Source organism: Ochotona princeps, chromosome 17 (genome assembly GCF_030435755.1).
Source record: "Ochotona princeps isolate mOchPri1 chromosome 17, mOchPri1.hap1, whole genome shotgun sequence".
NCBI lineage: Eukaryota > Metazoa > Chordata > Mammalia > Lagomorpha > Ochotonidae > Ochotona > Ochotona princeps.
This window is the reverse complement of record NC_080848.1, coordinates 37,355,463-37,599,819: the sequence shown is the minus strand read 5'-3', so window position 1 is coordinate 37,599,819 and position 244,357 is coordinate 37,355,463. Positions and strand designations below refer to the sequence as shown.

Here is a 244,357-nt window from a genome sequence, read left to right as displayed (position 1 = left end):
ATCTGTCAGGCGAGGACATTGTGAGTGTGTTCCTACCTTCCTGACTCAGCGGGTCAGACAACGTTCATTTCACAAGAGGTCAGAGACACAGCATCCATGCTTAAGCGTCAGTCTCTACTGAGACCCAGGGCTGCTGCTTTCCTTTTATAGGATTTCACAGACAGAGAGAGCAATTTTCCATCTGCTGTTTCACTCCCGAGATGGCCACAACATCCAGGGTTGACCCTTGGCTTTGGAAGCGGAGCAACAGGGACTTAGACCAGTGTCCATATGGGATGCTGGCGCTGCAGGTGAAGAATTGGCGTGCTAAACCACTACGCTGGACCCCTACCACCACCATCACAGCTTCTTCTCAAAAGGAGGGCTGTTAGCCACAGAAGACAGAAGGGCTTTGCTCCAGAACCCGAGGGCCTGCACTATGATTCCCCTCTAGCCGCCTCTCAATTCTCCCAACAGCACTCCCGTCTACCAACCACTGATCACACGGCCCCAGCGGCACAGCAGCTGGGGCCTGCAGCACAGCCTTCAGGTCACTCAGTACGTGGGCCAGGAGAACAGAGTCAAAGGTATGCTGCCTCCAAGTCTCTAGGTTCCCTGTGGCCCAGGCAAGTTGCCCATAAAATGAACACCATGTACACTGAAGAGCAATAACTGCAAGACACAGTACTGGAGATAGTAAGGTGCTAACTAGGCAGGACAGACCAAGTTACCCCTTGTAACTCAAAAACACAAAACAAAAACATTAATTGAAAGGCAGTGAGAGAAAGAGTTACCTTGTATTGGCTGGCTCACTCTCCAAATGACTGCAACACCAGGCTGAGGCCAGGAGCCAGGAGCTCCATCCAAGCACTTGTGCCTCTTGCTGCTGCTTCCCCTGCTTCCCAGGTGCACCTGCAGGGAGCCAGAGCAGAAGCAGGGCATGGGGGGGTTGAGGGGGTTCTGCGGCTACTATGGGATGCCACTGTTGTAGGTGGCCCCTGCTTGCCACTTCTTTAAGTGAAGCAAAACACATCCGTATGCAAATATAATGGTTGTATATGCATGAAATAGAGCTGGCAAGGCATTTAAGACACAGTGACAGGGTGCTTGGGGAAGGAAGCCGAAAGGCTAAGAATAGATGTGAGAAAAATATGGAAGGTATTCTGATGTAATAAGAAAATCAGTTTTGAATTTTTGAATAAGAAGTCCGTTAATGAATCCGATGCAGTAGATGGAAAACGGAATATTTAACATGCAGCAAGGCATGGAATGAATGAGAAAAAAAATGTCTTACCCACACAAATGGAACTGGTTAACCAAGATTAGTAACAAAAGCAACACTTTGCTGGTGAATGTCTTGTAAATCCACCTGGCTCAAGAAATAACAGATTCAACAAAATCTGAATCAAAACAGATTCAAAACACTAAGTGCATGTGATCAGCAGGGTGCTGGAAAAGATCGTACCTGCAGATCGAGGCGGCGTGGCACTGATCTCATATCTGTTTTTATCTTTTCCTGTTTAAGAACTTGGTCTTGGGCCCAGCATGGTGGCCTAGCAGCTTAAGTCCTTGCTTTGAATGTGCCGAGATCCCATACAGGCGCTGGTTCTAATCCTGGCAGCCCCAGCTCCCATCCAGCTCCCTGCTTGTGGCCTGGGAAAGCAGTCAAGGACAGCCCAAAGCCTTGGGACCCTGCACCTGTACCCACGTAGGAGACCCAGAGGAAGTTCCTGGCTCCTGATGCTCCGGATCGGGGCAGCACCAGCCATTGCGGTCACTTGGGCAGTGAACCATCAGACGGAAGATCTTCCTCTCTATCTCTCCTCTTCTCTGTATATCTGACTTGGTGATAAAAATAAAACAGATCTTAAAAAAAAAAAAGAAAAAAAAGAACTTGGTCTTGTGTAGCAGATCCTCTGACAGGGGAGCTGGTGTGCCAGAGCAGTGAGCGGCCTGGAAGACGCCATGCCAAACCGGGAGGAAGGTGGCGGGGAGGGCACTGGCTGTGCCAGGAACAGCACAGGAGTGATGCTGGCCTTCTGGGCCCCTTGGGGAGGTGGCCACTGTTGTTCTGTTCATGATTCTCTCAAAGAACGGCAAGTCTGGCCTCCTCTTTTCAGATTTCCTTGTGGAGAGCATGCTGTTGGAAGACTAGGAACGCCCATTTCTGCTTCCGTGGCTCTCCCCCTGTCCTCATCCTGGTCATCAACCAGACCATCAGCCATGCAGGCAGAACCAAAGGCTCACGGGAGTCAGGCCAGGGCTGGAGGCTCAAGGCACCCCAGAGGGAGCACTGGGTAGCAGAGCCATAGCAGCAGGAGGGAGGGTAAACAATCCAGGCTGCTGGGCCAGACTGGGTAAACAAATCCCCATGCAGTCACCACGTGGAGGAAATCCGCTCAGGACTGTGCTGAGACCACCCGATTCCCCTGACCCCAGCAGCAGGCAAGCACACAAGAGCCTCTCGCTGGAAAGCGAGTAGAACCTTCGTTCTCCACAGGCCTGGGATAGGTCAGAGGTCAAACAGTGATGACTAGGAAGAAATGACACTCAACCACTCTACGTCTTGGGATATCATACCACACCCTGTAAAGACACCCTCTTCTGGGGGCAGGGATTTGACCCAGCAGTGAGGGCTCTGAGAGACACACGCAGCATCAGAGTGCCAGGGTTCAACACCAGCTTCCAATTTCCCATCTCAACTCCCTGCTAAGGCATGCCCTGGGAGGCAGCAGGGAATGGCTCAAGGCCTTGGGTCCCTGCCACCCACGTGAAAGACCTGGCTGCTGATCCTGGCTCCTGGTCTGGTCCAACCCTGGCCACAGTTAGTCAATCAAATACAATTTTTTCCTTTTAAAGATTTATTTATTTATTTATTTTATCGCAAAGTCAGATATACAAAGAGGAGAGACAGAGGGGAAGATCTTCTGTCTGTTGATTCACTCTCCAAGTGATTGGCTGAGCCGATTCAAAACCAGGATCCTGGAACCTCTTCCGAGTCTCCCACATGGGTGCAGGGTCCCAAGGCCCTGGGCTGTCCTCGACTGCTTTCCCAGGCCACAAGCAGGGAGCTGGATGGGAGTTGGGGTTGCCGGGATTAGAACCAGTGTCCATATGGGATCCCAGAGCATGCAAGGTGAGGACTTTAGCCACTAGGCTGTCGTGCTGGGCCCCAAGCACAATTTTTTAAACATACAAATGTTAATAAATAAATTTGTAACATAATTAGAAGTAAAAACATTTAAAATAAAAATATGTAAATCCAAACTCAGCTCCCAAACAGCAAAGAACAGAAAGCACTGCCTGTGAGTTGGAGCCATTGCTTTTGGATCTAAAAACAGAAAAGTAAAAAACAGAAAAGTAGGAGTGGAAATGTTCCAGAAAGCTCTGATTTTGTACGGGAGCACGTGTCTCCCGGGCACAAGTTGTAAAAGCAACACATTGAGATTGGATTTTATCATGGCACGGAGGAAGGTTCAGAACAGGGAACATGATTGCGTTTGTGTGCTGAAAGATCTTTCTGGAAGGGCTGGTGTTGTGGCATAGCACACTAAGGTGCCGGCTGCAATGCCAGCTGCCCATATGGGTGGGCACAGGTTCATATCTTGGCTGCTCTATTTCCAATCCAATTCCCTGTAAATGAGCAAATGATGGCCCAAATACTAAGGGCCCTGCCACCCTTGTGGGAGACCTGGATGAAGCTCCTGGTTCCTGGCTCTGGTCCAGCCCTGCTTGGTGAGAGAATCAGGCAGCGGGCCTGAAGGCCAACTGGCTCCATGTACAGAGAAACCATGTGAGCTCACAGAGTGGCAGGGGCTGCTGGTCTGGCAGGCCACACTCGGGGTGCAGGAAACTAAATGTCAAGGAGGCTGAGGCCACAGGCAGTGCTGGTCACCCAGTAGAAACCCCAAGACCAGCTGTGAGGAATATTCTTATCCAGGGCAGCTCCCACCCATGCCTGCACCGGAACCTCTCACCCTCTCACTAGTATCCAGAACCTCAATGGGGAGCCTGAATTGGGGACGTGCCCTGAGCCCAGCCTCTCCTTGCCTCCTGGGATGCGGGGAGTCTGTCTCCTCCGCTTTAGAGAGCCCGCCTCAGGCCAAGGTATCTTTGGGTAAGGATAGTGCCATGGAGGAGGTGTGAGGTTTTCTCACAGCCCCGCTCGGCTTACAAGTGAGGAGAGCAGGTCCTCCAACTGACTGCTTCAGCTGGTGATGCTGTGTTGCCCGTCGGCTTTCCGAGCCGTGCCTGCGCACAGCAGACCAGGGAGAGGCTGATCTGGCTCAGAGTTGTGGAAGCCAGCAGGTGTCGGAGCACCGGCATGGCTTGGGCACTGGTGAGGGCCTCCTTCCCCACCCCCACCTCACCATCCTGCATGCCAGCGCCATGTTCATTTCTCACTTATTTCTCTGACAGGCAGAGTGAGAGAGAGAGGAAGAGATGGAGAGAGATCTTTCATCTGCTAGTTCACTCCAGGCTCTCTAGCAGGTGAAGATATTTGCCTACAAGCAGGAACGTGAGTCCTGAGGGACCTGCTGGAGGACCCTGCTACAAGTGACCCAAGGGTGCACTTTCATGAGAACTTGGCTTAGCCTAAGTTCAGCCGTGAAGCCAGGGCCTAGTCCCCAGCTGCAAAGGGGTCTAAAAACAAAACCTAAAAAAAAAAAAAAGGGAACTTGTCCTGAACTCACTTCCTAGAGCGGGAGAGATTGTCTCTGTGGGAGGACGATTTCAGAGGACAGGAAGGCGTGGTCTCAGGCAGGTGGCAAGGTTGAATGGATCAGAATGAAGAAACACTGAACCCTACTCCCTTAGCAACACCAGGCTGCACATGCATGCGGCGCTCTGTCGCGCTCAGATCCTGGCCTGCCTGAGATGAGAGGGCTCAGCTGGCCCTGGGCGTGCTAGTCACCCCAGCACATTTCCAGGAAACCCCCCTTTTCAGGGAGCTGGCCAGGGCTGGGGCTCTTCTGCTTACGGTCCACGTCATAATTACTCCTTGGTTTGGAACGTTCTGGCCAGAGGTTGGAGGAGGCCACTTTCTATTTGCTAGGCCATAAATCTGCAGGTTCCTCTTCTGTGTTATCTCCAAGATTTAGAATCGAAGCTGCTGCCCGGGGAGGCTTTGGGAGGCCTTTGAATTTTCTCCCTATAAAGTGCAGTCATATTTATTCACGATCACATTAGCTCCTCTGCTTTGTCTGTCCTCTTCTAGGATAGTCTGTTTTGTTTCTTTTGCCTCCGTATCTCTTCCTCTCTCTGCGTAATTCTGCCTTTCAAATAAATACATACATACATCTTAAGAAGAAAGGTCTGACTGAAAATAGATTTAGGAGTCCTATGTTAAAGTACATGGGCTGGCTAGCCGGCTGCAACGTCCTGCCAGTGCAGACCCTGGGAAGCTGTGGGGATGTTGGCAGCGTCAGGGCCCCTGCACCCATGACGGAGACCAGCAAGCTCTGCATCACTTCAGCTTCAGCTGTTGTGACCACATGGTCAGTGGATCAGTGTGTGGAAGATTTCTGTGTCTCTCCTTCTCTCTGTAAATCTGCATTTCCAATAAGAAAAAAAAAAAACTTTAAAAAGGAAAAACGAAACAAAGACAGACAGACTCTGGGTCCCAAAATGGGCAGCTCCATTGACCAGCAGTCCCTTCTGTTTAAATTTTTCTCAGTTGAAAGACCCAAAGGAACAGTTGATATGTGGAAAAGTACAGCCCCAAAAGGCAGAGTTCAGGACCTCACAGGTTACCTTCAGGCGTGCAGTCTGTAAGCCAGAAAAAACACTTACATTGGTTCAGTCCAAGAGGAACCTGGCTAGGCGCGAGGCCTGGCGGGCCCTCTCCGTGGACCCATCTCCACTTCAGAGCCAGCACCACTCTTTCATGGCTCGTTTCTGGCTCCTCAAAGTCTCCATTAGCGGACACACCCCTTAGGGCACGCTTCACATCGGAAGCGGGAAGGGCAGCGGTAGTGCGCAGGCGCCCCCTGCCGGCCCCTAGTCGCTCTGCAGCTCCTCTCCCGCCAGTCCCGCATCCCAAAGCGCAGGGGACGGAGCACGCGCAAGGCTTCCTGGGAAATGTAGTTGATGTTCTACTTAGAACTACAAATCCCGGAGCACACCACGCTGTAGTTCACCACCCGGTCCCTGCCCCCCATCCCCCCCCACAAAAAAAAAAAAAAAAAAAAAAAAGGAAACTTTGTGGTGAAGAAGCGGAATCTTGCTTGTCTGCCACCGGGAATACCTCACAAGCCGGATTCTTGGGAAACAGGATCGCTCTCTGGGCAGGTTCTCACAGCGCGACGTTCGCTTCCGTGACGAATCTGCCGGTGCGGCACAGCTGCTCGCCCCTCGGGGCCCTGCGCGAAGCCCGTGGAATCCGCTCCGGGTTCCGGGGCCGCTCCGGTCATGGCGGCCGCCGGTCCCCGTGCCGGACAGCCGGCCCCAGAGGCTGCGGCGCCCGGCGAGGCCCCGCTGCAGTACAGCCTCCTTCTGCAGTATCTGGTGGGTGACAAACGGCAGCCCCGGCTCCTGGAGCCCGGGAGCCTGGGCGGGATCCCGAGCCCGGTCAAGAGTGAAGAGCAGAAGATGATGGAGAGGGCGATGGAAAGCTGCGCCTTCAAGGCGGCGCTGGCCTGCCTGGGAGGTGAGAGCTGGGGGACGGAGGGTTAGGAGGTGAGGGCTGGGAGACTGAGGGCTGGGGGCCCGAGGGCTGGGGGACGGAGGGTTAGGAGGTGAGGGCTGGGGGACGGAGGGTTAGGAGGTGAGGGCTGGGGGACGGAGGGTTAGGAGGTGAGGGTTGGGAGACTGAGGGCTGGGCGCCCAAGGGTGGGAGACTGAGGATTGGGAGGTGAGGGCTGGGCAGCCGCCACCCTGCCCACACCCCACCACCCCGGGGACCGCATGCCCTGCCCCCGTGGGAAGCAGGAGAGACAAGGTCAGGACTGTGCCAATGGGGCCATTGAATGGGTGGTTTCCTTCTTTATCCTGTTGAAGTTTTAATTCAACAACGTGTTGCTGAGACAGGAAGCTTGGGAGGAAGCTTGTGGAGAGGCAGGACTCCTGGAGGGACCGGACTGCGGTACTACTCGGCCCCGGGTGTGATGTCTGTCCTTTAACGTTGTGAGGCTGGACGATGGCCAGTGCCTCGCGTGCAGGATTGGTGGGTCTCGTCTGTACATGAGTGTTAAGTCTCATGGAGTTAAGACCTTTAAGAAGTGAATACCTGTGGAGAAAAAGGAGATCTTTGACTTGGGCTGGGGAAGGGCACAGAAGAGGTGACACTGGAACTGTTGGATCCAGTAGGTGCAGCTCGATAGGAAGGAACAGGCGTTTGCCCGGGGCTGTGGAGGATTTGAGCTTGCCTTAAGATGCTCATCCAGGGCCTCGGTGTGATGGCCTAGCAGCTAAAGTCCTCACCTTGAACGCCCTGGGATCCCATATGGGTGCCGGTTCTAATCCCGATGGCTCCACTTCCCATTCAGCTCCCTGCTTGTGGCCTGGGAAGGCAGTCGAGGATGGCCCAAAGCTTTGGGACCCTGCACCCGCATGGGAGAGCTGGAGGAAGTTCCTGGCTGCTGGCTTCGGATCAGCGCGGCATTGGCCGTTGGCAGTCACTTGGGGAGTGAATCATCGGACGGAAGATCTTCCTCTCTGTCTCTCCTCCTCTCTATATATCTGACTTTCCAATAAAAACAAAAAGATCTTAAAAAAAGATGGTCATCCAGGCAGTTACAGAGAAAGAGGGAGAGAGGTCTTCCATCTGCCAGTTCACTCCCCAAAGGGCTGCTACTACTGAGCCAGGAGCTGGAAGCCTGGAACACTGGCATGGCAGAGGCCCATGTACTGGAGCCCCTGCCGCAGCCTTCCCAGGCTACAAGCAGGGAGCTGGATGGAAAGTGGAGTAGCGGGGACTTGAACTGGCGCCCATATGGGATGCTGGTGTTTCAGGCTAGACCTGATTTTTAAAAATGGGCATTGTTACCATTTAAAAGAATAATGAATATGCCTCAGGGTAGACTATGAAAAGGGAGACACAAATTTGGATAGGAAGGTTGAATCCAAGGGAGGCTTCCTGGAGCAGGCATGGACTAGTGGTCGCTCGTGTTGGGCCTGACTGGACTATGTCACCCACCTCATGGTAGACATGCACCAAGTGTCCAGGGCTCTGGAGGTGGTCTCCGTGTTTGCAGGATTCGTCTTGGGAGGTGCGTTTGGCGTGTTCACCGCTGGCATCGACACCAATGTGGGCTTCGACCCCAAGGATCCTTACCGTACACCAACAGCCAAGGAGGTTCTGAAAGACATGGGGCAGCGAGGAGTGTCCTACGCGAAGAACTTTGCCATCGTGGGAGCCATGTTCTCGTGCACGGAGTGTTTGGTAGAATCTGTAGGTATCTTTTACGCTGCGTCGGGCTCAGCACACAGGGTGGGATGGCCATGTCCCACGGTGGGGAGCTCCAGTGAGAACCCAGCCCTGCTCCTGCCTTCAGCCCCTGGGAGGCAGCAGGTACTGGCCCAGGTGGTTGGTCCCTGTCCCGCAGGAGAGTGCCAGGATCGAGTGCCAGGCTCCGGGTTTTGGCCTGGCCTAACGCCAGCTGTTATAGGGCTTTGAGTCAGCCGGAACTGTAATTGTTTCAAAAGAAAGCAGATGAGAAATGTCAGGTACTGTGTGGCTTGAACTTCCATGAAATGGTCCCTCACACGAACTTGAATAAAAACATTTATTTTGAAAGGCAGAGAGATCTGCCATCCACTGACTCACCTTCCATTGTACTGGCAAGAGCCAGGGCGAGGCCAGGCTGAGAGCAGTGAGTGAGGGACCATCTATCTGGCTCCTCCGTGTGGGTGGCAGGAACTCCGTCATACAAGCCATTGTTTGCTGCTTCCCAGGGACATTAGGAGAAAGCTGGGTTGGGAGCAGATGCAGGACGTGATCCCAGGAACTCTGGTTGGGGTTCCAGTGTGACGGCCTGAGTGGCTACACCACAACGTCCACCCTAACTGATGGAAGCTTTTGTGTGTTTAGGTAATAGGCCTTGCACTACTCTACTTTAAAAAAAATTTTTTTTTAAATAAAGATTTGTTTATTTACTTGAAAATCAAAGTTAGACACAAAACTTCCACTCACTGGAACCCAAGTGGCTGCAATGGCCAGTGCTAGACCAGGCCATGGCCAGGATACAGGAACTTCCTCTGGGTCTCCCAAATGAGCTGTAGGGGCTCAAATTCTTGAGCCATCTTCCGCTTTGTTTCCCAGGCCATTAGCAGGGAGCAGGATTGAAAATGAAGTAGCTGCAGGTTCAGCCAGTTCCCATGTGGGCTGCTGACTGGCTCCTACTTTTTACAGGCTGAGAAGGTGTGATCCCAAACATGAGACTTAAACAGAAAACCAGTGAATAAACAGATTCCCTCTCCAGCAGTGGTCACCCTCCCAGCACTCTGGTGCCACCTGCAGGAAGCACTTAGGAGCACATTCAACTTTTGGGACCTGCTTTCTGGGAAGATGAAGTTTTGTTTGGGGTGGGATTGAGCGGGCACCCTGCGTCATCTTCTGTCCTCCCCGTGTCCTTGGCTCTAACCAGCACTTTTCTGCCCCTAGTACCGAGGAAAATCGGACTGGAAGAACAGCGTCATTAGTGGCTGCATCACCGGGGGAGCCATTGGCTTCAGAGGTCAGTGAGCAGCTCTTGGAGGAGCTGTCCTGGGTGGCCTGGGACAGCACACTGGTGTCACCATTTCCAAACGTGGCAGTATGCCAGGGACACCGACAGCATCTCTGTCTGAGGAGTGAAGTTGGCAGCACCACACTGCCTGGCACCAGCATGCCCCTTTCCGGAGCTGGGCACTGTGTGGCACTGCTACCTCTGCCCACTGGCTGTGGTGCCACCCCTTTTGGGGGTGACCGTTGGTGTCTCCTGTGTAGCCAGGAGTCTCCTGGGGAGAAGCACTGTGTGTTGGGCGTGTGGGAGGCCTGCTCATGGTTGCAGTCCTTGGAGCGTGTTGGTCTCAGAGTCATCTGGAAGCAGAGCTGGCCACCCTCACCCCAGGAGACCCCTCTGCACTTGGGCAGGCCCTGCATTGTCAGCTCTGGGCACTTCAGGTGTCTGGATGTTTTTCCTGACAGGTCCATTTTGTTGTCCGTTTTAGTTTTGTAGATAAATCTAACAGTAATGTCTTTGTGTAGTTAAGGATTCTCAAATTTCTACTCCTTGAGAACGGAGTACAGATAGTCTGGAGACATGACCAAATCAGCTGTAAACAAGAAAGAGACGAGCCAGACCCTGTCGCTCGGTCCTGTGGGTGGGGCCTCGGGGACCCCGCTTCCCCAGGACCAGATCTGTCCCCGGGGCCAGTCTCTACTTCCCCTGCTCCAGCCCACCCAGAGCAAAATCCCCTCCCCGTGAGGCGGCGTGCTCTGCTGTCACTTTGCTAGGCAGCAGCCATCTGTGACTCTCCAAGTGACTTTGCCTTGGCTCCCTGCCCGCCTCCCCCGGCCCACTTTGATCACCTCCCCAGGAATTTATTTCATAAACACACGGGGCAGGGGCCGCATGCTTCCACTTGCTTGTAAGGGCTGTTCTTGTAACCCATTTCCTGCCTCGGAGAGCTGTTTCCCCATGACTGGAAACACTAATTCTTCATCATGAGAGGAGCTACATGAACACTCAGTTAAAACACACAGGCTCAGGCTGTGGGCACTGCTCCTCTGAGCGGCCAGAGCCGTGGACAGGAGAGCTGGTGTGCTCCCGAGTCGTCGCCTCCGTCACCTGGAAACGCTGTTTGTGTTTACTCTGCAGCCGGCTTGAAGGCAGGCGCCATCGGCTGTGGAGGTTTTGCCGCTTTCTCAGCTGCAATCGATTACTACCTGCGGTGAGAGTCGCTGCCCTTGAGAAGATTGCCCAGGCCCCGGATCAGAGCTGTGCTTCACTGCTCGGGTCACCACTGCCAGCCAGAGACGTCTGTGGGCGCTTGTGGCATTGGCCTCGTGAGAGCTGCTACACTGCTGTTGGCCCCAGCTGTGGAAACAGCTCCGCCCTCGGCCTCTCCTGGACTCCAGCAGACCAGGGATGGTGGGGACTCGTGGGATCCGAGCTCCATACTGGCTCTGCCCTGGCCCCTGCAGGCCCTCTGGGCTGTGGGCACACAGGTGGCCACTCACTAATGCACACCCAGGAAGCCCTGCTGTTTCCAAGTGCCCCACAGCCTACGGTTCGAGCCTGGGCAGGGCACGGCAGCCAGTTAATGTTGTTATGTTGGCTTTCTTAAAACATAGATATTTATGTTACAATTTGAAAGGCTGGTTTATTTTCAAACTGCACTATCCCCAAACTGCACTATCCTGGACACTGGACAGGATTCTCCTGAGGTGCGGCAGTGCCAGGCCGTCCTTGGCAGGACTGTCCTGTTGCCAGGGCCAGCTCATCTGCTTTTTAGGGTGCACAGGAATTCCATACCCAACCTCCCGGGCCTCTCTCAAGAAAGCCTCCTGGGCAGGCCTGTTGTGACCATGGGATTAGGCCCAGCTCAGGGACACACATGGGCAGGGCCTGCCGCGGTGGTCCTAGTGGCAGTCGCAGCAGCTCTGGACTGACGCTGGGGGCCTCTGTCCCACTCCCTGTCCTATGGGGTTTTTTGGCCGCTTTTGACTTGATCACACGTTTTTCCTCTGACGGCAGCAGCTCACCCTGTGTGTCACAGGCAGGAGAGCTAGCCAGCCTTTCAGACTTGGGCTTCACCATCTGGGCTGCTCCTCCCAGTGCTTTGGTGGAGAGGGGGAGTCGCTGCAGGTGGGCTCTGCCTCTTAGGGTGGTCAGCTTAGCTTGAGGCGGGAATGTGTCATTCTGGCTGCTGTTGGACCATGTGTCGCCTTCATTTCTGCTGCACTGTGCTTTGCTGCCCTTTCTCTTCTCCTGTTGTGCCTTGTAGCCGCCCACTCTCAGTCAGAATTCAGATGCCGCATTCCAGCGTATATCTGTATGGGAGTGTGACACCTTCCTGTGGGTGTAGCCAGTGCCGGATGCCCATGGCACGTGTTGAGTTCTAGCTCATGCCTGTCCTGGGCTTAGCAGCATGTGGGACATTCCGCAGAGCTCCGACAACAGACTTGTGTGTGCTGCCCTATGGGACCAGTCGCATCACGCTTGGAAGCATCTGAGGCGAGGGCAGTCAGGCCCTACGACCCGGCTCCTCGCATGGTCCTGGGCTGGGCTGCCTTGGAGCCTCTACCACCCTCCCAGCTGCCTTGGGTGTGATAAATCCTGAGCTGTCTGTGGCCGTGGACCCAGTAAGCCACGCGTTGGCCCCATCGACTATTCAGTCAGCAGATGAACAGCTTCCTGTTCGAGATGGCCAGGGAGCCAGTGTGAGCTCATAAACCAAACAGCAATCCTGGGAGACATCTGTTCACCATCTCCAGAATAAACACAGCGTCCAGTGGCTCCGGCTGCTGGGAGCCCTTGTTAACCCCACCTGTCTCCCAGAGCAAGGGTGAGCCTTGGGGGGACCCGGTTGCCCCAAAGACAAGCGGCTGGCAAGCAAAATGGAAAGAAGTTTCCAGAAAAAGGGCCAACCCTCGGGTGGACTTCAGCTTCCAGCAGTCTTGCCTGGTGGGACACTGGCCCTTGAGGCAAGCAGTGTGGCAGCAGATGAAGAGGGGGTACCCGGAGGTCGCCCCATCCCCCAGGCCAAGGGGTGCCTCCGCGGGAGCAGCTTAGGTAAACAGGTTCCTGCAAACACATCTGGCTGCAGCCGGCAGAGTTAAATATTTAGATTGGTGGTCTTCCCTGGACTGCTTAAAACACAAACACCCACACCAAAGGGCTGAGTTTTGTGCAAATGTTGGGGCTTTGCATTTTTTTTTTATTAACATTTTCCTTTCACATGGTTTACATCAATTTATAATCTACATAAGTTGAAACAGAACATAGACAAAAAAAAATATATCCTTACCAACTTATTAAACTCAAATATTAATGAAGGGTCCCATCCTACCTCCATTGACAAAAACTGGGCCAGTGCCCGGCGAGGCCAGTGTACCCAGGATCCCTGTCGCCCTGCATGGGCCCTGCCTTGGGAGAGCCCCCCGGGACTTCCTTGGTGCAGCTTCGTTCAGGTCGGGTGTCCGACCCTCCCCCTCTGGGGGCAAACTTTATAAACAGGAGCTTCCTTCTCATCTTGCATCGTTACCTGATGCTGGGGAACCAACATGCCTCGCCTTGGGGAGGTGGGAGGTACTCTGATTGCTGTCAGAAGTGAGCCAGAGCCTTCCCCGCCTCACACCAACACCCTGGCATCCAGCAGAGATGGTGGGCCTGGCCAGGCATGGTCCCCATGGCATTTTTACTCCTTTGCCACCTGTCACAAGCAGGGCTGCTGGTCGAGCTCCCTGGCCACTGGGTGGTCAGCGTTTCCTCCTTTGAACACCTCTTACTCTGATGCACACAGAACAGGCAACACAAGGTGGGTACCGTTGCACCGAAGCTGGCGGGTACAGGCAGGATCAGGATGAACGCTGCCTTGCTTGGAGCCGGCGCTGCAGCTGCAGGGCCAGGGAGCCCCTCTCTGACTTCGCAAGGAGAGCCTGTGACACTTGCTCTGAGCCGCACACAAGAGGCAGCCGGGCTGAGGCTGAGTTGGCCCAGACTTCTGCATGGGAAGCTGCACTTTGGGGGTGCCCCCCATTCCAGTATTGAGCAATGGGTTCCAAGCTGGGAATGGAACCTGCTGGTCTCCCCACAACCTTGGAGTTAGGGCACCAGAGTGAAGCTCCCTGGTAGCTCCCTGGCCCAAGAGGGGCAATGCCTGGGACTCCCTCTCCTCCCTCAACCTCCAGAGCTTCCCAGAGTAACCCCTCAGGGCTGCATGGAAAAGCCGGGGCAGAGCCCAAGCCTGCAGCACACCTGGCAGTGCTTGGCTAAGGAGATCTAAGTGTAAGATCTAAGGCAAAAGTACCACGAGATACACAGGGTACCTGCTGGCCTCCCGGGAAAAGCCTGCCTGTGTGTAAACACCTCCTTCGGCCACATTGGGCACCCTCTGGGAAGCCTGGCTCCATGACAGCTCGTCCCCCACACTTGGGACCCCAGTGCCGCATGGCCTTACTCTGCCCCGCACCTCCCTGGCCCGTCTGTCCTCAGCTGCTCCCCCCCGCCCCCGATTCCTCTGCATAGCAAGTCACTCAGTCTGAGTCTACACTCAAGGGAAACCGAACACCGAGGGGGAAAGGAACTGAAAAGCAGAAGAAACAGTCAAAGATGTCTCCTTACCGGCAGGCTGAGACAGAAAAGACAAACCCTGCAAATGGAGAATTCCTCAAGTCCGCTCCCCAGCCCTGCGCTAAGCTGGGGGTTCCGTGTGAGTTTGTCTCCTTGTCTAACATTTGCACAGGCAGCAAGGCAAAGCAGGTGTGCTTGCACGGGGCAGGGAGAGGCTTGGGGACAGCCCATGGCAGCCTCAGGCGATGGCCACTGCCGCCAGGGACCTCTTCAGATGCTTCAAGGTGATGGAGCAGAGACGGAGTCTGTGCATGCATGCTGACCCAGCTGGGCTTGGGAGAGGGTGGAGGGAGGAGCTGGCGGCAGCTACACCGTGCAAAGTCACAGCCCCTGTGCCAGACTCAGGAAGATGGAAAGTGCTGCAGGAAATGAAAGAACATAGCAGGCTGTCTGTGCCCACACTGGTTGGTCACTACCTTTTCTGCATGACAGATACACATCAAACAATCCCAAACAGCACGGAGCGTTAGACACGACTAGAGGGATGGAGGGCGGCAGGGGCTGGGCAGCTGGCTTTGTACAAGGTGGCACAAAGGACACATGGGGTCCGGGTCCTGGGAGACGGCATCCCCTGGAGCCAGAAGTCCAGGCGTGGGAGATTCCTACTGTAGTCTTTCAAGTTTGTGTAGGGCCCCCTCGCCCCGGCCGCCCTGCCTCAGGCTACACATCGGTGGAGAAGTACAGTGTGTTCCGCTTCAACTCGGCGAAGGAGATTGGGGGGTGCTGCAAGTAGTAGAGGAGGACCTGGACCTGTAGGGAGATGGTGGGACGTGGGGGACACTGAGGCAGGGCTTCCTCACCTGACCTACCCATCCTGGGAAGCCCAGATGTGCTCGCCCATCTGCAGCAGCAGAGGGCGCCACAGGGCCACATCCCTGGCTGCATTCCAGGTGGCCATGGCCTGGGGCCCGCTCTAGGTCTAGCAGGGACCTCAGGCAAGCCATCCCCAACATACAAGGACAGGGTCCCGATAGCTCTCTACACGCCTGGCTTTCTTGTGGAGACAGGCTTTGCCAAGAGGCAGCCTACACCCAGGACACACACTGAGACTGGTCAGGAAAGACCAAGGCTGAGGGTATCTTGCCTACCTCCCCGTGAGTGCCCCAGGCCACCACCGCCTGGGAGGGGTTAGGGGTAGGGGTGGGCTTCTGAGCTGCAGCGTCCCCATGCCCTGGGCCAGGGCAGTGCTGTCACTACCTGGGCCATGACGTCGTGGGACCAGATGTCTGCGGCCGATGTGAGGTGTGTTTTGCTCTCCACTTCCGAGGGTCTCAGTAACGTGGGGCCAAACACAGTAGCCAGGTTGTGAAGGGACATTTTGTTGATGGGCTCCTTCTCGGCAACCCTGAGGAGAGGAGGAGGGATGAGAAGGGCGAGCAGGGTCCCAGCAGGACAGCTTCCCTTTCAGGATTTTACGGATTTGAAAGGCAGAAAAACAGACAGGGAAAGACAGAGAGCTTTGCATCTATGGTTTGCTTTCCAGGTGGCTGAAACGGCCAGGGCTGGACCAGACGGCCCACAGAGAACTCCCACCACCTCGTGTGTCGAAGAAGTGTCCCTATTAGCAGCTCGTGCTCCCACAGTCCTCGGCAGGACAGATGGAAACACCAAGAAGTATGCAGGGGTTAAGTGATTCACCCCATCATGCCGCTAGCAAGTAGAAGGGCTGACACTGGGAGCCAGGCAGTTAATGCTGGAGCCCATGCTTTGAGCACTCTGCTGTTGGCCCATCAGTCATGCCAGGCCCAGGAGCCCAGCAGCCGCCACCCACCATGGAGCCCTGAGCCCACTCTGCCAGAAGGACCCCAGAGAGCCTCCCTTCCCATCATCCTCTGCTTCTCCCGTGTAACAGGCTGGAAGCTCTGTAGCTCTTTCCCCTGAGTGACAGCAGCTGTGGCTACCTGTGGCTGCTCTCCAAGCAGGCCCGGGGTCACCAGACACACGAGGGAGGCTTCCGGTCCTGAACAACCATGTTGGGGTTGAGCTCCGCCTTCCCCAGCAGCCCTTCCGCCCTCCTTGGCATGGTCTGCCCTTGAGCAGGAGCCAAGCCCCACCCACTGACTGCCCTGGAAACACAAACACTGCAGTGCTGGCGGGCAGGGCAGCCCATCTGTGCATGCCCGCACCACACACGCATGCAAACTCTGGACCCAGCAAACACGCCACACAAATGCACTGAACCCAGCAAACACGCCACACAAACACACCACACAGACACACCAGACCCAGCAAACATGCATACCCATAGCATATTCAACACAGTAAACACACTACACAAACACACACCCGACACAGCCTTCAACACAGCAAACATGCCACACTTACCCCCCCACCCCCCACAACACATTCCACACACATGCACACGCAACTGACATAGTAAACAAATGCACACCTGACCCAACAACCACAATGGCACACACACTCCCACAACACAAACACACATATGTACAACATGCACATATATCCCTCACCATAGCAAATGCACATCACACACCCAGCGGGCGGGAGGGCGGATGTGGGAACAGGCTGTGCCCAGTACCCCGGGTGGAAAACCTAATAGGTTTCCCTTCCCACTCTTCCTCTGTGCGCCCTCCCCGTTGCTCCTGCCAAACTATTTGAAGATTGCTTGGGGCTTAGGTCCTGGCCAAACCAGAGGAGAAAATGTCTCATAAAGGAAAAAACAAGACAGCGCTCCCGGTGGGTCCATCCGGGCCTCTCTGGTGCTGCAACAGAGCAGAGGGGTGCTGGCTCGAGGAGCACCTGGGCGACAGCAGACTGAGGGGGCATGCTGTGACCTCCCACCCACACCCGCAACAGGCCTGGGCCTCAGTGACTGCTTTTGTGGCCATGGGTGCTCTGAACCATAGTTCAGCAAACTTCAGCAAGGGCAGGGGAAAAGGTTGGCAAGGCCCTTAGATGAGGATTTGGGAAAGGGGGGTTCTAAGGATAGCGCTTCTTCCAACCCAGGCAAGTCCTTGCTGGGCTGGGGCCTCAGTTTCCCTATTTATAAAATGGGATGAGGGCCAAGTTCAGGGAGCAGCACACTCTATGACTGTGACCCACAATGACAAACACAGGCCATCCAGTGTTCATGTCTCTGTGTACTTGTATGAGACAGTGCTTCCGCTCACAGCTAGCCTCTCGAAGCCAGTCGGGGCGTTCAGAGTTGCCAGCAGTCCTGGACTCTAAGCATTCAGGGACCAAGCCTCTGGGTCATTTCAGAGCCCAGTTGGCTCGTAAGATGGAAGAAAGCCAGTGCAGGAAGTGGAAAGGCCGAGCCCCCGTTGCCATGGAAAGGCTTGGCAGGGGCTGGCACCGAGGACAAGAGGTGGGTGGAGGCAGGGGCTCATGTGGGACAAGTGCTCCCTGCCTGAGACTGTCCTAGGTGCAACCCATCCTCACTCCCACTACCCCATTACCTTTTCAAGTGTTCCAGCAGGAAAAGGAAGGTGATGAGGTTGGGGTCGGGCAGGGAGCGGAGCAGGTGCATCATACAGTTTTCCTTGGCAGCAGGGTCTGACAGGGCTGTGGGGAGTAAAGGGTTGAGGGCTGGGCTCAGCTCCCAGGTCTGGGAGCCCTGGGCGGGAGGCCTTGTGGCCCTGGGGGAAGAGCTTGGTTTGCTTGTGGGGGAGGTGGAGGGGAAGGGAAGTCAGGCCTCAATACAAGTAGTAACTGGGCCAGAAGGGAGGGGAATGGGAAGCAGACCCCTGCCTCTCCATCACTGCACAGGGTCAATGATGATGGGCACTGCCCAGCCTGCTCTGCCTGGCTCAGTGGAGAGCGATGCTTCCCAGCACTGCCAATGGCAGGACGTATGCTCTCAGCTGCCTCTGCTGTTGCTGCATGGTGTGGTGGGAAGCAGCTCCTGGGAGAGGAGCTTCCCTGTGGGGTGGGAGGGCAAAGCCCCTTCTGTGGCTGGACAGCAGGCTGAGGGCCTGCTCTGCCCAGGCAGCAGGAAGCAGGAGTCTTATTAAGCAGGCCCAGGACAGAGGGGAGGGGTTCTTGTGCAGGACTCAACACAGGCACGGGAAGACTCCGGGCCTGACCCGGCCTCCTCCTTGGCTCTGGGGCACCATTCTCTGAGTGCTTCCCTGGTTGCCAGACTTCCCAAGCAGGTCCAAGTTCATGGGGGCAGCACACAGGACTGTTCAACAGGGACACAGGTGGGAGAGCCCCCACCCCGCCCCCATGCACTGGGGAAGACAGATGAGCAACGGATGTATGGCTGCCTTCTCTTGTGTGTTGTGGGCCCTGGGGCCTGTTCAGCCTGGCACTGCCCTGCGGGCCCTGGAGTCCTCACCAATGCCCTCCATGAAGGCCGGGTAAAGCCGGTCTGTGAGGAGGGGCTCGGGCAGCTCCCGGAAGTAGAGCTTGAGGGTGCCGGCGATGGCGTTGATGTCCATGTCACTCAGCATCAGCAGGATGTCCTTGTTATCTGCGGGGGGTTGTGGAGGCAGTTGGGAAGGGCTATATGAGCCTCTGTTAGCCCAGCCTCCAGCTCTGTTCCATCTCCCATACCACCTGCCTGTCTCTCAAGAACAGCGGGAGAAAGCTGGGAAGTGCCCACTGGTGTCTGTGGCTCAGCTCTGTTGGCAGAGGGTGGGGGAGCAGCCTGGGCTCTGAGGCCTGAGGTTGCCAGGGAGGTGCAAGGAGGTACAACACTGGAGCCACAGAGGGTCTCCCCTTGGACCAGGCCCTCCCAGGAAGGCACCACACGTGTCTCACAGCTAAAACGTCACCTTCCCATAGAGCCTCAGGGACACATAGCAGCCCCATGCTAGCACATCTGGGTCCTGCCCCAGGCTTCCCTGCTGTGTCTCCCCTCCCCACAGGACCACTCCCTCTGGGCCAGTTCAAATCTCTTGACTCTGCCCATGCTGCTGTCACTACAGCTAGAGCCAGTAGGATGGTGGGAGGGAGAATCCAGGCAGCCAGGCCCCGCCTCTGGAGAGTTTCTGGAGATGCTGCAGGCAGAGCTGGCCCAGGGCATACTTGGGACAGGGCAGAACTTTGGGAGCCCTAGCCAGTCAATGTGGGCGTGGGGCCACCTGTCTCCCTGGAGTCCAGCAGGCACCCAAGCATGGACACGATGGCCAGCAGCACAGCCTTTGGGGCCAATTCACCTTTTGTTAACGAGGGAAACCCAGGCAGGTGACTTGGCATCTTATCTCATTCAATTTCCTTATGGAGGAGAGCCAGAAGGGAAGGAAATGTACAAAAGGAAACTCTGACCCAGCTGACCCCAGGCCACTGTCCTCCACTCCTCTGCAGAGGGAAGTGGAGGCCTGCGTATGGAGAGGACCTCATTTCCAGTGGGCTCCAGCCTGGCTTGCTGACAGCCCCTGTGTGACCACTCCCCACCCCTGAAGCCCCCCAGTGGGGTGCTGCTCCTGGACTTACTAGCATCGAAGACAGCTTTCAGCGCCTGGATGTCCGTGGCCACCCCAGATATCCGGTAGATGCCCACCTCCTCAATGCCCCGTTTCTCCACCTCCTCCACGCACTGCCGCACGATGTAGGGTACCTTGGAGCGCTCCCGCCTGGGGAGAAGGGTTGGGCATGAGGGTGGCTGGAAGGAAGCCCTGGGAACCTCAACTCTGTAGCACCACCCAGCTTTGGTGGGGGGGTTCACTAGCCTTTGGGATCGGGAGCGAGGGACCCAGGAAACGTCTCCCTCACTGTTACCCAGCTGCCCAGGGCTGGCCTACCAGTGAGGGACAGTGAGGGACACAGGCAGAGAAGGTCCTGGGAGCCAAACCCAGAATGCTGGAGCAAGACGTCAGGTTCAAGGCCACGTGGGTAATCCATGATGCGCAGATATTGCGGGCACCCCTGAGCCATGGAATGCAGGACCTGGCCCCGCATTTGGCAGCCCAACCACTGTTGGCTTGAAGGTGCCATGTCTCACCCTCTACTGCACGAAGCACCCAGCATGAGATTTCAACGTGAAACCTCCACATGTCTATATGCCTACGTCAGCATGGGCTGCTACGGCAGTGCATGTGCCAGGAAGCACCCATCCCCTCTGTGGGCCATACAAGACCCTGTGCTGTGATGATCCCTGAGCAGTAGGGACACCGGGGAGGGACCTACTTAGTCACCACACTGATCTTCACCCCGAAGACGCCGGTCTGCTTCTTAGATGGGGTCCTCTTCAGGCTCATGTCCCGGCTGGTGAACTTCATGGAGAATTCCACTTTGATCTGCTTGGGTGGGGGGAAGTGAGGCAGGCACACTTTCCCTCAGGGCCCCATCACAGGGTTCCCTGTCATCCCCAGGACCACCCTAGGGTGTGGGTGAGACAGGGACAATGGCCCAGCACCTGCGGGAAGTGGCTAGAGCTGGGGCTCCCACTCTTACCCCGTTCATCTCAATCACGTCCGTGTGCCAGTTCTTGGTTTCAACAGTTTGTGGGTCCAACTGTGGAGACAGACGGAAAATGGATGAATGAGGGCCAGGGCTCTGCCGACACTGTCAGGGGCTGGCCTGATGCCTGTGTCTTCTGGTGGGTCCTGCTCCCGCCAGGGAAGGAACTATGATTCTATGAGGGATGTGGGGTCCCCGCCAGGTGCTTCTGCTCTATTCCTCAATGAGTCCTTACTGTCCCACTAGCAGGTGTGTGCAATTCACCCTACTTCCTGGATGCAGACACAGAGGCTTACTAAAGGCACGTGACTGCTCAATCACCCAAACAGGTGCCATCAGGAAGGGGTCCCACCTACCCACAGGGGATCTGGAGCCCAGCTCAGCCATCTCCAGCAGCGGGATCCCTGGTAGGCTTCGGTCCATTCTCTTCATCAGTACCCAGCAGCTGGGAGCAGCTCTCACCTCGCAGGAGTGTGGTGATGAGCCCATGACTGGACTCCAACATCAGCAACCCCTGTATGGGTGTGCCGCCCCTAGGCCTGGGCTGCAGCCCCACTCAGGGAAGTGGAGGGGCACCCCTACACGGGCTGGCTTCTCCAACTCAGGGGCCTTCACACTGCTACCCGCACCCGCAAAATAATTCTGAAAAACTATGCAATCCCCAGCACATTCTTAAGTCAACATCTCACCATTTATACCATGAGTTCTAAAAAGTTGCAAACAATATCATTTCCAGAATAATGTAAACATTGACATCTTAACATAAACCATCACACTGTTCTTTTAAATGTATTCGTGGAATCCAGACACCGCGGCCCTGCTGATACCCACCCTGCAGCCATCAGAAAGTCATGAGCAAGCCCTTTTCTCCCGGCAGCAACCATGCTCACTTCTCAAGAAATGCATCCTGGTTTCTATTTGCATATTTTAAAAGATTTTATTCACTTTCATTGAAAAGGAAGATTTGGGCCCTATGCTGTGGCCTAGCAGTTAAAGTCCTCGCCTGGCATGTGTTGGGATCCCAGATGGGTGCCAGTTCTAATCCCTGTGGTTCCGCTTCCCATCCAGCTTCCAACTTGTGACCTGGGAAAGCAGTTGAGGATGGCCCAAAGCCACGGGACCCTGCACTTGAGTGGGAGACCTGGAAGAGGCTCCTGGCTTCTGATCAGCTCAGGCCGTTGCAGCCACTTGGGAAGTGGATCAGCAGATGGAAGATCTTCCTCTCTGTCTCTGCTCCTCTGTGTATATTTGACTTTCCAATAAAATTAAATAAATCTTTTTTTTTTAAAAAAAGGAAGATTTATGGAGAGAATGGGAGACACAGAAAGATCTTCTATCCACTGGTTCATTCCCCAAACGGCTGCAATGGCTGGAACTGAGCTGATGGGGAGCCAGGAACCTCTTCCAGGTCTCTCATCCAAGTGCAGACTCCTAAGACTTTGAGTCATCTTCTATTGTTTTCCCAGGCCATAAGTGGAGAGTTGGATTGGATGTGGAGCATTTGGGACATGAACAGGAACCTATATGGGATGCTGGCACTTGCAGGTAGAAGATTAGCCTGCTGGGCTGGCTCCTGCATAATTTATTTTAATTTTTTAAAATTGCAGAGTCAAGAGGAAGAGAGACAGAAAGGAAGATCTTCCGTCTGATGATTCACTCCCCAAGTAACTGCAATGGCCAGTGCAGTGCCGAACTTCCTCCTGGTCTCCCACATGGGTGCAGGGTCCCAAGGGTTTGGGCTGTCCTCAAACGCTCTCCCAGGCCACAAACAGGGAGCTGGATGGGAAGCGGGACTGCCGGGATTAGAACTGGCACCCATATGGGATCCTGGCGCGTTCAAGGAAAGGACTTGAGACGCTAGGCCACTGTGCTGGGCCCTGCATAATTTATTTTAAAAGATTTAATTATTTGAAAAAGTTGCAGAGGGGGAAGAGACAGAGCGAGCTTCCATCTGCTGGTTCACTCCCCAGATGGCTGCAATAGGCCAGGCCAAAGCCAGGAGCCTGAAGCAGCCAGGATTCAAACCAGCCCTTATATGGGATGCCAGTGTCAGAGGCAGTAGCTTGACCCACTATGTCAATTATTTTACTTTTTAAGAGATATTATTAAATTGAAAGGCAAAGTAATGGAAAGAAAAAGAGATCTTAAATCTGCTGGTTCATTCCCTAAATGCCCACACCAGCTAGGGCCAGTCTCCCACATGGGCAGCAGAGGTCCAGGTGTTTGCGCCATCCTCCCCTCAGTGCTTCTCAGGCGCATTGGACTTACTAGCTTCATAAGTAGAGCAATTGGGCCCGGTGGTGTGGCCTAGCAGCTAAAGTCCTTACCTTGAACATGCCGGGATCCCATATGGGCGCCGGTTCTAATCCCAGCAGCCCCAACTCCCATCCATCTCCCTGCTTGTGGCCTGGGAAAGCAAAGATGGCCTAAAGTCTTGGGACCCTGCACCCACATGGGAGACCTGCAGGAAGCTCCTGGCTCCTGGCTTCAGATCAGCGCAGCATCAGCCGTTATGGTCACTTGGGGACTGAATCATTGGACGGAATATCTTCCTCTCCGTCTCTCCTCCTCTTTGTATATCTGACTTTGTAATAAAAAAAAATAAATCTTTTTTTTTTTTAAGATTTATTCATTCTATTACAGCCAGATGTACACAGAGGAGGAGAGACAGAGAGGAAGATCCTCCGTCCGATGATTCACTCCCCAAGTGAGCCACAACGGGCCGATGCACGCTGATCCGAAGCCGGGAACCTGGAACCTCTTCCGGGTCTCCCACGCAGGTGCAGTGTCCCAAAGCCTTGGGGCGTCCTCTACTGCCATATGGGATCCCGGGGCTTTCAAGGTGAGGACTTTAGCCGCTAGGCCACGCCGCTGGGCCCCCCCAAAAAAAAATCTTAAAAAAAAAAAAGTGGCGCAGCTAATATGGGATGCTACGGCTTAAGCCCCTGCACAACACTTGCCCATTTTGATATTTTAAAAGATTAAACATACACTTTGGGGAGGGGTGGGGAGAATCCAAGTACCTATGTAACTGTGTCACATAATACAATGTAATTAATGAAGTAAAAATAATAAATAATTAAAAGAAGAAAAAAAAAGGATTAAACATACACACACACACACACACATATATGTTTATTTTTATTGGAAAGGCAGATTCAGAGAGGAGAGACAGAGAGGAAGATCTTCTGTCTGCTGGTTCATTCCCCAAGTGGCTGCAATGGTCGGTGCTGAGCCAAATCGAAGCCAGGAGCCAGGAGCTTCCTGCAGGTCTCCCATGTGGGTGCAGGGTCCCAAGACTTTAGGCCATCTTTGCTTTCCCAGGCCACAAGCAGGGAGCTGGATGGGAAGTGGGGCAACTGGAACATGAACTGTGCTTATATAGGTTCCTGGCGGATGCAAGGTGAAGACTTTAGCTACTAGGTCATCACTCTCGGCCCACCTTATAGTTTGCTTCTGCACAAATGCATTTGAAATGGAGAGGTTTTGTGAGCTTACAAGGCTCTGAATATTCAATTCTATTCTGGATTGGTAGTGAGCGTCATTTGCAGCGCACAATCAGGCAACAGAGTGAAACCCTGCAGAGTTGAATCGACGTGATGTGGCGTAAGAACCCCGGCTGAACCATCCCTCCCAAAGAGACGGGAGCCACATAGCTGCTGCTCTAGTTCACGGGTTCTCATGAGTATTATTTTTTGCTAGATTGAAATAAGGTACCATTCTGTTCCTTAAGAGACAAATGATGAAATCTTCTATTTATATAAATAAGTAGACAGAACTGGAAAGAGTTTTGTGATGACAATGTTACTTCAAAGAATAGTGACAGGACTAGAGAGAAGGACAAAGGGAAGGAGATCTTCCACCCATTGGTTTACTCCCCCAAATGACTGCAATAGCTGGGGCCAGGCCATGTTGAAAACGAGAGCCTGGGACACTATCCCCTAACAGCGGTAGGGGCTCAAGGCCCTGAACCTTGAACCACCACCTTCCTGGCACATCAGCAGGGAGGTGGATGGGAAGCAACACCTGGACAGGGAATGCCAGTGATGTGGGCGGTGGTCTAGTCTGCTGTATTCCAGTGCTGGCCTCTAGGCAGCTAACCTGCTAAACCAAGTGCCCCATTCCTCTGCCGTCACTTTTCCATAGGTACCTTGAGTTGCAATTAAACCTATGACCACGAATTATCATTAATAAACTCTAGTCTGACAACAAGGTCCTCTGTGGTCTGGTGGAGAGCCCAGAAACAGGCACTGCATGACTCTTAAGGCTCTGAAGGCTCTCTCAGCTGTCACCAGTTCCCTGCCAAGGAGGGATGAAACCGAAAAAAGGAGATGGAGAATGTGTGCAGAGAACTGGGCAGGCTTGGGGACAGCCACTGCCCCCACGACTTCCTTTTTTTTTTTTTTAATGTTTTTATTTTGAATTTTAAATTATGTGGTACAATTTTGTACAGGCTGTGATTCCCCCCCAACTCCCACTCTCCCTCCCCCACGACTTTTAAAGCAAGTCGAGGCAGCCATGGCCTGGCAGTGGCCCAGGCCCTCTGTTTAACAGGGCTGCAGCCAAAGGTCTCACTGACTTTGGCCTCACTTTCCCGAAATTTCTCTACTCTCACTACTTTCCTCAGGACTGCCCCTGGTGGTTCTTGGCCCCATCAGGCAGCTGGACCCTGGACCTGGCCTTTGTTCTGCACCCAGCAGGTGCCACAGGGGATCCTGGCCACTTTCCCTCTGCTGACACCATCTGTGACACGTGGAGCACCTAGGCTGGTACCCGCAATTCTCAGGAACAATGGCGGCACAGCCTGTCCCAGGGCAGACCACCATTGGCGCAGTCCTTATGTTTCTGCCCTCCTCACTCTGCTTCCAGCTGCCCAGCAGCATCCCTAGATTTCCCAAGAGCACCTGGACAGGGAAAGCAACTTGTGACACTACGGGCCCCGCTTCCTACAGGCAGCTTCCAGGCTGACCCCAGACCACCTGCCTCTTCAGCTCCTCTGTCTTCCCATCTGCTCCCTAGCCCCCTGGTTCCCATGCTCCACAGTTCAGGCATCACTTCTGCCTGTGGCCACACATCCCTCCCACCGCCTTGTCCTTAGGCCTTGCTGCAGGTGTGCCCCTGGTCCCTGCTGGGGGAGAGTTGCCCAAGCCTGGCCCTGATGATGACACTCCATCTCCCAGGAGGCCAGCAGCCTCTAAAAAACCAAGTCTATTTCGGGCTGCCACTTAAATACAGAGAAGGGGCGGGGAGTGGAGCGGACCATGGCACATTTTCCAGAGAAATGATTCTGCCTGAAGTGCTGTGACTATTTATAACCCCTGGGAAATGTGGACGCTGCTATTTCCTGATTAGATTAGTGCTTGGGATGGAGGGGCCAGCCCCTGGCACGTCAAGTGGGTGGGAGCACCTGATGGTTCACCCTTGGGTCCCAGCACACAGGTACCTTCCACGGGCCCTGGAGGGAAAGCAGTGCACCTGCAGAAGGGAGACAAGTGGGGCTTGGGTCAGACTGGGAGACCCATTGGTGCACCTTCCACCCCTACAACACAGTCGCTGTACCTGTAGTGGGGTTCAGCCAGAAGACAAAAATGAGCCACAAAAGACCTCACAGAAAGCTTGAGATGGCTGGGCCTGCATGGTGACCGAATGAATGCAGCTCAGCCATCTTCTTCCTGCCTTACATTCAGTCAGACCCCACCTAAAGGAAATGGTTAGCATCTAGAGTACCAGCAGGTCCCCCTGCAGCAAAGCCCAGGCCTCTGCTGGAATCCTGGTGTAGCTAAAGGTGGCTTCATGGTCAGGTCAGGAGGGGGCGCATGGCCGCTCAAGGGGATGAGAGGACCTGAGGCACCCAGGGCAGGGATTGGGGGATGCTCTGTGTGCACTGGAGGGTCCTGGTCACCAGGGCTCTCTGGGGAGGGCTGAGCCCTCCCTCCCAGCCCCAAGCCCCTTGGCTGCTCACAGTCACTCTCACCCCCAGGGTCTCCTGCTCCTGCTCCTTATGAGTGTCAGAGGCTCATGGGAAGCCAGGTCCTTCTGGCGGCTGGGCCACAGCTCGCTCCCTGCCCACGAGCCCTTACATGGGTGGGGGAGAGGGGTCTGGGGCTGTGGCCCAGCAGTTGGAACCAACCAGGGCAGGTCGCAGTGGCCCAGGGCACAGAGTGACCTTCTGGGAACAAGGCTGCGACATGACACGGGAACCCAGTGCTCACCCAGGGCTGGACACCCTCAGGACAACCCCTCCTCCTGCCTTAGAGCCCCTCTCCGAGGTTTCCAAAGCAGGGGACCAGGGCACCCAGGAGCTCTCTTGCCTATCCTCCTGGCCCTCTGAGATGGAAACCTGGCTTCCTGGCCTTTCCCAGGTAGCTGGTGGACTTTGCTCGAAGCTGTGGCTGGGGCAGATACTGAGAACTGAGGGCTGCATGGGATCCCAGAGACTGGGCCCCAAACCAGGGAGAGGGCATGTCTGACAGTAGTCCCCAGACCAGGGACACTGTGGCCAGGCACTCAGGGCTGGGTCCCCTTGGACACCAGGGCCAGCCTGTCACTGGGACAGACCACAGGCTCGAGAGCCCCAGCCAGGCTGGCAACATGGGCACTGGGAGCTGCCAAGAGTTGGGCTCCCCTCCCAGGGGAGGGCCCAAAGGATCTGTCCACGTGGCTGCTTACTCGGAGGGACTGAGAGGCAGGCGGGTGGGAGGAAGACGCTGGCAGGGCCTGTGTTCTGGCTTCCCACTCAGCAGCCAGGTCATGGGAGGCCAGGGCCGAGCTCAGTAGATGGTGACCTCATCTTGTCGGTGCCCCCCCTTCCCACTCGAGACCTAGCCAGCTCTGTGTGAATCAGTCGCTCATCCTGTACAGCAGGCTCCCTGTCCCCTGAGGCCCACACACAGAAGGGGCTTAGTGGCTTGGAATGGGTTCTTATTGAAGCCAGGTGACTGTGAGTGTCTCGTTGGCCACCCATGGCCACCCATGGCCGCCTGCCTTCCCCTGAGCTGCCTTCTCCAGGGATCCCGCCCATGCTGCCCCACAGCCACACCAGTCTTGGGGAAGAACTGAAGTGTGGGCTACCTCTGCAGGCATCTAAGGCCAGGTGTCCCTCTCCCAGAGCCCCAGAGCCCTGCAGCCCTCCGAGCTGCCCACCCACATGTCCTCCCCTGCCCCTGGAAGCTGGGAGGGCTCACCCCAGGGCAAGGCTGCACAGGAACAGCCAGGCAGCTGCCCTGTCCCCCAAGGGAGGGGGTCATCTTGGGGGGGGGTCACAGCTGAAGCCAGAGCTTCCCGAGGTCCTGCTTGAGAAGTGTCAGAGCAGCTGCCGTTGAACCAGCAGTTCCAACTGGCAGGGCTTGGAGACCACGTGGGGCCTAGAGCCGTCCTTGTAGCACTCTGGGAAGGTGTGCCCCTCCCTCTCCAAAGAAAACCATCTTCCTGTGCCCTGCCCAGGCCAGGAACACTTTCTGCGCACAGAGCCTGCAGCCAAGTGAGGGCCACCACAGCAGGCCTACAGCCTGTGCTGGCTCTGGGCGGACTCTTTGCCAGGTCACCTGTCCATGTCAGGTCTCATGCTCCCTGAGCACCACTGCACCATCAACAGCAGCTGACCAGTAGTCCGCGGCAGTGCACTGCATAGGGGCTGGGGACCACACACAAGCCTGGTGGCACAGGGAAGCCTCCTGCTCAGGGCTTAGGGTCCCAGACCCAAACTGGTCACGTGAACATGTGGACAACAAAGGGGTGACCACAAGGACAGGGTGGGGGTGACTCAGAGTCCCCTCCCTGGAGGTATGTGAGACAGGTGGCACAGATGGCATTAAAGATAAGACTCCTTGCTCCGGGTGGACAGGAGGAGGCTTGTATCCCAACCCTGAAGACTCCCAGATCCTCACCAAGGACTTGCAGTACGAGCACCGAGGACTACATCCCAACTGCCAAGGAGACCACGGGGAAATGGAGTGCCTTCGGAGGCCAAGAACTCTGAGGTCATCCACCCCCATTTGGATCTACCACATGGGATGGAAGAAGCCCAAATCCTGCCTTGCAGGATCCGAGGTCATTGGACCGACAACCAGGAGCACTGAGCAGTCCGCAGAAACAGAACAGTAAACTTCCTTCGGGACTAGGGAGAGGAGCTTTCTCTGGTCTTTGCCTGGTTCCGACTTTGGGTCCCCACTCTCTCTCGTAATGACCATCAGGATTGCTTCAGAACCCCCTCAAAACAAACAAACAAGCAAGCAAGCAAACAAACAAACAAACCAAAACTAGAATAGATAGAGAACAACAAGGAAAGCTTAGAAACAGACAGGAAACGGTCAGCGGGGATGCACTTATAACTCACTAGGTGGGACACAAAGATTATTTACTCCTCACTGGGGTATTGAAGATTTCTCTGCACATCCCTCCTAAAACTGTTCACCCTAAACTGTTGACATATGTCTTGTTAGAGTTACAGAGTTAGACTGCACGAAACACAACCAGTTTCAGCAAAATCATGCTTCAACGCTATGAACTGCTAAATATTAAAATTAAAATAGACATGAGACAGCTGAATAGTAATCTATAGCCATTTTAAGGTGTATAGAACCCGGTTGTATATAAACTAATAATTGATATGCCAATGTAGAAGTCACAGGATGTGGTTCAAAACTTGCGTTCTTTTTTTTTTTCCTCTTTTAATATATTGGTTACTCAATACCATGTCAACTAATTCCATAACATTATAAATGGTTACTGATGTAATGTTGGGGCTTTTAATTGATTGGGATGATACTCCACCAGCTCTACCTTCAGACCAGAGATGGTCTCCCCAAGAAACCGGTGAACTTATCTGGACAATAAGATGCTGGACTTTATGCTTGGTAGATGCTTGCAATGAAAGAATCTCAACTGAACTTGAACTGTGGTAATGCAACAAGGTGGAGGAATCCACCATGGGGAGGGAGTGGGGGGTGGGGAGGGGTGGGGGGATCCCAGTGCCTATAAAACTGTGTCACATAATGCAATGTAATCAATAAAAAAAAAGAAATAAAAAGAATCCTTGCTCCTTCACTACTCATGCAACCTTATCTTGATCCCTGAGCCTCAACTTCCTCATCTGTGAAATGGGTAGGTAATAACAGCACCTCAACCCCAGGCCATCTTCTAGCTTACCTCCAGGGCTAAAAACACTGGCATTTGGCACTCAGAATGACCCAGACACCCCGTGATTCCCAACACACACACAGATCCCCCACAATCTGGCTGCCGCCCCTCATGCAGCGTCAGCTCCTTGGGTCTCCACACAGCCTCTGTCCACCACACGCACACCTGCTCAAGCCTCCAGTGCTTTGCCCCCTGCACCTTGTCTCCAGGTGCAGCTTTTACAGCTGAATTCTCATCACTGCCATCTGGGTTTGAAATGATCTCCTCAGCCTGGGTTTGAGTCCCAGCTCCATCCCTGTGCACCCTGGGAGGCAGCAGGAGATGGCTGGAGTAGGGGCTGGGGCAGGTACCCAGCACCTAGCTTCAGCCTCGTCCAGCTGTGCCACCAAGGGTCCTTCAGTGTGGGGCCAAGCAATCCCATGTTCCTGCCTCTCCTTAGCAAATGGCTGGCTGTGGCCTGGTGGCACCCTGCTGACCTCTGCCCCCAAGTCTCCCAGCCTTCTAAGGGTTTCAGGCTTAGGAACAGGAATCTTGAGATTTGGCCAAGTTCATCACATGAACTGGATTCCAGATCATTCTGTTCCTTCACTGTAGTTCCTTCACTGTGCCGATGCCAGAGAACCAGAGAGGTGAAGAGATTAACCTAAGGTTACACAGCCGAGTTCAACAAGCCAACCCAGGATTCCAAAAAGGAAGTCTTTTATCTCTTGGTACCCTTCCTCTGCTGGCTGTTCCACAGAGAAGGCCTTCCTGGGTGGACATGGACAAGGCATTTGGGCAGGTCCCTGCCTGGAAAGGGTGCTATGTATATTGCCACTCTGGCTGTGCCCATCAGAGGAACCTGCCCTGGCTGGGGTCACCATCCGAGACAGACAGAGCCAGCTCTCAGCCCCAAAGTGAAGTCCACACTTTCTCAGCTGAAGCAGCGTGTGGGGATCCTGGTGCCCTTCCTACTTCCCCTGGCCAATTCCTACCTTTCCAGGGCCCACCCTGGAAGACCAAAGCCTGAAAGGCCCTCAGCCACAGCTCATTCGGCAGGCACCAGGCCCAGGGAGCTGTCACAATACTAATGCTCTTTCTGTCCCTGGCATGATGTCGCTGGAGAAAGGAAGCTGCAGTGCACCTGTTAAGAACCCAAAGTGTGGGCTGGCACAGTAGCCTAGTGGATAAAGCCCTCGCCTAGTACATGCCAGGATCCCATATGGGTGCTAGTTCATATCCCGGGTGTTCCATTTCCCATCCAGCTCCCTGCTTGTGGCCTGGGAAAGCAGTTAAGGACAGCCCAAAGCCTTGGGACCCTGCACCTGCATGTGAGACCTAGAAGAGGCTCCTGGCTTCAGATCAGTGCATCAGGCATTGCAGCTACTTGGGGAGTGAACCAGCAGAAGGAAAAATCTTTCTGTCTCTCCTTCTCTCTGTGAATCTGCCTTTCCAATAAAAGTAAATAAATCTTTAAAAAAAAAAAAAAAAAAAGAGCCCAAAGTGTGAGCAGCCAGTAAAGCTGCTCAGTCAGGGTTGGGTCTTACTTTGAACAACACCTCACAGCGCCCCCCATAAAGCTGACACATTTGCAGAAATTTCATTCCAAAATGTCTTTCCTCCTAGGTGTGGAATTTCAAAGCTTCTGACTCTTGCAACCTTGAGCTCACGCCTTTCAGGAACTACCTTGGCAGGCAGGCAGGCTCTGCTTTCTCTGCTCCAGGGCCATCTAAACACTGGGGCCCTACGCCCAGCACAGCTGACCAGCCAAGCCATCTGGAGTATTGCCAAGATGCAGGGGCAGCCCATGGCCCTTTGCAACATGCCACGGGCTAAGCGGACTTAGAGCAGGGGTTCCCACCCATGGGCCCATGACAGAGCTGACACATAGGAGTGGCTCCGTGCCTGGGTGGAGAACGCAGGACCTCCACCAGACTCTCAGAGCTGAGCATTCCTGCTCTCCTGGATGCCAGCTCGGCATAACGACATGGGCCTATGAGACAAGTCTTCTTGCCCTAGGGGCATGGGCAAGGGCTCTGTGTGGCTGTGCCAATGCAGGCAATCCCCGTTGCCATCCTGTTGGCCTGGGAACAATCTTGACCCACACAGAGGCCCAGGATGTGGGTGGGGTGTGAATGGCACCGAGTGCAAGCCACATTTCTACCCTCTGGTGAATGAGGAGGAGGGTGCTGGCAGGGCAGGGCGTCAACAGCCAAGGCCAGGAGAGATTTCCATTGCGTGAAGTCTCCAGATCCTTCCGGATGCCCAGAGCCCTACTGTGAGCACATAATGCCAGGGCAATTGCAAGCACGCTACCCTCCACAGCCAGCACAGGGCTCAGTGAGCTGATCCTGGGCTGGAGTGAGAAGGGAGGGTTATGTTCAATGACACCTTCAGGGAAGGCTCAGAAAGAAGCAGTGATTGAGAAAAGAAGCTTCTTCCGAGATGGCCAAACCTCCAGGTTCTCCACCTTCCCCTGCCCCAACAATCCAAAAGAGCGCCCCAACCTGTCTTTTCTCCAGGGACCCCCATGCAGACAGGGGAGGCCAAGTCTACCAGGCAGACAGCAGATTCAGCCCTGGGGCTGACAAGGGGCCCAAGGCTTTTCTGAGGCCGTAGGTTTCCCTCTACCCCCAGGACACTGCCCATAGCCTGAGTCTCCTCTTCCACTTGGGCCTGGTCTCTCCCTGGGCACACTTAGCCTCTCCATGATGCCACATGACTCCGCTGGGGATTTGGATGCCTTGAGGCTTGGGGACGGGATGCCTCCTCTTCCAGTCTGACCTAAGGATTCAGAAGCAGGCAGGATGAGAGGGAGCATGAGGCACGGCGCCTGGTTAACTGGAGTGTGAATTGAGGCCAAAAGAAAAAAAGGAAAGCAAAAAGGCAAAGCTAAATACTGAGTGCACTGGCACAGCCCACAAACCTCGTGCCACATGGCTCCTCGGCTAAGTGCTTGCACAACCGGCTGTCGAGCCAGGACAGAATAAGGCTTCAGCCCCTCCATTCTCCTCTGGGATGACAACAGCCCACAGGAGAGTCTGAATGGCCCCTGCCCCCTCCCCAGTAACTGCAGGCTCCGGGGACTACAGACCACCCACTGGTGTCGAGGCTGAACTGTGACACTGGAACCTTTCTATCAGCAGAGGCAGCGCCAAAATGAGGGGTTGAGGAGGGGTGCGACTGACCCACATCTCCCCACAAGACTTTCAGGAATCTTTCACTAACTGGGGGGGGTCACCACATCAGAGCACAGTTAGTGAGGTCTAGCAGGTGGTCTTCCTGCCAGACTGGCCAGAACCTGGCATCCCACCACACCCCAAACAACCGGGCCTGGCAGTGAGCCTGTGGCACAGCAGTGAAAAAAAAAATAGGTTAATGCATCTGGGGAAAGAAGCAAGGGCAGAGCCAGCCCCAGCCCTATCTGTGCACCTGCCAGGCAGGCACTGGAGGGTGGACAGCCCCTTCACCCACACTGTCTGTGACACTGACACACTTGGTCTCATAGCACAAGCGAGGGTAATGGATCACCTGCCACCCAGAGCAGCCTATTGCCAGAACTGCCCCATCGTACCACTGTGGTGCTTGGCAGCCCCCTGTCAGCCGTGCTCTGGTTCACCAATCCTACCCAGAGGTGGCCAAGGGACCTGTAGCTTGTAGACAGGAGCAGGGACAAGCCCAGCCCAGGAGTTGCTCAGGTAGCCTCTTGGCTCTGTCAGCCACAAGCACACAGAGGGAAGAGGAACCTCCAGATGTGGAACACTGGAGGCTTAAAATCTGTCCCTTGCCTGCAGCACCTGCCAGGCACCTCCCCAAAGGGACAGGTAGGTCACCAAAAGGGCTCTGTTTGGCTAGCTCCAGGCAAGAACCTGCTGGGTCAGTTTCTTGCTCACTTTGAGGTTTTGGGGAACAGGACGGTGAGCTCAGGCCTGTCTGCTGGCCTCAGCAGAGGGGGCGGGGGCACAGGGACAGCTAGCTCCACACTGCCCAGCAGACAGCTGCCTCAGCACAGAGGGGCTCTGCTAGCGGGCCCCCGGGAATGCTCAAGGTGACACGGGGGCCAGTGTGGGGAAGCTCAAGTTGCTCCCTGCCCAGCACTTTCTAGGACTAATGTCACTCCTGGGAAGTTAAGTGTGCCCTACTGGCAGATAAAACTAAACCAGGAGCCAGCAGGCCCAGGATTGCTGTGCCTCAGCAGGTTCCAGGAAACTGTGCAGGCTGGCAGGGACGCACACAGCGTCCTCCTGTGAGCTACAGGAGGCCCGGCACGTCCCCGTCACGGCGCAGCCAAGGCCTCCCAGGTCACTACCTTTAAGCATGGGCTTAGCCCTGGGCAGCCAGGACTGTCCCCCTGTGACATTCTTATTCAGCAGTGGAATTGGTCTGTAGAGCTATCAAGAAGTTACTGCGTACCGCAGCACTGGGCCAGGCTGTTCTTCAGATGTCCAAGGCCAGGGCCCAAGGCCATCCCCAAGGCAGTCTGTCAAGCTGCAGGATGGTCAGCTCCCCTCTCTGATTTTAAGCCCAACCCAGGGGTTGGGGCTGCAGGCAGCACCAGTAGTCTGCCCTGGCACAGTCCACTCTGAGCTGCCTGCTGGGTCAGGAGTCCCCATCCCCCACTGATTGAATTGCCTGGGGTCCAGCTGGCCCAGTGCCAGCAGTCATCTGGGTGGTCCCTGAAGAGGCAGCCTCCAAGCCCCAGCACCCCAGCTATCCCCATCAGAGACTGGTGGCAGGGGCTTGATCCCTGCCAGGCACACAAAGAACCCTGCCTGGTGGGCGGTGCTCCCTGGATGCAGGGTGGCAGGGCATGGTGAAGAACACAGAGACCCCGGGGTCCTGTGCCTGGTGGGCTCACATTCCTGCCGCTGCAGCAGGCAGACCTCCCTCCTGAGTGGGGAACTGATGAAGAACAGGCAGCCAGGTTTAGCAAGGAGAACTGCTGCCAGGATTCCCAAGTTAAAGCCACTTACAAAAGACTGCATCCCATACCCCAACCTCCATCTTCAGATCCCAGGGAAGTTCGGAAGTTCAGAGGGGCCTATCTGCCCCCCTCCCTGCCCCCCTCCAAGCCTCCCACAGGCACCTTGTGACGGAGCAGCTTGCTGCGCACCCGACCCCAGAGCCGGGCACCGGTGTTGGGGGGCCGCTTGCTTGCCGACTGGTCCAGCGGATCCAGGCAGCAGCGCTCCAGGGGCTCGCACACTGCTTGTAGGCTGCAGTCGGGTTGAGGCAGGACGTCCGTCATGCCGGCCGCCCGCGGATGGGCCGCTCCCAGCGGGCTTGGGCAGCTCTGGGAGCCAGAGGGAGCTTTCTGGGCTCAGAGCCTCGCGGGTACCTCCTCCCTTCTGAGTCCCTCCCTCTCTCCCCAAGCCTACCACAGGCTTTGCCTGAGTGTGCTGGTGTGTTAGGAGCCAGGAGCCTAGCTGTGCCACCTCGGTTCCCCCTGCAGGTCCCCGGCGGGCTCTCAGGACGCCACTGCAAGCGCCAGCCACCGAAGGCAGGCAGCAAGGGAGAGCCCCGCCCCCACAGAGGAAGTGACTCAAGGGAGGCACTGGAGAGGCCCCTCCAAAAACCCCCAACCCCCTGGGGCTCTGAGCAGGCACTCCTCCACCTAAGACCCGACCCCACCACCCTCCCTCCAGTCCCTTACTCAATAAAGTTTGACAAGCAGCTGACAAACACAAGCCAGTCCCTTCCATGCTAGATCCTGATTAACTCCTTCACTGCCACACTGCTTCCCGGAGGCTTGTAGCAAAGGGCAGGTTTGGGCCCAGCCACAGAGGACCTTCAGTGGCCAGGGTCTGGCCACCATAGCAAAGGGGGTCCTGGAGGTTGCCTTCTCCTGCCCAAGGCGCCTCCCTGGAAGCCAATCTGGTGACAGGACACTTGTGTACAGGCACTCACATCCCCCCAATTTGGGGGGGCAGGAAGAGGGGGATCAGGCCATCTGGGGTGTCCTAAGACAGGAGCACAAGCCAGGGACCACAGCTGCTGGGCATCCGGTAGGATACTCTCTTCACACAGCTGCTTTTACCCATGCCCTGCACATCTCACGGAGACAGGATCACTGAGACAGGATTCCCTTGGTCAGCACTTGGGACACAAGATAGTGACCTGGACATGACCCCCCAAAGTCAGTGACCATCCTAACCCAGGGGTGAGAGTGAGCTGTTTCTCAGGAAGAATGTTTAGGGAAGAGCTGACCCCTGGCTGCCTAGAGCATTTGTGACCCAGGGGCACTGAGAGCTGCAGAACCCTGCACAGCACAGACAGGAGAGCTGGGGCTCTGGGAGGTGGAAGCTGGCCAGCAGGGCATGAAGCTGCAGCCAGAGCAACAGGCCCCCCACCACTGAGGTGCACTGAGGAGGTGAGGCGGGCTCTTGGGATTCAGTCAGAAGAGGGAAAGCTGGCTCAGGGCAGAGGGACCAGCCCTAAGCATCTGGAATGTGCCTGCAGGGCTGCTGCAGTCAGAGTATTCTGGGTTTTGCATCTGAGCCCTTGGTGAGATCTGAGAATGGCATAGCTTCCCTGTGAGCACCAAGAAGCCCTGGAGCTGCGTGGCCCAAAGCCATGGTGGCCGGGACCACAATTGGAGGTTCCCGCCCGTCAAGGACTCAGTGTGGTGGATGATCTGGTCCTGTCTTGCTTTCTGCCCAGCGGAAGTGGGACTCTCCTGCTCTGGGGAGTCCTAGCTGGGACTCACTGGGCCAGAACCAGGGTCTGGGCAACAGGAATCCATGCAGGGCAGCGCTATCTCTCCCTTGGCATCATGACCCCTGTTGTACAGAAGCTGAGCTGCCCAAAGCCACATGGATAAAGGGTGGCCGAGAGACTGTAGCAGAGCCAGTGCCCCCGGGAGGAAAGTGGAGAGGCAAGGACACACTAGTGTCCCCTCCTGACCTGTCCATTGCCTGCCTCTCCCAGGTACCTGGGTGCCACCTCCTCTTGAGGGATTGTACAGCTCGCTCACCACGGCTGGCACAAAGCTCCAGAAAAGTCTTGGCCCAGTTTTGCAGCTCTGTGTCTTTATCCCATTGGTTTCATTCAAGAGGCAGTGACAGGAGGGCCTGGCTATGCCAGCACTGGGCCAGGGGCTGAGGAGTCAGCGACAAATCCAAAGCCAGGACCTGACAAAGCTGCCAGAGACGCGAGGTGGACTCAGTCTTCCACGGGAGGTAGAGCGGCATCCTTGCACTGGCCAAAGACCAATTGCACATCTATGCATCTTGTCCAGACAGACACGGCACCTTCCTTACCCCGGAGAACAATTTCCCCGGAGAACAATTTTAGGCCCTAAGGACAGCATGAATGAAATGCCATGACTTGAGAGCAGCGTGAAGACATGTTTCACCAGAGGTAATCAGGGAAGGCTTCCTGGAGGAGGCAGGGCCTTCGGGGGCCACAGGGAAAAGTTATCCAGCCCAGCTAGGTCCAGCATTCCTCTGTCTGTCCCCCGTCAATGTGTACTCGTTGGTTGTGTAATTGCCTGGTGAGGAGCCATTCTAACTGCTCACCATGTCCACCTACTGCGGATACACAGCTTGCACTTGGCATGGGCTGGTTGCTTTCAGAACTGGCCTCTTGCTGGCTCATCAAGGTTCTGGGCCCTCCTGCCGAGTCTACAGGGTGCAGTCTCGGGGGAACAGGGTGTCCTCCCTCTGTTGGGTGTATGTGTCTAGGGGGAGGGTATAAATCCTGTTCCCAGAGCCCCACTGCTTGTCTGCCTCAGGAACCCAAGGCTCCACACTTGTCTGGGTGAGGCGAGCTCTGATTGGATACACAATGGCCAACCGGTCTCCATGGTGACATAAACGCCTTAGCAGATGGGGAGTTGGAGGCACGCCTGGAGGTGCTCATCTCCCCTTCCTCCCCACAGCCCAGACCTTCCTTTGCAGACAGCAGATTTGCCTTCTCTTCCCCACGCCTTCCTTCCTGAAATGGGTGGCCTGGGAGCAGGGTGGAGGAGGATTCGTGTAGGACAGATGTCCCCACCATGCTTTCAATAGGGGCAGTGTGAATTCTAGTCCCTGAAGCCCACTGAGCTTCTGCTTCATGTCTGCTGGATGGGCAAAGCTCAGCTACCTTGGGCACCCAGGGAAGTGATGGCACCTCTCCCCTGCCACCCAGCCACACCATCCTGCCAGGACAAGAGTCTCCCGTCTGGATCAACAGAGCCAGGCACTGAGGTCCGCCCCCTTCACCCCAGATGTCACTGCCTTTGGAATTAAAAACATTCCCCATGGATTGTCCCAGCTTCGCCCAACCCCCGCCCCCCAGCTCTGGGCCAGAGGAACAAGTGGGGCTGTCCCTAGGGGGAGTATGGGTCCTGGCTTCTGTCTGTGGTAGGGACCTGCCACCAACACAGCTGTGAGGGAGGTAAAACCAAGTTAATGTGCTTAGCAGCCCATGGGATGAGGCAGGGAAGGTCACCAGGGAGCGACATGAAGCCTGTGAAATGTGGGCAAGCAAGGCAGGGCCGTCGCAGCACTGTCGGGAGGCTGTTCCCAGCAGTTCTCCAGGCCTGCGAACCCTGGGAGGAAGCCTCGCTCTCAGAACCTTGCAATGCGCTGTCGCTTCTCTGGATTGACCTCCTTCCCCAATGGATCAACTTTCATCTGCCTGCAGCTCAGTCCAGAAGCCCATGTCCCTACCCCTGCCCTCCAGCTCACAGGACACGGTACTCTGAGCAGCCAGCTAGACCAAGGCCATAGACCCCCCCCCAGCAGGGAGGGGACAGTCCCCCATGCCCGGCAGCGAGGGGCCTGGGAGGGAAGGATGAGGTCGGGTTCCACTGAGGACACTTGTCAGCCCCAGAAGAGCACAAGACACACATGGAAGGGCAGAGGCAGAAAGCAGTCCCGGGATGGGTTCCTGCCCAAGGTCAGGATGAAAGAGAATGGAGCGGAACAGTGCCAGCCAGCCCGGGGACCAAGGGGCTGGCAGTGCCCCCGTACTCCTGCCATGTACTCTCATGTTCTTCTACACCCACTCTTAACCCAAACCTATTGACTCGAAGGGCAGGGGTCTTGAGAAACTTATCTGCCCGCCGGACAGCCCGAGTTTCCACGCCCTATGTCCAGGGCCTGCATCAGGTCCACATGTGGGAGCAAACAGCTTGCTCCATGTCACCAAGCAGCCAACGGCAGCACAGAGCCTGGCAGCCACATGGCTACTCATGTACTCATTCATTCGCCCACTCACCACAGAGGGAACAGCCACTAAGTGCCCGGCAGGGAGGCTGCTGAAGAGAGCTCAAGTCTGAGAACAAAACTGTGGCCAACACTTGCCTCCCTCTCCTACACCCCCCACTCCCCGTGCACACACAACCAGCCCCACCCCTCCACGCAGGTGAGTTAGGTGACAGCTTTCGGGGTCCTGGGTTCTGCCTGCCACCACCTGTGCATAGTCTGAGCTTCTCAAACTCAGCTCCATGTCCCATAAGCAACTATCAGTGGTTATGCAGGTGTCTGGGGTGGGGCAGGTACATCCTGGGTCTGAGATGTTCTAGGGGACTGATGAGGGGCAGAATTCGCTGCTCCAGAGACCAGGCTGCCTGAGGTCACCTGCCCTCCCCCGACCCCAGGCTTGGGCTGGGTCATGGCCAGGCTCAACACTGGTTCCCCTTACCAGCCACACTCTTCACTCTGCCTGTTGGCTCTGGGTGGATGGGAGAGGCTCAAACAGCTCAAGAGCAGGGCTGCTGCCCAACTGCCCAGCAGCACAACACGTCCCTGGCAAGCCCGAGCGATTCTCACGGTACAGAAGAAAATCCACTTAAGCCTTTGGGAACATCCTGTGTGTCCAGAACAAAACCCACCCAGGGATGGAGTGGGCAGAGCAAGCCCTGTCCTTCATGTCACCTCCTCCTCCCCAACCTGGGACACTGGTCATAGCCAGTGGTATGCCCAGGGGAACCCCAGCCCAGCCTGGGGGTAGGGGACTCGAGGGGCTTGCTCTGGGCCCACGGGGCCTCTGGCATTGTGCTAAGGAAATGAGGGCCGGCAGGAGCAGGGCTTGAGGCCACTGAGGCCCCTGAGCTCTCCCACCCGACTCTGAGCTTACGTGAAGGAAAGCCCAGGGACGCCAGGCGCCTGGCAGCCACTTTCTTGCTCTGGACTCCATTTCCACAGCTGTCAGATTGGCAGCAGGGACCAACCTGGTGATCTTAAATAAATGATTACTATCATTGTGCCGAAAACTGTCCCTCCCGTTTCTTGCCAATATTGAAATGCTGAAGTCTTCCTGCCTTTGGGATAAAAGCAGAGGGCAGGGCCTGGCATAGAAGCCTAGTGGCTAAAGTCCTCACTTTGCACGTCCAGAATCCCACATGGATGCCGGTTCTAATCCCGGCAGCTCCACTTCCCATCCAGCTCCCTGCTTGTGGCCTGGGAAAGCAGTTGAGGACAGCCCAAAGCCTTGGGACCCTGCACCTGTGTGGGAGACCTGGAGAAAGTTCCTGGCTCCTGGCTTCGGATTGGCGCAGCACCGGCAGTTGAGTTCACTTAGGGAGTGAATCATTGGACGGCAGATCTTCCTGTCTGTCTATTTGACTTTGTGATAAAAATAAATCTTTAAAAAATTAAAAAAAAATTTGACTTTCCAACAAAAGTAAATAATAAATCTTAAAAAAAAAAAAAAGGAAAAGCCAAGGGCAGAAGCCCTAGCTGAGGTGGGGATGAGGGACCTCCCTTATCCGCTGCCTCCTGCCTTCTTGGGGCTTGGTTTAGGGGTTGGGAAGAAGGCTCTCCAAGTCCTTCCAGGCAATACCCAGGTCCAGCCCCAAGTCTCCTTTCCATGGTTCAACCTTCCAGTCCGGTGCACAGATGGGGGCAGTTCTGACAGTTTTCGCAAGAGCTGCTGCTTCTCCTGACACTGGAATTTGGCCTGCATTCCCTCTTGGTGCGGGCTAAACATACGTTTTCAGGAAACTCCTGGGTCCCACGTTCTGCACCCACAGCTTGGGGCTGCCTTGTGGGTCCACCCTAGTTCTTGAGTGATGCTGGGGTGCGCTGCAAAGCCAGTGTGGTGGAGCTAACAGGAGGCTGCAGCCAGCCTTCCTACTCTAGCCCAAGGGTGAGAGGCTTAGCCTGGGTTAGTCCCCCACCCAGTACCATCACTGCTGCACTCTGAGGAGCCTAGGTTGGTCGTGGGTTTTCTCAACTGTTACAGGCTTGGAAGGAAGTTAGCAGAGCTCACCCTAGGCAACACACCCCTTACTGGTACTCACTGTGGCCCTAATGCTGGGAGCTCCCTGGCTGTTCTTCTGTTAAGTCCTTTTCTTTTTTTTTTTTTTAAAGATTTTTATTATTATTGGAAAGCCGGATATACAGAGAGGAGGAGAGACAGCGAGGAAGATCTTCCATCCGATGATTCACTCCCCAAGTGAGCTGCAATGAGCCGGTGCTGCGCCGATCCGAAGCCAGGAGCCAGGAACTTTCTCCAGGTCTCCCACACAGGTGCAGGGTCCCAAAGCTTTGGGCTGTCCTCAACTGCTTTCCCAGGCCACAAGCAGGGAGCTGGATGGGAAGTGGAGCTGCTGGGATTAGAACCGGCGCTCATATGGGATTCCGGGGCATTGAGGGTGAGGACTGTTAGCCGCTAGGCCATGCTGCCAGGCCCATTAAGCCCTTTTCTTAACTTTCAGGGTGAGGCCCCATTGGGAGGATGAAAGAACTCCCGCAAGGCGATGAGCGACTTACTGAGCCCTGCAATGCGTGCTGCTTGCACTTGCATGGGCTCCTGGAATGCCCGCAGACTTGGCAGTATGTACCCAGGAGGTGGCCTGTGCCCAGCCAGCTGGAATCACACTTTGGTCTTCTGCCTGAGCCTGGAATGGAGGTGGTGGGGTGTGATCAGTCTGGAGTTGAGAGGACAGTGTCCCTTCTTCAAGTGTGGGGACAGGCTGACGATGAGGGCCCAGTGGCTGGTCCTCTCTGGGTCAGCTCAGAGGTGGGCCTGGGAGAGGGGCTGCCAAGCCTGCTGAGGCGGTACTGCACGCCAGGAGAGTGGCAAAGCACTCAGGCCTGCACCTGCTTTCTGTCTCTATGACACACTGGCCAGAATCCAGGCACACGAAGAGATGAGGGTGGTAGGGTAACGGTCTGTGCTGGGCATCTGGACAGCAGGATGGGTACTCTGCTGGGATCCAGCCTTGGGCCTTTGTCCACCGAGGATAAGTGCTCTGCTGCTCTGCTGTCTGCTCTCCAAGCACCAGAGGCATTCACACTTCCCTGGAAGAGTGGCAGCAGGTGGGGTGCTGGACTACAGCAACTGGGGTCAGAGAGGTCTGGGCAAGAGGTAGTGTCCTACACATGGAACAGAACTGGGCCCTGTGTCTCTCAGACCAGCATGGTGGAGGTAGCACAGGGCACAGCCTGGTACAACCGGACATAGGCAGTAGGATACACACACCGTCAGCTCCACCAGCAGGCACTAGCCCTGGATATCTGTCTCCAACCCAGGCTAGGGAGGGGCAGGGGCTGGTTTGCCAGATTCCTGGGGCAGGTCGCTTCCTGGGGCTACAGAGTGTGTCAGATGGGGCTTGGGGACCATGGTAGTGAAAGGGAAAAGCCCACCCGCTCTCTGACCCCTGACTGAATGGCCAAGGACCCGGCTGTGGTCAGCGCAACCCACCAACAGGGGCCCTGAAAGATGAATGGGAGAAGATGAAGGTGTCAGTGTGCTGTATGAATGGGCTTTGTTGTGCACCTGGGCAGGGCCCCACCTGTGACAAACCAAATGAGCCAGAGCTGGAAGGGGCTCTAGGTCACCCAGGCCAACAGGACCAGGGCGAGGCTCCCAGGACAATAAAGCTGGCCCTGTGCAACCCTCAGGCAGAGTTAAATGGGGACAACAGACCCCCCCTTGGGGACCAGAAGGAAGGCACAGGGGTTGGAGCCCCTGGCTCCTGCCCTAGCAGGCCCCTGACCTACACTCTGTGCTTGCTCACGCACTGCAGAGTAATTGAAACCAGATGCCACTCCCTAGCTGCTGACAAAGGCACCTTGTTGCTGGGTTCTTCACTTGCTCTGGGCCTGACCAGGCCAGGCCGAAAGCTGCTTCAAAGTTGGGGAGAACCCAGGGCTGCTTTGCCATAGGCTCTGGGAGGGTCCCAATCCGTACCTCCCTGCCCATCCACCCTGAGGTTCATTCATCAAAGCCGAGCCTGACTCCCTCAGCTTTGGAAAACAGCTGCAGCCTCAGCTAGTCAGGGGCACATGGAGGTGATGAACTTGGGGAGTGAAGGGATGCTTATCAAGGGACACCTGGAACCCCTGCAGGAGCCTGTTTCTCCTCCAGCCTTCAGGAGAGCCCGTATGACAAGAGGGCAAACCAAGGCTCAGAGAGTACAGCAATCACCCTCTGCTCTTAATTAATGAGGACAGTCAGACATGAGATTCCTCGTCCCCCAAACTGGTCTGGCTTCAAAGCCCCTTTGATGCTGGCTGCTCTACAGAACTGGGTGGTGAGGGCTGTCCTGCCATCTAGCAGGTGCTCAGCACCCAGGATGGAAGCAAGGCTGGTCAAAGTCCAGATGGGTGGGCCACGGCTCTGTCTCGCCCTCCCAGGAATGGGAAGAACAGCCCTCTCCCCCAACCCAGGCTGAACAGAGTCAGAAGCTCCAAGAGGTCAAACAACTGGACTCCTGACTTAAGCTCAGGCCAGCAGCGTAAGGATCCCTGCATCCCACATGCCCCACAGCTGAAAAACTGACAGGCTGAGGGGAGCCAAGGAACCAGGGAGTGTTCCTTTGGCAGGGGTGGCTCAGCTATACACAGCTCACAGTGACTGGCGGAGCACGGGGTCCTGCTCTCCTGGGACATCTGCGAGGAATGAGGGAGAGAGACCGTGAAACCTCCCTCTTTGGAGATGAGGCTCCGGGTTTCCTCTAAAAGTAAGAAGGGCTAAGGTGGAGACAACCAAACGTCTGTTGGTGGATGAACAAATGAGCAAGACGCGGCCCCCTGAATACCAAGAGTGTCACTTGGGCTCCAAGCAGATGACATACACCCTGCAATACAGCCCTTGTAGATCAGGGATACCTAGGCCCGGGGAATAGCACCCAGAAGCTTACTGACATGAGGTTGCTAGAGAGGCCAAATACAGACAGAAAACAGGACGCAGTCGGCTGTGGATGGGGCTTGGCGGGGTGGGGTAAGAGTTCCTGTTTCATGGGTACAAAACTTCATTTGGATGAAGGGTAGTGGTGATGGATGCCCTACACTAAATGGTGCCCCATGTTCCTGGGCTATACACCGAGACATTTTAAATAGAGTAAATTCATGTTACAGATACTGTAGCCCAGCTAGAGCAAGGAAAAAATGGGCCTGGTGGAAGGGCACTGGCCTTCATAACCCAAGTGTCATACATGATAGCTCTGATTTCTCATGAGCTACCCAGCAGCCGGTAGAGAACATCAAGGATGCTACCCACCCCTTCCCACCTCAGACAGGCCCCAACTTAGGAAAAAACCTGAATTTTGCAGCCAGGGCTGAGGGTTACTTGGGCCCCCAGGCATCAGTTCAGCCTGACTTCCTTCTTGGCCTGTTACCTGGAAGGGTGCCAGGAGACACGGCACTGACAGGCTGCTGGGAAAGCACAGCTGCCCCCCTTGCACAAAGGGAGCAGAGGTGAAGAGGCCACTCCAGGCCTGTGGCCGTGCTGCTCACTGGGATGGGGAGCAGCAGGGAGAAGAGGGGCAAGGGTACTGAGCAGCTGCCCCTGGACAGTCCCTCTCCAGGCAGGAGTCAAACTGTAGGGTTCCCAAGGGACAGTCTCCCTCTCTGGCCCAGTCCCCACACACCCCCCCAAGATGGACTAGGCCCTGGGAATATGCTAATTAGCTGGTGGGCAGATCCCAGTTGGGGACAGCACATCTGGAGCCTGGAGCAGTGTGGTTGGAAATAGACTAGAATAAACATGCCAGAGTCCCCTGGGCCGGGGAGCCAGTGCAGACAAAGGCAGCTTGGGGTGGGGGTGGTGGAGGACCTCCTGGCTGAGCTGGTCCTGAGCAGGAGGCAGAGAGTTGGGGTGGGGGCCTGGATGAAGAACGAAGAGGCACTGGAAAGAAACAGGGGATGGAATGGACCACGCAGGTGGGATCATCCACTAGCTTTACTGTGACAAAGGACAGCCCAACATCCATGCCCACCTTTGTAGAGCACCTTTGTTTGCTCAACTGCCCCACAGTTGACCACACGACCAATCCGGGCACGGGGTCTCTGCGTCTGGAGCCCCTGCTCTACCACTAATGAGCTGTGTGACCGTGGCTCTGTCACTCAGCCTTTGTGGTCCCGGTGTGCCTCTCTCCAGCACCAGGACTGGAATAAACACCCTCCAGAGGCCCTGTTGGCCTAACCCTTTACGATTTAGTCACCCCCTCACCTGCTTCCCACTTCTGCCACTCCCCCACTCCAGCTTAGAGTGCCACCCAATGCCTTCATTTCTAGGGACACTCGCCCCACATTCCGGCCTCCTTGCCTTTGGCCCCACGGGTCAGGTCCCCAGGGAGCCCACACTAGTGGTTTTGAGCTGATGCTGAGCCTGCCCACCTTGCTGGAACACAGAGCTGAAAATGGCAATTACTATGTGGGCCACGGCAGGAGAACTGACTCCCATGCTGTATACAAAGTGCTTTGGACAATGCATCACGGAGGCAGCGCTAACGACCAGTCAGCCCCCACCCCGGCCTAAAAAGGGAAGGGTGTTGATAATGCCACATGAAAATGGAAAACTACAAGCTGCATGCCGTGAGCAAAGCTATGTTAACATTTACATACCGGGGCACCGGAAAAGGCGCATGGTCAAAGGGCTGTTCTTGAGCGGTGCTTGGGATTGTGTTCCAAACCTCTGTTGCTACTACGACTGCAGCGTTCTCTGCTATAAACACTGCACACCCAGCGCTCCCACAGTTCTCTCAATGCACCCCCAGCCCCAAAGCCTCTAACCCCAGCCCAGGGTGACTTTTCTCTTTGAGTTCCTGCCGCCCACGTCCCCACCTTGTGGTACTGCAGCATCTACAGGTGGGGTCTGGAGGCACAAGGCCAGGTTCAAGCGCTGGCTCTCCTGTCCCTCTCTGTGAGGTCCTGGGCAGGTTATTCAACCCCTTAGTGTCCAGCTCTTTCTTTTAGAACTGCTAACAGCACCCTGCTCCAGGTACACCAAAGACATGCCTGTGGTAACAGCTGGGAGCTCTTGCCATGATGTTGGGTTCTAGCGCCTCCCTCATGGTACCAGCATCTGGAGGTGTGGTGTTCACAGACTCTCCTGCCTTCCCATTCTGACAGGAGCTCCTCCAGATTGGGAACCAGCCTCATGCTGGGGAAAACACTTGGACCAGGCCTGCCCCAGGTGCACCAGGCAGGGCTGTGTGTGCATCATCAGCCTTAGGTCACCCCCTTTCCATAGAAAACAGGATCCCAGTGTGGACGCCTCTCCAGGCCCACCAGCCAGGTCAAGGCAGTCGGCTCAAGTTGGGAGACTGTAGAGGAAAGCCTGCAGAGAGGAGGGCTTGGTCTTTCCTGCCTGGAGTAGAGTCCTGTGCTGCTGTGTGGGCTGAATGGAAGGGGGCTCAGAGGGAAGGGGCCCCGGGTAGGCAGCTCATCCTTCCCTGCTCTCCTCCAGGACCCCTGAACATCCCCACCCCAGGGCACCTTCAGCTCCAACCCAGTGCCAGCTCCCATCCTTGGCTGTGTGGCAAGAGGAAGATATGAGCAGGTGGTACAAATGGAGTGTCTTGTGCCCTAGACACCTGGCCGTGTGGAAAGGTTCAGTGCCATTCCCCACCTGGCCTGACCTGGCCATGCTCGGGAGCAACACATTCACTGTGGGGACACCCCCCTCCCCTCCCTGATGCACATGGCTGCACATAAGGACACTTCAAAGGCCTGCAGAGGCCCCCGCAGGCCCCGGGTGGCTGGCAGCAGGAAGGTTTGTGTTTGGTACTGACTTCCAGGCACTGAGCATTCCTCGAAGCTTAAACACGGAAACATTTTCCTCAGACGGTGCTTTCTGCTCTGCCAAACACAACCTGGCTTTCCCCCTCCCCCACGCCTCCATCTGCTCCAGTCTCCAGGACTTCATGATGGATGGCGTGTTTCCCCTGCAGGCATGCAGCTAAGCCAGGAGGAGGAGGTTGACTCTGACCAAGTCCATATGGGGGAGTGCGGCCTTTGGACCCTGGGATCTGAGTGCTGGGGTACTTGGGGTCCAAGGTGGCCCCTAACACCCCCAATGGTCCAGGGGCTGTGGCAGCCAGTCACGTCTCTCTTTTGGGTATCTCCTGGGGCTAGACCTGGCTCCCATCCACTGAGCACAGAAGAGAGCTCCCTCTATCTCACCAGCCACCACTTTCTAAATAATGAAGGACTGGCTTGTGGTTGCCTAGCAACCCTGTTTCCCTGGTGATAGGGCTGAAGAGCAGGGTGCAGGTCCCACAGCTCCAGGAGCGGATGTGTTCAGAAACACAGGCCAGCAGAGGGGGCCGGTGGCCAGGTCCCCACCAAACGGTGCCGTGCCCTGTCCGAATCCTGGAGGCCCCTGCTTCCAGCTTCCCACTTGGAAAGCAGCAGTGATGGCTCAAGTACACCCACAGGACAACCCGGATGGAGCTTTGGCTCCTGGCTGTGGCCCAGTGCTGACTGTTATGGGCATGTGGGGAGTGAACTGGCAGAAGGGAGCTTTCCCTTTCTCTGCCTGTGTCTCTCAAATAAATTTACAAGCAACCACAACAGTGGAGCCTGAGACATGTAGGAAGTAGTGGGATACGTACACAGGTCCCCATGCCACAAAGAACTCTCCACTGGAAGCCAGAAATCAAGCTGCAACCTCAGAAGCATCTGACAACACCCACTTCCTCTGGAAAAGCTGGCTCCCTGCAGCAGACAGGACTGCTCCAGCCTGTACCCAGTCCCATCTGGGTCCACTGCTAAGAAGCCTGAGCACTTACCGGCCCGTGGGCAGGTCAGAAGCTGCTGCCTTTGAACCCAGGATCCCACAGTCTGCTCTTGGCACAAGCACAAAACCCCACAAGATGTCAGCCAGGAGCATGGAGGAAGGCCCCATGCTGAATGTCAACCCCATTCCCTACTCAAGCTGGACTCTCCACAGGTAGATGAACAGCAGCCAGCTTCAAAACCCAAAGTTCCAGAGACACAGGCCGAAAGCAGTGCCTTTTTGCTACAGACACTCCCATCTATAGGGCACCAAGAAACATAACCCAAGGACCCAAGGACCCACCTTCACTGATGCTCAGAGAACCCACCCCAAGCCAGAGCCTGCCGGCTCAGGGACGTACAGGCCCAAGGGCCCCAGTAAGCCAGCCACAACCCAAGAGTCTAAGCAGTGGGTGCCTTGTATCCCGTGCTGCTGGCAGACACCGCTCATCCAACACCACACTCTTTCTTCCTATTCACACACACAGCCTCCTTCACATGGCTTCCCAACATCGCTCCAGGAACAGCCAACCAGCCACCTGATGCTGGAACATGACAAAAAAGGCAACTGCTATCTCTCTGGTCCAGCTTGTGCAAGTAGGATTGAGCCACTTGAGCCAGGTGAAGAAGCTGGCGGAAGTACACCCACGTGGGCTCCTGGGGTAAAATGAGAAGTCACTTGCAGCCTGAGGAGAGCCACCCCAGCTTTGAGCCACCGTCTCAGAAGTCCAGGCTCTCCTGGGTGCCCTGGGTGCTCACCTGGATCTGCCCTTTGCCCATGATCTTGTCCACGATCTCATTGTTGTCCTTGTTGACCTTGGTCTTGTCGTAACACTTTTCATAGCACAGGATCCGTAGGGACTGAGAGCCCTCCAACTCGATCTCAAACTCCTGGGGAGACATGGCGGGGGCGGGGGAGTTAGAGCTTGAGAAGCTGGGAGACCTGGCTTCCTGGCAGATGTGGCCCCCCGCACAAGTGTGGAGCACATCCTGGCTTTCTGAAGTTCCCAGAGGAGCCCCCATCCCGAAAGCACAATCTGGAGGGTGCTGAACAGGACACCAGGGCCTGAATCTCCTGGGCACCAACACTGGGCCAACAGGCTGGGCAGGCAGAACACGAGCAGTCAGGTAGACAGGTATGCTCCACAACAGTGGGGTGCCTGAGCCCCTCTCCACTCACCTCGTCCCACTTTGGCTCTGTCGTGTCCCGAAACACCCTGGTTTTGGCTTTGCTGACAAAATAGCCAAAGGAGTCCACCTCCAGGGTACAGTACAGATCTGCAGGAGGAGGGCAGATAAACACCAAGTGAGGCTCCCGAGGAATACACAGCGGGAGGCTGGGGACAATGCACAATCCAGGTGCACCCTGGACTAGTTATCTCTGCTGTTTGGCCTTTGCTGTGTCTCTTCTTCCAAGCAGGAACACGCCAGCTTCCCTCACTCTCAGGTGTATCGCCTGCGACTCGGGCATATAGCAGGCACACAGTAGGTCCAACGATGGCAGAAGCATGGTGAACACTCACTACCCTCTCTCCCAGGTGAGGCAAACATGGGACTGGGGTTTTGCTCCCTGGCCTTGGGGCTGAAATTCCCTCCTCTACCCTGGGACACGTGGCTGGGAGTCACTCTGTGGTCCATACATTCCCTCCAGGGCTCAGATCTTGGTGCTCCTGCTGCGGCAGTGGCCAAGGTCAGTGTCAGTGTGTTGGTGGCCATGCAGGGATGGAGATGAGGAACCACAGCTACCCTCTGTGGCAGGAAGGAAGGTGTCCACATGTTGAAGGGCATGATGGGGCGGTTTGGTCAACCACAGCAGATATTGAGTGGGGCGTAGAACATGCTGGAACAGGCTGCAGAGAATCAGGGGACAGACTGTGCAGCTGAGACAGAGGGGGCAGGAAGTGCCAATGTCACTGGCTGATTTTGGTAGGGGTAAGCCCTCTGCCAGATTAGGAGAGGGCTCCTGGGGTCAAGGTGAGGGTTGTGCAGCCAGACTGACTGAGTTCAAATCCCCAGCCCACAAAACTTGCCTAATATCTCCCCTGGGGCCTCTGGTCTGTAATTCAGGGGCAGCTTAGATGCTGAGTGAGGAGGACCTGGTCAAACTTTCAGAAGCTCAAAGGGGAGGTTCCGGGGCTTGGGAAAAAGGGAACCTGGTTCCTGCCTTCAGAGTGCTCCCAGCAGGGGCAGAAGATGATGAGGTACAACGCTGCATGGTAGATGCAGGGCCATGGCTCGCCCAAGTGGAGCGGGGACACAGTATGGGGAGGCCAGCTCACCCTGGTACCCCAGCGGGCCTCACGGTAATAGAATCTCCAAGAGGGAGGGTCCTTGCCAGGGAGGACATGAAGCATGACACCTGTTATAAACAGCAGGCAGGGGAGGAGCTGTGAGCCCTGGGTTCCTCTTGGTCCTGTGTCATATGAAGACTTTCCACCCCTCTGACGCGGTTTGGTCTGTTTATCCAGCAAATGGGTAGGAAGCAACCTTAGCTATCCAGCTCACAGATCCCTATGCAGGCAGTGGACGGCCCTGTGGCACAGCGAGTGAATCTGTCCTTCGTGATGCCGGCACTCCATCGTATCAGAGGTTCAAATTCCGGCTGCTCCATTTCCTCTCTAACTTTCTGCTAATAAGCCTGGGAAGGTGACAGAAGATGGTTCAAGTCTGTGGGTCCCTGTCACCCACGAAGGAGACCAGGATGGAATTCTTAGCATTTGGCTTCAGCCCAGCTCAGACCTGGCTATTGTAGCCGTTTGGATGTAAACCAGTGGATGGAAGATCTCTCTGCCACTCTGCCTTTCAAACAAACATATGAATCTTCAAAAAAAAAAATTCCTATGCAGATAAGAAGTATTATATTCTGTGAATATACTGACAACAGATTGAGTACTACTGAATCCACTACAGGGCTGGCAAGCTATAGACCAGAGACCCCAATAGAGAAGAAAAAGCACCGTGTGTGGCAGGGTGCTGGCACCATCCACAGCCATGTTGAGGGCCACTCTGATGTTGCACTAACTGTGACAGCTTTTATGGGGATGAGAGAGATCAAGAAGTCCTCCAAGGCCACATAGCCTGTGACCAACAGATATAGGACTGGAGTCCAGGGTTTCAGACACTTGTGGAGAGGGTTTGGGGACAGCAGTCCTCGGAGTTCCAGGACAGGTTGCTGGCTCTTCGAGCAAAACCCTCCCACCCACAGGTGTGCCGGCTGGGCTCCAACCTGGACAGATACAGGGTAGGCGGTGGGTGGGCAATGGAAGGTTCTGCACGATGCTTGATGGTTCACAGGACTTTACATGAAAAGGACAAACAGTGGCTCACCCAAGTTCCTCTAAGGCAAGGGTCCAGGGGCACTTACTGGCTGATTGTTTGAATCCCTTGGCGGAGTGGACAATGACGTGGAGGAAGCCATAGAGCCCTGGAGACTCGTCATCTACAAGAGAGCAGAGTGCCCAGGGAGGGGTTGTGAGAGGCTGGGCCCCTCCTCCTACAGGAGACCTGCACCTTGGTCTGATAGCACCACCTGGTGGTCAGTTTAGAGCTTCGCAAGCCCTGGGCTCCTTTTGGCTGAGCTCCCCAGTAAAGTGGGAGCCCTTCCCTTTCCCAGCTCAGCCTGGGAGGCTCTGCCTTACACCTCCAGCCGCTCTCCCAGGCCCCTCCACCCAAGAATCCTGCCTATCCCACAGTTGCCTTCATCTGCCTAAACTTTTACAAAGTCCAAATGGACAAAAATGAGGTCACTCTGCTAATGGAAAAGAGGGCCTAGCTCAGCCCCTTGCTCCAGCCACTCCCTGAAGGCTTCAACCTGCCAGCTGGGTAACCTTGGGTTCCAGATCTTACCATCTTTATTGCTGGTGACGGGAATGTTGTGTACAGTCCTAAGCTTGAAACAGGATCCTGTGAGCACCTGGAGCTCCACTGAGCTCAGGACAAAGGCCTGGAGATCTGTGGGGGAAGCCAGAGAGGAGGGGAGCCTCAGCACGGGCCTGCAGGGCCTGTGGCTTTTCCTTGGGGTCGCTGCACGGAGGGTTCTAGTTGCAAGGGGGCAGAGTTAGTCCTGGGAGGGAGGAAAGAACCTGCAGGCAACCACCTGGGCACAACTGGGGGTGCTGTCAGAGAGCTAAGAGAGTAGGAGAATCGGGGCGGGGAGGGGGGCAGTGCTGTGGTGTAGCTAGTTAAGTTGCTGCCTGCAGCACTGGCATCCCACATGGGCACCAGTTCTTGTCCCAGCTGCTCTACTTCTGATCCCGCTCCCTGATAATGCTTCTGGGAAAGCAGCAGCTGATGGCCCAAGTTGTTAGGCCCTGGCTCCCATACGGGAGACCCAGAAAGAAGTGCCTGGTTTCTAGTTTTAGACCTGCTCAGCTTCAGCTGTTGTAACCATTTGGGGAGTGAACTAGCAAACAGAAAATCTGTCTCACCCTTGCTCTTTGTAGCTCTGCCTTTCAAATAAATAATACATTTCTCTCTTTCTTTCTAAAGATCTATTTATTTTCACCCAAAAGGCAGATTTTAACACAGAGAAAGGAGAGAAAAGTAAGGTCTTTCATCCACTGGTTCACTCCCCAAGGGGCAGAGCTGAGCTGATCCGACACCAGGAGGCTGGAGCTCTCTCCAGGTCTCTCACTTGAGTTCACTGTCCCCAGGACTTGAACTATCCTCCACTGCTTTCCTGGACCATAAACAGAGAGCTGGATGGGGAGTGGAGCAGCCAGGACATGAACCAGTGCCCCACACAGGATGCTGGAGCCACAGGGTGGATTAGCGTGTTGTACCACCACATCCGCCTCTAAATTATACATCTTTCAGAATCAATAAACACAAAAAAAGAACCTTTTGCTGAAGTGACTCATGCATGTGTATGCGACAGTAAAAGGGACACAGAACCCTAGGCTGTGGTCGAGCCCTGTCCCCTAGGCATATCAGTTCAACTGTTGGGGCCTCAGTCAGTGAAGGGCCAGCTCCCTGGCATCTCACAGGGTGGAGGGGAGAGTTAAAGAGGAGACAATGAATAAGCAAGCGCTGAAGTGCTTGGGAACACAAAAGGCCTTGGTTGCCATGGACACCACAGAGCCGCGTAGCTGGGCCCTCACCTTTCTTCTGTAGTTTCTGAATCGCTTCTCGCCACTCTGACCTCTCGTAGTCTGAGGACAGCAGGAACAGGTAGCTCTACAGAGAGAGGACATGCGGAGTGGGGGAGGAGGGTACAGTCAGACCCAGGATACTCTCAGATTCTGGGGTCTCCCATCAAGCTTCTTTTTAACCCGGCAGCCCCGGGGCTTGGAGGAAGAGGCAGCCAGAGAGAGGAGGGACTCCCCGTGGGGAGAGGGCGTCTAATGGCGGTCCGTTTGGGAGGATCGGCCCGAGTTCCCACGGCCCAGGGCTGGGCAGCCCCGACTGACCTTTCCATTCCGGTTGTGGATCCGAAAAGGGATCGTGGGCGAGTTGAGCAGCAGCAGGAACTCGTTCTCGAACATCTTCTTCTTCAGGCGCTCGATGGCGCGGCTCTGCCCCTTGTTGGCCTTCTGCAGGGAGCGAGAGCACAGAGCATTCCCCCTCAGTCCCCTGCTCACCCAGCAGTCCCTGTGTGGCAATCACTGTCCTTACGTTCTATGGTTTACGGTGTTCTGATATCTCGGAGGGGCCTGGCTAATTCCCAAGAGCCTGAGGACTCCCCTGGGCATACATACACTAACCCAACTTTCATATCCCTGATCGCCACACTAGGAACCCCCCACCCACTATCCTTCCCTACTAAGTCCAAAGTGGTCATTCCATGGCCCTGCCACATTTTTCTCACAGAAACCCCCACAGAGCCTGGAAGCCAAGCCTTCTTCCTCCTTCACGCCTTCACTCCCTGCTGCCATCCCACATGGTGTGCCGAGCGCCCTCTACTGGAAACCGGGAGACACAAGAACTTGCAAGGACATTGGCCCCTCTGCCTTGCCATAGTATGTCCATGTCCGGGACAGCAGTGCCAAGGCTCAGGCTGCTGACCCGGCTGTGGGGTCTCGGGCGTTCAGGCTCTGCCCCATTCTGTAGACCTCTGCACCCTCTCCAATTCCTCTGGGTGCATGCGTGTATGTTATAAAGAGCTCCTCCTTTTCATGGCCTGTCCAGAGGAACAGCTCCAATACCAGATTCCAGCTCTTCAATTAGAGTTCATCTCTGAAACTCGTTTTTAAACTCATCAAAGTTTTAAACAATCGCTCACAGCTGGTGTGGTGACGGGTGTGGGGGAGAATGGCTCACACCTGCTGGAAGAACACAATAGACACCATTTTTGGAGGTCAGGCAGGCAGTTAAATGCACCTACCCCTGGTCCAGCCACTCTCCCTTGCCAGGGCCCAGGAGAGCCTTAAGAGGGGGAGAATCAGACACCAGATAGTACCCCAATACACTGTCAAGCAACAGCACACGTGGAAGCCGTTAAAAAATAAACTTATGGAGCCCAAGACGTCAAAAGGAGCTGCTGAGTGAGAAGCTGAAGTTACATAACAGCATACATAGTCAATTCCTGGAACCACAGGATCCAGAGACACTCAGGAGCTGCTGCTATAGCAGGTGTACAATGCTGCCTGTGACACTGGTATTCCAAGAGGCACCGATTCCAATCCTGGCTGCTCTGCTTCTGATCCCACTAATGTACCTAGAAAAGCGGTGAAAGATGGCCCAAGTGCTTGGGCCACCCATGTGAGACCTACACAGAATTCCAGGTGCCTAACTTTGGCCTGGTCCAGCCCTGGCCATTGCAACCATTTGAGGAGTGATCCAGCAATGAGAAGGTCTTTCTCTTTCAACTTCACCTTTCAAATAATTTAAAATCTCTTTTTAAAAAGATGCCGGTCCTGTGCAGTGGGGAAACAGGTGCAGGCAAAGCAGGCTAGGCCAACCAACAGGAAGGCCCCCCCGGACAGATGCACCCCCAGGCAGCCCCTAGGCCTTGAGGACGTCCCTTCTGTGGAACTAAAAGAATCCTCACAGGCTGCCAGGTCCTGTGGACTCAGCTGCATTTTATTATGCACTATTGAACTGTTTGCTATCATGGACGCAGAAGTGAACAGCCTGCTCACTGTTGGGCTCACATTGTAGAGGGGAAGCAAAAAGGCCCTCATCCTGCACTGACAGCGAGAACCATGCAAGCAATGCCACAGGTCAACACGGTGTGCCTGAGCCTGAGGTAAGAGATGGCTTGCCAAGGGAGGCCAGGCCTATGCCAGGCCTGGGATGGGGCGGAAAGGAGACCAGGCCAGCAGAGCTGTCCATCTCTTCCGTCCATGCCCTGGGAAGGCTTCTCCTGTGTTGCTCTCCTCTGGCTGCCCTCTCACGGCCTTGGGCTTCATCATATGGGTTCTGGTATAGAAGGGTGTTTGTTTAAGGGAGAAACAGACAGACACACACATACACACACACATGTGTGCAAGTCTTCCATCTGCCGGGTTACTCCGAAGTGCCAAATCAACAGCAGCCAACAGCTCTGCCCTGTTCTCCCACACAGGTGGCAGTGGCTCGGGGCATCCTCTGCTGCCTTCCCGAGTCCATTAGTAGGAAGCTGGACAGGAAGCAGAGCAACCAGGCTTCAACATGGGGATTCTGGCTTGGCAAGCAGTGGTTTAACGTGCCACATTGCTATCTCCCCTCAGCCTCCGGCCCTACTTTATAAAATGTTTAGTTATTTGAGAGGTAGGCTTACAGATATCCACTGGTTTAGTACTTATATATCTGCCAGAGTGAGGCCTGGGTTGGGCTGAAGCTAGGTGCTAGGAACTCAGTGCAGCTCTCCCACGTGGGAGGCAAGAACCCAATTATTTGAACTGTCTCTACTGCCTTCCAGGGTCTGCACGAACAGGAATGTGAACAGCAGAGTGGGGACTCAAACCCCAGCCACTCCAGCCTGGGAATAGGAGGGACAGCCAGACTGCCAGGCCGAACGCCCGCCCCGGCACTCACTCTCATGCAGTTCCAAGTAGCCTATGAGTGTCATGCGGATTTTTCCTAACATGAAAAAAATTTTTCATTCATACATTTAACTAATAATATTCCAGTTGCTGATGTCTAATTTTACTGTACTGTGATCTGTGAACAGCACCGGTAGGCTATCAATTAAAAAAAAAAAACCTGAGATTTCCCTGTGACCTCGGATAGAATAAATACTTGTGACTGTTGTGTGTGTGATAAGAATCTTTGCTGTCTGCCAGGGCAAGGAGCTGCAGGCAGGCTTAGAGCAAGTGGGTGAACTGTGGTGTTCAGGTTCCCTGTTTCCTTATCTGCTTGATAGGCCAGCTAGCAGCTTCTCAGAGACCGCTCCTGCCCTTTCTCTCACCAACGCCCAGCTCTGCCTTAACAGCACCCCATTCCAGGGGTGCACTGTGGCACACTGTGTCAAGCTGCCGCTTGCAAGGTTGGTTCAAACCCTGGCTGCTCTACTTCTGATCCAGCTCCCCACGGATGCACTTGGGACGCAGCAGATGATGGCCCCTGCCACCCAGGCAGGAAACTGGGATGGAGCTTCTGGTATCTGGTTTCTACTTCTTTCTCTTCTTTTCTTGCTTGCCTTTTATGCAGTTTTCAACAACTCTGGCTTCTGCCTGGCCTCATCAGCTCCAGCCACTGTGGCCATTTGAGGAGTGAATCAGTGGACAGATGATCTCTCTGTCTACCCCTTCTTTGTAACTCTGACCTTCAGATAAATTATTTACTTCAGAGCACGGACTGCCCAGCCCTCCTTCTCTTTCTTCAGAGCTGACCTGCTTCAACAAGTCCACACTTGAGAGCTCCTACTCTTGGGGAAGCTCTCAAGTCCCACGGCTCACCCCCAGCCCACTGGGCCCAGAGCTCAGCGGCCGGGCTCTCCTTACCTCCTTCTGGATTTCACTCTTGAGGGCTGAGATCTTCATTTTCATGTCCTCCAGCTCGTGGTCCGGGAAGGGGTGCACCTGGGGGCTGGCCTCGGACTCCTCGGGGGACGGAAACACTAAGTCGGCCAGGGGGATGTACCACTTGCAGTCATACTGCTGGTGCTTCCTGCAAGCAACGGGGGCACACGTGAGCCTTGGTGGGAGGCGGGCGAGAACTCGGCTGATGTGAGAATGAGTCCCATACTTGGGAGGCCTGATCAGGAAACATTTGGAAGCAGTGGGGCCCTGGTCCCACACCTTGCCAGCTTCTGGTCCACCAAGACTGTTGTTTACAGACAGCCTATCCACACTGTGTATCTATCAAGGATACGGCGGTAGGCTCATATCTCATAGCTAGTGTCCTTCCATCTCAGCTCAACCCACTATCCATTAGACTAGCAAGAGAAAAAGAGATGCTCTTCTGAATGCCTGCCTGATCAACAGAGATCACACAGGGTCCTGGATTAACAATCACAATGCTACATCCAAGTCTACTGGGAAAGAACGCCGTAGTTGATTCGTAATGTCTGTCATGGGCAAAGGACTGAACGCAGAGACGTGTGTGCGTGCTCCCTACTGCCATCTGGTTTTCAGAATGAGCCCAAACAAGATCACCTTCCAGGGAGACGGCCCTTTCCTGAGTCTCAGATCCATCCCTCCTCTGACTCTCCCAAGACTTGGCCTTGCACTGGTCATCCCGGCCTGGGGGCTGCTGTGAGCACACAGCTCCTCTCCGCCTGTACTGGGTGGGTACTGTGGCACATGGCAACTGCTGAGTAAGTGTAAGTGTGCCTGAAGACCGCACAGCCAGGACCCACATTTCCAGGGTTAGAGATGGAGGCAGGAAGGATCCCAGATCAGGGTTCAAGTTCCATCTCCACTTCCAGCTGCATGACCTTGAGCCATCCATTTCCCTTCTCGTGGGCTTTCCTCTCATCTGGGAGATGAGGATAATAATGACTACTTTGTGGAGCTGACAGGGAGATTAGAGATAATGCATTCAAAGCATTTGTCATGGCACCTGGCACAGCATAAGCCCTCAATAAATGGTAGCAAATTTAATGAATATTCACAGAGACGCGACGGCAAACACTTAGAGATGCCTAATAAAAGCAGGGGCTTAAGTAAATGATGGCATATCCACTGCTAACATCACACAGGAAAGTAAAATGATGACTGAAGATGGGGCAGCCACAGGCAAAGTGCTTATGACGGGAATAAGAAAAGGCAGCATCCAAAATTGGGCACTCTGATTACAACCTAGCATTTTGTAAAAATGGGACTTTCTCTAACCCTGCTGCACCCTTGTGTTATCTCTATAACTAAAAACAGTTTGTTTTTGGGAAACAGCGACGTGGAACGATGCAGGAAATTAGCGTTATTTTTAAAAAGCCAAGAGGACAGGGTACCCCAGGTAGTTATGGATGCCCTGGGCCCTGTCTGATTCTGCCACTGTAACCCTGGCCTCGGTTATACTCACCCCGCGGAGGTCTTCTTCAGCTTGGCGCACAGCAGGACGTCGGTGAAGAGGAAGACATGCCGCAGCTTCCGTGAGCCCTCTGACACCTCCACCAGGAAGCCGTCCTTCACCAGCTGCCGCGTCTGAGGGAGATGGCCTGCTCAGGGCGTGGTGCAGCCCAGAGCCCAGCCTGCATGGTGGGTGCCACTCAGCTAGGGCAGGCCAGAGGGCTCAGGGCCTGCAATTAGGAGCGCCTGCTCTATTCCAAGTCCAGACACTGCGCTTCTCAGCTCAGATCTTGGATGGATCACCTTTAAAGCATGGAGAAGGGTCACCCGCCTTGCAGGCAGCGCGCACAGAGCAGTGTGAAGCCAAGTCAGCACAGTGCCTGGTCCTCACGTGCCATCAACCAACAGCGGTATCACACCTCCTGGCACTCACCAGCTCCCGCTACCTGCTTCTCCATGCTGCAGGGTGAATACTTTCTACCCTCATAGCTCCTCCCAACTGAGTTCCAGCTGGTTTTAGCTCAGGCAAGACCTGCAGACACACTCAGCCCTGCAGAGGCTGCTTCTCAGCAGCTCCTTCCACCACTTTCACCCTGATGGAGGCCCTTGGGTCATGCTTACCAGGGCTGCAGCCCCATCCTGGCAGGACCTGCAGCTGCCTGGATCCTCCCAACAACCAGGAGCATTGTTTAAGACATTGTAGTCTCTTCCCTCGATCCTGGGAACCCGCAGGCTTTTCTGGGGCTGCCACCAGCTGTCCCAGCCCACTCCGTGTGACCTACATATGCTGTGATATGTAGGTGAGCCTGTGGAATGCACACAATTAAGATGACCTGAAGCCCGAGGTGCTCTGAGCCTCTGGAAGCTTTCCAGTTATCCTCGGGGTGTAATGAGCCGGTGACGTCACCCCGAGCTGCTGCAGACAGACTGCGGCTAGTGCTGCGCTAAGGACCCACTCTCCACGCTCCATTAGTCCCCACTCCAGCCCCTGTCCCACCTTCCTTTCCTCCCCAAGAGACACTGGAGACTGGTCCATGTAACAAAGGAGTAGAGGCACGAATGACCGTCCCTCCTTGCTGCCACTTAATTGCCTCTCTTGGGCAGGAAGCACCAAATTTAGGCCAGCCTGCTGATCCAGGAGGGCAACTGTCTCTCTGGAGTGTCCCCTCACTAGGCTGCTCCCTAGGTACCCTTCCACCTACAAGGACCACCCCTACCCAGAAACTTCTTGCTGGGAGCTCAAGGTGCCCATATACGACACTGTAACAGGCTGGGTGATCTCCATCACCTATCTGCCCACCTCACACCCTAGCTCCTGCACAGGGCAATGGGAAACGACCCGGAACTCTGCTCCCCCAGGCTCATGGAGAATCTGAGAGTGTCAGATTCTGAGAGCGGCCAGAGACAGGGGTATGTGCACTCATCCAAGAGGCACCCGGAAGCCCAACTTTCAGGTCTGGGAAACCGAGCATGGAGGTTGTAGCCATAAAAGCCCCGGTGGCCCAGAGACAGAACCCAGTCTGACAGTGATGGCTGAGATCCTGCACCAGACCTGAAGAGATGCCCCAAGCCTCAGTCTCCCCTTCTGCCTCTCTGAATTCTGGATGATTAATGAGACACCGAACTTAGAACTCTCAGCCGACTACCAGGGCAACAAAGGACTGTAGGGCTCTCAGCTGGGAATGCAAGGGTTGGGGCAGGAGAAGCCCAGGACACTGGACAGCAGTGTCTGCGCGTGAAGGATGGCAGGGACAGGGGGTTCAAGTGGGCTACTTGGGGGCCAGCTGATGCTGGGTCTGGAGCTCACCTCCCCCTTGGGGGTTGTGACTGCAGTTCGGCGGGGGTCGATGTCCTCATTGATGCTTGACAGGAAGTTCTGGGAGATGCGGAGGGCATCCTGCAGCAGCGGGTAGTCTGGGTGGTCCACAGGTGTGTGCTTCAGCAGGTCCTGGACATGGGTGGGGGTGGTATGCTTGTTTCAGATTTACTTATTTATGTATTTTAAACAATCGATTTAAAAGGTAAAAAGCAAATGACTCTCTTTTATCTACTGGCTTCCCAAATGCCTGCAAGAGCCAGAACTTGGACCAGGAGATAGAAAGGCAAGCCAGGTTTCCCACAGGGGTGGGAGGGAGCCATCAAAGTGCTATGTCCAGGGTGCAAATGAGCAGGAAGCAGAACTGAGATTCAAGCCCAGGGACACAGATACGGTGAGAGGCATCTCAAAGGGTGTCTTAACCATTAGGCCAGACACTCACTCCGGAGGGTGTCATGTTTGGGTGTGTGGTTCTGGGGCTCAAAAGGAAGACACTGGGGGTAAACTCAATCTTTACCTATGAAATACAAACAGGGACAAATACTCTAATCTGGCCATGCTTTCAAAATCCGAATTAAACTCAGGTTCAGGGGAATAGTGCTGTGGTATAGCATGTAAAGTTGCTGCCTGTAATGCCGGCATCCCACCAGGGCTTTGAGTCCCAGCTGTTCCACTTCTGATTTCACTCCCTGTTAGTGCACTTGAGCAAGCAGCGGAGGCTGGCCCAAGTACTTGAGCTCCTGCACCCATGTGGGAGATCTGGAAGAAGCTCCTGGCTCCAAGCTTCACTCCAGCCCAGCTGGCTATTGTAGCAATTTGGGAAGTAAGCCACCGGATGGAAGATCTCTCTCTCTCTCTCTTCCCTTCCCTCTCTAATTCTACCTTTCAAATAAAAACAGTGTGGGGGTGAGGCAGTGGCCTTTTGTTCCTGCTGCAGTAGTAGTTCTTTCCTGTGGCTTGAGAGCACCAGGTGCTACCTCTGCTTACCAAGCAGCTGGAAGGGACACCCCCTCCCCACCGTGCAGCTGCTCCAAGCACAGGGGAGACCAAGGAAGAAGCAGGAAGTGCTTGCCTCTCAAGAAGGATTTGGCCAAATGTCAAGCTCAGTGGCCAAGCTATATTTAGCCCCTGGTCCTGTTGTCATGGTTACTGTGGACCAGGTGCAGCTGGGGCCCGGTGACCCTCTACCCGAGTCCCCCAAATGGCTGCTTTTGGTGACACCAGCCCCCTCCCACCCAAGGTTCGGGCTCCCACTGGACTCTGAACCCCACCCTGACTCCTCAGGGTCTTGACACTCACATGCAGGACCAGCGTGCTCCGTGTGACCCGGTCGATGGGCTTGTAGAGCAGAGCTGTTGGGGGAGGCAGGGGGAAGGGATCAGGACAGTGACACAAAAGCAGCCTGAGACCTCAGAGACCAGCCCTAGGCCACCCTGCTTGCCTGCATCAACATCCACTGGCCAGAAACCAACAAGGGCTCCTTGGCAAGCCTCATCTTCATGCATACACCCAGGCCAGACCAGGCAACAGCGACAGATGCACACCCAGTCTTGACAACCAGGCTCCTTCCTCACGGAGGCTGTCCCCAGGGCTTGCATTGGCTTGCAGAGGTTCCCCTGTACCCCCTAGCCTGATCCATACAGCTACAGCTGGCCACATCCAAGAGGTCCAGAACCCTGGGGAAAGCTGGGACCCCAACATGTGCAGGCAATGGGAAGTCTGTCCAGGGAGGGCAGCTCTCTCACACCCTGTCATCTTTTCTCCTGCAGCCCGAGGCCTGGCACAGCCCACTGGGAACCAACCTACTCCGTCCTGACCCACACAGCCAGCCTCATCTCCATTGAAGAAGACTCCTGTCCACCTCTCCTCTGACCTCAGACAGGATGGGCCAGGCAGCAGGCCAGACCTCCACAGATGGACTCTGCTTTCAAGCAGGTGGCAAAGATTTCCTGAAGGAATCCAGGCGCGTATGGAAGTCCCATGGAGGTTAGGAAAAATGCAAGCTCAGCCAGGCCCTCATGCTCCACCCGCTCCTCGGACCAGATGCCAAGTGAAGATGGGCTGTGGGAACTCGGCAGGGGCAGGTGGAGGCGGCAGCTGGCAGGGCAACACTTCCAAGTATGCCTCCCGCAGGCAGCTGCGAGCTACCCCTCCCAAACATGGTGGGCTTAGCCTCAGCCCTGCACCTGCATGCCCATCTGAGGGGTCAGGACCCGTGGTCCCCAACCACAGGAGCAATGAGAGGCAGAAGGCCATTCTGGGAAGGAGGAACTTGTGAGTGTCCACAGGAGCAAGCTGTGACAGATTCCAGACCCAACATGCGTGCCCCATCTGGCCTCCAAACCCTAGATTCAGATACTATGTGCACTGGTAAGCAGACCCTCAGGTGAGCCATCTGCGGGAGAGAACAACATTCCCAGGCAGTGGCGCCAGGACCAGCTGAAGTCTGCTTGGCTGCCCACTGGAGTCACCAAGGCTCTTAGAAGTTACAGATGCCTGCTCACCATCCTGTTAGCTACACCCACATCTCCACAGGGCTGAATAGGGGTCAGCGTTCTTAAAACGTTCCCTCCCAGATTCTGACACACTGTAAAGGCTGCAAATTGCTGCTTTATGCATTAACATACTTCCCACAATCTATCTGTCTTGTCAAGCATTTTCTAGAGGTCCTCCCCATGGCCTTCAGGAGCCCAAATGGCCCAAAACCAGGCTTCTGGTGTCATGAGACAGTGAGGGCAGAGCCCAGTGTCCAGCTCATGGGGCATCTACGACTGAGGCTCTTTAGGACACCTGATCATGGTTTGAGCTATCTTGGGGTGACGGGGGGGGAGGGGACTTTCGAGGGTCCCAGAGGCTAAAGGACAAACACAAGCCCTGCAGATAGCTGAGCCCGTGGGGAAGTGGATGCTCAACAGCCGGCTCCTCCAGTTCTCTCTGGGGTCCCTGGGGAGAAGAGGTGCTAACTCAGCTTCCAGGGCTGCACTCACGGCCGGCTGGGTTTCACAAGGTTGTTGATATGCCTGAAGTCACCTCAAAGGTCCTCCTGAGCTGGGCTGTGGAATGAATCCTGCAGCCTCAGCCCCGGCCAAGTGATGAGAGGGACAGTTCAGGGAGAGGCCTTGGGGCTGCGGTCGGCTATGGAGGGTGCTCTGAGGAGCAGCAGCCCAGGCAGTATGTTCCCCAAAGTTCCTGTAGCCAGGCCATTCCCCCACCCCCACCCAGAACTGAATGAAAGGAGCTCACAGCATCACTATAACCCAATCTCCTGTTCCAAGGCTCCTGCAGGATCCCCCCCTACTGCCCCTGCCAGGGTACTCACCAATCCCTCCCCTTCCCCCTCCTCCAGGAAGCCTTCCCTGACCAGGGCCTTGCTTGGTCTGCTGGGCCCTCACTGTGTTCAATGGCACTGAGTTAACTGCTTTTACACACTTGATTTCTCATCTTCCAGGTGACAAACATGAGGGACATAAGATAACTCCATCACAACCACCAAACTCCACAGTGGCAGCAGGTTGGAATGGAGACCACCCGTTTCCTTAGGAGAGGGGAACCTCCAAGTACCTCAGAAAGACTGGTCAGAGCAGGTGAGCTGGCCTCTTTCTCGCTGCTAGGGTGAGGGCACCAGCAGCCAGCTCCTCGGTTCCCACTCTGAAGCTGGCTTCACAGACAGCACCTCAGATACCCGAGACGCCCTGGGTCTCTGACCTGCTGCTTCACTAAGACTGGGAAGCTTCCTTCTGAGAAGGGATGGGGAAGCTGAGTGGGTGAGTTGGGGAGGGGGGCATATTTCCTTTCAAGGGAGACACAGTAGAGGCTTGTCCAGCTCTCAGGCCACATCAGCGAGAGCAGTTTCCCTCTATCCTTGCACGGGCCAATTTCAAGTCCAGCACCCCCTCTCCCCCACCCCTCTCCTCTCCGCCACTCCTGGCCAGAAGCTGAGAGACAAGGGGCAGGAAACACAGGATCCCAACACCGACACATGACAGCAGGGGAAGGTGAGATGATGCTGGTCTTGCACAGCGCTTTCACCCTCAGCATGGGAGACTCTGAGATAAAACCCAGGACACCTCAGCATCTCCTCCAGCAAACTGCCACCCCCCCATCCCCACCCATTCAGCCTTCAACAAGGAGCTGCAGGTTACCACGGAGACAGGAAAGCGAAGTGACTGGGAAAGGTGCAGAGATAAAACGCCTGCTGGGAGAGATGAGGAAGGTCCTAAAACCAGCCACCTGGCGCTCCGACACACACACAGCTGGGGTGGAGGGAACACTTGCCCCCCACGCCCTCCCACAGGCTGCCTGGTCACCCCTAAGACATTCCTTGGCCACAGACGGCAGAACCCCTGGCTTCTGGACCCTCAGCTCAGCTGATGACATGCACCTGTCCTGAGGCCCGTGGCTACAGAAGCCTCAGAGTATGCTCAGGCCCCCTGCATCCCCAGTGGTGGGTGTGTGACCTTCATGAAGCAGCAACCTGCCACACCCCCTCTCCCTCCAGCCTCCCGGTTCTAACAGTGGTGTTAGACAAGAGATCTCCACTGCTGGGACACTGGGCTCACCCTGGCTGGGAGTCTCCTGATCCCCTGTTCCCCAAGACACTGTGCTGGGGAGAGGCAGCATGTGCACTCCAGCACACAATACCCAGCTGCTGAGCCTCCTCTCGGCTCTGGCTCCGAAACAAAGAAACTCCCAACTTCTCCCTGTAGCCTGGCGGGCCATCAGCTCCTCTCTTGATTGGCCCCAGCCTACCCTGTCCTGGGCCACAGGGCAATCGTACCTGCAGGTGTAGCCTGCCCCTGTCTAGCTGGGAAGTTGCTTAGAGCCTCCCTTGCTGGCCCACCAATTCCCCCGCACTCTCAGGGTGCAGGAACCTTCCTCACAAAGTCCACTTCTCTTTGGAGTGCCTCCCGGTCTCCAACCCCAAGCTGCTAGCCGTCCATGACGGTGGTGCAGGCACCCACCCTCTGCCTTCCCTGCTGCCCCCAAATCTTGACAGCTACACAGAAGCCCCCTCCCCCGGGGGGCCGCTGGGACCCGGGTTACCATAGGTGCAGTTACAGCAGAAGCGAATGATGAGGAGGATTTCCATGGCCGGAGCACACAGCCATCGCTCCCGGCTGCCCAGCTCCCCTTGGCAGCCCGGCCACTCGACCACCTTGCGGCGGCTGCTGCACAGCCTCCAGAATCAGGCAGCCGCTTCCGAGTGCTCCTCCAGCGAGGGGGAGGGGCGGGGAGGGGAGGCGCGGCTGGGCGAGGAGGAGGGAGGGAGGGAGGGGAGGGGAGGGGAGGAGGGGGAAGAGCAGCTTGCTGGCATCCTAGAGAGGAGCACGTTTGTAGCTGGCCAGCTGCCTGGGGCCAAGAGGCTGGGGCTTACGCATACACACACACAGAGTTGGGGGGCTGGCACCAGCTCACACAGGCTGCACTCCACAAAGCCAGACAAAGGAAGGTGGCTGTTGTCCCGCCCATTCCCTCAAGTACCTTCCATGGTGACGGATGTATGGCTGTCCTTGGAGTCCTTAGGACCCTTCACTTTGAGTTCCTGCCAAAGGGAGGAGAGGAATCACTGACTGGTCTAGCCCCCACCTCTCCTGACCCCCTTGGTGAGCCTGACCAGGAGGAGGAGCACAGAGACGCCAGACACAGGAGGCTGTAGGTACCCGAGACAGCATCTCAACGATGGGGGAACACCCCAGATGGATACTGACGCCCCTCATCAGCAACTCCCAGGGTCTTGCCGACAATGAGCAGGGGCAAGTGGAGGAATGCCCTCAGGGATCCGTACCCCTCAGTCCAGGGTGGACAAACACCAAGTGCACCACCAGCTGAAAGGAGAGGTCTCGTACACCTACACAACAAGAAGCAGGTAGGTGAAGGACTCGCTCACTCCCTGACCCCCGACCCTCCCTCTCAGGGCCTATTCGCTGCAGGGAGGACTCAGAGAGGCAGGAGTAACCCAGCAGGGAGTATTGCACTCCAGGGATACCTTATCCGCACCCTCGATACCTGGACGGCAAGGCCTGCAATTGGAGCCGTAATGCAATCTGCAATTGGCAGGCTGAGTGCACAGCTCTGAAGAGGAGTGTCCAGGCAAGCCAGGGGCAAGCTGAGGCCAAGGTCAGGAACCCAGGTGTGAGGCTGTCTACTCTCTCTCCAAAATCTCAAAGCCATTTCTAGACAGAGAAAATCCCCTGGGGCCTGCGTGCTGGCAGGTGGGTGGGGTGACTGCCTCTCCAGGCAGGTTCCTGGATTCCCGGATCCAGGCTTCAGGGAGTTTTTCCCCACACCCCCTCCAGTGCAGCCCAGAGGTATGAAATCACGCCTGCTGCAGAAGGACCTAATTGCAGTAATTAAGTAGCAGTGTTGGCAGGAAGCAACAGCGTCAGTGAGTCAGGATGAGAAGCCACCTGGCAGAGGGCCAGGGGCCTCACTGTGCCCTCCGGGCCAGGCAGGCTCTGAGAGGGACAGTGGAGGGATGGGTCTGAGGATTTCTGCCCAAACCCGAAGAAGCAGCAATCACCAGCCCTGGCTGAGGGGGACCCCTCTGGACCCTGGGTGCCAGGGTGTGACATGGTACACACGACTGACTCACTCCCCGCAGAATCTGGAAGCTGACAGGGGAAGCACCATCTCTCCTGACTCTGTGTGGAAGGCCCTCCCCTTCCCTGGCCCCATCCTCTGGCACCGGGTGACTTCATCTGATCAGGAGTCAGAGGCTCTCACTCCTGTCAGCAATGTCGCGGACACATTCACGTTGAGAGGTAAAATGTAGGTCAATGTGGCTACAGGGCCAAAGCCATGCTTCCCAACACAGCTTACACTAGGAATCAATTCAAAGCTTTCAACTCTGTCTGTCCAACTTTTGTGCCAGTTCTTGGTTTGTTTCAAACTTGGGCACACGTGTAACCCCAGGAGTTTCAGGCAAACTGTCCTGCATCTTGCCAGCTTTCCCAGTGTTAGAGAAGAGACAACAGAGCCAAGGGTCCCGAGAGGGGCCGTGACGGTCGGGCTCTTCCAAAACTGCACAGGCAGCTACTCCCCCACTCCACCCCAGAAGCACAGATTCTCAACCCCAAGCTAGAGCTGATGCTATTCCCACAAAGCCATTGGATTAGGGGTGTCACTGGGGCCTTTTGCATAAAGGAGTAAGCTGAGCTGTGTTCTGGAAGGATCCTGGAGCAGCTCAGTCTCCCCCACCCCCTGGCACTTCATGGAAAGAAAAGTCAAAGGCAGGTGATACTACCACCTGAGCCTTTCAAAGTACAAGTGGGGCAGGTACATCCCCAGACAGAGGGGTAGGGTTTTTTTTGGTTTTTTTTTTTTTTTTGCCCCCACATAAGTGTCTCTGATCCTGTCTCTGTTTGTGGGACTTTGGAGTCTTAGTGTTGACAAGGCTCTGAAAAGACCACCTTTTCCAGGCGTTCTCCACTTTCAATGATCATGCAAATCACCTGGGAGTTTGTTCAATGACCTGTTTCTAGGACATTAACGAGTAAAATAATGCCTGGAATAAAAACAGGCTGCCCTCAAGGCCTCCGAAATCTCAGAGGCTCCAAGGGAGGGTGCCTGGAAACTGGCATGCTATCCAGCATCTGGGTGACTTTTCTCAAGCAACTCTCAGATGAGCTGGACAAGTCCAAGCCCTTCATCCTACAGGACAAGAACCGAGGACCACAAGGAGGGACATGACTATGGCGTGGGAAACTACACTTCCCCTGTGCTTCCCTCTAACCTCAAAAAGAATGGAAAAAAAAAATCGAACAAGTCAATATTCTCATATCAAGAGGTAAAATGTCAGGGGCAAGAAAGCAAATGCCATGCTCAGTGTCACCATCAGGAGAGCAGCTTCCAGGAGTGCCAAGGTGGACAGGAAGAAGCTGGAGGCTGAGGGACGCGTGCAGCCATCCCCCTCATCCCCACAAGCACTTGTGACCTTCAAGTGCCTGCGTGCCTACCTCTGAGATCTTCTGGAACTGGTTGTTGGACTGGCTGCACTTCTCAGCTGTCTCCAGGGCGACTTTATAGTTATCCACAAACGCTTTGTACACCCCCAGCTGGCTGGCCTGCAGGGAGGAGACAGAGAATGGAGAGAGAGGAGCGTGAGCACAGGGCGAAGAGAGGATTAATGAATGGATGAAGGCTGAACTGGAGCTCCTGGAGCGCCCTCCTTATCACTCAGGACCTCCGACTCAGCTCCAAAGAGCTAGCTGGCATGGAGGGGAGAGGCAGGAATGAACCCATTACAGGATGCCTTTGAACTTGACAGTTGCCATGGAAACTGGCTCAGCCAATAAGGTTACCAGGGGGGTACTGGCAGTAGGAGTAAGGGGGTGGGGAGAACAGGCCAAGGCCTCTGTGGGTATGCAGGAAATGTAATGCATCACATCCCTGGGTTTTCTTTAGCAAGGGTTTGAAGCCCTTAACACTTCAGGCCTTTTTCACCTCCTGCAGCAGGGGAGCCAGAGCAAGGGGCGAGGGGGTGCACACATGCAGCCTGCTCAGCTCCCTGCTCCCCAGGCTGAGGGTAGAGCACAGCATTCAAAGGCGCAATCTCTCCCAAAGTCCCTCAGCCTCTCTTTGCCCGGCCACACCTCTTCCAGCCTGCAGGGACTTCCACACCTAGCCAGGTCACTCAGAACCTAGCACTCAGCTCTCTGGGACTTAAAACCACATGGAGTCTCGAGAACTCCAAGAGGCAGGGCAGATCCCGTCCCCACCAAGGGCCAAGGTTCATTCACTCAGAATCCCACTCATGACAAGCCTCTCCTAGGCTGTACACCTGCACTTCCTCCTAAGGGAGGCAAAGAGTGGGAATTCAAAAATCACAAGGAGATTCCTCCCAAGTGATCGGAAGGATCAACATTTAAAAGTCCAATGATAAAAAGGTTGGCAAGAATGTGGGTAAAAGTCAATTTTTTTTAACATGCATTTCATTTATTTGAAAGGCAGCTACAGAGATGGAGATACAGAGAAAGATCTTATACCCTCTGGTTCACTCTTCAAATGGATGCAATAAACAGGGCTAGGCCAGGTGCAAGCCAGGAGTCTGGTACTCCACCCAGGTCTCCCACATGAGTTCAGGGGCCCAAGGACATGGGCCATTTTCTGCTGTTTTCCCAGGCATGTGACCACAAAGCAGGATCAGAAATAGGGCAGTTGAAGAATGAACCGGTTTTCTTTTTTTTTTTTTTTTTAAGATTTTTTTATTGTTATTGGAAAGCTGGATATACAGAGAGGAGGAGAGACAGAGAGGAAGATCTTCCATCCGATGTTTCACTCCCCAAGTGAGCTGCAACGGGCCGGTACGCGCCGATCCGATGCCGGGACCAGGAACCTCTTCCAGGTCTCCCACGCGGGTGCAGCGTCCCAAAGCTTTGGGCCATCCTCGACTGCTTTCCCAGGCCACAAGCAGGGAGCTGGATGGGAAGTGGAGCTGCCGGGATTAGAACCGGTGCCCATATGGGATCCCGGGGCTTTCAAGGCGAGGACTTTAGCCGTTAGGCCACGCCGCCGGCCCTGAACCGGTTTTCATATGGGATATCAGCATTACAGGCAGCCGCTTAATGCACTACTCCACAATGCTGGCCCAAGGCAAACTGTTAATAGACTATATGTGGGAGTGTAAATTAGTGCAATTATTCAGAAAGCAATTTGTCAGCAACTACTAAAGTTGAAAAGAGTCTTCTGCTTGGCAAAGCCACTTTTACATACAACACAGCAGCATGAGCTACGTGTGGCTGATGCGCACATGAATTGCAGCCAGTCTAAACTGGGAGCTGCTGCAAACATGGAATCCGCACGGGATTCCAAAGGCTTAGATGAAAAAGAGGGTATAAATGCTGATGACCGGGCTTGGCAGTGTGGCCTAGTGGCTAAGGTCCTCGCCTTGATCCCATATGGCTGCTGGTTCTAATCCCGGCAGCTCCACTTCCTCTCTGTCTCTCCTCCTCTCAGTATATCTGACTTTGTAATAAAAATAAAATAAATCTTTAAAAAAAAAATAAAAAAATAAAAAAATAAAAATAAATGCTGATGACCTATTGGGATAATATTTGGATTTGAATAAATAAGATACATTCTTAAAATTAGTTTCACCCTTTTTTACTTTTTAAAAATGTGTCTAAGGAGAACATTTTACATTACATGTGGCTTTCCACGGATTTCTACTGGACATTAGTGTTCTGGAGGAGACACAAGTACCCACCCCTATCCCCATCTTCTTTCCCGCAGATAAAGGAGGGACTAGAAAAAAATGCTCACAAAGAATCCAGACACACTGCATCCCTAAAGTGTTAAACTGTAGCAAAACCAACATGTTTCAAAGTGAATGCTGACTGAATTACAAAAAGTGAGATACACAGACATCTGTATCCATGCTTTACAAGGACACACTATGCCACAAATAGATACATAAAGAAAACAGAAACAGGATCCTGCATGGCTGAAACCTCCTCTCCTAGTGTGCACCAGGATCCCATACAGGATGCCGGTTCTCGCCCTCTGCAAATCAGTCTTTCAAAAATAAATACATTCTATTTCTTAAAAAAAATTTGTTTTTATTTGAAAGGTAGGTTTATAAACTGAAGGAGACACAGAGAGAGAGTTCTTCCATCCACTGGTTCACTCCCCCAACAGCCGCAACAGCCAGAGCTGAGCTGATCTAAAGTTGGGAGTCAGGAGCTTCTTCTGGGTCTCCCACCTGGATGCAGGGGCTCAGGGACTTGGGCCACCCTCTGCTGCTTTTCCAGTCCATAAGGAAGGTGCTGAATTGAAAATGAAGCAGCCGCGACTAGAATCAGCAACCATATGGGATTTTAGCACTTTTGAGCTACCACACCGGCTCCAAAAATAAACAATTTTTTTGGGAAAAAAAAAAGACACCACTTGGGATACCTGCACCTTACAACAGAGTGCCCGAGTTTGAGTTTTGACTCAACTTCCTGCAAACGGACACCCTAGGAGGGAGCACCTGAGGGTTCAAGTACTCGGGCTCCTGCCACCCACATGCGGACTTACGAGTGCCTCTGGGCTCCAGGCTTTGGGTTCAGCCTGGTCCAGCCCTTACTGCTGCAGGCATGTGGGTGAATGAACCAGCGGATGTGAGCTCTGTTTCTCTGCGTTTCAACAAATAGAAATAAATTTCAAAATCCCAAAAAGGGAGGAAAAAAGAAGTGAAGGGAGACTTCACCTTAACAGTAATGCTTACTTTTTTTTTTTAATTAGAAATTCTTGCCATGCGTCTTCAGCACTTAACAACTGCTAACCTGGGGAAGGGAGGAAACAGTAATTGGCAACTTAGATTTATCTTCTGGTTTAAATTTGCTTCCAACGGAGGAACAAGAGGCTAGAGCTTCTGCTGGACTTCCTCAGCTTCTGCTTCCCACCAGGCGCTCAAGAATGCAGCCAGTATGCTTCTTACATAGTTCTTGCTCTCCCAGGGCCTAGGAGGAGGGGCGCGGGCTGTAGCTGTACATGTAGCAGCAACAGCAGCAGTAGCAGCAAGTGGTCCCAGAGTCCCTGGGCCAGCCAGGGCCCTTCCAGGAAGTGTCAGGGCAACTGGGGAGGAGCATAACAATCAGGGAGCCTGAGGGGGAGTCCAGAGCAGTGCAGGTCTCAACCTCACAGGGTCTAGCCTTACCAAAAAGACGACTCTGTGGAGAGGAGCAGCAATGCATGGCTGGGGGGAGAGGGGCTGGCTCCCCAGTTACAGGAGGTGCCAGATAGCACAATCAGTGAGTTTCTCCTTCCAAGAAAGGACATCTCTGATCCCTTTCCCATGGGAAGGAGAAAGCTGGATGCCTAGCTGAGTCTGGGGCCTCAGCCATCCCAGGCGCTGCCACTACCAGCATCACCCTTTGTTAGAGGAGCTGAGACCTGCCCTCACAGGGTCATTAACTGCAAGGTGGGGGTTGCTTGGAGACAGTAGTTTGGCACTGGAGCAAATCTCATAAAGTAAACAGCAGAGATGTTGATTCCTCCTCCCAGTAATGAATAATCAAATGCCCAGAGACTTCCACTGAAAACAAACTGCTTCCCAGTGTCAGGTGCCCCCAAGAACTTGCCAAGCCTGTGGCCCCCAGAACTTCAGGCATTACCAGTTCACACTGCTTGGTGATGGTGGTGACGGTGGTGGAAGAGGAGGAGTCATGACCAGACCCGTGGGGCTAAGACCAGAGTGGAGAACCCAGGTGATAACAAGGTCCTTGTGATGAAGACAGACAGCTTTCCCTGTATGTCCCAGGTCTCTGCCGAGCGTGGAGGACAGGGCCGCCCCCAGTGCCTGCCAGCTCCGACACTTGGTGCTGGGCAATGACCACCTGCCCCTCACTGGGACAAGCGTCGGGGGTCTGCTAGGACCTTGACATGCCTCCTGGGATGCCATCTCCTGATAACCACGGAGCCAGTGGCAGCAGTGATGATGGCTAACACAGGGTTCTACTGGCTGAGGAGGCTTCAACCATTCTCCAGGTATGAACTCACTCCTCATAGTACCAGCAAAAAAGGAAATGCTCTCATTTCTGCAGGAGAGGAAGCTGAGTCACACAGACACAGTCTAGCTGGGGAAGGGTTGGCATTCTGACCTGGCTGTCACCTGGATCTGGCAGCTATGCTTGCCCGTGCAACACTGCTGGCAGTCTTTGCAACAAACACACCTACTTAAACAAAAAAAAAAAAAAAAACTGAGGCGTGGAGGCCGGTGCAGTAGCACGGTTTACTAATCCTCTACCCGCAAGCACCAGCATCCCATATGGGTGCTCATCCTCGACTGCTTTCCCAGGTCACAAGCAGGGAGCTGGATGGGAAGTGGAGCTGCCAGGATTAGAACCGGCACCCATATGGGATTCTGGAGCGTTCAAGGAGAGGACTTTAGCCGCTAGGCCACGCCGCCGGGCCCCAGCTCTGGCCTTTGTGGCCCTATGGGGAGTGAACCAGCAGATGAAGGGACAATCTCTCTTGTTCTGTCTCTCCTTCTGTTACTCTGCCTTTCAAATAAAAAAAACGAAAACAAAGCAAATCTGAGAGGCAGAGAGAGAATGTGCACCCCCATTCATGATTCATGCCCCAAATGCTTACAATGGTCCTAGGCCATCTAAGCCAGATGCGGTAGCTGGGAGTTTAGAACTCAATCCAGGCCTCCTGTGTGGGAGGCAGGAACTCCGGAACTTGAGCCATCACTGCTGCCTTCCAGGTTGTAATTAGAAGGAGGCTAGAATCAGAAGCTGGAGCTAGACACTGAATCCAGGCATTCTAATAAGAAACAAGTATCTTTACTTTTTTTTTTTGGGGGGGGGGGGAGGCAGGGTGACGGAAGAAGGAGAGACACAGAGGAGATCTTCACCTGCAGGTTCATTCCCCAGACAGCTGGGGCTAGGCCAAAGCGAAGCAATGAGAGCCCAGAGTTCCATCTGGGTCTCCCATCCTGTTTTCCCAGGCACACTAGCAGTGAGCTGGATTAGCTGCAAAACAGCCAGGACTCAAACCAGTGCTTCAATGAGATGCCAGCATTGCAAGCACAGCATGACTCCTGCCTCACTGTACAGTAGCAGTCGGCCCTGAGCTCTGGGTGAGCGATCCTTGGTCCCCAAGTGGGCTTAGCCTCTGTCTGTAGAAGGCCAAGGGACCAAATGTCCCCTCAACTCCATTCCAAAACAAGCCTTCGCTCCATGCTGGTCCCGTGGCACCTCTGGGGAGAGAGGAACAGGGCTCTCCTGGGAGCACCCACGCAGGTGGACACAATCCATCCTGGAGCCACTTGCAGGCTTCACAAAGGAGGGCAGTCCAGAATCCCTGCACAACAATGACCAGGCCTTGAAGAAGGCAAGGGCTAAAGCTTCCCTGTGTCCTCTCCGGGGCTCTCTGCCAACATGAGCGGTGCTGCCTGGACCCTGCAGGAAGCCCCTCCATCCATGAGAGATGACTTACCAGTTTCTGGAAGAGATGGCCCATGGTGACCTGGCTGTCCCACTGCTGCACCTTGGGGCAGAGGTTGTCATAGAACTCCTTGTGGATTTCATAGATGTCCTGGATCTTGTAGAAGATGGTCTCGATCTGCTGGATGGTAAGCACAGGCTGCGAGGTGGTGGCCGTGGCTTTCAGCGGTTTCATGGGCTGGACAAAGGAGAGGAAGCAGCACAGTTGTAAGCCGGAGTGTGGGTGATCCCAGGGCACACCTGTCACAGCTTAGCCAGTGAGGGCTGGGCACCCCAAGCATAACTTGTGTCACAGGGTTGCTTGTCACAGGCCCCAACAAGACACACGCTCTTAAAAGGAGAGGGACCTGGTCCAGCAGCCCTGAAGGACCTGTGGCAGCTGCCAGAGCACGCCCTTCACCCCTAGTCTGTGTTCACTCCCAGTGGCTCCCCGCACTGAGTCTGGAGCATCCTCATCATACACTGTGGGAAGGAGCGCTGACTGCCAACGCGGCCCCTCAGCTGCTTCAACAAACAGAATGTGGCTGAAGGACTCGATGAGTACACACTCTTGAAAAGGCCCAGGGGAGGTTCCTGTCACTCCCATGGCGGTAGGGGAGCAGGTGGCACCTGAGTCTCCTTCCTGCTTCCTGTACTACAGCAGAGCTTGCTAAGCAAGTACCAGAATTTTCCCCATGGAGCAGGCCTGTAGCCTCAGCTCCGGGGTTGACAGGAGAAGGAAGTGATCTTGTGGTCTTGTCTCCTCTAGGATGCTCCAGCCAGGCCTGCAGGTGGTGAGGCTGAAGGCAAAGGATGTCATCAGGACCCTTTCCTGGCATCACCTCAACACCCAGAGGAAGGACTGCGTGGATACACCCTCTTAAGTGTTCTCCAAGTCAGACTATACAACCAGGAGCCCTACAGGGGACATGGCCAACCACTGTCTGGATGAGAGAAGGCTGATGCTTACTGCCTCTGGGTAGTGTGTGAGGGTTACTCTATAGGTCCAAAAGCAGTGAGGGGCAGAAGTTGGGTTCGGGAACTCTAGAGCTGCACCCCAGTTTCATAGGATGAGGTAATGAGGTAATGAGCATTTTGACAAGAGAAGCATTCTAGAAGAGAATGGGAGACTTTCATGCTGACCGCCTACCCTGTGGGACACCACAGTGACCACCAGCTGTACGAGCCAAAGATGGAGCCAGACTCCCAGTAGCCCTATGGCCTTCTGTGATGGTCAAGTCCACATCTGTCCACTTAAACCATGCTCTGACCGCTGGCTCCCTCATCCTCTGAACTCTAAAAAGCCAGATATAAGGAGAGAACGCAGGGAGTCGCAGAACCCCTGCTCCTGACCCCGTCAACACCAGCACCCTTGCATGCATTCAACCTGGTACAGGACAGGTGTGCAGTGAGCACTGACCTGTCACTCAGCAGGGAGTGCACTCCCATCTAGGCACTGGCAGTTAGCAGCAGCCTCATTCATAAAACTGGGATGACACCGCCTTCTCTGACTCCAGAGAACTGACAAACAAGAGGTTCAAAAGCCCAGCTGACTTGTGGTGCCCCACATGAGCCCATCATGTACAAGGCAGCCTACACGTTAGCTGCTGCAAAGATGATAGTTCACCCTACAAGAAGAGGGCCCAGGAGCGCATTTCCAAGGCTGGCTGAGCCTGCAGGGGCAGGGCTTTGTTCCAACACAGCCACCTACTGGCATGCGAGGTCATGGCTAGGTATTTAGCGGTGCACAAAATGGAGACAGGCATAAAAACAAACAATCACCATCCAACTACAGCAATAAAAGACATCGGCAGGGCAGTGTCCAATGTCCCCAGGAGGTGCTGTTTCCTGGACAGGGAACATGGGAGCCAGGGTGGGGTGGGCCACAGTATTCCAGGAGGCAGACTTCCTCTGTGCTTGGTGCTAAGGTGGGGCCCGGCCTACTGGGGTAGAGGAACTGGAAGAAGCCAGTGCTCCCTGTGTGTGATGTGCAAGGGGGAGAGAGCGGGTCTGCAGCCAGGCCAGAGCTTTGGGCAGGGGATGCATCACATGGGAGAGTGGGAGCGTGGCCTTGATCATAGTATGACCCAGCTCCAGGCCTGCCAACAAGGAGGGTCCGCTCTTCTTTTCCAGTTATTTATAGGGTCTGAAGAACCTGAAAATGTGGGTAAGATGAGCCCCAAACAAGAGAGGTATAAGCCAACTAGACCGTGAATACCAAGCAGGTGGCTCAAGGCTGACAGGTGGATGGGAATGGGGCTTTGGAGCTGGAGAAGTCCTGAGCAGGCAGAGGGGTGGGGGCTGGGGAAGCCAGGCAAGGACCAGTCACAGGGATAAAGGATGCTCTTCTCTTCCCAGCCCAAGGTGAGAGCACATGTTTTATTCTCTGTGCAGGATCCAAGGAGGGGGCTCAATGGGCCTAAGGCCCAGAGCCATGCAACCCTGCCCTTGCTTTGGCACAGTCCCCATGGGGATGGTGAAGGAGAATGGGGAAGCTGCCAGGGAAGCATATACCTGTACCCCACCTGCCAGATACCAAGTCTCTGCCTCCTAAATGCCCAGCGGTGCCTGTAAGAAGGGAAGATAAAGATACTGACCAGCAGCCAGTCACAGGGACATGCCTGCACTTGGGGTATCACACAATTCTCATGACAAGGACCAGGTCCAGGACTTTTGAGCTCACCCCTCAATTTCACCTAGAGGGGAGAAGAGGGCCCAGGCCGGCTGAGCCCGCAGGGGCAGGGCTTTGTCCCAACACAGCCACCTACTGGCAGCAACCTCCCCTCTTCCAGACCTCCCTCCCGCCCCCTCAACCTTTGCTGCCTATTTCCCAGTCTTGCAGCTTCTCCAGCAGACAGGCCTGGGCTGGTTCTAACTTGCCACTGGGACTTTACATGGCTGTTTGTTTACTCTGTCCCCCAGCAACTAGCCTCTGGAAATGGGAAGGAGAAATTTGCCTGGCTAATACACTTTGGTGTCTACGCCTCCCACCTTCCACCTTCCACCTTCTGGGGCCCAGGGAGGAGGGCCAAAGTTTTACAGATAAGGAGCCTGAGAGGCAGTGGGACTATGACCTTTTCAGCAGCTCGCAGTGCCCAGAGCCAGTGGTGATCCAGGGGAGGGGAGTGCTGTGGGCAACAGCCCCACATCCCATGGCTCTCAACATGGGCTAGAGGCAGACCCCCAAGGCTGCTTCTCAGAAGTTGGGAGAGACGGAATGAGGATGCATATTGCTGTTTTCTTTCCTTCATCTCCCACTTCAGCCCTGGTATCCACACCTCACTTAGAACCACAGAGAGAGCACCCCTGCCCTCACTGCCCGGCAATGTTCCAGAGGATTCCCCAACCTCATGCTGCTAGCAATTCCTCCCCCAACCCTTGCCCCGGCCGGGGGTGGTGATGGTGGTGGTGGGAATGAGGCTCCTGTGCCACGTTTTCACATGAGCCTATGTGTACACACGCAGTTCTGGGCACAACCCCCCAGCTTTTGTGTACCCGGAAGTGTTAAACTGCAAACAGAAAACAGCGCTGGGAGCAGAGCTGTGGGGTCTGGGTGGGAGGAGGGCATGGTTTCTTCCTTCGGGAGTTGGCCCCTTTATCTTACTGCCCAGAACAGCAGAGGGCTCACCTCCCATACAATGCAAGGGGGAAGACAAGGGCAGGGGAGGGCAGGGACGATTTCCTTCTCAGGTTTGTTTCTGAGGCTTGGAGGGAGCATGGCGAGGAAGGTTTTGCCCCAGAGCTGGCCTCCACCTGCTGCCTCCTCCCCTCCCTAGAGCCCCTGCTCAAGAAAGAATCACATGGGAACCTGGATGAATCAGAGATGAGGAGACCAAGGGTCCTGGCCCAAGACTCTCAGGAACGGGGGCCCTCACCCCAGTCTGTGCCTTTTGGGTAAGAGTTGTAAGACAAAACTGAACAGGGAGGGGTCACCTTGGCCCCTAAATCTGTTATTTGCATCCAGGTGGGGAGACCCTGTGGGGACAGGAACCTCCCTGCTACAGGGACAGGCTGGGAGGATGGAACCAGATAGGCCCTGACCTGCCTTGCCTGCAGTGCCAGCCAATGCACAGGCTCTGCTCTTGGTGCTTTCCGCACAGACGCACGCGGAGCTCACAGCAGGCCAGTGAGAGGCGCAGCCTGTGTCCCACCTCAGTATGGGCTCGGTCACCTGCTGAAGGCCCACAGTGAGGAGGAGGACAAGCACAGACTCACAGCAGAGCCCTTCAAGTGAGCGTCCTATCAGTAAAGGAGACAGCGAGGATGGTGGAGAAGGTGCACCTCGCAGTGTCGCTGTTGCTGTCTGCCCTCCAGCCCTCAGATGGTATTTGGGTCCTAGCACTGGACCAGGTCCTAGGAGGGACCACCTGGTCCTGCTGGCCCCACGATGAGAGGGGAAGGTGTGCTATGACTGTGGCATCCCCCTGACCCATGGTTTCTTTCTCTGCCATTTCAACAACCAGGGCTCACCCAGGCTCGGAAACACTTGTCTTCTTTAAGAGAGGCCACATGCATGTCACTTTCCCCCTTTGGTGTATTGTTGTTATTGTCTCACTGCTACTGTTGTCTAATTTAAAAACTGAAGCTGATTGCAGGTAAGTATAGGAAAACACAGCCGACTCTCTCAGGTGTGACAGCCACCTGCACTTCCAGGCATCCCTTGGGGGCTTGGGATGTACCCTGCCCCCGGGGTAGCACGTTCATGTGGAGGAGGTGGGAGGATGCTCCTGGACACGATGAGGTGGGGCCCATTGCACCCTCATGTTCGGAAGAGACAATGAGGCTCAGAAAGTGTATACAGGACACGCAGCACACACATGTCCAGAACGACACACACACCTCTCCTCCAATGGGCCACAAAACAGTTCGGAGCCTCACTCTGAGTGACACCGGCAGATATTCCCTCTGCCTTCCTCCCAAAACGCTGGCTTGACCTACTGCTGTGATTTCACAACCAAAGGACTGGAGTGCCCACCTGAAAGAGAATGTGTGGCACATGCCAACTGCTCATGCGGGGTGGAGTCCCACCCTGGTTCTGGCCACACACCAGACTCCCCACCTCTATCTGCCCACCGGACCCTTGCCCAGCAAACACCACTGTGCGTTTCAACATGCTTCCAACGAGATCTGAGATGGCCCAGAGCTGCACGGCATCCCCGCACCTCACTAACCACTGCTTGTGGCAGCAACACTACGTTCCCTGGAACACTGGGTGACAACATCCCACATCACGCTGGCACGGGAATGCATCTCTCACGATGCCTGTATGAATTGAGTTCTTACTGATCTGTTTCAGCCTTTCTTACTCCCCCTTTGTCGGATGACGTCTTGTTATCTCAAAGTGCTCCACACTCCCACTGCACAGAACTTTGTGAACCACAATAATGCTGCATAATAGGCAGACACAGCTAATCAGCCCTTCTCCAAGGCACAAACATCTATGTCTGTGCAGTATGCTCATCGCTGGAAATCTCTGCCACGGCCCCTGCCTCTGTGGTTCTCACAAGCAAACCTCCATCCTGGGACAGAAACTGCAGTATCCCCAGCAACGGCTGGCACAGTCAAACACCCCGCAGGACCACAGCAGTTCTCAGCAGAACAACAGCCCCCTCACGGGGGCTTGGGATGGTACTGACGGCTCTGTTTCCCAGGAAGACAGAAGGCCCTGGACCAGGGAGGATGCAGAGGTCTCAACTTGACTGATCTGCAGAGACAACTGGAGCACAGTGTGGAGAAGACAGCCAGCCCCTCCCCACACTGGACAGAGCTTTGCATTGATTAGTGATGGCTGTGCCAAAGGTTACAGATGATGGGACTGTCTGCTCCTCCCAGCCTGGCTGTGTGTCTTCTTCTGCCATTCCAAGAGCAGGGCACTAAAGGGTCAGGCCTGGGAGGCACCAGTTTTTCCTGGTAATGCCCCTGGCTGCCCAATGTCTTGCAGTAAGCACAGTCATAGCACAGACTGTCCCCAGGGAAGGGCAGGGCAGTTCCTCCTCAAGCAGATGTGTGGTGCCACTGGGCAGGGGCACCAGCAGGCATGGTGGGTACTCACCAGCAGCAAGGCTTCCAGCTGGTTGATGTAGATCTCCTCGCTGGCCAAGAACCCCGAGAGCACCAGCTTCCGCATCTCCAGGCCTTTTCCCGCCTCCACCTGTATTGGAGCAAAGCCAAAGCCGACAGCTGATGAGAAGAGGGACCCACATCCGTGGGGTCCTTTTTGTCTTCTTTTAAATGGCACTTTCACAGGGAATTAAAACCAGATACTACTACAGAAGATTTGGAAAACACAAAAACCAAACAGCGAAGTCGCTCATTCTCCCACTGTTCACATCTTGCTCTTTTTTCCTATCCTGCGTTCCACATTTTCTTATCTGATAGTCACCCATCTGTCTTCATCCATTTATCCAGTGGCCCACCCACCCACCTTCCTGCCCATCTCTCTGTCAACCTCACAATGGTGAGCAGGAATGCTCATGATCCATCCCAGTGCCTGGCAGGCAGAGGGGTATAAAGACAGTCAAGGACCACCAGTCACGACTGGGGCAGGGACCGGAGGAGACACAAGGGGCTCCCAGAGGAGTGCTCAGAGGATGGGAGGAAGCAGGAGCCCTGGCCTGTGACCTCCCAGAACACCTCTGTCGACATCTCCCTGTCCCCAGGAGCTCTACCCCACCCAGCGGGGGTCGTGTGCAGCCCTCATTCTGCCCCTGCACCCCTCCTTCCTTGAGAACTGTGCCTCCAAGAGTGTGAGCAGGCCCTGTGTTCCCCTCAATATCCTCAGCGAGCATGCAGCCACCTGACACGGCAGGATGAGCCAGGCTTCCTGACTCCCAGTCCCTCTTCCTTCTCTCTCCATCCCACATCAGGCCCCAGCCCTTCAAGCTGCCACAGGAGCCTCTCACATCCCTCCTCTTGTCTGTCTGGGCCCACAGCACCCACTCGGCTGCCCAGGTTGTTCCAGCCGAGTGCTCACCTGGCCTGCTCCTCACAGCCAGCAGTCCTTGGAGAACAGCTCTCCACTTGACGCCTGCCTATGACCTAATGCTAGTACTGCAGAAATGGACTACTGGCAGGATTCAAGGAGGCTATTTGGTCATTTATCTGCTCATTCAAAAAGTAGCGACTGAATGCTCGTGAAGCCTGGGGATGCCAGGGGAAACAGACAAATCTCTGCTCTCACAGGACTTACTCTCCAGCAGGAAACACGTTAGACCAGAATGACAGCCGGTACTCTGTGGCATGGAGTCCAGCACTTCCTCCCGCAGTGTCCCTGGCCCCAACGCCCCTTCTCCCCTTTCCATCTACCCACAGTGGTCTCTGAACTCAGGTCTCGCCACTCCTGCTCCAACATGGCCTCTTCCACTACATCCCTCCGCTCCTTCAAGATGCAGCAGGAGCGACTGGTGCCACATGCAGCAAGTTGAGCAGCTGCTTGTGGCATCTGCATTCTGCATCTGAGCACCAATTCACGTCTCAGCTGCTCTGCTTCCGATCCAGCTTCTTGCTAACTTACCCAAGAAGCAACAGACAGAGTTCCTGGCTCTGCCAGCTACTGAGGCTGCCTGGGTAGTGAACCAGCAAATGGAAGACTATTCTCTTTCAAACAAATAAATCCTTAAAAAGACAAAACAGCACAAGTCTCACTGCCTTCTTCTGGACTCCCAAGCTCCCAGCAGCACTTGATGTGTGTCTTGCCTTGTCACTGAGACCCCTGCAACACATGCAGCTCACTCCTGTTCCCCAGGGCCCAGCGCCTCACAGGGACACCTGACACAGGCCCTGGACGCACACTGAGCCTTCCATATCTTTTCCATGTTCTCATTCAGTCCTCAAGCACGCCACTTAAGGATGCTACTGAGCCTCAAGCACTGCACTGAGATAGGTACTGCTCTCTAAGCACCCTGAGATGGGTCCTGATCCTTAAGCAACCCACTGAGGCGGGTACTGAGACTTGGGCACCCCAATGAGGTGGGTACTCTACTTCCCCGGCACACAAATGGAAGCAAGACTTAAACAGAAGGGAATGGCCACCTGGGAGCCAGCAGAGTGGGACCTCCAACCCAGATCCTTACACAGCACTGTTCTGTTGATTCCCTCATTTCCATATGCCTTCTACCAGCATCGGACGTGTATCTGGAATCTCAAACATTCTCTTTTGGGCATCAAATGCACACCCTTGTCCTAGGCTGAGGGAGTCTAGCAAGCCCCAGACCAACTGCTCGCACAGGCCTAGTCACATGGGCAGACTTCCCACCCATTCCCCAGGTGGGGAGCTTAGTCCTGGGCCTCTTCCCAGCAACCCAGTTGTCAAATCTGTGCTATAGCTGCTATCCCTAGTCTTTGAAATGCTACCTGATCCTGGGGCAGACAGAACAGGAATCCCAAGGGCCAGTATGATGGCTCAATTGGCTAATCCTCCACTTACAAGTGCCAGATGACCTGTCACCAGTTCTGATCCCAGCTGCTTCACTTCCCATCCAGCTCCCTATCTGTGGCCTGGGAGAGCAGCAGCAGAGTCCCTGGGACTCTGTAACCACGTGGGAGATTTCTGGCTGCTGGCTTCAGATCGGCTCAGCTCCAGTCACCGCGGCCAACTGGGAATAAACCAGAGGTTGGAAGATCTCTGGATGGATGTGTAAAATCTTCCTTTAAATACAAAATAAACAAAATAAAAACAGTAACCTCCCCTACTTCCCACTTTTGCCCACCACCAAGGAGCGCTAAATTCCAGCAGTCAAATCTTTGAGACTTGTGAATGTGACAACAGAGCCTGAGGACACAGGGACATCTGAGCTGGGAGGGGCATTTGGGTCCCCCAGGTGGGCCCCACGCAGCCACAGGGGTTCTCATAAACAGGATGCGAGAAAGGCATGAGGGTAGATAGAAGCCCGCAGGAAGATGTTGCACTGCCAGCTTCAAAGGCGAAGGATGGGGCCAAGAGCCCAGGCATGCAGGGGACTCTGAGGAGCTGGGCTGGACAAGGTCACACATTCATTCCCCTGGATTTGCCCAGAGCCAATGAGCCCTGCCAGGCTGGGCAAGACTTCCCCATGAGAAAACAAACAGGTGTGGTGTGAGTTCTTAAGCTCGTGGTGATCCGCATCCGTGATGTGAGGTCCCAGCCTCAAAAGAAGGACAAGAGCTGTGTGCTGATGGCATCATGGGTACCAGGACCTATGCGAAGCCCTTTTCAGTGGAATCGCAGCCTGGGAGGTGCTGTCCTAAACTCCCTGCTACCTCCCCCCCAGGGGCGCAGAGTAGAGGCAGCCCGTTGCTGGAGCCTGCCTCAGCTTGGCCTCCAGCTCATAGGCTCAAGGTCCCAAGGGTCTGTCTCCGTGCTGCTGCACATGCCTGGCAGAGAGAGCGCACCCTCCATGCTGTAGGCTCCTGTTCCCCTCCTGCTCCTGACCAATCAAGGCTCTGCTCCAGGGCTTGGGAAATGCACTCCATGGGAAGCCGTCTGGGTCACACCATGAACTGAACTACAGAGCTGGTTAGACCAGAACCAGAGTCAACATGGGCTCATCTGCAGCCCAGACCTTCCCCCAGTATGGCCAAGCTGACCCCTCAGCTCCCAAGATAGCCCAAACCAGCAAGACCATGCCTGCCACAGGCTGACCTCACAGTCCAAGATGGGCTTTAAGAAGACAGCTCAGTCACCCCCCAATGAGCACCCCACTTCTTGGGCTACTGTCCCAATTTTTGACTTGGGGCGGCCACAGGGCTGTAAGAGAGCTTCATGATGTAATTAAATTCCATGTGTGCTTCCACCAGGCTTGTCCCTCAGTTCCCACCCTGGCCTTCACGCCATCACTTGCTTCACTTTCCCTCAGAGCTGACATGCTCCTGGCTGAGAACTGTCTATAAACTGATTCTTCCGTCCTTGTCTCCTCAAACACCAGGCTCAACACTCATTCAATCCTCCCTCCCTCAGCACACACCAGGTCTCAAGAAGACAGGTGAGAAGGGGATCTCTGTCCCCAGCAGCTCTCCAGAGGAGTCCATAGGCCCAGAACCCCCTGGGCCAGGTCATGCTGCCTGCCAGTCACCGGCACAGAGGAGCTGTCTTCTCAGTGGCACCTCCCCAAGTGGGGCTTAGGAAATGCAGCCCTAAGAGCTCATTCCTACAGTCCCCAGGCATTTATAGTCTGCCAGGCCATAGGTGCCATAGGTGTGCCAGCTAGAGGCCCTCACCTCAAAGATGTGAAAGTCAGTACCTGCAGACGAGGCTTGGGTGGCTCACGCCCAGTCTTGCAGAGGCAAAACAAAGCCTCCAAAAGCTTGGTTCAAGTCTAAGCCGAGACATAATCTTTCCTATCCAACACAACCATGAAAGATGATTGGCTGTGCTGGCTGTGCTTCTAAGTCACAGGCCTCCTCATGGGGTCTGAGTCCCTATGGACACAAATCAATAGGGGCCAGACTGCTTTGCAAGCAATACTCATTGGGACCCGCTCAGAGCAGAGGAGCGGCAGCTCCTCCCCAGGCTGAGAGAATGTGCACAGCAAAGCCCGCCCTCTCCTTCAGACAAGCCTTTTTGGTTTCTTCAACAGCACGATTTATAACAGAAAGAACCAGCAGGAACCTTGGGGTGCAAAGGCCACATCCCAGCTGCCCCTCTCCCAGTAGGTAAACCCCAAACTCTCTGTTCTATCTAGCAGGTCAGGTCCATTTCCAAACTTAGGTTGTTCATCTCCTGCCCTTCCAGTGTTGCCGTGATTTGCACACCATCTGCCCTGGCTCTTCCTTACAGCACTGGCTCTTTAGAAGCAGTCTTTTGCCTAGGCATACTTGAGATTACAGGCAAGCTGGATGGGCCCTGTTTTTTTCTCATGTGCATTAAAATATAAACTCAACTACAAATGCACAAGCTTACATCCAGGGGCCACCAAAAATCACCTCTCAAATCACCACGTTTGTGGCCAATATTTTGAGAAACATGCAAAAGAGGACTCAGCCATGTGCAGGCACAAGAGGCATGGACAGGTGAAAAACATTTCAGGCAAGCCATTAAAACCTGGCACGGGCGAGTGTTACAGAATAGCAGGTGGAGCTGCCACTCGGACACCTGCCTTCCATCCGGGAGCACCTGGGATCCAGTCTCCTGCTAGTGTACCTGGGAGGCAGCAGCAATGGCTCAAGGGCTCTTGACCTCAGCCTGGCCTGGCCCTGACGGTTGTAGGCGTCTGGGGAATGGAATGGAAGATTCTCTCTCTCTCTCTGTGCCTTGCAGACAAATAAAAATGAGTAAACATTTACAAGTCAAATGGTACAGAACACCTGAAGGGTTAACTTACATGACAAAAGAGTTTTTATTCCTGACAAAGGAGTTCCTTTAAATAGCATCTTCTACAAGGTTTCCATCAGCGGCGTAGCTTTAAATAGAACTGTACGAGAGAGAGAGTTTTGGAAAGTATACACCAGCTCACGGACAGGAGATGCTGCTGCTACCAGAGTTTACCCAACTAGCTGAGGGGCCGTGAACTCCCCAGAGGGAAGACTGGGCGCAGCCACACAGCACACTCCAGCTACTGCTCCGGAGACCACTGGCAGCCCTGCCAGGGTCTCCCAGGAAGATGAGTCATGGCGGAAATGACACTGCCAACAGGATTGATCGAGGGCCTGGCATCCGTGCACAGGCTCAGGAAAACACTCCTGCTTAAGGTAAGTAACCCTGCAGTAAAGTAATAGCAAAGACAGGATTGCCTTGGCCTCCTACCAGCTGCTGGGGAGCAATATGCCAAGAGCGCCTGCAGCTTGGGACAGACATGCCCTGGGGCTGTGCCCTGCACAGGCAAGAGCAGCGTGTAGGTACACACATACACATCCAGTCCAGCCGGGCCCACTAGAAAGGGCCCCTCCTTCCCCTGCCCTGACCTCTTTCTCACTGCATTCCTAGCACCTGTGCACTTGCCCTCTTTGAACTAGGAGAAAGGACTATGCCTTGTTCACCTGGTCTCACCTGTGATGCCAAGCAGGGTGCTTAAAAGAGAACATAGCTCGATGACGTTGGTTAATGAATCAGTGAGCTTTCTTCCCACCCTCTTCCCGCCTGAATTCTTCCTCCCAGGCTAGGCCTGCCTGAGAAGTAGGGTGTTGTAGAGGTGTTCAGGAAGGGACGGGCGCTCCAGATGACCCCACAACTACAGTGGGGAACACATCCAGGAACACCAGGGTAGCAGAGCTGAATGGGGAGTTTCTGCCCAGGTGTTGTTGTCAGGACTCATGTGTGCTCAGGCTCCCTTGGCAGCCACACACTACTCTCCTGGAACAGTCCAGAAATGGAGAAAAGCCAGAGACTCAGCACACCCTTGATGGGCCTCAATGAGCCTCCCCCTCCTCACTGGCACTAGCCACACACCAGACACCACAGAGGGCTCAACAGCCAGAGCAGCAGCGGGCAGAACCAAACACAGGCTAAGCCAAGAGACCAGAGTAAGGGTGGGCACAGTGGGAACTTGGGAATGCTGTCTCATGAGGCCCTCAAGGAAGCTCACCTCTCCCACAGCACACACGACCTAGTTCTCAGCTGGTATCCTGTCTCACAAGTGAACTTCTGCAGTTCCCTGTTAGGGAGGCTGGCCCATGCGAAAACCTCAGTGCTCCATGCCAGCTCTGCTTTGGTCCCCAGCTCTGCTCTGTGCACTGCACCCTCTAGTGGCCACTGGCCCTGCAAACTCCCTGCCCGGGACTCACCAGCACCCTTGCAGCCAGCTACAGGAGAGGATCCCTCAGCAGTAGCTGCTAACGCAAACGAAAGGAGGGATGGTGTGGGTGTGGTTGCTATGGGACCTCAAGAACAGCTGGCAACGTTCTCAAGGCAGGAGTGGGGGAGAACCCTACCCCTTAAAGAAGGGGCCGATGACAGGCAAGGGGACTGCCCCTGTCCTGGTGGCTGTGGAGAATGCCGCAGAGAACCTTCCTGCCCGTGCCCATACCCACCTGGCTCCCCTCTTGAGGCTGGTCCAAATCTCCTCCTTCAAGGAAGCTCAGTGGCCTCTAGCTCTCAATTTCCCCCAAAAGTTCTCACGACTCAACCCTGGTGCCCCCACTTAGTCCCAGGTCTCCTGGCTAGCAGGAGGGCGGCTCCCTTGGTCTGGGAGTGCCCTGATCCTCCGTTGCCAAGGAAACTATGGATAACTGCCCACCAGTTTCCAGTCAGTCGGCTCCCACCACGGACGTGCCCACCAGGTGACTCATGTCACTGCCAGGGAGAGAGCGAGAGACAGCCTCCAGCACAGCTGGCCCAGGGGCAAGCCGCGGCCACTCCCCCTGAGGACAACTGGCTCTAGGAGGCAAGCCCTGCACCTCTCCTCCCGACCCCACACCCAGGAACAGCTGCCGAGAGAGCACCGTCCCCCTTGCAGGCATGCGCCGGCCCATCTCCGCCACGGCCGTTGAGAGGGGGGACGACTTCCACGCAACCACGAGGTTTGCGCGCGATCAGCCATTGCCTCCCACAAGCAGCTTCGGCAGCCAGGAGCTGCCCGCCCTACCCCCTCCCCCGACAAGCATCCAGGGTGTGTCACATTCCCACCTTCACAGTCACCAAGAAGGGGGACCCTGTGCCAGGGCTGGTCGGGGTTCCCAGCTCGCACTCCTCCAGGAGAAACACATCTTCCTCCTCCAGAACCTTGTCCAAAAAGCCTATTGCCTCCTCTTCCTCCTCCATGGCAGCCGGCGCCCGCGGAGGGCAAACAGGAAGCAGGGTCCACGCAGTAGCAGCAGCAGCAGCCGCCACCGCCGCGGCGCGCGCCGCCCGGGAGGCGCGGGTGGGGAGGGGACGAGCGCGCAGGGCAGGCCTACACCCGTGCGCGGGCCTCCCCTGAGCCCAGCCTGGCGCCCGGCCACGGGCTCCCGATGAAAGGCTCCATTATAGACCTTTTCCTGCGGCCGCCTCCCGGCCCTCCTGCGCGCCGGGCCCGCCTCCCGCGCGTCCCCACCCTGCGAAAGGGGAAGCGGGGCCTCTGCGCAGCTCAGGCCGGTCGGCTGGCCCCGTCTCGCCGGGAGCCCGGCCGCCGCCGCAGCAGCAACGGTTTCCCGAGGCAGCAAGGCCAGGGGCCGGCAGCTTGTGGCGCGGTAGCAGACGCCCTCCGCTGCCCTTCCTGGCGCGCACAAGGGCCTGGGCGCAGGCGGAGTCCCCGGTGGCCGCTCCGTCCTCTTGAGACCTGGGCTCGGTCGCAGGCCCCCCGTAGCGAAGCCCGCCCTTTCTGGACTCCAAGGTTCGCTCTTAACACACAGGAAATGCACGGCTTGACTTGTGAGGTGGAGCCGCTCGTTCCCTCTCTGTGGTCACAGGGCGAACGGCTGGCGGAGACTGCTGGAGCGCAGGCGGGAGGGAGGAGGCCGCGGGCGGGCCGGGCGGGCGCAGGGGGCGGTCTGCCTCCCCGACACCCGCTTTATTTATTGCGCCGCCAGCCCGCGCAGTGCAGGGAGGGCAATTTCCGCACTTCCACCCCTGGCCTTGGGGGGCCCCGCTGAGCCCCCATTCGCACCTCGACCTCAGTCTTCCACACCTTTGCCAAGGGGAGATGCTAAGGCCCTGCAGTAGAAGCCCCAGCTGCCATGCCGGCACTGGCTGGCACTGGTGCCCCAGCCAGGGCCCTGCCAGGTGGCAAACCAGCAACACCCTCCCCCCCACCCAGAGCATTTTCCCTCCAAGAGGGGCCTGCGCCAGCCGGCATGGGCAGGGCACACATAACCCAGGAAAGGCAGTAGTGCCCACCCAGCCAGCCCACTGCTTCCAAATCCTGCAGAAAACGGTAGTGCTCACATTTCCATCCTGCACCCTTGGCACATCAACATCTGCTGGAGGTGGTGGCTAGGGGCAGTACCTAGCAGGTGAGGGCATGCTGACCCCAGAACTCATAAGGCTATAGGTAAGTTAACCTGGTGAAAATGCGGGGGCTGAGTGATCTGAGCAAGCCACCTGGCTCCAGCTGTAAGGGCAGCATGGACTTTTTTGTTTCAAGAGAAGCTGGAAACCTAGGGTGAACTCTCTTGTCTTGGAAACGATGGCAGGGTGCCCAGGTCCCACACTGACCTGCCTGGGGTTTGACAGCTGGCTCTGGCTCCTGACTCTGGCTAATGCACACCCAAGGAGGCAGTGGTGCTGATGCTAGGTGGTTTGATCCCTGCCACCCACACAAGGAAACCTGCTTTGGGTTCCTACCTCCAGGTTCCAGTCCTGGCCCTAGTCCTGGCTGTTGGATTTTCAGAAATGAACCAACAGATGAGAGAACTAGTTAACCAGCTGTTTCACAAATAAAAACAATACAGTGGTTGCAGTTAGCTTTCACCTATAAACAGCACAGTGCAGTCAGGGCCAATCACACCTTGCCCTGAGTCAGGCCCATGGGTGGGGCGCTGCCTTTCTCTGAGGGAAGGTCAGGCGCACGTGTGTATGTATGGGTGTACTCTGGGGGTTCCCCAAGTGCTCGCTCTGTCTCATGTCCTTCCTAGACCCTATCAATTCAGCTTCACACACAGCCAAGCCATCGCGAATCTTTGCAAGCTTGTGTGAAAGGTGCCACTGACCACGTGATGCAGCTGCCTATCAGTCACTCCGTGTCTGAGCTCCTCATGCACACGTCACACTCCCATCAGATGACAACAGAATGACCATAGGATAGAGGAACTGTGAAGCCTGGTTGTTGGGGGAGCAGGAGACACACGGGCCACCTCTTCCCAGATTCACTCCCGTGTCCAAAACAAGCTCCACCCACCCGGGCATGTGGGACAAGTCCTCTGGGTACCTTCACCCCCACTCTGGGGCTGACAGGCCCTGCTCTGGGAACTGTCCCACCAGGGGTCAGCAGGAATACAACTTATCCCTCCCCTCCAGTCCCTGCTTTTCCCTGTGTCTGCTCTGACTGGGTTATAAATAGCCAGGGCCCATCTGAAGGGCCCTTGCAGCCACAATTCCTCATTTGGTCTGGGCTGGTGAGGCTGTTCCCAGGGGGCATTCCCCAGGGTGCATGTGTTTGCCAACTTGGAGCCCTGTGCCACACACAGGCAAGAGGAAGGGGGAAAAGCTGTGTCCCTCCTCCTCCTTTCCCAGTCTGAGAGGATACGGGGCACCTTTGGTAACTCCAAGTGCCCCCAACTCCACTCCCCATACTCAGGCTTGGCATGACAGGCTCCACACCCATTTCTTGCCACCCCACCCGGCCCCACCTCACCCCAGCCCTAAAGCCACCCCCTGAGCATTCAAGCCATCCCCAGCCCAGCCAGCTAGAAATCCCGGTGACTAATTAGCTGCCCCCTGCACTGGACACAGGCCTCCACTCTGTGGGGGAAGTGACTCACCAGTCCTCATGGTGCCAGCCCTGGCCCTGCGCTTCCTCCCTACACCCTCCTCCACACTCTCATCAGCCAGGCTCTGTGGGCCCCTACACTGCCTCTCCCCAAGCCAGAGGCCTCCCTCTCCTCCACAGTGGCGTTTCCTCAAAGCTCTCCAGCTTCAATGACCACACAGGAGCAACCTCTGGCCACTCCTCCTGGGTTTGAGCTGTCCTTCCTTCGTCCTGTGGCCAGCTCTCCCCTGTGCCTCACCTCAGCCTGCTGCTCTGCTGTGCTTCATAATCTGTCCCTCCTCACTTGGAGGCCCATGGTGAGCCTGACGCCTGTACTGTGGGCTGACTGCCCCATGTGGAAGCCTCAGTAACAGTCCCTCCACCCCAGGAATCCAGTTCAAAGTCCTCCTCCTGCTGCACCAGCTCATCCCCTTCCCTTCATTTCCTCCGGTGCAGCTGCCATGTTGTAACTCCTGCCTCCTCACCAAGCCCCTTTGGTTCTTTCTTTGTTCCCAAAGCCACCATTGCAACCTAGCATTGCAGCTGGCACCTGTGCGCTCACAGTCACGTCCCAGTGGGACTCCTGATCTTGCCTGTCCCTTCATGCCTAAGGGGTGCAGCCCATAGCCCCTGCCATCAGCCATCTCTGATGGCATCCACCAGCAGGCAGGGCAGAGTTCTCTGTCAATCACCCTGGGGACACTAGATGGAGGCACTGACCCTGCCTCAGAGGAGCAGTTTCCCAGCACAGTGGCTGCAGGGCTGACCTGGAGATGGGAAGAGGTTTCCAGGAAGAGGTGGAGGTGGGAAGAGGTGCAGGAAGCACCGCTGGAGGACCAAAGAGGAAGTGGGCGGGACATGAAGTAGAAGCAGGTTGGACCTGCACCATGGAGAGCAAGGGATACAAACTCCTCCATGAGCAATGGGGCACCCATCGAGTCCATACTCCAAAGCCTGCAATGGCTCGCCTCCCACCCTACTCCCCGAGAAACGGCCTTCCCTCACGCCCACTCTCCATCTGCTCATTCCCTGACCCACAGTGCTCCATGCACTGCTCTAGCATCCAGAATTCAACCGCCAACAAGGGATGCTATGTCTGACTTTGTGGGAACTGACGGTCTTGGGTCTATTGGAAATTGTAAAGGACACCCAAGACCATGCCAAGTGAGGGCAGTGCCAGGAGTGAGGTGGGGCACCAAAAAGGCGCGTGATCCTAAAACTACGCAGCTGAGGGAGAGAAAACATGGAAATAGCTATTGTGACTTTACATGTCCACACCCTCTGACTCAGCAAGGCCACCCTAGGGAATGTTTCTGAAAAAAGCATTTCTCCAGGGGAACAGAGAGCTGTGTCCAGAGATGTTCACGACAGTGATGTTTACTCCTGGGGAAGACTGGACACAGCCTAAATACTGAAAAATGGAGTGGGTCAGAGATGGTCTCCCCAAGAAGCCGTTGAACTTATCTGGACAATAAGATGCTGGACTCTATGCTTGGTAGATGCTTGCAATGAAGGAATCTCAACTGAACTTGAACTGTGGCAATGCAGCAAGGTGGAGGAATCCACCATGGGGGGAGGGTTTGGGGACGGGTGGGGGGAATCCCAGTGCCTATAAAACTGTGTCACATAATGCAATGTAATAAAAAAAAAAGAAAGAAAAATGGAGTGGGTATATCTATAGGGTCAAACACTGCTTGGGAATGAGAAGCAGTTCTGACTACTGGAGTGCAAATTGTTTAACCTACGTACACCCGTGTACAGGTAGACACTGATAGGCAGGAGCCTTCATCTGAAACCCTTGGGACCAGAAGTGTTCTGGACTTTTTTTGTTTGTATTTTGCATATACATAATGAGATCTCTTGGGAATAGGACCAAGGTGTACATACAGAATTCATTCATGTTCCACATCTATTTCACCTGATCTTAGCCAAAAGGCCGAGAAGGTGGGATTCCACATACATTTCAAATATGTAGCCTGAAGGTCATTTCCTACCAGGCTGGCAGTGCACCTGAGGAATTTTCTACTTGGGATATCACATCTGGTATTCAGAAGGTTTTGAAATTGGGGGTGTTTCAGAATTTCAGATCGGAAATGCTCAACCTGGCTGCACTTCCATTACACAGAAAAAGTCAGGGCAGGTGGAAGCCCCCACTGTGGGCTCTCTCTGCAGGGTGTGTATCCTGCAGACCTGCGCACTGTCGTCCACGTTTCTGAAGTTAGAATCCTCAGTGATGCAACTGGGAGTAAGAAAGAAGCTCAGAAGGGAGATGTGGCAAGTGCTGCAATTGGGAAAGTGGGGTGAACTCTGAGGACATGAGCCGGCACCTCTGAGGCCACGAGTAGGGGTGATGACATTAAGGGAACAGGGCTGGTTCCACTGGTGGGGGACCAGAGATGGGCAGGGAAGACACGTGTGAGGCAAAAGGAAAAGTGGAAGGTAGTGAGAGCATGTGCCTTCTCTCAGTCCCTATGGAATGGGCACCTGCTGTGTGCCGGGCACAGCTCTGGGCACTGGAGATGGTCAGGAGCCAAGTTTCTGTTTCCCACTAATAAAATCCCTCCTGCGTGGAGCTCCCATGCCATGGGGGTCAGGAACCAATGAGGTTGGCCAGGGTCCTGACAGGCCAACTGTGAGGGAAAGGGAAGGCGCGTACTGGCTATGAGCAGGGCACGACTTGAGCCTTTCCCTACTGCTGACATCAGATTACTCTTGGTAAGACTGTTCACGCTGGGCCCTGCAGGAAGCCACTCAGCCACCCCAGACACAGGCCAGGAGGAGGGGGAGGGGGCCCTGGCGGATGACTCAACAGATGGCACCAGTGGCAGTCATCTCTGCAAGCACCTGGCACACTCCCGTCCAGGCCACCGCACCTCGCTGCTGCTCTTCGCCTCAGCCTCTCCCAGCTCAGGGCTCACCTCCAGACCTTCTGGAACTCAGCAGATTTTGGGCCCATGAACGCCAATTCCAAGGAAGCAGTGTCAGGGCAGGCAGAGCAGCTTCAGCTGTACAGGGGAGCAGAGTCGCCTTCCCGACAGCCCCCTTTCTCGGTCACAGCCAAGGTCACTCAGAAAACCACTTACAGAGTTCAGTGACATGAAGCAAAAGCTGGGAACAAGCCAGCAGAGGCCACTGCTTAGACACACACACTGAGAACCCGTTCCATGGACTCCGGGTTTGAGTTCTGGCTGTGCCTCTTGCTGGCCACGTGACCCTGGAAAGAGTGGCCTCAACCCCTCATGCCTCAGTTTATTTGGGAAATGGAGATAATTACAGGACCACCCCAAGGGCTGCTGTGTGGCAGTGTCCAGGGCCTGCACTTAGCTCTCGGCTGGTGCCAGCTGCTCTCCTCTACCCTGGCAGGTGCACGTGATGGGGGAGGGGCACAGAAAGAGCCCTTGCTGATAAAACTCGCCTCCTGCCTTTTTCAGACAACCCAGTTAGTGCCGCTCAACTGCATACCCCCCAGACCACCCTCCTTTTCTCAGACCTGCAGGGGCTTCCCACCTCCTGGATCTCTCGGGGCCCTTCACACCGGGTGTTCCTCCTAGTCATATACCCCGGTGATGTGACTATTTGCCTGCCTACAGCAAGGTCCCTTCCTTGATTTCTCTACCTGTTGATTTCTCAGCTGTTGGTGAGCTCTCAGATTGTTGCTGATAGCCTTAAAACAGGGATTTTGTGTGGGGGAGTGGGGATCCTATGATCATGCCACCAAGTCCCCACAGCTCCCAGAACTTCATCTCGTAAAAGGCAGGTTCTCAGAAGTGACCCCTGGGGCCACGACCACTCACTAACAGGGAAGAGTCCTCACGCTGGTGCTAAAATTAATCCCACTTTACACTTGAGGAAATCGAGGAAGCGGGTGTATGAGGTTTAGAACCTGCCTGCAGTCCCACACCTAGCAAGCAGCACAGCTAAGATTCAGACCCAGGACTGAGGGGAGTGGCTGTGTGTATTTGTCATTACATAAACAACATCCTCAACTGGCTCTTACTCAATGTTTGTTTTATGTAACTGAAGTCTGTAAATGATTTTGAGTGACTTCCATGATGACGGAGAAAAGGACAGTACGGGGAAGAGCCAGGTATGTGAAGGTAACTGGCTCTTAAGCTCCCGGCTTCTGGCTGTGGATTGGCTCAGCTCTGGCTGCTGTGGCAGTGGATGAAAAATCTTTGTCTCTCTTTTTTCTCTGTAACTTTACCTTTCAAAAAAAAAAATAACAAATAAAAAAAAATCTTATTCTTAGTGAGCAGAATGACCCTAGGGGGGCTTCCAGGGAGAGGCAGGTGGTCTCCCAAGCAGATAAAAGCACCAGGTTCTAGTTGGGAGGCAAAGAGCAAAGCCTGAGCGAAGGGAGAGGCAAAGGGCACCCATTAGCACAGGCACACCCTCTCCGCCTGCAGTACTGGAGCTCACGATGGGCCTGCCTGTGTCTGTGCTAACTGTTGGAGCTTGTCTACCTGGGTGGCAGCTCTGAGCCCTTCAGGGCAGTGCCAGATCATTCCCTTTGGCCTGTTCGGTTGGCACTGTCCCACCATACAAACGCACAGAGTGAACAGCCTGTACCAGTGCCCCTCTTTCAAGACACCGTACCCTCACTCACAGCTGTGGGCCAGGGTCCAGCAAGGTAGGCTTTGGGCCTTGCGGGGAACCACCCTCACAGTGGATGGGGGATAGGGGGAGCAGAGGATGAAGGGCAGGTGGTGGCCAAGTGGAATCAGCCCAAACCCAGTGTGTGCCTGTGCTGTGCAAGACCCGAAACTGCCACAACGGGCGCCTCTTTCCAGAGAGACAAGGGTGTGGCTGGGAGCTGAGCCACCCCTATGGAGAATAGAGCAATCAGGGGTGGGGATCCACTAGGGACCCTGGGCTCACACTCCAGAGGAGCCTCAAATCCAGTCTCCACCTCAGGAGCAGCATGGGGCATTCTCACAGCTACTTCTGTCCCTGGGTTCAAGCAGCAGGCAGCCATCTCCAACTGATGGTCAACAGGTGGCCCCAAGTCTACCAGTCACAAAGATGGATTCCACATCTGCTCTAGAGAGGAAAGGCAGGGGGCAGTGGCTACCAAGAGCCCATGACTTACTAAGCCAGAGGACCCCACTGCCCCTTTGGTCTCCACATCTGAGAAATGGGGCAGTAACAATGCCTACCACATGTGGCTGCGAGTACCAGGCAAGAGTCAAGGACATTCTCCATACAAAAGAAAAATGTCGGTCTTTGCTAAACACCTGCTGGTGGAGAAACTAGGTGACAATGATGAAAAAGGAAGAGTCTATGGGGCACAGGCCTGCCAGTCCTCTGTGGCCACCCTGCAGGGAGGACAAGGATCTAACACCTCGTGGTGTGACTGGATCTGTCGCCCCCGTTCTCCTCCCTGACTTTCCAAAGACTGACTCCAAAGTCCCAGGGCAGAGAATGGCCTGGCTTAGTTACCCCCAGGTCCCGAATGTGTAGGATCTGTCTCAGATCTGAAAACCTTTACTGAATCAAGGGCCCTTGATAGACAACCCTACTACCAACAAGGATGGCCAGATCCTAAATGGGCGGCAGGAACTAATGGGTAAAGCGGGCCAGTTGGGGGAAGCACCACTGAGTAGTGAACAAGACTATGAGACCCCAGCCAAGCATGGGTGGGCCAGAGAGGATGCAGAGAGCCAGCCCAGAGGGATCTGAGGGTCCCGCTCAAGGCTCCGCCCCAACTTGGAACAAGCCAAGGGGCTGCCCTGGGCCCTAGCTTCTCCATCTGGAGGGGGTGGATGGCCAGGAAGCCCCTGGGCTCCTAGCACAGCACCTGATGCATCACAGCATCCAGTTCGTGTCCTTCTCTTTGCAGCAGGGACCAAAGGCCCCATAAGGGGGACATGGAGGAGCAGGCAGAGCTGCAGAGACCACGTGCAGCAGGCTGGTGCCTGCTTCTGCAATGGAGCACGTGCGTCTGACGATGTACATACACCCTGGGAGGCAGCAGTAGTGATGTCCTAAGTGTTTGGGTTCTTGCTACCCATGTGGCAGAGCTGACTTCAACCCTGGTCCAGCCCTAGTCCCTGTGGGAATCTAGAGAGCAGACCAGGAGATAGAAATAGTTTTGCTTTCTCGTGGGTGTTCTTCTGCCTCTCAAATAATTTAAAGAAATAATAATAAATAAAGCTCAGGTGTCTACTCGCTATGTGGTCTTGGGCAAAAGATGACAGTGGGCATAAACTCAACCCCATGGGCTGCATAGGCCCTGCTTGAGACTATACCTGTGAAAAGCCCAGCACAAGTCTCTCTCTTGGCAGCTGATGGGGGTCAGGGGAGTGGGAAGGACATTGCGGAAGAAGGGGAAGGGGCAACAATGATCTCCACCCATCTCCACCTCTGTGTTTGGACTTTCCTGCCAGCTCGAGTCTGAGCCCAGATCCCACCAGCGCTGTGAACCATGTGTTCCGCCTAACTCCATCTCATGGAAACCTTGTGGTGGCTATATGAGGTCAGGGGAGGAATAATGGGCGAACTGGAGCTCAGAGGGGGTATCAGGCATCCCCAGCTCACACAACTAGCAAGCAGCAGAGCTGGGCCAAAACCCACGTGACCTCTAGACTGTACCAGCCTAGCCAGGGCTATCTTTGCAGCTATACGTCTCCACAGTGCGGACACCAGAGCAGCCAGGCAAAGCCATGAAGGACGTGTTGGGGCATGAGGACCATGTGTTGCGTACTGCCCACCTCAGAGACCCAGCTCGTGTGGGGTTGCCACGCTGGGTAGCCCTGATCCAGCCCAGGAACACTTGTTGGCTGCCGGGGATATGGCCAATGCTCAGCCTCCAGGCCATGTGCTGACCATTAAACCTGGTCTCCCAGCCCTCCAAAAGCAGAAGGGAAACGTCTCAGTGTGGACCCTGGTCACTGAGACGGGACAGCTTGGTGAGCTGCTCCTAGCACTGCAGGCCTCCCCTGAGCAGTATTAGGAACCCCGGGAGGTTGCAAGTGACCCTCAGCTGCCAATTTCCAGGTGGACATGAGCAGATTCTCCTCCATCCAGAGCTCATGGCTCCTGACACTGTCTGTACTGCTGGGAGAGGTCGGTCTGGCAGGGTTTGTGTCATGACCACAGGGTGTTCAGATGTTGGTCCAGGCAGCACTCTGCATGTGTAGTGCCTCTGAATCCCATGTGAAGCAGGATTCTGAGGACAGCACAATGAGTGGGCCTCCCCTCAGCTAGCCAAGACCTCAGTGGGACAGACTTCCCAAGGAATGCAGGGTCCCTCCTGCCCGGCTTATAGAGTGAACTGGAACTTATTTTGCCCTTGGACTAAGAATGAAAACTGTGGTTCTCAGGCTTGAAACCTTGTGGTGCCATTTTATGGCATCCTGCAAGCCACTGCAAAGCTTGACCTGTCTCAGCCTGTGGGAGTCAGGTCCTTCCAACTGTCCTTTTGTGGGGAGAGGAGTACAGAGGTACATAAACATCTCACTGATTCTGAAGCTCTGAAGAAAGTAAACTAATGCCAAGCCTATGCCTGGGGCTTCCGGGCACGAGCTGGCTCACGTTTGGGTGTGGTGAGCTCAAGCTGCCAGTCTGTGCCAGAGGCCAGATATCCCAGTATCTAGAACAATCGCCTGTTTTGGTCCAAAAGTCCTCCCCATGCCCCACACCCTTTTCCCAAAGCCCCAACAGGAAGCCTGGCAGGGGAGGGAGGCTTATCTAGCCCAACGAGCACAGCCAAGAAGTAGACGCTTTGGCCTTAAAAAAAAAATCTGTTAAGTCTTCAGGAAGAGGTGTCCCCTTCCTACAGGCACCTAAAGTAAACAGCAATGCTCGAAGAGTCCACTAGGTGGAGCCAGTGATGCAGGGGACCAAGCGGCAAGGGATGCAGCAGGCGGGAACCTTCTCATTCCCAAACTGGAAGGATGCTCCCCACTCAACATTTTACCTGGCTTCCGGGGGCGTGGGAGATGCACTCCAGTGGCTGTCACCCCATAGCATCTATAGATTTCAAAGTCTTCACAACAAATCATTCCCTCTTGAATCACCAATCAAAACAGGTAGCCATAAAGTGAAGTCAGAAAGCCTCAGAGCACCAAACAGGTACCTCCCACTTACGCTGCATCACCAGGGACTCTATACTCAATGGTGAGGAGGGAAGGAGATGGGTGCAGGAAGTGGGGGGCACTGAAACCCCACAGAGCACTTTCCCCAATCCTCTCAGTGCGGGAAAACAGCTGAGTCCCTACTGGGTGGGATAGTCCTGAGACCCGAAGGCCCCCTGGTGGCCTCAGTTCAGACCCCAGCCCACTCTCCCCTCCATCAGGCGGAGAAGAGCCTGTCCTGTCCATCAGGACGCCAGGGCCATGAGCCACCCCAGAACACTGGCTGTGGTGGAGGGGGCCTGAGGCCCATCCCCCTACCTCACACCTGCCCTCCCCACCAGCCCTTCCCAAACTTGGGCTTCCTGGCAACCGTGCAGAACGCTGCCTGGGCCTCTGCTGCCATGGCAACCGTGTGGCTTCCCCCAAGTGGGAAGCTGGTTGCCAAGGCCCTTGTTGCCAAAGGCTATAACAGCCACCCCAATGCACAAAGAGGGGGTGAGAGCCTGCCAGGGGTAAGGAGGAGGAGCAGGGGGTTTTCACCAATGGTAGCGTCCAGGCAGCCTCCAAGCTGGGGTGGGGATGCCAATCTCCCACCCGCACGCCCGCACAGCTTCTAGGTGATGATCCTCTGATAGCATTCGTGGTAAGAGAGGAGATCTCCCCAGAACACTCCTGGACAAGCCCGGGCCACCCGCGAGGCATCACCCATGTCTCACCTGAAAGGAACAGCTCTGCCTGCTGCTGAGTCTCAGATGCACATGCGCGCGCACACACACACACACACACACACACTGGGCAGGTGGTCCCACTACCAGGAGCAGCACTGCTGACCAGGACGGCAAGCCCGCCATGCGCCTCTCCACCTAGTCTGCCTTAGGCACGCTCTTGGCACTCCTTACACAGTGCCTCTCTCTGGAGCAGAGCACAGGTGCACACTGGCAGGGCTTGCTCTCTCCCCAGTGAGTGAAGACCCTTCGGTCCTTAGGGAGCGAGACCCAAGCACCTTATCACACCCCACAGGGAGCCTCCACTGTTTCCCTGCAGCCAGCACCAGGACACCTACACACCCCAAGTGCCACCTCTGCAGCCACCGCACAGTCCAGTCCCAGCTGGAGAAGGACAGAGAGTGCAGGAGAAAGCTGAGAGGGGGCAAAGGTGTTCAGGAGGGAGGGGAGCAGACAGCTGCTCTGCAGGAGACAGGTGCAGGGGTGTGGCAGGCAGTGGGCGGAAGGGCCTGGGCCTGAGAGGGACTCAGGACCAGAAAGAGATGACAAAGGGGCCAGGCATGGTTGTCCTGCATCATCCGAAGCACTGTCCGGCCTCCACACCCCTTCCCCACAGGCCAATCCCCCAAACCAGAAGAAAAGCTGGCTGTACCTACCCCAGGTGCCACCCCCTCAGGTGGGGTGGGGGAGACGCTGTCCCCGCCGCCCTGGCTGCGGGCGCTGAGCTGGGGTGACATGGTGGGCGATTCGTCGATGTACGGCATGGTCTCCGAGCCCTCCGGGGCTCCCTTCTGCTCCTCATGCCCCTCTGCGTCGTAGTCGTCGGCCCCGTAGCTGAAGTCTGAGACAAGGAACAGGAATGGCCACTGAGAGTCCTCCACGAGGGCTGCCAGGGACTGGTAGCGCAGTGGGCGCCGCCGGCGGCCCCCGGCTGCCATGACCCTGGCTGCACCATCCACGCCCGGCCCCGGGCAGCAGCTAGGCAGGGGTCCGGGCTCTGCACACTCAGAGGCTGCTGGGAGGTGGGGAGGAACGGCTGTGCGGCTGCCACCCGCGTAATAGCATGTCAGCCGCGTATTCCAAGCTGCTGCTTTCTTTGCCTCTTGCCTAATTCCAAGGCTAAAAATTAACGGTGGGTGCACGGAGGCAGGACACGTCCAACTCTCCTCTCTGAGTCACCATTTTGCTTTTTATAGGGAATAAGGAGTTGGGGGCGGGCCATGCGATGTCACTTCCTGAGCCCCTCCTCCTGGGTACCACTTGGTACACTGAGCTCCATCCCTCCAGGGGGCCAGGGCAGGTTTGGGGGTGGGAGGTGGGGCGCTGAGGGAGAGCCCTGGCTTCTGCATGCAGGACGGAGTGCCAGGCAAGCCAGGCGTGGGCGAGAGGGCTGTACCCAGGCATGGCAGGGACTCAGAGGAACAGCACAGTCCTCAGAAGCCAGTGTTATTTCTACAATCTCAGCACAGGCTTCCCAGCGAGGAGGAGGGCAGTGGGGCTGCAAGAACTCCGTCAGCACTGTGGCACCAAGCTGGCCCTGGCACCCACGCACTGCTACCCCATCCTGGGCCACCAGGCAGAGCTGAGGCAGTGACAACGCAAGGTTTTAGGGCTCTACACTTAGGGGTCCAGAAGGGGTCTCAGCCCCAGCTTTGGGCCTTCTGCAGCAGCTCAAGGGGCCCTCCTACTACCCCTAAGCCTGCGTCCCTTCGTTTCCACCAGCCATGACCTCCATGCCCAGGGCTGCTGCTGGGGCCGAGCCTCTGTTCTCCCCAGCTTAGACCACTGTACAAGATACGGATACCTTTTCCCCACTCACTGTTGGTGAGGGGAGGCAAGACTCAATATAGCATTTGGGGATCAATGGAAAGCAGCAGCACAGTGGGCATGGGGGACACAGACCACAGTACCAGCCCCCCAGGGCCGGGCTGGTCTCTCATGCACTGGACAACCCTGCAACCACGGAAACTGAGCATCCTTGCACCAAGTTCCTGGGGGCCTTGCCCAGATTGCTAGAGGGAGGTCAGCTGGCCCTGTCCCATCATCTGCTCAGACGCCACTTCCTCTTGCTTTTCCTCCTTGACATTCTGTCCTGCAGCATGTATGGCCTCTAGGTGCCCTTGCTGGCCTTCTCTGTTCATCCCTGAGCCACTGGAATAGGAAGTGGGTGTCTCAGCTGTGGCTGTGTTTCTGTCACCTGTGGGCTGACATGTGGCAGGCTCTGAGAACATGTACATGGAGTGAATCAGGAATGCACCGTAGGTCTCAGGTCTGAGGTTTGAGCCAGGGCTGAGCAAGCCAAGTTCTCGGCAGGGGCCCTGGCTCCTCCTCTGTCACAACACACCCGCCCACAGGCAGCCAGCAACCTGAGAACGGTGTCAGCAGGTCACCAGGGCACCCGGCCACGCCACACTTGCTCCAATCTGGTCATTTGGCAGTCAAGCACTACCCCAAGGCTCGCTGCACCTGCTCGTGTCGGCTCCCTCTCCCAGTCCTGGAGCCGATGGCCCACTCAGCTGTGAGGGACATGGACTCTTTCCCCCCCTCCTAAGACACTCACACACATGAAAAAAACTGTCCCCAGGCCCCGCCTCCCCCGGCCTCTCACAGGTGTACACACCACACACCGAGGAAACAGGCTGTTGATGTGTCTGTGGCCAGCACTGCAAGGGACAGAGAGATGAGGAGCAGCCACAGTCACCTGCTAGGGGACGGGGACAGCTGCACCCTTTGGAGAAGCAAGGCAGGGGACTGAGATGCTGTGGTCGTCTGCCAGCTGCTCTGCCAGGACCCAGTGTCCGGCTGCAGGTTGTTGGGTATGGTGGGCCCTGGTCCGGCCTGGTCTGACCAGGAGTTGGAATTGCAGCAAGCTACACCAACCCCCACCCTACCCTCTACCCTGCCCAGAGCTCACGGGCAAGGAGCTGGCTTTCCAAGGTGGGAGTAGAACAGGGAAGCCCTTGGTTTTTCCTATCAGAATGTCAGGCCACACTCCTGCCTCTCCTGCTCCTTGCAAAGTGATTACATTTCTGGCACACAGTTCTTCCTCTCTCCAGCTTACACACCAGGCCACTGGGTCCCCAAAACAACGGCCTAGGGCCACAGGAAGGACTAGAATCTGTCTGTACAGAGGCACAGCAGAGTGCCTGAGCACAAGAAGGGCAGCCCAGCCACTGGGCGGGGCCTGCAGGCACTCATAGATCCTTCCCTGTCACTCCCGCCCACCACAGAGCCTGCACAGCCACTGGCAAAAGGACACCAAAGAAGGTGGAGAAAACGAACCTGAAGGCTGGAGCCGCAGCCCAGGCGCTGGTCTGCCAGAGGCCACAGATAGAAGTGCTACACGGACCACAGCTGGACCTCCAGGTCTCCTAAAGGAGACCCATTTCCCCTCCAAGCCACAGCAACCCTGTTGAGAATGGAGTGGCAGCCTGTGAACAGCCAACGGCTGCTTTGCTGCATGAGTCCTGGTCCTGAGGCTAACATGAAAGCGCTGTGTGGGGGATGCTGAGGAGGGCTGTTAGACTGTTGCGGTGAGCAGTTAAGATGCCCATGTCCCCCATCAGAGTACCTGGCCTCCACGCTCAGCTCTGGCTCCTGACCTGAACTTCCTGGTAATGCACACTCTGTGAGGCAGTAGTAACGGCTGCCCACACGGGAGACCTGGATTGAGTTCCTGGTCCAGGCTTGGGCCTAGCCCAGCCTTGGCCATTGGTTGTATTGGGAGAAGGATGGGGGTGAGGGGGAGAGGGGAGTGAAGATAATGTGCTCTCTCTCTGCCTTCCAAACAGTTAACGTCACTTCGCTCTCTACCCCCTTACTTCTCCTGGTAGGCCAGTGTGGAAAGCAGATGGGATGGCTGGAGTTCTAGCAGCCATATTGCAGCAGGAGGTGACCTTGCAGATAGAAGTCAGCATTTAGAAATCAGCATTCCTTATGGACCCTAACCACGGAAGTCTATCAGCAATAAAGAGAACAGCGACGTGCCTGACTTGCACAGACATTACCCAGAATGAAGCCACACACAAAAGCACACATTCTGAACAAAAAACAAAGAAAAAAACAAACAAAAAAAACACCTGTCGGTGCTTGAGCAACACATCAGCGGCAGGGGTCGTGGGGCAGGGGTCGTGGGGCGGTGGGTTTAACCAGCACCCAGAACATCACATCCTGCTCTGGAATGCCGGTTTGGATTCCGCCTACTCCACTTCCAGCCCAGCTTCCGTAGTTGCACCCTGGGCAGGAGAGAGGGGTTGGGGGTGAGGAGGGGGTGGGCAGTAGATGATGACCAGGTATCCGATTTCCTGTCACCCAGGTTAGAGACCTGGTTTGAAGACACCTGGGGAGTGAATCAGCAGATGGAATCTCCCTCTCTGTTGCTCTGCCTTTCAAACAGATGAATATATAAAAAATAAGCTTTTTAAAAAGATCACAGAAAAACATATATGTATATATGTAATATATAAATATTTTTAATATCAATATTAAATATATATATTTTTTATTGGAAAAGCACATTTACATACAGAAAGAGAGACAGAGAGAAAGCTCTTTGATCTGCTGGTTCACTCCCCAAATAGTTGCAATGGCTGGAGCTGAGCCAATCCAAAACCAGGAGCCAGGAGCCTCCTCCAGATCTCCCATGAAGGGGCAAGATACCAAGGCTTTGGGCCGTCTTCCACTGCTTTTCCAGGCCACAAGCAGGGAGCTGGATGGGAAGTGAAGCAGCTGCGACATGAAGCAACGCCCATATGGAATGCCAGGGATTACAAGGTTAAGAATTAGCCAACTGAGCCATTGTGCCAGCTCCCCAAAATAGATATTTTAAAGATTCGTTTATCTGAAAGGCACAGTTGTTAAAGAGGGGGAGAAAAACAGAGATGGAGGGAGGAAGGCAGGCAAAAAAGGAGGAGAGGAGGAACAAAGACAGAGATCTTTCATTCGCTGATTCACTTCCCAGCGGCTGCAACAGTCAGGATTGGGTCAGACTGAAGCCAGGAGCCAGGAGCTTCTTCTGGGTCTCCTACCTGGGTGCAGGGTCCCGAGGACTTGGGCCGTGTTTTGCTGTTTTCCCAGGCACATTAGCAGTGAGATGGATGGGAAGCAAAACAGCTGGATCCCAAACTGGTGCCCATAGGGGCTGCTGTTACTGCAGGTGGCAATTTTACCTGCAACATCACAGTGCTGCTCCCTGCCCCCTGCCACCAACCTGGAAAAAAACATGAAACCCATCGAGAGAGTGACAATCTGCGAGGGCGAGGTGAGGTCAGAGGGTAGAGACAAGGTGGGGTCAGACGTTGGCCGTGATGCCTCCTAGGGATGGGAACATCCCGTCTCCTCACAGGGACCCGGGGCTCACGGGAGGTCGGGTGTGCTCGCTCTTACAGGTGCTCCACTGCAGACTTGTGTGTTTCACGGAACACTGAGCTCTGGCTGACAGAACGTAAGCACGGACATCCACAACTTACTCTAAAACACAGGGAGAACAGACGACATGCAGAGACAGAGAGAGGAGGACAGAGCAGGGCTGAGGAACGGTCACGTACATGCCAGAGAGCCCTCAGCTGGGCGTTTGCAGCACCATTCCCTCAATTTTTTCTACTTGGTGTAAAGTTTCCGTAGTAAGGTCGGTGTGGTGGCTCAATAGGTTAATCCTCCACCATGCAATGCCAACATCCCATATGGGTTCCAATTATACTTTCAAGCCAGCTCTCTGCTTGTAGCCTAAGAAAGCAGTGGAGGATGCCCCAGGTCCTTGGGACCATGTAGCCCTCGTGAGAGCACCAAGGGAAGCTCTTGGCTCCTGGCTTCAGATTAGCTCAGTTTTGGTCATTTTGGGCATTTGGGGAGTGAACCTTTGGATAGAAGATCTCTATCCTTCTCTAGGTAAATCTGCCGTTCAAATAAATACATAAGCAAAGCTTCTGTAATAAAATGAAGGTGAGAAAACCTCATATTCGCTAGGCCTCTGTCATACCCATGCTGAATTCTTCTTCCATTTGTAAAAAGTTTATTTATGGGCCTGGTGCGATAGCCTAGTGGCTAAATCCTTGCCTTGAATCTGCTGAGATCTTATATGACTGCCAGTTCGTATCCTGGCTGCTCCATTTCCCTCTCCCTGCTTGTGGCCTTGGAAATCAGTAAAGCAGGGCCCAAAGCCTTGGGACCCTAACACCTGCATGGGAAACCCAGAAGAAGCTCCTGACTCCTGCTTCGGATAGTCTCAGATCCATCCTTTGCAGCCACTTGGGGAGTGAATCATTGGATGGGAGATCTTTCTTTCTGTATTTCCTTTTCTCTACATATATATCTTTCCAAAGAAAATAAGTAAACCTTTAAAAAAAAAAGCTTATTTATTTTCTTATTTGACAGCCAGGAAAAGACAGTGACAGTGGGAGTTTCCATTCGCTGTTCACTCCCCCAAATACCTGCCACAACCAGGGCTGGGTTGGGCCCAAGCAGGGAGCTGTGTCCTCAACCAGGCAAGATCCTGGTTCCTGCAGGCATCACTGTTTTCAGGGTCAGCAATAGTGGGAAGCTGGAGATAGGAGCTAGGGCCAGGACTCAAACCCGGACATGGGTCCCTGAACCACCAGGACAAGCACCTGCAGCCACTCCCACCCCAATCTGATGTCTTCTCCAGGGAGTAGTCTGGGCCCCAGGCCCCTTTCGGATGTTTCCTGCGCCGTCAAGACCCTGAAGCTCAACCTGTTCCTGAGATTAACCCACCAGATCACTCACGGAGGGAACCTAGGAGTCCTTAGGAATCTGCCCTCTTCCCGTCCTTCACCTCGCCCTCCAGCCTTCCCAAACCTAACTAGGACAACCCCAGCAACCTTCTGCTCACAGCAGCTGCACAGCTGCTCCCCCTCCCTCCCAGTTTAAAACCCAACAGCTCCACATCCTCGTTAAGGCAGGAAGAGGTTTGGGCCCTCTGCCAGCAGCCCCACCTCAATCTTTTCAGGGGCACAGTCTGTCTGCCCTCACTACATCACACTTACTGGTTTCTGTAGTGAGTGAAGATGCTCCTGGTCCCCATATGCTTGAACCCTGCCCCCACCTACCATCCTGTACCTGTGAATGGGACTTTTCTTGGAAAAGGGGTCCATCCAGATATAGTTCAAGCTTCCAAGGGGAGATCATCCTCAACTACCTAGGTGGGCCCCCCATTCCGTGATGCACAAGTCAGGGATGACACAGACAGAGAGGAAATGCCACAAGAAGACCCCACGGGGGTAGCCCTGCTGTGGGCCAAGAGACTCAACGCCTGGAGCCACCAGAACCGTGAAGCAAGAGGGCCCCAGAACCACCTTCCCTTCCTGCCTTACCCTCATTCTACTTCAGGTGCCAATGAACTCAACCCCAGGTAAGACACTCACTGCCTCCCTTACAGTGAGGGGGGACTGTGTGACCTCATCCTGGCCTTAAGTTATGCCTCGTGTTGCCTCCTGTGAGGCCTCTTTGATCACTCAAAAAGGACTTCTTGGGAAGCTGGTGCAATGGCTCAACAGGCTAATCCTCTACCTCCAAGGTCCAGATCCCATATGGGCCCTGTTTTGTGTCCCAGCTGCCGATCTACCTCTGAATAAGCTCCTTGTTTGTGGCCTGAAAAAAGCAGTCAGGGGAAGGTCCAAATCCTCAGGACCCTGTTATTTGTATGGGACACCCAGACGGCACTCCTGGCCTTGCATCAGCTCAGCTCTGGGCATTGAGGCCATTTGGGGAGTGAATCAGCAAATGGAAGATCTTTCTGTCTCTCCTTTTCTCTGTAAACGTGCCTCTCCAACGTGATGACCAATCACAGTGATCATGTTACTGCCACGAAGAAAAGTTAGAGGGAGGGCAGAGATGCCTGATGCCTGTCTTGGTGGTGGTCAGCTACTAAGCCTCACAAAGAGCAGCCCACTTCATGTCTTGCTAAGCAGGAACCGTAAACCCTGACACAGCTTGGCTGTTGTTACTGAAAATGAACTCCTGGGCCTGGGGTCAAGGCACAGCTGCTGGTGGTGCTAGTAAACACTCCACATGGCAGTGCTGGCTCCTGTCCCAACCGCCCCCGTTCCAATCCAGCTCCCTGTTAATGTAACCGGAAGGCAGCAGACCATGGCCCAAGGGCTTGGGACTCCTGCTGCCCATTTCGGAGACCCAGGAATCCTGGCTCTGGCTCAGTCCAGCCTTGGTTGATATGGCCATTTGAGGACTGAACCATCAGATGGAAGATCTTTTTGTCTGCCTGTCTCCCTCTGGCTTTTAAATAAGTAAATCTTTTTAGAAAATGAGTTCCTAGGAGATGTCTTTACAGTGCAATAGGCAAGGATGGTCCTATAAGCAATAAACCATTCCAGATGTGAGGACAAGAATCTCATCAGCAGAATGAAGCAGAGAGAAGGGGGTGGGCAACGGAAGAGGTGAATGGGTGGCTAGGAGGGCTGTGGTCACCCTGGAAGGAGAGTCTACCACTGGGGCTAAGACTAAGGACTGGGGTCAGACCATTGCGCTTCTAATCCACTGGGGATACCAACGGGGATTCCAATCCAGTGGCAGCCCCGACTGCTCCCCAGCCATGCTGAGCCTCAGAAGATGGCCTGGCTCTAGGCAGTCACTCACAGCTAGGGGTCACATAACCAGGGGTCAGAGGAGATGGTGAGGGGGCTGATGCACAGGGCTGCTAGGAGGCTTGCCCTGGGACCTGAGAGCTAAGCACTGGGCACAGAGTAAGCACCCAGTAAATCTCGGCGCTGCTGTTCATGTTAATAACTGAACTTTGCAAGCTGTGTGGGTGCTTGCCAGTGGGTTGCGGATGGGAGCAGCGTCCTAGGCAACGAGAGGAGGCCTGGCACTGGCACAGAGTGTGAAGCAGCAGGGTCCATAGGGGACTATAAATAGGCAGGCATGGCTGGAACACCCGGTGAGCAGGAGAGCGGGGTAGCAGTACCAGAGAGGTGGGCACAGACTGGCTCCCTGAGAGCTGCATGCGCCCACCTAAGCACTCAGAGGGGTCTGTAGGGCTAGCCCACACCCCTTCACAGGGTCTTGCTTGTTATGGCCTCCTACGCACGTATGCCTCTGTGGGTCCCAGTGAAGGGACAACACTGTGACCCCACTTCTCCCCCAAGAGTTACCCAGATGAGGAACCAAATGTGAAGACATGGGTACCTGTTTCCATCCCTTAACAAAGCCTGTGTCTGCGAGGGGGGCCAGATGACAGCCCAGGGCCAGGCAGGGGCACAGTAGCCATGGCAACCTGGGACGTGCTCTTTGTGGGCACCATGGAGAGCTGGGCTGGGGGAGGCAGGGGCACACTCATCTCTAGCACCTGCAGTGCTAACATGCGCAAAGGCAGAGATGAGGCACAGGTACGACGGGAGGCACACAGGTGTCAGGCTGTCTGCCACCTTCCCTGAGACTGCCTAGCACCAGCAACCGATGGGCACAGACCAGACAAGGTGCTGAGGGAAGATGCCAGGCTCTTCCCACCTCTGTTTTGGCTCTTCAAGAAGCTGTGGCTGCAGAACAATGTCAAGCCCCAGGTGAGAAATGCTCTTGCTTTCCCAGGGGATTGAAGGTGAGAAACTGACTCCCTGCCCAGGTGATGACCATGGGAGGGGGCCTGGGCAGCACTAGAAACCTTCAGCAAGCCCCAGCATCCTGTGCTTGACAGATGGTGCCTGGGACGCCACTCCACCCCCACTGAGGGCCTCCCAGTGTAGTCGAACAAAGATGCCCTGTCACTGGTGACTCCATGACAGGCACTGCACCACACACTGCTTCATTCCATTCTCAAAGCACAGACTGACAGCTGAATCCAACAGGAAGCCAGGACAGAAGAGCACTAACCACAAGGCTCCATTCAGATCAAGTTCAACGGCAGGCAAGATGACCAGGCAGGAGTATTTAAGTCTGGTGTAGCAACTAGGATGCCAGCTGGGACAGTCCATGTCAGAGCCTAGGTTCAAGTCCCAGCTCCAACTTCCTGCTAATTCATACCCTGGGAGGCAGCAGGCGATGGCTCAGGTGCTGCACATGGGAGACCTGCATTGAATCCCTGGCTCCTACCTTCAGCCCAGCCCAACCCTGGCTGTCATGCTCATCTGAGGAGTGACCCAGTGGATGGCAATTCTCTCTGCTTTCAAATAAATTTTTAAGTCAATAAAAATGTAAAAACTAAAGGGTATCTAAAGTTCATGGCTGGAGGGAGGCAGTGTGCTTACTGAGGGCATGAGGGACCTTTCTGGAAATGTTTCAAATCACAGTGTGGTTACATAAGTAGATGCATGTAAATGTTCATTATCAGCCATGCTTGAGGCCAGCACTGTGGCAAAGCAGGAAAGCCACTGCCAGCAGAACCAGCATCCTATAGGAACCTAATGCTCCATTTATTTATTTTTTTAAAGATGTACTCATTTTCATTGGAAAGGCATATTTATACAGAGAAGAGACAGAAAGATCTTCTACCTGCAGGTTCACTCCCCAAGTGGCTGCAATGGCCAGAGCTGAGCTGATCTGGAGCCAGGAGCCAAGAGTTTCTTCTGGATCTCCCAAGTGAATGCAGGGCCCAAAGGCTTTGGGCCATCCTCTACTGCTTTTTGAGGTGACATGCAGGGAGCTGGATGGGAAGTATAACAGTCGGGCTAAGCAGCAGTGCCCACACAGGATCCCAATGCTTGCAAGGCGAGCATTTAGCCACTGAGCCAAAGCGCCAGGCCCTCCACTTCTGATCTTGTTCTCTGTTAATATACTTGGGGAAGCAGCACAGGATAGCACAAGTACGTTGGTCCTATACTTGCACGGAGGCCTGGAAGAAGCTCCTGACTCTGGCTATCTGGGGAGTGAACCAGCAGATGGAAGATTTATGCATGCGTGTATGAGACAGAGAGTCTGCCTTTCAAATAAATCAATGAATAATCATTTTTAAAATTTATGCTTGGGCCCGGCGGCATGGCCTAGCAGCTAAAGTCCTCACCTTGAACATGCCGGGATCCCATACGGATGCCGGTTCTAATCCCGGCAGCTCCACTTCCCATCCAGTTCCCTGCTTGTGGCCTGGGAAAGCAGTCGAGGACGGCCCAAAACCCTTGGGACCCTGCACCCGCGTGGGAGACCCGGAAGAGGTTCCTGGTTCCCGGCATCGGATCAGCATAGCACTACCGTTGCAATCGCTTGGGGAGTGAATCATCAGATGGAAGATCTTCCTCTCTGTTTCTCCTCCTCTCTGTATATCTGACTTTGTAATAAAATAAATCAATCTTTAAAAAGAAATTTATGCTTAAGGGCCAGCGCGGTGACACAACATGCTAAACCTCTACCCTATGGTGTCTTTTCATGTCCCAGCTGCTCTACATTCAATACAGCTCCCTGCTAATGGCATGTGAAAGCAGTGGAGAATGGCCCAAGTCATTGGGCTCCTGCACCCACACAGAAGACCCTGAAGGAGCTCCTGGCTTTGGACCAGCTCGGCTCTGGCCGTTGTGGTCATTTGGGGAGTGAACCAGCAGATGGAAGGCCCTCCCCCTCTGACTCTGTAACATCTGCCTTTCAAATAAATAATTTTTAAAAATTTATGCTAAAAACCAGTGCACTCAAAAAGTCACAAATAAATATAAAAATCAGTTAAGTTGTACCATCATGATCCTTACAACAACAACAACAACAACAAAAAAAAAGGGATGGCACAACATGGCATCTGTCAACTCTCAGGCCCCCAGCAGAAGAAGCAACCTCTGTCCAAGGTGTGTGTGTGTGTGGTGTGTGTGTGTGTGTGTCTGTGTGTCTGTGTGTGTGTGTACAATGAATGACAGTGACAGAGCCGCAGTGGAAGCTGACCCTCATAGGGGTCAGGCTATGGAGGTTCTGGGTCGCGGGGCTGAACACCCAGATTTTGTGGGGTTGGTGTTGTTCTGCACGAGGTTAAGCCATTTGCAACAGCAGCATGAGCCCCCAGTTTGAGTACCAGCTGGTGTTTCCAATCCAGCTCCCTGATAATATGCCTGGGAAAGCAGTGGAAGATGGCCCAAGGTCTGTGCCACCCACACAGAAGACCCCACTGGAGTTCCAGGCTCCTGGCTTTCACTTGGCCCAGCCCCAACCATGTCAGCCATTTGGCCCAGCCCCAACCATGTCAGCCATTTGGCCCAGCCCCAACCATGTCAGCCATTTGGCCCAGCCCCAACCATGTCAGCCATTTGGCCCAGCCCCAACCATGTCAGCCATTTGGAGAGTGAACCAACAGATGGAAGATTCTCTCTCAGTCTCTCCTTTCCCTGTAACTCTGCCTTCCAAATAAACAAATATATCTTTAAAAAAATTTTTTTTTCAGCCAGCCACTCATATCCATCAGTGATTCTCTCTGGCTACTTGTGTACAGAGCCAGCACCCAGCTGTTTCCCATTGCACTGGGACTACTCAGTCCAAGCTACAATCCTCCCTGAGCTAAAGGAACACCTTCTTCATCGGGCTCTCAGCCCCTGCCCTTCCCCCAACAGTGACTTCATTTGTTTTTATTAAATATTGACTTATTTGAAAGGCATAGTGACAGAGAGATCTTTTATTAGTTCCCTCCCCAAATGGCCCCAACAACCAGCTCTGGGCTGGACAGAAACGACGCATGTGGAACTCCATCCAGGTCTCCCGTGTGGGTGAGAGGGGCCACCCTCTGCTGCTTTTCCAGGGATCTGGATAGGAAGCTGAGCAGCCAGGTCTCAAACTGGGGTTCTGCTATGGGATGCCAATGTTGTGGGTAGTGACTTAACCTGCATGTCCAGTGTTTTGCCCTCCACAGTGATTCTTAACATAGCAGCCAGCATGATTCTTAAAAAATATAAGATCTTATTAGTCTGCTGCCTGGAACCCTGCAGAGGCTGCATCCCAGAGAGGAGGGCCTATGGGATCCACCCTCTACCTCTTCCACGTCCCAGTGCCCACCTGACCCCACCCACACCAGCCTCCTGGCAGCACAGACCCTCTGCTGGTGCTTGGCACTCCTACTTGTTGTTTGCTAGGCTGGCAAGGCCCCCCCCAGGCACCTCATGGCCAACTCCCTGCCTCCTGCCACTCTTTGTCAAGAGTGAGTTCTTATGGAGGCCCGCCCTGAACTCTAGAGTGCAATCTGCCACCCCACTGATGCCCCTTCCCTGCAACTGCTCTTCCCATGCGCCTCCTAACACACAGAGCCATCCACCAGGCCATCACTCCCATGAATCTCCTAAGAAGGTGTGGGTTTTGCTTGTTTTCTAGATTGCCACTCTCAGTCTCTACAAAGTGCCGGTATATGATCAGTACTCAGTGTCTTCTGGTGACTCAGTGACTAGTCAGGATGAACCAGGGTCAGCAGCCTGACGTAGGCTCAGGATGCTGAGGGACCTACCTGCCCTGTCACTTGCAAGCCACCCCAGGGAGCCTCTGCCTTCCTGAGAGTGGGTGGCAGCCTCTGGGAGGTCAGGAGACGGGCAGAGGAGGAAGATGACTAGGTAGGGGCTGCGCCCTGAGAAAGAAGGGTTCTTGGTACAGGGGTGAGTGGACGGGGAGGAGGTGCTACAGCCTGGGAAGGTGGAAGGTGTGCAGGGGAGTGGTCACAGGACCTTCAGGAGGACAAGGGGGAGGGTAGGGGGGGCAGGTAGCAGCAGGGCTGAGGCTTTAAGAGTCTACAGCCATTGAAGGAAAAGGAGGATGGACGGCCCTGTCCTCTCCCCACATCTTACTGCTCTGAATGGACCCCTCGGTGTTTTTGACTGTCCCCGCAACCCCTACATTTGACCCCTACATTCAGGGTCACTGCTGCTGAGTGTGTGTGTGTGGCCTGGGGCCTGTGGTCTCCAGGGGCGCAGCCTCATAGTATATTTGTGCTCCCACGGCCTCGAGGCCCCAGGGGCTAGACCCTGTCCTTTCCTCCCAGCTTGCCCTTCCTGCTTCTAACTCCCACAAGCCACTGTACTCACTGCTCAGCTCTCCCCTGGATGCTGGAAACTAGACCGAAGCCTGAGCTGCTGACCCTGCTGGGAACCTATGCAGCCCTGGTCTCTCGTGGCCAGCCAATCCAGCACGAGGCGTGCTCATGTCCACATTCCTCTGATGCCTGTTGTAGGGACCACCAAGCTGAGTCTTTCCCACAGCCCTCAGCAGGGCGGACGCTGGCCAGACACAGCAGCGGGGGCTGCTCTGAAGCCGACAACCTCTGCAGTGACCCTCACTCCTTCCCACGCAGGCCCAGCATCACTGGTCCCCTCCACTATCTTCCTCCTTGGCCTGGCCCTCAAGCTGCTGAAACACAAGATCCCAGGACAGGGCCCTAGCCTGAGCTGCTAGGGGGTTGGAAGGCTGTAAGGATTGTGAACTGCTGATTTGGGGGAGCTTCTCTGAACTTTCAGTTTCCCATCTGTGAGACCAGAACAGCAGCCATGGCACAGCGTGGTTGGGAGATGACACTGGATAACATTACAAGTTTGGCACAGATTCTAGGCCAGAACCATCTTCAGAAGAGGCTGGCTGACGCTGAGTTGGAGCCGTGAGCAGGGCAGGGAAGAGATCTTCCAGGCCCAGGTAATCCTGGCTGGCCCAGGAGGTGTCTGTCAGTCACAGCCTAGCATGGTATCCCTGAAGACGAGCATCTTGCCCTTGGGCGACTGGTCACCTGCTCCAGGATAACTGAAGAATGGGTGGGCAAAAAGGACAGCACATTGGTCAGGGGCACAGGCTCCAGAACCAGACTAGAGTTCTTTTCCAAGATGAAGGTTCATTGCCCATGTGACCTGGCGCAAGCTCTATAACCACCTGGAGCCTGGTTTTATGTCTAAGATAACTGACACCATCCGGTCCCTATGAGGCTTCTGCAGGGCGGCAATGAGAAAACATGCAATGCAAAGCAAGTGGCCAAGTAAACCATGGCTGTGATTCTGGCCACCTTGTTCTCCTCCCAGGGACCCAGGCACCAGCGGGGCTCTCTGGGTACTTAAAAGCAGAGCCTGGGCTTCAACTACAGCAAGCCTCCCTCCATCGGCCAACATGGCTGGCAGCTGGTCAGCCTTGGTCCAGCAGGCTCAGCTCGGCCTCTGCTGGAGTCTCCACTGTAGATGTCACATCAGTGCATGCTGAAATCCTCTGAACAGTGTGAAAGCCCTCAGTCTTGGCTCCTACTCCACAGATTCACACAGGAATGGTGTAGTCTGGGCATCAGGATAATAAAAAGTTGCCAAGTGACTCCTGTGTGTAGGAAGGTCCAAACAACCAGTTTGGTGACCCTTGAGATCCTGGCACTTCAAGCCCCAAAGCTCAGAGAATCTGAAAGAGCACAATGACGTCATCATCCAGGCAACATAATCAATTTGGTAGGCTCTGGGAAGGCCTCTCAGATCAGGGACTGTGGGGTCTGTCCCAACCTCACTGTGGCCAGGCAGGGAGGACAGCCCTTTGCTTGGACCAGGTGACCCCATCAAGGGCACCCCCAGCACAGGGGCACCCGGACACGAAGGCAACAGCTACGTGACAGCTCTGTCCTGTAAGTGCAACCAGCATGGCTCCAGAACTCCTTGTTGCTGACTCTGTCTGCACTGCTGGGAAGAGACTCAAGGCCTTCGGCAGGGAGGGGTACAGCATGGCCTCTCTGGTTGCTATGGAGATGCAATCTGATCATCCACCTCCAGGATCCCTCAGGGAGGGAGGCAGAGACCATGGCTGCCTTGAACAGCACAGGACTCCAAGGCCCAAAACAAAGGAATCTTTGGGGACTGGGTATCTGTGTAGGGTGCAGAGGTACAGGGCAAGGGATGAGAGCCTTGTAATAGGTGTCTGAGTAGAAAACAGAGAGTGTGGCTTGCCCGGACGGCAGCAACGCTGATGGCTCCCTGCTCCAATGGGATTTTCGTGGCACCTTCACATCTTTGGGGGTGTAGGCAAGTAGGTGTCAGGCAGCTGTCACTCTCCCCATTGCACAAGGGGACACTGAGGCTCAAAGAGACCTTGGGCCTCATTCAGTGTCACAATGTAAAGCCTGTTCTTGAACCAAATCCCTCTGTGTGTGTGTGTGTGTGAGTGTGTGAGTGTGTGAGTGTGTGAGTGTGTGCCCAGATGCACATACAGGCCAGCCAGGGGTCTACCATCCCTAATGCCTCAGGCCCCCTGGACATTCAGGAACAATGGTGCTTGAAGCCCAAGGATCTGGTTACCTTGGCAGGAATACCAACTGCATCTGTGAAAAAGCAATGGTCACTCAGCCACCAGCTAAGCTCTGACAGCAGAGACAGTACAAGCAGACTCCCAGGCAGAGGGCTTGGCACTGTGAGCTGCAGCCCTGGGGACTCAGGGCCAGCCTGGAAGACTCAGGGTGGACAGCAGTGGGGGAGGGGGAACCGGCGAGGAGCAGATCCTGTGTGACTTTCAGGAAGAAGCTCATTCTCTTGGAGTCCCCAGATTTCTATAAAATGGGGATGGCACAGGTGTCCTAGGCTGCTCTGAAGACCAATTAGAGGCCCTGAACAAGAAGATTGTTTTACTAGTATAGACACTATGGAAGTCAGTATGGAGAGTGTTCAGACAACTGAGAATTGATCTACTGTAGGACCCAACTATTCCACTCCTGGGATTATATCTAAATGAAGGGAAATCTGCATATGAGAAAGCCATCTGCAACTCTACATTTACAGCAGCACAATCCACAACAGCAAAGGTAATGAAACAGCCTAGATGCCCACTGAAAGAAGAATAGATAAACTATAGTACAGTTTTTCTGTGAAATACTACATTACCATAAAAAGAATGAAACTCTACCATTTGCCAACAAAATGATTCCAACTGCAGATCATTATTCTCAGTAAAATAAGCCCATCTCAAAAGGATAAATATCATATGTTCTAAGACAACCTTTACAAGAAATATAAAAAGGTAGATATATAGGTAAACAAGTATATACATACATATGTTGTCATAGATGAACAGTACAATGGAGACGAGCATGTATCTCTATTCCTGGATAAAAGGAGAACTTTCAATGAAAAAGTTAAATATATCTTGACAGTGTGATACTAGATTATCTACCTTTGTCTACACCTACATATCATGATACACTTAAAATAGTGGGATTTTAAACTTGTAACTGTTACCAAAGGACTACAGTACTGTAAGAGTACGGGGGTAGGGGAGGGAATAGCTGGAGGGGGAAATGCAAGGAAGAGGAATCCCTATACTTACAAAATTGTATCATGGAAAATGACAATTTTTAAAAAGTAGCTTCTCTTTCTCACACACATACACACAAATAGCTTAGCAAGCCATCAAATCTGCCCTACCCAAATCCTCCATAAAAAAAAGCAAAAGTCAAGCTTGCATCCATTTAGATACTAGTTATATTCCAGCTCTCCCACCAGGTGGCAGCAGTCTGGAGGGTAAGAAAGGTCGGCCTTCATTTATTGCACATCCACTACTGGCCGATCCACACACACAAGCTGAGGCTCAGCTACTCTGGCTGCTGCTGTCAAGCCCCACGCCCTTCCCGTCAAGATCAATTAAATTAGTTAGGATCTGGGGGGCAGGGGACGATGCAGACAAATCCTACAGGAGCTGTCATTCCCGTGAGAGTCAACAGCTTTCCTGTTCCCCCTCGGAGACTCTTCCAGGACTGATAACAAGTCATGATGGAGGCTGATTTGATTTAAGGCTCCACTCCTGCCCAGTGGGAAATGCCACTCTGCCCCCAAGCACACAAGGGGGAGGGGGAAGAGGAGGGAGAGGCCTCGGCCAGGAGGCAAGCATGAGAATCAAGGGCCCATTACCAGATGACCTTCAGACCTAAGTGCACTCACCGCCTCCCCCTCCCCAAGACGACCTCCTCATAGCCCCTCTTCCTTATATGGTTTCATAAGTCCTTGGGGTATTTATGAAAAATTAAATGACTCTCAATCGAGTGCTGAGACACAGGAGGGGACAGTTCAGAGAGCACAGAAGTAATAGATGGTCCCAGGAGTTGGCGAGAGGCCTGCAGAGCGGCAGTGATGGCAGCGGCTGCAGCCAGGCCTCGATCTACCAGCCCCTCCTTGTTCTCCACCCTGCGGCTCCTCTAACCCAGAGCCAAGTGGCTCCCAGCTCCCACTCTTCTGTGCGGAAGTCAGTCCAGGTGTGCCCAGCTGGCAGGCACCCACACCTGGGCATCCCAAGCCTGTATCCAGTGTTGCCAGAAGGCCACACTTGCTAGATCTACCAAGAGCCTCCCTGCACCTTAAAAATAATTCTGCTGAGATGGGCGAGAGGAGGAACCTCTCAAAAATCAGTTCCCTCTCCCTTTTACCTCCCAGCTCCAGAACACCAACGGTTGGACTGTGCCACTCTCCTTCTGCCACCCAAAGAGAGGAAGAGGATCTGCTCCTGGACATCACCTTGTTTCTACAGAGGTGGCAGGGCCAGAAGGCGGGGCAGCGTGGGGACCTACACACAAGCACACCCACTTCCTTGTGACCCTGTCACTTCTGACGCTCAGCGCTGTGGCCAGAGATGTGCGTGCTGGACAGTGCATGGCCTGAGCTTCAGTGCCCTCCGGGGTGACCTGGAATCACAGGCTCTTGGTGAGGCTCCCAGAAGATCTTGACTATGAATCACCCAGCCCAGGGTCAGACACGTGAAGAAAACAACAGTGATTTTGTTACTGCCATGGGTCCCCTGGCAGTGGGTGTCTCGCCCCCCACGTGGTCACACAGCAGGCTCCTCACATGCCTGCTGAGTGCCTCCTATAAGCCACTGGCCTCTGGGGCAGCAATGCCAGTGCTCAGCAGTGTCTCTGCTCCTCTCCTTCTGGCCCCTTCAGGACTCCCTGCAGCTGGGCAGGGCCACGTGGTCAGTGCTGGCCAACAAGATTTAAGAACACATGGCACGGGCCGTGTCCTGGCTGAGGCACAGTTCTCCCACCCAGGCCCTGCGGTAATGACCCTGGAGGCCACCAGCTCCACAAGGTGCAGCCACCAAGAGGAGGTATCTCTGAGTGAATGATCCTGGGGAGCAGAGACTCTTGCCCACCGGTGACACAGCAACATGAGCAAGCAGCAGCCTCGCTCGTTTAAGTCCTGGGGATTCAGGGCTCATGTGATTCTCCACATGACCAGCCTACCCTAACATCCCTCATCCAACCCAACTGTGTGTGCAGCCAGCTGGCCACATGCCTCTCCAGGCATGGTCCTTTGTCTGCCAACACCACCCATGTCCACCCTTCCCTCTCGGGAGAGGACCAGGACCCCACCACTTTCTAGGAGCAGATTAGAGGGAAGATTTGAAGGGTCATGGGCCGTGCCTTTTGCCGCCCACCTAGTCTGGCCAAACCCTCCACGGGTGCAGAGTAAACCCATGCTGAGGCCTCCCAGCCCAAAAGCAGCTAGGAAAGCAGCTCTGTTTGTTGCAGCATCATTCACAACAGGCCAAAGGTAGAGGCAACCTTCAGTGTCCATCAGTGGCTGAATGGATATATAAAATGTGGTGCCTGAACAAGAGAAGTGGCTTCTAGCACAGGCTCCCACCTGGATGAATCCTGAGGACCCAATACCACAGGAAGTAAGCCAGCCTCCAGGGACAAGCACTGTGTGATCTCACTTGGCTGAGTAGCTCAGAGGCACCAGACTCCTGCAGACAGAGCAGAAGGCGGCAGCCAGGCTGGGCGAGGAGGAATGCAAAACTCAGTGTTAAAAGGTGAAAGGAATTCTGAGGGCAGAGCCAGCATGCCAGGGCCACCATAAGGACAGTTATAATGGTACATGTTACGTGTATCTTGTCACCATTAGAAAAACAAAAAGGAGAACATGCAATTTTTTTTTAAGTAGACAGGGAAGAAGCAGAAACAAGGTGAGCTCCTGCAGGGGGCCATGCAGGTGGCAAGGGGTTTGCCCCAGGCCACAAAGGCAGTTCCACCTCCAGAGCTCACTCCTGTTTCGCTGCTGACTTCCTGGCACAAGAAGGGGTACAAGCTTCAGTCCTGGGTGTTGGAGGGGCGGCCACCAGGTGCTTGTGGGCTCTGACTCCCATCCTCCCTCCCCAGTCAGGTGGCACCCAGGCACCCATTCCAGAGCCCAGCCTGCCCCTACCCAACCCGTGACCATGGGTAATGAGCTCGGGGCATGTGCAGAAAGGCAGGGTCACAGCACAGTCATGGCAGGGTACAAAACTCATCACCCTCCAGGTCACCACTGTCCCTGGCTCTGCGCCTGCCCCCACTGAGCCCTCCACTTGGCTCTCTGCTCCCATCTGGCACGAAGGGATGCCAGCTTCACCTCCTCCAAGAAGCAAGCTCAGGAGCAGACAAGGGTCCAGGGCCAGCAGAATTGGGAGGGTGAGGTGTCCCAGGCTGACCCTTACAGCAGGAGTGGCTGTGGAGGGACATGAACCAGGGTCCCTAGGGCTGGCAAGAGCTGCTCTGGCTCAGGTATCTACCCCGGGCAGAGGGGCCAGCAGGGTGGGGCCAATCCCTTGCACCGGGGAGAGCTTGTGGAAGGCCTCTTCTGGGCCCCGGCACATGGCAGTGATGGTCCCATTGAGCACCAGTGAGTGCCTGGCAGAGGTCAGAAGCCACATCTGACACCACAGGACCCAGAAGCAGCCCGGTGAGTTCCTCAGTCTCCCAGGATAAATGAAAGCAAGACTCCGAACCAGGGGTAAGAGCAGGGCGAGAGAGTCCAGATGCTTCCTCTGGGAGCCTCATGCACACTGCCATGATCATACCACCTCAGGAGCAAAGCTACTCTCATACAGCCATCTCAAGGAAAAGAGATTTGTTTATTCAGGGGCTGATATTGTAGCATAGGGGTTAACACCCTTTGCCAGCAATGCCGGGATCCCATATGGGTGCTGATTCATGTCCAAGGTACTCTACTTGCAATCCAACTCCCTAGTAATGGTCTGGAAAAGCAGCAGAAGATGGCCCAAGTGCTAGGCCCCTGCACCCACACAGGAGACATGAAGAAGCTCCTGGCTTCAGCCCAGCACAGGTCATGTGGCCAGATGGGGTCTCTCTCCTTTCCTTCCCTCTATAACTCTATCTTTCAAATAAGTAAACCTTTTAAAAAAGAAAAAGCAGACCTGGCGCGGTAGCCTAGTGGCTAAAGTCTTTGCCTTGCATGAGCCGAGATCCCATATGGGTGCCAGTTCTAATCCTGGCTGTTCCACCTCCCATCCAGCTCCCTGCCTGTGGCCTGGGAAAGCAATGGAGGACAGCTCAAAGCCTTGGGACCTGTACCCATGTGGGAGATCCGGAAGAGGCTCCTGGCTGCTGGCTTTTTAGGATCGACACAGCTCCAGCCATGATGGCTGCTTGGGGAATGAACCAGTGGACAGATCTTTCTCTCCGTCTCTCTTTTCCATATATCTGCCTTTCCAGTAATAAATAAATAAATCTTTAAAAAAGCAGCAAGTACCCCCCCACACACACATGGTTCCACTGCTTCCCAGGCATGTGGCCTTGAGCCAGTCACAGCACCTCCCTGCCTGCTCATGTGCCAAGCGGAGCGGTGACAGCACCAACTCACAGGGTTCCATGAAGGTAAACAGGTCCACATGCTCACAGTGTGCAAAGGCAGTGCTGGTTACCATGACGGCACCTGCTGAGCTCCCATGGGGGCTGTCAGGGTCCCATGATGACCTCCCAGTCTGTCCCCTGGGGTCTCATCTGCCTTCAGCACCTCCTCCCTCATCTTGCATCCTTTCTGTGCAGAAACCAGAAATGGCCTCACCTAGAACTCTTGTTCTTCCTTACAGAGAGAGACTGCCACACAGTTTTTCTTTCTGTTATATCTATACCTTGAAATGCTATTTACTTATTTTGATTTTATTTGAAAGGCAGAGAGAGACATCAGTCACGGCTTTCCTACTTGAGTGGCAGGAGCTCATGCATCTGAGCCGTCACCTGCTGCCTCCCATACTACATACCAGCAGGAAGCTGGATTGGAAACAGAGTAACTGGAACCTGAGTTGGGCAGTCAGTCATGGGATGACTCATAACCACTACGCAGGGCCCACCTTTGCCACAGCTTTCTGACCAGAGGATCCTGATTCTGGAATCCAAAGGAATGCTGTACACACAGCGCCATGATGTAGTAGGTTGAACTCTATGAGCAAAGTCATTCAAACCCCTGGAGTCCCCAAGTTCAAAGCCCTCTGCCTGTTCTCTAGGTTGGAGGATGGGCTTTAGCGAGAAGACGGGAACAGGGTCTACTTTGAAGCTTGGCACAGGACAGCACCACAAGGTGAGAAAAACACCCTGCCTGCAACTCCCTCCTCATTCCCGTGGCTTGGAAGCTAGCTGGTCACCATGGCAACAGGCTCCCACCCAAGCTGCCAGGCAGGGTTGATGTAATCTTCAGGCAGGCAGTGTTCCACCTGGGCTCCCACAGCTCTGTTCCCACTAGGGCGGCTGTGGGAGGAGGCAGGGAAGGTCGCTCAGAGATCCCTCCAGGATAATGCAGGAACCAGACCTAAGGAGTGAGGGCCATGAAGTGAGCAGCAACTTCTGCCACATCCCTAATGAATGTGCAGGCTGCCAAAGTCTGAGGGAGGGGCACAGCTGTAGCCCCCTCCTGGCCTTCTGAGCCTGCAGCCTCACTACCTCGCCCCTGGCTGAGCACGCCTGCCCCATGCCTCGAGGACCACTCCACAGAATGCAACAGGTGCAGAGCCCTGCAGTTCTGGCACAGGTATGTTCTCCAAGTTGCAGTCATGCACCCTGAAACTCCTCTGCAAGCTGAAAGCTCCCACCTCCATTCCCAGTTCCTGACCTTAACACCACAGGGTCTCTGGCTGTCTTGGGCAATTATAATTTCTCTGCATCCAGGACAGGTCCACGAGCTAGCTACCCCATTAAAGCATCCACGCCCCTTTCCCTGCATCATGCAACAAGCACTCAGAAAGCAGGGTCTCAAGTCCCACCCCCACACTCACCCATCAGAGGCACACTAAGGAAACAGGGAAGGAAGCCACACAGAGATGAGAACTGAGCAGCGCTGCTGCCCCAGACTCCCCGTGCCTACCCATGGACGCTGAGCTCTCCCTCCCAAGGCTGCCGTCCTGGCGGAGATGCCTCTAGTGCCAGGAATGCTGCCTCCCACAGGCCCTACTCCCTCCTCCACCCAGCAGCCACCTCCTGCTCAGGTGCCCTCCTACCTGGCCTGTATCAAGGGCATCCACCCAATCAGGAGCTGCGCTTCGGCACACACAGGCTCTGCCCTGGGACCTTGTGTCCTGGCGAGGCCCGGGCTGGGAAAAGCAGCACAGTTCCTTGGGGGCCAGCCCAAGGAACAGTGCTCACACTGGCAGACCTGGGAAGTGATGCACTCCAGCAGCCAGCGTTCAAGGGTAGGATGTAGTAGGTTGCGTCCAGAGACTGGTGAGGAGGAGCTGGAGCAGACACACAGAGTGATGGCAGAGCTGGGAGCTGAGTCAAATAATTCCCTACGCCTATGCTTAACCAACATGTGACCAGGGCACCAAGACCAGGGTGCCTGCTGAGAGCAGTTGGGACTGCATGCCGAAGAATGGGGGCATCCCCCAACTTCACACCATACAGACACTCATTGCAAATGAACCAGTCATCTGGATGGAAGAGCCAGACCTGTGAAAGGCACACAGGAAAATGCAGGGGCAAGCCTTCATAACCATGGACTCAGCAACAGAGGCTCAGATACAATACCAAAGTCACAAACTAACCAAGAACAGCATAGCTGCACATCGTCGAAACTAAAAAATCTTGGTGCCCCAAGGACACCACCCAAAAATGAAAAGAGGGGCCAATGGTATGGCACTGAGAGCTAAGCTACTGCCTGTGATGCCGGAATCCCACACCAGAGGAGTGCTGGATGGAGTCCCAGCTGTTCCACTTTTGACCCAGCTCCCTGTTCATGCACTTGGGAAAGCAGCAAAGAACAGCTTAAGTGCTTGGGCCTCTGCCGCCCATGTAGAACTGGACAGAACTTGAGGCAACTGACTTCAGCCTGGACTCACTCTGGTCATAACAGTCATTTAGGCGAGTGAACCAACGGATCAAAGATCTTTCTTTAGCCCCTAGCCCGTCAAATAAAAATAAACAAATCCTTATGCAAAAAGTGAAAAGATAGCCTACAGAATAAGTGAAAATATTTACAAGCCCCTCAATTTGCTAATCTGTGTCCCTTATATAAACCATACACAGAAATCTTACAATGCAACCATACAGACACCTGACAGCTGAACATTAGGTATGGGTCCAAGACTTTTCTCCAAGGCAGAGGGGAGCACTTTCCTTCCCTCCAGACAGACTTCTAACATGCCAAGCCATATAACAAGGCCCTAGCTGGGAAGCCAACAGACTTGCCCTCTGGACTCCCAATAAACAAGCTAGCAGTGTGGGAGAGCTCACTGAATCCTTACACCAACATAGCTACTTTCACAGTTCCTATGTCACAGAACAAGACAGTGGGGCACAGAGAGGTTAGGCAGCCAGCTTAAGGTCACACAGCATGAGCTGGTAAGGCCAAGATACACACTTAGGACAGGTTACCCCCTGCCCAAGTTCATGCTCTGCACTGTGATCTCTTACATGGGGCTCATTCTGCTGGGAGCCAGGGAGCTACTTGGAGGAACCGGTGGCAGGGGAGGGATGTGGAATTGCGCTTGAAGTTCTCCATTAGACAAATGAAACGGGGGTAGGGTGACTCGCAGATACACAGAGCCAAGAGTGAACATGGCTTGTGGGGAACACTGAGGGGTCGACCTTCCTGTGAGGGGTGGCCAAGGACTCAAGGACCCAGGGACCCAGGGGGTAGTGCTGCAGAGCAGGATTCCCCTTGCAGAGCAACAGGGAGCTGCCAACAGGGTTTCAAACTGAAGAGACGCTGGGTCTGATGCTAGCACAGGAAAGCTGTCCTAAGGCAGTAGCACTTCTGAGGACCCAACTTCAGAGAGCTGGAGGCAGGTGGTGGGAGCACGGGGCCTCAGGCGCTTGCATGGGCTCTGGGGAAGCCCATGCCATCTTCTCCCTGCCACATCTGTGCCTAGGGTAAGAACAGGGCTGACTAGAGGGCAACTTCACACTACTGGCCACCAGGGTAGGCAGGGCCATACTGTGCCTGCTGCCCTGGGAACCTCTGTCCAGTGCCAACAATGGGATTCTCACTGAGGACAATGAGGACCCTATGAGGACCTGGATTCTGACACCTGTCCCCAACACCCCAGTGTAGGATGAAGGTACACACAGTTTGTGGGGGAAGAGCCCAGGTCTCTGCCTACCATGGGCTCAGGAAGGCAGCCTTTTCCGAGAGTGAATCTGCAGCCCTGTTTTAAAAACTAAGCCACTGGGCCCAGCGCAGCAGCCTAGTGGCTAAGGTCCTCAACCTTGCATGCACTGGGATAGGATGCTGGTTCATAACCTGGTCTGCTCCACTTCCCATCCAGCTCCCTACTTGTGGCCTGGGAAAGCAGTCGAGGACAGCCCAAAGCCTTGGGACCCTGCACTCGCAATGAAGATCCAGAAAAAGCTCCTGCCTCCTGGCTTCAGATTGACATAGCTCTGGCCATTGAGGCTACTTGGGGAATGAACCAGTAGATGGAAAATCTTTCTCCGTGTCTCTCCTTCTCTCCGTAAATCTGCTTCTCTAATAAAATTAATAAATGAATCTTTGTAAACAATCAAGCCACTTGCATGGGGATAGGGGGACTGGGGGCAGGGGCTGTGGTGCCGCAGGTAAAGTCATCACCTGCAACGCCAGCATTCCACACGGGCACCAGCTCGAGCCCCAACTGCTTCACTCCTGATCCTGTTACCTGCTAATGCACTGCGGAAAGCAGTCGGAGACAGCCCAAGCCCTTGGGCCCCTGTGCCCACACAGGAGACCCAGAAGAAGCTCCTGACTCCTGGCTTCAGCCTGGCCTAGCCCCAGAAGTTGTAAGACCATTTGGAGAGTGGACAGGCAGAAGACCTCTCTCCTGAATTCTGCTTTTCAAATAAAATATGCTTAAAAAAAAATCAGGTCATGTCCTGATTTTCTGGCTGGGAAACCAGGTAGAAAGCAGTCAGGCATTGTTCTCACAGCTTTGATCTCACTGAACTCTCTGAGCAACTACACAGTGAATTCTAAGATGATCCCCATTCTACAGATGAATAAACCTAGATCCCAGAAAGTTAAAGGACATGCTCACAAGCCAGTGGCAGTCAGCATTGGAGCTAGCTTCTCCATCCACTCCCACTGCCTTCAGACTGAACATTCTGACCACTTGCCAGCACAGCCACTGTGCTCACAAAGAGGGACAAAGACTTCAGGCAGCTCCAGCCTGGACACAGGCAGCTTCAGTACTAAGAGCCTGTGCAAGTACATGACATTGCCAATGCTATCCTCAGAGCGCCCCAGCGGTGGGCACTAGTGTCCTCCCCACCTCATGGATGAGGGGCTACAGGCACAGGGAGGGTCTTGCCCTAGGTCCCACATCTGCTAAGTGGCTGAGTTTGTGTCCCAGGGGAGGACAATCCCAGACACAATCATCTCCTCTTGCTCTCTTGTCTGAATCAGTAATACTACAGGGCACTGACTTCTAACATGTCTAATGGGGCTGGTTTCCCAGCCACAGCCCAAGCAATGGAGCAGCTCCAAGGCCATGGTCACAGCTAGAACATGCTGGTGGCAGCAGCAAGAACAGATGGAAAGACGAAAACTGGCAGACACATTGAGCTCGAACCAACAGGCGTGCGGGCAGATGTGTGAGAGCAGCAGGGCCGTGGCCTGTACCTGCTTGCCCAGCAAAACCTCAGGCCACCAAGGCAGACACACAAAGAGGCACATTCAGCCCTGGGCTCTTTCAGACTACAGGTGCACCGTCGGCGGCTTAGCCATCAGCCTGGTGGGTCACCTCTGGGACGGAATTGAAGCGGAACATGTCACCTACCAAGAGCAGGTGTTGTTTTGTGTGTGCACCTGTATACATACACGCAGTACAGGCAGGTATGTAGACAGACAGACAGACATCCAGTCTGCCATCTGATTCCCACAGGAATCACTTCTGCGGAAGCTCAGCTAACCTTGGACTGGAAACATTTGAAAAGAAAATCAGGAACATGTACATTTCTTCTTGACACTGTGACTTTTGACAACTATTTACATAGTATGAGATATTATAAGTCACCTTGAGATGCTTGAAAATGCATCAGAGAGCTGGCCATCGTGGCTCAACAAGTTAAGTCACTGCTTGGGGTACCTGCAACCCAGGTCAGCATGGCTAGTTCAAGACTTGGCTATTCCATGCTTCTCATTTGGCTTCCTGCCAATGTGTGTGGGCAGCAGCAAATGACAGTCCATCAACCCCTGCCACCCATGTGGGAAACCAGGATGGAGTTCCTGATTCCTGGTGTTGACCTGGCCCAGTCCCAGCTGCTTGGGGAGTGAACCAGTGAATGGAAGATCTCCACCACCATCTAACTCTTCCCTTTCTCTGTCAATCTATCTTCCAGCTAAATCAACCAATCTTTAGAAATAAAATGCCTTGGAGGATGTGCATAGGTCCTGTACAAACAGGTCATTTCCCACAGGGGCCTGAGCACCTGTAGATTTGGGTATGGCTGTAGAGACACAAGAAGTTCCTGGGCCATGCTCAGAGCAGGATTTTCCTACTATGGGTTTTGTCCCCAGACGTGGGAGTAACATTATTACTACTAAATAAGTTGTAGCTTATTCCAACAATGAAAATCTAGGCAGCTTTGACAATGAGTAATTTAGTGCTGTGGGCAAGAACAAAGATGAACCTCAAACATCATCATGCTAAGCAGAAAAAGGCATGTCATGGGAAAATACTTACATAATAGTTCTATTTATATAAAGTGCAGGTGAAATGAAGCTATATTATTTAGGAATGTATACTTTTGTAGTAAAACTCCTTAAGTGAGAATAAAAATAAATATGCATGTAAAGCTGCAGCTATCCCAGGCTGGAATAAGAGAGGAGGGTACTGAGGATGGGGGTCATGGGTTAAACGGAACCCCCTCAAAAAAGATACTTTAGGAGTTCTAACCGCCCAGGACCTCAGACTGTGACCTTATGTGGGAATCAAGACTCAATAGGAGCAATCAAGTTAGAATGAGGCCACTGGGGTCAGCCCTAATCCAGGACCAGGGAGTCTCCAGAGAGGACCCAGAATGAATGCTAGGCAAAGAGGGAGGCCAAGATCAAGACCTTGAGAACAGCGAAGGCTGCCCCCAAAGCTGCAGAAGGCAGAAGGCAGGCCTGGAGTAGGCCTTCCCTCTCAAGTGTCAGCCCTGTCCCCAACTTCTGCTCTTGGCAACTGTGAATCAGGATGAACTTCTCCCTGCATCCCTTAGCTGAGTGCCTGGTGTGAGTCCTAGCTATTCCACTGCCAATCCAGCTTCCCATTAGAGCATGCCTTGGGAGGCAGCAGGTAATGGTTCAAGTACGTGGATTTCTGCCACCCATGTGAGAGATCGTGATGGAGTGGGAGACTGCTGGCTTTGGCCTGACCCAACCCTGCCTGTGGCAAGCACTGAGTGAACAAATGGATGGAAGATCTTCACCTCTCTCTGCCTTCCAAATACATAAAACTAATATATGTATTTTTAAACGCTCAGTCTAGTCATGGGGAATCTCAGGAGTCTGAGAGAATGTGAGCTCACTTCTTCAATCACTATTCATACGGGGCAGGGGAGCGGCCCTGGGGCACCAATGCTGAGGAGAGGACCTAGTACTCCAGGCTGGGAAGTCAGGGCTCATGGCAGCCCCTCCTGAACTACCATGCTGCCCTGATGGTGCACACAGGTGCTACCCCAAGATAATGGGTTCTTCCCTCAGTGCTGGGAGGAGCGGGATGCACAGCAGGGGAGGCAAACACGGCAGGAGCAGACCCCTGGGCGCATGTGCGATGGATGTGTCACGTGTGCTTCGTTCAGGAGAGGTCCTCCCTGCCTTCTGCAGTCCCTGAGGACTCCCAGCCCCACCCCACCCGCCTCCTGCTCAGCAGCTCAGCATCTTGCAGCTGAGGACAGCGTCACTGGGTGGCTCGCCTGACACAAACCCAGGCTTTGCAACTTTGCCATTTCTGTTTCCTTCACCTACCTCCTCCGGAGTTCTGTGCTTCCCAGAAGAATGGGAAAGTAAGAAAGGCTCAGCCCACGGTGGGGGCCTGACGAGCAATGATAATTATCCCTTCCTCTTAACAAAACATCACAGTTAGCAGGCCTCGCCAGCACTCACCTGCTCAGGACACACTGGGGAGAATTTTAACTGGACATGGGCAGGTTCCCTGAAGTGTGCCCCTCCAGCTGCTTTGTGTCCCAGCAGGAAGTCAGAGGACAGGAGGGATTCAAGGTGACCCCCCACCCAACACACCGGGCTATGCGTGCCACTGAAAGCTGGCTGCAGCCAGAAGCCCCTCCCCTGCCCACATTCTGGTCTCTCTCCTGCTCTAAGTTCTCTACAAAGTTCCCCACGCTGGCGGTGGCTGCAGAACCAGTAACCAGGCTGGGGACCTGGTCTCTTGACAGATGCGTCAGGGGCCTCTGAACCTCCCGCAATAAAGCATCCCTTGGAGACCCATGGGGGCAAGGCAGGGAGATAGAAGAGAACTGAGGAGCTGGGGACAGAGACAACAGCACAGCCCCTAGCTCTCGGATCTCTGTTTTTAAAGATCCATTTATTTTTTGAAAGGCAGAGTGACAGAGAAAGAGATCTTCATACACTGGTTCATTCCCCTAAAAGGTTGTAATATCCAGGGCCGGGCCAGGCCAAAGCCAGGCCAAAGCATGGAACCCAGAACCCCATCTGGATCTCCCATGTGGGTGGCAGGGACTCAAGTACTTGGGTCATCTTCTACTGCTTTCCTAGGTACATGAGCAGGAGGCTTGACTGGAAACACAGCAGCCAGGACGTGAACTGGCTCTCCAATATGGGATGCAAGTGCAACTATATGTGCTGTGCCACAGTACCAGCCCCTCATGTTTGGATTAATCATTGTGCATGGCATCTCCAGGACTGCAAGGGGTGTGGGTGGGATGAGTGAGCTCCTCATGCCTGGCTGTGTCTTCTCCACACGGCAGAGAATTCCAGGACATAACACCTCCCCGTGGAAGCAAGCTGCATTACCACCTGCTTTGTGAAATCACCCCTACAGGTCTGCATGTCCTTGACCTTAAAGAAACTCTGTCCCTTCTAGCTGTGGCTGTTGGGAAACAAGATGCGGTTAGGGGGTGTTCTGGTGCAGAGTAGGAACCCAGCTTGCTTTCGGATCCCTGTCTGGGGCTCGGGTCTGTCTCCAAGGGGGAGCTCGTATCCCCTTAAGGGCATGGGACAATGTAGGGCAGGCTGCAGGGCTGGACTGCTCTTCACAAGGATCATCAGCATCTTTCTGTTAATCACATCCTTATTTTTTAGTGTCAGTGCTACAGAAAGATTTTCAAAACTCCTGACACCTCCACTGAAACTTTACACCTGTCCTTTGTTGTCAAGCGTGGGTCAGAGGATGATGGCACAGGAGAGGAGAGCGCCATGGAACGAGTGAGCAAAGTGTTGCAGAAAAGCATCTGCAAAATGTCCCCGGCTCCTCAGATAGAAGAGGACTGAGGAGCTCCGAGTGGTTAAGGGAGTTGTCTACGGCACGGCCACGTTCTTCCAGTCAGCAGCACACTGCCTCCTCACAGCTGTACCGTGCCTCTCCAAAGAGGAAAGAGGGAACAGGTGCCAAGCAGTTAAGTGGTTGGTGGGCCACCCTGGCTCACGTCTGGGGGCCTAGGTCCTGTGACCTAGCTTCAGCTCCAGACTCCAACAGCCTGCTTAATGCAGACCCTAGAAGCCAGCAATGGTGGCTCAAGTATTTTGGTCTCCATAATTCATAGGGCAGACCTGGACTGAGCCCTCAGCTCCTGGCTGCAGCCATTGTGGATGGCAGCTCTGCATGTTTCTCTTCCCCCAAATTAACCATTTTTTTTTTCAGCATTAAGCAGAAGAGGAAGAGGAACAGGGAGAGAGAATGGTTGTAGTCAGAGAAACTGAGTCCTTGTTGCCTGTCCTTGGTAAGCCCGTGCCCCCTGTCCACTGGAGAGGTGAGGCCCCTTCACCAGGAAAACCTCCTCACTGGTGGTGGGTGGCCAGGCATGGGAGTGCCACACAGGGCTGAAGTCAGGGTGGCACCCACAGCCATTCCTGGAAACACCCTCTGCCTGGGGCTGAGACCTGGAGGCAAACAGCCCAGGAGAAAACTCAGGAAACTCCAAAGGAAACCCCACCGGAAGTCCTGAAATAGTTTCACAGTTGAGAGAGAAAACTTTAAAGTGAGAGCAGCTGTAAGTGCGGGGAGGGAGACCAGGTCAGTCTCTCTCTCTTTGCGTTATTTCTGCTTTTTAAATATTTATTTATTTGAGAGGCGAGAGAGACAGTTCCCATCTGTCTGGTTCACTGTCCCAAATGCCCTCAACAGTTGAGGGATAAGGGGGGAGGCAGATCAAAGCTTGGAGCCAAGAACTCAATCCAGATCTCCCCTGTGAGAGCCATGGCTGCTGCCTCTCAGGACCTGCACGCGCAGGAAGCTGAAGTCTGGACGGGCTGGGCACCGAACCCAGCCACCCTGCTGTGGAAACAGAAGTGTCACCACCAACAGCTGTCTTAACTCCTAGGCCAAATGCTTGGTCCCAGGCCAGCCTGAGTCCAGGGCATTGACTACAATTCCCAGCCACCCAGCGCTGGCTTACAGGCCCCTGCTCAGAGCACAAGCACATGGCCTGAGGCCTCCCCTGTGGTGTGTCTGGCTCACACTATCCTTGGGAGGGGACCCCCCCAGCTCTGCTCTCTCAAGGTGGGGTGTCACCTTAGTCATTCTCAGCTCTATTTTTACTCAAGGGTGGCAGGGAACATCCAGAGAGGAACAATTAAATCACGGAACTGCAGGCCTCTGCAAGGTCAGAGATGATGCCAACCTCTGTGGTGGGCAGCAACAGGCCAGTGTTCTAGAAACCTCAGGAGGACTTTGGCCTCTGGAACTCTGGCAGCTCAGTGCCCAAAGCCTTCTGTTAATGGCACTCAGAGGGTGAAAACCGAGTCCAACTGTAGCACTCAGAGGTTCTAATCAGGTTGTTAGGGTGCTTGAATCCCGTGATTGAATCCTGGAGGCTTTGCACAGAGGGATAAGGACAGACACGTGGCTCGCTGTCTCCTACCACGGGATGCCTTGCACTGCCTCATGACTCTGTCAGCAGGAAGAACATGGCTGCATTAGGCTCCTGCACCTGGTACCTCCAGAACTGCTGACATGCACAGGAGGAACCTAGCAAACAGTAGCTGATGAACAGCTCCAGGCTGCAGCTCCCCACGCACTGCCCAGTCCCCAGCTCCTTCTGCACAGCCCACAGCTGCAGAGGTTTGTCAGCTGGAAATATCCAATGTGGTGACAGGCTGTGTTCCTGTGACGACCCTCAGGTCGTTATAACAAAATGACCATGGCTGACACAATCACTCCCATTATGCACCTGAGGCCATAACAATTTCAAGATTCCCTAAAAACAGGGCCCAGACATGGGTAGTACCCTGGCCCTGCCCTGGAAGCCATCCCCAACGCCTCCTGGTAGTGGAAAGGGACAGCTCGTTCTCTCTCCTGAGTGCAGACTTTCTTTCCCTCTGCCTGTAGAGAAATCTTGGTTTCTCTGTTGATTTTTATTTACATATCTGCCTTGAACTTTCTTACATGGAGACCAGAATGCAGACCAAGGCTAACCAGAGGCTGCCTCCATGACATCATGAGCCAAAACAAATCTCTTCCCTTGATATGGTTAGCTGGCCTCAGGCATTGCGCTACACTTCTCTGACAGCCTCCTCGAAATGCCTTTCTGTCCTCCTCACTCCAGCTAATCATCCCCTTGCATCTGCTCTGATTCCAATTAATTTTGGTGGTCCTTGTGCTGGGACCTCAGCCCCAGGGCCCTTCCTTTCTTCACACCCCTCAGCCAACCACAAAGCATTCCCCAAGCTCCCACTTGCTCAGGGCTCCTCTGGGTACTGGGACTTAGGACACACCACCCCAACATATGACTGACTACAGGAGACCAGAATGTGCCACCCCAAAATATACTTCTCTGGCATATTCTGGGATGGTTATTCTGAGAAACTGCAGACATAAGAGGAGCTCTGAAAAAGCTGTTCTGTTGCAAAAGAAATTTACATCTATAAACATTTTTGCATGAGGAAGAGAGTACTTTTATTACCCGGCAGACTTTGCTTAACAAAACCATCTCAATTCCCCAAATACTCCTGCCCATCAATCACTTGTATCACCTCCACCCCCCACTGTATTCCTTTCTGCACAGCTCAGGGTACAACATTGTCAACCCTGGTATCTATGAGCCTCCCACAGTAACCAAAATCTGCAGATGTTCAAGTCTCTCACAGAAAAGTATGGGGCCAGCACTACGGTGTAGCATGTTAAGCCACCACCAACAGTGCCAGCATCCTAGTTCTCCTGCTCCACTACCAATCCAACTCCCTGCTGATACACCTGGGAAAGTAGTAGCCAAGCAGGTGGGAGACGTGGAAGAAGCTCCAGGCCTGACATAGCCCTGGCTATTGCAGCCATTTGGGAGGTGAACTACGGGGGTGGGGGGACATCTTTCCTTCTGTGTTTCTTTCTCTGTAACTCTGGCTTTCGAATAAGTAAATTGCACATGACCTACATACATGCTTCGGCATATTACAAACCATCTTGGGATGACATAATATCCAATACAATGTAAACGGTATGTGAACAGCTGCGATACCACACTGTCTGTGACACACAAAAAAGTTTACACTTGTCTAGCACAGATGCGGTTCTGTTTCCTGAATATTTCCCATCCATTTCCAGCTGACACCATGGAGTCAACAACAGTGTAAGCCTCCATCACCCGACCCTTCTCACATCTCATATTTCCTAGGACTCTCATGTGCACCCACATCACGACAATGTTTTCTCTCCTGTTGATCTGTTTTATGTCAACTGAATTCACAGCCAAACAACCTGCAGGGGTGGAGCGAAGCCACTGCCCCTCCCCTACAAAGAAAACATCATGCAGTAGTTGAGTGACAAAACACCCAGAGGGACCCAGAGCACCTGAACCCCTGAATGAGTTTCTCAAGCCAAGACACCCTGGCAAGCAGGCATCTCTGGCAGACAGCACAAGTCAGCGGTCAGAGAGGCTGTGAGAGATCAGCTCAGCTCTGCCCAATAAAGCAGCAGGATGAAGAGAACTGGGACCTGCCAAGCAGTTGTGGACTACCCAGGCCACTGACTGTAAAGTGCTTGAGACAATGCCTGGCACTCTACACAGGCGGCCTTTGTTACTCAGAAGAGCTGAGACTCTGGCAGAGAAGAAAGGACAACTGGCATGACATACACAGTAAGAAAGTGCTAACAGATGCAGCCCAGGGCCAGCAGTGCTGGGGATTCTCAGCTTGGGGGGCAGGGGACTCTCTGAGGTGTGGACTATGGTCCAGCCTAGAGGGCTTCCTGGAGATAGCTCAGCCTTACAGTTGCACAAAAGTCATCTGAATATAGGGTTCTCTCTGGAGAGAGCAGGGGGAGTGGAGCAGGATGCTAAGAAAGCAGGATAGAAAATAAAAGGATCAGCCCCACTGACAGTGGGGGTGTCTTGAAGGCAGGTTGGATAGAATATGGGGGTGATAGCTGGCTAGAGAGGAAGCCTGGTGCTTCCTGCAGGAGGAGGCCTGGAGGACACTGCAAGCACCTGCTGCCAGGCTGTGGTGGCAGCTCCCCAGCCGCCATAGGATCTTCTGGTCAGCTTCTGCCTTTGCTCTCCAACAGCCTTATCCAGTGATCTCTGGTCCACTCAAGTGGGGAGTGGATACTGGGTCAGGAGCTGCCAGGAAGCCTTCACAACGCACCTGGCCTAAATCAGGGGCAAGTGGCTGTTCCACACGGCTAGGCGGACAGCAGCTGGTCTCTCATTAACCCTCTCAGAGATGCACACGAAATGTAACAACCAAGGCTTTCTGCTCCATTAATACCGGTTGCCCTTCAGGGGGGAAAAGGGGATGAGGCTCTGTCTAGACACAGGCATTCACAAAGGCCCGATGCCGAGCCTCCGGCACGTGGGAGGAGGGAAGGCAGGGCGGCCGGTGTGTCCCCTCCCCAGGGTGATCACTGCGGCTGCTCTCTTCTCACTCCCAAGGAGGGGGAGCAACCACTCCCAGGTTTCCTGTAAGGGTTAAATGACATCATGAAGATGAGAACCCTAGCTAGCAGTTGTTCCCCACCAAGTGTCCAATCAATTACTCTGTTGTTTGTATTCTTCTTGGAAGGCAAGATGTGCAAGGCTTGCTTTTCATCTGGCCAGAGTCCAGAACTTCAGGAGGGTCTGACTTCCGGCCCTTTAAGACCTATCCACCTGGAGCTGGCTAGAATGCAGGACTCCCCCCACTCCCACCCTGGATTTACTAAACTGAGAAACTGCAGCTTGCCGAGGTCCTTGGAGAGGTACTCAAACACATGGTGGAGGTTGAGAACCTGCACCAGAGTATTTAGTCCCGGAAAAAGTCATCTTCTGCCTCCCCTCCCACTCCAGGAAGTTTGGGTCCCAAGACTCAGGGGTAGCTGAAGTAAAGGACGCCAAGCAGAGGGCCCCTGGATTCCCATGGGCTCTTCCCAGCACTGCATCAAGTTACTCTTAGTCAGATGGCGAGAAAACTAAACCCTTCTTGATTCCTTCAGCTCAACTTTTTGTTCCTGAAGACAGCAAACTGCACACTGCACTTGTTACTACAGGGTACAGAGCCTAAGATCTCTCCATCTTCTCCCTTTACCAAACAGGAAGCTCAGAACTGGACCCAAGAGCAACAGTGTGTACCTAGAATGGGACACACTGTTTCCTTTTGAGTGCATTAATTTGTAAGGTAAGCTTTTATTTGTTGCAAGTGGTTCGGGTTTTTCATTAGTTTCCTTCCTATATAAGTTACATTTTAAACAATAAAGCAAATCAAAATAACTGAAGTGTGTGAGTCTGACAATGACCACAAGGACAAATAAATGACTGCACATGGGTGAATATTATTCCCTAAAGTTAGTAAGAGCTCCACCGGGTTGTGTTGTTGTTGCTGTTTTTACACTGTAGCTCAGCAATGCAGTGAGGGAATCAAGGTCAGCACTATGTTTGTCTTGTTTTTCACAGAAGGGCAGAAAAGCATGAGTGCATGGTCCATGTGATGGGATACATGTTGTATGGGGACACTTGGTTTCAGCCCGGGTGTGCACTGGTTTACAACATAAGACGTGTACATATCATGTATGGGTTGCAGGTCAAAGAGTTGAACAGTCACTCAACAGAGCCCAGCCTCCTGTTGCTAGGTGCCCCTGGCCTCTGCTAACTGAATTCCAACGGGGGAAGAGTTGACTCATTTGGCCAGGCCACCCATGAGCAAACTTCCCTCATTGTTACACCCCACCCTCCCTCTGCAGCCTCTGACTACTTCCTGCTAACACAGAACTGATGGAAGCAGCTCCTGCCAACTGCTCCCAGCCTTGTGAGGGCACCAAGTTACTGATTCCACCTGCAGAGAAGGAACTGCAGAAGAGCCCCAGTGTGGCCAGGGCGGGAAGAGGTATTCTTTTGGGAAAGCAGGGGTCCCCTGGCACTAGCATGTGCCCTCCCAGTACTGGTCACTCCCTCTGGCTTGACAGCTTTGTTACCCGTCAACTCCCAACACGTCTCTTCCCTTGAAAGTCAGTGATGGGGACAGGAGAAGAGGGAGGAAAGGAAGAGCAGGGAGAGCAAAGAGAGCCTGGGTAGTTGAGAGTGGGACCTGGAGGATGGAGCCTGATGGGGCTGGCTTCTGTGCTGGCTGTACCCAGCAGTTAGGGCGGGGTGGGAGTGGGGAGAGGCAGGAAGAGGCTAGGCAGCAATGGGGGTCACCGACACTGTCAACAGCAAGGGTAGAGGGAGGTATGGTTTGCAGCTCAGGTTGGGCTTTCCCTGCCTTGTCACACCCAAGAAATTCCCCACACATAACCCCTTTGTGAATGGAGTCCCCACCTTGTTCTGGCTCCTTCAGTTCCAGCCACAGCAGAGGGTCTGCTCAGGTGTACACCCCCAGGTAGGGTGTAGGGAGCAGGGCTAGAGGAGCTGCCCCGGGTCCCCTGGTCATTAACATGCTGTGTGGGGGTGAGGCCGGATCTGCAGCCCAAACGGGTCTCGGCAAGCAAAGGCCCTTGGTGCTCGGTGTCCTGATTTAAGGCTGGAGCTGTCTTTATTTTTCCCTTTGAAAGTTGTGGAGGTGAATTTAAAAAGGCCTGAGAGCAGGGCCAGCTCGCCGGGTTCTGCCAAGTCCTCTCCTCTCAGTGCCCACTTCCTTGCCTGTAGCTGTGCTGTGGAAATCGAGCACTGGCTGTGTACACCCCAGCCCCACCCACAAGTCTACTTGTTCTTCCCTCTCTTTTCTCGTTGTGAACCAGCAGTACTTCTAGCTGCTAATCCCAGCAACAAAGTGATGTTGTGATTTGGCTCCAGGTACCAGTAGGGAGATCACCTGGGGACTGAGAGCTGTCCACATGGGAGGCAGTCAGGCAGGGCACGGGCAGGAACCAAGTCACAGCGCTCACAGCTGGCACTCTTAGCAAGCAACGCATCAGACCAAGCAACCTCTACAAGACACTAGCTGCCAGGGGGCCTGGCTGCACTGCTGTGAAAGGCAAGAGTATCCAGGACAAAGAGCAAAGTGCAGCATCAGTCAGGTCAGCTTGGGCTTAGTGTCCGGCTGGTACCTGAGCTCCATGACCTTGAAACTGGTCTTAACTTCCCTGAGCCTCAGCTTCCTCCCTGTAAGAGTGATAATGAGAGGCCAGAGCCTCATAGTAGGGAAATCCTCCACCTGCAGTCCCGGCATCTCATACAGGTGCTGGTTCGAGTCCTGGTTGCTCCACTTCTGATCCATTTCCCCGTACCCATGTACCAGAGCCCAGAAGAAGCTCCAGGCTACCAGATTTGGACTGGCTAAGCCCTGGCCATGGCAGCCAAATGGGAAGCAAAACAATGGGTGGAAGCTCTTCCTCGCCTCTCTCTCTCTCCGCTCTCTCTCAATCGCTCTAAAACTGCCTTTCAAACAAAAATAAATAACTATTTTTTTAAAAGAGTGATAACGAGTCCCTTTCTCTACAGCCAGGGGCTGGAAAGAAGGCAGATGACACATAAGTAAGGCACCTAGACCAGGACTGACACACAACAGGTTCCTCAAGTGGTCACTGCTGCTGGAAGCTATATGGACTGCAGAGTCACAGAGCTGTAGGATCAGGTCCAGGCTAATCTGGGAACTCCTTAGCCATCATTCACCCTCACAGGGCCTGTTTCCTGGTCCATGAGATGGAGGAGATGGCTACAGCAACTCTTTGGGGTTGTTACAACAATGCACAGAGAGTACCCACCTCAGCCTCAGCACATGGCAGGGTTGATGAAATGCTGCAGCCCCTTCCATTCTTTCTACACCAAATGAAAAAAACCAACTGCTGTGGGTCTAGCAGGACAGGCAAACTTTCTCTTCCCTGGGCCCAGAAGCAGTTCCAGGAGGCCCAGAAGGAGGTTTCTGTGCCTGGGTGCCACCCGACAGAACAATTCCAAGAAGTGCTACTGCCAAGAACAGGCCTCTACCCTGACAAACTTTCACTGAGGGTTGGTCTTTCTCCTAATGCACCTGTGGATGCCCAGGGCAATGGCAAGCTGGCCAGGGTACACACAAGTCAGGAGATCAATCGTTCCCCTGGGGTGGGGTGAGGGGATGTCCTCCAGCCAGGAAACCACTGGGCTTGTTGCACAGCATCTTCCTCTCCACAGTCCTCATCCACTAAACCTTTGCTGCTGATCAGGAGGCAAAGCCCAGGAGGAAGAGGTTAGCCCAGAACACTAATTTGATCAGTCCGGTTATTCCGGCTACTTCCTTTCCCAGTGACCCTTAATAATCCCTCAGATCCCAGGTCAATCCTGAAAATTTCTAGGTGGCACCAGCTCCAGCCACACCCCACAGAGGCCACTGGCCACACTGCCTGGAGTGACACCGAGTTCCTCTGGCTGTGGTCCATCCCAGGCCTCTCAGCTACCCACGCCTTCCTGGAGACCTTAAGCACAGTGCCCAGGCACACCTGCTGTGTCTCTCCTTATCCCTGGAGCCTAAGGGGATATGGTAACATCAGAGGGGAGGGCAGAGACCTGGAAGAGGGCAATGGCAACTGCCTACTTAAGTCCCCACGGAGCGCAATCTCCTGAAGACCAGACTGACCTGGGCATTTTCTGCTCATTCAGTAATTCCAAGCAGGGGACAGGAATGTCAAGAGAAGACAGAAGTACGACGGCAGGAAATAGGTCCAAATCATATTTGTATCTGGGTACAGAGAACTGGCTATCCCACGCACAAGGGTCCAGGGGCTCCTTGCCAAGGGGGTGCATTCTCTGCTCCGATTTCTTCCTTCCCCCTCACTACAGGATCTGTGTCAGGTTTTCCCCAAGCTTTCGGAACCAGTGGGCCACTTTCTTGGCCAACTAGGGACAGCCAAGGCTCTTACTCACCTTCTCTTGTCCCAAGAAATGGACAGGCTAAAGCTGCATGTCAGAAACAGTCTCCCCTGTAGGCTTGGGGTGGCTAAACCTTCAAGCCTCTCCCACCGGTACAGGCAGTCACTCAGAGACACCTGCCAAGACCACGCAGGTGAACTACAATACGTATGAGAACATGTGTACATCCGCTTAACCTCCGGCAACCCAGGCCTTGGCAGAAGGCAAAGCACATGGAGTTTGCCTTCCAGGTTCCCAGAGGGTTTGGCTGAGCCAAGCAGCTGCAGCAAAAACACAGGCAGTGAAGTTTCACTCACAAGCCCCAGCAAAGCATGGGATTCCCTTAGGGGGTCTCCGACTCCACTACAAGCTACTACAATTACCAAATCCACACTCCAGGAAGCCTGTGAATGGGCCAGCCAATGGATTTCTGGGCTGTCTGAGGGAGTAAGGAACTAAAGGAGCTGAGAAGCAGGAAGCCTTCACGTCGCTCTCACACTCAAGCAGCCCAAGACCAACAGCACTGACATCTGCTGGGTACCCCTGGAAAGCTGGCTCGCTATTCATCTTGCCCAGTTCTCCAAATTCATCCATAGGCCTTTCCAGATCCCTGCCAGTGACAAGGTCCGTGATGAGCGCTTCAGGAGCCTTCTTCATCTTCAGAGCACTTCATGAACATTAACACGGGACCTTCCAGCCCCACGTACAAGAGACACCACAGCCTCACTTTATAGAGGAGTGGGCTCCAGGAAGGCATGGCAATCGCCCCATGGGACAGATCACCCTGCACACTGGAGACATCCCAAGTCTTCTAAACCCACCTCCTACTTCAAGACACAGCAACAATCACAGCAACCAAAAGAAAGCAAGTTTTTCTGAGTAGATGAGTTAATTATTCTGCCAGCTCCACCTCTGAGACTCCAGCAGCCGTGACAATTACAGGCCGGTGTTGACAAGAAGGAATAAATTACCAGGGTTATTCAGAGCACAGGAAAGCATCGACCTGCAGGTGTTCACTGTCACATCAGGGACACCCGGAGCAGTCAGGGCTCTCAGGCTGGAGGCATGGTCCTTGCCATGGCTGAGGTACAACCGAAATGGGAAGTGCAGGCAAGTGTGTGGTCACCTGTGCACGGGCTTGCAACCCTCCAGCTCCACAGACTTTCGTGGCCCAGGGCTAGGGTGCTAAGCCCTTAAGAAGCATTAAAATACCACAGGAGACCAGAATATCCTTTTGAAATGCTGCCTTTTTGAGAGAAGTTAGCTCCAAAACACAAGCTCCAGTCACAACAGATGGTCAAGGTCCTTCTTTCTGCAAAAACCCAATCACCACAGGCTTTTGCTCAGCTTAGCAAGGTAGCTATGTTTGGGACCAGAACCCAGTTGGTTGGGACAAACAAGAAGCAGGAGTGGTGAAGGAGCAGAGCATCGAAGCAGCCCTTCAGCCTCTCTTCCACGTAAACCCTGAACACATTTTTAGAGACTTTCTATGTGAAGAGGTGCCCAGTACCGAGCCTGCCTGAGGTACATGTAGGTCTCCATCCAGAGCTGCATGGCGGGCTGTCTGCACACGCAGGGACGGAGGTTTCAAAGCACCCACATGCCCCACTGTGGGGCCATTCCACAAAACCTAATTCAACCTGATCCCATGACAAGAAAACCAGAGACTGCCACATGAGCAGAACACAGAGCAGCTAGTGAGAGGCATAGAAAGGGGAGACGAAAACAGTCTCAGGGAGAAAACTCGGGAGAGGCAGTGTGGAGGGAAGCTGGCATGATTATGGTCATGCAGGGGAAGAAATGTTCAAACACAGGAATTTGGTACCCTGGACCCTCTTCTGCCATTCCAGTCTATCAGGAGCCAGGGACGCTGTACCATCAGTGTTGGATCAGACTGGCAGCTGGGACCTAACTTAGACCAGCCACAGCTACCCCAACCCTTCAGGACTCCTACTGCAGGGGAGAGGGGAGGCTGCTACCCAGCACCCACCAAACGACCCCTAGCACAGAGACTGAAGCTGGGAAGAATAAGCTGACACCTGCACAAGCAAGAGGTGTGTGTGAGGGAGGGAGGGCTGGATGGCTAGCTGGCTGGCTGGCAGGCCACCCCATCTGGAAGAGGGAATAAAACCTCAACCATCCCCTTCTAGCCCCACCCCCAGGCCCTGCAAAAAATACAGGGAAAGGCTGAGGCCAGAGCCATAGAAGGCTCCCCTGCCTGGGCCACTGCTGGGAGAACTCTGCAACAGAGGACTCAAAGCAGTTCCTGCCCGCCCCCCACCACCCACAAATGTCGAGCTAAGCTCAGACATAGCCAGGTTCCCCTTCAGAGTCCTCCTCACTGTCCCTGGATGCGAACATGCATGCCAGCTCTGTCATTTGTCAGTGATGTGACCCCAGGGCAATGACCTGAGCTCGGGGAGTCTCTCCTCTCCTCTCCTGTAGGAGTTACAGGCTCACAGAGAAGTGGCACAAGGTACCTAGCCTAGCACTTGGCACATTCTAAGTACTCAGGAGGAGACTCCATCATGTCTTCAAGCAATCCCACTGCCCACCCTGGGCCCCAGCTACACTCCCGGCTATACCCCCTTCAGCACTCCTGTGGTGCTGGCATCTGTGGGGACTTGCCACAGTGGGACGGTGAGCATGTGAGCAAACAACTTCACAGGGGGCACACGGGAACTTCCTCTGGGAGCCACCAACCCTCGCTGCCAGGCAAATGCCAGCCCAGGTATTTGTTTTAATTTAGTCTCTTGTCAAGAGCAAACTTAATGGCCAACAGCCCAAACCTGACAGCACAGCACCTCCCCACCAAACCTCCCCACTGCAAGGCTCTCAAATAAGCTTTCTGGACAAGGAGGCAGGAACTCTTCATGCTGCTGCCAAGTCAGCACCCGCCTCCCAGCCCTTAACCCAGGTTTCCCCGGGAGCCTGGAGGGCAGGCGACAGCGGTGGCAGCATGGTAGACAGCTCTGAGCCAGCCTGCCTGAGTCATGGCTGGTTAACAGGGCCCCCAAACAGGGCCTTTCTGGCACTCCCATGGTTAGGAATTTTCAAAGCAGCCTTTTCAAGGCTAGGACTGCACCTGGAGGCTAGGGTAGGGGAGAACCGAAAATGATCAGGTGGGGCTGTCTTCTTCAGCAACAGAGAAGAGAACCAGAAACAGGCATTTACAATCTACAGAAAGGGATTCTACATTTTGGGAAATTGGAAAACCAGGATGGGGCTTTGAGAAGAGCCAGAAGCCTACGGGAACATCACCAGCCCAGCAGCTAAAAGAGGGCACGAAATCTTTCTGTGGGGCCAGGGGCCGATCTGCATCAGGCTGGGAACAGATGTGCGTCCCATTCACGCGGATCCACGTGCATACAAGCACCACAGCCATGGGCCCTGACCTTCACCCACTGACGCTGGCCTCTGCAGGGAAAAGAGCAGATGGACCGGCTGGGCTTGGCAAGGACGGATGCCCAGGGGAGCTGCCTCTGCCCCTTTGATGTTGACAAGCCAAAGCAGAATGAACCATCACAAGGAGAGCTCCTGGGGGAGGAGAGGAAGGAAAATATAGAATTGGAGTGGGGGGAGGGACAAAGCTGGACAGCATGGCCAGGATGCAGCGGATGCAGAGAGCAGAGCTGGGCAGTGCAGAAGCACCAGGGCAAGGCAATAACCTACTATCCTTTCCCTCTGACCACTACCAAACAAGGCTGTAATAAGGCTCTGAAGCCACCTTGACCCTGAACAACTGTCCTTTTCCAATGGTGTCCACTGTCCAGAACCAGAGCCTGCCTCCAGCTTCCTCCCTGACTTGACTCCAGGTTGAGAGCTGTTGACCTAACGGGAGGGCCTCCCTCAGGTGGATCAGCAAAGAAGAAATATACTGAACACTCTGCCCTAGAAGTGCCTACATCCCTGCGCGCCAGGGTCAGGAGGGGTGAGTGGGGGGTCAGCGGCAGGGGTGGAGGAGCTGCAGGTAGGCCAAACCATTAGGGTGAATCGGGCGCCACCACTGGCTTCCACAGGGCAGATCCAGGAGAGTGCAGTACTAGGATGGTTCGGTGCCTTTTTTTTTTCTGGGAGGGGGTTGAGGGGTTGGTGATGGGGCTGGCAGGAGATGTCGCTGAGCTGCACAGCCAGCTCCTGCTCCTCGAACGAACGGCGCCCACGGAAACCTGCATGGTCAGGCATCCGTCAGGTTTCCTTCCCACCCGATCCCATCCTAGTCCCGAGGTGGCCGACTCGAGTGGGCACCAAGAGCTTCTCCCTTTCCCACCCCCACCCCAGCCTTCCCGCTTCAGCGTGGACAGCAGTGCGGGCGGCTGAGGAGCCTGGGCTGCTGCCCTCTCCCCGCCGGCTGGGGGAGCGCCCGCTCCACAACAGGTGGGAAGACGCCCTCGCCTCCCCGGCCCCCTCTCCCGCCCCCGCAGCGCCCCGCACGTACTGCTGTAGAGGGTGTCGATCCAGGAGAGGCGCGGCAGGCCCCGGTGGTGGCTGAGCGGTTCCATGCCCGCAGCTCTAGCTAGCGGCGGAGGCGACGGCGGAACGGTCAGATCGGAAACCCGACCCTCATCGCACAACAAAGGAGGGAGGGCGCGGGCGGGCGGCCCGGAGGATCCGGCGGCCCCGGAGACCGAAGTTGGCGGAGCGCGGGGAGAGGGGGCGGCCGGGAAACAGGTAGCAGGGAGGAGCAAGCGGAGCGCGCCGCCGGAGCTGGCGGGCGCACGGACGCGAGTGGGCGCCCCAGGGACCCTTCCGGCCACTGCGGCCGCGGTTGGCTCCGCTGCGGATCCTCGGAGCCGCGGCCCCGCAGCCCGCGCGCCAACGAGCAACTTCCCCGGGGCTGCGCGGCGCCCGGGGCGGGGGCGGGGACCGCGACCAATCGGCGCGAGGCTCCGGCGCGCGCCCACCCCCTCCGCGGCGCGCCTCGGGCCCCGGCTTGGGGTGGGGGTTGCGGAAGAGCCCGGAGCCGAGCCGCCCCAGCCCCCACCAGGCGACGGAGGCTCCACCAGGGGCACGAGGAGCGGTGCGTCCTGAGGGGCTTCTCCTGGTGGCGGCGCGAGCACAGCTCCCCCTCCCCTTTTGACCCAGTCTGGGTTTGGCAGGATTCTGGCAACCCACAGACTAGGTGCGGCGGGCAGACCCGGGGGCTCGCAGGGGTGACATCACCTGCCACCCCAGGATCTCCAAGCACAGTTTTGGGGGACCTTGTGGCTGCCAGGCCCCTCCCCGAGGCACGCCTGGGGGTTAACGTCCAGCACGGGCCTTGGCCTCTCCCTCTCCCGACTCTGCTTCCCAACCCCTTGCGAGGCCCAACTGTTTCTACACCCTTGACCTTAAGGCCCTGCAAACTTCCCGCCCTACACACAAGGGGAAGGGGGGTCCTATAAGGGCTGGGATGAATGATAACCTCTCATAGCCTTGGAAGGGAAGACAAACTGGGCTTTAGGGAGAGGCTGGGCGGGGGCGGGGGGGCTCTCCCAACTGCCACACCCACCCTCCTGCACACTGGCTCTGGCAATGTCATGCCATAGGGCAGTGCAGTAATCAAGTTGGGAGCAGTTTGGGGTCAAGATGCCTCAAAGAGCAGAAACTTAACAAACCAAACACTCCCAACAAAGCCACATCTTCCCTCCCCAAGAGAAGTGAAATTGGGGGAGTTTGGGGCCTTAGGCCTGCACCCAGTGTAGTGGTTGGGTTGGGGGACACAGTGACACTCCCATAGATTGTATCTACAGGCCCCCTTGGGCCAAGGGGCGGCTCAGGGCAGAGACTTGGGGTGCCAGCTTGGGATGGCCCAGGGCAGCAAGGGCTCTCAGGAAAGGGAAGGGGGTGTGCCGTGGGAGGCCAATGTGGGCCCCGGTGTGCGCCTTCTGTTGACTTTAGATGGTGACATTTTCTATAAAGGAGCAGCCTCACACCATTCACTCCCAAGAGCCTCAAGGAAGGGGGAGCTCACCCACATAACAGTGGGGGCATGTAGAGAGGCAACCTACATCCAATTGGTAGGGGGGGAAGCTCCCTCATCCTTAAGCCTCCAAGCAAGAACTGTGGGCTCCCCAGTCTGCGGGGAGCCCGTGGATGGTGCAGGCTCCTGGGCCTGGCTTCTCTGCTCCTGGGGTGCAGAATCCTCTTCAAAGCTGAACTTGTTCAACAGGATCCTCCTGCCCCACCCCCCGCTCGGCACCCAGTCACCCCCAACCCAGGCCCAGGAGCTCAGGCTTTGGCTCCAGCTCACTGCCCCTCCCTGTTCAGCTGTCATCCTCCCACCATCTCTGACTGGAACACAAGATTGGAGGGGGGGTGGGCGGCAGGCACCTGGAGCCTGGCGGGAAGGGGGGGCACGCATCTCAGATGAGATGCTCCGAAATAGAGCTGCACGATGAGAGAGGAGGAGGAGCCAGGCCCAGGAGCAAAGAAGCCGGGCCCAAGAACCAGAGGCCAGAGACTTGGCTCCTTCCCACAAGGAGCCCACAAAAGGCACAGAACCCAGGGGAGGGAGAGAGAGAGAGAGAAGCGGGAAGGCAGGGGGCCTGAGCTGCTGCTGCTACCAGCCCTCACCAACCACCAGCCCGGCAATGTCCCCTCCCCAGTGACAAAGGCCATCACTGCCAAGGCAGGGGCCCTGTCCCCATCCCATAAGGGAATCTTCCTGATGTCCTCAGTAAGGAGGAGATGAGGAGCTGGGTTTGTGTGAATCACATACATTTGCATACATTTTACATTTTTATCTACAAAGGCCTGAACAAGCTATTTTCAGCATTTCTCAAAGTAAAATGCTGCAGCAGTTGCTAGTGTTGCCAGTCTTTTTTTCCCCTGCACTCTGCATAATACTGCTCTGGACGTCCCTCCTGGCCACACCACACAGGGTGGAGGAAGAATGGGGTCTTGCAGGCTGGAAGACACCCCCGATAACGTCCACACTGAAGGCCTGACTCCTTGGTTTACAGGGTCATCTTCTGTGGGTACCCCTGTTAGCGCAGTTTTCTCCCCACTTTCTGGATGAGAAAACAGAGCTATAGTTCAAAGGGGTCTGGGACTGGACCCTGGCAGTGTGCTCCTGCCTTAACACACCGCTGCCTCCACCATCCGCTGACTGGCAAACACAGAGGGTCAAACGTCCCTGGAAATCTCTGCTGATCCACAGGGACCACCCCCTAGGATGCCCTTTGCTCTTCAGCTGCCTATCAGACATGCGTGTCTCAGGAGGGGCAGTTACTTAAAGATTTTCTGATCCTTTGATTGGATGGTCTCTGGTAAGTGTGATCTGGCTCCTGACCTTGGCAGAGGAGACCAGTGTGTGGATCTGTGGGAGCACCACAGTGATCTGGGAGTTGGGATGGCAGCTTCCACCGGCCAGGGAGCAAGGCCTGGAAACCCTACAGCTGACCTTGGGAAGGGAGCAGTTAAAGAGCTCTTCTCTGGACTGTTTGGCCAAAGGTGATGCTACCACAGAATGTTGCTAACCCCTGCCACCAGTCCTGTCACAGCAGTGGGAGACGTCCTTCAGAAAAACCTCACAGATAACTGTCCTGGACCATGCACCCCAAGACACTGAGTCAGCATCCTGACCTGGCATTGTCCAGTACACGTGGGCAACACTCCCCACCTTCCCCGGCGCTCCCAGGCTGTCTGCAGCTCCCTACCTGCCTGCTCCCATCTTGCACTGGGTTCACAGGTTGGCTCCCCCACCAGGAACATTGGATTGATGGGCAAGGTTGAGTAAAAAGGTGCTGTATATCCCAGCCTGAAGGCAAAAGAGCTGCCCTTAACTCCCAGGGGTGTTTGCATGGAAAACAACCAACTCTTGGCTTCTACCGACTACTTGGCCAGGAAGGGAAGAAAGCATCTGTACTTAGAACCCAAACTGGGTATTTCCACATTCCTTGCTGGCCCTAAGCACTACATCTCAGAGCAGGAAGACCCCACGGGGTCCCTGCTTCTAGAATCACTCAGAGGTCATTGCTGGTGAAAAGGACAGGTCCTCAAAATACAGCCAGTGCTGGACACACAGGTGGAGACGGAGGGGATCCTCCAGACTCCAAAGAAAGTCAAAGCAGACTGTGATGAAAACAAACAAAACCAAGAGCCGCCCTTCCTACCAACCCACTCCTGGCAGGTCCACTCTGTAAGAGCTGGGACTGGACCATCCTCAATGGGATACCCCGTGCTCAGCCCAGCGGAAGGATCAGGCTCAGGGTGGAGCCCAAAGAAACCACATTGTGCCCCTGATGGGACCAGCTTTCTGCCAGCAAACCAACAGATTGGCATTCACTAGTGCATGTTGAGTAAGTAAGATTAATGACTGCTCATAGTTATGGAATGTTAAGTGCCAGGCACCACTGGATGTGTTTTACATAGAAAAGCCAAGGTAATCCTCACAATAAGCCACAGAGACAGGCACTACTATTATCTCCATTTCACAGAAGAAAACAACGGAAGGGCCAAAAGGACTAAGCTAGGGGCCAGCTGGCTGTTGGCGATGTCTGAATCCAGAGTGTGTGTATTGGGGCTCGAGGGAGTGAACGAATGCAAGAACCAAAAGGAAGTTACACTCAGAGAGAATAAAAGCGGAGCCACCCAAGGAATGTGCTCAACTGTCATTCTAGAGTCCCTGAGGGCCACCAGTGAGTAAGCACAAAGAGAACGGGTTTCCAGAGAAAAACTGCATCCACCACAAGAAGACAGATGAACCCCCGAAAACAAGCTTTGCTGAGGGTGAGTCCCCACCAAAGCCCACTGCTTCCGTGCCGCAGGCCAGGCTCCAGCCCTGCCAGCTGTGGTCTGTAGCCCTGCAAGGTAGGTGTCCAGGGAGATGACCTCCAGGCCTCCCACCAACACCAGAAGACCACACATGGGCTTCCCAGCAGACCCTGAGGGACAGTGTCTTTTACTCGTAGCTTCACTTCCTGTCCTTGGTAGTGTAAGGCAGCATTGATCATTCTAGATGTTCCCTCTTTCCTCAGGCCCGCCCTGAGATCCCAAATAGAGAAGCAGGGTCTGCCCTCTGCCCTGTTCTCACCTGCCTCTTCCCAGTTTTCCCAGTGGACAATAAGATCCACACCGCAGATCTACAGCCCTCGCCAGCTGTTCACATCTCTACAGAAGTTCTGTGTCCACCTGAGCCATGCAGAAGACCTGCCTAAAGGCGGAACGTAGACCCAGTCCCCAAGAACTGCATTCACACTCACATACGTACATCTTGCCTCCCTCAGCACCGTTCCCGGGCCCCACTTCCTTCACACACTCTCCCAAGGGCTGTGTCAAAGTCCCAGGCCCTTAACCAGGGGCCACAGTGAGTCCAGGCCTGGGCAGGGCAGCTGGCTTGGAGCTGACACAGAGCAAGCTGCCCCTTTCAGGAGATCTCTGGCTAAGCTCAGGGAACTCAAAGAGCCCATACCTGCTGTTATTCAAGGTTGCACTGACCCAGAGGTCCACACGAGAATTTTCCTAAAGAGTCAAGGGAGAGTCTTCAGTCCCCTTTATCCTTTACTTACCACTGAGTCCCCATCAGCCTTTAGGGAAAAAAGCCAGCAGAAAAGACGAAAGTATCCTTCAAGCCCCCAAAACCCAGAAACTGAGTTCAGAGACTCCAATCACGTCCTATCCAAAGAAACCAGGAGCTCCACGGTCCCGGAGCTGACTCGGGGTGCTGCTCGCTCTGCCAGAGTTCTGCAGGCGCATCCCAGCCCCAAGCTGCACTGCCAGGAGCTCTGACGCCACCCACTCGCCAGGCTGGCCCTGTCCCAGTCAGGCCCACGAGTGGCTGCAGGAGGCTGCAGGCAGGCAGACAAGGAGACTGGCTCCAAGGCACAGCAGCTCGATACTCAGCCAGGCAAGGACGTCGGAGCCTCTGGGCCTAGCTAGTGGCGCTATCATCAGAGGGCTCCAGGTAAAATAGGTCGGTGTGACCCTGTGTCTTTAAGGACCAGGTCTTTTTAAGGCAAGTTCCCACTGCAGTCGACTCTGGCCACCACCGGCCCTGCGGCAGAGAGCAGAGCCTCCCGAGCGCCATCTGGTGGTCCAACAGAGCAGCACCTCGACTGCCAGAGGCCTTCCTGCCAAACCTTAGCTTCCCCACCACGTTCTGCACAGGGCTGCAGGTTACCAAGGGTGAGCAAGGAAGCTAGTGGCAGCAGAAAGACCTCCCATCTGGGGTCGGGAACATCCAAGAGTGATGTGGCTGTCATCCAGAGGAGGGATAGGAGTAGTGCCCAGCCAGAAAGTACTGTTAACATGTGTGGGAGGGAGCATTTTAAGAAGTCACAGAAACCGGGGAGTGGTGAAAGGCACTGCTGGCATTCAGCATGCAGAAGGTAAAGACTGCAACAGACAGAACTGTTCCAAAGAATATCTGCCCTTAATACCAACAGTGTTGAGAATATTTCCCTATAAGGCGGGGATGAAGGATGATCCCCGGCAGTCTCATAACCCCTGTCAGGCTGACTTGGTATCCCCACTAGGTAAAAGGAGCCTTTGTCAACTTAGGGCTTGAGAGAGCAAGTGGTCTGGCCCAGGCCTCCTTTAAAGGGGATGGTGGTACATTCTGGCTGTCCCTCCCCGGAAGCCAGCACACACGGCGCACATTGCATCATCAAGACTCTTGTGAGGGAGAACACGTCGGCTGTTAGTCTAAGTTAAATCCTTAGGAGCTGGAAGAGAATTCCTGGAAAGAAGCTGTAGATCAGCCACATCCATCTTCCCAGGACCCCTGCCTTCCTTCCCGGGGGATGGCTTCACTCAAGCCTTGATGCTATTCCCGGGACCTGCCTAAGGCACTTTTGGGTTCTGAACATGAAACCATTTCCTCTTCCAAAAGCCCTTTGTACTTTGTCCCAGGTCTCATGAAACACAGTCTGGTCCAGGAGCCGACATGAGAAACAAGCGCACATGACCCACGTCCTAAGGCAGGGAGCCTGGGAAAGAACAAGATGCGGCCGTGGTGGTCAGTGTGTGCTGCACGGTGGTCAGCCTGCAGCTGGGTCTACTGGTTTGAGCAGTTTCAGGCTCATGAGGCTGACGTCAAAGATCAGTCGGAGGAAGAAAGTTCCCCAGGATCCCATGATCATTACAAGGCACACTCTGAGCCAGGATCCCAGAATAGGATTTGACTTCACTAACTGCTCAATGAAAACCTCCCCGACACACAAGGCCTCCCTTGCCGCAGCACCGACATGCAACGCTGCACTTGTGCATTTGGCCCAATCAAATTCCAACACAAAAGTGGAACAGAAACCCAGAAATGGTTCAGCCCGAGAAGGGAACTGCAGAAGCCAATTCCCAGCGCCCTTCTCCTGGGCCTGTTCCACATGTGCAGAGAAATCTCTTTGCAGAGCAGGGAAGCAAATGGCAGCTCTTTCCTGAGAAAGCGGCCTGTGGGGGTGTGCCTATCTTGTCCCCTCCTGCCATCCGGTACAGGGGGTGGGTGGTGGCAAGAGTGTGGCAGAGAAGCTGCAGGGCACCAGTAGAGCTACACCCGTCTGCCCTCACTGACTCCCAGGGCTGGTTCTGGTGCTCTTCTCAGCACACCTACTCCAATCAGACAGTCTTACTTTCAATTTCGTGATGGAGAAACTGTCTGGAATCTCCTGCCCCACCCAAGGCCTAGCCTAGAGGGTCTGCACGCAGCCTACCAGACGCGCAGCGGCTGTGAATTAACCCATGCTGGAGCTGCTAGCACTAAGCCATGATGACCACTGAGCAGACCTCAGGGCCCTCCAGGGGTAGCAACGGACTCACCTGCTTTGTCAGCTCTGTTTGCCACGGTGGGTGGGGAAGGTTCTTTTTCATTTTCTCTTCACCTAAAGAATTACCCAGGAGGGAAAAAACTAACTCTGTTTGCAGGGAAGACTGTCTTAGGTGTGTGATGGTCCAAAGAAGCACCAGTGCTACCAGGTAATCCAAAAACTTGGTCCTTTACTCTGCCCATAGTTTCTCACCTGCTACCTGGCAGGATTTAAGTATCCTATCTCTCCTGAAGTGGGAAAGGTGAGAGGAGCTGGTGGGTGATGGGAACAAACACCTGAACCGTATGGGCGGGACAGGGCTGCTCTAAGGGCTTAGTGGGCATTGAGTCACGAAGATCACAGTAACCCTCCGAGGCCCCGGCATCCATATTAAAGGTGGGTATTTGACATCGCAGCTTAAGATGCTCATAAACCCTATCGGAGTGGCTGAGTCCAAGTCCCGGCTCTCGCTGCTAATGAGCACCCTGGGAAGCGGCAGTGATCTTACAGGATTCCTGCCACCTTTGTGGGAGACCCACAATGAGTTTCAAGCTTCCTGCTTTGGCATGCCCCTCCCCAGCTGTTGAGAGCATTTAAGGAAGTGAACCAGTATTTTGGGGACTGAACTGGCAGATGGCGAATCTCAGCCATTTGTTTCTCTTTCCGCATTTCAAACAGAAAAGAAAGCCTCCAGGTTTGGTCCCTCCACACCCTGCACCTCTAACAGGAAGGAAAGCAGTACACAGAGCACAGCCTGAACCCAGACCCTAGCTCTATCCCTAATCTGCTCTGTGCCTTGGCTGCCTCAGCTCCACAGGGAAGGAGCCAGTCACCCTGCGACTGATTCAGGGATGCCCTGGAAGCAGCTGACAAGGGAGGCAAGGGCCTTTCTCTGTCCTAACCCTCCATTCCCACATTCCAGGAAGTATAGAGCAAGTTCTCATCTGCTCAAACCCTGAGTAAGACCGAGATCCTTGGGGATGCTGCTGTGGTGTGAATGGTAAAGCTGCCACCAACAGTGTGGGCATCCCATCTGGGTGCTAGTTCAAGACCCAGCTGCTCTACTTTCCATAGCAGCAGATGATGGCCCCTCCCCCTATGCAGGAGACCCAGAAGAAGCTAGCTCCTGGCTTCAGCCTGGCCCAGTCCTAGCTATTGCTGCCATTTGGGGAGTGAACAAATGGATGGAAGATATCCCTCTCCTTTTCTCTGTCTGTAACTGTTTTTCAAATAAATTTAAAAGAAAAAAAAAATGGAATCCTAGGCTTGTGATGGAGGATTTGCGACACACCCAGAATCATGCAGAGATGAGGCAGTGCTCAAAGGGTCCCGAGAGCGGTCAACAGGGCGTCACAGCAGGGTCAGCACTTGGAGCTGTCAAAGGAAATGACATTTGAACCAGAGCATGGAAGGACACCTAACACTCTATTGGTTAAAAAAAAAAACAAGGGCCTGGCAGCATGGCCTAGCGGCTAAAGTCCTCCCATATGGGCGCCGGTTCTAATCCCGGCAGCTCCACTTCCCATCCAGCTCCCTGCTTGTGGCCTGGGAAAGCAGTCGAGGACGGTCCAAGGCTTTGGGATCCTGCACCCACATGGGAGACCTGGAGGAGGTTCCTGGTTCCCGGCACAGCACCGGCCATTGCGCTCACTTGGGGAGTGAATCATCGAATGGAAGATCTTCCTCTCTGTATATCTGACTTTGTAATAAAAATAAATAAATCTTGAAAAACAAAAACAACAGCAGAGGGTGTGGAGGCAGGAGATGCCTGAGTAACTACACAGGAGCAGAAATCAGCTGTGGAGGGGAACAATAAAAAATGATGGAGTGGGGGAAATGAAGACCACACTAACAGGACCTGTGGCCTAGGCAGGACCTCGGGGGAGCCCCATGGAATTCACAGCTTCTCCTAGAAGCACAGAAGCCCCCATGCCCCATCCCTGCACTCAAGGGTTGAGAATCCCCATTCCATCCCTGAGTTTGCAGAGAGCCTTCCATCCCCATGCCCCAGACTGCAGCAGCATTGATGGCACTGTGATGAGCCCATGACCTTGGCTTTCAATGGAAGGCACCCCTTATCCCCACTGTACGAGGAGGCTCACGGTCACACTTCCCACAAGGGGTGGAGCCAAGTGCACACCCAGTCCTGCTGGCTCCAGAGTCACTGGGCCTGCTGCCAGTCACAAAGCTTTTGAGTTTGCCGTGAGCTGCTGAGTTCCCAGCAGGTTAGGCAGTGCTGGCACCTAATACTAACGGGAACCCATCAGCAGAGGTCTTAAAACTACTCTTTAGGGACACAACAGGGTCCCTAAAGATGGAGCTTCGAGCTCTTTCTCGTCCACCAAAGTATGGAGAGCTCTGTATCTTTCGATTCCTCCTGGGGCATGAGGACTGTGTCTGGAGGGTCCTTGGTGATAACAGTGTCTAGCCATGCTCCAGGGGTTAACTCAGTTCTGGGACATCAGTCCCCAGGGGTCAGCGTTGTGGCATAGGAAGTAAAACTGACATCTCATATGGACACTGGTTCAAATCCTGGTCACTCCACTTCCCATCCAGCTCCCTGCTAATGGCCTGGGAAAGCAGCAGAAGCTGGCCCAAGTGCTTGGGTTCTTCCCACACATGGGAGACCCAAATGAAGCTCTTTGCTTGCAGTTTCAGCCTTGCCCAGCCATGGCCATCGGCGCCATCTTGAGATGAACCAGAAGACAAAAGATCTCACTCCTTCTCTCGCTGCTCTTTCTCTCCCTCCTTCCCCCTCTTAATACTTACTTTCAAATAAATAAATCTTTAAAAAGGAGCACTTTAAAGAAGTGCTGACCTCTCTGGGAAATGTAGGTGAAAACCAGGAAATCTGTTTCATTATTTTTTCCCCTTTAATTCAAAGGCAAAGAGACAGAAACTTTTCATATTTTTTTAATTATTTTTTTAATAATCTTACTTAGTTGATGAGGGAACAAAGTGTCAAGGGCTACAGGGTGAAAGTGGGTAATACCATTGTTTCCACATCAATATCATTTTACCCTGTATCTGGGGTCAGGGAAAAAAACAAAGGGAAAAGCCCCACCCAACCTCCCACCCATCCCAGATCCCCAACGGGAGGCGCGCTCTGAGGGTCCTGCTCATACAGTTTTGATAGTTCATCAGTTCTGGATTGCTGCCAATCTCTCAGTTCCAATCGCAATGAATCCTATTCAGAATCCACTGGCTGTCAGTCTCTTCATGGTTGGGGTTCTAAGATCAGCAGTTCAGTTGGAGGGATCTCCAAAGAAACTTCATCTGAGATGATCCCAGGCCTGATTCTTGTGCGAGTTTGCTAGTACAGAGTCCGACACCATCTGTCACACCAATCAGCTTATTCTCATGCTGGTCGTTGGGATTGCTGGGTTCATTCTGTTTCCAGCCCTGTCTTCCTCATGTACCAACGGGTGTTGTAGTCCAGTTCGATCCTGCCCACTTCATACTCGGTCCTCACGCAAACCGGTTGGAGCTGCAGCCTGGTTGGGGTGACTCCCCATAACCCCCACAAGTTCTGCCCCCTACCCTGGTTCCCATGCTTGCCAGTACTCTCTACTCAGTGCTCTGCACGGGGCTGGAGGCCCTAGGAAAAGAGAGCCCCTACCTCCCATAGTAAAGTGTGAGAGATTCATTTGGGAGGGGGGTGGCGCTGCGATGGAACAGGTAATGCCTGCAATGTTGGCATTCCATATGGGTGCCAGTTTGTGTCCCAGCTGCTCCACTGGTGACCCAGCACCCCTCTAGCGGCCTGGGAAAAGCAGCAAAAGAGGGTCCAAGTGCTTAGGCCCCTGCCACCCACATGGGAGACCCAGAAGATCCAGCTCCTAACTTCAGCCTGGCCTAACCCTGATCATTGTGGCTACCTAAGAAGTGACCCAGCAATGGAAGGTCTGTCTCTCCCTCTCTGCAACTCCAACTCTCAATATAAATAAATAGTAGAGATTCACTTCCCCCAGGAAGGCCCTACACTTCTAAGCTTTGCCACAGGAACCAGGAGTGCAGGCTGTTCCCAGCAGCAGCCCCTCCCCACACCCACACCTCCCACCGGCCCAAGCAACAGCGTTGAGACCTATATGCTGAACACTTTAAGGAAAATCACCCTACTTCAGAGCTAGCAGGGATCAGGTATTCCCTGACTTCCTGCTTCGGGGGTGGTGAGGAGCACAGTCCAAGACTCTGACCGCAGGAACCTCATCTTCAGGCTCAACGATTCCATAGCTCTGCCACCTGTCCAGCCCCTCCAGGGTCAACCCTAAAGTTTAGCCAGACTGGCTGGAGACAGGAAGACCTCCTGCCCACTCGGAAGTCTCAGGCTCCAGTGATCTCATTAGATCTCAGCCTGGTTTCCCCACCCTGCTCATAACCCAGAGTTCTCCAGACAGTTCATTGCCCAATCTCTTACGTGCCCTACTGAGTGACTTCCCAGGTTCCTATTTCTGACTGATTGTGCAAACTTCTTTCCTCCAGGAAGCCACATGCTCATCACATGAGCACAGCCACAGGCCCCCAGCGGGGATGGGGGAGGGTAGGACAAGTCTCCTTCTCTGGTTCGCAGAGCTCTTGGGCAGCACTCTCCACTCCCTGCAACCAGGATCCCCACTGGCCCTGGGGAGAAGGCCAGTACGCAGGGCAGCTCACTTGGCGTCTCCTCTCCCAGTCTCCTCTGCCCCCACAGGACTCAGACAACACACCACTCCCAACTGTCAGATCAGCCAGGCTGCAGATCACAAAGACGGGAACGTGAGCTGTGAGCGCACCTGCCTGGCCAGAGCCTGCTTGTGTGGGAGGACTTCTTTGAATGACCTTCAGGAGGCATGAGGCAAAGGAGCCACTTTTGCAAGGATCAGATTTGCCTCCCAGCACCCAAGAAGCCTTCTTGTCCCTCCCACACACGGGGAACCAAACATACAAGCAGGCCACACTTCCTTCTGGGCCTACAAGGACCCCTGACTTCCTGCAGAGACCACTGGCCCAGCACAAGTACACACTACACACAGCCACAAACCCCCAAGGCAGAGTGGCAGCTGACTTCTAGCCTGGCTTTCCAAACTAAAAAGGAAGGCAACCCAGGCATCAATCACCCCTGCAGACAAGGTGCTCAGTCCCAGGCACTCTCTGCTACACCGAGGGAGGCAGGGTAGATGTGAAAGTAAGACGGGTGGGCAGGGGAGGGTGTCAGGGGGCTGCAGGCTCAAAAGCCACTCTGCCATTGGTCACCCCTGTCATTTGCTCTGTACACACCCACCAGAAGGCCGCAAGGACTGTGGGGGAGGCTACAGGTTGTTGGTTTTGCTTTCTGACTTGAAGGTCACTCAGTTATTTATTTATTTTGTCTTGTAAAAGCCATAGAGCCACAATAGAAATTTTAGGTAATAAAAGAGTAAAAAGTGACTCTAAAGTATACAGATTCGCATTTCTATATTAGTCAGGTTTTCTTTACAGCGACTTGATAGGAAGACAAGCTGCTCACGAAGGAGGCTTGAGCATTTAGAGGTTCAAGACTGGGTAGCCCCATTGCTGTGGCATCTAGTGAGCGTGTGGGATGGTGGAAGGCATGTAGAAGAAGGGGTCACAGAGAGTAGTCAGGCTCAACCGAGGCCCACATGTCCAGCCCTCTTGCAAGCATTGACTCCAGGGCGCACCCATCATCACCCCAGGACCACCCACCCGGACCACCTTCTTAACATCATCCTTCCATAACCTGGAGTATGTAGGTGAGGCTGTGAGTTCCGGAGACACACTAAACTTGAGCCTGAGACCTGGTATTCATAACATGACCTCCTGGATGAGTTCAGGAGCCAAACCCTGTGGCAACCTTAGTAGCCAGGGGCTACCATCTTGGGGCAATTCATAACAGGATGTGTGTGTGTGTGTGTGCGTGCGTGCGCGCACAGTTATAAATCAGCTACTCTCCAGAGTGTAGTCAGGAGTTTCTCGGCCCAATCTTCGACCTCATTTTCTAATTCCTGTCCTGTTACAAGGAGAGGAATCAGGGCAAGTGCCACCTAGAAAAGTCACCAATGCATCACTCAAGTCTGTGTGTGACATGTGTGGTGTGAGATGCCTCTGGTTACTGGGGGAGGAGGGGCCATCGCCTCGGTGGCCAGCACTCTGCAGGGACACGGGAGACAAAGTCTCATGGCAGAGTCCTCAATAGGAAGCAGAGAGAGCTGCTCCTGCCAGGCTCCCCAGCTCTGCCTTCCTCTGGGCAGGGCAGAAAGCCAGGCTAGAACTCAGCAGCCACTCTGCCTTGGGGGTTTGTGGCTATGTGTAGTGTGTACTTGTGCTGGGCCAGTGGTCTCTGCAGGAAGTCAGGGGTCCTTGTAGGCCCAGCAGGAAGCCAAGGCTGCCCACCTGCTTCAGCAGGGGCTCTTAGCAACGGGAGCCTCTCAGCTGTGCGAGCTGCAGAGGAGCAGGAGCAGAATGAAGAGGAGGAAGAGGGCATAGAAAGAATCCTAAGGAAAACGTTAGGTGTGGATTTCTTGCCCATGCCCTCAAGTCCTGGCAGGAGCAGAGGGGGTCGCGAGTGGGTGTGTGAGAGAGGGAAATACAGTGCTCTCCACTGCCTCTCACTCAGGTGTACACACAGGAAACGACAATCATCTAGCACACCCAGACAATGCTCGTTGGTGGTCAGAAGGAAGGTGGAGGGCGGTGGGGACCTGCAGAGCCACCCTGAGGCTCAGCTCATTCAGGGCCCACTCCCCAGCAAGCTCTGGAAGAGGGGAGGAGAGAGAGAGATGGGTTTCTACTTCCAGCAAACCCACTCTTGACCTCCCGCTTCCCAACATCTGATGCTAGAAGCTGCCCTACTGCTAAGAGGGATTCGCATCTAAGGTGGGGGGTCCTAGCCTGCACAGCAGGTGAAATAGGGTAGCATCCGGGACAGTCCTCCTGGTGCTCAGGGCATAACGTCCCCAGAAGTCACCTTGTCTACCAAGGATGGCTGCCGATAAAGCAGAAACTGAGAGCATCAGGGCTGGCATCCTGCGAGACCCAGCTAGTCAAAAAAGTTCATCTCTCCCTAGTCATGAGCTGCGAAGCCTGAGGGCCAAGGTGGAGACAGACAGCTTCTTGTATAAAGGCCCAGGAGGCAGCACAGCAGCGTTCCCCTGCCACATTCTCCACCCCGCTAGCTCACATTCCACGCCAGGTGCTGCGGGGTGGGGGTGAGAGGCACCTGCTAATTTCCCTGGGCATGCTGCAGGACTCTGACCTCCTGCCTGCAATAACCTCACACACAGATGTGCACAGCTGCAGTAGCTTCCTGGGGCCAGCATCTGAGCTGCTGCTGCTGCTGCTTCTGCTGCTGCTGCTGTTGCTGTGAATGCCAAATGTCATAGTTTAGGTGAGGATGTGGGTTCCGGAGACTGCGTAACCCCGAGTTTCAGACCTGGTGTTTGCTCCTCTCTGAGCTTCAGTTTCTCGCAGTGTGAAACGAGGATCACGACTGCAGCTGGCCCCACAGACAGACCTGACAGAACCCCGAAAGGTTTGGAGATTCAGACTGGTAGCATCACCAGTGCTGGCTCCGTGCTGTACTGGCTGTTGATGTACTGCTGGAGCTTTGTGTGAGTGGTACACACATGTGTATACACACACACACACACACACACACACACACAAACACACTATGTCTTTCTCCAAAGAGCAAAATCAAGGCAAACAGTTAAACAGACTACCTTCCCCCTGCCTTAAAAGGGGCAGCAAGTCTAAAGAGAAGACGTATACACATCGTGCTGAGGTCACCCTTCGACTTCTGTGGGTGTCTCAATGCCAATGCAGCTAGCTTCTTAGTTTTCTCTCCTCCCCCTCCCCCCCAACACACACATTTCTTTCAGAGAGAGAGGAGAGAAAGAAGAGATTGAAAGTGCTCCCATCTGGGCCTGGCGCCAATAAAAATAAATAAAATCTTAAATAAGAAAGAAAGAAAGTGCTCCCATCTCATCTGCATATTCATTCCCTGAAGGTCTGCAAAGGCTGAGTTTGGACTAGACTGGAGCTTGAAGTAAAGGACTTATTCCATGCAAGGCGGGAAGTTAGTTACTAGGCTACCTTGCTGGACCCTTTTCAGTTTCTTTTTCAAAGTTCTATCTCTTGTAAATGTACTCCCCTTCATAATTAGCCATTCAAATGGTGGCTACAATAAAAAATAAATAAATAAAGACCCCTTCAGAGAAGCATAGCCTGCTCACCTTAAATTTAGAGATGTTTGAGAGAGCAGGGGGTGCCAGCAGCAGGAGGTTAAGCTGCTGCTTGAGATGCCTGCAACCCCTATTGCTGAATCCCTGGGATCAAGTCCAACCTCTGTGATGCAGGTTCCTGCTAATACGCTAATATGCACCCTGGTGGGGGTTATTGTGGGTTGCTCTGACTAAGCTTCAGCTCCCACTGGTTCGCGTTGGGGCCGAGCGTGCAGTGAGCAGGATCAGGCTGGACTGCAACACCCATTAGCTTGTGTAGAAGACAGGGCTGGAGACAACTGACCCATTAATTGCGACTAACAGTGTGCTTGTAGGCTGATTTGGGTGACGAACTGTACCAGAAACTGTATTGGCATGCACAGACAAGAATCAGATGTGGTATCACCTCAGATGAAGTTTCTTTGGAAATCCCCCCAAACAAATCGCTAGACTTAGAACTTCAACCATGGAGGAAATGACAGGTTCCATGGTCTGACCATGGAATGCATGTGTCAGAGCTGGGCCTCCTCAGTGGCTTAAACAGAGCAGTGGAGAGCATATCCAGATGCACACTGAGGATGTGGCAGTACACTGGAGCCTGCAGAGGAAACCTGGTACCATAACATGGAGGACACAGGCCCGGCGCCGTGGCCTAGCGGCTAAAGTCCTCACCTTGAATGCGCCACCAGGATCCCATAAGCTCACCGGTTCTAATCCCAGCTGCTCCACTTCCCATCTAGCTCCCTGCTTGTGGCCTGGGAAAGCAGTCAAGGACGGTCCAAGGCTTTGGGATCCTGTACCCACATGGGAGACCCAGAAGAGGTTCCTGGTTCCCGGCACCGGATCGGCGCGCACCGGCCGTTGCGATCACTTGGGGAGTGAATCATCGGACAGAGGATCTTCCTCTCTGTCTCTCCTCCTCTCTGTATATCTGACTTTGTAATAAAAAATAAATAAATCTAAAAAAAAAAAAAATGGAGGACACAACAAATCAATCAACTACCCCAGCCAAGAGTTGGCAGTGAATACCTGGGCAAAAGGAGACTGTAAGGTGGACAATGTCAACCAGTAGATTCTGTAAAGATCTTGTTGTGATTGGAGTGGCAAGATCAGCACCAATACAGAACTGTTGAACTATCAAAACTATTAGAGCAGGACCCTCAGAGCATGCCAAACATCGGGGATCCTGGGATGGTTGGGAGGGTGGGTGGGGCTTCTCCCGTTATCTCTCCCCTCCCCGCAGATACAGGAAAAAAGATGGTCTCACCCACTTTCCTCCAGCCCTTGACCTTTCACACCCTAATCAAATATGTAAACATTATCAAAAATAGAATTTATGCAATAAAAAAAGTGTTGCCGCCTGGCCAGCCCAGTGATATAACAGGCTAATCCTCCACCTGCATCCCATATGAACATCAGCTGGGAGTCCCAGTTGCTCCACTTCACACCCAGCTCCCTGATTATGACCTGGGAAAGCAGTGGAGGATGGTCCAAGTCCTTAGGTCCCTGCACTCACACAAGAAACCCAGGAAAAAACTGATTCTTACTCGATGCCTCAATTAGCTAATCCTCCCCTTGTAAGTGTCAGAATTCTATATGGTTTCCAGTTTGTGCCCCATCTGCTCCACTTCCCATCCAGTGGAAGGAACCTGCAAGAAACTCCTGGCTCCTGGCTTTAGATTTGCTCAGCTCCAGCCATTGGGACCATCTGGAGAGCAAACCAGCGGCTAGATGATCTCTCTCCTCTATGTCTCTTCTCTTTGTAAATCTGCCTTTCAAATAAAAAAAATAACAAATCTTTATTAAAAAGAACATAAGAAAAGATACTCTATCTTTTTTTTTTTGAAAGATTTATTTATTTTATTACAAAGTCAGATATATAGAGAGGAGGAGAGACAGAGAGGAAGATCTGCCGTCCGATGATTCACTCCCCAAGTGAGCCGCAACGGCGCGCGCCGATCTGATGCTGGGAACCAGGAACCTCTTCTGGGTCTCCCACGCGGGTGCAGGGTCCCAAATCTTTGGGCCGTCCTCAACTGCTTTCCCAGGCCACAAGCAGGGAGCTGGATGGGAAGTGGAGCTGCCGGGATTGGAACCGGCGCCCATATGAGATCCCGGGGCTTTCAAGGCGAGGACTTGAGCCGCTAGGCCACAGCGCCGGGCCCAAGATACTCTATCTTACAGGTCACTAAGGCATAAGTACATTACAAGGTCATTTCTTGTCCTTTAGGGAAAAATACTACGTTGATCAATGATGGACTCTTCCCAACGAGTAGGACTGGAATATAAACTGGATCAGTTGTGTTGGAGAACAAGTGGATGATCTCTATTATTATTCAAAATGCACGTACTTCTTAGCTTTGCGATTCCATGCCCAGATATCCTCTACAGTCACACTTCTGAATGTACATGATCTCAGCACAACACAGTTTGAAGAAGAGACTGAGACAGCCTTTCAGAGATCAGCTTTGTCTTTCACCTTTGCCTTTGCTTTCAAAAATGGAGTGTCAAAAACACGCGATCTCTCTGCTCACCCGCCTAAGTCTGTTCTACTCTTCAATTGTTAATATATGGCTTGTTAAACACTGTTTTGATTGCCCTAGAATACACAAAGTTCTGTAAAATCTTGCTTGAATACTATAAACTGCTAAGTTAAAAAAAAAAAAAAAGAGGGGGCCCGGCGGCGTGGCCTAGCAGCTAAAGTCCTTGAACGCCCTGGGATCCCATATGGGCACCGGTTCTAATCCCAGCTGCTCCACTTCCCATCCAGCTCCCTGCTTGTGGCCTGGGAAAGCAGTCGAGGATGGCCCAAAGATTTGGGACACTGCACCCGCGTGGGAGACCCGGAAGAGGTTCCTGGTTCCCAGCTTCAGATCGGCGCAGCACCGGCTGTTGCAGCTCACTTGGGGAGTGAATCATCGGATGGAAGATCTTCCTCTCTGTCTCTCCTCCTCTCTGTATATCTGACTTTGTAATAAAATCAATAAATCTTAAAAAAAAAAAAAAGAAATGGAGCTAAAATATACTTAATTAAATTTAGAAAAAAATACTAATCCTTCCAGGAAGTAGGGACAAAATAAATGAATAAATAAAATTGGGGTTCTAGGTGGTTCCACATGAATTTTAAAGTATTTTTTTCTGTTTCTCTTAAATAATGATGGAATTTTATGTTTCTCTTAAATAATGATGGAATTTTATTAGAATATATAAACTGTATATTTTAATTACTGTACATTTTAACAATGTTTCCTACTATATGAACATGGGGTTTCTTCCATTTGTTTGTAACTGCTCTGATTTCTGTCATCAACGTTTTAGAGTTTGTGTTGTTACAATTCCTATGTCCTTGGTTAGAATTATTCCTAAGCATTTACTTACTTTTGATGCAACTATAAATGTGAATATTTAAAATAAATAAATTTATTTTTTTAAAAAAGCAAACATGCTCTTCAGAGTCCCAGGCCACATGCCGTCCTAATTCCTGGGGCAACCACCACTTGGGAGCCACAGGTCAGAGGTGGGCTCCCTGCTGCAATCTCCCCCAAGAGGATGTACCCAGCAGAGCCGGTGAGCTTGGAAGGTCTCAACAGAGATGCTGCTACACTCCCTGCACACGGGAAGGAAATCATTTGTACAGATTTATTTTGTATCTCACAAGCCACAATCCTTCCTGTCTTCAAGAACACTTCAAGAAGTTCATGGAAAGGTAGAATTAGATGGTAAGTTTGAAGCAGGCAAGGGCCTAGCAGTTAAGCTGCCTGTTAAAAATGCCCACATACCACAGCAAAGTGTGTGTGGCTTTGATCCACAACCCCAGGTGGATCAAGTAGATGGGTTCCTGCTACCCACGTGGGAGACCTCCCAGCTTTGGCCTGGACCTCGCAGGCATTTAGGGGATGAACTAGCAGACAGAAATGCTCTCTCTCAATAAATGCTTTTTAAAAAAGAAGGTATAAAAATTGAAATCTGTGCATTTTTTGATACCACCTTTTCCGTAAAACATTTGAAGACCACACCTACAGATATGCAGTCAATGCCTGTGTACTGGACTGGTCTGGTGGTTAGACCGCAAGCTCTTAAAGCTAGATTTTAGACTCTTCTAAACTCTGCCTGCACAGTTCAGGTGTCAACCGAGCTTGATTTAAAGGTGCCTACATCCCTTTCTCCTAGAGGGAAGGGATCTATGGTAATCCAGAACTGACCTCAGGGTTATAAAATCAACACACAATGGTTCATTCTTTGCACTTGCTACAAAGTACATGATGGGTCATTGCCCACATCTTTCTCTTTTAACCTCCCAATACTCTGTGACTTGACTATTCCATAAATTGAGAATTATAGTTAAAAGTATTTTGCTGCTTTAAAATTTTAGGAGTCCATGTTGTGGTATTGCAAGTAAAGCTACCACCTGCAACACCAGCATTCCATATAGGGGCACTGGTTTGTGTCCTGGCTGTTCATTTCTGATCCAGCTCTCGGAAAGCAGCAGCACATAGCACATGTATTTGAGCCCCTGCCACCCAAGTGGGAGGCCCAGACACAGTTCCTGACTCCTGACATCCGCCTGGCCCAGCCCTGGCTGTGAGAGGAGTTAGACTGGGTGGTAGGCAGTTAGGGTTTCCTGGGTCCCCAAGTCATTTTTCTTCCCAAATATAAAGGGGTGTTTTCCCCACCATGTCTTGGATTCACCAGAGCACGTCTCTCCCAAGACAAATGCATATTTTATCAGGAGTACTTCCCCCAGGAGACAAGGGTGACATTGGCATGTCTATTCCCCACCTGAAGCCTCCGCCCAGTTCTGTCTCCAGCCATTGCCAAGGGGGAGGGCTTCAGACTGGCCTCTTTATCATTGGAAAGGGACCAAGGAAGTTGGCCAGTGACACCTTTCTGGCCTTCTGTCCCAAGGCCAGGTACCATGGAAACCAGGAATTTCCTTTGTTTATGGAGAAACATCTTTGAGGGGAACCTTTAAAAGATGCTTTCCCCACCATTGATATGGGTTTTTTTCTCTCTTAGCTTTTCCTCCTGCCACTATGGCAGGGGACTAGGGTCTTTTTGCTTTTCCTCCTGCCACTATGGCAGGGGGTAAGGGTCTCTTTCTATCTCAGAACCCCCTCTCGTCACTAGGATGGGAGTCTCCTTTCTCAGCTTTTCTAATAAATCTTACTTTAAAACTAAACTGTGTCCGCATGAAAATTCTTCTTTCCTGCGAGACAAGAATTTGAGGTTGCTGCAGTACTCGGGGTACAAGTGTACAAGTGTCACTCAGCTTTCTGTCTGGTGTTTGTTCTGGAGCCAACAGAGTCTGGAGTGCCCTTTTTCTCCTCCTCCCTCTGCCTGCTGGCTCCTAGCACAGATGAATTTCTTTATCAACCATCTGGCAACTCCTTATCTTACTCACACAAATCCAAAAGCTTTTCCTTCTTGGTTTGCTTAGAAACATCCTAAATTCTTGAGTAAATTTGAGAAATTCTTTGTGTTTCTCTTTTCAAAAAACATTTTTAGGGGATGGCCTGTGGCATAATGCTACTAACCTATATGGAAACTGGTCCTTGTCCCAGTTGCTCTACTTCTGATCTAGCTCCCTGCTAATGGCCTAGGAAACACAGCCAAGGATGGCCCAAGTGCTTGGGCCCCTGCCACCCATGTGGTAACCTGGATGAAGCTCCTGGCTTCTGGCTTTAGCCTGATTCAGTGTGGGTCACTGTAGCCATCTGGAAAGTGAGCTGACACACAAAGATTTCTCTCTCTCTCTCTCTCCCTGATTTTCAAAATCAATCAATATTTTTTATAACATTTATTTCTGTTTGAAAGGCAGAAATGCAGAGAAGAAGAGAAAAAGAGAGAGGTCTCCCACCCACTGGTTCACTCCTCAAATGGCAGATTCAGCTGCAGTTGAGCCAATCTGAAGCCAGGAATCAAGAACTTCCTCTGGGTCTTCCATGTGGGTGTAGAATCCCAAGGACTTGGGTCATCATCCACTGCTTTCCCAGGCCATAAGCAGGGAGTGGGATCAGTAGTGGAACAACCAGTACTGGAGCCTGTGCCCAAATGGGATGCCACCACAGAGAGAGGTTTAGGTTACCATGCCACAGTGCTGGCCCTGAACCAAACATTTTTAAGAGAGAGAGAGAGAGAGAGAGAGAACACCTTCATCTGCAGGCTTGCTCCTTCAGATGCCTGCAATAGGTGGGACTGGGCCAGCGCAAAACTAAGAGCCAGAAATTCCATCTGAATCTTCTATGTGGGTGTCTGGGACCCAACCAGCAGAGCCATCATCTGCTGCCTTCCAGAGTATATACTAACATGAGCTAGAATCACAAGTCGAGCTGGGACTTAAAGCAGGCATGCAGTTACGGAAGGGGCCTCCCACATGGTGATTCAGTTTCTGTGCCAAGGCCTGCCCTTGCCTGCTCTGAGCATCAGTGCTTTCGGCTACACAGGCAGGAAGCGTCTGTGTTGAAAATCCACTGGACACTGACTACTCACACCAGATTCAGCAAAGCCTGCCCATCTCCCAGGGATGGGCTGGCTACTGAGAAACCCCGTGCGCTGGCATCAGACACAGATGTCAGGCTTTCCCCCATTGGGATCCTGCTTTCATGGGGCTGGGCACCAGAACTCTGTCTTTGCTACAACATCCATGGAAAGCATTCTGACTTGCAGGCCTTTTTCTGGATGATTCCAGAAGTGGAAGAAGCACATGGTCATTTCCTTTTTCCTTTTTCCAGATTAACCAGCAGAATTTAATCAAGCAGGCAGGACACATAAGGTGCTGTGGCAGGTGGTAGAAAAGGGAAAGGTGAATACTCTGAGTTACTGACTGTTTGCTGAGTGCCAGGACTTTCTCACTGACTCACAACATCCAGGGAGAAGGATGCTAGGACCTCACCCATTTTTTTTTCTTTTTTTTTTTTTTAATTTTTTTTTTTGTAATTTTATTATTTTTTCTCCATTAATTACAATGTATTACGTGACACAATTCATAGGTACTGGGATTCTCCCCCCTTCACCCCAAACCCTCCCCCCCCCGTGGATTCTTCCATCCTGTTGCATAGCCACAGCTCAAGTTGTTCTGGGATTCCCTCATTGCAAGCATACACCATACATAGAGTCCAGCGTCCCATTGACCAAATTCAACGACCTCTTAGGGAGGCCCTCTCAGGTCCGAGGGCAGAGCCAGCAGAGCATCACCTTGATCAATTAGAAGCTCCAACATATCATCAGCAACAATCCAGGTATGATGAGACTGGTGCAGAATCCACTGATTGACATAGTCTATCTTAGAGTTTCCCCTTGTCCAGTTTTCCGCTGCAAACATATAGCTGAGGTGGTTGATTGATCTACTCCATCTTCCATCTTTTCTTGGTTAATATTTTGATTCCTCCATTTTGTTCAGGGGAATCCCCAAAGAAACTCTGAGGTGTTCCCAGTCTAGGCTCCTACATGCACTACTAGTAAGCACAGTGCCCACCACAGTCCATCACCCCGATCGGCTGGTGGTTGCAACTGCTGGGTTGGTTCTATTCTCAGCCCCGACCTCCACTAGAACCAATGAGTACTGCAGCCCATCCCGGTTCTGGCCATCACACACTCCTGCTTCACTTAAACCAATGGGAGGTGTGCTGGTTGGGTGCTGCATTCCTGACCGGCACAGGTAGCCTTGCCTTAGCATTTTGTATTGTATACCTTTTTTTTTTTTTAATCGCAACCGAACCTGGCCAGACCACTGCACAGCCACAGCGCACAGACTTGCCAGTGGATAACGCAAGCTAACTCAGCTCGGTTCGCCCCCACCCTGAGCCAATATATGCAAGTGGGTTACTTTCCAACGCCTCTTCTGGGTTGTTAACCTCCTTGCTTCCTGCGTTTATTTGTAGGGTCAGTGTCCTGTCAGAGAAACTTTTCAGGTTCCTCCACCAGACCCGTTCCTGGTGTCAGGCTTCACGCATATCAGCAGTTCCTTGGGCCAGCTCCGCTCTTCAACCCATTCTGGTTCCTGCTGTTGGAAGTTGGAGCCCAGCCACAGATCGTTCATACCCACATATAGCTCTTACATGGCTCAGTTGAGGTTGAAACCTAGCCGAGTCCATCCCACGTCTGCCTTGGTCCTCCAGAGCACCAAACTGTGCTGCGTTCTAAACTGGCACGGTGCGTCAAGTTCCAATCCATATTTATGCCAAAGAACTACAACTGTGACCCGATCAGAATTCAGCTCCCATCCAGTTCCTGCATTCCTTAGTGATAGACTCCACCCAGCCAAGGCCTCCCCCAAGCTCCACAACCAGGCGTGTTCCCAGCCAGTATTAAGTATACCAGTAGTTGCTCTGCATCAGCTCAGCGCGCCCCATACACTGTTATACCTCCTGCATTGTCTCCACCGGCCCTCCTAAACCATCCAGTGGGGTCAGAATTTCCACGGGGACTGGCCCACACAGCCCGACACATTCTAACCCAGGGTATGGACTCGAATGCCAATCAGTGTCATGGTCTTGCCTGCTGTGCCCCCTCTGCTAATTCATCGTCCTATTAGGCAATGGGAACATCCTGCTGGACAAGCCCGTAATTTTGCCTTTAAATGAACTGGTGATTGGCAATCTGCACTATAAAGTGAGTACAGGATCGTCAGAGGAAGATTTACTGCCATTGAGAATCTATAGGATTGATACACGTCCCCAGAGCACTGTGGGTTCAGCCTGGAACCATTCCTGCAGTATATCAAAGAACCCAAATTCCAGAACTCCCTGGCCGGGCGGCCAGTAAGCACAGCCTGGCGCCAAATGGCGCAACGGCCGCCCAGGGGTCGCTCAGCCCATGTACCCGGGTGTGCCGTGCTGGAGATGGGGCGACCGAGCCCCGAGCAGCATGGCTGCCCGGGGGGACCTCACCCATTTTACAGGTAAGAAAACTGAGGCACACAGAGGTGATGCCACTATAAAATCCTCACAGGCAGGGGCAGAGCCTTCAAAGTCTGCACCCTTTACCATCATCAGCAAGCCTGGTGATGTGGGAAGGGGAGAGAACATCTAAGTTAATGACTGCTGTGTGCTGCATTCAGACACAAAGAGAGATGGGGGGGTGGCCAGTGCTGTGGTTCCACCAGCTAATCCTCTACCTTCAAGCACTGGCATGCCATATGGGCGCCAGTTCACATGTGGCTGTTTTACTGCCCATCCAGCTTCCTGCTTATGGCCTAGGAAAGCAGGAGAGGATGGTCTAAGTCCTTGAGACTCTGCACCCATGTGGGAAACCTGGAAGAAGCTTCTGGCTCCTGGTTTCAGATAGGTTTAGTTCTGACCATTGTGGCCATTTGGGGACTGAACCAGCAGATGGAAGATCTTTCTTTGTGTCTCTGTTAACCTGCCTTTCAAATAAAAAATAAAATCTTACAAAAAAGGGAGAGAAAGAGAGACTCAAGTATTTAAAAATCAAAAAACAAAGAAAGGCACAGGAAGACAAGCTCCCCCTGGAGTTCAGAGCTACAGAAGCCATCTATCCCAACAAATCCTCAAACAGAGCTGCAAGTCATCACAGCCAACACCACTGATCACAAGCACAGGTTTTCATCCAACATGTGGCACTAAGTAAGATGCAGCCCAGCTCCCGGTGCAGTGGCCTAGAGACCTTGCCTTGAACATGCCGGGATCCTATATGGGTACTGGTTCTAATCCTGGCAGCCCGCTTCCCATCCCGCTCCCTGCTTGTGCCTGGGAAAGCAGTCAATGACGACCCTAAGCCTTGAAACCCTGTACCCTGTACCCTTGTGGGAGACCTGAAACAAGCTCCTGGCTCCTGGCTTCAGATCAGCTCAGCTCCGGTCCTTGTGGTCATTTGGGGATTAAATCATTGGACGGAAGATCTTCCTCTCTGTCTCTCCTCCTCTATATATGTGACTTCACAATAGAAATAAATAAATCTTTATTAAAAAAAAAAATACGCAGCCCAGATGCCAGGGCAAAGGTCCTCTGATGAAGTTTTAGGGTCTGCGACCTCTCAGCTTTGTACCTTGCCCGGGTGGCAGTGAGGGCAGCTGGGAAGCTCTGATGGGAGATTGCAGGCTCTGGGTTTTTCCTTCCAGACACTGTGCCTGTAACAGGTTCCCCTGAAGCCTGTGATTTTGGGGGAAGGAGAGCGCCTCTTCCGGCCATTGTGGGAACCCTACAGCACACTGAGGGACGTGGGCACAACGGGAAGCTGACCCTCTTTTAGATGACTATGTAGATACTGTTCACGCTGAATCAGGGTTTCAGAGACGGAAGGTCACTGCTCTAACTCAGAGATCATGGGCAAACTGAAGCTCAAATCCTGTTCTCACCCCACAGTGACCTCCCTCTCACAAAGACGACAGGCTCCGCAGTGCCGAAAACACAAGAGTTTGGAGGCAGACCAAGACGCTGGCTCTGCTCTGAGGAGCTAGGAACACTGTACAGGCCCTTCCTTCTCTCTTATGCCTGAAGAGCAGCTATTAAACAATCCCTTCAACCTTTCCAAAGTCTGACTTTTATCAGTGTTTACAATCTAGAATATCAATATATATTTTCTCCTCCATGAGTAACTGCAAACATGGGATAACATAGGCAAATTCTTCCTTAGGACAGCTCTCATGGTAGAATGGGTTAAACCAGTTTGTGACACCAGCATCCCATATTAAATGATGGATTCAAGTCTCAGCTGCTCTGCTTCTGAAACAGCTTCCTGCCACTGTGCCTGCGTCCCTGCCACTCGTGTGGAAGACCCAGATGTTGTTCTGAGCTCCTGGCTTGGTCTGGCCCACCCCGGGCTGTTGTGGGCATTTGGGGAGGAAACCAGTGGCTATTTCTCTCTCTACTTTTGAAAAAAAAATTTTTTAAAGATTTATTTATTTTTTATTACAAAGTCAGATATGCAGAGAGGAGGAGAGACAGAGAGGAAGATCTTCCGTCCGATGATTCACTCCCCAAGTGACTGCAACAGCCGGTGCCGCGCCGATCCAAAGCTGGGAAACAGGAACTTCTTCCAGGTCTCCCACGCAGGTGCAGTGTCCCAAAGCTTTGGGCTGTCCTCGACTGCTTTCCCAGGCCACAAGCAGGGAGCTGGATTAGAACCGGTGTCCATATGGGATCCTGGTGGTGCATTCAAGGTGAGGACTTTAGCCGCTAGGCCACGCTGCTGGGCCCAATACAAAATTTTTTTAAAAACAACTAGGCATGGATCTCAATTGTACCAACCTAAACTTATCTTTCAAATTCATTTTTCACACACACACACACAAAACTTTCTAAAATGCCCTCGTCACTGCTGCATCCCAAGGTGCTAAGTTGGCAGAAGACAGAAGAAGAGCTTGTGCATGAGTTGAGGTACCACTCTAGGAAAGCAACACAGTACTATTTTCCAAATCTCTAATGCCTGTGGAGGCCAGGCAGGTGTCGTAACACAGTGCTAGCAGGTATTAACAGCTGAACAACCCTTCAGGATACCAGGCTAAATGCTCCCACACCCTCATCCGGCCTCATGGCCATGAGCAATAGATGAGCTATTACAAACCACATATCACAAAGGAAGAAAGAGGAGGCTGCAGAGTGTGGCCAGGATGGGATGCAGAGCCAGGCAGCCAGCCCCAGAGTCCCGCCCTGCTCACTGCATCTAAAGCACTCCACACAAATGGGCCAGAGGACTTTGCAACTGGCAAAGTCATGTCCAGTCTGAAGGTGTTGGCCACTCAGATCTGCCAGGCTCTCTTGTATGCATAGTTGATGTTCCTATCTTCCAGAAAAAAAAAAAGGCCAGAAATCCAGATTTTCTTTTTTTTTTTTTAAGATTTATTTATTTCTATTGGAAAGTGAGATGTACAAAGAGGAGGAGAGACAGAGAGAAGAGCTTCTGTCCGAAGATTCACTGCCCAAGTGACTGCAATGGCCGGTGCTGAGCTGATCCGAAGCCAGGAACCAGGAACCTCCTCCAGGTCTCCCACGCGGGTGCAGGGTCCTAAAGCTTTGCACTGTCCTCAACTGCTTTCCCAGGCCACAAGCAGGGAGCTGGATGGGAAGTGGAGCAGCCGGGATTAGAACCAGTGCCCATATGGGATCCCGGCGCATCCAATGCGAGGACTTTAGCCGCTGGGCCACCACACTGGGCCCAGAAATCCAGATTTTCAAGACTCCTGATTCTAGTTTAACTGTCTGCTACTTACACAGAGTTCACACTCAGCAGACTGCACTGAGCCCGGGGCAGCTTCTCACCACGTCCTGTTTTCGGAGCACCTGTCTCTGCTTGACCAAAGCTCTGGGAAACCCCAGGCCTGGCAACCAGACGGGTGGCCCCTTGGAGGACAGCAGCTCTTTCAGGTCCACGAATAGTAATAACTCATTCGTTTGCTCACTGCCAGCCCATCAAGGTCACCAACAAGCCCAATACTCAAAAAGCAGTTCATCATCCTTCTGAGACAATGAGGCCAGGCATGGGGGACCCTCATGTGCTCAAGGAAACCCGCTGTGAAGTCTGGAACAGTGGCCTGTGCTCCAAGGTAGAGGGTGGCCTGGCCTGTGTGTCTGCTACCCGCCCTCTGTCGCCTCGGTGGGGCCACAGCCATGTCAGCGAGGCTCATTAGAGACAAACCACGCTGAGGCTGCTGCCTGCTGCTGTCAGCGGGAGTGGGCTCTGGATGCCTCCAGATGTCTTAAAACGAAACAAAAAGGCCTAATTATACAGCCCAAGCAGAGGCAAGGCAGCCACCTACAAAGTAGGGCTTTTTCCATAATCGGACCTCAGCCCCAGTGAGGCAGTGCCCAGGCCTCTCCCTCCTGCCTGGAGGCGTCCGTAATTGGATGCTCCACTACTCCAGCTCTTAGATTACTCAAACTGTGGGATTTCCAAAAGCCTCGGGTTTCAATTATAGACATGACCAGGCAATAAAATGAATAAAATGCCAGTATTTTTTCCCCACCTTATCATCTATTTCAGGGTCAGACTGGTAATCACAGGGCTGATGGACAGAATTCACCAACATGTACTGAGTGACTAGGAAGAGCCAGGGGCTGTCCAGAGTATTTTCATATCAATTTATTTAATTTTCAAACCAATATCATTAAGCATAGACATCATATGTGTACCCTCAGGGATATGAGGGCAAAAATTTGAGACATAAAAATTTAAGTAACTTGTTCAAGGCTCCAGCAGCAAAGCTATGGCAAACTTGGGATTCAAACAAACCCAGGCTGTGTGGTCCCAGGCATACTCCTGCCCATCATATCAGTGACTGCTCACTGAAGGCCCGACACCCTGGTTACCTATAAGCTTTCCAATACCAAAGGCGGTTACATCATCACTGCACAGAGACAGGTTTATACAGAGGCAACGTCCCTTGGTTAAGGACACAAAAATAGCAAGCTGTCTATATACTGGATCCAAACCCAGGTCCCTGTGATGCAAAGTCAGGCTCTTCACATTACTTGGCACAGAGTCTGTGGTCATCTACCTTAACAGCACTTCACAGAAGTTAGGCCTAAAAAACTACCTAGTGCAATCACTTCATGTGAGGCGGGGAGCCAAGGCTTGGAGTCAGAGGTGAGATGGACTCAGTGGCAATTTCAGTCCCAGAAACACCTGGGCTCCAATTTTAGTCATGTGACTCTGAGCAAGAGATTCAACAACTCCAAACTTAAACAGTATCTTTTTGAAAAAAAAAATGTCTATTGGGGGCCTAGCACAATAGCCTAGTGGTTAAAGTCCTAGTTTGGCATCTAGTGGCTAAAGTGCTAGTCTTGTATCCACCAGGATCACATGTGGGTGCTGGTTGTAATCCCAGCTGCTCCACTTCCCATCCAACTCCCTGCTTGTGGCCGGGGAAACAGTCAAGAATGGCCCCAAACCCTGGGACCCTGCACCCATGTGGGAGGCCTGGAAGAAGCTCCTGGGTCCTAGGTTCGGATCAGCTCAGTTGGCCGTTGCAGCCACTTAGGGAGTGAAACAGTGAATGGAAGATCTTTCTCTCTGTCTCTTCTATTCTCCATAAATCTGCTTTTCCAATAAAAATCATAAATAAATAAATCTTTTTTAAAAAAATGTCTGTTGGGTCCAGTGTTCGTGGCATAGCAAGTTGGACCACTGTGTGGGTGGTAGGGGTCCTAAAACTTGAGTCACTACCACCTGCTGCCTCCCAGGATGCATTAGTAGGAAGTTGCACAAGAAACAGAGATGCCAGGACTCAAATCAGCACTTGGAGATGAGATGCAGGCATCTCAAGAGGCAGGTTAGCTCACTATATCACAACACCCACGCTGGGATTCAGAATGCTTTCCCTCATGTGATTGCACTGATTAAAGTATGTCTGTGACACATATTTGCAACTGGGACCGACACGGTAGCCTAGCGGTTGAAGTCCTCACCTCACATCCATCGGAATCCCGTGTAGATGCCAGTTCTAATCCCAGCTACCCCACTTCCCTTCCAGCTCCCTGCTTGTGGCCTGGGAGGGCAGTGGAAGACAGCCCAGGGCCTTGGGACCCTGCACCTGCATGGGAGACACGGAGAGGGCTCCTGGCTCCTGGCTTCAGATCGACTCAGCTCTGGCCGTTGTAGCATGAGCTAGCAGATGAAAGATTCTTCTATCTCTTCTTCTCTCTGCAAATCTGACTTTGATGTCTATACCTATTTCTATACACACGCATATGTATGCATACTTGTAACTGAACACACAACATGGCAAACCACCTCGTTAGAGTCAGCTCTCCTTAAATTATCAACAGATGGTTTCAAGTTTTCGTTCTCTATTATTTGAAAGAATGGTACAAGGGGTGAGAAGGATGTTAGGATGGACCCTGAAGCCTAGTCAACAGACAAGGATTTTGGAAAGTTATATTGGACTTCCGAAATTTTCCTGAGTTTTATGTGTCTTCCAGATGCTTTGGAAAACTCCAAGAAGATCACATTTCTCAGAGCTGGGCAACAAGATATTCAGGCTTTCCATCCTTACAGAGTTAATACATGACCAGATCAATAACAAAGTCAATTCTCACGGTTTTTTAATTCAAATATCCTTTTTACTATGTGAGTACATGATTTTGCACTTGTAGCAATGGACCCTGCACAAACATCTTTTGCACAAACATCAACATCCATGATGAACACCCAGTTTCATTTCAGAGTCCTTATTTTCAGTTGCCGTGGCTGGTTATGTAGCAGGATAGAGCTCTGTGACCACTTCAGATCCTGGAGTGGGTGTTATGAGGTGGAGCAGTGAAGTCACAGCTCAGACACCTGCAGCCCACATTGAGGTGCCTGAGTTAAATCCACCTTTTTACTAATATACAACCTGGGAGGCAGCAGGTGTCCCCTCTCTCTCTGTGCATGTGTGTACATGTATGTGTCAGTGTGTGTGTGTGTACATGTATGTGTCAGTGTGTGTGTGTGTATCTGTGTTTCAAGTAAAATGAAAAACAAGATTTCTTGCAAAGGTTTATGTATTTGAAAGGTAGAGGTAAGAGATCTTCCATCCATTGATCCACTTCTCAAATGGCCACCAAACCCAGCTGGACCAGGCAAAAGCTAGGAGTCTGGAACTGCATCTGGGTCTCCCACATAGGTGAAGTGGCCGAAGTACTTGGATCATCTCCCACTGCCTTTTCAGGAGCATTAGCAAGGAGCTATCCAGGAAATGAAGCAGCTGGGACCGAAACCGGCACCTATTTGGGATGCCCGCACTGGAGGTGACAGCCTACCCTGATTTACCACAGCACCTGCCCCAAGTACAGCATCTGATCTTGTCACTCAGACTTCTTCAGGTAGAGATATTCCACCTGGTCACTGCAGTTTGTTCCTAGAGAAAGAGCACTCCTGCTGCCTCAAGTGAGGGTGGACATTAGAAGCCCATGTGCCACCTGTGTAGGGTCCACTTTCTCAGGTATCTGCTTTCTTGTGCTCTTCCTCTATACCCTCTGTAAATGTCATCTTAGCTATCAGGATAATCTGTTATTGAGTTTCACAAATCCTTACAGCAATTCACTAACTAAACCAATGCATGTCTCACACTGCTTGTCACATGTTTGAAATTCAGCTTTTGTATACACAAACAGCTATGGCCACCACTTGCCCTTCATGAGAAGGCAACTTTGAGAGTCTTGAAGAAAATCCTTAGGTTTCTGAGGCTCAGAAAAGCCACTCTTTTATCTGAATATTGGTTGAGCATTTTGTATCAGTCAGAATAAACCAGACAAGGATGCTGTCTAAACCAAACAGGTCAGCGGTTACAATGACGACAGTTTCACATTTCAGCTGCTCTGCCTTGCCTGGCCTCCCTCCACGACCCAGGCTGATGGAGTTGGCACCAACTGGAAGGGTGGGTACTGACTACAGTAGCAGAAGAAAGAGAAAAGCTGAGAAGGACCTCACACCACCAATGAACACTCTGGCACAGCCGCCCCACATGTCACTTCCTTTCAGATTCATCGGTCAAAACTAGATAGGTGTGGCCATCTGATGCTAAAGGAATAGAAATGTAATCCCACCTGCCTTTGTTCCCAGAAGACAAAAGGGGACAAACAGAAATTTAGCTTGCAGCCCTAATGATCAGCACAGGGTGTATGTGTGTAGGATGTTTGTGTGTGTGTGTAGGGTGTGTGTAGGGTTGTGTGTGTGTGAGGGGGTGTATGTGTGTAGGGTTGTGTGTGTGTGTGTGTAGGGTGTATGTGTGTATGTGTAGGGTGTGTGCAGGGTTGTGTGTGTGTGAGGCGGGTGTATGTGTGTAGGGTTGTGTGTGTGTGTAGGATGTATGTGTGTATGTGTAGGGTGTGTGCAGGGTTGTGTGTGTGTGAGGGGGGTGTATGTGTGTAGGGTTGTGTGTGTGTGTAGGATGTATGTGTGTATGTGTAGGGTGTGTGCAGGGTTGTGTGTGTGTGTGAGGGGGGTGTATGTGTGTAGGGTTGTGTGTGTGTGTAGGGTATATGTGTGTATGTGTAGGGTGTGTGCAGGGTTGTGATATGTGTGTGCACACATGTGGCAGTGTGCATGTGTATGTGTAGGGTGTATGTGTGTGTGTGAGAGATTCCACCTGTCCATGTTTGCAGGATTAGAAATGTTCTTCATTGCCCATCTTCAGGAAAGGCGAACCAGAACAACAGACAAGATGGCAGACTGCCAACTGGTGGTTAGGCGGACAAGGCAGCAAACTGGAAGGGCAAGAATACGTCTTCTGGAGGGCAGGGGGAGTTTGTAAGACTTCAGCAAGAAAAGCCCACCACATCCCTTCAGTATTACTACTGTAGAATACACCTTTATCTACTGGACTAACAAAAGGAGAGGGAGGAAAAAAATTAACGATTAAGACAAAGCAAAGAAAATGGTGCTACAGAGAAGGAAGGCGAAGGGCAAGAAGAGGAGGGGGAAGGTCTTCAGATGTCGAGAGACCAAGCAGACTGCCTGTGTATTCCAAGTCTCACCAGATCCTCACTTGAAAACCTCATGTATTTGTCTTTTCAATAAACAATACGTCAGCACTGTGGTAAAGGCAAGAATAGTAAAATGAAAAGAATAGGACTGGTATCTGTTATGGTGCCTTGCGTTAATTTAGCCTCTCTGCTTGCTATTCCTGTATCAGAATGTCAGCTTGAGTCCTCACTGCTCTACTCCCAAACTAGCTGCCAGCTAACGAGCCTGGGAAAGCAGTGGATGACAGCCCAAGTACCTGAGATCCTACCACCCATGGGGGAGACCAAGCTGGTGTTCCAGGCTCCTGGTTACAGCCTAGTTCATTTCTTTAAAATGAACCAAGTCGCCAGCAGGCTCCTGGGGGCTCTTCACATGTTGTTTTCTCCTAAAATGCCAGCAGATTTCTGGGGATGTAAGCAGGCTGTTGCTGTTGTATTATCTCACATATGCATGTATGTTTTATATATACATATATATATATTTTTGGAAAGGCAGAGCTAAAGAGAGGAGCAGACAGAGAAAAAAATCTTCTATCCACTGATTCACCCTCAAATGGTCACAGTGGCCGGTGCTGAGCTGATCCAAAGCCAGGAGCCAGGAGCTTCATCGGGGCATCCTATGCAGGTGTAGGGTCCCAATTGGGCCATCCACCTGTGCTTTCCCAGGCCATAAGCAGGGACCTGGATGAAAAATGGAGTAGCTGGAACACAAAGCAGCAGTCATAGGGGCTGCTGACACTTACAGGCAGAAAATTAGCCAATCAAGGGATCATGCTGGCCCCAATCTCTAAGATTTATATTATTGGATCTGGCTGTTGTGGCCACTTGGAAAGTGAACCAGTGGATGGAAAATCTCTCTCCTTCTCTCTGTAAATCTGACTTCCCAACAAAAATGAATAAATCTTAAAAAAAAAAAAAAGATTTATTTTGTTTATTGGGAAGACAGAGAATGAGAGTGAGTGAGAGAGTGAAAGAGAATCTTTCATCCACTGGTTCATTTCCCAAATGGCCACAATGGCCGAGAATGAACCAGATCAAAATCAGAAGCCAGGAGTTTCTTCCAGGTTTCCCACATGGGTTCATGGCCCAAGCACTTAGGCCATCCTCCACTGCTTTCCCAGATGCATTATCAAGACAGCTGCATCAGAAGTGGAGCATCAGGGACTTCAACCCGTGCCCATAGAGGATACTAGTGCTTCCGGCAGCTGCCTAATCTCTCCACCAGCCCCTGTTTTTCTCTTTTTTCTTTTTTCTTCTTAATTGTGAGGGAACACACAATAGAACAAATAATTTGTTCCGAATAAGAGGGGTTTAGTAGGTGTTTGGCCTAGTACTTAAGAAGCTGGTTGGGACGCCTGCATCCTAAGCAGAAATGCCTGGGTTTGAGTCCCAGCTCTGCTTCTTTGGGGTATGTGTGCTAGATTTTTTAAAAATTTATTTTATACATTAGAAGAGCAGAATGACAGAGAAAGAGGGAGGATAGAAAAAAAAAAATCTAGTCCCCAAATGGCTGCAAGATCGCAGCAGCTGTCTTTGAGCTAGGCTGAATCCAGGAGCCTAGAACTCCATGCAGGTCTCCCACAGGAGTATCAGAGGCCAAGTACTTGGGCCACCACCCACTGCCTTCCCATGTGCATTAGCAGGTCATAAGACTGGAAGCAGAGCAGCCAGGACTTAAACTGGTACTTGGATACAAGATGCTAATGTCAAAAGCAGTGGCTTAATCCTCTGTGCCACAATGCCGGCCTACCCAGCTCTATCTTCTAATTCCACCTCCCTGATAATGCAGACCCTGGGAAAGAGTGGGTGATGGATCTTTGCCTCCTGTGAGGACCATGGATTGAATTCCAAGGCTCCTGATTTCAACCTGGGTGAGCATTGGCTATCGTGGGCAGTTGGGGAATAAATCAGTAGATGGGAGATTTTTTTTGGTCTGTCTCTCTTTCTGCCCCTCAGCCCCTCAAACAAGTTACACCAAATAAACATGTAAGTACATAAATAAACAGAGGGTAGGTGTGAACCTGAGGTTACTGCTGAGCCTAACCTCTGGAGTTCTTGTTCCAACAGGAAAGGAAATCGTCTTCGGTTAAGCCGCTGCATCAATTTTGAATTGCTGCTTTTAACAATTTACTAAAACAACATCAATCTCTTATCTTACAGTTTTGTAGGTCACATGTCTGATGAGGGTCTCACTGATCTAAAACCAAGGCCTTAGGCCAGCACTGAGGCACAGTGAGCAAATGCAGCTTTTCCTTATGGACACTGATTGGCGTCCCAGGTGCTCTACTTCCTATCCAGCTCACTGCTAATGGCTTGGAAAAGAAGCAGAGGGTGGCCCAAGTGCTTGAGCTCATGCATCCCCATGGAAGACTCAGATGAAACTCCTGGCTTCTGGCTTTGGCTTGGCCCAATCCCGGCTACTGTAGCCATTGGGGAGTGATCAGTGGATGGAAGATCTCTCTGTGTCTCTCCCCACCCACCATGCTTTGTCTTTCAAGTAAATAAACAAAAGCTTAAATAAAACTAATAAAATCAAGATGTCGGCTGAGACATGTTCCTCCCCAGAAGGTGTGGGAGGGTCACTTGTTTTCCAGTCCTTTCTGGTTTTTGGAGGTGGTACATGCTTCCTGGCTCACAGCCTCCTTTCTTCACCTAAGAAGTCAGACACAATGAACTGAGTCCTTACAACTGCATTACTCTGATCCCTCTTGCTTCTTGCTTCTACTTTGGAGATCTTTGTGATTACAGTCCCACCCAGCTAATCCAGAATAATCTCTCCATGTTCATTTGATTATATTTGCAAAGTAGCTTTGGGAAGAAAAAAAACCACATTTAATTGAAAGGCAGAGTTTCAGAGAGAGAGAGAAATAAAATCTCCCATAGGTTGATTCACTCCCCAAATTGCTGCAATGGCTAGGGCTAGACCAGGTCAAAGCCAGGAATTTTGAACTCTATCCGAGTCTGCCAAGCGAGTGGCAGGGGAACAAACACTTCTGCTGTTTTCCCAGGCACATTAGCAGGGAGCTGGATTGGAAGTGGAGCAGCCAGGATTCAAACCAATGTCCATTCATATGGGATGTCTATATTGTGGGTAGTGGCTTTATCTGCTGTGCCACAAGGGCAGATCTGCAAAAGGTCTTTTTTGCCATGTGAGATAATGTACTCTTGGGTACCAGGGGTAAGCATTCAGACATCTTTGGGGCCCTTATTTGGTATACATGGCAAATAGTTTCCCATTACTTGCAGCCAAATGCACTCCTGTGACCCAGCTCCTAGGTCCTGAGGAAGCAGGGAAGACTTCACAGAGGAGGTAGCCTCCTAGCCAAGAACAGAAGGATGGATTAGAATTTGGGACAATATAGAGAACCTTTCGGAAAAGTACAGAGGGGTGAGTATGTGAGGTGTTTTGGAGACAGTCAGCAGCTCAGAACTACCAGAGCCCCAAGCGTATACCCGTGTGGGTGGGGGAGATGGAGATGAGGGTAGAACTGGACATGGTTGGCCTGGCACATTTGCATCTAAGACTCTTAGAGTGTAGGCTGCGGGCAACAGGGAGCCACAGATGAAAGCAATCAGGCATGGGGATTATGGCAATCATTTGGTCTTAATGCAAAATACAACTAGGGGTGCTGGAAGCGGAAGTCGTTGTTATGGCAGAGACTTAGATGAGGAGTAACGACAGCTATACGCTCATCCACTTTTATAGTGCACCTCTTAATGTGACAGGCACACGCCTTTCTACCAAGGCAAACACACAAGCTGAAACACAGCCTCTGGTCACCATGCTAACCATGGTATTTCAAGTATGGGACCTTTAACTCCAACCTGAACCCAGGAAACATAAAACCGGGTGGGGTGGGTCTCAGAGGAGCTAAGGCCAAGCCTGGGGCCTGTGCTGTGGAGCAACGGCTTGACTCCAGGCTGCTACGCTTCTGATACAGCTCCCTTTTAATGCCCCTGGGAAAGCAGCAGAAGATGGTCCAAGTACCTGGGCCTCTGCTGTCCACATGAGAGACTAGAATGGAGCTGGACTCTCGGTTTCAGCCTGACCTAGCCCCAGCCATTGCAGCCTTTTGGGAAAGCAACTAACAGGTGGAAGATCTTTTCTCTGCCTCTTCCTCTCTCTTTGCCAGTCTTTCACATAAATCCCTCTCCGTTTTTTTTTTTTTTTAAAGATTTATTATTATTGGAAAGCCGGATATACAGAGAGGAGGAGAGACAGAGAGGAAGATCTTCCATGCGATGATTCACTCCCCAAGTGAGCCGCAACGGGCTGATGCGCGCCGATCCGAAGCCGGGAACCTGGAACCTCTTCCAGGTCTCCCACAGGGGTGCAGGGTCCCAATGCATTGGGCCGTCCTCGACTGCTTTCCCAGGCCACAAGCAGGGAGCTGGATGGGAAGTGGAGCTGCCGGGATTAGAACCGGCACCCATATGGGATCCCAGTGCATTCAAGGCAAGGACTTTAGCCGCCGGGCCCTCCATCTTCTTTTTTTTAAGCCAAGTCCTGTCACAGGGTACAGGACCAGCATAACACCAAGAGAAGGAATGAAGAGATTGATAGCCATTCTGTGGACACATCTCACTTAAACAAGCTCTGACGTTCCTTCAGATTTAGTCTAAATCACTGGCAAATTAGAAAAAGGTATGAAGCCAGTGTTGTGGCATAGTAGGTTAAGCCACAGCCTATGACGCCTGCAACTTATATGGATACTCATTTGGGTCCTGCCTACTTCACTTCACATCAAACTCCCTGCTAGTGCAATTCAGAAGGAAGTAAGATGGCCAAAGTACTTGAGCTATCCACATGGGAGCCCTTTACGTAATTTCTGACTCCTGGCTTCAGCCCTGCTCAGTCCCAGCCTTTGCAGCCATTTGGGACGCGAATCAGCAGACGGGAGATAGCGCTCTCACTTTTCTCTCACACGTTCTTTTTTCTCTCTGTATCTCAGCCTTTCAAACCAATAAGCAAAATCTTATTTAAAAAAATGGGGGGGGTTGATTGACACCATTGTGGGGAGGCCTGGACTCAGGGCTCACCACACCTGATGAAAATGATCTGCAATCAGTGAACAGCAGTGATTGCCCAACTTCATGAAGGTGCTAAAACCCTGACTGTACTTATCAGAAAAGGAGAACCTTAGAATATGAGTTATCCCTCAATAAGAAATTGATTAGCTCTCAAACTAGAGGAAAAATGACCCCACCTCTTGGTGCCATGTTATCCCCGGCTTGTTAGCTGAGCAGCCAATCCTCAGGGGAGACTCGTTTTTCTTTTCTTTCTTTTTTTTTTTTACAAGACCTCTCTGAACTGTCAATGCGAGCAGGTAGGTGAAACACTTAACACAGTGCTTCACAGATAGTAGGTGCTAACTATATCCCCTTACCCAGCCTCTGAGGTGCCAATAACATTTTTAAAAATAATCATCTTCTTGGCAGCTGAAGACACAAGCCCTAGGCAACCTCTTTCAGACTGTGTCACCTCAGGCAAACTACAGCAGGGATCAGAGGCGAAGACGGGAAGGGGAGCTGGAGCTGACGCTCGCTGCACAAAGCCTGCGGATTTTTCTGAGCACTGCGGAAAGAACCACGTGGTGTAAAAAACACACACAGCTACACCAGACAGAGAGCCACGGTAAGAAAAGCCGGCTGGGCACCGAGATTTCTGCTGGCAATTCTAAGAGTCGTACACAAACAGGTGCCAGGGTCCACACAGCCAGATCTGCTGCTCTGGCACCTACACAGGCCCATGTGACCACAACACAGCCCTGAGGCTGAGATGCCCCAATGTCCCACCTTTCTTGCTATGCTTTGCTCTAAACCAGAACACACCTTACACAACCAGAATTTTCTACCTCTGCACCTTGGCAAACGATTTATTTCTTTTTTCCCCCCACTGGACATCTCATTTGTAACTATTCTAAAATCAATGAGGTACTTACCAAGTGCCCCGTCACGTGCCCGGCCTCGTGAGAAAAAGTTATGGGAGGGAAAAAGCAGCCAAAGCCTGCCGTCTCTGCTCTCAAGCAGCCAACTAACCTCTTAGTCCGAGAGCCACACTACACAATCAACATTTAAAAGGCATCGTGCCTTGCACAGAGCAGTGACTGTTGTTGCTTGTCCACTGGCCGATGAATTAATAGACGACACCATAATAAGGCGATTGTGCCGTGTGGGGCTCACTTGAAGAACCACAAGATGGCTTGGAGTAGCTGGAAAAGGTTTGTGCCAGAGGCTGCTAGCTGCCTGCTCCCTATCAATGCTTCCATTTTCCCCTTGGGACACAGCCTCTATTTTCCTAGAGGTGGCCACGTGCCCAGATCAAATACTACGAGTCCCAGCCTCCCTTGTGGCCGGAGGTGGCTCAGGAGATGCAAACAGAAGACAGGCTTCTAGGAAAGTGCCTTGGAAGGCAGATCAGATCAACGCTGCCACTCACTGACTGCTGCCACTCACTGACTGCTAGGCTCTTCTTCCAGTTCTAAGATCTGCCTGCAGCGTGAACCTGGGGCTGGGTGGGACTGGGAGGCAACCTTGAGAATCCAACAGCCTGATCGCTTCTAGGTCTTTCGGCTAAGATCAAGTGTGAGAATACAACAGCCGGACGACCAAAAAGCCTGGGCTGAGACTCACCACGCTGTCCCTGCTCTGCTTGTATGTGACAGATAAACAAAGATGTGTCTCGTTTAAGCCACTTTGCTGAGGGGTGGATTGTCATCTGCAGCAAAGCAGTCCCAAGGTTCTGAGGAAAAGCCAGACCTTAAAGGAGCGGTTGGCTCTGGGACCAAGGACACGTAGGTAGGAGGGCATCTCTAACACCAGAGAAACACAGGAGAGGACACTGGTGGGAATGCATAGCAGCTGTGAGCAGGTAACAGAGTGGGAAATAAGGGGAAGCCAGGCATCAGGGGAGACAGGGGGCTCGATGCAACGAGGACCACAAGGACCAAGAACGCTGCTCCCCCAGCAGACCTGCAGGCTGGTAGCGGTGAGCCTGGCGGTGGAGAGGTAGGGGCTTGGGAGCGTCAAGACAGGAAGACACACAAACACGAGCCGTGACCTGCTCCTCCAACTGAGTTCCCGGACTCGTACCACCTGAGGTCTATCCCACACCACGCACTTAGGCACATCATCTCATTTGGCGTCACAGCAGGTCTACGAAACGGGTCCTCCTACTCTCTGCATTCCATACATCAGGCAGAACACAGAGAGCGCTGCTAATTCACCTTCAGGTGAGATCAAGCCCATTCTCAGGAAAATGTTTGCATGATTATTCCAAAACCAGAAAGGAAAAAGACCCTTATTCACAACGTAAAGACCCACAGCCAAACACAGACCCTATTGCTTTGGGAATTCACTAGAAGAAAACCAAAGAGACCACAGGGATAGGTTAGCTTTTCAGGGGCCAGTGGTGTGGTACAGAAGGATAAGTCACCATCTGCAATGGCACCAGCGTCTGCTATTGGAATGGTTGTTCCAGTCCCAGCTGTTCCACTCCTGATCCAGCTCCCTGCTAATGCATCAGGGGAGGCGGCAAAGATGGCCTGAGAGCTTCGGCCCCTGTCACACGTGTGGGATATCTGGATGGAATCCCTGGCTCCAGCATTGCCCTGGTACAGCCTTGGCTACTGGGGCCACGTGGGGGAATGAATCAGAGGATGGAAAATCTCCCTGTCGATCACTCCGTCTTGTAAATAAATATATCTCTAAAACATAGTTTTTCAGACTTGTATGTTTATTACTTGTACAGAAGGAAGCAATTGTTAAACAAACCCACTCATCACCCTCTGGCAGGCCATAAAGTGTTCACGAGATGCAGATGGGGGAGGAGGGTGGCAGGCAGATACTGGAGAGCTGGCAGTGATGCAAAGTCAGCTCCAGTTACAGATGAACCACAGCAAAGCACCAGCTCATGTGTCTCAAATCATTTTTTTTTTAATATCGCTCCACAACAGGGATTGACAAAAAAAAAGTATTCTATCACATTGGAGTCTTAAAATTCAATACTTTGAATTAAGCTATTCAGCCACAGCCACTGAGCACAAGGAATTCTTCCTGGAGCAATCATCTCATTAGTCACTGACCGGAAGGGGGAAATAAACCTGTCAGGTTACAAATGAACCAGGTAACATGAGTACCCAATTGAAAATGCATTTCCCATGAAGATCAGAAGTAAAATCTCTCTACTGGCAGAATCTGATGGTGGGGCCTCCCAAAGAGGAAAACCTGGCATTCTTTGATTCAGAATAGCACCCCAGGCTGGAAGCTAACATGTTTGGCTCTGCAGATTAACCCAAGTTCAAACATAGATTCCACCACACACTGGCCACATGTGACTTGGGGCAAGTTTCTTTACCCCTCTAGTCTTAGCCCCTGTATCTTTAGGACATCATGAAGGGCACACATTTGGTGCAGAGGCTGAGTTCCTGCCTCGGACTACAGTGCATGGTTTGAGTCCTGGATGTGTTTGGGATTCCAGCTTCCTGTGAATGTACATGTGGGAGGCAGCAGGGGAAGGCTCACAGATCCATGCTCCTGTTGCCCATGGGGACACCTGAATGAAGCTCCTGGCTCCTGCCTGCAGCCTGGCACAGCTCTGACCATGACAGGCATCTGGAAGAATAACTCTCTCCATCTTTGTCTCTCAAATGATCTTCTTTCCAAGTCAAAATCAATAAAAATTTATTAACTGAAAGGAATGACACAAAAACAAAGCGAAGATGCTGTAAGACTGCAGGAGACAGTCTGAGTGTTGTTCTCAGCTTCAGATTTCAAGATGGGAGAGGCTGTGGGATAAGTTGAAAACAGCCTTATCCAGCGACTTGGAGGGTCATGTGTACATGACCTTGAGGCTGCTCCCAGGTCTCCAGGATCCTTGTCTGCAGAGATTTCCTCCTAGTATCAGGCTCCTGCACGTCAGTGGGCTTCCAAATAGCATTCATTTACCTGTTTCTGGATTTTAATTTTTATTTCATTTATTTGAAAGGCAGAGTGATATCACAAGAGAATGCGAAACAGAGAAAGGCATCTTTCACTGACTGTTCACATTTCTAAATAGTCTGCAATAGCCAGAGCTGGGCCAGGCCAAAGTCAAAACACAAGAGCTTCATCCAGGTTTCCCATGTGGGTGGCAGGGGCCCAAGTTCTTCAACCATCTTCTAATACTTTCTCAGGCACATTAGCAGGGAAATTGATTGGAAGTAGAGCAGCCAGAACACACACCAGCACCTATATGGGATTGTAGTGTCACAAGCCATGGCTTAATCCACCATACTATAACTCCAGCCCCTAAACCTAAAGCTTTAACGACAAGGGCCAAAAGTATGGTGAAAACTTTGAAAGTGGGCAACCAATCCTTGTTTAAGTCTCAGCCCTTAACACAACCTGGTACGATGCAGGACCTTAGTAAGCTCTTGCTGAGGGGACTGGAAGAAAGAAAGGAATGGGTTCCCAGGCCAGCCACATACAGACCACTTGTCTCCAGAGAGCAAATTTGAAAACAAAGAATAAGTGTTGTCAATTTAGAAATATTAATAATATTTGTCAACTGAGTAGTTTATGCCAATCACCTCTGGGCTTTGCTAGAAAGGTATATTGTGTTTGGTTCCCAAGAGGCGCAGACCCATACTGCAGAAAGGATGGCTGTAACAACCTCAAGCAAAGGACACGGCACCCAACTTGACGGCAGCGGCCACCCAGAATCATCTCCACAGGCAGGCATGCTGCTATGTGTGCCCAAGAGTGGCCAGCCAGTGGGGGAAGCCTGGAATCCAGCATGTGGCCTGTTACCTCTGAAGCCAGGTCCACCCAAGGAGCCCCACAGACAGAAGACAGCCCTGCTGGCTGACCTCCACAGCAGATGGTCTAGAGGTTGCTGGGGACTTCCAGGATGGGGAAAACAACAGCGCTGCACACAGAGACACACACCACAAGTGCATATATGGACGTCATGGTCCCTGTGCGCCAGGTGCTCTGCTCCACTCCCAATATTTCCTTGTATTTAATCTTCACAGGTATCCTGGAAGGTAGGTACTAATATGTGAAGTACTGCAATTGGGTGTTGCAAGAATGGACATGGGTGCCAGTCGGCCTGGATGCTACTTAGAAGATGAGTATCTTTGGGCAGGGTTATTTAAGCTCTCCATGTTTCTCCTATGGAAAATGGATTTTAGTCGTTGTGGTACAGAAATGAATTAATACAGAGAAAGTGCTCACAACAGAAGCTGGCCAAAGTTGAGCACCATGTTAGCTTTTTCTCGCTACTGATTTCTGATGGCAGAGAGTGAGGCTTGGGCAGCTTAGGATCCAAGCCCCCTGCTTGCTGGGGCAGAGCCAGGGCACAGACAGGTGTGATTTCACAGCACACAAGCCCCAACACAGCTGATTCTGACCACACTTGACCCCCACTCCACTCACAGCACCATCCTCATCCCACATTCCTACATAGCTTCATCTTTTTCTGGTCCCAAGGCAGAAAGAAGGTACTAATTGCACTGGCATTCTAATTTATTCCACTCTGACTTTGCACCCACCTGTGGGAGGAAAAAAAAATGCAAACATGTTTTGGTTTAAGGATCTGCTTCAGGCCTTCCTAGCTGAGGCCTCACAAGCTCTCTTTCTCCAGGAAACCCTGAGGCTGAAGCCAAGCTGGAATTTCCAATACAATCTAGCCTAGAGTGTCCAAGCTGGGCGTAACAGCTGGAACACAGGGAGAAACTGTAATCCAGCAAAGCAACTTGCCTCACAAGGCCAGAACTCCACTCTGCCCCAAGAAATACCCTGCTGCCCAGAAGGCTCCAGGAAGAAGTAGAACCTTACTAGAAGCAAAAGATATGTATGCCCCGAACAACCAAGCCTATGTCTGGAAGTGGGAAGCTTTGAGGAGTCAGCTAAAAGAAAAGCAAACTGCAGTAGTGGATGATACTATGGTGCTTAGATTAGGCCAGGACCTGGCTAGCTTTAGAGATTTGAATGTTAATGGTTTCCAACCCTTTTTATCCAACTCATCCACATCAGTCCCCAGTATACACTCACACACAGAGCTATAATTGAAAGTTTAACATTGAATAATGCCATCACACACTCTGGTAGTTTCTATTATCTCCATCCCATTAAAAATACATCATCCAGGGCCCAGTGCGAGGGCTCAATGGCTAAATCCTCACCTTCCACACACCAGAATTTCATATGGGTACCGGTTCGTGTCCTGGCTGCTCTGCTTTCCAACCAGCTCCTTCCTTATGGCCTGGGAAAGCAGTAGAGGACTGCCCAACGTCTTGAAACCCTGCACCCACATGGCAGACCTAGAAAGCTCCTGGCTCCTGGCTTCAGACAGGCTCAGCTCTAGCCTTTGTAGTTGCTTGGGGAGTGAACCAGCAGATGAAAGATCTTTCTGTTTCTCCTTCTTTCTGTAAATCTGATCTGCCTTTCCAATAATTATAGATAAATCTTTAAATATATATATATATATATATATATATATATATATATACACATAGATATTATCCACTGGATATTTGTGGGACATTGCATACATGTTAGACACTGTTTTGTAGGACTTGAGACTACATCAGTGAATGAGACAAAAATTTCTCCTCTCCTGGAGCTTGCATCTCACTGGTGAGAGTGCATCATGCTCCAAAACGGTAGTCTGAGATAGTCAGCTGCTGGGTGCTAAAGCAAGAACGCAGGGCAGGCCAGGGAGGAGAGGGTCAAGGAAAGCCTCAGAATGTTGCCCCTGCCAGCTGCACTGATCTCAGGTGGCAAACACTGCATGAAAACCCCTGTCCCTGACAGGGCATTCCAAAGTGGATGTTGGCAGGCTCCTTCTGTTGTCCGTGTACACACACACACCTGGGTGTGACTAGGGGCATGCAGGAATGCATACGCTGGCCCACTCTCATTCACTTTCTCTCTGAAGAGGATCTGGAGCCGGGAAGCAGGGCTCCACAGACACCTGTGCAGAGGTCCTCTACACAAGCACCCCCTTTCGGAAGGACCTGAATTATAGCTTAGGTACCATCGGCCAGAGCCACAACTCCCGGACATGCACCCTGGTAACAGTCTTCAGTGCAGAAGAAGAAAAGTCACTGGAAGACCAGTTCCTGAGCTCAGGGGCAGCACCAGTTCACAGCTGGCACAGCTCATGGCACCCTGTATGCTAAGGCTCCACAGAGGAAAAGGTGACCTCTCATGGGAGTCAACATTATACCCTGAGGGAAATGCCGTACACTGGGCACACCTGGTGCGGTGACCGATGTGGGTCTCAGGGGACAAGGGATTGCAGCCAGCGCTACTAAAGCCAGTGCCACTTGGGCAGCTTCCACTGAGGGCATGTGGAACTTGGCACTGGAGAAGAAACTTCAGATGCCTGCTTCAAGTTAAAGGGGTGCAATAAAAATGTTACTAGCCTATGGCAAAGGCACTACCTATGGGAAAAGCAGCCAATCTGCTAATGAATAAGTGTGATTGATCAAAACAGATGACTGGAAGAGCTTTCCAAATGTGCCACTTCAGCAAAGCAGAGTTTTTTATTCAAATGCAAACGCATCCAGATAAGATCTAATAATGGAAATTCTGGAACAATCCCAGCACCATCAGCCTTGCTCTTTTTCCTCCTTCAGTGAGCAGAAAGGCATCTCAAGCTCCTGGCTGCAGTTTCACCCAAGCCGACCTGACCATCTGCTGGCCTTGTGGCTGAGTGCCAAGACACAGCAAAGCTTCAATCTCCAGGCCACCCCATGACCCCCACCTAACCTTTCTCTGCAGCCTCACTTCCATTGAGTTGGGTAAACTTACAACATTGTCACCCACTTGTTTAGTATTGGCTCACTGGGCTTTTACTATGTGCAAGGCACCATGGCGACCACCTCAGGGGGGACTCAGATCAGGTCCTACCCACAGCAACAAGGGCACAGATGACAGAAGGCCCCGGGCACGGTCTCAGCATATGCCAAAAAGCACTTCATCTTTCCAAGCTCCAGTTTCTTCATTTATCAAATGAAGGCACGACCTGACTTCAGGGCACTATGCCAGCTGAAAACCATCAGAAACTTTGCTGCCTTCTCAGGCTCCCAGGAGGCCCGGAAACTGGGAAGAGGACAGAGAGGCTTTCTACGAAGCAGTGTCTGGAGAAAAAGAAAAGGGGCAGGTAGCAGCAAAAGGTGGATGGAGTGGCATGAGGGTTCTGAAAGGCTGCTGGCACATTTTGGCCTTGGCACATGGTACAGGCTGGAGAAGATGAGAAGTACCTTCAGAAAATAAACTGGAGGAGCCAGATTTGCACACCCAAGAACCTGGGGGCCAAGCCAGGCAGTTCGCACAAAGAAGGATGTTTTCTGGGCCACCTGTGGAGATGGGCTTTGGGGGGAGGGGTGGCTGCGGAGAAAGAGGTCGCAACACAGGCCCCTCTGACCCTGCCCTGGCCAAACTCCTAACGCTGTTTTGATCAACCTGCCCAAGCCCCATATCAATCTTTTTTAAGTTCTACAAACAGCTTCAAGGTAAACAGGGAAAGCTCAACCTCCTTTTCCCCAGACGTGGGAGATCAAACAGGACCGCCAAGGTTGGCCAAGGAGGGGCTGCAGGAGGCCAGAAGCAGCCCGGGTAGGTGGCCGCACGCGGGGCAGGGCAGCCAGGAATCGGATGCACCTACCTGCGGAGGAGCCGTCCTCGTGGTCCGAACTGTTGTGGCTGCAGTCGCTGCCCCTCTCGGGCGAGCTGTGACAGGGCGAGTCCCGCTCCGCCACCCGCAAGAACCTCTTGCGTCGCCACCGGGGGAAGTGCTCGCGGGCCCCGCGCCGGAGGGGCTCATCCTCAGCCAGGGGCGAGCCGCGGCCATCCTTGGCCTCTGTCTCCAACTGTTCCAGATCGCGGCTCCGGCGGTGCTGCCGCCGGCCCCCGGGAATGAGGTGCAACCAGCGGTGAGGGCTGCACGCCCGTGTCCGCTTCTCGGCTTCATCGCGGGTCCCGAAACGGCAGGGAGCCATGAGTAAGTGGCCGAGGATGAATTTCTCATTCAGATCTACCATCTCGAAGTCGTGGTCACTGCTGTCCCCTCCATCGTCTGCGCCCGAAGCCTCCGGCTCACCCTCCTCCGAACCCCGCCCCGCGCTGGTCCCTGGGGACTGCTCCTCTCCCGGGACGCGGGGAGAGGAGCCATCGCAGCCGGGGGGCGCGCAGTCTTCCCGCGGCCGGAACAGCAAGCGCGGCTGCAGCAGTTGATGGTGGATGGCGGCAGTCAGGCTGCGCACCGCGCCCCCGGCGCCAGTCGCCCCCGGCCAGGCGGGGAGGTCCGGGAACGCGCAAGGAGATGATTCGGCCGGGGTCCCCACCTTGGGGTCCGTGTGCGCCGGGTCCAAAGGGCCCCTGCCTCCATCACTCGCTGCGCTTTCCTTCTCCTCCCGCGGTGCCTGCTCCGGCCCGGCCGGCTCCGGCTTCTCAGCCAAGGCTTCCCCGCTGCAGCCGGCTCCTCCCGCCGCGCGTCGGCAGCCGAGGTTCTGCTGCTCCCCGGCGAGGGCGGCCTCCAGGTAGGAAATTTTGAACTTCTCCTCAGCCAGCACCTGTTGCAGTCGCTTCAGGTTGACTTTGCAGCGCTCCAGCTCCCGCTCCATGTCCAACACCGAGTCCAGCTTCATGACCGGTGCCTCCTCTCCAGGAAACTCGGCCTGCCAGTGGCGTTCGAACTCCTGTGGATCCCACATTCCGGGCGCCCCGTCGGGCCTCCGGGGCCAGGTCCTGTGCGCCTGCCCTGAGCTTCAGCCACTAAAGAGAAAATGAGAAAAAAAAAAATAAAAGTTTTTTCCCTTCCGCTCTTGTGCCTTTTTTTTTTTTCTTCTTCTGGGTTTCGCCTTCTTGACGTAAGCAGCCACCCGCGGCGGCGGCCCGGGGCAGTCCCAGGAGGGACGCAGACCCTGCTGGCTGCAGCTCCCAGCGCCGGGCCTGGCGTTGTCCAGTGCTAGGGCTTGCGGAGAGCCACGGCAGGGACCGGCGCGTTGCGCAGCTCCGGCCGCAGCGCGCGCAGTCCACACAGTTCTCTGCAGCCTGGCGCGGGGCGCGCGGCCGGCAGGAGGCGGGGACCCCGGCGAGGGAGCGCGCGGGGCGTCCTGGGCCCGAGCCAAGCTCCCGCTCTCGGCTTTCTGCAGCCTCGCCTAGCCCGGCTCCGTGCCGCGCCGTGGACCCACGGAGAGGGGCAGCGGGGAGGCTCCACGGCGCGGCGGCGAGGACAGGTGTGGGACATGCGGGTCCGCGCGTGGCCTGGGGAGGGATTCGCTGAGCGGTAGAGAACTACCGAGTCCACGGTAACCATGCACTTTTAATCAAAGCCGGAAACACTGTTCTGGGGTTTTAGATTGTGTGGTCCCTTTAAACGTTTGGTCGCCTGCTCGCAACAGCTTTTCCAGGAGAGCAACAGGCACCAGCGGGAGACAGGTCCAGGTGGCTCTGGTGGAGGTCCGGAGACCTCCGGGTTTAGGGATCTTCTGTGATTGAATCAAGCCCTGGCTTGATTGAAGAGGGGCCCCCCCACACACCATCCCTTCCCAGTGGTCTCAGGCAGACTCCCTGGGAGGAAAGACCAGAGGAGCGGAGCGGGAAGAGGAATATAGCTCCCTGCTGGACCTCCACCTCCACCCCAGACTGTACCCCTTTCCTCTTTCCAGGGTTCTGGGTGAGCTCCTCCTACCCGCCCAGAGAAATTTCTGGCGCCTGTTGGAAATGGGGGCGGGAGGGGGGGAGACACCTTATCAGTAATTCCAGATTCTTCATTTTCAGGGAGGAGGAAATTGATACTCCAGAGACTAAGTGACTTGTCAGCCGGAAATTCTTTCTTTGCACTGGGCCCTTTGGAGCCTTGAGCTGAACTCTGCGAGCCCAGCCCTGGGTCTGCACCACTCTCCCTTTTTCCCTTTCCCCACTCCAACACACATACACACCTTTTCAATCCTTCAAGGTTGCCAGGAAGGTATTTCTTAACTTCAATGGGAGGGCATATGGTTTTGTTCAAAACCCTCATCACAGCGTGGAGTTCACCCCTCTGCGTGTCACAGGAGATCCACACTGGGTCTCTGCCTGTCCCTCCGACTCCCTCTTAAGCCTTAGGTTTACCAACTCCCCAAGACATTTCTTTAGTGAATTCCTGCTCCTGCTGCAAACACACAGAGTTGCCTGCTGCCTAAGAAGCATTTCCCAGCCCCAGCCCCTCTGGCTTGTATCACCAACTGGGTCTTGTCCGATACCACTTGTCCCACTTCATGATCATCGTGAGTGGCAATTTTTTTCTCCTCACACTCAGACTTCCTCAAAGGCAACGGCTCTTCCGTTTTTGTATTCCTGCTACTTCTTGCAGACATGACTGATTTTTACAATGTTAATGTATTTACTGGAGAGACACGTGGACAGAGTTCCTGACCATTAGTTCCCTCCCACAAATACCGGCAAGCACAAGCTGAGAGCTAGGAACTCAATCCCTCCCAAGGATGGCAGGGACCCAACTGCTCCAGCCATGGCGCTGCCTCCCACGCTCCTCGTTAACAGGAAACTGGGGTCAAGAGCAGGGAATGAAACAGACACTCTGCTGTGAGACACCTGGCAGTTGGACCAGTAGGCCAAGTGCCCACCCTAGTTGACAAGGGTGCAGGAACTGACTGAGGGTAGGAATGAATGAACAGACTTGAATGAATCCCTGTCCTTGACTTCTCCTGGGGATCAATCAGAAATGGTTCCCATGAGGTTTCTCAACCCGGCAAATTTCTTGCCAAAGCCTGTGCTTGCTCATTTGACTAATATCCCTCTCCCTTCTTCATTTCATTTCATCTCTCCCTTTTTATTTATTTATTATTATTATTATTTTTTAGTTTGGTGTGGCCCTGGCATGAAGCATCAGCACTTGTCTTCCTGCCAGACTGTTCTGGGGAAATGGATCAGTTTTATAAGACACAACTTCAGAGTTCCCTAGCCTGCACAATTCTCAACCACCCACTTAGTTCCCCAACTTGCTTTCCCTGCCACCTCTGCTTCCTACCCGGACACCCCAGAGACCAGGACAGCCTCTGCTTATCACCAGGCAGCGCAGCTTACTGCATTCCAAGTCCACAGGCACCTCGACCTCTGAACATTTCAGAAGGGGAGAGAAAATGCAGCATTGGAATGATGGATGGCCCTGGTCCACCCTGTATTGATCGGACAATCTTTCAGTACGTGTATTTAAATGCACAAAGAAGAAGAAAATTACGTGTTACTATAAACATCAATTTCTGAATGTGTTAGTTCCCTGAGAGGGTAGTTTAAGCTCTGTCCTTTAATTAAAGCCGTAGCACCATTCCCTTCCGGCCCAAAGAAGTTGTTACCAAAACCACTAATTTTTTCCTCCAGGACCAATAGAGCTGGAAATGGCAACATACATCTCTGTAAACAGATCCCAAGAGCCGCCTTCATTGTTGTCTGGCTGGCGTAGAGTTCAGCTTTATTGCCTGGCTCCGGGTTACTGTGGGGACAGGGGCAGAGGTGGCTGACATTTATTGGGGCCACATTTCTAGTTGCCTCATGTCTTTGATCTCGTCTAATTTCTCACAACAACCCTGTAAGGAAGGTATTATTACTGTCACTTCAGAGAGGGAAACAGAAGATCAGAGAGGTTAGAGGTCACACAGTCAGCCAAGTCGTTAGACCCTGAACCTTGACAGCTCTGCAAGGACATGGCCCAGGTGCGTTTGTCATTGGAATTCCCTCATTCCGTAAACATTTATTGAGCACCTACTAGGTGCCAGGAACCTGGGATATTAAATTTCAGCTTGTATCCTGGCATACCAGGTCTTCAAGTGTCCTCTGACCCTGTCCCCCCCACATTCCCCACTACACTTCCTGTATTTTTTTACTCCTCAATCAGTCCACCTTTTCTGATGCTTTTCCTGTCCCATGCCACCTCCCTTGACTCCTCTTGGATTTCTGCTGAGCCACAGTGGACAGTTCCATAGATTGCTGGGGTATCCCCTTAAGCACCCGCTCCCACTGCTGGCCATTTTCTGTTTGATGAATTTTTTCAAGGTCATGGAACTTCAAGAGTAGTCCAGGTGGAAGCAACTTCCCCACGGGCAGGTTATCACCAGAGAACACAGGTGTGGGTTAGTCAGCAGCAGCACCACCCCACCCTTCCTGCCTTTGGAGGCCTTTCAGGGGCCCACTTTAAATGGCTGCTTTGTGGTCTCCAGCAAGCCACAGTGGTAAACGGGAACCAATCCACAAGGAGGTATCTAGGGCAGGGCTGCCTAGTGGTTAAGGCAGCTCTGTTAGGAAGTCTGTGACATACGGGAGTACAGTTCAGCTCCTCTTTTCAGATGCCAGCTAATGTAGACCCCGCAAGGCAGTAGTGATGAGAGCCACATGGGAGACCTGGATTGTGTTCCAGGTCAACCCAGGTCAGCCCAGCCCCAACCATTACAGCATCTGTGGGGTAAACTGGTGGATGGAGGTGCTCGCTTGCTTGCTTGCTCTCTCTTTATTGCTCTCTCTCTCTCTCACACACACACACACTTTTTTTTTTTTTTTAAAGATTTATTTTATTTTTATTACAAAGTCAGATATACTGAGAGGAGGAGGGATAGAGAGGAAGTAGAGCTGCCGGGATTAGAACCAGCAGCCATATGGGATCAAGGCAAGGACCTTAGCCACTAGGCCACGCTGCCGAGCCCTAAAGATTTATTTTTATTTTTATTACAAAGTCAGATATACTGAGAGGAAGAGAGAGAGGAAGTGGAGCTGCCGGGATTAGAACCAGCAACCATATGGGATCAAGGCGAGGACCTTAGCCACTAGGCCACACTGCCAAGCCCAACACACACTTTTAAGAAACTATTTATTTATTTTTACTCGAAAGGGAGATATACAGAGAGGAGACACAGAGAGAAATATCTGGTTCACTCCCCAAGTGGCTGCAATGGACAGAGTTGAGCTGATCCAAAGCCAGGAGTTTCTTCCGAATCTCCCTCATGGGTGCAGGGTCCCAAGGCTTTGGGTTGTCCTCAACTGCTTTCCCAGGCCACAAGCAGACAGCCTGATGGACATAAACCGGCACCCATATGGGATCCCAACGCATAGAAGGCGAGGACTTTAGCCACCAGTCCTTGCAGCCCTTGGGCCTGGCATGGTAGCCTAGTGGCTATATCCTCACCTTGCACGCTCCAGGATCCCATATAGGCACCAGTTCTAATCCTGGCCACCCAACTTCCCATCCAGCTCCCTGCTTGTGGCCTGGAAAGGCAGTCGAGGATGGCCCAACATGAGGCTTCTGGCTCCTGGCTCCTGGCTTTGGATCAGCACAGCTCCAGCCGTTGTGGCCACTTGGGGAGTGAATCATCGGACGGAGGATCTTCCTCTCTGTCTCTCCTCCTCTCTGTATATCTGACTTTTCAATAAAAATAATATAAATCTTTAATATCTTTATAATCTTTAAAAAAAATAGCAGCCCCTCTATTGGCTTTCCCTTCCTTTCTGTCTTCCTCCCCATTACATCTGCTCTTTGAAATGAGTTCATAAACTCGCACTGGGTCCTCATCTCAGTCTCTGCTTCCCTCGCTTACAGACTCTCCCTCCAACTTCTGCCCCCATACCCTTTCTGCTACAACCACATGCTGAGCTTCCTCATCTGCTTGTTAACCCTTGGTCTTAGGCGCCTTCCTTTCCCATGGCCCTCACTTCTTTTTCATTTGTCAGTGCCCAACTCATCTGCAACTTTCTCTCTGAAATCTTCCCTCCTCCAGATACAATGAGGTGGGACTTTCGACAGAGGGGCTTGGCTCCAGTGCTGGTCACACCACATTATAATTATGTGCCTTTTTCCCCAAGTGCAGAGCTCCTTGAGCACTAATACTCTTACTCCTCCAACCATCCCTGCATCTAACAAGATGGGAAACAGTTGGTGCCTAGTATTTGTGTACTGACGGAATGAATGAATGATGGGCAATCCTCTGGCTCTCTGCAACTTACCCCATCTTAAAGCACAACCATCCTGACCCAACAGGCAGAGTGGGAAGACATACATTCGAAGATCACCCTGCCAAGAATCCTACCTTTAATTCCTTTGGGTTAACAAAGGAAATGCTAAATGTGGCTACTGGTCTTTGCCTCCTTCCTTGGTTCTTTCTCAGTTATCCAAGGTTAGTCTGAAAGCATTAGGAGCTGGCAAGGAAGGAGGAAATGAAAGCGGAGTGTGGCTAGTGCCGGGGAGGAGCTGGGCTGGGGTGAGGCCTGTATCTTTGAGTGTTGAAGTGTGCACACAGCAAGCAGGTCCTACCCTCTGAATAGCCTGATGTACCACTGTGTACTAGTAGTATATTCTCTAGGATTTTCCTGACAACAAACCAGAATGACTTGGGAGAACAATTACGCCTATTCGAGTTTGGACTTCCTCCAATATCAGCTCACTGAGAACTCAGAAATAAGAACCCCGTATCAGCATTTATTTATTTCTTTTTTCGTTGAGGTGTAATACAACGAACATCACTTGTTTTCAGCGTATAGTTAAGTGGATTTCAATCTTTTCGCCATGTCATCTCCACAGTAAACTGATATAAATCAGTTCTATCGCTAAAGGAAGTTCCATGTCACCCCTCTGAAGTTAATCCATTACCATGATACCAATCCCAGCTGGGGATCATTTTCTAGAATTTCTGTCAATACAGTTTTTTCTTTTTCTGGAACTTTATAGGAATGAATGTAATATTTGGCATTTGGCTGATGGTTAAAATTAAGGATGCTGTTTCTGAGTTTCTTCTGAGTTATTAAGTGTGCTAATATCTGCTTCTTTCCCTTCTCCAGGGCTAGGAATCTGCATTTTAATGTACTTTATGGCATTCAACTCTCCTTATAATTCTATTATAACTCTCTGACAGAAGTACTGTCATCATCTACAGATAAATAAATTGTGGTTTCATAAGATTAAGAGTCATTAAAAGTTATGTAATACTCTCCTGTTTGATTTTTTTGAAAATTGTTTTGGATAGGCAGAGAGACAGAGTTCTTCTATCCACTGGCTCACTCCCTGAAAGGGAACATTTGGGATTGGAAGGACAGTGAAGGGCAGTGAAACATTTCATGACAGAGCCTGGGGGCCTGAGAGATAAGGGGCACCTGCAACTAGCCTCCGCCCCTAACTGCATGGCCCCCTCCCTGCTTATGTCAATGGTTCCCCCTCCCTGTTTATGGTTCCCCCTTCCTGTTTATGGTTATGGTTTTATGATTTTAGCCTTAGCTTAGCCTTTTAAAAACCCCTCTGTCTAATGATTCGGGGTCGATGCCTAGCCTCCTGCGTGAGGAACTGGCCTCGGCCCCAGCGCGCTGGTAATCGAATAAAGCCTCTTGCTTTTGCATCAAGTCTCGTCTTCGGTGGTCATTGGGGAAACTCACTCTCTCGAGACAATTGGTAAGGTTTTTCCCTGTTGGGGGGCCTTACATTCCCAAATGCTTACAACAGCTGCAGCTGGGCTACACTGTAGCTGAGAGCTAAAAACTCAAAAGTCAGGTCTCCCTTGTGGGTAGCAGACACCCAACTACATGAGTCAGCACCCACTGCCTCCCCACCACCTCAACCTCCCAGTAGGAAGCTGGAATCAGGAGTGAAGCCAAGACTCAAGCCAGGCACTTCCTTACAGGACATGGGTATCCCCGAAGCCTCTTAACTGATGCACCGAATGCATGCTCCAGTACTTTCCCTGACTCTATTCGTTTCTCTACTTTCCAGCTGGTGGACATTGAAGTTTGTAGGAGGACACTGTGACTGTAGAAGGTCAGTGAGCACAGGATTACAGTTGGTTGGATAATATTTGGAGGAGAATAACCAAATGGCTACCTTTTGTATACCTTATTGGATATCATTTGCATAAGAACAGTTGAGTGGACAGTATGTATATGAGAACACCTGGTGGAATATACAAGACAAAAGGAGTTCCAAACAAAAGCATTGATGGTTTTGTTGATAAGATCAATACTTCCTCCCTTATCCTATATGGCCCTCAGTGTATAAAGTTTGATGCCACTAATAAACTACAGCTTTTGACCATCAGTCAGGGTCCACGTGTGTTATTATCGGCTCCGTGCACCAAGTCCATCGCTGTGGGACAGCAACAGAAGTTGTTTTTATGTGGTTGAAAGGCAAATAAAAGAGTGAGGAAGAAGATTGTTGGGTTCTAATGCAGTGGCGTATTTCGTTTTATAAAATACCACCATACAATGTTTTCCAAAGTAGTTACACATTTTCTATTCCTACAAGTAATACAGGAGAGTCCTAATTGCTCTATAGTCTTGTCAACATTTCGTCTTGTCATATCTTTGTTTAAGCCATTTTAGTGGATGTGTAACAACCTTGTATTTGTAATATTTATGTATATATGTATTTACTTAGTTACTTACTCAGTGAGTTAGTTGTTTTGAAAGAGTTTAGGACCAGTGCTTAGCATGATAACCTAAGCCTCTGGTTGTGGCACCAGCATCCTACATAGGTGCCAGTTTGTATTCCAGCTGCTCTACTACCAGTCAAGCTTCCGGCTTATAGCCTGGAAAACAGCAGAGGTTGGCTCAGGTCCTTGGACCCCTGCATAACATGTGGGAGACCTGAAAGAAGCTCTGGCTCCTAGTTTCAGATAGGCCCAGCCCCAGCCGTTATACCCATATGGGGAGTGAATTAGTGATGGAACATTCTCTCTCTCTCTATCTCTCACACACACACATTCTCTAATTCTTTCAAATAAAAAATAAATCTTCAGTCTGGCACAATGGGTCAATAAACTAATTCTCTGCCTTGCAAGCCTCAGGATCCCATATGGGCACCAGCTTTTGTCCCTGCATCCATGTGGGAGACCTAGAAGAAGTTCCTGACTCTGAGTCCACTTGGCTCCAGCCATTGTGGCCACTGAGGGAATGAACCAGCAGATGGATGATCTTTGTGCGTCCTCCTCTCTATAAATCTGCCTTTCCAATGAAAATAAATACATCTTTCAAAAAAAAATAGTAAATCGGAAAGAGAGAATGAGGAAGAAAGGAAGGAAGGAAGGAAGGAAGGAGAGAAACAGAAAGAGAAATCTTCCATTTGCTTGTTTACTTTCTAGCTGGCCACAATGGCTAGCATTGGGCCCAGGCCAAAGCCAGGAGTCAGGAGTTTCATCCAGGAGTCTACCACATGGGTGCGGGGGCCCAAGGACTGGGGCCATCTTCTGCTTAATTTTCCTAGTCCATTATCAGGAAGCTGGATTGGAAATTGAACAGCCAGGATGTGAACTGGTGCCCACGTGGTATGCTGGTGTCACAGTTAGCAGCTTTACTTGCTACACCACAATAGCAGTTCACTTATTATTTCCATTTCCATTTATGTGATGATTAATGCTGTAGAATTTCTTTTAATTTGAGTATATTCTGTGAAGTGTCTAACTCTTGTCCATTCTTTTAATTGGATACCATTTTGTGAGTCTAATAGTTCTTTTGTCAACTATATGTTTTGTAAGTCATTTTCTCCTACCCTGTGCCTAGCCTTTTCATTGTTTTACTTATAACTTTTGAATGGAACATAATTTTTGTTTTGATGAAGTACATTAATTTTTTATAGTTTGGGGCTCAGCAGCGTGGCCTACTGGCTAAGGTCCTCGCCTTGATCCCATATGGCCGCTGGTTCTAATCCCGGCAGCTCCACTTCCTCCCTATCTCTCCTCCTCTCAGTATATCTGACTTTGTAATAAAAATAAAATAAATCTTAAAAAAAATATATAAAAAAAATTTTATAGTTTAAGCTTTTGAGCTTTTTTAATAAAGATTTATTTATTTTTTTTAGAAAGGCAGATTTACACAGATAAGGAGAGACAGAGAAAAAGATCTTCCTTCTGCTGGTTCATTCCCTAAGTGGCCACAATAGCCAGAGCTGAGCCAGTCTAAAGCAAGGAGCTTCTTCCGGGTCTCCCATCCGGGTGCAGGATCCCAAGGCTTTAGGCCATCTTTGACTGCTTTCCCAGGTCATAAGCAGGGAGCTGGATGGAAAGTGAAGCTGGGACACAAACGGGCACACATTTGGGATCCTGGTAGCACGTGCAAGGTCAAGATTTAATCGCTAGGCTATATCATGCCAGGCCTTTTTTGTGTTCTGTTTAAGAAATAGTTGTCTGAGCCCAGCACAATGGTTCAGTGACCAAATCCTAGCCTTGTACACACTGGGATCCTATATGGGTGCCAGTCTGTGTCTTGCCTGCTCCACTTCCCATCCAGCTCCCTAATTGTGGCCTGGAAAAGCAGAGGAGGATGGCCCAAATGCTTGGGACCCTGTATCCATATGGGAGACCCAGAAGAAGCTCCTCTCTCCTGGCTCCTGGCTTCAAATCGGGTTGCTCTGACCATTGAGGATGCCTGGAGAGTGAAGCAGAGGCTACATCTTTCTGTTTCTCCTTCTCTCTGTAAATCTGCCTTTTTAATAAAAATAAATAGGGCCCAGCGGCATGGACTAGTGGCCAAAGTCCTTGCCTTGAATGTACTGGGATCCCTTATGGGCACCGGTTCTAATCCCAGCTGCTCCACTTCCCATCCAGCTCCCTGCTTATGGCCTGGGAGGGCAGTCAAGGAAGGCCCAAAGCCTTGGGACCCTGCACCCATGTGGGAGACCCGGAGGAGGTTCTTGGCTCCTGGCTTTGGATCGGCATAGCACTGGCCGTTGCGGTCACCTGGGGAGTAAATCATCGGATGGAAGATCTTTCTGTCTTTCCTCCTCTCTGCATATCTAACTTTCCAATAAAAACAAAAATAAGATCTTTTTTAAAAATCGTTGTCTAACTCAGGGTCATAAAGATTTCCTCCCATGTTTTCTTCCAGAATTTTGACAGTTTTAGCCCTCATGTTTGGGTCTATAATTCACTTTCAGTTAATTTGGGGGTAGGTTGTACAGTAAGAGTGGAGGTTTTTTGTCTTTGGCTTTTTTCCCCCTGGGGATATCTAATTTTAGCTGAACATCTAGTCAAAAATACCATTTTTCCTTCATAATTATTCTGGCAGCTTTGTCAAACATCAAACGGCCATGGGATCTGTTTCCAGAATGGGTTCTGTCCCACTTCTGTCTGTCCTCATGGCAACCATGTCCATCATATCCTGGTGGCTAAGGCTCATAGTAGGCCATGAATTAGGTAATGCCAGCTCTCTGCTTACCCTACTTCTTAAAAAGAAAAACTTTATTTTTATTGGCTAGGCAGATTTACAGAGAGAAGAGATAGAAAGACCTTCCATCAAGTGGCCACAATGGCTGGAGCCCAGCTGATCTGGAGCTAGGAGCCTGGAGCTTCTTCTGGGTCTCCCATGTGCAGGGTACAGGGTCCCAAGGACTTAGGCCATCTTCCTCCACTTTCCCAGGCTACAATCAGGGAACTGGATGGGCAGTGGAACAGCCAGAACACAAACTGTCACCCAAATGGGAAACTGGTACTTGAAGTGGGGAGGGTTAGCCAATTGAGCCATTGTGCTGGGCTGCTTATCCTATTTTTTTTTTACACCCTGCACTCCACGCTACTTCTTAAAAATGGTTTTAGCTTGAGACAGTGTTGTGGTACAGCAAGTTAAATAGCCACTTCCAACACCAGCATCCCACATCAAAGCACTGGCTCAAGTCCCCATTCCCTTCCAGCTCCCTTCTATGCCTGGGAAAGCAGTGTATGATGATTCAAACATTTGGGCCCCTGCTATGCACTTGGGAGACCAAGATCCAGGAAGCAGTTCATCTATTGTGTTCTCCCATACATTGCTGGTTGGGTCTAGTTTGTTTTGTTTTTAATATTTATTTATGCTTCTTAGAAAGGCAAATTTACAGAGACGAGAGACAGAAAGATTTCCTGTACGCTAGTTCATTTCCCAGGTGGCTGCAATGGCTGGGAAATGAACTGCTCTAAAGCCAGAAGCCAGGAGCTTCTTCTGGGTCTCCCATGAGCATGCAGGGTCCCAAAGCTTTGGGCCATCCTTGACTGCTTTCCCAGGCCACAATCAGGGAGCTGGGTGGGAAGTGGAGCAGCCAGAACAGGAACTGGCACCCATATGGGATCCAGGGACATGCAAGGAGAGGATTCAGCCACTGGGACACTGCATCAGGCCCAGGTCTAGAGTCTAGATTAGATTTCTTTAGGGAAGGGGTGAGACACTTCATGGGTAAATCGTCTTCTTCCCCTTGGACACCTCTGGTCATGGCTCTATAAGTTTGACAGCTATTCATGGTCACAGCAAATGGTGTGGCCCCACCAATCCAGCCTTGTTTAACATCTGGCAAAGGTGCCAACAGAGAAAACTCTCCTCTGGACTATTTCGGGGACCCAGAGGTATGGTTCACATAGGAAACATGAGAGAGATGCTTGATTCTCTGTAATTTCAGCCTTTTTTTAAAGATTTATTTTATCTTCATTGGAAAGTCAGATATACAGAGAGGAAGATCTTCCATTCGTTGATTCACTCCCCAAGCAGTAGCAACAGTCAGAGCTGTGCCAATCCAAAACCAGCAGCCAGAAGCCTCTTCCAGGTCTCCCATATGGGTGCAGGATCCCACGGCCTTGGGCCGTCCTTGACTGCTTTCCCAGGCTATAACCAGAGAGCTGGACAGGAAGTGGAGCTGCCAGAATTAGAACTGGTACCCATATGGGATCCCGGCATGTGTAAGGTGAGGACTTTAGCCACTAGGCTACCACACAGGGCCCAGTTTCAACTTTTTAAAAGAGTTGGGAGCAGGCGTTTGGCCTAGAGGTTAAGATACAGCCTAGGAGGCACACATCCCATGTTTTGAATTAGGAGTCAGGTTTGAGTCCTGACTCCCAATCCAGCTTCCTGTTAATGAATACCCTGGGTGGCAGGGGGTGATGACCCAAGTCCTAGATGACTTCACACCTATGGGGAAGACTGGACTGAGTCCTGGAAGCCTGGCTTCAGCTTGGCCCAGCCCTGTTTGTTCTAGGTACTTGAGGAATAAACCAACAGTAGTAAGAGTTGTCTATCTCTGCCTCAATTTTTCTCTTCTTTTTTAAATTATTTTTTTAGATTTACTTTATTTTTATTTGAAAGTCAGACATACAGAGAGGAGGAGAGACAGAGAGGAAGATCTTCTGTCCATCGATTCACTCCCCACGCGCCTGCAATGACAGGGGTGCTGCGCAGATCCGAAGCCAGGAGCCAGAAGCATCTTCCAGTCTCCCAAATGGGTGCAGAGTCCTAAGTCTTTGGGCCATCCTTGACTGCTTTGCCAGGCCACAGGCAAGGAGCTGAATGGGAAGTGGGGCCTCTAGAATTAGAACCAATGCTCATATGGGATTCATACATGGTGCGTTCAAGGCGAGGACTTCAACCACTAGGCTACTGTGCTGGGCTCAAATTTTTATCTTCTAAAGAAATAGGTAAATAAATGAATTTCTTAGAGTCCTTGAAAAGTGACCATTGAAGTTTTCTTTCACTTTGAATTTGTTTTAGTACAGTGATACACTTGGGGGTTCAAATACAGATGTGCATTTTGTTGTACGGCAGTTTTATTTTTACTCTGTTCTAAGTATCCCATCATGGGCCCGTGAGAGGCTGTTACTTTTTGGTTTTCTTGGCTTTTTGACATTCATCTAGTGACCTCTGTGAGCTTTGTTGCTTGCTCTCTGGTTTGACAAGGTGTTCTGGCTTATCTTACATTCACTGTGTACCAGACAAAACATCAGCTGTTCCTCCAGGAAGCCTGATCTCTTTACAATGGGAAATGGCACCTGAGACCTCATTCAGGGTTTTAGAGGCGATTATTTCCGCTGCGGTGGATACAGGTCTATGCATTATTCTTTTCAGTGGACACAGAAAGGAAATACATAAACTACACCGTGAGTTTAAAACAATTCTCTAGGTGTCAGCGCCCATTGTGCCAGCATCCCATATGGGAACTTGCTCGTGTCCCAGCAGCTCCTCTTCCCATCCAGCTCTCTGCTTGTGGTCTGGGAAAGCAGCAGAAGATGGCCTAAGTCCTTGGGACCATGAACCCATGTGGGAGACCTGGCTGAGACTCCTGGCTCCTGGATTTGAATTGGCTCACCTCTGGCTGTTGAGGTGATTCTATCTGTAAATTTGTCTTAAAATCATTCTCTAACATTCAGAACAATATGATATACATTTGAAACATTTATTTATTTGAAAGGCATGGTGACCACAAAACAAGGATAAGGGGAAAGAGAGAGAAAGAGAGATCTTCCATCTACATGTTCTCTCTCCATACGGCTTCAGTGGCTGGGTCTGGGCCAAGTGGAAGCCAGGAGCCAAGGACTCCATATCGTGGCAAGGGCCCACACACATGGGCCATTTTTTGCTGCTTTTCCAGATACATTAGCAGCCAGGAGTTGAACTGCTGCTTTGAAATGAGATGCTGGCATTAGAGGTTGCAGCCTAACCTGATGCACTACCACACTGACCTCAATAATATTTTCTATCTTTAAAGAAGAGAGAGAGGGAGCAGGAAAGAGAGGAGACAGAGGGAGGTTGTGGGGGCCAGTGTTGTGGTAAATGGGCTAAGCTGCTGCATGTTGTACCTGCATCTGATATGACAGTGCAGGCTTGAGTTTCAGCTGCTCCACTTCCTATGCAGTTATCTGCTAATGCACCAGGGATCCAGCTGTGGCTGTCCCGCAGCGATGGACTTGGTGCACCGAGCCGATAATAACACACGTGGACCCTGACTGATGGTCAAAGCCGTAGTTTATTAGTGGCATCAAACTTTATACACTGAGGGCCATATAGGATAAGGGAGGAAGTATTGATCTTATCAACAAAACCATCAATGCTTTTGTTTGGAACTCCTTTTGTCTTATATATTCCACCAGGTGTTCTCATATACATACTGTCCAGTCAACTGTTCTTATGCAAATGATATCCAATAAGTTATACAAAAGGTAGCCATTTGGTTATTCTCCTCCAAATATTATCCAACCAACTGTAATCTTGTGCTCACTGACCTTCTAGGGTCAAATGTCCTCCTACATCCAGCAGATGAGTACTCGAGCCGTCTTCTCCCAAATGCAATATGCAGAGTTCCTGAAAGATCCCTCGCTTCCTCCCTGACCCCATCACTATACCTTTCAAATAAATAGAGAGAGGAGAGAGATCCAATCCACTGTTCACGACTCAAATGCCCACAATAGCAGGGACTGACCCAGGTTCAAGTGAGAGGCCCAGAACTCAGTCCAGGTTTGTTATATCAGTGTTTGAGTCAGGAACTCAAGTTCACAAACCATCACCTGCTGCCTGCCAGGGTGCACATTAGCAGGAAGCTGGATCAGAAGTGGAGGGACCACAACCCAAGGCAGGCGTTCTGACAAAAGATGTAGATACCCTGAGTGGTGTCAAACACTGCTCCAAACACCTACCCAGCACAAAATATTTTTCATCTAATCTCACTTCTTCCCTCTCCTTTATCCTGCCATATAAATAAGGAAAAAATCAAGACAAAAACCAACTCCTATTCTCCCTAGCTCACAGCCTGGCAGGGTTTGTCATTAATTTACATGTCATTAGTGTTAACACATTCTGCATTGCTCTAAATTTAGGACATGCGCTGTCAAAATGAGAACACACTTGGTAACCTTTTGCCAATCAGAAAGGTGGACATTTTTATCTCATTGTAGTTTTTCCCCACTTTTATTTCATTTCTTTTCAACTGTTTAAATCCTAGACAGGTACAGCATCAAAAAAAAAAAAACAAACAAACAAAAAAGAAAAACAAACAAAAAAAAAACGGTCATGCTGTTATTATGCACAGCATCCTTGCCCAGGGGCCCGGCTAGTCTTCTCTGCTGAAAGCAACTCTCCATGCAGCTTTATCTTTTGTTTCATTGGCAGTTAATGAGGCTGGTAGTAATTCTGCCCCATGGGCAAGTCCCTCATGTAAGCCTATTCCCCCAGTTTGGTGGTATTTTATTTCCCAAACTCCAGTCCTCTTTGCCACAGGCTTAAGCCACTGCCTGTGATGCAGGCATCCCATACTGGAGTACAATTAGTACCAAAAAGTCCTAGTTGCTGATTCAGTTCCCTGCTAATGTGTAGAGGAAGCAGTGGAAGATGAGGGCGCTGCCACACATGTGGGAGACTAGGCTACAGTCCGGCCTCCTGGTTTCTGCCTGACCTAACCCTGGCCACTGCAACCATTTACAGAACAAACTAGCAGATGGGGAAATATTTCTTTTTTGTATGTCACTGTCACTTTACCTTTCAATTCAAACATGAACTTTAAAAAGAGAGAGAGAGAGAGAGATAGCTAACCTAGCTATCCATTTTCCCTTATCTGGGCCCTCTGTCATGTCTGGTGGCAGCTGGTCCCAGTCCACACCAGAAGCCCTGACACCACTGACAGAGAAGGCACATCCAGGGAGCTAACTGATATGGTCTTAGTCAGCTAGTTCAGGAGTTTGGAAGCCACACCTCCCCTGCCTGTGTAATACTTTTTGCTTACCTATGCAGCAAAGAATGTGTACCCATCACTACCTGAGACCTGGGATGCGGGTTAAGGGTGGGGGGAGAGGACTGTTATGTTGTTACACAATCACTCTCCTCTCGAGCCCCATAAGAGCCCCTACTGATGGGAGGCTCACTTTCTTGGTCGCACTCTTGGATGTTTGCACTTTGGCTCTCTTCACCTCTCCAGTTGCTTTCTTGTTTTCCACAGATGGACTCCAAGAAGAGATGTATCCCCTGAATGTGGCTCCTGTATGTCTGTGTTCTTCATTCTCTGTTCATTGCTTGGGCGATTCAGCGAAGATGCAAATGCTAAGATGTTCTGTACTTCTAATTTACACGTTTTTAAGAGTTCCAAGAGAGGTGAGGCCTATACAGACTACTAGCATTAATGGAATGTGGGCAGAGAAGCCAGGAAAAGATGGATTCGTTTATGGATATTCACAGTTTTGTATAAGTGTGTCCTGGTTATTTTTACATGTTCCTGTTTTTTTGAGATTTACTTTTGTTGGAAAGGCAGATTTAAAGAGAGAAGGAGAGACACAGAGAAAGATCTTTCTCCTGATCGACTCCCCAAATGGCCTGCAATGACCAGAGCTGAACTAGTTTGAAGCCAGGAGCCTCCTCTGGATCCCTCACACAGGTGCAGGATCCCAAGGCTTTGGGCCACCCTCCAATGCTTTCCCAGGCCATTATCAGGGAGATAGATAGGAAGTAGAGCAGCAAGGACACAAATCAGCAACCATATAGGATCCTGGCACATGCACGGCAGGGCTTTAGCCATTGAGCCATCACGCTGGGACCTTTTTCCATGTCTCTTAGGATAATTTATATTGATGGGGAAGCTGGAACATAGGTCTTCAGTTTAATGGATTGATTTAATGGAAATGGTCATTTCTTTGTCCCATGGTTTCAATCATTTGTTAATTTAAGGTAGAACTCCAAACATGGTGGTAGTTCTTAGAGTGTAGTGGGAGCTGCCATCACCAAGCTTGGCTGTTAAGGACTCCACAGTAAATCCTACACTGTGTCTGGCATGATCTTTCTTGCTCTCTGTAACATAACTAGCTGCCAAGAACAGGTAGCACCAAAGGGCAGCAAAGGAGAAAGAGCAATCCTGCCCAATTCCTGCTAGAGGAAGGCCAGGGCAGGGGAAGTCCTGAGTTTGGCGCTAGAGATTTGTCATGAACCTATACCTAGTTAGACTTGGACAGCCCAGGTCAGAGGCAGAGACCAGCATGACAGGGCATTCTCAAGGTCAACAGAGGTCATTCCCATGACCCCAGAAGACCTGATCTTCTTCAGCCATCTGACCTGCTTCCAGAAGCCAGGTACAAGATGTGTGTATGTGTGTGTGTGTGCGCGCGCACGTGTGTGTGATATGGTGTGTGTAAGATGTTTATAGAGCACAACACAGCTGTTAAGAACCAGAGGGCCTAGGATGAACATCTTCCTTGCCATTGACCAACTGTGTGGCCCTGGACAAGTGACTTCATGACTTGGGCCTCATCATCCTCAACTATAAAATACAGATAATAATACTCCCAACTTCCTGAGACGGCAGTAAGGATTAACCGGGTTAGCAGTGGAAAACTGAGTGCCATAATTGTGTCAAGGAGAGAGGATGAAACCAAAGCAATCATGGAGAAAGAACAAATTCATCACAACAGCGTCTCCCAGCAAGGAGCAAGGTAGGGGTTGGGGCTCCAGCTCTGAATTCTAGGAAGGAAAAAATTGGAAGCACAAAAGTGGGTTCTTATATAGCAAAGGAAAAAAATAGGAATTGAAGTACCAAGAATAAAAACTTCCCAGAGGAGTTTTGTTGCTGAGACACATCCAGCAAAGTGTATCTTGTTAAGAGTGTCCCATGCAGCAGTTGGTGAGCTTGCCGTCGCCTGCTGGGTCGCCAGAAATCACATCCACTGCACAGACTGGCCAGCAGCTCAGAGGACACACTCAACTGTGTGGGTGCCCATGGGTGAGAGAGGCTTGCTCAGCCCTGCCACGGGCAGAGCTCAGCAGCACAAGGCACAAGCTCAGAGGCCGTTTCCACCCACCCCTCAGCCCAGACGCCAGAGGCCTTGATCTTCCAAGCTCTGGATCTCTTCTGAAGGTAAATCTGGATCAGTGAGGGCCAGGATTGTACATATGTCTCCACAGGCTGGAATACCTAGGAAAGCACGCAAAAGCCTGGGGGCAGCTACTTGTTCAGAGTGACACATTCAGAGGAAAACAGAGATCACTCTGGACACAGGGTCAAGTAGCCTACCCAGGGGCTTAGGTTCAGTTCCATTTGGTGCTGGGAACCCCAGTACACCCCAAGATCAAGGAATGCCGGTGTCCCTGGCATCAGAGAACCTTCCAGATGCCATTGCTGGTGAGGATGCAGCTGTCCTCTATTGTACCGTACTTACACTTTTTACTCGTTATATGCATATTATTTGAAAGAGAGAAGAGAGAGTAGGAGAGAAGGTAGGAGAGAGGAAGAGAGAGAAAAGGGGACAAAGAGAGAGAATAGGACAGAGAGAGCGCACAAGAGTAATTATCCACATGCTAGTTCACTACACAAATGCCTGCAATAAGCAGGGCTGGGCCAGGCTTAAGCCAGGAGTCTAGGATTAAATCCTGTTCTTCCACACGGGTGGAAAGGACTCAAGTACTGGAGCTTCACCTGCTGCTTCCCAGGATGGGCATTAGCAGAAAGTTGGAATTGAGAAGAAAGGTGGGATTTGAACCCAGCACTCTGATATGGGAAACAGGAATCCAAAGGAGTAGCTTAACTACTGTGCCAAAAGTCCACCCCTATATTATTTTCTGTAGTTAGTGGGGGAAAAAAGTCTCTGGCCTGGAACATTGGCTTAGGGACTAAACCTCTGCCTGTGATGTTAGCATTCATACAGAAACAGGTTGAAGTCCCAGTTGCCTGCTAATGCACCTGGGAAAGCAGCAGAAGATGGATGCCCAAGTACTTGGGCCCCTGCACCCACATGGGAAATTCGGAAGAGGCTCCTGGTTCCCAGCTTCAGATCAGCTCAACTCTAGCCATTGTGGCTATTTGGGGAATAAGCCAGCAGATGCAACAAGCCAGGACTCAAACCAGTGCCTACACGGGATGCCATAGCTTCAGCCAGTGGCTTAATTTGCTACATCGCAAGACTAGTCTCCTCTTTGCCTTTCAAATAAAACATCTTCAGAATATTTCACTTACTTCCTATGGCTAAAATTCCTTTAGTTTAAGATGTTATGTTCTTTTTTTAACAAAGAAAGATTTATTTATTCTTATTGCAAAGTCAGATATATATAGAGAGGAGGAGATGCAGAGAGGAAGATCTTCTGTCCACTTACTCTCCAAGTGAGCCGCAACAGCCGGTGCTAAGCTGATCTGAAGCCAGGAGCCAGGAGCTCTTCTGGGTCTCCCATGTGGGTACAGGGTCCCAAGGCTTTGGGCCGTCCTCAACTGCTTTCCCAGGTCACAAGCAGGGAGCTGGATGGGAAGTGGGGCTGCCGGGATTAGAACCAGTGCCCATATGGGATCCTGGTGTGTTCAAGGTGAGGACTTTAGCCACTGGGCCACCGTGCCAGGTCCAAGATGTTATGTTTTATATCAGGTGTCAGCAAGCTGATTCTGTAAAGAGCCAGATAGTATATATTTTGGCTATGGGCGGGGGGCACATGGCCTTTGTCACAACTGCTCAACTCTGCCCTTGTAGCTAGAAAGCAGCTGCAGACAATATCTAGATTAAGACACTGTTGTGATTTAATGCAGCAGGATGCTGGTGTCTAGAGCGGCATTTGAAGTTCTGTGCTGAACATCTGTCTCTGAGATGTTTGAAGTAGAGAACAGAACCTTAAAAACAGTCAAGAGGTGGGCCCTTGGCCTGCCAGTTGACGTATGCATTCTAAGTATGCATTCTAATCGGAGTACCTAGGTTCAAGCACTGGCTCTGCTCCTCATTCCAGCTTCCTGATGCAGACGCTGGGGGGCAGCAGGTGGCAGCCCCAGTAGTTGGTTTTTTTGTTTCTCATATGGGACACCCATGCTGAGTTTCTGGCTCCTGACTTCAGCCTGGCATTGGGGAGTAAACCAATAGATGGATGCTTCCTTGTTCTTTTTCCTTCTCTGTATCTCTGCCTCTCAGATATTAAAAAGAAGAGAAAAGAGCCACTCACCTGCTGCCCAGGCTGAGCTCACAGAGCAGTTCAGGCTTCCTCAAAGCCCTCTTTTACGAAGAACACATTAGTGTCACCACCAGCACCTGCACCAGGTACCCAACACGAACACAAAAGCCCCACAATATCCTGCGATATTAGGAGGCCTGGCTCTGGTTACAGTTTACCTCTGAACAGGTGGACACGGCAGCCCATCTGTCATTCCTACGTGGGTGTGGGGGGGTGCCAGGTGGCTTTTGAAGTCCTTTGGGCCCTATGGAAGCCTGCTGGGAGACAAGATCATGCAAACACACCTGGGATCCTTTGTGGAAACAAGGAGAGGTGTCAATACATGCGGCTGCTGGAAGGCCTCACTTTCCTGTTGCACCATTTTGCTTGTGACGCATACACATCTAGCAGGTGCTTGGCTGTCTCATGATCTTTCATTATTTGTTTCTTAACTTTCTCGTGAATTTTCCTGGAAGTCAAGGTTCTTAGCGTCTAGTTAATCTTACATTAACTTAACCTTATAGGAGTGTTGCTCTAGGTTCGTTTAGTTGGTTTAAAGTCAAAATTAGGATAATTCTACTCCTGGGCATAAGAACCTGAAGAGAGGTGGGTGTTGCGGTGCAGTGGGTTAAGCAGCCACATGGATTGCTTGCCTCCCATATTGGAGTGCCTGACTTGAGCCCCAGTTCCTGCTTCTGATCCAGCTCTCTAGTAAAACACTTAGGAGATAGCAGGGAAGTGGCTCAAGGACTTGAGTCTCTGCAACCCATGTGGGAGGTCTGGATTGGGTTTCTGGCTCCTGTCTTCAGCCCAGTCCAGAGCAGGGCTCCATCTTTCTGTCACTGCTTTTCAAATTAAACAATAAATATTTTTAAAATGTACCCCAAAAACTTGAAAACAGAGACTCAAACAGATACCTGCGTATCAGTGTTCACAGTAACACCATTCACACAATCGCAAAAAGCGAAACAACTCAAATAACTGTCCATGGCTGAATGAGTGAATACATAAGGTACAGGGCCCAGCGTGGTGGCCTAGTGGCTAAAATCCTTGCCTTGAACACCCCGGGATCCCATATGGGCGCTGGTTTGAATCTCGGCGGCTCCACTTCCCATCCAGCTCCCTGCTTGTGGCCTGGGAAAGCAGTCAAGGACGGCCCAAAGCCTTGGGACCCTGCACCAATGTGGGAGATCTGGAAGAAGTTCCTGGCTCCTGGCTTCAGATCAGCTTAGCACCAGCCTTGCGGTCACTTGGGGAGTGAATCATCGGATGGAAGATCTTCCTCTCTGTCTCTCCTTCCTCTCTGTCTCTCTCTAGCTTTGTGATAAAAATAAAATAAATCTTTAAATAAATGACTAAATAAGGTACGGTATATCCACACATGTTCACATGACAGAATGTTAGTGATAAGAAGGAATGCCCTTCTGCTACACGCAACACCATGGATGAACTTTCAAAATGTGCTAAGTGAAATAAGCCAGGCACGGGGATGCATACTGCATGATTCCACTTACAGGAGACGGTAGACACAGGAAGTGGAATGGTGGTTAGGAACCAAAAAGGCAGGAAAAGGAGTGGGGGCAACAGCAATGGTGAGTCATGGATTCAGATTTTAGGATAAACATTTGACATGTGGGGTAACAATGGCTTGAGATGCCCACATCCCAAATCAGAATGTGTGGCTTTGGGTCTCAACTCTACTTCCACATCCAGATTCCTGCGAATGCACACGTTGGTGAAGCCACAGGTAACAGCACACGTATGTGGGGTCTGTGCCACCCACCTATGAGACCCACACTGAATTCCGGGCTTGGGCATGGCTCTGTCCCAGCTGTTGTGGGCATTTGGGGAAATGAACCAGCAAATGAGAGCTCTCTCTAGTTCCTTCTTTGCTTTTCAAATAAAATAGAAAAAGAGAGAGGGGGGATATTCTAGAGGGTGGGTTGTGGTACAATGGGGTAAACTGCAGTATGTGATGTCAACGTCTCATGTCTGACTGCTGGTAAAAGTGCCAGCTGCTCAGCTTCCAATCCAGTTTCCTGGAAAGGCAGCAGAAGATGGACCAAGTTCCTGGGTCCCGACCGTCCAGTGTGGGAGAGCAGGATGAAGTTCCTGGCTCCTGTCTTCTTCACCCTGTCCCAGAACCAGATGTGGTAGCCATCTGGGGAGTAAAGTAGCTGGTGGAAGCTTTCTGTGACTTCTCTCTCCATCACTCTGACTCTCAAATAAATACACAAATGAATAAATGTTTTAAAATGCCAAATTTTATATTATACATTTTTTACTGCAGTACAAGTTTAAAAAAAGATTTATTTGTTTGTCTGTTTGAAAGGGAGAGTTAAAGAGATCTTCTATCCACTGGTTCATTTCCCAAAATGGCCACAATGACCGGAGCTGGGCCAGCCTGAAGTGAGGAGTCAGGAACTTCTTTCAGGTCTCCCACATGGGTGCAGGGGTCCTATTTGGGCCATTTCCTGCTGCATTCCCAGAATCATTAGCAGGGAACTGGATTGGCAATGGAATAGCCAGGACTCGAGCTGGCACCCATTTGGGATGCTGGCACCATAGGTAGAAGCTTAGCCTACTAAGTCATGACATCAACCCCTGCAGTGTACTTTTTAAAAACTGCAAGAAACCCTTGGATTCATTCTTCCCCCTACATCACCTCAGCCCCACCCACCTTAAGCCCAGCTGGTGATTACAAAATCAGTGCCCTTGGCCAGGAAAGAATGTTTCAGGGCAGCTTCTCCTTGCTGCTGAGAAATGAGAACCACCTGCTGCTCTGAAGAAGTGGGCGAGGACATGAGTGATCATAACCACACTGTTTAAACATGACAGGAAGTGCGCCAGGAAGGTCTCCCCCACACCCTTCATTACCATACATCCAGCTCCCATCTCCCCCAACTACTGCTTTAAGCTTTTTATTCTTTTAGACACGTCTTATGTGTATAGAAGCTACTAAGGAAATTTTATTATTCCTTTCTCCACCCCACCACACCCCCTTTTAAAAGATTTTTTTTAAAGATTTATTTTATTTTTATTACAAAGTCAGATATACACAGAGGAGGGGAGACAAAGAGGAAGATCTTTTGTCTGTTGATTCACTCCCCAAGAGGCTGCAATGGCCAGTCACACCTATCCAAAGCCAGGAGCCAGGAGCTCCTCTGGGTCTCCCACGTGCGTGCAGGGTCCCAAGGCTCTGGGCCATCCTCAATTGCTTTCCCAGGCCACAAGCAGGGAGTTGAACGTGAAGTGACACCGCCGGGATTAGAACTGGCGCCCAGGTGGGATCCTGGAGCAGGTAAGGTGAGGACTTTAGCCACTAAGTTACTGCACCAGGCCTTCCCTCTTTTTTTTTTTTTTTTTTAACCCTACTTGGAGCAAACCATCCTGCAACTTGCATTTTTTGTTACAATGAATCTTTGTTAATCTCTTCCAAAGTCCACAGGAGAAACTTTAGTACAGCTGTGTGATACTCCAATATATGGCAGCAACATGATTTATTAACTGATGCACTGTTGAGTATTTAGCTTGTTCCCAAAATTCTGCCAATAGCTAATTGCAAGGTACAACCCTTTTTGAATCTCATTCTGCATGCGCATAAAGATATCTGTAGGAAACAATCCTGGAAATGGGGTTACTGAATGAGGGGGTATATATATTGGTAATGTTGATAAATGTTAACTCTCCCTGATCTAGCCTGTTTCTTACAGAATGACCCAGGTGGTATGACATCAATTTTTGTATTTTTTTACTATAACAGTTAAAAATGGTAACTCAATGTCGTTTTAACTTGCATCTATCTTTTTGTGACTGAGGTTGAGTATATTTTCATAAGAGCTTTCTTTCCTGTGAACCATCTGCTTATATCTTTGCCCATTTTTCTTTTGGCTATTAGCCTTTTTTCTTATCTTTTGTGGGAACTCTTTAGATATTAGTGAAATTAAGCTCTGTATGTAATATGGGTTTCCAGTACGTTTCCAAGTTTATCATTTGTCTTTTACTTGGCTTCCTGTCTTAGTCTGGTTTGTGCCAATGTGAGGGAATACCTGAGCCTGGATAATTCATGATGAATGGAAATGCGTTGGCTCTCAGCCTGGAGGCTGCAAGCACCAGGCACAGTGTGCGGTGCGGTTTGGTGTCTGGGGAAAGCCTGGTCTTGGGTGTTTTGAACACTGCAGCCTCTGGAGAAGAGGAAGAGGCAAAGGGGACCCAAACTAGTTCTTACTATAACAGTGTTAGTCCCATTCATGAGGGCAGGCGGTTAGCCTCTTAAAACTGTTACAGCAGGGCTCGGCAGCGTGGCCTAGTGGCTAAGGTCCTTGCCTTGATCCCATATGGCTGCTGGTTCTAGTCCCGGCAGCTCCACTTCCTCTCTGTCTCTCCTCTTCTCGGTATATCTGACTTTGTAATAAAAATAAAATAAATCTTTAAAAAAAAAAAAAAAAAACTGTTACAGCAGCAATTCAGTTTCAATATGGGGCCCGACCTGATAGCCTAGTGACTAACTCCTCACCTTGCATGTGCCTGCATCCCCTGTCAGCACCTGTTCACATCCTGGCTGCTCCACTTCCCATGCAGCTCACTGCTTGTGGCCTGGGAAAACAGTAGAGGATTGCCCAGTGTATTGGGACCCTGCACCCATGTGAGAGACCCATAGGAGGTTCCTGGCTCCTGGTTTTGGATCTGTTCAGTTCTGGTTGTTGCAGCCACTTAGGGAGTGAACCAATGGACGGAAGATCTTTCTGTCTCTCCTCTGTGTAAATCTGCCTTTTCAATAAAAGTAAATAAATCTTTAAACAAAAATATAGGTTGAATATTTGTCCCATATTTTATTATATTATTTTGGTGGCATTTTTGAAAAGTGTTATTCTAAATTCTAATGCAAGTTGGATTTGTCCTGATAATGCAATCTGCAGTGTGGGTCTTTGTTTGCCCAGCAGCTGCACAGCTGTGTCAAGACTATGCTTTGAGAAATCAATCCATTCTACCCCCTCCTGCACTGGTTTTAGATTCTCTCTGTATTAAATACTAATGAGCTAGATAAACTTTCTATTTTTCCATCAGTCTGTGTTGTTCAACTCAATTATTCAGCAAGTAATTCAGAGTGTCTTTCTGTATTAAATGGCCTTCTAGGCACTGGGGATTTGTGGGGAACAAAAGAGAGGAAAAGCTGTACCCTAGAGGGAGATTAGGTTGTGGTGAGGCGCAGAAATAAACAAGGTAAATCAGTAACATGCATGTGAGGTGGGATAAGTGTTAAGGACAACAAAAAGCACACAGAGGAGAGACAGCAGAGGCAGGGAAGGGAGGAGGGAGAGCAGAGGCAGGGAAGGGAGGAGGGAGAGCAGAGGCAGGGAAGGGAGGAGGGAGAGCAGAGGCAGGGAAGGGAGGACAGAGAGCAGAGGCAGGGAAGGGAGGAGGGAGAGCAGAGGCAGGGAAGGGAGGACAGAGAGCAGAGGCAGGGAAGGGAGGAGGGAGAGCAGAGGCAGGGAAGGGAGGACGGAGAGAAGAGGCAGGAAGGTGCTGTTTGATCAGCAGCCAAGGGGATCGGCCACGAGGGCTCCCGAGGAAGATCACTACAGGCAGATGGAATGGAACTGCAGACACTTGCATGCGTGAGTTTGCACCAGGCAGCCTTGGGAAGAGCAAGGGAGTCTATTTCATAGGAATGGAGAGGGAGAAGAGTTGGAGCTTAGGTGTAACATGTGAGGGCAGTGGCACACCTGTGCTGTACCATATCCATGCCACAGGGCATTAGTCTGCTTAAAAAATAATAATAATGAATTTGAAAGGCAGGCTGACAGGGAGGTCTGGTTACCTTTCCAAGTGTCCCCAGTAGCTAGAGCTGGGCCAGGCCAAAGCCAGAAGCCAGAACTCTGTTCAGGTCTCCCACACAGATAGCAGGAGCCCATCTTCCACCGCCTCTAAGGAAACATGGACAGAAAGCCAGATGGGAAGCAGGGCCGCTGACGTCAAACTTAAACTCCAAAATGGGATGCAGGTGTCAGAAGGAGAGGTTTAATCCCCAGGACTCCGAAGCCACCCCTCAGTTACACCAGCCCAAACTAGGTTCTTGTCTTAGTTTGGGTTTCTCTGAAGGTAATTGGAGACCAAGGCTGTGATGGAGGTGACTTGTTGGGAACTTGCACCCAGACGAGGGACAGGTGGAGGAAAGGTGGAAGAGTCAATACAAAGAGGCAATATATATCTATCCCTGACTGCAAGCAGGCTTGCCTTTTTGAGCTGGCACCTTTTGTGGAATCTTATAAAAACAGGTCTCAGACTGTTGACTTTAGGGACAAAACAGAAAGCTTTCTCCGTGGGTGCCCTTCCCTCATTGATCAAGACTGTACCACAGGCACTAACTCCCCCACATTCCCACATTTCCACCTAATATGTGTTTAGCCGGGAGCAGGGGAAGGTCTCTGTGGGTATGTAACAGGGCAGCTTTGAAGGGGACTGCTGGCAGGAAGAGGGCAAGGTACACCCAGGTTGCACCTGCTGTATTGGCAGGATATCAATGAAGGACGGGAAGGTGATCCAACCCTCCTGGCTGTCCTTTGTTTTCATGAATCATTTCATTTGTATAAATATATTTAGTTTATATTAAGTGAACTTTAGACCACTCTATAAAAATCCTGTTATAAGTAAGTGCTGCCTACCTGTTGGTTAATTTGTGGTTTATACTTCTAGTTTCTCTCTTTGTTGATCGCATTAGTAGTTACCTTTGACACAGTGGTTGTCATGTTCCTCATTTTTGTAGGAATGTTTTTTGTGCTTTCCTATTAGGGGTGATGCTGGCGTTGTGGGTGCAGCTCTTCAGTAGCGTGGCTAAGATGCCATTTAGCACACCCAGAACCCATATCATTTGCCTGGGTTCATGTTCTGGCCCTGATTACATGCAGGAGGCAGCAAGTGATGGATCAAGTACTTAGGTCCCGGACATCCAAGTGGGAGACCTGAATGAAGTGTCTGGCTTCTAGCTTCAACTTGTTCTAGTCCCAACTCTTGTGAGCACGTAGGGAGTGAACCAACAGATGGAAGATCTCTCTGTGTTTGTACATCTCTGTTTTTTCAGTGAAATGAAAATAAAGTTAATGCTCAAAAAAAGGAAAGTTTCTTGGATACCATTTCTTTTTTTTTTTTTATTCATTCGTGGGTTTTTTTGTTTTTTTTGTTTTTTGGAAAGGCACAGTAACAGAGAAAAGGAGATACAGGCAGAAAGATTTTGCATCAGCTGATTCACTCCCCCGAGTGACCACAATGGCCAGAGCTGAGCTGCTCTGGAGAAAGGAGCCAGGAGCCAGGAGCTTCTTCTGGATCTCCTTTGTGGGTACAGAGTCCCAAGACTTTGGGCTGCCCTCGACTGCTTTCCCAGGCCACACAGGGAGCTGGATGGGAAGTGGAGCAGCTGAGACACGAACTGGTGTCCAGATGGGATCCCAATGTATGCAAGGCAAAGACTTAAGGCACTAGGCCATTGTGCCGGTTCCCTGGATACCATTTCTTTGTTCCTTCATCAGAATACTAATTTTGTTAATTTTTTTTCAGCATTTGTGGAGATTATCGCACACTTCTTTGAAGATCTGTTAATGTAGGTCTATCACTCTTTTGGCTCTATTTTTTATTTGCATATTCTGAGGTGATGTTAGGTGCACACACATTACAATTGTAACTTTCTAGTGACTTGAAAATTGTATCATTATCAAGTCATCCTCTTTTTATCTGGCAACTTGTTTCAAATTGTATTTTGTGTGATAAATTGTCACTCCCACTTTTTTCTTTTGACTAATGTCTTGCAAATGAACCTTTAAATATACTGTTTCCTATTTATTCCACTTCTGTCTTTTTCTCTTTTTTTACTTCTTTGGATTTGTTAATTATTCCATTTTCTTGCTATATGAGTTTAGAAATTGTGTGTTATTACAATGGAATAATATTTATGACCATAAAATTACACAATGTATATTCATTTATTTCAGAGCCAAGTTGAGACAACAGAGAAACAGCTCCATCTGCTGGTTCACTTCCCAGATGCTGGGAATGACCAGAGCTTGTCCAGAACAGAGCTGGGAGCCAGAACAAGAATCCAGAGCTCCTACCTGGGTGGCAGAGCCCCAACTACTCAATCCATTGCTGCTGCCCCACAGGGATAGCATTAGCAGGGAGCTAGAACAGGAAATGGAGCAAGACTCCAACACAAGCATTTCAACATAGGATATGGGTATCTGAACCTCTAGGCCAACCACCTATGCACAAGATGCACCTTTGTCATATCAAAGTCTAATAGTGGGCCCAGCATGGTAGCCTAGCAGCTAAAGTCCTCGCCTTGCACGCACTGGGATCCCATATGGGCACCAGTTCTAATCCCAGTGTCCCCACTTCCCATCCAGCTCCCTACTTGTGGCCTGGGACAGCAATCGAGGATAGCCCAAGGCTATTCTGCACCCACGTGGGAGACCTGGAGGAGGTTCTTGGCTCCTGGTTTCAGATCAGCACAGCACTGGCCATTGCAGTCACTTGAGGAGTGAAACATGGGACGGAAGATCTTCCTCTCTATCTCTCCTCCTTTCTGTATATCTGACTTTGCAATAAAAATAAATAAACCTTTTTTAAAAAGTGTAGCAGTAATCAGTCCTCTGTGATATTAAATCAATACTTGCTATCATTTAACTCCACAGATATCTATATTTGAAACCCTTCAAGAAATCACTTACTGTTTTAAACGTTTACTTAGATTCATCTTCATATGAGCCATTTTCATTATTCTATATTATTTCTTGCATCTCTGAGAGGAAACTGCCATTTTCATTGTTTGGAAAATGTCTTCTTTCATTTTCACAGGCTTTTTCCTGGCTATGGATCCAAACGGGCAGTGATTCTCTCCCAGCACATTAAAGACAGCACCTCACCATCTTCCGACTCCTATTACTACTATTGAGAAGTCAGCTGTTAGGTTGGGCATTTGGCATGGGAGCTAAGATACTGCTGGGATGCCTGCATCCCAAATCATACTGAAAGAGATGCCAGTTCATGTCCTGGCTGCTCCACTTCCCTTCCAGCTCCCTGCCTGTGGAGCTCTGAGCTATGATTCTGTTTTGGTGGTGAATATCCTGCAGTATTCTTCTATGATGTTAAGCTGAGGTTGGGTGCAGCACATGCACTCTTGACTTACAGTATTTTCAGTTTATAATGGCTGATTGGGATGTAACCTGAATGAAAGATGAACAGCTCTGTCATGAGAAAGATTGGTAGATTTTTCACTGGAATGAGCTAGAATTCCAAAAGAGGAAAGAAAACAGAGAAAAACAATAATCTTCTCTGTAGTGGCTGGAAGGTTGAGGCCAGGAGCTGGCAACTCAACCCAGGTCTCCCATGAAAGTGGCAGGTACCCAATTACCTGAGCCATTTCCACTAGCTCACAGGGTCTGTGCTTGTAAGAAACCAGGAGCCAGAACTGAGAATCAAACCCAACTGGTATCTTAACTGCTTGGCCAAATCCTCACCCCTTAACTCTTCAGTGCTTTAGTGCTTTTTTGGCAGCCCAGTATAATGGCTCAATTGGCTAATCCCCTGCCTGTACGCACCAGCTGGTTCACGTCCCAGCTGCTCTACTTCCTTTCTAGCTCCCTGCTTGTGGCCTAGGAACGCAGCCGAGGATGGCCCAAAGCCTTGGGATCCTGGCTCTGGGCTTCAGATCCACTCAGCTCCAGCCATTGCAGCCATGTGGGGAGTAAGCCAGTTGATGGAAGATCTTTCTCTCTGTCTCTCCTTCTCTACGAAAATATGCCTTTCCAATAATAAAAATCATTTTTGCTACTTCCCCCCCCAACTTTACATTTTCTTTTCATAGAAAACACTGTTGTAAATCACAGTATTATGGAAGTGAGTCCTATGCGATGATCAATGAATGCCCTGAATAAGCACCACACGGTCAGGCATGCTCATTTTAATGTGCTATCTTCTGCTTATTCACATTGCATTTGTCCTTTTTTGAATTTCCATATTCATTAGCGAGGTACACCTATGTTTGCATTTTTAGTGACAGGTTCATTGGGTTTGCTATCAGTCTTGTGCTCCTGTTTGGAAGTTTTCCTTTAGTCTGTCACAATGTAAACAGCTCTCATACTCTTTCCTTGAAAGGTTTAGTAGGATCCCCGAGCCCCGCAAAACCATCCGGCGCTGCGGTTTTAATTGTGCTCACTTGGTCCCTTGCCAGGGGCCATGGCGGGAAGAAACATAAGGCAAATGACAGATATTATTTGATTCACACCAGCGCACACAGCTTAGCCGGAGCAATTGTGTGATAAGGAAACACCAGGACAGCAACAAAATATTGAGTGCATTTTTAATACATGAAATGGTGAGCATTAGATTTCAGGTTTTGATTGATGTATGAGTTTAAAAGGGGGGGGGGGAGGCCTTTGTGTCTTGCTGCATGCCCTAGCCTTTTGGAGATGAAAATTGGTGCACTGAACCACATCCTAGAGCATTTGTTCCAACGTCCACACTCCGGAAACCCATCTCGGTTGCTCCAGGCCATCCCTCTGCTCCCTAGAGCTCATCTATAAAATGTGGCATTTGCTCATTGGGAAAACCATTCCCATTTCCAGGCTTCTTATCTGTGCTGCTCTCCCCGGTGGGGAGAGGATCCCTTCACTTTGATGACCCATAACTGCAGTCATTGTGTTAGCCAGGCACCAGACAAGAAGAGCAAGCAAAGCGTCCTTTATGCACTCACACCTGGCAAAACACACACACACACCCAACACGCTAACCACGGAAGTCCCCTGCCTTCAGCACACACTGCTGTTTATTCCTGGCTCTTTGCTCACTCACTACTTAGGACTTGGTGAGCCAGGAGCCTGGGTGAGGTAGGTTGGCTTCCCTGGGACTTTTTGGGAGATGGGACATTGTCCCCACAACTGGAGGGTGGGTACCTGAGCTGGGGCTGGCCTCTCCTTGCCCCCACTGCTAAGATCAGCAGTGGATCATGCGGATTCACTCCACCCAGCCAGGACATGATGCTAAAGCAGGTGGCTGTGAATTCTGATGGTTGCATGAAGCCAACCAGCCAGCTGCTAAACAAGAGGAAGCCAGAAAACCCAGTTGTCCAATTCCCGACTCTTGCAGTCAAAGACAATCTCCTGGACAAGGACGACAGTTTTCTGACTTCACAGCGCCCCACCCACTACCCCATAGTAAATATTCGCGGTTTGCATCTTTATAAGGCACTGCTGGGTGTGGCCACCCCAGATGTGGCCCCTGAGCGGCTTCCACCTGTGTACCAGCCAAAGGAAGGACCACGTTCACTGTGTGGAGTTCTGGAGGATCGCTCTCTGAATTGCACCCCCAAGCACTCCCTCGACGTGAAAAGATGACTGGCCTGGTTCGTCCACCTCCACAGCCTTCAGCAGCCCAAAGCCCAGTGCCCTGAGGTGGAAGTTGGATCCTCGCCCTCGCCGACACCCACCCACCACTCCCAGGCGGGAGGCAGCAGCACTCAGATCAGAGCGGGGGCGCGCCCCCTGCTGGGCCAAGGGCCACTCTGCACACGCTCGCAAGGCCCAGCTTGTGCAGGTGCCAGGCAAATTCAGAACCAGGATTCTGGTCCCACTTTGATCTTCCACAGGGCAGAAACCAAATCCTCAAAGGAGCAAAACCTTTAAGGTGGCAAGGTGGATCCCACCTTCCCTTCTTCCCATCTTCCCTTTTTCCAAGGGAAATAGGGGGAAAATCGGGGTAATTAAACCCCCCTCTGCGTTGAGGTGTAGGGCAGCCCCGTAAACCCTGGGCTCACGTGGATCTGCACCACAGGTGGATGGGACCCACAGACTATGACAACACTCCCCACATGCACTCCTTCCAGAGCCAGTCACACAGATGGCATCTTAGAGAGGTACACTGCTGGCTGGCATCCCAGCTCAGCCTCAACACTCCCCACCCCCAGCAGCTAATTGGACGATTTCCTTCAAAGACAGACTTGAATGCACTCCACTAATCTTCTCCAAACCAATCATTATAAATTCCCGGACAAAAAACTCGGATGCCTGTGTGCCTCTCTCAGGCTTTTCATCTCCATAGATCTGCTAATTAAAAGCTATAATTTAGCAAATAATGACCTAAGCATCTCACTTTGAAATCAAATAAAAACATACCGCACCAATGTTGGACTAGATCAAGAGAATGGTTGCAGGAGCGATTCAGACTCGGGCTGGGTCCTGGCTGGCAGCCTACCAGCCAGCGACCTGCCACCTTTGATTAGCAGCAGTGGTTTTCCAAGCCATTAGGAGCAAGCTGGCCACAGGGAGGACAAGTGAGCGATTTATATGAAGCTAAGTATCTTTTTGGACCCACGCCCACTGCTGATGGAGTAGGGTTGGATATTCATCCCTCCCGTGCCGCATTCATTGTTGCTTGGTCAATTTCATTTTCTCCCCATCCCTCTTTGGCCCCTGGGAGGAAAGGTTACTTCTGAAGTAGTGAGCAGGAAGGAATGGAGAAGAGAGCAAACCAGGAATGGAACGAGGTAGTGCCCACTGCAGCCATGTCCTAAACGGTTAATAAAGTACTAAACAGCAAATGCAAGATCGCTTCCCCCTGCCACCCCCGAGCTGGAACTGCGCATCTGTACCAGGCTAAAAACAGCCCCATGTTCCAGGACCTCCCCCACAGCCCAGCGCCCACCAGTCTCCCTCCACCAATCCTCTGAGACAAGAGGGCCTCAAATGCCGGCCCTTTGCTGGAAGGGACGGGATGCTCTCTGCAGGACACTGGGGCTCCCCATGGACCTAAGGCAGGAGGGCATGGAGCACAGGCGCTGAACCTGTTGACTGGGAAGGAAGGAGCTTCGAGGTTTCTCTAGCTCACATTTCCATCCTGAGACCTCAGCCTGGGCACTCCTATCAGCCGGCTCTGCACCTGCTGTGGCTTCAAAACCATGAGCCCCAGTTTGCCCCTTGTGTAAGCATGATTCTACCACTTTATCTCCCTGTTGTTTCACCTGCAGTACTCTTAGCCTTAAACAGTCCCCCGACTTACAACTGTGAGCATCACCATCGTTGGTGTCTCCAATGTTATCATACGTCAAGGCTTCTGTGTGCCTACCAAGGGGCTGAGGGCTATGTGTGGAATCACTTGTGGCTCTCCCTAAAACCCTTATAGCAATATTTTTCCCAAGTGTTTTCCTTCATTTTCTCCAAGATTTCCTGGATTCCTTTTCTAAGCACCTGTACTGCACAAGTTGAACAGTCTGAGTGCCTGCCTCACTCAGGTTCCTCCTCTGAGGTACGTGGTTCCAGGGATTGCTTCCAGGATACCAAGGACACTCAAGCCTCACACAGACTGGTATAGTAGTCACATATAACCTGCATGCCTCCTCCACACACTTGACGTCAGCCCTAGAGGACCAACTGCAATGTGAACAAAGCTTTGTAGTCACTGTAACACTGGTCTGGGGAGTAAAGGGAAAATGGTGCCTACGTGGAGAGCAGCTTGGTAAGTTGTTCAGACGTTTTCCAACACAAAGGGCTTGGAAACTCCCAGATGGAAGAATTATTACCAATTTCCAAGGGGTCACACATTCCAGGTTGCAAGACCGAGCACTCTCAGACACCCAGGCCAAACAGAACATACCAAGTGCTGTGGCCACGCATCTGCTTTGATCTCCTCAACTAAATTTTGTGCCTCAAGTTCACTATCGTTTCCCACCCTCCACAAATCTTCCTGTACAGGGCATCTCCCTGGGTTAGGCCTATCTATGGTCCTAACCAGGTTCCTGTTGGATTCTAGTCAGTAAGCTGTCAGAAAGGGATGGTGAGGGGAGAGGCACAACGAAAGAAGGAAGCAAAGAAGGAAAGAGGGAGGGTGAGGAAGGAAACCAGGCAATGGATCTCATGGCCTGTTTGAGCCATTATTCTGAAACAGGAGCAAAATCCGTGGTACTCAGGCACTCGGGGAGTGATGGAACATCATCTTTTGTGGTCAAGTGAGAAGAGAGCATAGCTCCAGCACTTGTTTTAGGCCCCCCTCTCTTCATTCTTCAGAGTGTTTCTAGGATAGAGAAACAGCCGATCCTGTGGAGTTGGGGGTGCAAGGCTGGGTGGCAGGGATTTACTTTTAACAACAGTAGTGTTAAAAGGTTATTAGGGATAAATAGTAAATTAGTGTCTAGAGGTGAGACTAGTTAAACATATGATAGTAGTAGGAATACAAGAGTGCTAAGTAGTGATAAGGGAGTTTCTTAACTGTTAGCATAAGCGCTCTACTTGGCCTCTGTAATCATTGCTTGGCTTTGCTGCATGAAGAACAGGACTGACGCCATGATACAGCTAAGGTTGGGGAGTAGGCCTAAGTTTCACTTCACTCCAAAGTTTTATTTTCCTCAGAGTGATGGAGTGGGCAGGGGGAAATGACCTTAGACATGGGTCAATCAGGGCATCCGTACGTCCACAAATGGAATCTGGCCTACACCAGTACGAGTTATATGTGACCAAGGTAAAAACTGCTTGCTGGAGACGTGTTGTACGTGACTAGGAGGGAATAAAAGTAGTCTGCAAGAGACAAGCGGGGTCCTTGTCAGGACTCTGCTGCGATGGATGAGACATGGATCCTAGCTCAAGCTAGCAATAAAGTTTCTTTGCTTTTGTACTGTTGCATGTGGAACCTATCTGTCCATGGTTCGGGGATCTTTTGGACCTAACAATTCTATAGAGCTGAGATTTTCTTTCTTCAAGATTTTGAATTTTTTAAAGATCAAGTCAGGCTAATCTACAATGATAGTTTGTCTTATACTTCTAACTGTCTCCATTTCCTCAAACTGGGGGTCGATTGTGAGTTGATGCTCTTCATCTTGCTGTTTAGCAAGTTCAAAACTGGAAGCTCCTTTAACATAAAAAAATCAAGCCTTGCTAACCACATTCGGTGATGTGGGATTTGCGTTTCAAAGGCTGCTGTTTCACTGATGAACACAATGAGTTCATGACCTCAAATCCTTAAAGTGAAATGATCAAATATTCATTCTTGGTGTCAGCAGTGCCTCCAGCAGCGGCCTGAGACAAGGCTGCCACTGCTGAGTCCACTAATTATGGAAGCTGTGTGATCCCTTCTTTGGGGTATTTGCATTTCAAACCAGGCAGAGTTAAAGTTCAAGCCATTCTTGTGTTCTTCCTTCCTCTCCTCCCGACTAAGAAGGGGGGCTCTTTCAAGACTGAACAGCATCATTTTTGCTTCTGCATCTCCCCAGGACCTCTGCAAGCCTGATGATCAAGAGTGGGGAGGGTAGGTGGGAGAGCAGTGCCACCTCCAGTACCCTATATGAGTACTGATTCAACCCATTCAAGTCCTGGCTGCTCCACGTCTGATCCAGCTTCCTGATGACATCATGTGATGTCTCGTGTGTGGCTCCCTGCCACCCACCTGGGAAACCAGGATGAAATTCTGGACTCCCGGCCTGGATTGAATTCCTGGCTTCTGGTTTCAGCATGGCTCAACCCTTGGCCTCTATATGCATCTGGGGAGTGAGCCAGTAGATGGAAGACATGTCCCCTCCCTCACCCCTAGCCTCACCCTCACCCCAGACCTCACCCTCACCCCAGGCCTCACCCTCGCCCCAGGCCTCACCCTCACCCCAGGCCTCACCCTCGCCCCTAGCCTCACCCTCACACTCTGCCTTTCAAACACAACAAAAACAAAGTGTATTTTTAAGTACTTTTAAAAAAAGCCATCTGCCTTCATAAGCCATCATACATCACCAACAACTAGAATCACCATAGCTAAACACTGTCAAAATAATAAAGAGAACAAGAAGACAGCAAAAAAAAAAAAAAATCCACAGAAAATGGAATTGGAAGCTAACCGTATTTGGGTGCAAATATTTTGAAATCTATGCATATGAGCAGACTTCAAAAAGCTCATGAGAATGTGGATTATGAAAAAAATGACAGATTTAAAAAAAAATGTGCATCCAAATAAACCTTTTAAAGAAAGATTTATATATTTATTTTTCTTTGGAAAGTCAGATATACAAAGAGGAGGAGAGACAGAGAGAAAGATCTTCCATCCGATGATTCACTCCCCAAGTGACCACAACTGCTGTAGCTGAGCCGATCTGAAGCCAGGAGCTAGGAGCTTCTTCCAGGTCTCCCACATGGGTGCAGAATCCCAAAGCTTTGTGTCATCCTTGACTACTTTCCCCAGTCTACAACCAGGGAATTGGATGGGAAGTGGGGTCACCAGGATTAGAATCCAGGCACATATGGGATTCGGCTGATGGTTGCCACGGTTACTGGAGGAGCCTGCTTCAAGCAGGGTCTCAGGCTACAATGCAGGGTGGCAGAATTCTGGCACGCCCCTCAAGCAACATGGTCACTGCTGCACCAATGACAGAAACAGACCAATATTCCCCACCAAATAAGGGCCCAAGAGACCCCTGATTCAGCTTCTGTGTTAAGGGGGGTTTAAAACTCTCACATGTCTTTTCCCGGCTTTTTCTTTTTCTCTGTAGCTCCCTGCTTCACATCTGTCTTTCCATTACTCAGGGAAGGATACCCTGTGGCCATGGTTCCCTGCAATAAAGGTCATTTAAATTCTTTTCTATATGTGGCTGATGTGTTCCTTTCCTGTTGGTTGTCTAACACTGGTGCATGCGAGACGAGGACTTTGGCCACTACACTACCGCGCTGGGCCCTTAAATTTAGCTGTTAATCCCATTTCTGCACAATTTTGTGTGTGTGTGTTTTTTTTAAGTTCCCTCCTGTTCAGTAGCTCTGTTGTTTGGTGCTGGATCCATTCTCAGGCCTGCTCTCTCCATTACGGCTGCCAAATGAAGATAGCTATGTCCCAGACCTCAGGCCTCGTTCCTGGAATGCTGCCCCCAGCTACAGGAAGGCCAGGGGAGTGGTTGGAGTGCCCTAACACCAGGAGGAGGCCTCCAGCTGCTGCATGATGCAGGCGCAGGTTGGCAGCATAACTGCCTTCTAGCTCTGTGGCCTCCATCCACTGCAGCAGCTCCAGGCTGGACAGTCGGGGTCCAGCTGAACCTGCTACACCACCACACCCCTCAAGTAACTTTCTAAACTGTTTCCTCTTGAAAAAGTATACATACCTGTAGAGGATATTACTGAAACATCTGACAAGGGTTGACAGGGGCCCAAGGATTAACTAACGGTATTGGTAATTCTGACAACTCGTAGTGAGATTACAAGACAGAATGTCTTTGCTCTTAGGAAATGAACACTGAAGTTTTCCAGGGAAAAGGAACATGATATCTGCAATTTTAAGACTGGTCCAGAAAAACAGATTAACCTACCTATAAGACAAATAAATGAGGTTGCAAATAGGAGAAAATGTTACTCACCGGTGAATCCGGGTAAAGGATTTTGGTATGCCTAACTGCCTGGGTTTGAATTCTGCCTCCTCTGCTTGCTAGCTAGCTCTAAACTTAATCTCTGAAGGCCTCACTTTTCCTGTCTGTAAAATAGAGTGATAGTAGCAACTACCCCATAGGTTTTCAGGGAGGAATCAATATAAGAACCAATGAAGACAGCTTAGCACAGGATCTAGCTCAAAGTACATGCCCAATAAATACTAGCCATTTGTGGGGCTGGAGTTGTGGTACGTCAGGTTAAGCCATCACCTGTGATGCCAGCATCCCATACGGGTATCAGTTCTTGAGTTCCAGATGTTTCACTTCCATTCCAGCTCCTTGTTAAGGCAATGGAAGATGGCCCAAGTAAGTGGGGCCCTGCCACTAATGTGGGAGACCAGGAATAAGCTCCTGACTCCTGGGTTCAGTTCATCTCAGACCAGGCTGTTGAAGCCATTTGGAGAGTGAATCAGCTGACAGAAGATCTCCGTTTGTCTCTCCTTCTGTCTCTTTCTGTAAATAACTATAAATAAGAAAACAAATCTTTAAAAAATATTAGCTGTCATTATTTCTATCCCACACTTGTTACAGAGGCACAAAGAACAGAGGTTCCTTCAGGGACTTCAGCTGACACTACAAGAAAAGTGAAGTCCTCTGGTTACAGAAAAGCCTGATGCAAACCTCACCCTTGGCTGACTGTGTTTTTCTGCAACCTGCCTTTCTCACTCATTGTGCTTTCTTAGAGATCCTTCTAGAATGGCACCAATAATCCCTAACATTATTACTGAATAATAGTCACTGAAACCCCAAAGCCTTGCACAGTTCTGAGTACTTGACATGCATTATTTAATCCTCACAACATGATGACATTGATACACGCACAGTCACCGTGTTTGGGGTAAGGAAATGAGGCTCAGAGAGGTTGAGCAACTCACCCAAGCCTTAGCATCACAGACTCTGCTGGCCTGCAGAACCTAGGGACTTTACGCCTGAAACTTCCCATGCCAGAAAACAGACACGGAGGCTGGCATGGTAGCTCAACAGGCTAATCATCTACCTTTAAGCGCCAGTATTCCTTATGGGTGCTGGTTTGTGTCCTGGCTGCTCTACTTCCCATCTAGCTCCCTGCTTGTGGCCTGGGAAAGCAGCAGAAGATGGTCCAGAACCTTGGGACCCTGCATCCACATGGCAGACAAGGAAGAAGCTTTTTTTTTCTTTTTTAAGAAGGTGTATTGGGGTCCAGCATGGTAGCATAGTGGCTGAAGTCCTCTCCTTGCATGCGCCAGGATCCCATATGGGCACTAGTTCTAATCCCAGCTGATCCACTTCCCTTTCAGTTCTCTGCTTGTGGCCTGGGAAGGTAGTAAAGAATGGCCCAAAGCCTTGGGACCTCGCACCTGCATAGGAGATCCAAAAGAAGCTCTTGGCTCCTGACTTCAGATCAGCTCAGCTCTGGCAATTACGGCTACCTGGGGAGTGAACCAGTACATGGAAGACCTTTCTCTCTGTTTCTCCTTCTTTCTGTAAATCTGCCTTTCCAATGCAAATAAATGAATCTTTTTTTAAAAAAAAGAAAGAAAATTACATTTACTTTAGATACCCATGAGTCCATGTTGATATATCTCTATAGATGTTGACAGGTGACTCAGAAAGAAAACATACAGGGAGAAAGGCAAATATCCCTTGTGGACTTGCACACAGTTGCACCTACTCCCTGCAGCCTGAGGGGGGTGCTTCCCAGAAGAACCTTATGGAGAAGGGGAGAAGAGGGGGAGGAGAGAGAGAAAAGGGAGGAGGGAGAGGAGGAGTAGAGAGGGAAGAGTGGAGGAGGGGAAGGAGGAGGGGGAAGAAAGGGTGGAGGCAGAGCAAGCTGCCACAGGGGGCCTGGCCCAGCCATCAGCAATGACAGGTGACACACACAGCAGGCACCCTGGGGGTGAAAACAACCTTTTGCCTCTGTTGTCTTCTGCCCCCAACACCAGGAAAATCAAGGAAAAAAAAAAAATCAAATTCCAAGACCAGGGATCACACTTCTCCAAGGTGTCAAGGTCACAAGAAACATGACCACTGTCACAGCCAAGAGGAGTTCCAAGGAGACAGTGATGGGATCTTGGGGCACTTGAAGAAGGAGATCTGAATAGGCTTCAGATACTAGCTAATGATATGTCTTTGCTGGTCACTAAGTGTTATAAATGTACCAATCTCCTGCCCTGGGTTCAGGGCACATGGCGATATACACTGTATACTGGTATCTCAATTCTTCTTTTATTCTTAAAAAAAAATGTTTGGGGGGTCTACATCATGGCATAGCAAATTAAGCCTCCACCTGTGATGCTACCATCAAATACAAGCCTGGGAAAGCAGAAGATGGCCCAAGTACTTGGGCCCGTGCAGGCACGTAAAAGACCCAGATGAAGCCCTGGGCTTCAGCCTGGCCCAGCTCCAGCCATCACAGCCATTTGAAGAGAGGACCAGTAGATGGAAGATCTGTTTTTCCTTTACTATTTGTAACTCTGTCTTTCAAATAAATGACTCAAAATTAAGAAAGGGCAAAAGTCAATGAGTGACAGACAGAGTAAGGCAGAGGATGCCAGCTCCCAAGAGCGTGTGCGTTCCCTGCAACAGTCATGGGGCTAAAGCTGGGAGCTGGTAACACAGTCCAGAAGTCCCACATGGGCGGCAGGAGTCCAGCTACTTGGGCCATCACCTGCTGCCTCCAGGGTCCGCATTAGCAGGAAGCTGGAGTCAGGACCTGGAGCAAGAATCAAACCCACGCACTGTGAGGCGGGATGCAGGCACTGAAGTGGCGTCCTAACAATAAGCCAAACCGTGGGAGAACGGCACGCGAGAGGGCACCAACTGGGGCCAGCACAGAGCACTCCATTCCCGCCCGCAGCCAAGAACAGAATGGCAGTCCGGGAGAGCACCTCAGCCGGACCCGGAGAGCACCTCAGCCGGACCCACAGAGCACCTCAGCCGGACCCACAGAGCGCCACAGCCGGACCCACAGAGCGCCACAGCCGGACCCGGAGAGCACCTCAGCCGGACCCACAGAGCACCTCAGCCGGACCCACAGAGCACCTCAGCCGGACCCGGAGGGCACCTCAGCCGGACCCGGAGAGCACCTCAGCCGGACCCACAGAGCACCTCAGCCGGACCCACAGAGCACCTCAGCCGGACCCGGAGAGCACCACAGCCGGACCCGGAGAGCACCACAGCCGGACCCACAGAGCACCTCAGCCGGACCCACAGAGCACCACAGCCGGACCCGGAGAGCACCACAGCCGGACCCACAGAGCACCACAGCCGGACCCACAGAGCACCTCAGCCGGACCCACAGAGCACCTCAGCCGGACCCACAGAGCACCTCAGCCGGACCCACAGAGCACCACAGCCGGACCCACAGAGCACCTCAGCCGGACCCACAGAGCACCACAGCCGGACCCGGAGAGCACCACAGCCGGACCCACAGAGCACCTCAGCCGGACCCACAGAGCACCACAGCCGGACCCACAGAGCACCTCAGCCGGACCCGGAGAGCGCTGGAGTTCCACGTCCTGACCAGCAGAGGGCGGAAGGCCCCGCTCGCCCTCGCCGCCTTTCCACACCCGGTGTTTCTCTGTCCCCAGATCCCCAAAGTGTGATGTAGAAAGCTCTTTTCGGGGCCACCGTGTTTCAGGGGCGAGAACTCCGTGCAAACAGCCCACAGCAACACCGTGGGCGAAAGCTGCTTTCTCACTTACCTCCCCCGTGAGGCGTCTGTCAGAGACAAGCTGGCTGAGGAGCCCAGGCGGTGGCCATGACCGCCTCCGGCCGCAGCAGTCACCAGGGCTGTGACCGGTGGTCTCCACGGCCCCTCTGCGGCAGTCGTTAGACCCCTCCGTCTTACAGGCGGGTGAACAGAGTCTTGCAGAGGGAAAGGAAGCTCTACCCAGAGGGCGTCGGGGTGGAGAAGGGCCCAGGCCTGTGAGCCACGCTGCGTCTCCAATTTGGTTTCGGATCCTGAACAAACACTCCACAAGCACGCGTGTGAAAACACCTGTGCGGGATGTGCTAGCGAGGGGGAGAGGTCCCTGGGTCCCTAAGAAGTCTGGAAATGGCGGCCTTCCGTTTCCATTCTTGTTGTATTGTCCACTGTCCACCGGAGAACACCAGCAAGTGAGGGAGCGAAACAGCCTGCGTGGCTTTGTTCAAACGCATTATTTCCCAAACCTCCCTCTGCAGGGCCCTTTTCCCCTTAGGGCTGAGCAAACAAAGGAGGTTTCCGTTTGGACTCCTGGTTTTGGAGGCTCAAAGTCTAAGCTCAGGCTGCTGCCATGTCTTCAGTGGCCTGATGAGGCGGGAGGCTCGTGCTAGCACAGCGCACGCGCAGGGGAAGGCCCGCCTGACGCGCCAGGCAGAGGAGACTGCAACTGGCCTGGGCCAGTCACCCCTCTGATGACCGTGGACCCTCTCCGAAGAGACCCACCAACCTTAAACACGTCCCCAGTGACCAGGACCTGCCTCCCCCCTACACACACACCCGCTGGAAGCCATATTGGGGGTTAAATGTCCATTCTCTTCACACTACCAACTCAGGAAGTCAAACATTTGGAATGTCAGCTGGCGCTGGTAGCTTCCTCTTCGCCTTTTTGGGGCCCAGCAGCTACGCTGGAAGTCACCTCAATTGACTTGCTGGAGAGGCCCTGAGTATAGGAGTCCACATGGCCAGGGAGGTCTGTTTGGGTTCTGAGCCCCCAGATGAGCCACAGCAACGAGCTTCACAGACATCATGGGGGCGGAAGTACTGCCTAATTAGAAGAAGTAATACACTGGCAAAGAAAGTCGCTAAGTAGATCCATAAGTCATGTGTTTGAGTGGAGAGGAAGGAGCCGGGCTCACGGAGGCAAGGGTGTTTGTCCAGGAGACCAAGGAGGGAAGGGGACACTGAAGCTGGGCACCATCAAGTCCCACCATGTGGCTTCTGCTTTCCTTGTGGACAGAGAAGGTGGGTTAGTTCTAAGAGTTAAGGGCTGGGCCCGGCACAGTGGCTTAACAACTAAAGTCCTCACCTTGAACACAACAGGATCCCATACAGGTGTTGGTTTTAATCCCGTTTCCCATCCAGCTCCCTGCTTGTGGCCTGGGAAAGCAGTTGAGAACGGCCCAAAGCCTTGGGACCCTACACCTGTATGGGAGACCTGGAGGAAGTTCTGGCTCCTGGCTTTGAATCAGCACAGCTCCAGCCATTGTGACCACATGAGGAGTGAATCATCAGGTGGAAAATCTTCCTCTCTGTCTCTCCTTCTCTCTGTATATCTGACTTTGCAATAAAAATAAATAAATCTTAAACAAAAAAAGTTAAGGGCTGGCTGAGGAGGGGTGGAGGCAAGTCCTGGATGGTTGGTTCTGTGATGGGCTCCCCAAAACCTGGAGCACCCAGAACACAGTTGCCTCTGGTTAGTGGTGGGATGGAGAGGGGGTTGTGAGGGTCTTCATGGGTCCTGTGACCTTCACCCAGTTGGCTCCCTTTGTGGAGTGGGAGGTGCAGGGTACTGAACTGGATTAGTGAATCCTAACTTTCTGGGGTTAGAGTTCCTTGACAATCTGGCAAAAGCCCACAGAGCTAACATTTCAGACACACAACACACTTTGTTTCTGAGTGCCATGAAGGCAGATGTTGGTGTGTGTTTTGTGTTTAAAGATTGATTTGTTTGAAACAGTTACAGAGAGGAGGGAGAGATAGAAAGATCTTCCATCTGCCGGTTCACTCCCCAGTAGGGCACAATGGTCAGGATTGTGCCAGGTTGAAGCCAGAAGCTTCTTCCAAGTCTCCCACATGGGTAGCAGGGGTCCATGGACTTGGGCCATCCTCCCCTGTTCTCCCAGGCAGCTGCTGGAAGCAGAACAGCTGGGATCCAAACCAGCATTCTGAGATGGAATGCCTCTGTTGCAAGTGGCACTTAACCCACTAAACCACAGTGGTGGCTCTGTTTTTGTGTTTTGGTCACTGCCATCCACTGTAACAGGCCCTGGAACGTAGCAGCCGCTCCACACCCCAAAATACAAATGAATGGAATGGGGGTTTGGGTCAGAGCCACACATGCCAAGTTGGTCCAAGTTCAGGATCCTGGAATAAGACACTCTCTTTCACCAGCTGTGAAATCCCACCTCAAACACTCACAAAAGCATACTCGTGGTCCTGGTGCCGGGTGCAGGAGTAGCCTAAAGTGCAATCCCTACCACATCTATCCCCACACCACCCTGTGAGAGCGATTTTGTTATCCTGGTTTATCTCCAAACCATGAAACAGGCTCAGAGAGGTTGAGTAACTTGCCTTAAGGTGTCTCAGCTGGTCAGAGGTGGAGTAGCCTGGATTGGACCCCAAGTCTAGCACAAAATCCCCAGAAATGTCCTGGTGACCCTGAAGGGAGGACCACAGTTGTACCTCCTAGTGCCAAGGGAGCTGGGGTGCTGCTGAGGGGAGGCCCAGCCCTTCTCAGGAACTGCCAGACCCCTACCTCCTACCAGCCTGGCGGATGGCTGTGTCCCAGCACAGAAGGAGTGGCCAGCATCCATTGACCCAGGCGACAGAGGAGACCTGGTTACACCTGCTGGGGTGGCCTGGAGTGCCGACAGAGCTCTGGGCTCAGTGTCTGTTTCAGAGTTGCTCCATGAGTAAACTCAGTTCTGTTCCTGCAAGCTTCCTTCCCCACCTGCGCTGCGAAAAACCTGACCACCTGAGGCAGTGGGGGTCCCATTCCACTCCTGTGAAATGGACCTAGCAATGCTCTGGTGGGAGCGTATCCCCCTACACTTGATCTTAGCCAAAGGCGAGATGGCGTGTGTCTGTAGTCCCAGCTACTCCAGAGGCTGAGGCTGGAGGATTGCTTAGTCCAGGAGTTCTGGGCTGTAGTGCGCTATGCTGATTGGGTGTCTGCACTAAGTTCGGCATCAATATGGTGACCTCCCAGGAGTAGGGGACCACCAGGTTGCCTAAGGAGGGGTGAACCAGCCCAGATTGGAAATGGAGCAGGTCAAAACTCCCATGCTGATCAGGAAGGGTATCCCCCTAAAGTGCCTCCCCACAGCACTAAACAAGGCCTCTGAAGGGGCCTGGGAAGCACCTGAAGCTGGGGGTCCACAGGCCACCCTGCAGGGGCAGGTTCTTCTGCAAGTGACTCCTGTGTTTCTCACCTTGGGGCACTGTGCTGTGAGCATCTCCCCAGCTCGTAAATCTCATTCACACAGAAGGTCGTAAATCAGAAGGCTGGCACAGGGACCCCCTAGCTTCCAGGGCCTTCCTGCCCCTCTGAGAGGGTGGGGGCGCAGGAAGCCCCTGGGACAGGTGGGTGGGACTGCTCCAGACCCGCCCACGGTGGCTGCTTAATTACAGGTCCTGGGGCCTGATTTATGGCAGTAAGGGGAGTTGGGTTGGGCATGTCCTTGGGGAGCTGGAAGAGGCTGGGGGTGGAAAGTAGCGAAGTAGAGGCCCCCAAATACTCAGGGCTGAGATGAAATGACAAACAGAATAGTAGTAAACTGTAATGTGCTTAACAAATACAGAAAATATAAACCTAACAATGACAGCAACTAATGTTAACAGAGAATGTGCCCAGCTGTACTAAAGCCTTCATGAATTTGCTTATCAAATATTTACTGAATACCTATGCAGGGTCAGTGATCTTACATATATTATGCCTGGAACTTTCCCCCAAACAGCTCTGTAAGTAGGTAGTTAGAATTCCCACTGTACAGATAAAACAAGAAATGCTGGGCCCAGCACAGTAGCCTAGTGACCAAAGTCCTTGCTTAGCACATGCTGGGATCCCATATGGGTATTGGTTCTAATCCCAGCTACTCCACTTCCCTTCCAGCTCCCTGCCTGTGGCCTGGGAAAGCAGACCTGGAAGAAGCTGATAGCTCCTGGCTTCAGATCAGCTTAACTCTGACCGTGCAGCCACTTGAGGAGTGAGCCAGTGGATGGAAGATCTTTCTGTATCTCCTCTCTGTATATCTGTTTTTCCAATTAAAAAAAAAAAAAAATATATATATATATATATATATAAAGAAATGCTCAAATGGTTAAAGGTCACCGCGCTGGAAGTGGCTCCTGCTGCCACTCAGTTCTCCAAGCTTAAACCTCGTGGTCTTCATCATCCTGTGTCTTGGCTCTCACGCTCCACTAGGGAGTTGGGCGCCTTTCCAAGGGCATTGGCCTGGCTGCACCTCTGTTCTCCCCACAGGGTTAAGAACACCATCGTGCCTTCCTCACCAGGTGGCAAGAGGACTCAAATGTACAAGGACTTTAGGAAAATGCTTTCTCAAACTCATCTGTAAAGTCCTCGGTGGAAGCGTCTTAGAGAAAGTCCCAAGTTTCAGTGGTTTTCCATGAAAAGTTCATTAATTTTGTGAGTAATCACACATGGCAGGTGTACTGGCCAGGTAGTGTTCCTGGCTGGCTCTGCTCTAGGAAGGATGAAGGGCCCAGACTTTTCTGTCCCCCTGTGGCCCAACTGTCTGCAGCTTGTGGCTCCTGATGGCTGCCCCGAGGTTGGTAGCCAGGAGGAGGGAGCATGGAGGCTGCATGTGGGAAGTCTCCCAGGACACATCATTGGGGACTCTGTCCACTGTAGGGAGGGCTGGGGAATGGCTTGACTGCTGCATTCATGAGCTCTTGCAGTTTACCAATGACCTCAACATCTAGAGGTTTAAGGCAATAATTAGTCCACGGTTTCTGCGTCAAGATCTTAGGAGTGAGGCCAGCTCCATGGTTCAATAGGTTAGTCCCACTTTTTTTTTAAAGATTTATTTTATTTTTATTGGAAAGTCAGATATACACAGAGAAGGAGAGACAGAGAGGAAGATCTTCCATCTGTTGATTCACTCCCCCAACTGGCCGCAACGGCTGGAGCTGAGCTGATCTAAAACCAGGAGCCAGGAACCTCTTCCGAGTCTCCCATGTGAGTGCAGGGTCCCGAGACTTTGAGGAAGCCCCTGGTTCCTGACTCAGCTTTGGTTATTTGGTCATTTGGGGAGTGAACCAGTGGATAGAAGATCTTTCTCTCTGTCTCATCTTTTCTCTTTAAATCTTTATTTCCAACAAAGATGAATCTGTTTTAAAAAGATAGACCTCTTTCTTTCTCCCTTCCCCCTTAACTCTTCCTTTCAAGTTAATAAAATAATTTTAAAAAGATTTTATGAGAGGCTTACCTGGGTGGTTCCCTTCCCATTTTGAGTGCATTGGAGTATGCGTGGGACTCCTGCAGCCCTTTTACCATCACAAGAAAGGAAGGAACCACTGGAGATTCGTCACAAAACTCAGCAAGGTCACTACAATTCCCATGGAAACGTAAGGGGCCAAGAACACAGAAGACAATTCTGAAAAGCAACAAGCAGACAGAGGTGTCGCCCAGCCTATCAAACTAGACACAGCAGGAGGTGGCATGGCAGAGATGTGGCATTCTAAGTCACAGCTGACAGGCAGAACTACTCACCAAATGGGAGCTGGGGAAAAAATGTGCTTGGGTTTCCTTGACTTTTCAATGAAAGCAATAACACTAACAACAACATCAACATACAAAATCACAGGAAAGTGCTTCTGGCTTGAGCTATCCTGACACCAGCCCTACAAGGTAGGTACTAGTATTTATTATTCCCATCTGACAGATGAGAGAACTGAGTCTTAAGAGGGCAGAGAAAAGTTTTTTTTTTTTTTAAGATTTATTTATTTTTATTTAAAAGGGCAGATTTACAGAGAGAAGGAGAGACAGAAAAATCTTCCATCCACTGGTTCATTCCCCAAATCGTCACAATGGTTGGAGCTGAGCCGATATGAAGCCAGGAGCCAGGAACTTCTACCGGGTCTCCCACCTGGGTGCAGGGTCTCAAGGTCTTGGGCCATCCTCTATGGTTTTCCCAGGCCATAACAGGGAGTAGAATGGGAAGTGGAGCAGCCGGGACACGAACCAGCACCTGCAGGTGGAGGATTAGCTGGTTGAGCCAGGGCACAGGCCCCAAAAGATAACTTCTTAGCCTGCAGGCGGAGCCTGGCTTCTTTGCACCCCACAGCAGAGCCCTTCCATGCACGCTCTTGGCCTGCAGTGTCTCCAGCCAAAGCAGGCTGCCTCTCCCAGGTGGCTGAGCGCTCCACATGGAATTTGTGCTTGCTTCACACACGACAGACACCAGGTAGATAGAAGGCCCATCAGACCCCAGGCAAAAGCACGGAGACCTCTTGGTCATTCCTTTAATGAAAAGCCAATCACAGGTCGGCAGAAGGGGGGAGGTAAAGAGGACGTGAGTGGAGGACATGGGTGGGTGGAGGACGCCCTGGGTTAGCTGGATGACTTACAGCTACAGTGGCCAGGCTGGCTGGGCAGGGGGCAGCATGGCAAGACTGGAAGAAAGTCTCAATTCCTAAGAGTTGATGGGCACCAGGCCCGGTGCTGGGAACTCACCGTGCTGTTTCCCCTAACCAGCACAGGTTGGATGAAATGGCACTACCACATATCTCTATTTTATGGCGGGCAGGGGGACTGAGACTCAAAAAGGATGAGCAAGCTACTCAAGGCTACACAGCTAGCAATTGGTGGACTGGTTCCAAAATCCCAGCAGCCACTGCTGGAGGGTGTTATGGGCCTGGCAGGTGAGTGCAGGTGACACCAGGAAACACTCTTAGGTTCTTAGACCAAGAAGTAACAACGTTCACTGAGGGGCTTGACTGAGGGCTGTTGCTCTGTGGGCTTGAAGCGAGGAGAGGTGAGACAGATGTGTGCCTAAGCTTGGAAGAAAAGCATCCTGGGATGCTGAGCAAGTTTGCCAGGTTTGCACTGTGAAATGCCTGCATGTACCAAGTGCTGGGTGCCCCAGGATGGTGTCAGTCTCTCGCCCACCTCCCCAGGAGACAGGGAGCAAGGTCCACAGAGATGAGCCACTACCTTTGTACCTGAAGCCGGTCAGTGGCAGGTGCAGGGGGCTGGTCCGGGAAGAAAAGAAGAGGAAGAAAAAGGTTACTGACTTGATTCTGTATTGTCAGGATTCCTGCTTGTCAACAAAACTCAACTTTGATCACTTAAGGGGAAGAGGGAATTAGAGGGCAGCTGAGGTCACCCACAAATCAATGGAAAGAAAGGCTGGGGAATTCGGCCGGGGAAACTCAGAGGAATTACAGGAAACTGAGTGGCTACAAGACAGCTTGGCCTGCAGCCACCACTGTGTCTGCCCCCTGCAACACTGAAGGCCACTGGCCCTGGTACCAGCAGAGCCACATCTCTACTGCTAGACACACCTGCTCCAGATTCAAGTCAAGGAGCCAAGTACTGGGCTCCGTTGTGTGTTCTACCTGCCAGGAACCTCTGCTGACCACAGCCCCACGCTGGAGGCACTCCACCCCCCAGGCAGAAAGACAGATCCAATGGCACATAGTAGGAGTGGCCGCGTGGCACAGCAAGTTAAGCCTCTACCTGTGACACTGACATCCCATATGAGTGCCAGTTTGAGTCCTGGATGTTCCACTTTCAATCTAGCTCTCTGCTACCGCTCTTGGGAAAGCAGTGGAAGGTGGCACAGGTGCTTGGCACCCCCTGCACCTACCTGGGAGACCCAGATGAAGTTCCATGTTCCTGGCATCAGCCTGGTCCAGCTCTGACTGTTTTGGTCATTTGGGGAGTGAACCAGTGGATCAAAGAGCTCTCTCTCGGGCCTGGCGGCGTGGCCTAGCGGCTGGAGTCCTCACCTTGAAGGCCCCGGGATCCCATGTGGGCGCCGGTTCTAATCCCGGCAGCTCCACTTCCCATCCAGCTCCCTGCTTGTGGCCTGGGAAAGCAGTCGAGGACGGCCCAATGCATTGGGACCCTGCACCCGCGTGGGAGACCCGGAAGAGGTTCCAGGTTCCCGGCTTCGGATCGGCGCGCATCGGCCCGTTGCGGCTCACTTGGGGAGTGAGTCATCGGACGGAAGATCTTCCTCTCTGTCTCTCCTCTGTGTATATCTGGCTGTAATAAAATGAATAAATCTTTAAAAAAAAAAAAAAAAAGAGCTCTCTCTCCCTCTCTCTCTCTCTGTCACTCTGCCTTTCAAATAGAATAAATCTTCACAAAATGTGATGTGGACCAGCATGAGGGCTCAACAGGTTTATTCTCTACCTTACATTGCTGACATCCCCTGGGGGCACTGGTTCTAGTCCCAGCTGCTCTATATCCAGTTCAGCTCCATGTCTATGGCCTGGGAGGACAGTGGAGGATGGCGCTAGTCCTTGGGTCCCTGAACCCATGTGAGCTCCTGGATTCGTATCGGCTCAGCTCTGGCTGTTTGGCCATTTGGGGAGTGAACCAGTGGATGGAAGAGTTCTCTTTCTTTCTGCAAGCCTGCCTTTCAAATAAAAATAAATCTTATCTTTTTTGAAAAAAAATTCACGTAGTAAAGAACAATTACAAAACATGCTTAGCACAAGCTCTGAGTACCCCAGGGTCCTGGGAAGAGGTAACCTTCAAGCCACCTGCATTCTCTCCAGTGTCCACACTGGGATGCTCACTCACATAGCCTGTCACCAGGGGAAGCTCAGAGGACCCAGGACTCAAGTCTGGAAGGAGGATTTGGAGGCAGCACAACCCTCTTGGACACCTGCTACATGCAGTGACACCTCATGTTCCCGCTCTATTTTCTGTACTGGTGTTGACTCTGACCCTCCACCAAGCCCCAGCCATCTGCATCACTCAGGTCCTGCCTCCCACCTGGGCCCTGGCCTCATACCAAGACTTGTGCTCAGATCCATTCTTCATACTGCTCAAAGGCATTGCCCCTCCGTAAGGGATGCCAGCACATGGCTAACAGCGAATTTGGCAGTTCACCCACTTCCCAGGCAGCGTATGTTTATCTGTTTTATCTGTTATTTGTTCTCTCGCAGGAAAGGGACATCCCCGAGGCAGGATTCTGTTCCTGAAGCTCTCTGAACCAGTGACCGGCAGACCCTACCAGTTGGCTGAATGAATGAATGTGAGAAGGGGCGGAGACTGAAACCGAGCCCGGACCTGCCGAGTCCCAAGGCGTCTCGGCTAGGGAGGGAAGCCAGAGCGCTCGGGCCAGCCATGGGTTTGCTCTTCGAGGTGGGACACCTTGGGGCAGCGACACCGGAACTTGCGGAGGAAGAGCAGGAATTTCTGACATCCAGGCTCAGGCGCGGTAATAGGCACCTTCGCAGCCGCCGGCGGAACCGCCCGGCTCTAAATCACCGCCACCGCCCCTGCGCGCCCGGCGCGCCGGCAGCAGCTGCGCTCCCGGGCGAGGGCGGAACCCACCGCCGCAGGTGCCCCAGGTGCCGCGGAAACGCTTTTGAAGTCGGGTTGCCGGGCCTGAGCGTTTTCACTCAGAGCCCCGGTGATTTGTTCCAAGAGTGTGGCCTGGGTTCATGCATGTATTCTGCGCATAGTAAGAGCAGATCTATAAATGCATGACCCCCTGGGGATAGGAGATGGAAGGGGCTGTCCCCAGCACCGCACTGAGTAACTCGATGGGTGGTGGTTGTGCTGCTAGTATGGGGGTTCATGTGACGGGTGCCAGTGAAAGAATGTGTGGTTCCACCTCATTTTGCTTCCACATTTTGTTTCTTCTTCCTCCTCCTCCTCCTTCTCTCTCTCTCTTTTTAAATTCCTGATTCCTTCTGAGCCTCACATGTGTCCTCTCTCCTTGTACCCAAAACACGGTTGGGGATGTTCCAAAGCTCACATGCAACAAGGAAGTAGGAACTGAAATGACAGGACACGTGGCCTTGTGTGTTTATCCCTGCATAGTAGTGTTTTGTATGCAAACTCAAATGGAATTATGGCTGTGCTGGTCCATAGACACACCAGAGGCTTCAAAATGCTCCTATACAGATGGAATTAACAAATAACTTGTAGGGCACCTGCACCGCCAGCATCCTGCCTACACAGGCCCCTGTTGGAGTTAGGGCTGCTCCCTGCTATGGTCCAGGAAAGCCGCAGAGGATGGCCCAAGTGCTTGGACCGCTGTACCAATGTGGGAGACCCAGAAGAAGCTTCTGGCTTCACTCTGGCCCAGTCGTGGCCGTTGTGGACATCTGGGGACTGAACCAATGGACGGAAGATCTTTCTCATCTCTGTCTCTCTTCCTACTCTCTAACTCTGCCTTTCAATTAAAATTTAATATATATTATTTATATTATTTTTTTAAAAGATTTATTCACTTTATTACAGTCAGATATACAGAGAGGAGGAGAGACAGAGAGGAAGATCTTCCATCCGATGTTTCACTCCCCAAGTGAGCCGCAACGGCCGGTGCTGCGCTGTTCCGAAGCCGGGAACCAGGAACCTCTTCCGGGTCTCCCACGCGGGCGCGGGTGCAGGGTCCCAATGCATTGGGCTGTCCTCGACTGCTTTCCCAGGCCACAAGCAGGGAGCTGGATGGGAAGTGGAGCTGCCGGGATAAGAACCGGCGCCCATATGGGATCCCGGGGCTTTCAAGGTGAGGACTTTAGCCGCTAGGCCACGCCGCCGGGCCCTATATATTATTTTTTTAAAAAGATTTATTCACTTTATTACAGCCAGATATACAGAGAGGAGGAGAGACAGAGAGGAAGATCTTCCATCCGATGATTCACTCCCCAAGTGAGCTGCAACGGGCTGGCGCACGCCGATCCGAAGCTGGAAACCTGGAACCTCCTCCAGGTCTCCCACGCGGGTGCAGTGTCCCAAGGCTTTGGGCCGTCCTTGACTGCTTTCCCAGGCCACAAGCAGGGAGCTGGATGGGAAGTGGAGCTGCCGGGATTAGAACCGGCGCCCACATGGGATCCTGGGGCGCTCAAGGCGAGGACCCCAGCCGCTAGGCCACGCCGCCGGGCCCTATTATATATATTATTAACGGTTTTATATATATATCTATATATATATATAAAATCTTGCAATTTGGGGCTGGGTTTAGTCTAGTGGCTAAGAGTTAGGGTTAAGATGCCTGGCTGCAGCTCCGAACTCCAAAACTTGCTAACGCAGACCCTGGGGGCAGATGTGACGGCTCCATCGGGGCTCCTGACAGCCTTGTGGGAAAACAGGACCGAGTTGGCAGGCACTGTGACGTGGTGGGCTAAGCCGCTGTTTGGGATGCCAGAGTCCTGGCTACTTGGTTTCTGGTCCAACAGCTGATGGTCTACACACATATGCTCCTGCCCACCCCCCACCTTCATGTAGGAGACCCAGGTGGAGTCCCTGGACTCTGACCAGGCCTAGCTATTGGAAAAATTGGAAGACAGGCATAATGCCATGTTCAAAACCAGGACTGCAAGCTATTGATGTTGCATAGAACCGCCCTAATGCTCCTTTTGTTGTTTTTAATCTTTCTGTTGCCTGACAATCTTACAAAAATATGTGATATTTTTGCTGAATGCATTTTTAATTAATCCTATCACCAAGAAAACAATAACACAATACTAGCTGTCTCATTTAAGAAATGAGTTTTGGGCCTGGTGTGGTAGCCTAGTGGCTAAACTCCTTGCCTTGCATGAGCCAGAATCCCATGTGGGTGCCGATTAGTGTCCTAATGGTCCTGCTTACCATCCAGCTCCCTGCTTGTGGCCTGGGAAAGTGGTCGAGGACGTCCTAAAGCCTTGGGATCCTGCACCCGTGTGGGAGACCCGGAAGGGGCTCTGGGCTCCTGGCTTCGGATTGGCACAGCTCTAGCCGTTGTGGCCACTTGGGGAGTGAATCAGCGGACGGAGGATCTTCCTCTCTGTATATCTAACTTTCCAATACAAATAAGTAAATCTTGGGGGGTGGGGGGGAGAGCTAGATGGTCACACAAGCACATTCTGTTCCCCGGTGCCCTGTTCTTTTCCTCTGCAGAGAGCTCCACAGGTTGAAATGGAGTGATTACCTGTGTGCTTTTCTGATGAGAGGGATGTATGCACTGTGAATCCATCCTGGCTGCTGTCACAGCAAAGGGTGGCATTAGGCTAGTGACCAAGACGGAGGTGGATGCAGGGCCCTTCAGTCGTCCCTCTTGGAGCCCTTCTCTTCCATTCAGCACTGTCACCCTTTTCCTGAGATGAACGTGTGGAAACCTGGGTGGGCATGGTGTGTGTGGGGGGGTGCTGTTCACCGAGTTCGCAGTGTTGCGTAGGGAACCGGGATTGCCCAAGAGTCTGGGACACTAAAAGACACTTCCTCCCACGTTGCTTACAGAACAGAGCCAAAGGGAGGGAGCCAAAGTCATGGCCAATCCAAACCCAGCTGCCAGACTCCCTCTGGTAGATGAAAAGGCCCCAAGTTCCAGGCCAGCCTTTCCTGGAGCGCCCTGCCGGCCCCATCTGCTCCCCCTTCAGGTGTCATGCCCAGAGGCTCAGGTTTGTCCTCACTGGCAGTTCTGGGACTGGACAGAACGACCACGGTTCTTCAGACACATTCGACCCACCATTCGGACCCCTTCGCAGCCCGCCAGCCATTCGACCACTCTGGAGGGGCTCTAGAGTTATTCACCTCAAGCTCCCTGTGGGTGGTTGCAGCAGCTAGGGGCGCGGTCCCCACATGCCAAGAATCTGCAGGCTTCCTGCCTTCCTCCTGGTTCCTCCCTCGCCAACCTACCTGGGGGCAGGTAATAAAGCAGGCTCAGGGAGATGGATGGATGCAGAGGGCGGGGAGCCACGTGAGGCCATAAAGCCCTGCCGGAGAGGGCCCGTCCAGGCAGTGTCCAGCCTGCAGGAGCCAACG

General features: G+C 52.5%; 2 protein-coding genes across 6 annotated transcripts; one reads left to right on the top strand and one right to left on the bottom strand.

The window, feature by feature from the left end:
* The first annotated feature begins 6,183 nt into the window (after window positions 1-6,183).
* TIMM22 (translocase of inner mitochondrial membrane 22) lies at window positions 6,184-11,272 on the top strand. The gene is made up of 4 exons (XM_004593945.2): window positions 6,184-6,628; window positions 8,175-8,371; window positions 9,584-9,656; window positions 10,782-11,272. Exons 1-4 carry the CDS (start codon window positions 6,391-6,393, stop codon window positions 10,856-10,858), a joined length of 585 nt encoding a protein of 194 aa, XP_004594002.1. The 5' UTR covers window positions 6,184-6,390; the 3' UTR covers window positions 10,859-11,272.
* A 2,837-nt stretch (window positions 11,273-14,109) lies between these two features.
* ABR (ABR activator of RhoGEF and GTPase) lies at window positions 14,110-190,478 on the bottom strand. 5 transcript variants are annotated; one of them, XM_058676101.1, is made up of 23 exons: window positions 189,333-190,478; window positions 99,525-99,709; window positions 79,826-79,924; window positions 73,787-73,972; window positions 67,819-67,926; window positions 65,345-65,405; window positions 61,163-61,215; window positions 59,855-59,995; window positions 58,061-58,182; window positions 56,542-56,707; window positions 53,086-53,208; window positions 52,777-52,852; window positions 51,524-51,628; window positions 51,042-51,116; window positions 48,858-48,955; window positions 48,437-48,568; window positions 20,619-20,678; window positions 20,352-20,464; window positions 19,659-19,798; window positions 18,559-18,693; window positions 17,678-17,783; window positions 15,456-15,603; window positions 14,110-15,008 (listed from the first exon to the last, which is right to left on the bottom strand). In XM_058676101.1, exons 1-23 carry the CDS (start codon window positions 190,378-190,380, stop codon window positions 14,919-14,921), a joined length of 3,570 nt encoding a protein of 1,189 aa, XP_058532084.1. In that variant the 5' UTR covers window positions 190,381-190,478; the 3' UTR covers window positions 14,110-14,918. The 5 variants fall into 5 exon arrangements, with proteins under 5 accessions (XP_058532084.1, XP_058532085.1, XP_004593999.2 ...); XM_058676102.1 differs by having other exon boundaries at window positions 14,111-15,008; window positions 20,352-20,461; window positions 189,333-190,477; XM_004593942.2 differs by lacking the exon at window positions 189,333-190,478 and adding an exon at window positions 142,800-143,165 and having other exon boundaries at window positions 14,115-15,008; window positions 20,352-20,461.
* Window positions 190,479-244,357: the final 53,879 nt, after the last annotated feature.

Coding starts and splice junctions, on each gene's coding strand:
- TIMM22 (XM_004593945.2), top strand. CDS start 6,391: ATGGCGGCCGCCGGTCCCCGTGCCGGACAGCCGGCCCCAGAGGCTGCG. Junction 8,372..9,583: donor CGGAGTGTTTGGTAGAATCT/GTAGGTATCTTT, acceptor TTCTGCCCCTAG/TACCGAGGAAAATCGGACTG. Junction 9,657..10,781: donor GGGAGCCATTGGCTTCAGAG/GTCAGTGAGCAG, acceptor TTTACTCTGCAG/CCGGCTTGAAGGCAGGCGCC.
- ABR (XM_058676101.1), bottom strand. CDS start 190,380: ATGTGGGATCCACAGGAGTTCGAACGCCACTGGCAGGCCGAGTTTCCT. Junction 51,117..51,523: donor CGTCACCAGCAATAAAGATG/GTAAGATCTGGA, acceptor GCTCTCTTGTAG/ATGACGAGTCTCCAGGGCTC. Junction 48,956..51,041: donor GGGATTCAAACAATCAGCCA/GTAAGTGCCCCT, acceptor CTCCTCCTGCAG/ATCTGTACTGTACCCTGGAG.